Source organism: Phodopus roborovskii, unplaced genomic scaffold (genome assembly GCF_943737965.1).
Source record: "Phodopus roborovskii unplaced genomic scaffold, PHOROB, whole genome shotgun sequence".
NCBI classification, from domain to species: Eukaryota; Metazoa; Chordata; class Mammalia; order Rodentia; family Cricetidae; genus Phodopus; species Phodopus roborovskii.
The window spans coordinates 1,696,548-1,984,905 of record NW_026126433.1 but is presented as its reverse complement, the minus strand read 5'-3'; the positions used below and the strand labels follow the sequence as shown (position 1 = coordinate 1,984,905).

Genomic DNA, 288,358 nt, shown 5'->3' with positions numbered 1-288,358 from the left:
TTTAATACTCTTGAGTAGGTGCTTTTTTTTTTTTTTTTTTTTTTTGCACATGTATATGTGTGTACGTGTGTGTAAGCACTGAGGGTGTATGTACATGTTGAGATGCATGGCATAAGTGTGAACATGCATGTAGAGATCTGAAATTGGTGATGGATGTCTTCTTTAATCACTCTCCACTCTATTTGTTGAGGCAAGGCCTCTCAGTTGAATCCAGAGCTCACTGATCAGCTACACTAGTTGGCAGTTTACCTTAGGGAACCTTCATCTCTGCCTCTGAGTGTTGGTGTTGCAGGTGGCTTCCAGGGCTGTCTGGAATCTGAATTGTGGTCCTCATGCCTACTCCACGTGTGCACTATCTGCTGACCTATCCCCCAGCCCCTAATGCAAGCTCCACATTTATGTCTCTGTGCTGAGATATAGCTGCATTTGCAATCAATTCACACAACCTATTTTTGAAAGTGGTCAGCCCGAATCCGAACTTACTATCCCTATCCTATGGGCATGAGTTTGTATGACAAAATAGTTGCCCTTCCTTTTTTCTTTCCTTCATTTTGAAAACTATGGTCTCATTGTGTAGTCTTGGAAAGTCTAGCAACAATCCTACTTTTATAGAACTCATAGAGATCCATCTGCCTCTGCCTCTGCCTCTGCCTCCTAGGAGCTAGGATTAAAGATATGCGCCACCACATCCAGTTATTTCTTTGGGAACATTTTCTGATATTTCTTGGGACTTTGGCTATTCAGATAAACACAGTGGCTATATAAAGGTAATTTTCCATACTTAAATTTTCAGCATGTCATGATTTATTCTGTGTACTGACCAACCTGACATTTTTCCCACCCTCTCTCTCAAGGTGGGTTTCATACCTAGTTACTAGTGGTGATTGGCTTAATTTAGCAAATAAAAGCATGGGGTGGATGACCAAGTAAACTCTAAAACATAATAATATCAATTTTCATTTTCAAGATTGTACAACCAGGAAAATTTCTAAGTAGCTTCTCAGTATCTTCTCATTGCTAGGATTTAACAGGAGTTACCAGGTTGGGATTACTATCATTATTCCAATTTTATGCATTAGGGGAAAAGCGGAGGCCTAGATGTTAACTCATTTTCTAGATCACAGATCACAGATAACAGCAATGGGACACAGATTCAAATCACTGTTAGCTCTTCTGCTCCAGAGCCACCAGCTGTGTGATCAATGGGGCAGTTACAGTGACACTTTGTCACACTAAGGGTGCATGGAGCATGAAGGAGCGTGCATGCCTCAGGCTGCCCAGCTTCCCTTTCCTCACATTATAGCCCAGGAATATTGGGGTTTCATAGGGAATGGGTTCCCTGGACATGAGTGGGATAGTATGTGAACTGTAAAGCCAAGAATTCTTTAAAAGCAAAGTGATTGGGATTGTATATGTTTAAACTATAGAGGGTGACATTTTAACACACACACACACACACACACACATATACTAAATTGATTACTAGTTAAGCTAGTATGTCTGTCTGTGTATATGTTTTGTGTGTGTGTGTGTGTGTGTGTGTGTGTGTGTGTTGAGAACACCTAAGCTCCTCCCCCCTCACCTAGCAATTTTTAGTGGAATTTATATTGCTAATAATCTCTAATACTGGTCACTGACCTGCAGAATGTCCTCATTCTGCATGACTTTATGTCCTTTTGCCAACACTTTCCTAAATTTGTATTTTTACACATTTAACATTTTTTGTAAGTCACATGAAATTGTGCAATACTGGGGACATATTTTTATTAAAGATTATTCACAGGCTGTAGAAATGGCTCATTGGTTTAGAGTGCTTGCTACTTTTCCAAAGGACCTGAGTTTGGTTCCCAGAATTCTTGTTGGGCTTCTCACAAGATCCAACACATTCTTCCAGCATGTGGCATTTACACACACACACACACACACAAAGGGAGGGAGGGAGGGAGGGAGGGAGGGAGGGAGGGAGGGAGGGAGGGAGAAAGGAAGGAAGTATATAGTAACAAGATTATTTATCATCAAGAACTCTAAATTGACAAGGTATTTCTCCCAGTCCTAGGAATAAGTCTAGGTTTCTGTGGTTGTGGTTTTCAACTCTCTCTGAGGAACCAGAGCTAGCCACAGAATGGAAATCTTCCAATGTAAAGGAAGTAGCTTTTGGTTGTCACTCCCCAACCCTTACAAGAGAGAACTGAGAGTGCCAGCCTCTAGCAGTTCACATGCAGACAGTTTAAAATATAGATATGAGTCTGATAAACATTTGGTTCATGTTTTCTCAATCAGATCTATGGGATTAGCTACCAAAAGCAGATAGAATTGTATCAGAAGCATTTTCAGTCTGAGTACCAACAACACAGCCCAATGAACAATCAGGGGTTCTTAAAGTACCTACCGAATATAAAATTTAAAATGTCCTCTGGTGACACAAAATGTTTATTTCTTAGCCATCAAGTTTTAATGACTTGAGGGTCTCAGGGCTAATTTAGAAATTTCAACAATCATTAATTTGGGGTGGGGAAAGTTTCCTCTAAACATGAAATAGCTCTGAATATATACCCCATGAGGGTAAAGGGAAAGAGCATATGTTTTCAGTATATTAAGACCTAAATTCAAATCTATGTTCACTACTCCCTAATGTGGTTTTTAATACCTTTACTTTTTATTTCACAAATTTCCAAAGGTTAAATGAATGCCCAACAAAATTGATACTCAGTCCTAGTCCCTGTATCAGCATCTTGCTACATATGTACTCTTGAACTTCCCACACACCCCGCTTTTGGCTCACCATTTGATTACAGACAACAGATGTCACGGCATTTCATCTCTAGGCCAAAAACAGCCTAGAAATCACAACGCTGTCACTGCTTCTAAAATTTCTACATGTATTCAACAACATCTCAACTAAGTATCTAAATCCTGACCATTCTAGCCCCGCCCACTGTTGCCATCCTGGCAGTTCTAGCCCCACCCACTGTCACTGTCCTGACAGTTTTTGAACTCCTTTGGTTCTTCACACCCATCTGTATTCTTCATAGGCCACACCAGCTTCCCTAGGAGATTATACCCCATCTTGGCTTCTGGTTCCTTAGAGAAAATATCCAGTGTGAGCAGTATGGCGGTGATGACCTGAGTTCTCCATGGAGCCATGAATCTTGGAATGCTGTGTGTCAGCCTATCTCCCGGCTGTGTGATCTTCAGATAAAGATGCATTTCCCTTTGGCAATTAGTAAATACTTTGTTGGGTGATCTGTAACCCACTGTTTAACCATTCACTAAAAATCTGTGCCTGAATCAGTTAATACAGTCCATGTTATAAAATGATGACATGGGCATCCAATCATTCCTTGTAGATCCATGAGCTGTCATTCCTGTGTAAAGACCAGGTTTCCCTATCTCTCCTTCCTTCTTTCCTCATGACTGTCTGTTCAGTGTCTTATAATCTACTATCATCTTTTTTCTTTTAGATGATGAAATCATTCTAGAATTGGTCAGCATCTGGTACTTCATACTGGTCCACGGGCCCTTTAGATGTGGCCACTTCATTCTTTAAAAATTTTGTCTTCTGGCTCAAGGTATTCCAAGCTCACTTTGCATTTCAGCATTCCCGATCTCAGACCTCAAATCTCATGTTTCTTCAAGGATATTGATCTCCTCAGAGGGAAACGTTCCTTAGAAATCAAGATTTAGGTACAACTACTGCCTGAGGTGTACATCCTCTGCTAACCATGAGTTGATACTGATGTGTACAATTGACTCTCACACCACAGAATTCTCTCAGTCAGCCCCTCTTTAGTACTATCTGAGGGTTCCAAAATATTACTTCAGCATCAATTCACCCTAATCAATACACAAATAAGTTTTCAGAATTACAAAACTAATGCTTCTACCATTACAAACCTAGAACAAACTGTAAAATCATCTGCAATGCCCTTATATACCATAAACAGTAGATAGTTTAGAATTTGCTTAAATATTTTCTGAAGCCATCTGTGTGAATGGGTTGCTAATTTCACATACTGCTGAAAATCTTTCTGTAATTATTTCTGATAAAAATCTTATATGCTTTTTATATATAAAAATCATCCAATTAGTGAAGTCTTGCTCCAAATTCTCTCTACATTGTTCTTCTCCCATCTGGGAAGTAAGCAGTATTGATTGGTGTTTTTCTTTGGTTGGCTTTTTCTTGCACAGAGAATAGCATTTTATAGACTTTTCCCCCTACTAACAATGTATCTTATAAATGAATATGTATCAGTTCCTAGATATTGCTCCCATTCTTTTTTTTTCCACACCACAATCAGTCAGCTTTTTTTTCTAGATTGGTATTTAGATTGCAAACATGCTGTACCTGATAGTGATAAAGTTGTGAATGGGTTATTTTAAACTGGTGGCTTTGCAAATTAAGGGCAGATTTCTAGGAGTAGGATTTTTAGATCCTGAAGCAATTATCTACGTAGTTTTGTTAGAGATTTCCAAATCTTCATTGATAAGGATCATAACATTTTACATTCATCTAAGTAATTGACAGAACTTTCCTCATTTCCCTAGTGCATGGCCAGTGGAATATGGTGTCAAGTTGTGAGGCATGAAATAGCACATGTCACAGTATTTTAAATTAAGAAATACAATCACAAGCAATTCACTAAGTCTCTTGGTGCCTTCCTTCCCCATTTAAGATAAAAACGAACATCGGTTATAGCGGCACATACTGGTAGGGTATGCCAAAGTAGCAGAGTCAAAGAATCACAAATTTAAGCCTGGCCTATCCCTTTTCCTTTTCCCCCTTCCCCCTCAGCTTATGAGGGGCCCCTACCCAGATACAGGACCCAGGAACCTCACACTGTCCATGATGATGCTGACAAAAATTGTCACCACCACCACAACACGAAGAAACCCCAAAACACTCCACAGTCCTCTCAACACTGCCTTTCTGCTCCACTCTCCAGAGCCTTGCCTTGCTCATTCCTCGAAGGCCCACCTTCAAAGGCTGCTTGGATGATCAAAAATATAATACCATATAAGACATCATTTAGGTCTATTCTGTTGCTATGGCAAACACCACAACTTCAAGTTATTTAAGAGAAAAAAGACATATTTGGCTTACATGTCCAGGTCACAGCCCATCATCCGAGGAAGTTGGGGCAAGACTAAGGAGGCACTTGAAACCAGTTCTACTTAATACTCCTTCTAACCAGGGATCATTTGCCACCAAGGAGGTGCATTAGGAACCATAGAGGAATGCTGTTTGCTAGCTCATTTGCTAGTTCCTTCTTTGGCTGATTTAGTATCAAGACCTCCTGCCTAGGAATGGTCCTGCTTACAATGGGATGGATCTTCTTGCATCAGTTCATAGAGACAATCTCTCCCAGAAGATCAACAAGCCAATGTGATTTAGACAACTCCTCAGTTGAGGTATTTCTTTAAGATGATTTGAGGCTGTACCAAATCATCAATTAGAGTTAAATAGGACAGCATCTAACTTGACATCCTTCTAGCCTTATCCTCATGAATACTGAGATTACAAGTGTGCACCACCACACTTGGCCGTGTGTGTGTGTGTGTGTGTGTGTGTGTGTGTGTGTGTGTGTGTGTGATGTAGTCCTCTTTCTCTAGTACAAGTATGCAGCCTAACAAGCATATGGACTTAACATCTGAAAATTGTAGCCAGGATAGATTAGCAAGGGACTGCCTTGGGGTATTAAATTGTGGAAAAAGTATTTGCAGACTTCTGTGTTGAGATGGCACAGTCCTTTATCAATTAAATTCCTTTTTATATAAGAAAGGTGAACCTGGGGGGGGGTCACAGAAGTACAGCAGTTTCTTGAGTTGAATTTAGATTTGACTGATTTAATGAAATGGGAAATGGAAGACTAAATGGTTTTATAAAAAAAGGGGCAAAAGTCAGGGAGTTACAAACATCTTATAGTCCACCAGAATACTTGATTCTCTTGTTCTAAGTGTGAGGGATTTGATAGCAGAACCAAGAAGCCAGCATTCACAGGATGAAGAGCCACATCGTGGAGATGTAAGGGTTACTTGAGGCACAGCCCAGCTCAGAGGCAGAGTGAACAAACAACATGACAAGCATCCCTACAAAGCAATACATCAAGTGCAAATTAATACCCAGCTAGTCTTACTGAGACATTACTTATCTGATGATCTCAACTCTGGACACAGCCTTAAATCATTGAGTATGCAAATCAGTTTCTGCACAGTGAAAATATGACTTCCCCAGATACATTTTATTGATCACAATTCTGAATAATCCACAGACTTCAGATTTTATTCTTGAGAGACATAGGAAGGCACTGCAGGGTTCTGAGCAGAAGATTAGTGTAAGATAGCTTGCATTCAAAGTATCCCTCTGTCACCAGGTTGAGAGCAGACATGAACAGATAGCAAGGACAGCAACCAGTAGGTATTGCAACAACCCAGGCTTCAGGTAACAGATGTGTAGGCTGAACAGCAGAGATGGAGTCAGCAAGAACTGGTGAGCTTCTGGGACATGTTTAAAATCCAAGATGGTTTCTTATAAGAGAGAGAGAGACAGAGACAGAGACAGAACGAGAGGGAGTGAGAGAGAGAGAGTTCAAACTTTTTGCTAGACAAGTGCTATTTCTAAAAACTGAAAAGGAAAGATGATTGGAGGAACAATTTGCACAGAAAAGTTGGTACTTTCTAATGGTGATATATTGGTATCAAAAAGTTCTATTCAGTAGACTTGACTGTAAAAATCAGAACACATCAGTGATGTGTGATCACAGAAAATTTTCTTTTAAAATTAGTTTCCATGACTAACCATTGACAACTCAAGAAAAAAGGTTAACACTTTAAATTTTTCTGTTTCATAGAATGGCCGTTGTCTCAAAAAACAGAAAAATGAAGCATTAGGTTTCCTCAGGAGCTGAGGGGATGCTTAATGGATAATTAGCTTTAATTGTGAGAACTTGGGGAAGGTCTGCAAGAGTAGTTAAGTCTAACTCAGAAGGCTTGGTGGGAGCCAGGAGGACAGGCTTGCAGCATCTTGTCTGGAATCTTAGAGATGGACAGACTTTCATAAGGAAAGACCGTAGGAAATCTCTAGTCAGTACTGGTGTTGAATCAGCAGAACTGTGTGGTGCTCTGAGGAGGAGGTGAAGTGAGCTGGAGAGTCCCAGCCTTAGAAAAGGAGTCACAGCAAGGCACAACGAGTAGTCCTGACTCCCCCAGGAAGGTAACCAGATTGTGCCCGAGGCACCTTTACGCCCCAGTTAAAGCCAGACTTCTTTCAGCTTGGGAAGGGGTCATTATTCAGAAGGTATTAGCCAACTGTTCATCACCTCCCAAAAGGACCGGATGCCGATCCGTTAATCCTAACAGAAGTTATTGGTTGTTATTAAATCCCACAGTGAGGTCTTGAGGACAATCTGCCACCAGATTAATCTCCTTAAAGACCAGGTTGATTGTGCCACTGGCCTTTGCCAAACTCCCACAGCTTTTTGTGGCTCCCAAGTCTGGTCTCACCTACTCTGGCCTCAAGGTGACTGGGCAGAGTCACTGCTACCCTTCCTATCCAGTGGCCTTATGGTGTGTCCACTGTCCTGTTTGTCCTTACCCCAACTCATTCAAAATCTAGCAATGCCTTCCCAGATTACCGCAGGCCAAGTGGACAGTTTAGTATTTATCTGGCATTGTCATCGTGCCATATAGTTGAGCAGTTTAACAAATGAGTGACTACTCCCTCTATCTCTTTAGAATATGAGATAAGGTGGCTTCATACAAATTTGGAAACATAAAGCCCTAGTTATGAAGCAGGTCAAAGATTGAAATGTGTACATTTGATTGGTTTTCATTAGTTTCTACCTGTGTACTTTTGTTGGGTATATTCAGGCTACATGGAAACTATAGTTAACAAAATGCCACACTAGCAATATACCACTTAAACAGAGATCATACTGACTTATAAGTTATCTGAAACTAAGAAATGAGAGTAAAGGAGGAAAAGAAAGTTGAAGAGGGAGGGCATGATGACAGACAGGAAAAACCCCAGGAAGCTTGCGGTGAAATGAAGAATTTGGTAGCAGGTGATAAACAGCACTGGAAATCGACCATGTTACAAACCATGATTTGAAATATGAATGCATTTCTCAAAGTTTAAGAACTATTGAATTAAAATGTGAAAAATGTTTTTATTTCACTCTGAGAAGCAAACATACAGGAAGGAGATGAAGACCCAGGTACTAACAGTCACAAAGCTGTCCATTATTAGTAAATAGCTACCAAAGATGGAGATGGAGAATTTAAATCTGTCCCGTAGGCAAAGTCATCCTGTTTATTGATTAGAGCAATATATGCCTCCATCTTCTCTGCAGTAAAGAACTTTATTAAGTTAAATTCCACTTGCTGCAATTTTGTATCCCTATACGGAAAGATTTCTAGTCTCTACCCACCAGAACATTTGCATTTGGGTGTTTTATGAATCATTGCAACCACTTACGTTTGTGTTTCATTTATAATAATTCACTCAAGATGGATGGTTATTTATTAAAATCTTCTCAAGAAAAAATCCACAGATATTAATGGCCAGCAGCAAGCAGGGAGAAAACAATACCACCATAAAATACAAACCAGTGTTTCCCTCATCTGCCCACATTTAAAATTGCTGTCTAAAAGGCATCGACCTCAGTTTTAGAAAAGTAGAGAGTAAAACACTCATACCTGACAGCTTTTTAAAACTATGCATTTCCAGTGTTTCGCTCTTAAACTGATCCAAAATAACTCTGATCAAGTCTGTTCACTTTAATATAAAGTCTCACTCCATTACCCAGATTGATATTGAATTTAAAAATCTTCCTGCCTCGCCCTCCCTAGAGCTCCTGCCATTTTAAAGAGACAGACAGAGACACGGAGAGAAACAGAAACAGAGGTAGAGACAGAAAGACAGGGCTTTTGAAACCTCAAAGCCAACCTGAAGTGACACACTTCCTCCAACAATGACATACCTACTCCAGTAAGGCCACACCTCGTAATCCTTCTAATCCATTCAAAGAGTTCTTTTTCCTGGTAGCTAAGCTTTCAAATATATAAGCTTGAACCTTGACTAAAACAGTAAACATACAGTAAACATCTTTTTCTTGGTAACAACAATCTTCCTTACAGTAAAAACACACGGCTTCTGAATCTCCTGAAAAGATAAGCTGAACCTGGTGGTGGGTGCCTAGGGATACACTAAACGGGTTCTCACATGTCTCCCCTTCAGCGGCAGCATCACTTTGGAAACTCATCATAAGCAAATTCTCAGGACTCATCCCAAATTCACTGAATGGCAGGTAGAGAGAAAGCTTTGGTGAGGCTTTCAGATCACACTGAGATTGGACAGTGTGTCAATGGCATGTTCTCAGCAGTGAATATTGTTTTAAAGTGTCCCTTGACTGCAGTGTTGGCAGAAGGTAGCTCTGGGGACAGATCTAACTGGTCTGGCAGCAGGGAAGAGCCTCAAATTGACCTGCAGAGTGAGTCATGTAGATAATATAAGGTATTTCATCTGTATAAAATATAATTTTTAAATGCACCAAATAAAAAAAGTTCCAGCAACCATGGGAACAAACTCTTTAGATTTGACCTAAATTAACCCAGATGGTTTTTTTCTCACTTTTTTATAAATTTTTCTTATGTTGTTCTTATTCTCTGTTTTTTCTTTCATCCTAGTAAGTTATTAAAGCTCCTGGAGCTTAAGTGTGCTGATCTAAAGCTCCCTGCCAAGACATTAGTACTAATGGCCATGCTGAAGAGTCTGTATTAAGATCATGTGCTTGACACTAGAGGCATAGTCACCTTGCTCAACATCCCTTAGCATGGGGCTCAGACAGTGGATGCTGAGATGGAAAAGTGCAAGGAGCCTGAACTCTAACTTTAAAAACTGCTTTAGAATGGAAACTGCTCAAAGTAAGTGCTATTGCCTACTAGAGATTTATGTGCACACCCTGGAACCATTTGCACTGCAACTCTACCATATGTAAAACTATAGAAATAAAATCACATTTCTTCACAGAGATGCCAAAAATCTACTATTTTTAGTAGATTTAGTAGATGCTAAGATCTACTAAAAGGCAAGCGGTATTATTATAGTATATTTGAAGTGTAACCAAGGTACTCTTTTTAGGATCTTCCCTTTTGAGCTTCAGTGAAACCTCCCAGGAAGCATGGCCTGTGAAGTCAGAGGGGCCAGAGGAAGTGAAACCCTCCCACAATGAGTGTTCTGATTTTATGGAAATAGAAATGCTTCTGAACACAAACTTCCTGTTAGGAGATGGGTTAGGCAGAATGGTGTCCTGAAAAGAGGGCTATTCTCAAATGCTAGACAACATGGACAGAGGAGTGAAGGTGTTAACAAACAGGTTTAAATGAGAAACTAACATAGATTATGCAGATAGGCCCAAAGTAGTCACATGAATTCTCAAAATGGCAAGCACTGAGTGGAGGCAGAAGTGTGAGCCAGCCAGCAGAAGGACTGTCTGAGGTTGCTGGCTTTGAAGATGTGCTGGGACGTTAGCCAACTAAGACAGGAAGCTTCTAAAAATCATGGAAAGGAGAAAATGGAGTCCTCTCATAGCCTGAGAAGGAAAGCAGCTCAGATACCTCATATCCAAATGAGATCTTTTCAGATCTCTAGCCTCTAGGACCATATGGCAATGACTATCTGTTATTCGAATTGCCAGCAAGTTGTGGCAATTGGCTATAATAGCAACAAGACACAGTAGGATGCTAACACACTGTCTAGGAGACAGAGGGGTGTGATGTGGGGATCCAAGATTTCCTAAGACTTTCTTAGGATCACCTTCCCTCAAGCCCCAGCCTTTCTGCTGAGGCAGAGGGCTTATGTGTCATGGTGTCATGATGGTCACACCTCTCTCAATCTCTTCATGAAGAATTCAAGAGAGAATTCTGGCTTTTCCTGTCTTGGAGGGCAGGTAAAGTTGTGTTTGGGTGGGGGTGGGGGGAGGTGGTAAATTATTTTGATTCAGAGAAATGGTTCAGCAGGTAAAGGTGCTTACAACCAAACTAGATGACTTGAGTTTGATCGCTGGGACCCACATGGTAGAAGTAAAATACTGACTCCAGCAAGGTTGTCCTTTGATCTCCACATATGTACCATGGCACTAATGAACATACACATATACACAAATGCATAGAAAATAAATAAATATACCAAATATTAAATAATATACCAAATAAGAATACCAAATAAATGCACCAAAAAATATTGCTTTGACAAACAGCTGTCTATACTAACAATACTAGAAAGTATACTAAATATACTTTCCTTTAGAAGCAAAATGTTGAAACATGTGATAATATGGTGATATATTCTTTATGATCTAATAAGGTCATTGGAGAACAGATTGCAAAGCCAGCCACATTAGTTACCTATAGAAGCTGGGCAGTGGTGGCTCACACCTTTAATCCTAGGACTTAGGAGACAGAGGCAGGTTATCTCTGTGAGTTCAAGGCCACCCTTGAATCAAGGTAAAAGAGTAACAGAGATCACATCTTTATCCCAGCACTAGAGACATATATAAGGAAGAAGCAAAGTGTCTCATGGGAGAGTCAATTCCCAGACACAGGGAAGACAGGATCTCCATTTCAGCCTTGTTAGAGATAAGAGCTGGCTGCTTTGTTTTTCTGGTCTTCAGCTTGAACCCCAATATCTACCTCAGGGTTTTTTATTATTCCTATTACAAACAAATAGAATTTCCATCCTCATGAATCAAACATCTAAAATCCATGGACATTTCTAAAGAATAGTATAGATGGGTAGAAATAAACAAAATGAAAGTGATGACAATTAACAACATAAAAATGTTATTTAATAATCTATGTGCATCTTGCTCAAATCTTTTCTCCCTACCTCATTTCCACTTAATCTGTTTGTGCATGTATCCATGTTCGGGACATACGACTCATGCCATAAATTTCTCTAAGTGGCATTTTGTTCAAGTAGAATGAGATTGGATCTCTAAATATGCTGACAAGAACAGACTCCTCTCATTTGATTCTCCCCACCACGTGGAACTAATTTGATATTTCAGCCTGACCTTGATGGAGCATTAGCCATAATAAGAAAACAGGGAAATGGCTTCAGATGTGAACTATGAGAGTTTGTTTTGTTTTGTTTTTTGTTGTTGTTTTTTAAATCTAAGACCTTTATTAAACAGAACCTATATGGGCTGGGCTGGATAGAAGGTCAGGGGTTGCTAAGTGCAAGACCCTGGGATCAATTATTATCAATTCAAAATAACAATAAGCAAGGCTGGAGATGTGGCTCAGGCTCAGCTGGTAGAATGTTTGCATGGCATGCACAAAGCCCTGGGTTTCATCTTCAGCACCACACAAAACTTGGTGTGGTCTTATGCCATGCTCCCATGGAAGATGGATAAAGAACAGATGGTTCAAGAACCTTATCTGGTACATAATGAGGTTGAGGCTAGCCCTGGATGCATGGACCCCTCACCCCCCCCCCATTTCAGTGAGATATAGTATAAATATTATACCTGTTAGGCCAGTTAAGCTCACTTGATTATCTTACCCAGGTAGAATGAAATATCTGAATGAGCTCCCCCCCAAATTCCCACCCCCTGACCCTGAAAGTTACAGACAGGTTTTAAATTATGTATTTCCAACTTTCCATTTCCTATGATGTTAGAATATTACCGAGGAGACAAACACGATGTGTCTGCTTATTTCCTAAACCATGAGAAAAATGTGAACTGCTTGCAGAGTCACACCCAGGGGACAAGACTCTTGCTGAGTTCTCTCACACTGTGGACGTGTCTGGTCACTTTTCTCCCTCCTTGGTTGCTTGGGAAGGCAGTGGTCTGCTGAGAATCAGCAGCCTGTCCAAAGTCAACAGAATACAGGAAGGACCACACCACGTCTTACCATGGGGACTGAGACACTGTGCTCGACCTCTCCTGTGACCTCCTGTGCAGGATCTGAGTTTATTATTTTAAATATAGTTTACAAAAGGGTTTTCAACTTAAACACACACACACACAGAGTCTTCTCCTACTCCCCAAACTGCCTTATTTACAGCTGTGACCTCAGTTCTCATTGAGAGCTTGGCTTCACTTGTTTAGAGACAAGTTTATAAGTGGCAGACCCTCAAGGGTTTGGGGCCAACTGCTATTGTGAGGAGGAGGGTTTGACAGAGACCTGGAAGTGTGGGCAGTTCTGCTGGGTGGGAAGAAAAGAGGGGGAGGGAGCCCCTAAAGAAAACCTGGCAGGTGTGCAACTCTTGCAAGTACCAAAACACAGAAGGCCCCAGGTGGACCTGGAGGTCAGTGGCTCCACCTGCCAGCACACAGAGTTCCATGCATGGCCCTTTCAGCTGGACGCCTTCGCATCTCATCTCACTGCTCCTCTTTTCTTCATCAGGTAGCATCTGTCTGCCATATCCATAGGAGGATTCAGAGACTACAGGTGAGAATAGGGCAAATTGTATCTGCTTAGCTTCCTTTCAAGTTGCAATTATCCTGAACTTAGTTTAGGGACCATTTATTAGTGAGCTAGCTCCCCGTAGGAACAGCTGGAAAGGGTAAGGTTCCAGTCTTTTAGAAATAATATTTATTTATCTCCCATTTGCTTGTTTGTTTTTTCATATTTATTTATTTATTTGCACAAGGTCTGTATGTCCCAGGTTGGCCTCAGACTTGCTATGTGTATGTATCTGAGAACAACCTTGACCTTCTGATCCTCCTGCCTCTACCTTCCAAATCCTGGGTTCCAGGCACGAACCACCATGCCTTGTTTATGCTGTGCTGGGAATTGAACTTGGGCCTTTATTTGTGTTAGGCAAGCACTCTAGCAACTGAACCACATCTTCAGTCCCAGAGTTACTTCTTTAACAGTTTTAAAATTTTCAATAAAATGAAAGAGGAGATGTCTAGCAGATATTCTGATGGTGTGAAAATAATTTTGACCCAAAGGCATTTGAAAATGGGCTTTTTCTCTGAACTCCCTCATATGACAGAAGTCACCTGTCAGAACCTTTTCCTTGGGGAATTTAATCAGGAAGATTTATTATTATCACCAGTGACCTAAACAGACATTGTCACGAAGCTATCCTACCTCTAGTCTCCTGAGGGCCCATTTACTTTTCTTGGAAGTCATCTGTCTTTCCATAAGTGTTCTGCTGTTTTCTTCTATTAAACTGATATAGAGGCCCAAATCCTACCACTTCCTGAGTTCCATCTTTCTGTGAAATCTTGTTTTTTCCATAATTAAATTCCCTGATTGTCTTGCTAACCTTTCTTATGTTATTTTGTTTTGCTGGATCCCAGTAGGTCATCCTAAGAGGGTAGAGGGAAATACCTTCCTCCCAAAAGCAGGGCACTGGTGAGTGTCCTGTAGACCCTCTCCCCACCAGCCGCCCTCAAGACATGGGTGCACTTCCCTCCTGCCCATGTTCTTGTCAGCCCCTCAGGAAAACTCTGTGTGTGCATGGGCATGTGCGTGTTCACAGCACAGGTGCAGATGCACAAGTGTGTGGAGCCAGCATTAACATCACATGTCTTCCTTGATTGCATCTCCTGGCTAATTTTTGAGACGGGCTCTCTCATGAAACCTGGAGCTCACTGATTAGACTAGAAAGGCTTTCCAGCACCGACAGGTTCTCCCTATCTCCCCTATCCTGGGAACACAAGTGTGACCTCCACATTGTGATTTTTAGGTTGGTCCTGGAGATTGAACTCAGGTCCTCAGGATTGTGTGACTAGCACTTCATCAGCAAAGCAATTTGACCAACCTCCTATAATCTAAGCCCCTTGTAATGTAAAAGTTGGTGCTGGGTTCTCTCCCCTCTTTGGTGGGCTAGCAGATACTAACAGAGCACACTTATAACTGTTTCACATTAGGCAGCATTCCCAGTGCCCTGGGTTAGAGCTTAAATAACTGGTGAGAAAGGCTATATAGCCTGAACAGCTGGGTAAGAAGTCCCAGGCAGGCAACCCTGAGGGCAGAGCTCATAACCTTAATACCGACGCATGGCTACACTTTCTCTTCCCTTCAGGGCCTACGGCTTTTTAAGTTCCATCACATTTATTCTGTGTGTCTTCCACATCATGCACTTTGATCCCTTTACATCTGTCCTCCGCCCCTGAACCTCCCCCCAGACAAAACAAGATTTGAAAGAGGCGGGGGAAGAGGGGGGGGAAAGAGAGAGAAATATTTAAAAATCTCATCCGGAAGCCATATGGACAAAGGAGTTACTGCGTGACTCACCGTGTCACACAGCAGCCTCCATGACAGGGCCAATGTCTTAACAGTGCTGAACACACAAGTTCTGTTAGCTATGATTTACTGGTGAAAATATGCACAACAAGAAGCATTCAAATCCAAATTTAAAAGCAGCATTTTTTGCCAAAAAAAAATAAATAAATAAAATAAACTTGTATATAAATCAGGAATTAGGACTACTACAGGCTTCAAGTTTCAATTTCTGGTTCACAGTCAAAACACCTGAATAAATACAGACTCGAGAGCTTCCTACAGCATTTCTCTCCAGAGACCTAAACCAAAGAGCAGATGTGTGGTCTGATGTTCCAAACTCTTAATTGTTCAAACTGAACTGAAATCCTGTGAACTCCCATGTCCTCAGAATGAGCTGTCTTTCTGGTATTCCTAATCCATTAAATCAATTTTGCCTTTTTTTTTCCTCTGTCTATTCTAAAGCAAATTTCTTTTCTAGTCCATCTCAAGCCATTTCTTCTCTAAATTATAATAGACTAAGACCTATTTAGGTCTTATTCTTGATAGCTAAATCAGCCTTTTAAAATGTGCTGCTTCCAGTTTGTCTTTCCCTCAAGTATAATTTTATCCTATTTGTGTTAGCCAATCATTTACTCCACTCCTGTGCTTAGAAGCCACAATTATTCCTCTGATAGATGTCATTCTAGGAGGTATTTTCTGGTAGCTGTAAAGCCTGGAAGGACATAGTGTTTACCAATACCAAAGGGAAGACTTGAGCAAAGCCTATTATAAGTGGATAAGGTCAGCATATCTCCATGGCTGAGCTGGTCTCTTCATGCCTTGGCCAAATTGCACCCTGTCTCCTCAACAGCTAGGAATGTTACTCATAGCCTAAACCTACCCCAAACCTGCATACTTGACTGCCCAAGTTCAACGATTACCAGCACCCAGAACAGCAGCAATTTCACAAGGTGCAATTCATGTCAGCCTAGCTATCCATTATTTCTTCTTAGCCTTTAAGAAGAAATGCATATATAGTTCCTTATCTATCTATCTATCTATCTATCTATCTATCTATCTATCTATCTACCTATCTATCTTCTATCTAATCTATCTCCTCTTCCCTACCCTTGCCCCTTCTCTTTCTTTCTCTGTCTCTAACCACCCCCGATTTTTTTTCCCCCTCTGTAGTCCTGTCCTAGAACTCAGTACACAGATCAGGCTATTCTCAAACACCCACCAATGTTGTCTCTCTGCCCTGAGTGCTGGCACTATGTACCACAATACCAGCTTCTTGTGTCTTTAGGGTGTGTCCCTTTTTGCCTGCCTGAGGTAGGAGCATACAGAAGTGAATACTTCCAGGTTTTTCTGTCTTTCAACTCTCCATTGTCATGGGAAGCCCATGCCCTGTCTCATTAGTGGGACCTGGCTCCCCTGGGTCATCATATCAACTGGGTCATCATATCAATAAGAAGTGTTAACAGGCAACACAAAGGATATGCAAACTCCTTTTCTGTCTGCTCTCTTCCCCTCCTCTTCCCCTTTCTTTCCATCTTCTGTTCTCCCCTTTTTTCTCCCTTTTCTCTTTGGCTGCACTTAGGGATGTAGACTTACTTTATATCCAACTTCCATAAAAATCAACATTCAAGCTCAATTTCTACTCTTTAGATCCACACTCCCTTCAGAGATGGTAAATCTCACTTTAGGCAAAAACTCCCTGTGGCTTGAGATGTAAGGACCTCTCTCAGCTTCACAAACAGCCTGACCCTTGGAGAGTGAGAGGTCCCCACAGAAAAATGGTAATCTCATTGCATCTGCTCTCAATTTGCTATCATGCAGACCAGAGAATCAATTATGATTTTTCATTCTTTCTTGTAATGTAGCCCCTAGGCTAGGCTCAGGATGTCCTTGAACAGGGATGGCAGGTGACTGGGTTATGTAATCTGATGACTGAGGTGACCCTACCATCTGCTTGCCAGGCAGAGCCAGGTTTTGCCCTCTTGGCCTTCCACATCTATGATAACAACCCTCTTCTTCTCAAAATGGTATGCCATTGAGAACAATAAAGTACTTCTCCACTTAACAAGAGCTATTTGTCACTAGAGTCCATGCAGGCAATTATCAATGTAAAGTATGTCTGCATTGTGTGTGTGTGTGTGTGTGTGTGTGTGTGTGTGTGTGTGTGTGTGTGTGTGTTTGAGACAGTATCACTTTAATCCTAAACCAGCCTTAAACGTGTGTAGCCTCTTGTCCTCACCTCTTCAGTGCTATGAGTTCAGGCATAGGCACCATACCTGCTTGGTTTATAGCTCTCTTGGTTTGCCCTCAGGACCCTCCATAATATTCCTCTAATTGCAGGGCTCCATAATTCTTGCACTTCAGCAAAGCTCATTTTCCTAGTACTATATGTGATTTTACTTCCTTCATCTACCTAGACAAACTATCAAGCACATATGTGATCTGCCAAAGGTGTGCAGCTAGCTGAGCAGGCTATGTATCCTGCTGAAGGGAGCACACATCAGTGATAAGGATGCTGTGGCAGAGCAAAGTTACCCACCTAGGAGAGATCATCTATCTCTATGCTGTGGGTGTGGAGATGAAAGCCTGGATGGTGGAACTGGATACATTGGTGTAAGCCTTCATTTACCATCCAAAGCATTTATCCTCAACCATTGTGTTGCTATGACAAAACCTCATAGACAGAGTAATTATACAGCACAGAATTTTTTCTCCAGTTCTAGAGAACAAGAAGTCTAGCATCAATGTACCACTCCACAGTGAAGGCCCCTTGCCATGCCTTCACTTGGCAGGAGGGGGAAGGTGAAGCTGACCAAAGGGCTCTCACTGACAAAGAATAAACAGTCACATGGCCAGGTCACCTGTCACAGGTGGTTCTTCTTATACTAGTGCATCAACAGAAAACACATTCAAACCAGAGCAGGGCCCAATGCTATCATTTAACTTCTCTGTTCTTCCATTGTGTCATATGAAAATGGTGCTAATAGTAATACCCACCTTCTTTGTTGTTTTGAGCTTAAGTGAACCAGCCCTTTGGAGAACTTATGATTTTAGCTTTAGGACCTGAAAGTGGTCTTTACATATTATCTTCCAGGAAGAAATTTCTGATCTATGGTATGAATCTTTCAGGAGGTCTGTCCTTTTATCTAAGATATGATGTGAAAGCAGATGTTTTCTTTCACATTTCTATCAACAGACTCACCAAAATTTGACTTATTTTATATGAACCATCTTTTCTCATAATTGTCAGCTGTTGCAAATGTAGTTCTTAATTGGTCTAGATTATTATCTATTTTATTAAAGGTCAGAGCCAGAGAGTAGAAGGAAATGCTGAGAGATCAGAGAGGAGCAAGCCACAGCACACCTTACCCCCTAAGTGTCTCAGCAGAGAGCTATTTCCTTTTTTGTTCTTGCTTATATCCTCTTTCTGCCCAGCTATGTCACTTCCTATTTGTCTGTACAAATCTCCAGACCTTTATGGTTAGCTAGTGGCAAGCTCAACAGGCTTTATTTGTTCAAGAAAGCTATCACCACATTTCTCCCTTTTGTGTCTAAAATTTAAAGAACAGTTATAACTAATATGAGAAAAACTATGTACAATAAGTACAATAACTAGATACAATATATACATGACCATAACAATGTCTAGTCCATAAGAATATGACAAATTCTGAGAAAATACTCCATTATCTATTCTTTCTTGATGAGTACCAAGTTTTGCACCTAATTTCTACTCTAATCTGCACATCAAGTTATCTTTTAATGTCTTTCAAACCTATTACACTTAATATATGTATAGTGAGTTTCTTTACTGATTTTGGTAAACAAGAAAAATTATAACTATACTATTTAGTCTTCAATTCCCTCAGTGACCCAAGAAAAAAATAATATTAACTAAGTAAACAGGAAGTGCGAGCAAGCAACTTCCAAAAACATGTGAGAAATGAAATAGCTGGCTGCCTGGACAGTCACCCAAGATTGCTCTGCAATGTTGGAGCATCCATCTTTAGCCTATAGGCCTAACATATCTGACAGATATTTTTGTGAACCAGGATATCTGAAGGACTGGACTGAAGTGTTTGAAGATGACCCATCTTTCTAATGTATCAGTTTGACCCTGAAAAAATACCTAAAGTAACTTCAAGTATCATTGTTATAGTTGACTAATTACTAAACTACATTTCCTTATTATATTATATAGTTGATAATAATAACTTTTAAGGGCTAGAAATTTGCTTAACATAGTTAAATGAGCGATATAGATACAATACCTTGTGTATTAGAATGTACAGTAAGTTTTATCAAAATTAATTTCAATTTTGTATCATATACAACATTCATATAAATATATACAGAAGTCCAATCCAATGTAAAATATTTAAAGCTAATAGTAGATTCAATAATCTACCTTTACATCTAAAAATCTCTATATCCTACCTTTATTATTTCCATAGTAGATTTAGTATTCTACCCTTTTAATCCTATCATATCTGGATTTCTCTTTTTTTTCCAAAAAAAAAAAAATGAATATAATCCTCTTTGTTCAACTTTCTTCCTGCTCATAAGCAACACCATTTTATAACCAATCCCCCTAAACAATGACAAATAACCATAACCCAATGAGTTACCAAAAACCACCCACCCCACATCTTTGGAATGTAGGTGTCATGTTTTTAAAGTTACTTCCTGCTGTCTGTGGGCAATGACATCTTTAGGGGATCCTGCAAAGCAAATTTTTGATTAATTTTCAAGCTGTATCATTTGTTGTTCAGTCTCTGTATAATGGGCCAGTATAAGGTTTCTTTCAAATGCTGGCTTAAGTAGTCTGTGAAGCTGGATCATCTCAAGAAGTCACCTCAAAATTGTTATAAGCATGTTGTAGTCCAAAGCTAATCTTTAGTTGGTGTTGTTCAGTGTAATGGTATTGTGATAGTCCAGGTGAAATTGTCATTGGGGAGCCCCATCTTCCTTTTGGAGACTTCAAAGGTTGCTGTTAGTCATAGTCTGTATAGAAATAAGAAATAAACATTTGGGAAGATTTATGAAATTTTACCCTGTTATAAATATGATATACCAATAGGCCAATTTACTCATATTCTTGGGACAATTTTTCTAGATATTTTGTCTATTTTCTCCAGTTGTCTCATATGTACAGTGGTCTCTGGATCCTTAGCTAGACACCTTTCACTTTCCTGGAAAGACAAAAATAAAACCATTCCCCAACCCTAAATTTTGGGGAAGTTCTCCTTGGCAAAGTATATCTGTTCAAATGAAAATCATTTGTTAGTATTAAAAGCTAGTTTAGATTAAACACCCATGCTGCTTTATGAATTATCTTCTCTTCTAGTTAAGAGGTATCTTGTTTGAAACGAATCTTTATTAATTTTGATGGTATCTATATTTTCTTCTTAACCAGTGGAAACAAAAGCAAAACCCCTTCCCCAATGCAACACATATCCCAGTTTCCATTCAAAGGTCAACACATTTTGAAATACACTGGTTGGTTTAATTCTGTAGTTTTCTCTATTATCCAATGACTCTCTGCAGCTGCTGATCGTTTCTCATTTGCATTCAGAAAATTCAAAGTTAATAAAGCACTATGCAATCTATTTTAGGGGTTCTTTGTTATCCCTTGTTTATTTAGCATATCTGTTAGAGTTTTATTTGATCTTTCTATAACTGCCTTCTCTGTAGGATTATGTGGTATGCCTATAATATGTTTTATATTATAATAAGAAAACTCTGTTTCATTTTCTTAGAGACATATGATGGATCATTGTCTGTCTTTATTTGTGCAGATATACCCATGATGGCCATAACTTCTAGCAAATGTGTAATTACCGAGTCAGCCTTTTCTGAATTCAAAACAGTTGCCCATTGAAAACCTGAATGGCGTGGTAATCATATTTTTAACTTTCCAAATTCTACAAAATAGAACACTTCCATCTGCCAAATTTCATTCCTTTGTGGGCCTTTTGGGTTATTTCCTGCAGGTAGTAGAATTTGGTTGTTAAAAAAAAAAAAAAAAAAAAAAAAAAACAAGTAGGACATTTCCTTATAACTTACTTGGCTTGTTGCCAAGTGATGGAAAAGTCTTTTTTCAAGCCTTTGCTATTGACATGTTGTTTTTGTGAAATTCTTATGCCTTCAAGCACATTTTCTATCAATAGTTGATCAATCTCATCATTACCTTGTGCTGTAAGGCCTGGCAGACCCGTATAGGATTGGGATGATTCCTATTCTTGATTATGTCTTGTAATTTAAAAAATAATAAAGTCAATTCTGTATAATCTAGTTTAAATTCAGCAGTTTCAATACGTAACTCTTTCTGCATATTTTGACTCAGTAACTATGTTGAGAGGTCCTTTATGATCCATTAACACCATGAGAATAGCATGTAATTCTGACTTTTGGGCAGAATTATAAGGACTTAGATTCATTTTACTTAAATTTTCTGATATTTATCCTGCCTTTCCTGATTTATTTGCATCTGTAAAGAATGTAGGGGCTCCAGTTATTGGTGTTTCCCTCCCAATGCGAGGAAGGATCCAGTCAGTCTTCTTTATGAGTTGAATTCTCTTGCTTTTGGGATAATTGTTGTTGACCTCTCCCCCACAAAAAATTACTACAAGCTCTTTCTTAGTGTTCATTTTCATAATTTTTCAATTATCCTTAGTAAAAGGTACTAAATCTTTGCTGGAACTATTCCTGCTAATTGATGAAGTCTCAATTTTCCTTTTAGAATCAACTTAGAGATCTTTTCCACATAAGTTTTTAATGTCTTATTTGGTTTATGTGGTAAAAAGATCCAGTCTAAGATAACATTTTTGCTCTGCATTTAAATTCCTGTAGGGGAGTGCTTAGAGGGTAATATGACTAGAATGCACTTAAGTTTGGATCCACACAATCCACATGTGCCATCTGGAATTTGCTTCCACCAATGCCAATTCTTTCTCAGTTTCAGGTGTTAATTCAGCTGGGACTATTTAAATCCTTGCCTCCATCTAAAGTTTTGTTTAAATGAATCATCTGATCAGGTTTTATCCCAATAATGTGCTGTAGATGGGAAATGTCTCCTCACAATCTCTGAAAGTCATTAAGAGTCTGCAATTGATCTCTCCTAATTTGCACCTTTTGGGGTCTAAGTTTTGTAAACTTATTTTATAGCCTAAATAATTAATAGAATCTCCTTTTTGTATTTTTTCAGGAGCAATTTGTAATTCCCAGCCAGGCAAAATTTTCTTTACTTCTTCAAAATTCTTTCTAAATTATCAGATAATAAAATATGAACCATGTAAAGGTAAATTATAGATTGAGGAAACTGTTTAAAAATTATTTCAAACAGCTGCTGTACAAAATATTGGTACAGGGTTGGGTTATTTAACATTCCCTGTGGGAAAACCTTCCACTGATATCTTTAAGTAGGTTGTCAATTATTGTAAGTAGGCACAATGAAGGTAAACTTTTCCCTATATTTTTCTTGTGAAGGTATAGTAAAGAAACAATCTTTTAAGTCAATAACTATAATAGGCCAATCTTTAGGTAATAAAGAAGGGACCAGCATTACAGGCTGTAGGGAGTCCATTGGCAGAAATACTTTATTATTGGCTCTCAGGTTTGTAAGCATTCTCAACTTTCCTGATTTCTTTTTAATAACAAATACAGGAGAATTCCAAGGGCTGGTAGATTTTTCAATATGTCCAGCATTTAGCTGTTCCTGAACCAGCTGTTCTAGAGTCTCTAGCTTCTCTGAAGTTATAGGCCATTGTGCCACCCAGACAGGATTGTCGGTTAACCATTTCAAGGGTAGGACTTTTGGTCCGTCTATGAATCCAACACTTGTTTTATTCTTTTTGTACAGCCTGGGTAGTCAGTGTCTGTTTTATATAGTGCCTTATAACACCTTTTCCATAAACATGAGTTGGTTTATGGTTCATTTTTGATACTGGAGGAATGTTAATTTGGGTATTAAATTGCTGCAAAAGATCACAACCCCATATATTTACTGCTTTATTAGCCACATATGACCTCAGCCTTCCTCTTTGTCCTTCTGGCCCTATACATTCAACTTATGTCATGCTTTGTTTTACATGAGATAGGGTTTCAATCCTTAAAAACTGAACACCTACCTCCTGAAGAGGCCAACTAGGATGCCAAGATTTTGCAGTGATAATGGTGATGTCCGCACATATGTCCAGTAATCTTTCAAGCATAACATTATTGATTTGTACTTTTAGTTTTAGTCTTTGGTCATTTATTGCAGTCTGCCAAAATATATGTTTTCTGTTTCCTTCTTGAATTTTTGATTCATTCTCCAAAATTATTCTATGATCCATATCAGTACCATTTTTTTTTTTTAACAGTAGCCACTGGATTTCCTAATTGTTCTGGGGAGGAAAGTGTTCCAACGTGACTGGGAATGATTGGACCAAATTTGACATAGGGGCCTTCAAGAGGCCCCCAACATTTCCCAATGTTGAAGGGTTGCCTTGTTTGTCTCTTGTTGATTAGTGTCGGCCTTTGCCGCATCCATTGATGCTGATCTGATTGTTAAGGGTCCAAGCACCTTTTTGCATTGTGAATCAGCACTTTAAAAAGCTAGAGATTCAATGAGTATTCATCTAGCTTCTGGGTCTGCTATCCCTATTTGCACCGCTTTAGTAAATGTTTATAAAAAGTTACTAAAAGATTATTTTGGGCCTTGTATAACCTTAATATATTATTCAACTCTTTTCCTCAGTTTTTAAATCTTGTCTCAAGCATTCAAGACTACTGTACAGCGTAAGGACAAGATGTGTTCATTGTATGTTGCTTGAGTATTTGCATCTACATAAGGACCTTCACCAAGAATTTGACCTTGGGAAGCCTCGTAACTTTTAATATTGCTTTGATGTTCAAGGTCTTTGGTCTCCTCTCTCCAATATGGAGAAACCAAGGTACTCCATGACAAAACAAGTTTTAAACAATACATATCAACTAATACAGCCCTATAGGAAGGTCTGGAAGGAAAACTCCAACCCAAGGAAGTTAACTACACCCACAAAAACATAGGCAATAAATAAACCCACTTTACCAACAGCCAAAAGAAAAAAGGGGGAAATGCACACACAATACTGCCAACAACAAATCCAAAACAAACAAGAATTAACAATCAATGATCATTAATATCCCTCAATATTAAGGGTCTTAACTCACCTATAAAAAGACAAAGGCTAACAGAATGGACACGAAGACAGAATCCATCCTTCTGCTGCATAAAAGAAACATACTTCAACTTCAAAGACAGACATTACCTCAGAGTTAAGGGTTGGGAAAAGATTTTCCAATCAAATGGACCCAAGAAACAAGTGGGTGTGGCAATCCTAATATTTAACAAATTAGACTTTAAACTAAAATCAATCAAAAGAGATGAAGGTTCTTTCTTATTAATCACAAGAGAAAGCCATCAAGATGAAGTCTGAATTCTGAACATCTATGCCCCAATACAAAGGCACCCACATTCATAAAAGAAACATTAATAAAACTCAAATCACACATAAAACCTCACACACTTATAGTGGGAGATTTCAATACTCCGCCCTCAACACTAGAAGGACCACCAGACAGAAACTTAACATTAAACAAAGGAATTAACAGAAGTTATGACCCAATTGGGTTTAACAGACATCTATAGAACATTCCATCCAAACACAAAAGAATATAACTTATTTTTAGCTCCACATGGAACCTTCTCTAAAATTGACCACATACTCGGCAATATAGCACACCTCAATAGGTACAAAAAAAAAAAAAATCAGAAAACAACCCGGTATCTTATCAGACCAGCAGAAACCTTACAAACTCATGGAAGTTGAACAATGTGCAATTGCACTGTTCCTGGGTCAAGGAAGAAATAAAGAAAGAAATTTAAGACTTCTTAGAATTCAATGAGAATGAAGACACAACATACCCAAACTTACGGGACACTTTGAAAACAATGCTAAAAGAAAAGTTCATAGCCCTAAGTGCCCACATGAAGAAACTGGAGAATAGTCACACAAGAGAATTAACAGTACAACTGAAAGTTCTAGAACAAAAAGAAGCAAACTCATCCTGGAGGAGTAGACACCAGGAAATAATCAAATTGAGGGCTAAAATCAACAGAGTAGAAACTAGGGAAACAATACAAACAATCAATGTAACAAAGAGTTGGTTTTTTGAGAAAAGCAACAAGATAGACAAACTTTTATCCATACTAACCAAAAGGCAGAGAAAACGTGAAAATTAACAAAATCAGAAATGAAAAGGGGGACATAACAACTGACACTGAGGACATCCAGAGAATCTTCAGGTCATAATTTGAAACCCTGTACTCTAAAAAATTGGAAAATTTAAAGGAATTGAACAATATTCTAGATAGGTATCACTTACCAAAATTAAAGCAAGAACAGATTAGCAATTTAAATACACCTATAACCACTAATGAAATAGAAGCAATCATCAAATCCTCCCAACCAAAAAAAGCACAGGGCCTGATGGTTTCCAGTGCAGAATTCTACCAGAAATGCAAAGAACAGTTAATATCAATACTCCTCAAAGTATTTCACACAATAGAAGCAGAAGGTTCATTGCCAAACTCTTTTTACAAGGATACAATTACCTTGGTGCCCAAGCCACACAAAGACACAACTAAGAAAGAGAACTACAGACCAATATCCCTCATGAACATTCATGCAAAAATACTCAATAAAATACTGGCAAATTGAATCCAAGAACTTATCAGAAAAATCGTTCATCATGATCATGTAGGTTTCATCTCAGGGATACAGGGATGGTTCAACATATAAAATCCATCAATGTAATCTACCATATAAACAAACTGAAAAAGAAAAACCACATGATCATCTCACTAGATGCTGAAAAAGCCTTTGACAAAATCCAACACCTTCATGATAAAGGTCTTGAAGAGGTTAGGGATAACAGGAACATATCTAGACATAATAAAAGTAATAGACAGCAAACTAACAGCCAACATCAAACTAAATGGAGAGAAACTCAATGTGATTCCTCTAAAATCAGGAACCAAACGAGGCTGTCCAATCTCTCCATATCTTTTCAATATTGTTCTTAAAGTTCTAGCTAGAGCAATAAGAAAACAAAAGGAGATCAAAGAGATACATATTGGAAAGGAAGAAGTCAAACTGTCACTATTTGCAGATGGTATGATAGTTTACCTAAGTGATCCGAAAATCTCTACCAAGGAACTCCTCCAGCTAATAAACACATTCAGCAAAGTGACAGAATACAACATTAACTCAAATAAATCAGTAGCCCTACTATATACAGAGAATAAAGGGGCTGAGAAAGAAATCATAGAAACATCACCCTTTACAATAGCCACAAACAATATAAAATATCTTGGGCTAACTCCAACCAAACAAGTGAAAGACATATATAATAAGAACTTTGAGTCTTTAAAGAAAGAAATTAAAAAAGATACCAGAAAATGGAAAGATCTCCCATGCTCTTAGATAAGTATGATCAACATAGTAAAAATGACAATCTTGCCAAAAGCAATCTACAGATTCAATGCAATCCCAGCACAATTCTTCACAGACCTTGAAAGAGCAATCTTCAACTTTATATGGAAAAACAAAAGACCCAGTATAAACAAAACATCCCTGTATGATAAAGGAACTTCCAGAGGCATCACCATCCCTGACATCAAGCTCTAATATAGAGCTATAGTAATGAAAACAGCTTGGTATTAGTGCAAAAATAGACAGGTAGACAAATGGAATCGAATTGAAAATCCTGATACCCATACAACTATGAACACCTGATTTTTTTTTACAAAGAAGCTAAAATTATACAATGGAAAAAAAGAAATCATCTTCAACAAATGGTGCTGGCATAATTGGATATTGGTGTGTAGAAGACTACAGATAGATCCATATCTATAGCCATGCACAAAACTTAAGTCCAAATGGATCAAAGACTTCAACATAAACCCAGCCACACTTAACTTCCTAGAAGAGAAAGCGGAAGGTACCCTTGCACAAATTGGTACAGGAGACAGCTTCCTGAACATAGCACCAATAGCACAGGCATTGAAACCAACAATAAATAAATGAGACCTCCTGAAACTGAGGAGTTTCTGTAAGGCAAAGGACATCATCAACAGCACAAAATGGCAGTCCACCGAATGGAAAAAGATATTCACCAAGCCCACATATGACAGAGGGCTGATTTCCAAAATATACAAAGAACTCAAGAAGCTAGTTACTAAAACGCCAAATAATCCAATTAAAAAGTAGGATACAGAACTAAATAGAGAATTCTCAACAGAGGAATCTAAAATGGCTGAAAAACACTTAAGAAAGTGCTCAACATCCTTAGCCATCAGGGAAATCAAAACAACTCTGAGATACCATCTTACTACTGTCAAAATGGCTAAAATCAAAAAACACCAAAGACAGTTTATGCTGGAGAGGGTATGGAGAAAGGGGAACACTCCTCCAATGCTGGTGGGAGTAAGAACTCTTACAGCCACTTAGGAAATCAGTATGGTGGTTCCTCAGGAAAATGGGAATGAGTCTACCACAAGATCAAGTAATTCCACTCTTAGGCATATACCCAAAATATGCACATTCACACAAGGACATCTGTTCAACTACGTTCATAGCAACATTATTTGTAATAGCCAGAACTTGGAAGCAACCTAAATGCCCATCAACTGAAGAATGGATAGAGAAAATGTGGTACATTTATACAATAGAGTAGTACTCAGCAGTAAAAAGCAATGGAATCTTGAAATCTGGAGGCAAATGGATGAAACTAGAAGAAACTAATCTGAGTGAGGCAACCTAGTCACAAAAAAACAAACATGGTATGTACTCACTCATATATGGATTCTAGACAGAGAGCAAAGGATTACCAGCCAACAATCCACACCACCAGAGAAGCCAGGATACAGAGAGACCCTAAGAGAGACATACATGGTCCCCCAGAGAGGGGAAAGGGATAAGATCTCCTGAGCAAATTCGGAGCATGGGGGGGGGTTAGGAGAAAGAAAAGGGGAGAAGGAGGAGGAGAGAGGTGGGCATGAGGAAGCAGGAAGATTGAGTCAGGGGAAGAATAGAGGAGAGCAAGAATATAGATACCATAATGGAGGGAGCCATTATAGGTTTAAACAGAAATCTGGCACTAGGGAAATGTCCAGATTATCTACATGGATGATCCCAAATAACAATCTAAGCAATACTGGAAAGGCTAACTTAAATGCCCTTCCCAGATAATGAGATTGACAACTACCTTATATGCCATCTTAGGGCCTTCATGCAGTATCTGATGGAAGCAGAAGCAGAGACCCACAGCTAAACACTGAGCCTAATCCCTGGAATCCAGCTGCAGAGAGGGAGGAGTGATGAGCAAAGGGATCAAGATCAGGCTGGAGAAACCCACAGAAACAGCTGACCTGATCAAGGGGGAGCTCATGCACCCCAGTCTGATAGCTGGGAAACCAGCATAGGACTGAACCAGACTCCCTGTACATGGGTGTCAGTTAGGAGGACTAGGCAGTCTTTGGGGCCTCTGGTAGTGAATCAATATTTATCCCTAGTATATGAATGGACTTTGGGAGCCCATTCCACATAAAGAGATACTCTCTCAGCCTAGAGACATAGGGGAGGGCCCAGGCCCTGCTGCAAATAAAATGACAGACTTTGAAGCTGCAAATAATATGACAGACTTTGAAGACATTGAATGCCTCACCTTCCCTGGAGATCAGAAAGGGGATGAAATGGGGGTTGAGGGGAGAAGAGAGGAGGAGAGGGAGAGGGAACTGGGATTGACATGTAAAACAAGCTTTTTTCAAATTTAAATTAAAACAAAAAACTTGTTTTCTATGGCCTGTAATCTATTCACCATTGTTTCTTGGAGTGTCTGAACTTCCCTGGACAGTAAAAACTTCCAGTGATTTTATTATATTCATCAGTTTCTTGGTCACATCATTTACATACGTATTAATATTCTCATCCTTAGAGATTATTTGGATGGCATGCAGATCACCTTCCAAAAACATCTGCATGCTTGTCAATACTCTCAGACATGGAATTAATTTTTTCTGTTAAGAGTTCATTACCATGTTCCGTTTTGTGAATTCTGTTTGTCTAATTATGATTGTCAGTCTGTAAAGTCTGTATCATTTCTATATGTTCCTTATTCTTAGCTCTATTAACAAACCATTTCTTTAAGGATATGATATGAATTACCAAGCTAATAGCAAAACGGAAAAGTGTATACATCCCAATTAAGTCATGTACATCTTTTAAAAGTCCATCCATAGAAGCAAAAAGATTTTTAAATCCCTGGATGGTAATATTTTCTACCATTGTTTTAGCAGTAGTTAACAAACTGTAAAAAATTTGTATTTTAATTAATTTATTTACTAGCTTAAATTACAAAAATATCCAGTAACTTACCTCAAATTAGCTCCTCAGAAAGTTGTCCATGCCTCTTACAGTTGCAATGGTGATGTTTGGCCAGTAGGTGTGGTAGGTGTACCACCAAAGCAAATCCAAGGACTCTGAAACTCCTGTCTGATTTTTTTTCCAATGTTGTCCAACCTTTGAATACTAAGCAAAAACTCAAACAAACCAAACCTAACAGATTATTGTTAAAGAGAAAGGGAAAAAGAAAGAGCAACCCTTGTGCAGTAATTGCTAATCACTGATCAGGACTGAAGCTGTGTGCTGAGGGTGTGGCAGGCGCACAGCAGGGTGTGGGGCTGTGAGCTGGATTGGACATGCTGGCGATGTGAAGTCTCAGGGTCTGGGAGTATGTCCCTTTTTCTAAATAAAATCTGGGTAAAACCAGCACATTCAAAGAAAAAGGTTTTAGGGACTGTATAAACAACCACTGAATGGAAGGGAGTAGCAGGGAGTCAGGCGTGGTCTTCTTGAGTGAGCTCAAAACAGGCAGCTGGCAACTTTCTCAGGGCTAGACTGGGACCCTCATGGAGCGATTTGCCCCGTCCTGCCTATAATGTTTTTGCTACGTGGACACCAATATGTAAAAAAGTTCTTAATTGGTCTAGATAATAAAAGGCCAGAGTCAGATATAAAGGGAAATGCTAGAGATCAGAGAGAAGGAGCAAGCCGCAGCACACCTTACCCCTTAAGAGTCCTAGCAGAGAAGAGATCGATTTCCTGTTTGTCCATGCTTAAATCCTATTTCTGCCCTGCTATGTCAATTCCTGTCTGTCTGTACAGACCTCCAGACCTCTATGGTTAGCTAGTGCAAGCTCCATTCTCTGACCCCCAGACAGACTTTATATGTGGCAGAAAGACATCACCACAAGCTGTGCATGACATGTGTTCTAAAAGCAATGATGCTAATTGTTAACATCAATTCTAAAAAAGTATTTTTGTGTTGCACAGTCACAGATATGTCCTGGATGCTGTTCACAAACAAAAGCTTTGACCTGGGATGAGAAGATACACCCAGTAAGAATGTCACATCACGTATGCACTGAGCAGCATCATGCACATACTTCCTCAGTGATCACCACATGAAGAAGAGGAGGCCTTTCAAGTCTGTTTCTGGATGAGGGTATTGGGGTACCACAGCAGTGAGCATCAGAGTTCGTTCATCTGCTATTTCCATGCAGCGTGCAAGCTAAGAATGGTTTTCACATTTTTAAATCGTTAAGGAGAAAATAAAAATAAAATAGTTCTTCATGATGCAAAAACTATATGAAATTCAAATTAAAGTTTTCATTGATGGAGTTTTATTGGAATATTGTCTATGTTCATTCATGTCAGTATTGCCCATGGTTGCTCTCATATTAAATAAAATAGCATGGCTGAGTGGTTGACACAGCCCCATGATGCAGAAAGTATTTTCCAACTGGCTTTTTATAACGAAGCATTGTTGAGCCTAGTTCTAAGAGTTAAACAACTTCTGTAAATCATACAGCTTATAGGGGAAACCTTGAATCTCAAGGAACAGGCTCACAACTAGCTGCTCCTTTGTTTTATAGAAATAACAAAGCAACATTTTCATGCTTTCATTTTGGGGACTGACAAGCCTTGAAGCTTCAGCTTCAGTCATGAAAAGCTTCAATTATAGATGCACTAGAAGTCCCCATCCGCAGCTGTAGCCTCTTGAATGCAGCTGGCAGGAGCATCTCCTCTCATCAACAGCCAGACAGTGCCAGGCTTCTGCCCAAAGCCACCCTCAAAGCTGAAGTGTAACACCTGCAAGAAGCTCACTCCTCCCAGTGGTGATCACTGAGATCTGCTCTTAGATCATGCCCTCCAAAATACCCACCAAGAGCAATCCATCCCTTGGTATTCTAAGGACAATCACAACAATACCTTGTGAGGAGAAAGATCTCCCACACATGATTCCTTAAAAGTGGCTTCTTAACATCTTTTTGATGTTGAGTAACACAACATTCTCTGTGTACTCCATATACAAAGAATGCTTTAAAAACACAAATGCTGTGTCTGCTGCAGAACATTTGCCTTACACTGTGAGCTCACAGTGCTCTGGAAGACAGCCATCTGTTCTCAACAGGGAGTGACTTGTCTGGAGGATTTAAACAGGAGCAAGATGGCCAATTTGGGCAGTTTCCCAAATACTACTTTGTTGACTGTTGACAGTTTTTTTTTTTTCTTATGAATTTTCAGAAACCTAAACACATCTATATATACACATAAATATATTCAGATATGTGAAAATCCATATTATTTTTGAAATCCTTTAAATTTTAGAATAAAGCCAAGAATTGAATGAGCAATTTCTACCTAGAAAATATGGTATTTAATGTCTTTGCCAATATTGTACAAAGTAAATGGAAGGCCAATTTTCCATTAGCCAGATGGCATTTAGGATGCCATATGCTATGATAGCTTATGTATATGTCAGTGATTAATGAATATGTCAAGGAGAAGGGTAAACCATTCACATACAACAATAAGAAATCTTATTAGAAAAAAAAAGAGGTAAGGTAGTTTATTTCATTCCTATTGGTATTGTTACTAATAAAATAAAAAAAAAACTATTGCAAATACATTGAGTTTGATTGTCCACTGGGCTGTCAGGGTGGTAATTAATGCAGAATAGAAAGAGTGAGCAGGTAGAAGGACTCTATTTGCCTTAGTTATATTTTTGCATTAGGCAGATAATAGTGACCACTGGATGCTCCAAAATCAATGTGTAATTTATTCTGCTATTGTAGGGTTTATCTTTGTTCAAGGTTTTAATATTGAAATTATTTAAAATTTATAGAAAACTGCAAAAGTTCCATAAACCCTTTACCCGGATTCCACAAAGTTAACATTTGTTTGCTTCCCCATTTTTGTAGACAGCTATAGAATAGATGAGTAGACAAGTGTAATCATTTTTTATCAACCACTTGAGAGTATGTTAGAGGTATAAGACTCATTTATCATGCAATAACTCAGTACTTATTGTTGAAAACCAAGGTTGTTCTCTTGCATAACCATAGCCAAATCAGTCTAGGAATGTAACTCTGTGACAAAGCACTCAAAGAGCATAGGTGAAGCCCAGGATGCTATGTTCAGTACAAAAAAATGAATTAATAATTGCTAATTTTCTGGGGAAGTGTTTTAGGATATAGGAGTCCATCTAGGATCATAATTTGCATTTAGTTTTCCTTTATGTTTTTGTCTGGTTTAGTTTGGAATCTACAATCTGATGACCTTTAACAGTTTGGCAGAATCTAGGCCATTTAGCTCAAAGAGCATCTCTATCTGTAGCTTCTCAAAGTTTATCAGCATTAATTCACATGTGTGCTGGGGATTCCTAGAGGATGTTTGACCTGCTCTCAGTCCCTCATATCAGAGGAACAGAACACCTCATTATTAGACCACAGATGATAACGACTTTGCACATATGATTAGGGTATTATCTGTGGGGCCTCTCTACTACAGAGTCTAGATGTTCTAGATGTCCCTTTGTCATCAATGCAAATCTTTTATGAGCTTCTATTGGGACTATATAATATTCCGATTCTCACCAAACTTTCAACCAGTAATTTTATCATATGTCTGTGGTTCTTATTCAGCTTAACCTAAATGGGATGACAGAGAATGAAAAAATGACAAAACACACATACAGAAAAGCTGGAATTAGATGAGCCATGTATTCTGATGGAGGCACGCCAACAACAGCCCTCTAAAAACTCAGCTTGTTTATTTTACAGCTGACCATGGAGGCAGGTTCAGCTAATCTCGGTAAGAGATCTTTTCAGGGGAGCAATATGAGGCTGTAAATACCTAAGAGGAGGAAGCTGTAGTCAACATTTTTCTCATGGACCAGCAGAAGGCCTTGCCATTTCCCTGAGCCTGATCTGAGGAAAGCCTTGCCATTCCTAGGTTCCTGAGACACTGGGGTCAGTGGCATGACTGTACTCATGTCAACGACACACGCTCACTCAGGGTCCCATTTGTTCCCTGCATAAAACAATTATTATTAGAAAGGTTACCAGAGGTGATCTCTAATCACATCATGTCATCCATGTTCATTACTAAGGAAGTTTCCTTCTTGCTCACTCATTTATATGTCTATTTATTTGTGATAATACACTCTTGAATATTATTTTATTTGTTGAATTTTAAACTACAACTCTGATTATTCATTCTGATGTATACGTAGTAGGAGTTTCATTGTGAAGTTTTGAGTGGGCAAAAAGCAACCTGAACGGTTTTGTGATGCAGTTCTGGTGGTAAAAACTGCTTGGCCAACACAAGAAATTAAGAGTTGTGACAACATTAGAGATGAGGAGAGCCTGGGCACAGGAAAAACCAAAGTGATTTTAGTAGCACCAGGAAGGGGAAGCAATAGCATTGGTGTAGCAGGCTTTTTCTTTTGGGCTACCAACCAGCTCCCAAATCATGACATGGAGATTTACTAGTTATGAATGTGTGGCCTAGCTTAGGCTCATTTTTGCCTAGCTCTTTTAACTTAAATTAACCTGTTTCTCTTTATCTACCTTTTGCCTTGGGCCTTTTATGTTGCCTCCTTCTGTATATCTTACTTTCACTGCTTCTTGTGTATGTCTGTCTGGCAGCTGCCTGATTTCTGGCCCCAGGTGTATCCCTTTCTTTCTCCCTCATTCTCTTCTTCTTCTTTTCAAGCCTAGATTTCTCCTCTTATTTATTATCTGTCTTCCAGCCACACCCGTCCCTATTCTGCCCAGATATTGACCATTCAGCTTTTTATTAGACCAATCAGATGCTTTAGGCAGGCAAGGTGAAACAAAGGCAACACATCTTTACATAGTTAAACAAATGCAGGATAAACAAAAGTAACCCATCTTTACATTATTAACAAAGGCAGCAGAAACAAATGTAGCACACTTTTTCCTAGTTAAAATAATATTCCATAACACATTGAAGTATAAAGGTGAAGGAAGAAGAGGGCAGGCCTAAGTAACAGCTTTTGACAGAGAAGTGAAGAGCACAGAGGCGGAGGAGAGAAGGCCAGTGAAGGCAGAGTCTAGATTTATACTTGAGCTCAATGTAGAAGTTGTCAGCACTTTGAAATAGAGGCATGAGACTCAGAAAAGAAATACAGTGAATAACATGACTTGGGAATTGTCAAAAAATGAAGCTTGAAAGTGAGTAAGCTCCCTTAGCAGGAGTGGAAATCCAAATGGAAGAGAACAGGGCCAACATCAGGGAATTTCTAAAATTAAAATGTCAATTGCAGAGTAAGAGAAAGATGCATAATAAAGTAATGTCAAACTTTCTATCCAGACATGGTAGTACAGTTTTGAGAGGCTGAGGCAGAAGGACTACCATGAGTTCTGTGGCCAGTATGGCCTACATAGTGAGTTCCAAGTCAGCCCTGAGTACAGAGTGAGACCTTGTCTCAGCAAATAAAACAAAACCCATTTAATGGATCAAACAAACACATACAAAGTAATTATACAGAGACCTAATGACCTGGCTAGGAACCACCCTTAAGAAGGCGGTTCATCTTAAGCCATGCTAAAGAGGTGGCAGGAATAAGTCATCTTTTAATGAGATAATAGACTCTTCTCTCCCAGAATCCCCACCCCCAGAACACTCCCTCCAAGCCACACAAGGCTCTAATGAGCCCGCCCATATTTCTGAGTACTGAGTCCTAAGGGTGTAACTTTTCATTCTTTTTCTCTTTTCTCTTTCTTTTGGGTGCTGACCAGAGCTAAAGGATGCTTTTTCTGATACTTTGGACTTTTTTTACTCTTTTTCTAAACATTCCCTTCTTCCGTGCTATGTGGCTGACCTCCATGCTGGCTGTACTCAAATGGCCTGGCTTTTTCTTCTCTATTCTTCTCTACATGAAGCTGCTGAGATTTACAATTTGCTTGCCCTGGGTGCTTTTCTTTTAAACTCTAGTGAAATTTTCTCCAAGCTTCCATTTTCAAATTCTTTTATGACCCCCAAGAGAGGACCCAATACTCCCAGTATCATGACACCGTTACATCCACTAAATTAACATATCTGTTGGCTGGGGATGTGGCTCATTGGAAGAATACTTGCTCAGCACACATGATATTCTGGGATTAATATCCAGAATTACATATGTAATAAATTATTAGAAATAAATGAGTATACAGAAGTAAATTATCCCTTCTATCCAGCCTCCTCATATCTTGCTTCCTGCATTACCCTCTGTCTTTCTACTTAATTGGCTAATTCCAGGTCCTCAGAGCTGCTGTAATTTTATTTGATTAAGTTCTCACTGCCCTCACTTTCATCAGTCTTCCATGGCCCATGGGTTGCTGCATACATATCCATTTTAGCCCCATGTTAGAGCAGACAAGAGATGGATTAATTCTTCCCAATTCAATGGGGACACTTCCAAGTGAACCAGACTTTCAAATTTTAGATTACAGATGGAAGTTTCTGTCCTGCCCAGTCCTGCAGCTATTCAGTCCCAAATAAATACCCAGAGGCTTATAATAATTATAAGTTGTTTGTCCTATTTCTTAGGCTTGTTACTTATAAACTCTTACAACTTAAATTAAACCATAATTCTTATCTATCTTTAGCCATGTAGCTTGATACCTTTTCTCAGTAAGGCATCCTCATCTTACTTCCACTGCATCTGGCTGGTAGGACTGCTTCTCTGCCTTTTCTCTTCCCAGAATTCTCCTAGTCTGGTAGACCTACCTATACTTTCTGCCTGGCTACTGGCCAGTCAGTATCTTATTAAACCAATATGAGTGATAAACCTTTACAGTGAATAAGAGCATTATCCCACATCATTACATACAATTCATATTCACTACAGGCAGCCACAGAAGCATGGCAAGTGACTAGCCACAAAGAAAATACTAACACAGTCCTTTAGTTCAAAACAGTAACTTTTATTAAAAGGTGTTCTGAGTGTTTTTATTTTAAATGCTAATAAAATTGTTCAGTAGAATGTATGCTTGATGACATCCCATCAGCTTGACCAAGTACCGAGGAATGCACTATAGTTCAAAACCCTGCCTACCTACCTAAACCTTTTTCTTTCCCAATCTCTGCACCATGGAGTGAAGTATCTGCTCCCATGTACCCTCCATGGACACTTGACTTACTCCTATTATCTCTGTTTCTCCATTTTGACCTATGTGGCCAGTGTGCTCAGCCATCATTATCACGATGAATTCCTAACCACATCACTGTAGTTTTGTTCTTTTGCTGTGATACAATATTCTGACCAAAGCAACTTAGGGGAGGAAAGGACTGGACTTATATGGCTTACACTTCCAGGTCACAGTTCTTTTTTAATGGGAACTCGGAACAACTTGAAGCAGAAACCATGGGGAAATGTTGCTTGCTGACTTGCAGGCTCATGCTAAGCTAGCTTCCTTATACATCCCAGGACTACCTTCCCATGTAATGGTACAGCCCACTGTGCCCTTCTATATCAATAATGAAGACACTCCTCCACAGACATGTCTACAGGCCATTTTGACCTGGGCCATCCATCAGTTAAGATGCCCTTCTCTGATAACTTTAGACTGTATCAAATTGACAGCTAAAGATAACTAGGCTACATACTATATGAGAATGCTATCTGTTTCATTATTTTTTATATTTCAATCCAAGTTCCCCCTCCCTCCTTCCCTCCCACTTTCTTCATTCCACCCTCCTTCCATCTGCTCCACAGAGTCTACTCTGTAAGTCTACTAAGTCTGTCCCATCATCTAGTTGAGGCAGGACCAAAGCACCTCCCCCTCCCCACACCACAGCAAGGTATCTCTCCATGTAGTATGGGCTCCACTAAGTCAGTTTGTACATTAGTGTTAGGTCTTGGACTCACTGCCATTGGCCTCATATATTGTCCCAATCACACCATTGTCACCTATATTAAGTTTGGGCTTATGCAGATTCCCCATTTGTCAGACCTGAGTCAGTGATCTCTCACTAGTTCAGGTCAGCTGATTCTATGGGTTTCCCCATCATGGTCTTGACTCCTTTGTTTGTATTATTGCTCCTCCCTCACTTTGATTGTACTCCAGGAGCTTGGCCCATTGCTTAGTTGTGGATTTATGCATCTGCTTCCATCTGTTTCTGAAAGAAGGTTCTAGCTTCTCTGGGGTTATGGATTGTAGACTGAGTATCTTTTGCTTCATTTCTGGTATCCACTTATGATTGAGTACATACTATATTTGCCTTTCTGGTTTTGGATTACCTCACTTAGGATGGTTTTTTCTAGTTCTGCCCTTTTGCCTGCAAATTTTAGGATGTCATTTTTTTCTTACTGCTGAGTAGTACTCCATTGTGTAAATATACCACATTTTCTTTTTCCATTCTTCAATTAAAGGACATCTAGGCTGTTTCCAAGATCTGGCTATTACAAATAATGTTGCTAGGAACATAGTTGAGCAAATTACCTTTGTGGTGTGAATGTGCCTCCTGCAGATATATGCCAAGCAGTGGTATTGCAGGGTCTTGAGGTAGGTTGATCCCTAATTTTCTGAGAAATCACCATACTGATTTCCGCAGTGGCTGTACAAGTTTGTACTCCCACCAGCAATGGAAAAGTGTTCCCCTTTCTCCACATCCTCTACAGCATAAGCTGTCATTGGGGTTTTTGATTTTAGCCATTCTAACCAGTGTAAGATGAAATCTCAGAGTGGTTTTGATTTGCATTTCCCTGATGACTAAGGATGTTGGGCATTCCCTTAAGTGTTTTTCTGCCATTTGAGATTGTTCTGTTGAGAATTCTGTTTAGATATGTATCTCATTTTTTATTGGATTATTTGGTAGTTTGATTTCTAGTTTCTTGAGTTCTTTGTATATTTGGAGATCACCCTCTGTCAAATGTGGGGTTGGTAAAGATCTTTTCCCATTCTGTAGGGAACCATTTTGTCTTGTTGACCATGTTCTTTGCTTTACAGAAGCTTCTCAGTTTCAGGAGGTCCCATTTATTAATTATTGCTCTCAGAGTCTGTGTTACTGGTGTTCTATTTAGGAAGTGGTCTCCTGTGCCTATGTGTTCAAATGTATTTCCCACTTACTCTTCTATGAGGTTCAGTGTGGGTGCATGTGTATTTTGGTCTTTGATCAATTTGGACTTGAGTTTTGTGCATGATGATAGATATGGATCTATTTGCATTCTTCTACATGTTGACAGCCAGTCATACCAACACTATTTGTTGAATATATTTTTGTCTTTCCATTTTATAATTTTAGCTTCTTTGTCAGAAATTTTGTGTTCATAGGTGTGTGCGTGTGTGTGTGTTGATGCCAGGATTTTCGATTTGATTCCATTGGTCTACCTGTCTGTTTTTACTCCAGAATCAAGCTATTTTCATTACTATAGCTCTATAGTGGAGTTTGAAGTCTGGGATGGTGATGCCCCCCAGGTGATCCTTTATTGTACAGGATAGTTTTGGCTACCCTGGGGTTTTTGTTTTTCTATATGAAATTGGGTATTGTTCTTCCCAGGTCTGTGAAGAATTATGCTGGGATTTTGATGAGGATTGCATTGAATCTGTAGATGACTTTTGGTAGGATTGCCATTTTTACTATGTTTATCCTACCTATCAAAGAGCATGGAAGGTCTTTCCATTTTAAGATGTCTTCTTTAATTTCTTTCTTTAAATACTTAAAGTTCTTGTCATACAGTTGTTTTCTTTGTTTGGTTAAAGTTACCCCAAGATATTTTATGTTATTTGTGGCTATTACAAAGGATGATGTTTCTTTGATTTCCTTCTTAGCCTGTTTGTCATCTGTATATAGGAGGGCTACTGATTTTTTTGAGTTAATCTTGAATCCTGCCACTTTGTTGAAGGTGTTTATTAGCTGTAGAAGTTTTCTGGTAGAAATTTTAGCTTCTCTTATGTAAACTATCATATCATCAGCAAATAGTGACAGTTCTTTCCAATTTGTATCCCTTTCATCTCCTTTTGTTCTCGTATTGCTATAACTAAAACTTCAAGTACTATGTTTAATAGATATGGAGAGGGTGGGGTCAACCTTGTCTTGTTCCTGATTTCAGTGGGATTGCTTTGAGTTTCTTTCCATTTAGTTTGATGTTGGCTGTTGGGTTACTGTATATTGCCTTTCTTATGTTTAGGTATTTGTTTCTTGTATCCCCATTCTCTCCAAGACCTTTGTCATGAAGGGGTGTTGAATTTTGTTGAAGGCTTTTTCAACATCTAGTGAGATGATCATGTGTTTTTTTTTCTTTCTTTCAGTTTGTTATATGGTGAATTACACTGACAGATTTTTGTATGTTGAACCATCCTTGCATCTCTGGGATGAATCCTACTTGGTCATGATTTTTCTGATGTATTCTTGAATTTGGTTTACCAGTATTTTATTGAGTATTTTTGCATCTATGTTCATGAGGGAAATTGGTCTGTAATTCTCTTTCTTAATTGTGTCTTTGTGTGGTTTGGGTATCAGTGTAATTGTAGGCCCATAAAAGGAGTTTGGCAATATTTTTTGTGTTTCTATTGTGTGGAATAATTTGAGGAGTACTGGTCTTAGTTTTTCTTTGAATTTCTGGTAGAATTCTGCAGTGAATTCATCTGGCCCTGGGATTTTTTTGGTTGGGAGACTATTGATAACTGTTTCTATTACCTTAGGGGTTATAGGTGTATTTAAGTTGTTTATCTATTCTTGATTTAATTTTGGTATGTGGTTCTTATCTAGAAAATTGTCCATCTTCTTAAAGTTTCCCATTTTTGGGAAGTACAGATTTTTGAAGTATGAACTGATAATTATCTGGATTTCTTCCATGTCTGTTGTTATGTCTCTTTCTGGTTTTGTTAATTTAGATATTCCCTCTCTGCCTTTTGGTTAGTTTGGGTAATGGTTTGTTTATTTTGTTGAATTTCTCAAAAGAATAAACTCTTTGTCTCATTGGTTATTTGCATTTTTTTGTTTGTTTGTTTCCATCATATGGATTTCAGCCCTCAATTTGACTATTTCTTTCTTCTATTTTTTCTGGGTGAGTTTGTGTCTTTTTGTTCTAGAGCTTTCAGTTTTTCTGTTAATTCACTAGTGTGGAATTTTTCCCAGCTTCTTTATGTAGGCATTTAGTGCTATGAACTTTCCTGTCAGCACTGTTTTCATTGTATTCCAGAAGTTTGGGTATTTTGTGAAGTCATTTTCATTAAATTTTAGGAAGTCTTTTATTTTTTTTCTTTATTTCTTCCTTGACCCAGTGGTGGTTCAGTTGATCATCGTTCAATTTCCATGTGTTTGTGGCCTTTCTGAAATTAATGTTGCTGTTGAATTCTAACTTTAAGCTGTAGTAATCTGATAGAGTACAGGGGTTTATTCCAATTTTTTTTTTTTTATCTGTTGAGGTTTGCTTTGCTACTGAGTATGTGGTTGGTTTTTGAGAAAGTTCTATGAGGTGCTGAAAAGAAAGCATATTCTTTTGTGTTTGGGTGGAATGTTCTATAGATGTCTTTAGTTAAGTCCATTTGAGTCATCACCTCTGTTAGTTCCCTTATTTCTCTGTTAAGCTTCTCTCTGGCAAATCTGTCTAGTGATGAGAGTGGTGTGTTGAAGTCATCCAGTATTAGTGTATGGGGCTTGATTTGTGATTTAAGCTTTAGTAATGTTTCTTTTACAGATGTAGGAGCCCTTGTGTTTGGGGACATAGATATTCAGAATTGAGATTTCTTCTTGATGGATTTTTCTTGTGATGAATATGAAATGCTCCTCTTTATCTTTTTTGACTGATTTTGGTTTGAAGTCTATTTTGTTGGATATTAGGACAGCTACACCAGCTTGTTTCTTAGATCCATTTGTCTAGAAAAAATTTTCCCAACCCTTTACTTTGAGGTAATTTCTGTCTGTGAGTTTGAGGTGTGTTTCTTATACGTAGCAGGAGGATAGATTCTGTTTGTGTACCAACCTTTAGCCTGTGTCTTTTTATAGGAGAATTGAAACCATTTATATTAATGGATATTAATGACAAGTGATTGTTAGTTCCTGTTATTTTTGTTTTTGTTGTTGGTGATGGCATTGTGTGTTCAATTCCCTTCTTTGGGAATGTATCAAGAAGGCTAGTTTATCCAATAGATCTCTGTGAGTTCAAAGCCAGTCAGGTCTACATAGTGAGTTCCAGGCTAGCCAAGCCTATATAGTGAGATACTGTCTCAAAAAACAAACAAAACCAAATGTTCTTCAATGAAGGAGTGGGTAATAGGTAGCAAGGACTTGAAGAGAAGGGAAAAGAAAATTATGTCCTAACACATTGTTGAGGTCTATATTTCTCATGCGCTCTACATTTAGCTGTTATGGTGATCTGTTGCTGATCTTTTCCTATGATTTCATAGGATTATAGGCGCCACTTAGTGTGTGCCATGCACAAGCACTGCCCCTTGCAAGGTTGACATTGTGTGCTTGATTCTAGGTTCTTGGTAAAAACCACCTCCCTTGGTCAGCAGTGCCATTCCAAGGCGATATGCACATGCTCAAGTCCTCACTAGCCCCTATGTGAATGTGTCTGGCACCCTCTTTGGTGGAACATAGTGATAGAGATGAAAAGGGTAGAGGTTTGTGAGAATGAGAAACAAGACACTACAGGAAAGCAACGGCACAGAAATGCTTCACACCGTGAGAAGATGTAGCAATGGCACACCTGTGCTGTACATAATGCACACAGCACGAGAGCAGCTATAAAGAACACTGGATGCAAAGTATGTTTCTTAAAAAAAAAAAAAAAAACTGAAAGGAAGATCAAATTCCTCAGGTGCATAGTGTAATGTCCAGAGAGAAGTGTCTAGGGCTGGGAGAAGAAATTCACAGTGCAGTTCAGACTTCAGATTCCCAGTTAAGATTTCTGCAGGCCTCACCCCTCTTATGATAGCCACAAAAGCTCTTTCAGTATAGCTAGTGGTTCTCTTGTTTGCCAGTTTCCACTAACTAGAGGGACATGGAAATTAGGCAAGGCTGTCATGCCCATCCTCCAATTTCTGATAACATAAAACTGAATGCAGACAACGAATAATACAAATTCAGTCCTTAGTTTAAGATGTGTATTTCTGATGTCTTAACACAGCTCAAAGTAACTTGTGGCTTATTGTGCATGTATGTGATTAATCACAAACATTACATTATCATACTGTCTTTGAGATATAAGGCTGCTCAAAGCATGGCTATTTAGAATTAAGCAGGGTGAAAATAAATAAGCCCCTGCATTGATGCCAAACAGGTTATCTGAGATAGTGTTATATTTACTGTTGATGTATATTTACTAATATTTTATAGGTTTATTTCACAGATTTAGAATTCATTTTTTTTTTCTTTTTCTCATTTTTCAAGACAGGGTTTCTCTGTATTGCTTTGGAGCCTGCCTTGGGACTAGCTCTCTTTAGACCAGTGTGACCTTGAACTCACAGAGATCCATATTCCTTTGCCTCCCAAGTGGTGGGACTAAAGGCATGTGTCACCAATGCCCGTCTTAAAATTCCTCTTTGTTAGTGACAGAATAACCTTTCTTTATTGGGTCTATTAGTTACTTCCCATGTTGCTTTGCTGAAAATAGCTCACCAAAACAACTAAAGACATAAAATGGCTTACAGTTCAAGGGAATTCATGAATGTGGAGATGTGGAGAAAGCATAGTGGCAGGAGCAGGAAGCCAATGTCACATTACATCTACACTCAGGAAGCAACAAGAGTGGAAATGGAATGAGTGGGCCATAAAATGTTAAGGCTCTCTCTCAGTGATCCACTTCTTCCAGTGAGATGCCGCCTCCTAAAGGCTTCATGACATTCCCACAGCACCACCAGGTGGAAACCAGGGTTTCAAACACATGAATACACGTCACGGTCTAACACATCGTTCTTGGACTTACGAGAAGCTTATTGCACTCAGTCTGTTTTACAGTAGTTATCTTGAGAGGATAGAGTCCTAGAGGGCAATGACTGCACATTTTTGTTGATTGATTGAATTAGTCTGGTTTCTATTGCTGCAATAAACATCATGACCAAAGGCAACTTTGAGAGGAAGTGTTTATTTCAGCTTACAGTTTACAGTCCATCATCCTCGGAAGTCAGAGCAGGATTTTAAAAGATGGAGGTCGATGCTGATGGCAGTACCCACAGTGAGTTGAGCCTTCCCACATCTGTCAATCAAAAAGATTGGCTTGCCTACAGGCCAATCTAGTGGAGAGATTTTCTCAATTGAGGTTCCTTTATCCAAATAATTCTAAATTGTGTCAAGCTGACCAAAACTAACCAAGGCAGTGGTTTAAATTTTTTTCCAACTGGTACCATAGAAGCAGGGATTTTCTTTTAATCATTTAGGATGCTTTCATCTGGAATTAATGGAATATTCAATTCAACCTGCCCAAGAAATTCACAATATGGCTTATTTTTATGACAAGAAACCCAGACAGAGTTAGAGGATGCTGCCAAGGGACTCACTACCATTACCAAAGTTTTTTCCATCTCTCCAAAATGCTACCCATAGAATGTAATCTTTGGCTAAGAGGACAACTTATTCTCCTGTGTATTAAAGATATGCCTCCTGTTCTCCAGACTTCATATGCTAATGTCTGGATGTGATGAACACGTGGCTTTTTTCCCCAATGCATCTCTTTCTAGAGAGTGACATTTTAAAGGAACCCATTTGAATTCTTTCTTTAGGAACAGAACAACATGACCACTGCAAAACAATCATTGGCAAAGCATGTATGATTAACAAGATCTTCTGAGGCTTAGCAGGGTAAGATGCACACTATACCAATTAAGGTTCATTTGGCAGTTGGGTCACGGAGAATTAAACTAATTGAGGCTTAAATAAGAAAAATTTCCACATGACAATATGGTATCTGTTGTCCAGAGATGATGATGGACAGAAATCTTAGCTTACAAATCTGAAGATAACTTGTTAACTCTTCTGAGCTAGACTTGCACAGCTAGTGGTTGACTCAGTGGCAGGTCATATTTCCTGGAAGTACATGGGCTTCTTTATCTACCCACACTCCCAAATGGAGAGATAGACTGGATCATCTTTATTCATATCTGAAGTGGACTAGGCTGGGGTCATTCTCAGAGAATGGTCCTGAAAAACAAGCAGAAACAGACAGAACTTCCTACACCTGCATAACAAGCCTCTCCATGTATCATTTGTCTGAGGTAGATGTTAGCTTCTGTTTCCAGGTCACTCATTTACTCAAAGACAGGGAGTGAGTAAGTAACTGCTTCTGAAACTTGGCTGGCTACCTGCTGGAGGGAAATGGATGGAATATTATATAGAGTAAAGATGTGAGAAGAGATCAGAAGGCAATCCTTGGAGTTCTGATACTCCCTGGGAGAGGACAGCCCCTTTTGGCAACAGCTGGGCAAGACAGCACTGGGGTGTTCCTGTCCAAATGGATGGTAAGAGTGCAAGTCCAAAGCATCCTGTTAGCATGTATGCCAAGGAGAGAGAGCACTGGGTGATTAATGACTTTGTTTTCTCTTCAGTCCTATCTGCCCTATACATTAATTTTTGGCAGGGGAAGGAAATTATTCTAGTTATTTTATGTGGATGGGTGTCTTGCCTTTTTCATGTGTCTGTGAACTACCTTGGTACAGTATCCCTGGAGTACAGAAGAGGTTTTCGGAGCTGGAGTTACAAATGGTTGTGAGCCACCACATGAGTGCTGAGATTTGAACCCACCTCTGCCAGTGCTCTTAACCACTGAGTCATTTCTGTAGTCCTCATATGGCTCCATTCTTTAGTAAGTGTCTTGCCTTGTTCTCACCCAGAACTGCTTCTGCAGAGACCAGCTACTGCGAACAAGAACCACACAGCTTCTAGAGGCATCTGTATACTCCACCCTCTTCAAGATCACGTGTCCGTGAGTTCACAATTTGTTGGGTTTGTGCTGATGCTTTTGCTCTTCTCTATGACCATGTGTAAACTTACATGGAGTCTAAATTCCAGCAGAGTAGAAAGTGAGACTGGGTGTCTGTCACATCAGACATTCAGGTGAAGAGGTCATTGGGCACAATCACACACTTCTGCTTTAAAAAGATAACCACAAAAGGGACTCTGAAATCAGAAGCATAAAGTCATAACAAGCATTTCTACAAACCGGGATTCATTTGTTTGTGTTTAATACTTAGACATGTTTAAATTGGCACATAATAATTATACTTATTTATGGTATAGGAATTAGGATTCTTTATCCGAGATCCATAAAATTAGGTGGGAAATAATGGCTCATTTTTCCAAACTCCACCTGAAATTTAATAATTTCTTCAATTATTAATGCAAACAAGACAGAAATACATGGGACTTTGTTATCAGTGAAGGTTACTGACATTTCATAGCATTTAGAGTTGTTTCTGATAATGTAAAATAATGTTTTGATTCACCTCTAATTCAAAATTACAGGGGATTTGGAATATAATTTATACAGCAACTCCTAGGCTAATGTGACACTAAATGCAGTACTCCAGCCTAACCAAGCTGATACTTGGAACTCTCACCTTCTCCCAGCATGTTCTTGCTTTTCCTGCTTCCTTGGTCTGGAAATCTCTACTTTCTGGTCTCTGCTTCTCATAATCCATCTTTCAGGTATGTGTGAATACAAAGCAATGAACCTCCCAACTCAGGTGTCTTCGGTACTCAGGAACATGGCAAACCAATGTAGCTGCGGCCTCCCACACATCCTGAAGTACCATAGCAGGAGCTAAATTCATGTGCTCTTTCTGTGAACATAGCATGTTAGTCTTTTCAGCCTGACAGCCACCATGCGAGGATCTCGGGGTATTCTCTCCCCTCCTTCACACTTTGGGCTATGTGTAGATGGTAGGGGTAGGTTTGGAGTCTCCTTGCTAAAGAGCCAGCTCATACCACAAGCCTTTTTCTCTTTCTGCATTTGTTTACCACTTTTGGTTGCAGTTGGAAGTGGAGTTAAATGGGAGCAGGGACTTGGTTTTGTTCCATGTCTGTAGCTCCTTAACCTCAAACAGTATCTGTTGTATCACAGGAGCTTCATATTCACTGCTGATGGATGGCTAAAGTTTTTTGTTTATTTTTGTTATTGTTTTTATATTTTCATTTTAAGTGTGTAAGTATTCTGCCTGCTGACCAACTTGGTGCAATTTGAGTACCAAAACAAATAATGATACAAAGAATTACAGCACATTGAGTAAAAAGACAATTATAGCTGGGTGTCGTAGCTCATGCCTGTAATTCTAGAACTTAGGAGGCTGAGACAGGGCATTACTATGATTTTGAGGCTAGCCTTGGCTACATAGTGAGTTTTGGTTCAGATGGAGCTAACGAGTGAGGCCTTTTCTAAACCACCACCCTCGCTGGCACCATCGTCACTAAGTCCACTGTAGCCTTTAAAATAAAACTTGGTTATTGGTGAGTGTGTGCACATGTGTTTGGGGAGGGGGCTTGCACACATACCCATAGCCCTTGCCATGGCATGTGTGCAGAGGCCAGAGAACAACTCTGTGGAGTCAGTTCTCTCCTCCCTTTTCATGGGTTCTCAGGAGCAAACTCTGGTTGTCAGCCTTGTGTGTCAAGTGCTGCTACCTGCTGTGTCACCTCACTGACTCTGTAGAAGAATACCAGCTGAGAGATACATAGAAGTGACAAATAGTATCACTAGCACTCACTTATCAATATAGGTTGAAACTCCTTTTTAGCACACGATAAACAGTAGGTAAAATGTTACTTGGGAAATATGATATTCACATAGTTTCTAAACATCACCTCACAGATAAGTTGTTTATTATAAAGAGATTAAAAAGCCTGTGTTTTTCTGAGCGGAGCTCCTGGAACCCGGTTGCAGAGAGGGAGGAGTGATGAGCAAAGGGGTCAAGACCAGGCTGGAGAAACCCAGAGAGACAGCTGATCGGAACAAGGGGGAGCTCATGGATTCCAGTCTAATAACTGGGAAACCAGCATTGTACTGTCTCAGACCCCCTGAATGTGGGTCTCAGTTAGAAGGCCTGGGCAGTCTATGAGGCCTCTGGTAGTAGATCAGTATTTATCCCTAGTACACAAATCAATTTGGGGAGCCCATTCCACATTGAGGGATACTCCCTCAGCCTAGACACATGGGGGAGGGCCTAGACTCTGCTCCAAATGATATGACAGACTTTGAAGACCCCCCCAGAAGGCCTCACCCTCCCTAGGGAGCAGAAAGGGAATGGGAGGGGGTTGGTGAGGGGGCAGGGGAGGAGGGGAGGATGGGAGGGAGAGGGAACTGGGATTGACATGTAAAACAAGCTTATTTCTAATATAAATAAATAAATAAATGCCTGTATTTTTATAATGGGATGATCTGGTGGTCACCATAATAACCAAATGGTAAAACTTTCCCTCCTCAGGAACAGAGTATTGTTTTTGTTTCCTTCTCTTTTTTGTGATGTTCTGGGGAGATACTACCTATGCTGCATTCTTGCCAGAATGTTCTACAATTAGGAAATAATAAATTAAGTGTAGATTATAGGATAAGTCTCAATATGATAAATTTTCCAAAATGTCATCTAAAGTCAAATAAATGACAAGGAAATGCTTCGAAATGAAAGAAGACTAAAGAGTCCTGGGACATGGCTCAGTCTGTGAAGTGTAAGCATGCCTGACAAAGTTCAATACCTAGGGCTTACATTATGCTAGAAATCTCTGTATTATGTTCAGTGGAGGAAACACTATTCTACAGATGACTCCAGGAAGTGCAGAAACATAATAAAATAAAAAGACAGAGATTAAAACAATTCATGGAAATTCAGGCATGGAGATGTGGACTTGTTACCCTAGATACGGGAAGGTAGAGAGGAAACTTCTTAGGGTTCACAGGCTAGCTAGCCTAGCCTACTTGACAAGTTTTAGGTCCCAGTGAAAGACCATGCTTCAAAAACCAAGGTGGATGTTCTGAAGAGGACAAGTAAGGTTGTCTCCTGACTTAAACACACACACACACACACACACACCTGTTCATCTTCATACACACGAACACAAAAGCAGGCTAAAATGTTATGACATCCTCAGTGGGATCCTGGATGAAAGCCAAACTGAGACAGCAAAAAGATATGTTTTGAGTATGAAGCAGAGAAAATTAAGTATTGCATCTGAGTGGAAAACTATGTGTTAGTTTAGTTCCTGTGTATAATAATTGACACTGAGACCGTGTGGTCAAGGCACTTCAGAAGGACTTATTTGGTATCTAGGGATGATGATAGAGGGTAAGTCCAATGGAAGGATAACTGGATTGATTAGGTATATAATTAATTTTAGTATTACTTTTAATTTTCTATCGATTTGAAGCTATTTCAAAGTAAGGGTTGGTGGCACAACATTTTCAGAAATAATGCATTATATCCACACACATTCCAAAAGCAATTTTGTGCCAGTAGAAAACAAAATTGAGCAATTTTGAAAGTAAAAACGAATTAATTGTCATGCACAGACATCTGACAGCTGACTGACATCAAGGAAGCTGACAATGATCCTAGTGAGTGCTGTGCTGTGGGAACAGTAAGAAGGTGCACACTAGAGAGGACTGTAATGTAAAAACATTGTGTCATGTTTTCTGGAAAACAGAAAACGTATTATGGTAGAGGGTGAGGGTTTTGGAAAGGAAGGAAAGGAGCAGGCAGAGGGAGGAGTGTTGGGTCATTCTGTAAGCATTCTGCTTACACAATCATACTCTAACATACATGCCATTGTGAACAGGGCTTGATGCCAAGAAAAAGTGTCATTGTTTTTACTTTTCTTTTTTCTTTTCTTTTTTTTCCCCCCTTGCTCCATAACTGATAGTTCCAACAGCAGGGCCACTAGAGGGCATAAGATCGCAGTTATTTTCCTTGGATTTATGGCAAGGTCCTTCTCTCACAACCCTGAGGAAAAGATCATAGATATGAGCCGCACATGAGCTGCATGTTGAAAAGTAGTGTTTCCTGAACAGTGAGGTACATAGTTTCCTAACCAGAGGGTTAACTTTTAAAAACTCGCAGGGCTCTGTCTAGACAGGAAAGCAAAGACACTGTCTCTTTCACAGTTCTTCCCTTTGCACAAACATTTTCTCAGCAAACCAGGATAAAGCCAACAGCATCGTAACCCTTCTCTAGGGGCCGTGGTTTAAGTCATTATTGGTATTTTCTTCAGAGTAGATGCTGCTTTCATGTGACAATGCACAGCCCTTTCTGGCCTCTCAACTGCCTTCCTAGTTTTCTATGCTTTTTCTATAGATAACTTTTTTTCATATTTACATATTGGTACTTGTATCCCCTTTTGGACCTCTTTATTGGAATATAGTGATTTTGTTTAATGAAAAATGTTGTTATAGACAATAGTTTGCTCCAGCACTACAAGAGGAGACATGCTGGATATATCCTCACAACACACACAGCAGATACCTCATGACTCATCTGGGCCTACATCTTTTCTTATCTCCTATCTATGATATATATCTATCTGTCTGTCTGTCTGTCATTTATCTTTCCATCAATCAATCACCTGTAAATATTTATCAGCCTTCTATATATACATCTGTCAATCATCTATCCTGTGTACCCAGTGTATATTTGTTAATGGTATACATCTGTCATGTTTTATACACACATTTCTCTGGCCCTAGCTCCTTATGATCAGTAGTGCTATTAATGAATATTTTCATAAACAGTCATTCAGGGACATGTACAAACATGTTCCTGGAATGGAATAACTGTGTGGCAGGGAAACATGTGCTAATTACTTTGAACATTTTCAGGTGGTTCCATACAAGCTGTGCAGTATCACCCAAATTTGACATCTTTTGTCCTTATAACTTTTATCATCTGAGAAGTTAATATGGCATATCATCAAAATGTCCATTTTTTGTTGTAGTAAACTATAATATCTTATCGTGTGCTTATGGAGCACTGGGCCTTCTAACCTTTGAGTCTCTATTCGGGTCTTATTCCTATTTTTCAATTATTTTCTTACTTCAATGACATCTCTACTTTTATTTATATTTATTTGTTTTCTTTCAGGATATTTTGATGACTTGTTTTCTGTTGCTGGGAATGAATACAGAGTCTTATCTGTGATAAGCTTATACTCTATTTATCACTGAGTCATATCCCCTAATTTGTTCATCAGTTTTAACATGGCAGGTATCTTCCTTAACTTTCTAGTCACCCATCTCTTAATGCTACTTGTGATGTTTTACTCTGAGTAGAAATTATGACTATTTTCACTTAGTTTTTAATGTAGCAAACATCCAGTTTTCATTTTCTAGTTTTGCCTTTATGGTTTTACTGGCAAAGCCTTTGCCTAACTATGTATTACAAGTATATTCTTTTATATCACGTTTTAGAGACTCTATTGCTTAACTCTGTCGTGTTTATAAGGTATACATAATTAAGTACCTCTAATGAGCCATTAAGATAATCCCAAACCCTGAAAACAGATCCCCTCGGTTTACGATTGTTTGGGGCTATAATTGTAATTATCAGTTTTCAGCCCATATTCATATACCATATCATTTTTTTTGTGGGGCTGCAATCAGAACTAGCCAAGTGGCCCTTGGTCTGTATCTGAGTGGGGAAGTGTGGATGAGGGAAAGGCTAGCTATAGATAAAGAAAAGACAGAGACACAGAATACAAGTCAGGAGGGCAAATCAGTCAATACTGAAATACCATGGAGTTTGTTTCAACACTGGTATATACCTTATTCAAAAAGGGGAACACAGTACCATGTATGCGGAACAAACAGACTTTTCTTCCTCACTTATTCTAAGGGTTCAGTAACCACACCTTAGCTCCAACTTCTTGTTCCCTAGCCTTGAGGTCAGAAGTAGCCACACCTCAAATTCAACTTCTCCTTCCTTAGTCTTGAGGCTCAGTTGTTATTTAGAACAAGACAGTCAAACATCCCACTGTAGCCACACCTTTAACCTTTGGATCTTATGACTTGCTGAGGACACTTTGGAACTCTCTGTCCTTGTGCCAAGATGGAGTGCAGTCATTTTTATATCCACCCACAATTTTTGTTTGCCTATTTATCTATTCCTGCTACAAAGAATATATTGGTTTGATTTTTTTCACTAACAGTTTCCCTACCTTCTTTTCTTCCTTTATTCGCTCTATTTTCCCCCTCCCCCTTCCTTTTTTCTTTCTTCCTTTTGCTTATTGAAACACAGTCTCATGTAACCCATACTCACTCAAAATTTGCTATATATCCCAGGATGGCCTTGAACTCCTGATTCTTCTACCTCCAACTGGAAGATAGAATTATAGACTTTTTAAATTTTTTTCTTAATACCTACTAAAGTAAGCCCCTTTTCTTTTGTTTACTGAAATAGTTGGTTCATTGCTTTTGAAGCAAGTTCTTTTATGTAATGAATTCAAATTTGCAAAGTGAAGACTTTAAAATCACATCTTGTGTGTGCACCTGTCTCCCTCCACTAGAAATCCCATGTTCAATTCTGTTCTGCTACATCCTTTCTGTTTGGGATTGGCACTTTGGTTTTCCCTTCTCCATTAAAGTATTGATTCTTGCAAGAGGCTTACCACAAGGGGGATAAAATGGATACCCTTGAAAAAAGAACTGTGTATAACTAGTGGTTTATCTGCTCATCTCCTTTATTCCAATTTCAAGTCTATGATTCTGAGATAACATCAGGACTTGATTGGTCATTTTCATATCAAAAACCTAGAAGAAGCTGAGCACTCCCCATCTTGAATGAGTTGCAGTGCAGCCTGCCAGGATCTCGCCTGTTCACAAGGGAAGGGCTTGAAGAGATTATTAAAGATGAGCAGGGAAATATGAGCCTCACAACTCCCCTGGAATGATCTCAGTTTTCTTACTTAAACTTAAATTTTATTTCTAGCTCCTCTGTTTTATAAAATACCCCATATATGTGCATTTTAAAAATGTTTGTACATAGAAGAAGTTCTAAAATAGAAAAAAATACTAGATCATGCTATTAGACTGGAGTGTAGTTCAGTGGTAAAGTGCATGCTTACAATGGGAAAGACTTTGGATTTGATTACCAGAACCCAAACACACACACACACACACACACACACACACACACACACACACAGGCAAGAACACAAGACTAGTTCGGACAAAATAGAACAAATACTATAAATTCTAATGTGTAGATTAGTATGTCCCAAAGTTCCTGTCGTCAAAATATCTATTTTGTCCCTAAGTTACACTTTGCCAAAATAAATAATTTTCTTATTTCTTGTGCTTTATTGTGTTGTTACCATGTTGTTATAGTTTTGATTGCAGTCTTTAGTTTTGACTGTGGAACACGGCACCATGTTGAAGCTTTTTTTTTTTCCCCTCATGGCTTCCTTGCTATCAATCATCTCTGGTTTTCCCTCCACCTTCCTGGCCATTTGGCCCTCTCTGATTGACTTCTCAATCCCTTTGATAAATACTAGAATATGATAAGCTCTATCTTGAGATACCTTTAAAATAATACTCCATTCCCTTCCCAGGTAATTCAACCCACTTCTTTATTTTTACTTATCAATAAAATGGGAGAACACCAAAGTGAAATGGCATCAAATAAGTGAAAAATATGTTTTAGTTTAAATGCACAAAGGATTGTGAATAAATTAAATTCAGAGGGGGAAAAATGTATGAGTAGAAACCTGAATCTTCTTCCCATGTGAGAACAGTTTTGCAGACAAAATTTTTCTGGGATAAGGAGGAATCATAGCCATGTGAGATGCAAACCATATCATTTTACATTTAAAATTTACATTTTTAGTATCACTAAGGGCCATACAACAATCAGCATATTCTACTTTTAGAACATGTTTGCCTTTTGCAAAAGAAACCCCCACATGTCTTTAGTGATTCCCCAACTTTCTTAGTTACTTTTCTACAGCTGGGAAGAAACATGGTGACCAATGAAACTTATACAAGAAAGTTTAATGGGGCTTTCGTTTCAGAGGGTGTGTCCACGACCATTATGTTAGGGAGCTTGGCAGCAGGCACAGTGCCAGAGCAGTAGAAGAGATCTTACATTCTTACCCACAAGGAGGGGGACAGTGGGGGGGAGGGAGGAAGGAAGGGAGGGAGAGAGAGAGAGAGGGGGAGAGAGGGAGGGAGAGAGAGAGAGACAGAGAAAGAGAGAGAATTGGGCTTTTGAAACCTCAAAACCTAGTCCCAGTGATACACTTCCTCCAAAAAAGCCATGCCTCCTAATCTCAAAACAGTTCCATTAACTGGGGACAAGCATTTAAACATATGAGCTTATAGGGGTCATCTTATTCAAACCACCACACTGACTCCTGAACTCAATTCTTTCCTCCCATACTCAGTCAATTTCCTAATTCACTCTCTATGTCACTTTATTTTCTTATTCTAAATATTTCATATAAATGGAATTACAAAATATAGTCTTTTTCTGAAATATAAAGTCAAGATCAGGGGAGGGAAGGAAAGCATGTGAGACTAGGAAGATTGAGTCATGGGAGCAATAGATGAGAGAAAAAAAGAGAGAGAGAGAAATAACAAAATAGAGGGAGCCATTATAGGTTTGAATAGAAAAGCGATTATAGAGAAATGTCTAGAGACCTACAAGGATGACCCAACTAAGAATCTGAGCAACAGTGGAAAGGCTATTTTAAATGCCCTTCCCTGATAATGAGATTGATGACTGACTTATCCACCATTATAGAGCCCTCATCTAGTACCTGATGGAAACAGAAGCAGACATCCACAGCTAAACACTGAGCTGAACTGGAATCCGGATGCAGAGAGGGAGGAGTGATAAGAAAATGGGGACAAGACCAGGCTACAGAAACCCACAGAGACAGCTGACCTGAACAAGGCAGAGCTAATGGGCCCCCAGACTGATAGCTGGGAATCCAGCATTGAACCACCTCAGACCCCCTGAACATGGGTCTCAGTTAGAAGGCCTGGGCAGTGTAGGGGACCTCTGACAGTGGAACCAAGATATATCCCTGGTGCACAAAAGGACTTTGGGAGCACATTCCCCATGGAGGGATACTCCCTAAGACTAGAGGCAGGAGGAAGGGCCTGGACCTTACTCCAAATAACTTGACAGATTTTGTTGATCCCTCCTGAAAGGCATCACCCTCCCTGTGGAGTGGGGTGGGGTAGGGTATGGAAGGGAAGGAGAGAAGGAGGGAGTGAAGGAGAGGGAACTGGATTGATATATAAAATAAGAAGAAGAAAAAAAAATCAGCTCTTTCACTTATATTTTCAAGATTCACCCATGCAGCAAGTATTGGTTCCATGTGTTTTGTTTTTCATATGTGTATGTATGCATGTATGTGCGTACATATGTGTGTATGTGTGTGTGTATGTGTGTGTTTTCATGCGTGTGTGTGTGTGTGTGTGTGTGTGTGTGTGTGTGTACACCAGAGGTCAACTTTGGGGGTCTTCTTTAATTGCTCTCTCCTTGTGTTTTGAGACTGAACCCAGAGCTCATTAGTTTGTCCCGGATTGGCCATCTAGCAAGCTGCAGGGATTCCCTGCTCCACCCTCAATCTCCAATTCCCCAGTGCTCACATTATAAGTGTTCTGTTATGGCCATCCTTTGAAATGCATGATAAACTTAGGTCCTGATACTGGTGTGGCAAACCCTTTAACATCTCATTGGCCTCATTTCATGTGTTTTTGTTTCTGAATAATATGCCATGGGATGGACATGTGACATTCTGGGCATTGACTTGTTTCACTTCTTTTTTTTTTTAATGTAACTTTTTGTTTCTTTTTTTTCTTTATATATTTGTTTCTATATCCTGATTAGTTTTCACTCCCTTCTCTCCTCCAAGTGCCTTACCCACCCCTGTCCACTTCTCCTCCATTTCTCCCATGGATGTCAACCAGTCCAGATATAACAAGTTGCACTGAGGTTAAGCACTTCCTCTTCTATTAATCCTGGATGAACTAACTTCGTAGAAGGGAAGGGTTTCAAAAACAGGTAACAGAGTCAGAGACAGCCCCTGCCTACATGTTAGGAGGCCTACAAGGAGACCAAGTTACACAACTGTAGCATATATATACAGAGAGCCTAGGCCAATCCCAATTCCTGATTGTTGGTTCATTTTCTATGAGCCCCTATGGGCCAGGTTAGTTGATTCTCTGGGTTCTTGACCCCTCTCACTCCTACAGTCCTACTTGTTAATCTCCCCCAGGATTCCCTGTCTTGAAAAAAAAAAAACAACTAACCAAGCAAACAAACAAAAAAAGAGAACCTCCCCCCATTTTCCCATTGTGTAGGCTGTCATTTTGTCCTTCTGATAGTGTTTTTGCCATACAGAAGTGTTACAAGCATTCTTTCCTGCCAGCCTGGTCCCAGCCTCCTGAAGCCCCAAAGAGGTTGAGATAATTTTGAACCTCTAACCATTCGATTTACTGGATAAGACTGCTTTGGGATTTGTCAGCCCCTTCCAGGTTCAAGGTTCAAGTCTTGTTGCACAGAAGCTTTTTCAGTTTTATGAGGTTCCATGTATTAATTGTCAATCTTAGGGCCCTTGCTATCAGTGTTCTGTTCAGAAGGTTGTTTCCTGTGCAAATGTGTTCAAGGTTATTCCCCACTCTCTCTTGTATCAATGTATGTTGAGGTCTTAGGTCCACTTGGACTTGAGTTTTGTGAAGGATGATAGATGAATCTATTTGCATTTTTCTACATGCCAACATCCAGTTAGGCCAGCACTATTTGTTGAAGATGCTTTCCTTTTTTTATTATATATTTTGGCTTCTCTGTCAAATATCAAGTGTCCATAGGTATGTGGATTTACCTCTGGGTCTTTGATTTAATTCCATTGATCAATTTGTCTGTTTTTATTCCAATACCATGTGTTTTTTTATTGCTATTGCTCTGAAGTACAGTTTGAAGTCATGAATGGTGATACCTCCAGAAGATTTTTTATTGTACAAGATTGTTTTAGATATCCTCAGTTTTTCTTTTTTTCACATGAAGTTGAGCATTGTTCTTTCATGGTATGGAAAGCATTATGCTGTAATTTTGATGGGTATTGTAGATTGCTTTTGGAAAGATGGTCATTTTTATTATGTCAGTCCTACCAATCCATGAGCATGTGTAATTTTTCCATCTTCTGATATCTTCTCCAATTTCTTTATTCAAAGACTTGAACTTCTTATCATACAGGTCTTTCACTCGTTTGATTATAGTTACCAAATATTTTATAATATTTGTGGCTACTGTGAACTGTATTTATCTTTCTCAACCCCTTTATTGTTTGTATATAGAGGGGCTACTGTTTTTTTTTTTTTTTTTTTTTTTTTGCATTAGTTTTGTAGCTAGTCACTTCACTGAAAGTATTCATAAGCTGTAGAAGTTCTTTTGGCAGAATTTGTGGCATCACATGTAAACTATCATATCATTTCCAAATAGTGATACTTTGACTTCTTCCTGTCCAGTTTGTATCCACTTGATTTCCTTTAGTTGTCTTATTGCTCTAGCTAAAACTTCAAGTACTATACTGAATAGATATGGAGAAAGTGGGAAGCCTTGTCTTGTCCCTGATTTTAGTGGAATTGCTTTAAGTTTCTCTCTATTTAATTTGATGTTGGTTATTGGTTTTCTGTATATTACCTTTATTATGCTTAGATATGTTCTGTGAGCTCTCCTCTCTCCTTTGTCATGAAGGCGTGCTGGAGTTTGTCAAAGGTTTTTTTCAGCATCTAATGAGATGATCACATGTATTTTTTCTTTCAGTTTGTTTATATGGTTGATTACATTCACAGATTTTCATATGTTGAACCATCCCTGCATCTCTGGATGAAGCCTACTTGTTCATGGGGGATGATCTTTCTGATGTTTTTGGATTCCATTTGCAAGTATTTCATTATTATTATTTTTGAATCAATGTTCATGAGGAAAATTGGTCTATAATTCTCTTTGTGGTGTCTTTTTGTGGTTTTAGTGTCAGGGTGACTGTGGCCTCATAAAATAAATTTGGCAATGTTCCTTCTGCTTCTATTTTGTGGAATTGTTTGAGAAGTATTGCTATTAGCTCTTCTGGCCTTATAAAATGAATTTGACAATGTTCCTTTTGTGGAATCGTTTGAGAAGTATCACTATTAGCTCTTTTTTGAAAGTTTGGTAGAATTCTGCACTAAAACCGTCTGTCCCTGAGCTGTTTTTGGTTGGGGACCTTTAATGACTGCTTCTTTTTCCTTAGGTGTTGTAGCTATATTTAAACTGTCTTATCTTGTTTTAACTTTGGTGAGTGGTATCTATGGAGAAAATTGTCCATTTCTTTCAACTTTGCCAATTTTGTTGAACACATGAATTTGCAGTGTCATCCAAAGATTCTTTGGATTTCCTCAGTGTCTGTTGTTATGTCCCCCTTTTCCTTTCTGATTTTGTTAATTTGGATATTTTCTCTGCCATTTGGTTAGTTTGGATATGGGTTTGTTTATTTCATTTATTTTCTCAAGGAACCAACTCCTTTATTTCATTGATTCTTTGTACTGTCCTTTTGGTTTTATGGATTTCAGCCCAGAGTTTTATTATTTCATGCCTTCTACTCTCCTTGGGTGTATTTGCTTTTTTTTTTTTGTTCTGGAGCTTTCAGGTATGCTGTTAAATTTAATTTTTTTATGAAGGCACTTAGTGCTATGAACTTTCCTCTTAGCACTTCTTTATAGAGTCTAGCAAGTTTGAGTATGTTATGTATTCATCTTTATTGAATTCCAGGAAGTACTTTTCTTTCTCTTTCTTTCTTTCTTTCTTCCTTCCTTTCTTTCTTTCTTTCTTTCTTTCTTTCTTTCTTTATTCTTTTCTTCCTTCCTTCCCTCCCTCCCTCCTTCCTTCCTTTCTTCCTTTCTTTTCTTTCTCCCTTGACCCAGTAGAGAGTTGTTCCATTTCTATGACTTTGTAAACTTTTTGTTGTTGAAATCCAACATTAATCCTTGGTGATGTGATAAGACACTGGTGGTTATTTAAATTTTCTTGTATCTGTTGAATTTTGCTTTGTGACTGTTTATATAGTAAATTTTGGAGAAGCCTCCCTATTGTGCTGAGAAGAAGGTATATTCTCTTATGTTTGGGTGAAAAGTTCTATAAATATCTGTTAAGTCCATTTGAGTCATAATATTTCTTAGTTCCATTATTTATCTGTTTAGTTTCTGTCTGGATGACCTGTCCATTGGTGAGAGTGGGGTACTGGAGTCTCCCATTATTAAATGTGTGGAGTTTGATGCATGATTTAAGCTTTAGTAATGTTTCTTTAGTAATGTTTAGTATGTGGGTGCCCATACATTTGGAGCATAGATGTTCAGAATTGAGATATTGTCTTGGTGGATTTTTCCTTTAATGGGTATGAACTATTTTTCTCCATCTCTTTTGATTAATTTTGCTTTCAAGTCTATTTGCTAGATATTAGGATAGCTGATATGGGATGTTGATGTACGATGTCTTTCTGTATGCTGTGAATATGTGTTGCTTTTATTGGTTGACAAAAAAGCTGATTTGGCCAATGGCCAGGAAGATTATAGCTAGGTGGGAAATCCAAATAAAGATACTGAGAAAAATTAGGCAGAGCTGGGGAGATGCCATGCAGCTGCCAAAGGAGTAACATGCTGGAGCATCATTGATAAACCACAGTCTTGTGGCAATACATAGATTAAAAAAATAGGTTTATTTATAGAACAGAGAGCTAGCCAGGAATATGCCTGAGCCATTGGCCAAACAATTATAATTTAATATTAGCCTCTGAATGATTATTTCATAAGCATCTGTGGGAACATGGCAGGTGGGAGAGAAACCAGTCTAGTGGCACCAGAAGAGACAGAGAAAACCTTCTAATTACTTCCAATAGCTACATCAGTTTGCTTCCTAGACCCATTTGATTGGAAAAATCTTTTTCCCATTCCCCAAGGTAATGTCTATGTTTGTTGTTCAGGTAACATCTATGTTTGATGTTGAAGTGTGTTTCTTGCATGAAGCAGAGAGATGATGGGCCCTGTTTTTGTATCCATTCTGTTAGCCTGTATCTTTTTATTGGGGGAATGGAGTCCATTACTATTGAGATGATGATTCTTAATTCTTGTTATTTGGTGGTGGTGGTGGTTGTTCTTGTTGTTGTTGGTGTGTGTGTGTGTATTGATGTTTAATAAGGATCAGGAGAAACAAACAGGCCAAATAGATGTTTATTCAGGGGGAAATAACTCACAACATAGACAGATGAACACCAGCAGGTTCCTGGTCCCAAGGATGCCTCCTGATGTGTTCCTGTCCCTATGCTATAAACAAGAGAGAGAGCTCTCCGAGCCCCCCTCCTCAGCCTTAGTTCCCCCAGGTCAAATCCGGCCCTCTCTCCACCCCCAATGGGCGTGGTCTATGCCATAGGTGCAGACAAGGTGAATATATCACTACAATTCCCCTTTTAGTTTAAAGAAAAGATTTGGGCTAAATACACAAACTATATACAAATATACAAAATAGTGAATAACAAGTATGCTCTAAGAAAAGGAAAATTGAAAACATACAAACTTAAGACCTAACTATCTAGTCCTAGGGTGAAGTTGAAACAGGGTTTACAATAGAGTTGCCCTTATCTGGAAAGCTTAAGTCTAGTATCTAATATATCTAATTAGTAAGAGAGAATGATAGTTGTGATAATTTAATCTTTAACCTCATCAAAGACCTGAGAAGGAAAATAATAATATTAGGGTAGGTAGGAAGTGAGGATGGGCAACTTCCAAAAGGTGCAGCAAGGACAGAAACAGCATGCTACCTGGACAATCACCCAAGGTCTCACAGCAACATTGGTACAGCAAATTTTGGCTAAGGCCTAGAGTACCTGACAGACCACAACAAAGCAAGGAGGTAAAAAAAAGGCTGTCTTACCCTGACTTGGCAGGGTGCAGCAGTCTTCTATGTTTGTCTCCTGCAAGCACATAGGACTGCACGTCCAAATCAGTGGTCGAGGTGGGGGCACAAGGGGCGTGTGTGTGTGTGTGTGTGTGTGTGTGTTTGGATTTTGCTGTTATGAGATTATCTATTGTTTTCTTAGGTATAGTTAACTTCCTTGGGTTGGAATTTTCCTTCTAATACCTTCTGTTGGGCTGGATTTGTGGATAGACATTGTTTAAATTGGACTTTATCATGAAATATTTTGTTTTTTTTTCCCCTCCATCTATGGTGATGAAAAGTTTTGCTGGGTACAGCAGTCTGGGCTCATGGTCTCTTAGAGTCTGCAGCACATCTTTTCAGGCCCTTCTGGCTTTTAGAGTCTCCACTGAGAAGTCAAATATAATTCTAAGAGGTCTGCCTTTATATGCTACCTGACCTTTTTTTCTTGAAGCTTTTTTTCTTTGTTTTGTGTGTTTAGTGTTTTGATTATTGTTTGTTCTGTGTATTTAATGTTTTAATTATTATGTGAGACAAGGACTTCCTTTTCTGATCCAATTTATTTGGTGTTCTGTAAGCTTCTTGCACGTTTATAGGCATGTCCTTTAGGATAGGACATTTTTCTTCTATGTTAAATATATTTGTAAAATATATTTTCTGGGTTTTTGAGTTGGTATTCTTGTCCTTCTATTGCTATTATCCTTAGATTTGGTCTTTTCGTAGTGGTCTAGATTTCCTGGATGTTATGTGTTAAGAATATTTTAGATTTATCATTTTCTTTGACCCAGGAATCTATTTATTCTATTGTTTCTCCAATGCCTGAGATCTGTCTTCCATTTCTTGTATTCTATTGGTGATGCTTTCACTGTAGTTCCTGTTCAATTACCTAGATTTTTCCATTTTCAGAATTCTCTCAGTTTGTGTTTTCCTTATTGCTCATATTTTGATTTTAAAGTCTTTAATAGTTTCCTTAACCTGTTTTTTTTGTTTTTGATTTTGTTTTTTTTTTTCTTGGCATTCTTTAAGGGATTTATTGATTTCGTCCAATTTTTTGGTTGTCTTCTCCTTGATTTCTCTAAGGCAGTTTTTCATTTTCTCTTTAAGGACTTCAATTATCTTCATGAAGTTGTTTTAAGATCATTTTCTTGTGTGTTGGCTGCATTGGGGTATTCAGGTCTTGCTGTCATAGGGATAGCTGGTCTATGGTGGTGCCATATTGCCCTGACTATTGTTGACGATATTCTTACACTGGTGTTTAGGCATCTGGGTATGGGATAACTAAGACCAAGTCCTGATTTTTTTAGTTTATCTATGTTGGATGTGTGTTTTGTTCCTTGGTTTATGTTTCCTCTTTGGCCTTCTAGTTTTGGGCTTGGATTTCTAATGGCCAGTATGATTGGTGATCTAATAGGGAGTCTCTATCCAAGTTGTGAGCTGGCCTTCTGGTTGTTAGCTTGGCTTTGGTGCAGCAGGTGAGGTTGGCGGGGGGTGGGCCTCTGTGCTTCCAATAATCTGACCTGCACGCAGTAGTGGAAATCTGCTGGGGTTGAGGGGCCCAGCAGTGGCGTGGCTGCTGAGGTAGGATGGCAAGGGCTGTGGGATGGGTCTTGGGGAACAGAATCTGGGAAGTGGGACAGTTCAGCTGGCAGGCAGATCACTCACCTTTTCTTCTGACTGATGGGACCTGCACCTGTGGAGTTGTGGGGAAAGGCTGACCTTAGGGAGGAGAATGAGTGTGAAGGCTTGAGCACTGGAATAGGACTTGTTCCACTTCCTCAGCTAGTGCAAACAAGCAATGCTACAGTGACTGTTCATTTTATGTGAATGTATAGTGCTCTTAGTTCTCTTGGACATATACTGAAGAGTGGAATTGCTGGGTCACTTGAGAGCTCTATGTTTAACATTGTGAAGAAATGTTAAACTGTTTTCCATGGTGGCTTCATGACTTTGTGCTCCTATCAGCAACATAAGAAGATTCCAGTTTCTCCATATCCTATCATATATATATATATATATATATATATATATATATACTTTTAAACCTATTGTTGTTATATATATATATATATATATATACTTTTAAACCTATTGTTGTAATATATATATATATATACATATATATATATATACTTTTAAACCTATTGTTTTATTGTTTCTGCAAATGGGACCTTGCTGCATTTCCCAGACCAGGATAAACAATATCTTTGCTTCAGGCCCCCAGATAGTTGAGTTTACAGGACTATACCACTATTCCCAGCTTGCTTTTTTTTCCCATTGTGGTCACTAGAGAGTGTGAAGAGAAATTTAATTGACATATTGATATGTATTTCCCTGTTGATGAAATACTTTGAACATCTTTTGTGTACTTATTAATTTTTGTAGATTTTTGACAAATATCTATTCACATTGTTTATATTTTCATATATAATTTCAAGCTTTATTATTAGGTAGAAATTTCCCACTCCCAGTCTCATCTCTTATCTCTTCCTTCTTCTCTCTTTCCTTCCTTCCTTTAAAAACTTTGTGTAGTTTACAAACTGGCAGGTTACCTTATGGCATTTTTATCTGCATTTAATTTTGGTAGTTCCTGCTCTTGCACAGAGCCAGTTGCTTCTTTGTGTGGGTGGAGTGCAGAGATGGGATCTGACACTGTAGCAAAGCTCCTTTGAAGTTCTCTTTGAAGTAGCCCAGACTGACCTTGATCTCTCCCAAATCCCCCTGTCTCAAGTTTCCTGAGGCAGTAGAAACTGTTTTTGGTGGCATCTTTAGGGTCAATGCTGTTTAATTTCTCACGGAAGAGTGTGAGAAACGTGATGAAACTGATAAGGCCTGGAGGCTCACTCATTCTGCCATCCGTGTTCATCACTTGGCTTTGTCTCCAGGGAGGCAAATCATATGTCAGTCTTCCATGTATGGCCAGCAGTAATGAAATTTATTTGAACTCCCTGATTTGTGGCTGGTAAGATGTGATAAGCTCAAAGAACCTAAGTGCTGAGCATGCTTGTAATCTTGGTCTTTTCTGTTTTGATTGAAATGATGGTGGTCATATTCTCCTGCATAGCCTCAAGAACCCAGATTAGTGGTTGCCAGGTATCTTAGGGTTTCTATTGCTGCAATGAAACTACATGACCAAATGCAACTTGGAGAGAAAAGGGTTTATTTCATTCACAGTTCCATATAACAATTCATCATCAGAGGTAGTGGGGGAAGGGACCTGTAGGCATTGTGGTGATATTTATGATTTATTAAAGCTCGCCTGAAGAATCAGAAAGCAAAGCCAGCCTCAAGCTACAGAGAGGTAGCAGTAATGACATACACCTTTAATACTAGCAATGTAGAGCTAGGCGGTGGTGGTACACACCTTTAATCCTAGGACTCAGGATTAAGAGGTAGATAGATCTCTGTTAGTTCAAGACCACACTGACTACAGGAAATTGATCCAGTCCTAAAAGAAACAGCTCACACAAAAGTGATCTCAGCACTTGGGATCACATGCCTTTAATCCCAGCACTTGGGAGAGGAAGACGGAAGGATATGGCTAGGCAGAGAAAGGAATATAAGGAGGAGGAGAAAGAAATTCAGAGCCTTTTGCCTCCGAGGATTCATGGGGACAGGGTTGTCATTTCGGCTGGATACAGGTATGATCTACTGGATTGGCTGCTTTGCTTTTTTGATTTTTACCTTGAAGCTTGAACCCCATATCTATCTGTCTCTGGGTCTTTTATTTTTCATGTTACAAGGCAGGAGCTGATTCAGAGGCCATAAAGGGTGCTACTTACTGGCTTGTTCCACATGGTTAGTTCAGCCAACTTTCTTACAGAACCCAGGACCACCAGCCCAGGGATGGCCTGGGCCTTCCCCCATCAATCAATATCAAGGAATTGCTCTACATGCTGCCTACAGCCAGATATTATAGAGACATTTTTCTCAATTGTGATTCCCTCCTCTCAGAAGACTTCAGCTTATGCCAAGTTGATATAAACTATCTAGCACATCAGGAATTAGAGATATATAGTAGTTTGAATGAAAATGGCTCCCATAGATTTACAGAGAGTGGCATTATTGGATAATGTGTTCTTGTTGGAGGAAGTATGTCACAGGGGGTAGGCTTTGAGGTTTCAGAAACTCAGGCCAGGTCAGTATCACTCTCTTTTCCTCCTGCCTGCCCTCCTCCAGGTGGAGAAGTCTCAGCTACTTCACTAGTACCATGTCTGCCTGCATGCTGCCATGTTTCCTACCAGGCTTACCTCTATGACTATAATGGACTAAACCTCTGAAACTGTAAGTGAAATGCTTTCCTTTATAAGAGTTTCTGTAGTCATGGTGTCTCTTTGCAGCAATAAAACCCTAACTAAAACAGGATAGTACTGGAAATGCTTGGGGTGTGAATATAAGAATAGCCGGGAGGAAATCTCCATGGTGATGTGCTGTGATGGTTATATGAATTTACAGGTGACAAAGTTGCATAGAGCCACACACACATCATACCAGTGTAGAATATGTTTTCATGTTGTACTGTACTTACATAAGATAGAACAGCATGGGTGGGGGTCATGGATAAGTGCCTAGACCATTTTGTACCTTTGTAACTTCTTGTAAAGCAGTTGTGATTTCTAAGTAAAATGTTATAACATAAAACATCATTAGATAACTTTTGTCATGAAATTCTTTTTGTTGTTGACTTTTTTAGATATGATCTTTTGATGTAGATCTGTCTGACCCAGAACTTCCTCCACTGGTCTCAAAACCAAGATTCTTCTGTCTTAGCTTTCAGTGAGCTGGGATGCTGTGCTGTGCTCAGTTAGAGAAGATCACATTACATTTGCTGGAGGCAGTTTCTTTGACATCTCTACCTTAGTGACATGTCCGTGAAAAGTGAAAGTAAGAGAAAGGTCAGGGAAACCAAGAAGCATTGTTATGTATGAACTGTCAGTTTAATTATCTTCACAGAGTTATAGGCCTTTCCAATAAAAAGGCTTTACAATAAATAATTCATCTTGATGATGTTATCTCATATACACCTGTAGTTGCAGGTTGGCTCTCAGTCACTTTTCACTCTGCTCCAATCATTCTAAAATCTTTCAACTCACCCAAGGCTGTTTAACGTTATACTTTACACTATTTGTGCATAAGAAATACACAGGTTAAATGTCTTAACTGAAAGTTGTTAGCCTTGGCTCACTTGCTAAATCACATTCAGTGAGGTGAGCACGAACCACTTTCATTATTAGAATAACAATGTTGATTTACTGCATCAGTGTTTTACACAATCAAGTACATCTTCTGTGAGAACTCATTTCACACCAAAGAGCAATCTGACTGCTTTCTTTTGACCTCCTTTCCCTAAGTTCACGTGTTTACCTCCCCACTTTGAATCTGGGGCAAGGTAGTTTTCAAATCTTCACAGAGACTTGTGCCAGTCAGAGCAGGCTCCGCCCTGTGGACACGGCCCCTCCCCTCCGCTCAGGCTGTGTCCAGGACCCACCCGGAGGCACAGGTCTTGCCTTGAAACCTTGATTTGGACCCTCAGCTCAGGCTCCGCCCCTCGGCCCAGGTCTTATCCCAGGAGCCTAAACCCGGTCCTTCAGCCTGGGCTCTGTCCCTGGCCCCGCCCCTCGTCTAGGTCCCGCCCCTCTGACCTGCCGGTCTTTTCTGCTCGGTCCCCGGCCTGTGAGGGGTGGAGCCCATACGGTTCTTGGGCGGGGCCAGGGTGGCGTACCCTGAGGCGCTGACGCCCTGACGTGAGACGCTGCCGGTTGACGTAGCCGCAGTGCCGCTGGCCTCCGCTCCTGCCCAGGCTCTGCTCCTCCGCCCCATGGGCATCCGAGGCTGCCGGCGGAGCCGGACCTGCGCAGGCTGAGGGTGTAGGCATCGACGGAGGTCCCGGCTCGGGGCTGCCGCGCTGTCAGGTGAGAGGAGCTCGCGAGGTTGCGTGCGGTGAGGGCTGGGAGGTCGTGCGGTGGGCAGCGCCTTCCGGGAGAGCCCCTCCGGGATGTTTGCGGGGTCGCGGCTGTGGCGCGGGCCTGGGACTCGGGGTCGAAGGTGGAGGCCTAGCAGGCCCTGACAGCCGGGTGCGGGGGTTACTTAGGGGCGCGCGCGGACCAGGCGGGGTGGGCAGGGCCTCCCGGGACGGCCAGGCTCTCTTGCCGCGGAGAGCCTCCTGCAGTAGGGCACACATCAGTGGACAGCTCTCCGGCCAGAGAAAGGTCCAGACCGGTCATCTTCCTCAGGGGAGCATTAGTTATTTTCCTTCCTCGCCCCATTGGTTTCTGTGTTGACAGTGAGGTGCCTGTAAATTTCCTCTGAGGAAGTTGTGGGTTCTGGAACGGAGAGAGTAGGTTTCAGATGGTTTCGTGTTGCTGTTTTCATCCCATGCATGACAATGAAGCAGATTGACTCAGACAAGTATACGAATGGATGAATTAATAAGAATATTTGACTTGTCAACATTGGCTAGTATGGTCTCATATAATTAGTACCAGTAGTACTATTAGGTCAAGTCTGTTCACACTTTGTAGATGAGAAACCTTGAAACAGAACTGTTTCAAACCTGGCATTCTCAGTTCTTTATAGTCCCTCGGTCAACATGCCACCCAATCGCCCAAATGTCTTATTGTTTGCAAGGCGATTGTCATTTGATAAAAAGTGTGCCAGGTATCCAGAGTAGAAAGGAAAACTAAGGCACACTTCTTTATAGCAAAGACTCGGTGCCCATAGAGAAAGTCTCAAGGGCGCACTTTCAAGTGTGCTTTAAACGTAGAACTTGACGATCAGTGTCCTGACTCCTACCTCAATGACTCCTATGTCATAGTCTTTTTCTGTGTTGAGTGGTTTTGAAAAGTTGGTTTTATTTGAGGTCTAGGAGTTCTTATTCCAAGGAAGTGTAATATTGGACCAATACTGAAGAGTTTTCTGGTGTGTTTAAGCAATTTAATTAGAAAGGGTTACCTTGTTAACAAAGTTTGGATACCTTTTATAATTGATTAATATGCTGTGCTTTTCAGACTTGTTAAGATGAAACGCTATAGGAGGGCCTTCAGAAGAGGAAAGATAAACAACATTGACATTTAAAAAAATACCTTGTGTAAGTATATTTGCCTAAGATTAAAAAAAATGAATTTCTTATTAAAGCCCAGATAGAGAAAAGTTGACTTTATGCTACATTTGTTTTTCAGTACATCTGTGAGCCCTAAATCATTTTGTCTGACTTTTGACTGCTGATACATGATCGATTATTAACTCAAGTGCTTAGCTTTTGTATTGGCAGAAGAAAGCTCAGGGAATCTCCTGCTTCATTACCAAATCACAGTATAAGCTTGTCTTTTGCTTGTGCTATCATCTGCTCATGTGTTTAAAAGGTTTAAAAAAAAGAATATTTATATGTCTGTGTGTGTGTGTGTGTGTGTATGTTTATCATCATTGTAGTAGCTTGTTTTTTTTTTTTTTTTTTTTTTTTGAGTCTAGATCTCCAAAGTCAAGGTTTGCCTGGAGCTAGACTGTCAGCTTTTTAGTATGTAGGATTGCAACAACTACTGAACTTAAAGTGTTTTCTTTCCTTTCTTTTCTCTTCCTCCCTCCTTTCCTTCCTTCTTTATTATGGGTTCTATAGAGAATAAAGGCATGGCTAAACATGATTAAAAGGAATTTAATTCATTTAAAAGTATTTATAGACTATATATACAAGAGGTATCATTTTGAGTTTCTGGTAATAAATTGAACTGTTCAGGATGGTAGAAGAAAAGGAAGGAACCACTTTTGTTTTTCATGAATCATTTATGGTATGAAGATTGTGCAGTAGGTTCTTATATTAGCTTCCAGCTCCTCTTCATTAAGCAGTTGATGTACCATGAGATGTGGCTGAGCTGTATAGCGCTGGTTCCCATGGGTACCCAGTTACTTTGATCCTTAAGTCAGAATACCCTCTTCCTACTCAAAGGCTGTATTAGTTTCTTTTCTCTTGCTGTGATAAGGCACCATGACCAAGGCAACTTAATTTGGCTTATGTTTGTGGAGCAAAGGCATGGTGCCAGATGGCTGGAGCAGCATCTAAGAGTTTACATATTGACTCATGAGCAGGAGGCAGAGACCATACTAAGAATGACACTACTTTTTGAAACATTGAAGGCTACTCTTAGTGGCATACCTACTCCAAGGCTATACTTCCTAACCTTCCCAAACAGTTTCACCAACTGGGACCAAATATTCAAAGATGAACTGATGGAGGTCATATTCTCATTCAAGCCACCATATTTCACTCCTGGACCCTGATTGACTTTGGCCATATAATGCTAATTTTAATCCAGCTTCAAGAATCCCCAGTCTTGTCTCAACACTATTGAAAAATCCTAAATTTAAAGTCTTGCCTGAGACTCAAGGCAATGTCTTCATTGTAAGCCCTTATAAAAGCAAACAGCAAATTAAGTACTTTTAACATACAATAGTTTAGAATATGAATTGCCATTCTAAAGGGGGAAGAATTGGGAATGAAGTACTGGCCCAAAAGAAAGAAACCCAGCAGGAAAAACTCAAGCCCTGTGTCTGATGTCACAGGGCTTAGATGGCTCTTTCCTTCCAGCTTTTCTGCCTGCAACATATGTATTGCGGTTAAATAAGGATCAGGATAAACAAATAGGCCGAATAGATGTTTATTCAGGGAGAAATAGCTTACAACCTAGACAGATGAACACCAGCAAGTTCCACCGGATGCTCTCCTGTCTTGAGTCCAGCCAGCAAGAGTTTGTTCCCTGGCTCTTCCTCAGACCTCCTTCCACAGGTCACTTCCGCCCATGGCCCCACCCCCAATGGGCGTGGTCAGTGCCACAGAAGGAAACAAAATAAATATCTTACTACACATCTGTCTCATTCTTGGGCTCATTTCACTCCCTGTATTCAGCTCTCCCTGGCAGATATACTATGGCTCTGACATCTTGGGGTCTCCCACACAACTCAGGGTTCATTTTCATTGCTGTCCTTAACCACTGAGGAAGATTCTATAACTTCTTTACTCTTATCCTTCATGACTCTAAAGCTAGATCCATGTGGAAAACATTGCCAAGTTCTGCTGCTCACTTTGGTTGGAGCCTGGCCTCACATTTACTGCAGCTTTAGTTTGTTGTTGCTTTTAAATTCCTTAGGCCTTTTCTTTTCAAGTTGGAGTCTTAGTTGGCTGGGGTCTTTCCCTTAGTGTACCTTTATTCCAGTGCAGATCAAGCCTAGCCTTGATCTTAACCTCTTTTAGAACAAACCTTGCTTCTAAAACTAAATTTCCTGATGTTCTTTTACTCTTCAAACTGTACACTTTATAATTCCATTTACTCTACATGCTCTTATTCATTGCAGACGTGTGTGCATAAGAGTGATTACTAGTAACTATGTGACAGAGTCAATATTAAGCTACCTTGAGATCTCCTCTTTCAAAGAAATTATTCCATTAACTTTTCAATTTAACCTCAGGCAAAATTTTAGGACAACTGTAGAAGGCAGTTATATTTTTTTGCCAAAATATTACAAAAATGGCCTGTAATCTAGTTGCTAATCTTGTTCCCATCTGAACCCTCTTGAGCTGGGCCTCCATAGTCTACATTGCTCTCAGTACTTCTGTCTTCTAAGCTCAGGATGATCTCTTAAGCTCAGCTTACAGCATTCAACTGCTTCTCTAGTCCAAAGTCCCATAGTCTTCCATATTTCCCCAAAACAACAACAAAGACAGCACAGTCAGGCCTATCACAGTATAATAGCATACTTCCTGGTATCAATTGTTTCGTTTCTTTTCTATTTCTGTGATAAACCATGACCAAGGCAGCTTATAAAAGAAAGTTTAATTTGGCTTATGGTTTCAGAGGGTTGTTTATGATGGCAGGTCAGAGGCATGGTAACAAATGGCTAGAATAGCAGCTGAGAGCATTGATCCACAAGTGGGAGGCAGAGAGGTGCACACTGGCAGTGATGAGTTTTTTGAAACCACAAAACTTACACCCAGTAACATACTTCCTCCAAGAAAGCCTCACCTACTAATTGTTCCCAAATAATTCTACCAACCGGGAACCAAGTATTTAATCATATGAGCCTATGGAGGTCATTCTCATTCACATTACCACAAAGGTCTTCTGTACTTGCTCAAGATGTGTTTTTAACATTGGGTTTTTAATTTGGTGAATTGTCCTTAAAAGTTTTGCATTCATCTTATGTTAAGGGGAATATTGGTATATAATAATCCTACAGATTTATACCTTTGCATCTTCAACACCTTCTTTCTTCATTTCTTTGATAAGAATCAGTTGTTATAGAGGTAGATGGTGATGATTTTGGATGAGGATTCTAGGTTTTTGTGGATACATCCTACCTTTTGGATTTGATTAAAAACAAATTACCTTTTTGTGTGGAGACTTGAATGCCAGAACATATCCCTCAGTTAATCTTGTCTCCTTCAGTATATATTCATTTGACATCTCTAAGATGATAAAAAATAAACATAAGATAGGTGCATGTCATTTTATCTCATAATTTGTTATGAAATTTTATTTAAATTTACTTCTAGATGCGGATTTTACTGTGCTTAAATTTGTGATTTTCTAGGCTTAGCCACCTGAGTAATTGAGATTAGGAGTAATTATTTTAATATTAATTATGTTACTATACTAATTACAGGTTTAGCTAAGTATGTTCTTGGACTTCTTTTTCTCCATTATTTTCTTTCAGTATTTGGTATCAAATGTGTGTTCTCACTTTTTTTTTCCAACTGTGGGTCTTTTCAAAGTGTTCCTCCCATTTAAATAGAAAAAGTGCTAAACAAAAAAAGGACAAAAGAGAATGTTCATGGGTTATAAAATGACCCCTTCCTTCTAAAATTTAGGCTGGTGATTGACAGGTCTTTCAGTGCTTTGAGAAATAAGAACACATGTCTTACGCAGTTTGTAAACAGTGGGAAAAATGTAAAAGTAAAAACATCATTCTAGTGTTTTCTCTAGCTTTTTGCTGTTTCATTGTCACTGTCTACTGTTAGACTTGTCCCCGTTTACTTTTAAGAGATGTTTTATTTTCTTTTTTATGTTATGTGTATTAAAAAATTATGATCTATTGTGATTCCCAAAGTGAGAGTCATGGTTAACAAACAAAAAATATATTTAGAAAGTTGACAAGTCATGTTCATTGAATTTCAATTAAAAACTGTCCTCATACATTCTTTGTGTGTCCTGAAAAATTTTACTATTATTATTTTTTTCTCTAAACTTATCTGTGTTAATTGGTCAAAAGGAATATTTATATAGTACTCTTTATGATTCCTTACCCTCTTTTTTTTTTTTGAGTTTTTAAAAATTTGTTTAAAATTTTTAAAACAATTATAACTGAATACTTTTTGTTGTAAGTGGATTGGGTTATTTGTATTAATACTGTACTAAAAGGGAAATACCTCTTTTTTATTATAACATAAGAAATTTATTTCTTGTTTTTTAATTAATTCTTTATATATAAAAATAACCGTAGTCATGCTTTATATATAAAAATAACCACAGACTTGCCTGTCTGTGTATGTGTATATACACACTGTTTTAGTCACTGTTCTGTTGCTGTGAAGAGACACCATAACCAAAGCAGCTTTAATAAAAAGAAAGCATTTAATTGGGGGCTTGTTTACAGTTTCAGGCTTAATCAGTGATGGTAGGGAACATGGTCTCAGGTGTGGCAGGCATGGTGCTGGAAAAGTAATTGAGAGTTACATCCTGATCCACAAGCAGAGAGGGAGTTAGTCCTAGCCTGGCATGGGCTTTTGACACCCCCCAGTGACATACTTCTTCAGTAAAAGGCTCCTAATCTTTCTAATCCTATCAAAGAGTTCCACTCCCTGGTAACTAGCCATTCAGATGTATGATCTTATGGGTTCATCTTATTCAAACCAGTACATATACATAATTATCTACACAATTGACCATTTTTGTTTAGTTTGATATTTTCTTATAATTTATCCGGAACATGTGATGGCAAGAGATCATGTAACTTTTCATATGCAACCTACAGTGAACTTGAATAGGAATGTTGTTATCCTGTTGAATATTGAAGAATACACAAAGAGATTTATTTAATATATAAATATAATATAAAGTGCTAACTTTTGGGAAAAATTAGATGAATAATTATGTAGATGATTCATACCTCTTATTAAAATAGATTTTTACTGTGATCTTTAATAGTAATCATGTCTCTCTTAGTGACTACGTTTTTTAAGTATTTTTTTTTTTTTTTTTAGATATAGTATCCCTGTGTATACCCTGAAACTTGCTAATGTAGACTATATGCAGGTCTCTAACTCCCAGAGATTTGGCCACTTTGATAAAATCAAGGGATTACTAATGTGAATCATAGTCTTCTATTAGGATAGAAATATGTATACATTTTATTTCTTGTTTGCTTGCATTCCTAGTGAAAGGAATAGAAAGTGACATAAAAAAAACTTTAATTCACCTTTTATTCCTTTACATGATTTCTATTTGAATTTTTTGAATTTTGAGTCTAAGTTTAACTCTTGATCTCTTTTAGGCCTTAGATGTTCTGAAAAAACATCAGTAATGGATCAAAGGAAGAATGACAGCATTGTCCCCAGTATCACTCAATTAGAAGATTTTCTTACAGAACACAATTCCAATGTTGTTTGGCTTCTTGTTGGTAAGTAGAATATATTTTTAAAAAATATTTTGTTATGCATTAACAACTGTATAATTTTAGGCAGTGGTTGACTCAACCTGGAATGTTGGAGTAGCTAGTGTTCATTTATCTTTAGGAAGATGACTTTATGTATGTCTTTTGAATATTTGCTCTGGAAACTGCTCTGTATTGTTTTCTTATTCTTAGGCTGCCTAGTTATCTGGCTTATGAGAGGTGGGGGAGAGAAAAGACATTGTCTTAAGTTTAGTTTTCCTGTTTAAATTACCTTTCCTACCCCTACTCCAGCACTTACACAAACATTTTTATTACAAACATAATACATGTCCATGTTAAGTATATTTTATAGTGAGATAACAAATATTTAATCTTTATTTTAATTTCTTTGTTTCCCAGTCGGGGGGTAATGGTAGTGGTTTATGCTATTTATAACTTTTTTGTATAATGGTCTAGAAGTTTTCTAAGTATATACAAATAGTTCAAAACAATGAATAATTAAATTAAATAGTAAGAAGGGAGAAAGAAGAAATGAGTGAATGAATATGAAGGAGAAAAGGAAGAAGTATAAAGTAATACTAGCGTAAAGTGAGTTATTGAAGGCTGTTATTGCTGCACAAATTGATGTGAAATTGTGCTGTTTGAGTTGGTTTTTGATGTAGGAACTTGAAATGTGGAAGGGAAATTAGGAAGGGTAGAAAGGAAAAGGAGGCACACAGATACTTTGTTTAACATCTTGGGAATACTGAATACAGTAGGAAGTTTACATGTGTTGTTTCAATGCTCAAAGCAGTTTAATGAAGATAGGCTTTCATTTTCCTGTTCTAATAATAGCGTGGATTACATAGCAATTTTTCCTAAGTGCATGCTTTTGCCTCTTTTATGATGTGATGCCATGTGCTATAAGGCTGGAATATGGGTAGAGGTGACACATATATTGAAGGGATAATGATGCTTCATAATATGTAGGTAGGGTTGAATTACAATTTAGACTTGTGTAACGAGTACGGTTTTTCCGCCTGCCACCGCCCGGTCTTGTCCTGCCGCCGCGCCAGCCCCAAATAATGCACAGAGACTCTGTATTTGATACAATACTGTTGGCCCGGTTACTTGTTTCTTATCGGCTAGCTCTGCCTTAGTTATTAACCCATTTGTGTTAATCTATGTATGTCCATGTGTTCTTCTTACCGGGAGCTGGCTACCACATACTGCTCTCTCCAGACTCTCCATCTTGACTCCTCCTTCCTACTTCCTATTTCCTCCTTGTCTCCTAGTCCCTCCTATCTTCCTTTCCTATTGGCCAACAGTGCTTTATTATTAACCAGTATGAGAAATATATACAGAATGACATCTCCCATCAGACTTGGAGTTCTATTTTCTATTTGACAAAAGAAAACTACTATAAATTATTAATAAAAGCCAAAAAATAAAATGAATATAAAGCGACTGCTTTGTTTTTTAAAAACTCTGGCATTATTTTGAAGTGAAGATCTACTCTGATTTGTTAGGTCACATCTCAATCTGCTGCACATTACTTTTTCCTTACCTAGAAAGTAGTTACACATTTAAAAGAAAAGGACAGTTCATTATCAAAACAATGGTTTTTGTGTTTTTCCTTTGTGTAATCATGAACAGGGTGTTTAAAACATATATGAAGGAGGGAGGGAGGGAAGGAGGAAAAGAAAGGGAACTGGGATCGATATGTAAAAGAAGAAACATAAATAAATAAAAAGAACAAAAACAATTATCAAGTAAGAATTAAAAAAACTATAAACTTTGTAGATGACTTTTGTGACTAGTTATGTGTGCTGCTCTAATACTTTTTACTAGTTTTTCTTTTTTTTCCATCACTGTCTTTAATCATTAATACCTTGTTGCACACTGTTTTTGAACTCATCTAAAGTTATTAGGTTTGGGACAATTATTTTAATTGAAGATTATTCTGTTTTCATAATAGACTCATCCTGAAGTTAGTAGTGATTTACTGTCAGAGGCGAGTCAATTGCAATAAGGGAAAATGACACCTTAACCATATTATAACTTAGTTCCCCTTGAACACTGCACATATTTGCACTGAAAAAAAATATGGGTGATTAAAAAGTCTAGCCAGTGAGTCATCCCAGATGCTTAAATCCCAACACAGAAACAAAATACAAAAACCAATCCCCCCCAAACAAACAACAACTTACATACATTAAAAAAAAAAGCAAGTCCTGGTTACATAATAATAGACTCCAATGAGAGCAAATTGGATGAAGGCTCATGGAAGTCAATAATATAAGAATGCTCAGTGAGAGCAAAGAAGACTGAATGAATTCAAAGAGCATAAACAGTTTTATGAAATAAAGAAGACAATACAGAGATAAGATAGAATTTAAAAGAGACATAGAAATGCTGAAAATAAGTCACTTTGAAATTTTGGAAATGAAAATGTCAATAAATCAAAATAAAAAAAACTTAGTAAAAAATCTCATTAATAAATAGATCAAGTGAAAATTGAATCCCAGTGCTTGAAGACATGATAGATGAATTAGAATATTCAGAGAATAATAAAGGTGAACTAATAAGAGTAAAAATGGAACATGCAGGATTTGTAGAATACCAATGGAAGGACAAAATTGGGAATCATGGCAGAGAAGAGGGAGTAGAATAGTATACAGAACAAAGAAAGTATGTTGAAGGCTGTTAGAGTGAGACACTAATTTACACGTAAATGCTGTAAACGCAAGAAACTGCTAAAATAATTTTTTTTTTTTTTCTTAACCAAAACTGAAGGCAGAGGTGTGGAGCAGTAATACCTTTCAAGTTCTTGAAGCATTGCCTTTTAATCTGATGAAAATCTCCGTTTTTAAATTCTATTAATTAATTTATTTAGTGAAATAATTAAAGAAAAAGTTATGTAAGAAAGAAAAATCTTACGATTTTAAAATTTCAAGTGTTAAATGTCAGAGTACAGATTACTATATGGAAGTAAATCTTTGCTGATTTGTTTTTCCTCTCAACAGCTACCATTTTGTCTTGTGGATGGATTATTTATCTCACATACTATAATTCTCGGAATGTTGGTCTCATTTTAACACTGGTCCTGAACAGATTGTATAAGCATGGCTATATCCATATTGGTAAGTGTGTATAACACTGTATTTCTTTCTTTCATATTATTATGAGATAATATATTTATATTTTGTAAACAAATTAGTAGCTTTAGAACATTATTTTTAGTTCATGAGTTTGAAGTAATCAATCTGTCTGGCCTTTCCTGTAACATTCCTTAGATAGTAATGAACTACCATTTGGTTACTTTTACCTTATTCTCATTGCTTAAAGTGTTTCTATAGTAACTTTCGGCTTGTTTTTTTTTTTTTTTTTTTTTTTTCTTAAAAGGATGCTTATAAAAATATTTGAGAAACTTAAAATACTTAAATTGAATTTCCTTGAATTTGAATATTCAATATAAAAGGGGAGACCCCTTTTATAAAGTTGATACTTAAAAAAATCTGTAAGTTGAGATAATTTTGTGTATTTCATTTTGTGGCCAGTTTTATTTAGTTTCTTACTATTAGGAGAAATTTTGTAAGAGGATGAGAATTTGTATTAGGAAGCCATGTTCCTTGGGAAGCCTAATGGTTATTGGGTTGTATGGGAGGAGGAGAGGTGGCTGGATAGAGCCACTCCAGCTTTCTTTATATTCAAATACTTCTTAATGAGCATAAGGAAATCTTCTCTGAATCATAAATTGTCTTCTATTATTCAGGGAAAATGACTGATGCAGACAGAGTATTGGAGAAAAATTGTCAATTAGATATTGTTTGTGTATGTGTAGTGGCTCTTTGTAATTAAAGGATTTACCCATATGGAGCACTTACATAAATGGTTATTTAGTAGTTCAGTCCATAGTGATATTTTTGGCCCTTTTTGTTTCCTTGGAAAAGAAAGATGACAGGTTTATAAAAGTTGTAAGTATGTGGAGGAGGGAATGGAAAAAGATTAATTATTAATTTAAAGGCTAAGATTAGTCTAATCTCTAAATGCTCTACTATGCATTAAAAGAATTACTGTAGTTACCATTGTCTTTTCTCTGTAACAGGTTCCTTCTCTTTCTCTGTTCTTTCTGGCAAAGTCATGGTTCGTGAAATATATTACATTACAGAAGACATGTCTATTAGGTAAAAATGAAGAGACCCAAACAAATGTGAAATATAAAATGTTCTTAATATGGTTTTATCTAATATTAAATAAGCTGTAAATCAAAAGCTGTTTATTCAGTAATGTTTAAAATTGTTTATTTAGACCAGCAAAGTTTTTTAGCTAGCAGTTTATAAAAATGAATAATTTCATTTGATTTGTAGGTGGAAAATTGAACCATTGAGTTAACTGACCATATCAATGGTTGTTACATGAAACAAATTTTAGGGATATTGGTAGTATTCATCAATTTGCTCTTTATTCAAGGTCAGCATACAAGTATTGAACATATATTAGCAACGGTAATTTTGCTATAAGAATATAAAACTAATCTGAATATAATAGGAAACAATAATATGATTAAAGTGTTTTCTGTAAGCATTGAAGAAAAACTTGTACTTTTATGTTCTTTTGGGTTAATAACTTGGCATTGCTTATACTTCATTTAAAACGGGGAATCAATTCCTGTGATAGCCTAAAATTATTTCTAACTCAAGTTATAAATCTGAGAATGGGTATTTTTAAGGTATAAAGCCATAAGTTATTGATAGGTAGGAAGGAGTATCTTAGAAATATTTCCCTGAGTTTGTTAATACCATCTTTAAGATTTGACTTTTTAAATGTAAGTTTTATACTTAAAAATGTTACTTAAAATAGATTTTTTCCCTGAATTTCTTTTTCCTGTAAATATATTCTAGCATATATTATACATGATAAACCTGTACAATTTTTCTCAATTAAATAAACACTTTTCTTAATTTGGAGTTAGGCAGTTTTCTGTTTCACTGAAAGATGGTGAAAGAAGAGTGAGTTAAATAAAGCTAGGATTAGGGGGGAATTCCTTTAATCCCAACACTTGGAAGTGGAGACAGAATGATCCAAAAGAAGTTCAAGGTCATTTTTGACATCACAAGTTTGAGGTTAGCTGGGGTTAAAAAAAAAAAAAAATATTTTAGAGGCTGGGGAGATGGCCCAGAGGTTAAGAGAAGTGGCTGCTCTACCACAGGTCCTGAATTCAATTCCTAGCAACCACATTGGTGACTTACAACTATCTGTAATGAGATCTGGGGGGTCCTCTTTTGTGGTGCAGGCATATGCATCCAGAACACACTGTATACATAATAAATAAATACATTTATAAAAAAATGATTTTAGTAATTTTTTTTTTTTTTTTTGTAATCTGTCTTCCCTCAGGATTCAAGATGGATTTATTATTTTTCGGTGGTGGAAAATGTATAATCCAAAGCAGAAGCAACATGGTAAGTTTTTCTTTTTATATATTTCAAAGGCATTTAATCATATACTCAGAATTTTTATTTATTTATTTATTTATTTATTTATTTTATTCAGACTATTTATTTATGTGCATTAAATGTTTCATATAATAGTTTTTAATAACTTGGCATTTATAATGCTCTTACTTATATGTTGCTTAAATTAATCCATTATGACATATTATCCAGTTATGTCTTCAGTATGCTCTCTATCCATGTTTCTAGCATCTGTGAATATGTGGACCTAACAATATTCTGACTAAAATGGCCTCTTTGTGCTGTAATCTTTCTTAGACATCTATATTCTTCAGCTTCTTTTTATTCATACTTGCTGTGTTACCCAGCCTGGTGTCTGTTTCATGGGTGCAAGAGGTCCTATGCTTCAGCCTTTCTAGTAGCTGGAACTATGTATGTGTCACCATGTCTCATTTGATTAGTGGTGTTAATTACTTTCCTGTTAGCATTTATATGGCTTCTTTTGAGAAGTGTTAGGTCTCTTTTTCGTTTTTTAACCAGTTCTTTGTGTAGTTTGAGTTCCGTATATATTTTGAGTACAGTCTTTAGCAGAAGACTTCATCAGTTATGTAGTTTGAAAATATTGCTCTTAATGAATAGTTTGTACCCTCTGTTAATTCTTTTTTTTTTTTTTGTAATGAAAATACTTTTATGTTGATATAATTTTGTTAGTCTTTTTTTACTTGTGTTTTGTGGTCAAGTCTAGACCCAGGGTGGTGTTTAGTTATTATGCAGTTATTTTTTTTCTGGTAGTTTTATGATTTGGGGTTTTATAAGTCTTCAGACCACTTTTAATTGATTTTTTTATATATGGTTTTGAGATGAAGTCCTGCATGTGGATTATAGTTGTCAACACCATTTATTAAAGAGATTTGTTTTCCCATTGTGTGTTTTTGTCACTTTTGTTGAAAATCAGTTTACTGTAGGTTCTTGGGTTCATTAACAGACTTTCGTGTTCTATTGGTCTGTGTGTCTGCTTTTACACCAGTATTGTACTGTTTTAGTGGCATCACTATGTATAGTTTAACATTGAATATGTTAATTATCTCTAACTGTGTTTTTGTTTTCATGATTTCCTTGACAATTTGGGTTCTTCTGTAGTTCCACATGAACTTTAGAATTATTTTTCCTTTAGCTGTTATCTTGACCAGTGTTCTATTGTTGTGATCACATACCATGACCATTACATCTTAAAAAGGAAAGTATTTAGTTGGGGCTGGCTTACAGTTTCAGAGGTTTAGTCCATTACCATCATGGTAGGGAGCATGGTGGCATGCAGGCAGACATGGCGCTAGAGTTGTAGCTGAGAGTTCTATATCCAGGTCTGCAGGTAGCAGGAAGAGAGGGGCTCTAGGCTGGGAATAAGCTTTTTTGAAACCTCAAAGCTAGTGATATACTTTCTCTAGCAAGGTCTACCTCCTAATCCTTTCAAATAGTGTTACTCCCTGGTGACCAGGTATTCAAATTTATGAGCCTGTGGGGACATTCTCATTCAAACCAGCACAGCTGTGAAAAATGACACTGGAATTTTGAGGGGATTACATTGATTCAATAGATAACTTTCATTAGTAAAATTTTAATACTATTCATCTAACCCATGAATATGGAATACGTTTTCTTTTAAAATTCAGCTTCTTTCCTTTATGTTTTATAGTTTTATAGTGTCTAGGACTTTAACTCCCTTGGGTAATTTAATCTTAAATACTTTATATTTTTTAATTCTGGTAACTTGTAGAGATTGCTATCTTGAAAATTTTCTGTTAGTGTGGAGAAATGTTAATGAATTTTGTATGTTGATAATCTTTAATCTTGTAACTTTGCTGAGTTTTGTCAGTTTTAAGAGTTTTTGGTGAAATATTGAAGATTTTCTAACAAGACCATATTGTCAGAAAAATAACAGTTTAATGTCTTTCTTCCCTATTGATGTCTCACTTATTTCTCTTGGCTTTTGCTTGGACAAGGAACCACAACAATTTTGAAAAGACATGAGGGTGTATATTCTTTTGTTCATTGAGTCTTAGAGGAAAGAGTTACATTTTTCACTATTGAGTTAATGTTAGTTATAAACTTATTACATATTCCATGTATTTTTAAAGATAATTCTCTATTATGGAAGTCGATGTTCTTAGCAGTATTCATAATCATACCTGTCAAAAGTAAAGACATGTGAAATAGCAAGGTAGAGTGCATTGTTCAATGTATACATATTAATACTCTTTCATGATTTGGGGGTCAGAGTTTTAGAATAAGGTACATAGAAAAGTAAATGAATAGCCTGGAATTTAGCACTGACAAAATCCAAGCACTATTAGTAGTTTATGTAATTATTTTTAACATATAATAGTGGACTATATTCTCTAGTAGGACTTTATAGCTAATATATTGGTTTTTTCTGATTTAAGAGCAGATTTGTGGTGATATATTATTTATGATTTAATAAAGCTTGCCTGAGAGTGCAAAGCTAGCCACAAGCCATAGAGGTCAGGCAGTGGTAACACATACTCAGCTTTAATCTCAGGGTTTAGGAGGCAGGCAGGTGAATCTCTGTTCAAGGCCACACTGAGCTACATGAAACTGATCCAATCTAAAAGAGAAAGAAACAGCTCACACAAAGGCGATCTCAGCACTTGGGATCACACGGCTTTAATCTCAGCACTTGAGGTATATAAAATGGGAACAGACATTCATTCTGGGACATTTTGATCTCTAGCCACGTTTGGACAGTTAGTCTCTAGCCGTGTTGTGGGCAGGATTGCTTCAGCCTGGGTAGAGAAAAGAGCTACTGATTTGGCTGCTTTGCTTATCTGACCATCAACTTGAACTCCAATATCTGATTCATGTGCTTTGATAATTATCCAGTTTGTATAGATGGTTTACATTTCTTGATGAAAATCTTAGCAGTCCTGCTGGAGTGTGGGCCTGAAAACAGAAGCTACACAGAACTGAAAACTGGTGAACTAAAAACTGTCCCTTGGTAGGGCCAAGATTTTTATTAGAAATTAGAGTTGTTTGATTAGAAGAAAAGAGTGGTGTTCAGGGTTCACAAATTCTTTTTTTTTAAGTTTCTTTTTATCTGTTGTGTGTTTTACATCATACATCTAGATCCCATTCATTTCTCTATCCCTTTGTATCTACCCTCTGCCCTTGAACCTCCCTCCCAATTTAGGAGGAAAATAATAAAAAAAAAAGGAAAAATCAATCTCGTCATGGAAACTGTAGTGTGACACAGTCATGCATGCACCTTTTCATCCACATATTTTATTTACTTACAGCTGTTCATTGCAAGAAGTTATTGGTCTGGTTTGAGGCCTCTAGGTTTATGTACACTATTGATACTGGACCCTCACTGGGACTCCTCATGGATATCTTGTTGTTTCCCTGTGTTTTGGAAATCCTACAGCATTGGGTCTGCAGGACCAGTCCCTTCATGTGCTCCTGCAGATCACAGATAGGGTGGATGTTGGGTTGGGCCAATTCATAACTCTGGATCAGAATCTGGGTAATTGCAGGGTCGGTCATCCAGTCAGCCCTCCCTGTCCTCACCACCAGAGTGAGCTCCCCAGCATTGCCCTGGTTAGTTCACCCCTTGCAGATATGAGCAACAGGCAGGGCCAGCTCTCCCAGGTGCTGCAGCTGGTGAGTGGCAGGGACAGCTCTTCTACTCTTATGACTTCAGGTGGCAAGGGAAGGGGTCTCTTTTCCCCTACCCATATCACCACAGGGCCCATAAATTCTGTGCTGTAGATGTTGGTTGGAATAATTTTAGCCAAGAATGTAGAGATTTGTTGGTTGTTCAGGATTGTCTTGAAGAAGAAGAAGAGGAGGAGGAGGAGCAGGAGGAGGAAAGAAAAGAGACATTTAATGCTTTTTAACTATAGAATTTGAAGGAGGAGGAGGAGCAGGAAAGAAAAGAGACATTTAATGCTTTTTAACTATATAATTTGGTGTACCTGTATTGTCCAGGTTATGAAATTAGTTATTTGCAATAGATGTCTGTAAAAAGTTTTTGTTTTGGGATAATTGATTTTAAGCCATTCTTTTAGAAAATAATTAGCTAGCAGGACCAGTTTCATCTTAATATGTCATAGTGTTTAGGTGAATATGGACCTGGATAATTAGTCATGCATCTTTCTTACACAGAAGGGATTCTTATTTTAAGAAGTGGAAAGAATAATAACCTTTTCTGTCATCTTGTTGCTTACAAGTTTTAGTGTTATGTGATATACTTTTAAAATTTATTACAGCTTAATAGTTTGCTTTCATACATTAATACAACTGCATAGGTAATTTTCTGTTTAAGGGTGTCAATATTTAGAAACTTTGTTTCTAGTCTTCTTGAGATTTCAGTAATGGGCTCCAGCTGCTACAATACTTTTGGGGGTTGTGTGAGAAAATGTGAGTAAAAGTGCTTAGCTTAAAGCTGAGTCTATAGTACTGTGTTGAGTCCAGGTGCATTGTTTTTATTATTGTACAGTATTACATTATATCACATCACAGGATGAAAAAACTTTTGAAACTATAACTCAAAAGGAAGTTTTGCTCACCCTCAGTATGATCAGAAGATTGGCTTCAGGACATTGCTCTTTGTTGTATGGGTAGGGAAATTCAAGAATATTCAAGTATTTTATATAAAAAGCATATTTTTGCATGTGGCTTACAGCCTTCTTCCTGTGTACTTTATTTCTGGTTTATTCATAATACTTGATTCAGTTTGTGTGCTGTGTAAATAATCATTGTATTGTTTAAGGAATAAAGAGAAAAATCTGTATATGTTTAGTATAGGCACAATTTAAAAATATTTACAGTCATGGTTGGTTGAATCTACAGATGCAAAGTCCATATATATACAAGTAATTGTATATAACATATATAACTAATAAAAATGTTGATTTGTTAAGGAAACTAATTATTATATACAACATTCCTTCCTGTAAGTTGGTAGTGATGTTCTTATTTTATATATGAAACAAATATGGTGTGTGTAGTTAAAATAGTAAAATACTTGTCTCTGGTCACCACATTAATAAAAAAAAAATGTGTGAGGATCCACACATTATGTCTCCTGTTTATTCATCTCCTTGTCTAGTTCTTGGGGAATCCAGTATAAATATCCCCAACTTTTATTTTTAATAAAAGAAGCTATTACTTATGAGTATGTATATGTTTGTGGAGATAGATGCCTTTGAAGGACTGCCTGTGTTTTGGAGGGATATTTGTCTGTCTTTGAGTGGACATATCCCTCTCGGGGATATTTACCTTCTGATCTGTGTGAACCACTGAATTTATCTCAGTGAAGGTAGTACTGTCATTGTGCTAATAGTTGCAGACATTCATGTATGACTGTAAGAATTGTCTATATGTGAGTGCACCTGTGTGTGGTGTACATCTTTGTGTATCTGTCTCTTCAATAGGTATATTGTTTCTCTGTCTGTGGATATGCTTTTAGACCACTTGTCTCTATGTGTGTGTTGGGGTAGGGATGAAGGATGGAGTGAGTGTGGTTGTATAGGATACTTGTGGGAATTATAGAAGGCTGGTTACATTGATAGAAAGGATCATGGACAGAGACCCTGAAGAACTGCAGGTTGTATAAGTGTGGATATCAATCAGAAATTTGATTTAGTATTAGAACTCTGGCTGAAATATTGTCAGTGCAGTCAAAACAAATCGAAACAATAGGATACAGAAAAATGTAGGATGTGGACTCAAAAATTTCTCTTTTCTAAAACTGAAGTCAATTTGTGCTTTTTAAAACTAAAAACTTGTTATTTAATATTTTTCAAAAGTGATTTTTAGAAGGAAAGGATGATCTCTAGGCTAATAATGTTTCAATATAGCCTAAATTTTATCCCCACCATTCACTGAGCTTCCTACATTCATGTTGGGAAGATTCAGATAATCATCAAGTAATGAGGTAAATACTGTGGTAAAAAATAATATAAAAGCAGGGCAAGTTAAATGTGGAGTACTTTTGAAGTTGCTCCTGGGAAATCAGGAGAGCCTCCGGTTGGAGTATGTAATTGTCTCAGGGAGAGCTTTCTGTGGTTCTTCAGTCCCGTTTTCATTGCCAGTACCACTAGGCTAATTTACTTGGGGTTGGGGTAGAAACAGGATTACAGTTCAGAGTGAAGATTGTGTAGAACTTGCATATTTGAATGGCCATATTATTTTTCTGGGTGACATAGAAAGATTAAAAATTTAGGAATAGAGAATGAAATGATCTTGAGTTTTAAATAATCTGGTCAGTATGTTAAACACAGCACGAACAAGAGCAGAACAAAAGCAGAGACCAGTTAGGAGACTGTTACAATAAGTGAAAACAGATGTTGACTTGACCCAAGCATTAAAAAGTGGTTGGATTATGAATGTTTCAAGAAAAACTGTCAGGATTGTCTGATTATCTCTGAGACATGAAAGAGCAGTCAAAACTTGAGCTTTAGCAATGGAAAAGACAGACTTACTATTGATGAGGAATATTGTGTATTGGGTTTGGGTAGGGATGTCAGGTGATGGTTTAGTCTTGTTTCAGAAAAATGGAAAACATTTAGTGCTGCCTACTTAGTCTTTGACCTTGAAGTCTCTGGTGTAATACTGTTGATTACTAAGCAAAACTTAAAACCTGAATCATGATAGAGTTTTTGATTTACTTGTTTAATTGTACTTTTTTCATATTAAATGATAAGAAAATACCTTAATTGAAGTAACATGATTGCTATGTGGAAAAATAAATGTTTATGGTTTGTTTTCATATTAAAAATGTGAGTGGCAGTATGTGTTATTAGTTAAAAATTTATATTTGCTTATAGGTTTCAACATTACTTTTTTTGGCAAGAAACATGAAGAAAGTAGTTTTGGTAAAATTTGGTATCTTAGTGAAGGGTAGATACCTCTTGTTTAAATTATAGTTTCATCTACTTCTAAAAAGTTTTTTCACTCATTTTTAAAAGTTAAGGTTATTGTTTTAAACTGATTATCTAATTTAAAAGAATAGTCAATAGAACCTGTTAGATGGAAGTGAAAAATAAACTAAGATTACAAAAGATGTTACAAAAATGTAACATCTTATTTTAGAACAAAAGTGATCTTAGGTAAATTTCTCCTGCTGTGATTAACATGAGACTGATGACTTGAAACTTTCTCTGTAGAAGCAAAGGTCCTCTCTTATAAGTAAGTTTGTTTTACTTTGTGAAAGAAGATTTGACAACAAAATATTTTGATTAAAATTCATGAAAAGTTGGCTGAATGACTGCAACCTTTCTGTTCATTACTCTGTTTCTTACTTTTATTCATTCATTCATTTTTCTTTTCTTTTCTTTGGGTAACTTGTGTCTTTAGATCCAAAGGCAGAAACCAGATTATATATCACAGTTAATGACTTTGAATTTCATGTCTACAATCGTTCGGATCTTTATGGACGTCTTCAAGAGTTGTTTGGTTTGGAACCAACTATAATTCCACCCAAGAAAGATGATGATAAAACACGGGAAAATGGAAGAACTAGAGCCCAATCCAAAATTGAAAGGTTCAGTGTCAAATTTGAATTTTATTAATATCTAATATTTAAACATTTTATTAGAATATCATCAGCAGTGTTGACCAAAACAGCATCTAATCTCTTAGTTTTATATAGATAATCTTTTAAAAATTAAAGTAATGCAAGATTAGTTTATATAAACGTCTCATCTCTTGTTGTCCATCTTCATACTGTTATTAATTTGCCTTTTATCCTTTTAATATGTGTACTTAGCTATACACCATGTTAATATATTTGAAGTACACATGTTAGTGTCTTTTTGTTGTTGTTGTTGTTTTTTGGTGGTGCTAGGGATTGAACCCAGGCCTGCCCATTCTAAGTGAACACTGAACTAATCCTCAACCCTGTAATCTGCTCATTATTTGCAAATATATCTTAAAATCTTTCTGTATCTGTATTCTTTAAATTTGTAACAATTTTACAAAGGAAAATAGAATAAGCTCCATTTATCACAAAAATATGTATCACTATCATTTATCTTTGTTTATATTTGTTATTGGAAGGGCAAGAGACAGAACAGGAACACACAAATAAAAGGAAATCTATTATAGAAAGATGAAAGTGTCTTTGAGAAGATACTTATAAAATAACAGTCAGCATGATGTTCAATGTGTAGTAATTTTTCTGAGCCTTAGAAAATAAGCAGTAATTAGAAAGTGATTAGGAAATGAAATAACTCATGTACCCTGTCTAATGATGACAGATTTTCTGTCCTACCTGGTCCCGCAGCCATTTAGTCCCAAATAAACACACAGAAGTTAAATTATAAACTGTTTGGCTGATGGCTCTGGTTTCTTTTTGCTAGCTGTTTTTTAATTATTAACCCATTTCTATTAAACTATGTATTACCACAAGGCTGTGGCTTACTCTTAGTGCTCCAGCATGTTACTCCTTTGGCAGCTACATGGCATCTCCCTGGTGACTTACTATCTGTGTTCTCTTCCAAGACTTCTGTCTGTTAGCCCCACCTATACTTTCTGCCTGGCTACATCCTTCCTGACCACTGGCTGAAACAGCTTTATTCATTAACAAATAAGAGAAACTTATATATACAGCATACAGAAGGGCATTCCCCATCAGTCTAGAGAAATCAAAGTTACTTAAATTAAAAATTTTATTCAGAAGTTTTTTATCAAACTATTTTAAAATGAAGTTCTTTTTAATTTTAAGTTTATTGTTATGTTTTAGACATAGATTCTCCTTTTATTTCTAATTTTCTTTTGTCTGAAAATTGTTCGAAATATTATTCAGCTTTTTAAAAAAAGGAATCTTGTAATTTTCAGCAAAATGGATAAATGGATATTATGAAATAAGCCAAGCCTGGAGCCTGGAAAGGCAAATAATCTTGTTTATATGTGGAGTTAAAAAAAAAAAAAATTGAACTCAGCTGGGATTGAGGACAAATGTGAGTTTGAGATCAGCTACATAGTAAGACAAATTAAAAAAAAAATTCTCAAAGAATTGATAAAAATACTCTTAAAAATAAGAAAAAACAAAACAAAATAAAACAAAAGGAAACCAATAATATAAGTCCCCTCTCCCCCAATCTTAAACTCAAAGGAATAGAGTGGAATTATGGTTACCAGAGGCCAGAGGTGAAAATAATTAATTTAGTACTGACTTTTATACCTCAATGGCATAAATCACCTGGCTGGTTAGCTTTGTTGTGTTATAAAATAGGATGATATAATGGGTATCACAGTACAATAATTACATCATATTTTGCTGTAGAGTATTATTATAGAAAAAATAATTTTTTTAAAATAACGTTTAAAAAACTAGTATGAAAAAATACAAGCCAAGAGATACTTTTAGGGATATTACTATGTCTTCACATGATTATTGTGTTTACTTGAATACTCATTAGATGTATTTGGAAAATGCAGCTGGCATTAATGATGTGTGTTATGAGGAAGTTTAATTTTATACCCTTAAGTTTTTCTTCATGTCATTTTTATATTTCTCATCAGAGTTAAAGTAAAAACAGAATCTCAAGACCCCACATCTTCATGGCGATCCCTTATTCCAGTAATTAAGGTCAATGTGAGCACAGTAAGTAATTTATGTTTGAGTTATTGTTTGGCACATTAACCTATAGAACTTAATTGTGTTACTTGCAAATACAAGGTCCATGTAAGAAAACAATTTTCTGCACATTTAATTCCTATTTCTATGGAGTGTGAATGAACTGTTCTAATACCAGCTCTGTATTTGGATGCTTATTAAAGCTGAAGGATTATTTTACAAGTCCCTAAACTTATCTTTAGATTTCTTTAAATATTGGTTTAACTATTGATGATGATTTAAAGAATGGTTTAAATGGCATATACAGGTATAATGGAATTATTTTGGTTTTTACTTGAAAATGTTGGTTTATTAGGTCAGCTAAGAAAAAACAATGACGGACTATGCTGGTATAGTATTTCTTTTATGTTTTTAGGGACGTTTGGCCTTTGGAAATCATTACCAGCCTCAGACTCTGTGTATCAACTTTGATGATGCTTTCTTAACTTACACTACAAAACCACCTTCAAGTCATCTTGACCAATTCATGCACATTGTGAAAGGAAAGCTTGAAAATGTCCGAGTCATGCTTGTTCCTAGTCCAAGATATGTTGGTCTGCAAAATGATGAGTAAGAAAACATAAAATAGTAACCTCTTTGTAGCTAATATAAGTATCAACTGGAGCCTGTAGCATTCTTCTCATAGTTTCTATGGTAGAAGTTGTATAGCAATCACATATATTTTTCAGTCTGTTAAAGTCTTTTCGCTAAAAGTGATAGGTATACTTTTCAATGTATTTTTATATGATTATAATGATAAATTTTAACCCTCTTTTCATTTATTTTGGCTTAAATTAAGCTTTGATATTATGTTAGGCCATGTCCATTAAAGTGTATCTTTCTATTTAAAAGGCTAGGTTAAGTAATTAATTGATTACAATGGAGTTAGTGAAAGTTGAAAGTTGACCAAACTTCCTCTTGGAAAAATTGGTTAAGTTAGAGTGGTTCAATTGCTTGGTTTTTCTTTTATCCTCAAAGAGTTTTCTTATCTAGCATTCCAACTTTCCCCCTTGTGCTAAAATAGCTGTTTTATTTGGAAGTATGTTACATTAGAATCACTGTTATGGTGAGATGCTTATGCAGGAATGGACCAGGCCTTTAGGAGACAGTTCCTTATTAACTCCTGCCAGGCATCAGGTTACTTATTTTTGAATAACAGTTCTCAATCTTAATGTTTTCTCAGTCTCTTATTTTTTATGATAAGAACTTTGCTGAAGATGTGTAATTTTAAGTATATACATAGAAATTTTCTATTGTAATGTTTGAGTTTTTTCTTGTTAGCAATGTAAGTTTTTATGAAATTATGGTAAGCAGATTTTAACTCTTGGATGACATGCTGCTAAAATTTCCAGGATTGGCTAGAGTAGTGGAAAGGGTTTCCTTTATATGAGCACCTATTTGGCCTTACTCTTTGAGTGCCCAGACTTTATTAAAGATTTTCTGGAATTGGGTAGATGAACACAATTCTGTATTTATAGGTAAAAGTAACCAAGTATAACTGCAGTTTTAAATATCCAAAGAATAAGATGAAAAATTGTTCTCCTATTTTAATTATATAACATTATTTCAAAAATGTGGATACTGCGTGTGGTGGCCCATGATTTTTATCCCAGCACTTAGGGGGTAAAGGCAGGAGGATAAGGAATTCAAGGTGAGATTTGACTATGCACTGAGTTTCAGACCATAGGTTACATGAATTTTTTTGTTTGTTTGTTTAAAAGCAGATTTGCTTAATTTTTGTGGTTTAAAATATATTTATAAGAAAATTATTATATTTTATATGCTGTTGTCTAATGAGATGTATTTTTATGTAGTATATGGCAGAGAAGTTGTTAACTAAAGAGTAAGAAGAAACGGATGATAGAGAAATAGTCTTGTCAGATTTTAAATTTAGGATGTTTGCTTTACATTTACTTAGTTAACTGGCAAAACATTCTTAGAGAAAATGTAAATTGTTGTAGATAAAATGACAATTCTTTTATTTTTTCTGAAGGATTATACTTTATTATCCTGGTAGATTAAATATTACTTAGGGCTACAGTGGTACTAATAGAAATCATAAAGCAAATTTGATTGTTACATTTCAGTAACTATTGTACTTAACATCTGTTTTAAATAGATTTATCTCATTCACAACCTAATGAAGGGACAATAAGCCATTTTTTTCTTCCTGAACTAATTTATCAATACATTTTCAGGGTAATTTTATTACTTAACCTGATGTGATATACAATCAGAGTAACATGTTACATTTGTTACAGTGTTCTTTTTTTTTTTTTTAAGATACAACTTGTCATGTGCTTTTTAGTTTCTTTTTCTCCCTTTTCTCTTCACTCTTAATTACTGTTCCCTAAGTGCTGAGCATTTTGTAGTCTAAGATGTACTTATATGTCTCATGCTTGTTCTCCTAGACCACCAAGACTAATGGGAGAAGGTTTTGTGGTGATGCAATCAAATGATGTTGACATCTACTATTACATGGATGAGCCAGGTATGTCCATTTTGAAAGTATATTTCATAGAAATGGTTCTTTTCTTTTATAAAATGCTATTGTGTCTATATTTCAAATCTTCTGAAAGTTAGCATCAGTAAGTATTAAATGTCAAATTTCTGACAAAAAATGTCATGTCTTAAGAATTGAGTGTTATTACAATTTTGTAGACTATTTTTTTTTCTACAAATTACATTTCATAGATGTGCTTCAAAACTTGAGAATGCAAGTAACCCCAAGGAAAACCCATAGGGTGTGTGGTAACAGGGTAGTTTGTCTTAACATAGAGGGGAAAATCAAAATTTGTTATACTTGAGCTTTAAAACTTAAAAATTGATATTTAGCTACTTTTAGTGTTTGATAGATGGCTTGCATTTGAGAAAACTCCCTAATGTTGGATTGTTTCAGCTCTTTTATCATGCTTCTATTCTTTTGTGTCATGGTGGTTTATGTGGTCACAGTGTTTTCAGTATAGGACCAGGATTTGACATGCTTTTTTGTCATGACATTGTTGAAGCAATGGTATTCAGGAGTCATTGCCACACATTTGTGGTTTAACAGAAAAATCTCAAAAGAATTCCTTGATAAAACCATAAAAATTATCAATTTTATCACCTTTGAGCCATAAGTAGAATTTGTGCACTTGGAATGATGAAGTGGGAAGGAAGTATACATGGAACACTTGTGCTGCAAGTTCAGGAAATGTGAGTTCAGGAGATGCACTCACTTGATTGAGTCTCAAGCCTGTTTCATTGTTCTCACGGAACACTAATTTTACTTGAAAGGATAATGAAGACAAACCATATAGTTTTTCATGTGAAAATTAGAATTTTGGAAACTTGGGTGCTGTTTGACAACATCTAAGTATTAATAGCTTTTCTAATGAAACTGTTAGTGGTACTAAAGTTGTTTTAGGAAAACTTCAATCATAAATTTGCCAGTATTCATAAAAGTGAGGATAACTCAGTGAACCACTGTTTTCCAAATGTCCATTACATAATATTACAGAGTCATGCATGGATAAAAAAAAAAAAAAAAAAAAAGGTTTATTCAGAGTACAAGAGAGAGCAGTACATTTTAACATGAGAGTTTGAAGAATAGTGGTTTCAGGGTCTACACTGTAGTTTTTTAGAAGTGCCATTTGTTGAATTTTGCTCTAGTATCAGAGAATATCATCCAGCTTTCTCTATAAAAAGGCTATTGAAATGTCTCATCCTTTTCCATCTACACCTTCAGATCCTTTTAACAATAGGTAAATGCAGAGCAGTTATGAGCCTCTACTTGTTTTTCTGTTTGGTTGGATGCTGATATCTGTTGTTGTAAAGAGCAATACAAACACTTCTCGACTTCGAGCAGGGGCGGAGTCTGTGGGGCAAGATGGCGCTGTCCTCTGTTCTGCGTCCGTTTTCGCGGCTCTTGGTCCCCTGCTCTCCAACACCGTCAAAGTTCTATGTACGAGAGCCAGCCAATGCCAAACCTAACTGGCTGGAAGTTGGGCAGACCTTGGGCACCACAGTTTTCCTGTGGGTTTATCTCATCAAACATCATAATGAAGATGTTTTGGAGTATAAAAGAAGAAATGGATTGGAATAAACTTTGGAGATATTAATATAGTGTGCTTCACATGATGATCATGGCCATGCCTCTGGATTCACCCATCTGTCAGTTGTGGATATGAGAAGAAAGTTACATATGAATATGTATCAGTCAAGTTCACATGTGCATTTTACATTATTAAACAAGTAAAAATACAAAAAAAAAAAAAAAAAAAAAAAACAAAAAACCAAGCACTTCTCACTAAATTGTTTTTGGAAAATATAGTTAGTTTTTAAATTTTTTTTCTTGAGATTAAAACTTAATTTAATTTTCATTAGTTGCTTTTTTATTTTATACTTTTTAAAAGTTATTCCTTTTTTAATAATAATATTTTGTTATTCCTTATATAAGTAAATAGTAAATTTAATGTTTAAATAAAACTTTTTTAAAATCATGAAATTTTAATTTGAGTGTAGTAAATTTGGTATGTAACATACAAACAAAACAAAAACACCAATCTCTTTGGGACTATTAAGTTTTTATGGTTACCTGAGACTAAAACTTCGAACTGCTAATGTAAGGACTCTTCTTAATGGTGGTTTTAGCTAATTGCTTTTCTATATTTTGGAATGTAGGACTTGTTCCAGAAGAAATAGAAGAGAGTATAGAAGGAGAAATAAGCAGTGAAGATTGCAAATTACAAGACTTACCTCCATGTTGGGGACTAGATATCGTTTGTGGTAAAGGAACAGATTTTAATTATGGACCCTGGGCTGACAGGCAGAGGTACTTCAGTGGATTATATTTCTAATAGTCTTTCTGGTATATTGAGATTTAATTTGTATTGAATACTAGTTAATATTAAAAATATTTTTTAGTATTTTTAATTGTGTATATTCATGTATGTCAGTATTCATATGTATCCATATGTATTCATGTATGTGCATCTGAGCTCAGGCACTGATTGAGACCAGAGGATCTCCTGGAGCTAGGGTTACAATCAGTTGTGACATGCCTGTTGTGGATGCCAAGAACCAAACTCAGGTCCTCTGGTAGAGCAGCAAAGGCTATTAACAGCTAACTGAACCATCACTCTAGTCCCTATTGCTTAATTTTTGTAAACTGTTGTGTTGTGGCAAAGTAAGTTTTCACTAAACACTTTGATCCAGATAGTAACTGATATATGAAGGAACTGCAAGCAAAATCAAGTGAGCAGCCTACTTATTGGTTCCTTTGTTTTATTTTTGTATTTAATTGATAATTTATTTATTTACCTTCTGTGAGTCAGGCATTTTGGGGGTATATAGATTTAGAAATGAAAGACTACAATAACTTTAGTGAAGCCATAATAAGTGAGGGAAGGGTCTTGATGACATGCTCAGACAGACAGTAATGGTTTCCAAGTATTAAATAGCAAAGCATTGCTAAAATATAGCTTCATCAGTAGAAACTTGTTTAATCAAGTTCTAGAGTTCAGGAGTCCTACTTGGAAGTGTTAGCAATGTTGGTTCATTGTGGGCATTATTAGAGGAAGATGTGTGCCAGACCCCTTCTTGAAGCTAAGACAACATGTATGTCTCCTCTTCTGACATGCCCTTTCCTGGATTATGTTGATCTCTTACTTAAGGAGAACCCTAGCCATACAAGGCTAGGGGATACTCTGATGACCCTGTGAAAACTATCATCTCTAAAGTCTGTGTCACTAAATAGAACCATGTACTAAAGGATTTTAAACATGAACTTTTAGGGTACTATTTAGCTTGTAACAAACTACTTGCATTAAAGGTTAGCACAGTGAATAAAGAAGGCCTTATTAGAAGCAGTGTGAGTATAGTTGATGAAAAATAAGTAGAAATTTGCTATGGGAAGGAAAAGGGTGGGACTAATCAAGGAAAAATGAGTCAGGACAGTTAAAAATTGCCCTAAGGGTCTTGTAGGTAGTTCAGAGTTCTGTTAAGTAAACATGGCTAAGTACAGTGATTTGTGCCTGTCATTTCAGCCTTTCAGAGGGGTCTATGTAGAATTGTGAGTTGGAGGTCAACCTGAGCTATGCAGTGAGACCCCCAACTCAGAAAGCCAGGGGCTAAGGCTTTAAGAAAATGGTAGACTGCTTGCCTATCTACTGTGTAGACCTAAAGAAAAAAATTAATAAGTAAATTCATGTATGGGTTTATAGTAATGAGAAGTATCTGAAAGTCTTTATTTGTTTATGTGTTTGTAGGTGGGGACTCTTGTTCAACCTGATGTTAAACTCTGAATTCAAGTGATCCTTTTGCTTTACTTTCCTGAGTATCTGGAAGTATATATAGTCTTGAGTATCATACAGTCTACATGGAAGATTTTTTTTTTTTAAACTAGCTTCTATTAATTTTAAAGTAACTTTTATTTGTAATATATATGACCAGTTTCCTACTCCTGAAGAATTTAGGAGACATTTAGCACTGATTACTAGGGGGCAGAGAGATTGGAGTAGTACTGCTTAAAATTAATCTAGTTTTGTATTCATGATCTCATTTTCTTGAAAATAGAGAGATAAGCCAAGTGAATTAGATATTAACCTGTTGATGAAGGAGTGGTGAATTAACTCTTGATGCATTGGCTCTCTTTATGTGTTTTACTTTCAAAAGCACTTCCTACCTAGTATTGTTAGAATAATTACATACTGTCAAATAATATGGCCTGTCCTTTAAGAAAAAATATTAGAGATGAAATCAGGACCCTATATAGTTTAGGCAGGTATTCTTAGTGTGTGGGTTTTTTGTTTTGTTTTGGTTTTTTGTTTGTTTGTTTTTTAACTTTTATAGATTCTTTGTGGATTTCACATCTTATATTCTTATCCCACCCATTTCCCCATCTCCTTGAATCTTCTTGTACCCTTGCCCCCAAAACAAAACCAAATTTAATAGAAAACCCCAAAACCAGACAAAACAGAAATAAAACAAAACAAAAAGGAGAAGAATCTTGTCCTGGCAGCTGTAGTGTGGTCTGGTGAGACACACAGTTTACCCTTCAGTCCATTTATCTTTACTTGCAAGTGTGCATTGCCATGAGTCATTAGTCTGGCTCAAGGCCTCTGATATCTGCTGTAACACCAACAATGGGCTCTCACTGGGGTTCCTCTTGGCTATGCTGTTGTTGTCCTGTGTTGTGGAGATCCTGCTGTTTTGGATTTGTGATTCCCTTTACATGCTCCAGAAAGTTCATAGATAATGTGAATGTTAGGGTGGGCCAACTTATAACACTGGTCTGGGCCTGGGTTGTAGTTATGCTGGTTAGCTTGCTAGCTTTCCCACATTGTCACTCCTGGCAAGCTGTCCAGCACTGCCTTGGCTAGCTCACCCAATTCAGTCTGCAGCAAGGAGTAGGGCCAGTTTTCCTGTCATACTCAGCTCACCCACACTCACCACCAGGGCCAACCCTACATTTTTGCCCAGGAGAAGTGCAAGGTCCTCTCTCTCAGGGCCACATAGGATCAGGATCAGCTCTCCTGCCCTCATGCCTTTAGGGCCGACTCACCACTCCCCTCAACCCCCAACAACAGGGTCAGTTCTAATGTGCTTCCCCAGGTTGGGTGTAGCACCTGAACTCCTGTGTGCTATAGCTGGCAAGGGACAGAACTAGTTCTGTCTCCTGCCACAGGTAGCAAGGGGCAGAGTGGGGAGGACATCTTTCCTTCCCATGCCATTGCTGACAGACTGGGATGGGGATAGGTGTTAGCTCTGATGTTCTCATGCCCTCAGGACTGGCTCACCTGTGTGCCAGACTGCACAACAGAGTCACCTCTAGTGTGCTGCTCAGATGACATGCAGATCTTGCTATCTTGTATGCTGTAGCTAGTGAGTGTCGGGCTAGATCTCTCACTCTAGTGACCCCTGGGCCAGCTCTCTGACCTGCTGCAGGTGGTAATGGGTTGGGGCTGAGTGAGAGCATCTTACCCATACTACCATACTACCTTACCCATACTACCATATTGTAGGTGAGGGAGGTCACTGTCAGCTCTGCTGCTCTCAGGGTTGACTCTGATTTGCTGGCCAGGTAGAGTGAATTCCTGTGGTGAGGGGTGTGACCATCTTTCCCTTTCAGGGTAAAAGCTGAAAGATGAGAGAAGCAAAGGAACAACCACAGTTACTTCTTACCTCTCTGCAACCTCAGACTGTCTGGGGCAGCGGTGTGTGTGTGTGTGTGTGTGTGTGTGTGTGTGTTATTGATAACACCAATTAGGATCACACTTCACCTGGAGCCCAGAGGGGAAGGGCCAGCCATCCTAGGATCAGTGAAAGGTGGGGCTGTCTCAGCACATCATGGTTCTAGTGACCTCCTGCACTACCTTGGGCCATGGACATTAGGACAGACCTCAGCTGCAGCAAGACCATAGACCGACACGTCCCTCACTAGCAACTTGTACCCAGATGTCACTATGACCTTGGTGACAGCACATACCACCTAGATCAGTATTGCCCTGGAAGATTAATTCCTATGCTCAGGGAGAAATGATGAAGTCAAGCTGTCTTCTTTCAGTTCTTGATCATTTGCACAATTGATGTGCTTGTAGCATGTTTTTACAGCTCACATACACTTAGATTGGAGTCTGGCCATGTCTCTCCAGGTAATGACACAGCAGTAATAGGTTAAAGTATAATTTTGGTTCCTTATCAAAGATGATTGTGTTTGACTAACAGCCATTACTCCTTTTCCTTGTTGTATAGAGATTGTTTATGGAAGTTTTTCTTTCCACCTGATTATCAAGTTCTGAAAGTTTCTGAGATTGCACAGCCTGGAAGACCAAGACAGATCCTTGCATTTGAACTGCGAATGAATATTATTGCAGATGCTACCATTGACTTGCTGTTTACTAAAAACAGGGTATTTATTATAATATAGTAGAAAATAGTATTTAGAATTTGAAAATTATTTTTCAGAGTATATCTTGGGCCATAATTCCATGCTTAGTTTCATTTTTCTGAGCTCCCTATACCTCTTTAAATAATTTTGTGTATTTTATAGTTATAATACTTTATTAAATGCCAAATAATGGAAGGAAATATTATCACATTGTTATTAATAGTAATAACAATGGACTTTTAAGTTATTTTCTCATTTCTCCTTTGTATTTTGTTAAATTGTTTTAATATAATTTGGGTATAAATTTGAACATTAGTTATTCCAAAATTTTAATACTTTAAATTATTAATTATATTTATTTGATAATTTAAAAATAAAATGATAGGAATATAAGTATAATAAATTTCATGTAAATTAATCTTGTTCTTTTGGTAGGAAACAAACGCTGTACATGTAAATGTAGGGGCTGGTTCATATTTAGAAATTAATATTCCAATGACAGTTGAAGAAAATGGTAAGTTATTATTTTGCCTGAAATGATTAGTGACATGATTAATATGCTAATATAGTTTGTTAGTCTTTCCAGATTAACATTAGCAACATCTTATTTTTAGTTTTTAACTTACAGTTTAAATATAATTTAGTTTTTTACTGGTAACATAAAAATGTACCACATGGGGTGTTGTGTGATGTTTGAACCAATGTATATAGACTATAATATTCAAATCAAAGTAAACATGTGTTTCTACATTTATAACTTCTGTGTGGTAAAAGAATTTAAAATGTTTTAGCTTTGCTTTTTTTTTTTTTTTTTTTTTTTTTTTTTTTTTGAGGCAGCATCTCACTATGTAACCCATGCTAACCAAGGACTTTCTGTGTAGATCAGGCTTGTCCCCAACTTGAGACCTCTTACCTTTACCTTAGACTTGCAAGTGTTGTGATTAAAGATTGGAATAACCATGCTGACAGTCTTTCCTTGAGCTTTATGAAGTATACAGTATATTCTCATTATCTTTGGGTCAGCCTACATTTCCTGTCTATAATTTAGTAGTCATTGTTTACCCACTCCCAACTCTTCATTTCTCTTTATTCTCCTCAGCCTTGAGTAGCTGCCATTCTGATGTCAACTTCTCTAAGCTCAGTGTTTATTTTTTTCTTTTTTTAAGTTGCATGCATTAATGAGATGATTAATGAGATCACATCTTCTTTTGAGTCTTGCTTATTTCATTTCACATAATGACTTTCGTTTTGAGCCATTTTAACCACAAATGATAGGATTTCATCTTTTTTTTTTAATGATTAGATTTCTGTTTCACATATTACCACATTATTTTTTGGTCCATTTATCTGTTGATAGATACCATACTTAATTTGTTTTCATATCATGACTTTTCTGAATGGTGATTCAGTGAACATGGACACTGAGATGTCTCTTCAGCATGCATATTTCATTGCCTTTGGAGATATACCTAGTAATGGAGTTGTTGCTGGATCATGTGATGGTTCTATTTGTAATTTTTTTGATGTACCCATAAGCAGATGAGAGCCTAATTTTAAGGTTTAATGTATCTGTAATTTAAGTTATTGCATAACTATTTGAGTCTCTAGAGAGAACAATTTTTGACTTGTTAGGTATTGTAATTTTGTATTTTTATTACATTGTGCACATTTCTTGTAGACTAAACATCATTTGCTTAATATTTTTCTAGTTAGACTTTTGTACTATGAGAGTAGATGCTGTATTATTTACAGGTCTAGTACTGACCTCAGCTCCTGGGATTTGAACAGTACTTATTTGATAAATAGGCTTAAAATTTTGGGGGTTATTATGTTAGATTTTTTTTTTCATAGAATAAGATAGGTACTTAGAAGAGTGTAACTGTGAGAAAGAAAACAACACAGTGCATATTTAAAATAGTAAATCTCTTACAGCTTCAATTTTATCTAAGCTACCATAATTCATTGCATGTTTGAAATTGGGGCAATTAATTAATCAGTGACATGAATAAATGCTTTTGGTTAACTTTTGCTTTTTTTTTATTCCCATCTTAGTGACTGAGGAGAGTTAAGATGAAATTGTGGTGTACTTAGTCACTTTCTTGAGAGTAAAGAGAATAGCAATGTACTCTTATTTTAAGATCATTAAATGGCAATGATAGTATGGACAACTACCATTAATTTTTATTTATTCATATTTTATTTTATTTAGCTCTTCTATCTTGTTTCTGTCACATATATTGGTTCTACTATAGAAAGACAAAAAGAGGTTGATTTGTTTTTATAAAAGGTACAGAATTTGGGCTTTCTTGTTTAAATAACCCATTGAAACAGTGACTGAGGATGGCATAATATCTACCTCTACTCAACTCTAGGTCTTTTTTTTTTTTTTTTTTTTTTTTTTTTGTGAAGCACTAGACATTATATTAGCTAGGTTTAAAATAATAATTATATGAGGGCATGAAGAAGAGAGCTGAGATTCTCTAGCATTGCCTGATTCATAGGAGTTATTTGGTAAGAAAAATCTGTTAGAAATACCGAAATTACAGTATATCACAGGGGAAAAAGGAAATTGGAGGTTGTACAAAATTAATAATGGTTCAAATATGGGAATGCTCTGGCCTTTTGCTATTACAGGGGCTAGAGAGATGGCTCCACACTTCCCAGCATCACATGGTGGCTTACAAGCATCTATAACACTCTTCTGGCTTCTGATGGCACTGTGTACACATGTGGTGCACATACATGCAGGCAGGCAGGCAAAATACTTCCAAAAAAATATTTAAGTTGATAATTGTCTTAGAGTTTCTATTGCTGCAATGAAACACTATGACCAGAAAGCAAGTTGGGGAGGAAAGGGTTTATTGGCTTTCCTTTCCATGTTGCTAAGAAGTCTGGATAGGAACTCAAACAGGGCAGGAATGTGGAGGCAGGAGCTGAGGCAGAGGTCTTGGAGGGATGCTGCTTACTGGCTTGCTCCCTGTGGCTTGCTCAGCTTGCTTTCTCATAGAACCCAAGACAACCAGCCCAGGGATGGGCCCTCTCCCATCAATCACTAATTAAGAAAATGCTTTACAGCTGGATCTTAATGGAAGTGGTTTCTCAATTGGGGTTCTCTCCTTTCAGATAACTTTAGCTTGTGTCAAATTGACATAAGAATAGCCTACACAATAATGCACACAGTAAAATCCTTGTGTCATTTTACAGTGCATAACTGTTGTGCAAATGTTGGCAAACTCAAATAAGGAGGCCACCTAAGGACTGAGAAATCAGTATCTCAGACACCCATATGATAGAGAGAACCACTTCTCACAGGTTACCCTCTGATCCAAATGAATACAGTGCAATAAAAATTGTCAAAATAAGTTGATGGATTTTAATATCACTCTGTGGTGCTATAAATGGACTTAGAAATCATGAAAAAAATAACACATGATTCTAGACACACAGAAGACTAAAATATTTTTCAAATTCAGGTGTTTGGGATGGAAAAGAAAACCTAATAGCAGAGTGAGTGGTGGGCTAGCTATAAAACTTTTATAAAAGTAGCATACAGCTAGTATTCTTAGAAAAAGAAGCTGAGAGTGGATTTTATTGATGTGAAAATGTCATAGGAGAAATAGATGATATTTGGCAACTGTCCTTATATAGGGAGTAGTTGAAAAAGGCGATGAAAAGAAAATATATTTTATCAGTGGATAAAGAAAAAGTTTGGGGCCTGTGTTAATAGTTGAAATGTGTTGCTTAGAGAATAAACATTCCTCATATCCATAGGCTTTGCATCCATAGACTCAGGCAGCTGCAATATGAAAATGTTTAAGTAAAGTTGAGCTTCTACTGTATACTTTTTTCTTGTCATTGTCTAAGCATTGTTTAATAGTAATTACATAGTGTTTACATGGTATTAAATATTAATTATAAGAAATTATAATTAATTTGGGGGATAATTTGGCATATGTGGAGAATGTATGTAATAATGTGAAATACTGTGACATTTCACGTAGAGGTCTTAAGCATCATAGATTTTGGTTTAAGTGTGTTGTCTTGAAACCATCTCAGATGGATATTGAGAGACCACTGTGGGTTCTCACTCAAGAACAAACTAGAGTAGATGTTATATAGTGATGCTGTTTACTCAGAGCTGTCTGATCGGAGAAGGATCCCTTGTTATGTTAGCAAGCTCCCTTTCACTGAGGTATACCTAAGCTGTTTCTCAGAGATTTCGTTTTTGAGTCAGTTCTACTACAAAAATTATAATTGTATAATTTTTATTCTAGTTCTTAAATCTTATATTTTTATTTACTAGGCTACACCCCTGCAATTAAAGGACAACTATTACATGTTGATGCTACTACCAGCATGCAATATCGGACCCTCTTAGAAGCAGAAATGTTAGCAGTAAGTCTAAATATATGATATGCATTCTTTTAGTAGATATAGATTTGGTTTTAATTTTCCAGTGTAAAATTTAAAAAAGAAGTTATGTTTTCTTATTAAAGAACTGCCAAGTAGGTACTCTAGTTATACCATACTCGGGAAGAGAAGTAGATTCTTAATGCTGTGTATTGCCTTTGTCATTTATTGCTCGCTTTTTCTGTATTGTGAGCTTTCTGGCCCAGCAAGTACTGCCGTCCTTCATAGCCGCAAAGAAACACACAGACACTATATTAATAATGAAACTGTTGGCTATTGGCTATGGTTTCTCTTTGGCTAGCTCTGTCTTAATTATTAATTACTAATATACATATATTTCTACATGGTCTTATGTTACAGAGAATGCCAGACTCAACGCATCCTCTCCTCCTGAGATTGCAACTCTGTCCTACATTTCCTAGAATCCTCCACTCCTCCTAGTCCCACCTATCTTGCTTCCCTATTTGCCAACAGTGCTTTATTCATTAACCAATAACAGAAACATATGTACAGAAGAATTCACCAGTCATCTTTCTTTTTGTTTTTTGTTTCTTCTTTTTTTGTGGGGGTGAAGGGAGAGACAGGGTTTCTCTGTGAAACAGCCCATGCTATCCTGGAATTTGCTTTATAGATAAGGCTGTCTTGGAACTCACAAGAATCCACCTGCCTCCTCCTCTTAAGTGTTGGGATTAAAGGCATGCGCTACCCCTCCCATCCCCTAACCCCTGGCTTATTGTTCTACTTCTAATATGTAGGAAGTGAATGCAAGGCCCTAAAAGTTGTTAGAATGTTATATTTAAACTTCATTTATTTTTCCTAAATTATAAGTACAATATTTTTTGAGCATATGTTCTAGCCCTGTTGGATTTTCTCTCAGGGCTTAACTAATTTTATCTTTTGTGCAAGTTTAAAGGAAGAAATTTTGAGGTTCCCTGGATTGCTTGTTAGTACCCATAGTTTAAATTTCAGATTAAGATACTTATTAATGGACCACTTAAAAAAAAAAAAAAGCAGTCACAGCAACAAAAACCAGCTGTGTAGAGTGGTTGGTATTCACTCATGACTCATTTATATAAGATGATGTCATAAGGTTCTTAATTACTTGTCTTAAATCAGCATTGTACACATAATCTATAAATAAATTAAGAAAATTTCACAATTACTAAGAAAAACACATCTATATAGATGATTACAATGTCATCTATGATAGCATTCACAAATAGTCAGGTATGTTGGTTTAGCCTGAAAGTCTCTGCATTCTTTTCTGTTGGGTGAATTAAGTTGATGCCATCATAGTTTAAAAAAAGACTTATTTTTTGGAGTATTCATCTTTCATAAATATAAAACATGTAGTCTTACATGAATAATATAAAATTACTACAGAAAATTTATTATTTCATAAAATCTAGTATTTAAATCTTTCTATCAAAATCAGTATTTCTTATAGTTCAGCACTTGTTAGATTTCTCAAGCTCTTGCTGATAAATGGGGCTATTAAAACATTGCTATTCCTAGGCAGGCAGCTTTTTCCTGTGCAGAAATGCCAGGGTCAGATTGTATGATGGTGTGCATGGCTGTTACCTGTTACATTAACAAAGGAGAAATCAAAGACATGGCCCATTACCTTCTGCTACATTAGCTAGTTAGATGGTGTGTTTTGCTGACACTAGAGCATGAGTCTATGTTTTCAGAGAATTCTGACCCCATCAAAGCTAAGTATTTCAAAGATCTGGATATTGGCCAGGAATACTGAACTTTTGCTATAGCAGTTTTTTTTTTTTTTTTAAAATTCTTCTCTCATATATTACATCCAAATTGAAGTTTCCCCTCCCACTTCTCCTCCCAGTCCCTTCCCCCTAATCCATTTTTCATTTTTCCTTCATTTCTTTTCAAAAAAGGGCTAGCCTCTCAGGCATAACAAGTTGCAGTAATAGTAGGCACATCACCTCATATTAAAGATAGATGAGGCAACTTGGTAGGAGAAAAAGGGTCCCAAAAGCAGGCAAAAGAGTCAGAGCCAGTTCCCCTCCCCCCACACATTCCCGCAAGAACACCAAGCTACACAACCATAAGGTATGTAGAGATTATAGGTCAGACCTATGCAGGCTTCCTGATTGTCAGTTCTGTCTCTATGAGTCCCTATGAGCCCTGTTTAGCTGACTCTGTGGGCCTTTTTCTTGTGTCTTGAATCCTCTGGCTGCTATAATCCTTCTTTTTCCTCTTCTCCAGTATTCCTAAGCTCTGCCTAATGTTTGGTTGTGGGTCTCTGTACGAGCTTCCATCAGTTTCTGGGTGAAGCCTCTCTGATAACAATTTTGCTAGGTTCCGGTATAGAAGTGTAACAGAGTATCATTAGAATCATTTCATTGACTTTTCTTTCTTGTTTTTAATTTTGCCACTAATGCTGTAGCAATTTTAAAAGTCTCAAAGACACCTTCTGTTCAACTGAGTGGGAAAATAAGTTTTAATTACTCACTAGTGTGTGTGATTCCATTCCCAATGCTATTTGCATTGTCACATTTTAAGCTCTAACATTTGTTTTGCAGTTTCACATCAATGCCAGCTACCCCAGAATTTGGAACATGCCTCAGACGTGGCAGTGTGAATTAGAGGTTTATAAAGCCACCTACCACTTCATCTTTGCACAGAAGAACTTCTTCACAGGTATTTTCTGGTAAATAATAGAGAGTGATTTATTGTGGTGAGCTTATTTATAGTCTGAAGGTTTTACTTTTATATTTAATACAGGGATTTAGTGATATGATTTATGCTTTCTTAATTTGTTCTAGCAAAGGTTCTGTTTTAATACAAAGTTTCTGTTTTCATCTACTCCAAACAATGACAATAAAAATATTAATCCAATTTTGAGCTTAGAAGTAAATGAAAGAACTCAGTTTAGGCTGTTGCTTTGTGTAGGCTAGTAAAAGGTAAAGCACTGATGAACCAGTTGCTCCCTCTTCTGACTTATTTCATTTTGATTATTATCATCTACAACAGTATACACAAATACTCAAATATGTTGTTTTAGGCTCCGAGTTCCTCTTCATTCTTTTTTTTTAGTGTGGAAAAAAAAATACTCAAAATTTCTAGGTGCATTCATATTTCAAAAGTATAAAATCAGGTAGTCTGGGTCTATGAATAATATAAATACTACTTCATTTTATCTAGTAGCTTTTATAATTCTGACTCTAGAAGTTCAGTCCCAATAGAGTTGATGGGATTTATTAGGATCAACAACTGCTCTATGGAGACACAACATTTTGCTTTACTGTTTCTTACTGTTGAAATCTTTTAATGACTTTTACTAGTTTCAGATACTTAACACTTTACTTTCAGGCTTTTCATTTTTGCTTCAGTAATACTAAAAATAGAGTGGAGTTAAACTCTTCATGATGTAAACTTATTTACTTTAAAGTCGCCCTTTAAGCTGGATGCTTTTAAGTACTCAGTTATACATTTCTTTAGTTAGAACAGATTTTCTATACTTTTTTTTGTCACTCTAATTCTTATGCTTTCATTCTTTTTTAATAATGTATTTGTACCATTGAAGTTCTCATCTCTCAGGTTAACTGTCACATTTGACCATTTTATATTGATTCTTAAAGACATGGCAACATTATAGTAATGTGTAGAGTACCTTTTTAGATGTACTAATTCTTCTAAAAGGCTGCCTCTTACATATTAATAGTGGTTCAGCCTTGAGTGAATATTCTTGGTCAAGGTGTCCAAATTGGTTTTTTTTTCTGTTTTCTTCTGTTGTCAGAATTGACAGGAAATAAGCTTTCTTGGTAGTGTGAGGGGATGTCCATTGTTCAACAGCAACTTTTTTGTATTTTTTGGTGTTTCTATTAATCAATTTCTTTTATTAATTAAAATTACTTATTTTGCATCCTGATTGCAGTTTACTGTCCCACCTGTCATCCCATTCCTTTTGCCCACCTCTCCTCTGCCCCTCCCTCCCAATCCACTATTTAGAAAGAGGCAGGCTTCCCATGGGTATCGACAAAGCATGACACAATCAAGTTGCTGTAGGACTAAACATTTTTTATTAAGACTGGCCAAGGCAACCCAGTATGAGGAATAGATTCCCAAAAGCCAGCCAAAGCTTTAGGGAAAGCCCCTGCTCCCATTGTTAGGAGTCCTGCCAGTAGAACATGCTACATAACTGTCTCGTATATGTAGAGAGCTTAGGTTGGTCCCATGTGGGCCCCCCTATTTGTCATTTTAGACTATGTGAGATCCTATGAGTAGTCCAGCAGTGATTCTTCTTCTTCTTTTTTTTTTAATTTTTTCCCTTTTTCTATTTAAATTTGAAACAAGCTTGTGTACAATGATGAATTTGACACCTTTCAGAATAGAACTGTTACTCAAACATTTTGATAACTATATACAATCCATACAAATGATAGGAAAACAGAAGAAAAACTTGTTGGAGCTACTGTATCAAAGCTAGTATTATCATAAGAGAGCCTTTTCTTCTTAAGTTTAAAAGAAAATTAAGATAATAGAGAGAAACAGCCAGCCTAATGTAGAAATACAAATTTAAAAGTAGCAATTAGGGACCAGTACAGTAGTTCCGAATGTAAAGGTACTTGCTATGTAATTTTGGAAATCTGAGTTTGACCTCTGTAAAGATGAGAGGGGAAAACTGACTCCACGAACTTATCCTCATGTACAGTATATCATGCTTATGGCCTGACACCTACATCACACAGAATAGTAATAATAAATAAAAATTAATCAAACATTTTAAAAAGCAACAATTCAAGCATAATACATAAGCAAGGATGATTGTTTTTAACTTTTTTCTTTTTTTAATTTTTATTTTACATATTGATCCCAGTCTCCTCTTCCTCCCTCCCTTTCTTCTTCTTTCCCTCCCTCACTCTTTCCCTCTCTCCCACCCTCTCATGCCCCAGAACCCTCCCCTCCCACTTGCCCCCTCCCCCCACTCCACATGTAGGGTGATGTCATCCAGGAAGGGTCATCTAAATCTGTCAAGTCATTTGGAGTAGGGACTAGGACTTCTCTCCTGTCTCTGTGTTAAGGGAGTATCCCTCCATGGAGGATGTGCCCCCAAAGTCCTTTTGTGCACCAGGGATATATCCTGGTTCCACTATCTGAGGTCCCTTAGACTGCCCAGGCCTTGTAGCTGAGACCCATGTTCAGGAAGTCTGAGTCAGTCCCATGCTGGATTCCCAACTATCAGCTTGGGGGCCCATTAGCTCCTCCTTGTTCAGGTCAGCAATCTCTGTAGGTTTCTGTAACCTGGTCTTGTCCTCCCTCTCTGCATCTGGATTTCAGTTCGGCTCAGTGTTTAGCCTCGGGTGTTTGCTTCTTTTTCTATCAGCTACTAAATGAGGGCTCTATGATAAAGGGCATAATGGTAGCCTTTCCACCGTTACTCAAATTGTTAGGTGGGGTCAGTCTTGTAGGTCTCTGTTTTTAACTTTTAAGGTGACTGCATTTGTTTATTTCATTGCATTCCCAGAGTCTAGAACAGAGGCTACCATACGGCACTCGGTAGATATTTATTTCATGAACAAATATGAAAAATGTTCATCTGTATTTGAAATTAGTGGTGTCCTTTTCTTTTTTCTTCTTACTTAACTATATTTTATGTGCATTAGTGTGAAGGTGTCAAATCATCTGTAACCAGAGTTATAAACTGTCATGTGGGTGCTGGGATTTGAATCCATGTCCTCTGTAAGAGCAGTCAGTGCTCTTAACCTCTGAACCATCTCTCTAGCCACCTTTATCCCTATTTCTAAGGCATGGTCTCACTATGCACCTTGGCTGGCCTGGAACTCACAAAGATTATCTGCCTTGGCCACTTTAGTTAGGGCGACAGGGGCTCACCAACAAGCTTACCCATATTTGTTATTAATAAAGTTTATTAAAGTGAGATATTTTTCACTCATAGCAGATCTCTCATGCCTCCCAAATAACAGATAGGTAGAAATAAACACAATAAGAAGAGGATTCAAAGAAGTAAGTGTGCAAGTGTAAAGATTCTATTTTTAATTTACAAAAGAATTTAGTTTTCATTAACTAGGGGTGTGTGTGTACACATGTGTGAATGTATGCATGTGCATGTTTAGTTAATTTTTGTTTTCTGTTTTTAGATCTGATTCAAGACTGGTCTAGTGATAATGCTCCAGATATTTTTTCATTTGTTCCATACACATGGAATTTTAAAATCATGTTTCATCAATTCGAAATGATTTGGGCTGCTAATCAACATAACTGGATTGACTGTTCCACTAAACAGCAGGAAAATGGTAAGGATGTTATATGGTTGGTTAATCTACTCATTAGGATGTACCAACAAAAACAATTGTTAAAATACAACGGATTTCCTCCCTCCCTTCTTTCCTGTCTCCAGAAAACTAGGCAGTGTTCTCTTGCAGTCTGTCCTTTAAGACAAAAATGTGGTAAGTGCCTGTGGTAATCGAGCACTCAGGCCTTTTCAGAAAAAGTAAGCTTCCTTCTAGATAAAAGATAAATTTACTGCCTGCCTCCTCAGTAGGTAGGTGAGGCCAGATTATATAAGTGGTACAATGGTTTCCTATCTCCTAAAAATTTATGAGTCAGGAACCTTGAAAGCTCATCTTCACCCCAACCCACTGCTATCTGTACATGATGAATATTTCTTCAGGGCTTCTTCAGGGCTACAATTCCTATTAAAATTCTTCTAAAGGGTTATCTTATGACAACACTTTGAATCTGCTTCTTTCTCTCTCTCTCTCTCTTTCTCTCTTTTTACTTACAACTGGAGTCAATTTTCCTGTGTTATCTTCTTAGATATTTCATTATTGTTTTTAGATTTTTATGCTTTCATATAATTCATTTTATTTAGATGTACATTTAATGTAGTTTTGCTATTTAAATCTTGTTGACATTAAAGTAAAATAAATCTATACTTTTTCTTTTTGTAGTATATCTGGCAGCTTGTGGGGAAACATTGAACATTGACTTTTCTTTGCCCTTTACGGACTTTGTTCCAGCTACATGTAATACCAGATTCTCCTTAAAAGTACGTAAAATTGGATGCATTGTTTATTCCAGGCTTGATTTCCCAGAGCTTCTGTGTGCTCTTTCCCATCCCCTTGCCACCATGAGAGTGTAATATAGTAGCTTTAGTGTCAGTGTTTCTCCTCTGTCCTTAACAGCTCAAAGAAATTGGCCTGAGAAAATTACAAATTAATTTCTTAGAATTCATTTCTAATTTCTTTAATTTTTCTTGTTAGCACTCCTTCTATCTGAAACATAAAGAAATTTTATCCTTCCTTATACTTGATTTCTAGATAAACTATGAATTCAGAGATTAGCCCTAAGTACTTTTCTTCTCTCTGTAGACCAGTCTGGCCTTGAACTCACAGAGATCTATCTGCCTGCCTCTGCTTCCCATAAAGGCATGTGTCAACACAGCTTGGCCCTCACTTTAAAAGGTAGCAATTATGTACGTCTAAGCTCAAAATTTTATGATGTATCTAATATTAAGGGATGGGTAATCATTACCAATCATAATATTTGAATCATAGTAGTAAAAACATCAATAATAAAAGGAGCAGTTAACACCTATTAACTCCTTTTAAATGTACTACTGTTCCGAATGCTATATACATAGTAACTCATTTAGTTCTCAAAAAGCCTTCTTGGTGTAGTTATCTGCATTTGTGTCTTAGAAAACTGAGATGTATTTGGGCATGATGCCTGTAATTCTAGTATTCAGGACCCAGAGACAAGAAGATTACAAATTGAGGAAAATCCGAGCAATTTAGATCCATGGAAAAGGGAAGCTAGAACTAATAAATTATATAAACTTTCGAGAAGCTAGTGAGTTTCCAAGTTGGACTTTGAACTCTGACAATATAGCTTTGGGTACAGCATTCTTTTAACCACCCTATTCAATTATGTTATCTGCTGAGGAACTAGGCATTGAAATAAGCAAAGAGTAGAGGAGCCATAAGAAGAAGTTAAACCTAACCAAGAGTTAAGGAATTGTAGAAGATACTCTACCTGCTCCCATATTAGAGTTTTGCTTTTTTTAAATTGAGTATTATGGTAATATCCATAAACAACTATTGAAGATGATAGTCTTTTTGTTGTTACTTGGAAACTGTGCACTGTTTTCTATAATATCTGTTTTGTACTTTTCAATAAGGAGTTAATTTTAGACATTGTAAATCTTATTCCAGATATCTGTCTGACTTTCAGTGTGAAATGTGCTATTTCAATTTTATCATTTAATTTTCTGTTTGTTTTCAAGATTATATAAATAAACTTAAGTGTACTTAGTGTGCTAGAATATTTATGTACTTATTTTTATTATAAATTATTTTTTAGGGAGAAGATGTTGATCTTCATTTATTTCTACCAGATTGCCACCCTAGTAAATATTCATTATTTATGCTGGTAAAGAATTGTCACCCAAATAAAATGGTTCCTGAAACTGGTATTCCTGCTGAGTGTCAGAGTGGACAGAAAACAGTTAAACCAAAATGGCGCAACATTACTCAGGAAAAGTAAGGGCGTAAAAATAGTGGTCTGAGTATTTTGTGCTTCTAGGCAGAGAAATTCTTTTCAAATAGTAAGATTTATCTGCAACTAGTGTTTTAATACAACTAAAGATTAAGTGTCTGAATAGATATTTTGTTGTTTATTTGGAAGGGCTGGTTGGGTTGAATGCTGGACTGTCCCAAGTGTCATGCTTACCATCGATTATACCTGGCATCCAATTTATCCACAAAAAGCAGATGAACAGCTAAAACAGTCATGTAAGTGTTTTGAATATCATTTTTGTTTTTAAACAGCTGCTGTTTTAATTGATACTTACCGAAGATACAAAAGGTAAAGTTGACAGGTATATGTATTGTCAAATACATAAGAACTTTTATTGTTCATTTACTCTGTATCAAAAACTGAATCAAGCAGTTTTCTTATATTACCCCATTTAATCCTTATTATGTGATATAGATGATATACTAACTTTTATTTTAGAGTTAAAATATTTTATCCAAGGTCCAGCAAAGTAAAAACAGCAAAGCTGGATTACAAAGTACAGTGTGTTATATGGTATATTTATGACAATAATTGAATGAAATGTCAGTTTTTAATGCAGTTTTACAACTGTCATGCATTTCTGGATTATGAGTACAGAAAAAAAATTCAAGAGTTAAAATGATTTTATTTTTGTATTTTTCAATTTGTTATGTATCAAAGAACAGTTTTTGTAGTCATTCATATTTATAGTATTTAATAAGTGTCACACATATTTAAGTATCTATTTATGTGAAAACAACTTTAATTTGATGCCTAGATATATTCATTGCCTAATTGTGACCTGAAGTTTTATTTTATGGATTTAAAATATTATGTGTAGTAGAAGCTTTTCATAAATTCTAATTTATGCATTTTTCTACATATGTCATTGAAATTCTTTGCTTTTTTTTCTTAAATCTTACAGGTACAATACTATGATTATTTGACATAAGTATAGTGAAATTTCTTATAATTTTTTTGAAGAACTTCTAAAAAGTCATTTTATTTTTTCCTGGCATTCTAATCTTTCCACCTTGATCATGTATTTCAGTGTCAGAAATGGAAGAAACAATGCTGTCTGTATTAAGGCCGGCACAGAAAACATCAGAGAGAGTTGTTTCTTCTCCATCTATTTCACCACGCCCTCCTGTTGATCCCTCAGAGCTTCCTCCTGATAAACTTCATGTAGAAATGGAACTGTCTCCAGATTCTCAGATAACTCTCTATGGGCCTCTGTTAAATGCCTTTTTGTGTATAAAGGTATTAAGAAAAGATTTTAAACATGTGCTAAACAGTGATAATAGAAAATTAGGGCCTCAAGAAATAGCCAGTTATATAATTTAAATTGTTGTTGAGGTATTATGCATGTTACTGGACTTTTTTCCCCCAATGACCAGATTTTTTTATTAAAATTATTTTTTTGTATGTTTGCCCTCCCCAAACTCCTAGATCCTCCCTACCTCCCTACAAACCCAATTTTATATTCTTCCTTCCTATCTTCCTCCCTCTCTATATTTTTTCCTTTCTTTTTTTCTCTTTCAAAAAAAGAACAAATGAACAAAATTAGAAACAAAAAGAAGAACCAAAATAGAAGAAACACAGATGGATACTACTCTTTTGTGTATATTTATCACATTTTTATTATACGTTCAACATTTTATGGATATCTAGGCTTTTCTAATTTCTTGTTTTTATTAATAGAGTAACAATGGCCATGAATGAACAAGTGTGTCTGTAGAAGGATGTTGAGCCCTTTGGGTATATACTCGAGTACTATAGCTGGATTATGAGTTAGATCTATTCCCAGCTTCTTGAGTAGCCACCATGCTGATTGCCGTAGTGGTTATACAAATTTACACTCCCCTCAACAAAGGATGGTTGTTCCCCTGTTTCATATCCTCACCAGCATGAGCTGTCATTTGTTTTTATTGATTTTGGTTATTCTGACTGCTGCAAGATAAAATTTAAATAGTTTTAATTTGCATATCCCTGATGGCTAAGGATGTTGAACATGTTTAAAGTGTTTCTCAGCTATTTGTGTTTCATGTTGTGAGAAATTTTAGTTTTGTACCCCATTTTTTTTATATATTTTTTTATTTAATTTTATATAACAAAGTCCAATTAAATGAAAACAAACATTTATACACAATATTTGGGAATTTGGGCGTCGTTCTTTCCAAACTACTTCCTGCTGGTAAGGGGCGCTGTCTTGGGGGATTCGAAGAAGATTCAGATATCCTAGCTGTAGTCTGTAGGGCTGTTTTGTCCAGCTGTTTGGAATGTAGGAACCGCTTGTACTCTGTTTCAGGCGGTCTGGCGTGATCAAACCACATTAGTCTGGAAGGAATCCACATCTTTTCATTTTCTGTTTGTACCCCATTTTTAAATTGAGTTGTTTTCTTGATTTTTCAGATTTTCTAGTTATTTATAATGTAGATACTAAGCCTCTATCATACTTATAATTGCTAAAGACGTTTTCATATTTTATATCCTTTGATACAAGTGTCCTGATCAGAATGTCTTTTCCTATGCAAATGAGTACCCTACTTACTCTTCTATAGATAGAAAGATCACCAATAGATCAAAGAAAAGCTTACATCTAGCTCTGGCTTGGTGAACCAGTGGTTTTTCCTGGGATTACTTAACAGAAACATGGAGAACTCAAAGGTAGCTATACTAGCATGAAGTCCCACCTCTAGCATTTTTAGTTATGACAAGCTGCACCGCTCAATATTCCCCACTCCTAATCAACCTGCCACATCCTATATTCTGGAGCACCCTCCAGAATAATGTGCAGCTGGAGCAGGGTCTTAGGTGAGGGCCTTGTAACAACTCCCAATTTTGCACTGTGAATGTTGGTAGCCTCATTACTATCCACAGGCATAGCTATGAGCTGCATCCTGTTCATACACATTCAGGGTGGAGCTTTTTTGCCCAGTTAAACTTTCCTGGAAATACCCTCATAGATGACCCCAAAGGTGTATATTTCCATTGTATTTATAAATCTCATCAGGTAGAAATGAAGGTAACCCATTACAGGTGGCTTCCAAAGTTACATCTTAAGGAGCTGTAGGGAATGTCTGGGAGACCATGAGGTAGTTTCTGAGATGCCTTAGATCTGATTACAGCTGATAAGGCAAACCATAGGTGATAAGGATTATACAGGGTGTTTAGAAAAAACAAAACAAAACAAAAAACAACAACACTGTAGGAATTTTATAGTCTTATCTATGAATTGCCTATAAAATTGCAGGTTTACTTATGGGAAATGAATAAAGCAGTATATACTTAGGCATCAAGCATAGAGCATTGCTATTTTAACATTCTTATTTAAAATACCTCTGTGTCAGGGAATATTTCTACATAGGCAACCTTCATATCAAATGTTGAATGGTGATCCTGCAGTTCAGTAAGGTGGTGTTCTCAAATGATAAGAAAAACAGTTAAGGGGGACACCTGACATCCTCCTCTGGCCTCTGCATGTGCATTCCCCATATATTCATATGCTACACACATATAGTACACTTGCGTGCACATGGCATTTAATGTTGGCATTAAGATATAACAGTGCTTATCTTTTTATTTATGCTACAGTTTGTTTATATCTCCATTTTATAAGGACAGTTATCAAGGTTTTAGATAGCATCTGTATTATTTAGAGACAGACAGCACTAGAAAATAGAAGGGAAAGTACTGGTTGAATCAATAGCAGTGGGATTTTAATTTTAGTCTTCCCATTTTAAATGAGTTTAAAGAGTATCCTTTCCTAGGAACAAGTGCTGTGGGCCGGTATTTATAACCTAGTCATAAAATAAATTTGTCAGTAACCCATAGCACAAAATATTGATGTGGTTCTCATATTTAACAATATAACTAACAATGATGATATTTAACAGCTTTTTGTTCATACAGATCAAAGAGGCAAAATGAAAATATAAAGGTAGTTGGAAAAAAGAACGTTAGTCAAAACCAAATTTATTTCATGAGACAATAAGTTTTATTTGCAAATATAAGGAAATGAGAAAGATAACACTCGTGTATAAAATAAAAATCAATGAACTATGTGAAAACAAATTTTATAATTGTTGGGAAAGCATTAACAATACAAGCTAGAAGTTCTTAAGAGCTGTTGAATATTTCTAGTAAATATTCCAACTGAAATGTGTAATTATATATTTATCTAATTGGACTTACCCAAATTAATTTTCATTGAATGGATCTGCTTTGCTCAAAACATTTCTCTGGCATTGTCTCATGACTCTGAGAAGCAAAGATTGAAAACCATTGAGCCCTTCATGCTTTCAGAGGTCTTTTTGAGGATCTAAATTGTTGTAAATTGTCAAAGAGATTTACGATATTGTATGTTTTGAAGCTAAGGGAAATAAATTTTTTCATATGATGTAAGCAGACCTTTTAAGTCTGCTTTTAATTAAGTAGATGCTTTTAATTAAACACAGCAGTTTAGAGAGATGCATATTGTATAAATGTAGGGCTCATAGGCATGTCACTTATTAATGATAGCTTATTTAAAAATATTTATAGAAAATTTATTGCATTTCTTTTTGTGGCACCTTATTTTTAAAATATTTACAGGAAAACTACTTTGGAGAAGATGACATGTACATGGATTTTGAAGAGGTTATTTCAAGCCCTGTTTTGTCACTGTCAACATCTTCCAGTTCTGGGTGGACTGCTGTTGGAGTGGACAATGACAAAAAAGAAAATGAAAGTTCAGCCAAGTCGATTCATCCACTTACCTTACGTCCCTGGGATATTACAGTACTTGTTAATTTGTATAAAGTTCATGGGCGTCTTCCCGTGGTAAGTGTGCAATACAAAAATGATTGGGGAAAATTATTTGTTTAGCATAGGAAATTATATATCTGTGCTTTGGTATACCCACATAAGAAAAAACTTAAATTTAGAAGCTTCTACAGTTATCTATTTACGATTTTCTTCATTATATAATTATTTAATCATCAGAGATTTTACTTTTGTTTTTGTTTTTGTTTTTCATTTAATCTTTTCCTTCCTTGTTCTGTGTAACTAGAACATTTTGCTATAATGTTGTAGTAACTTAGTGTATATTCTAGAACTTTACAGTATATTCTTAACTTTTATCATAAGTCCACAAATCAGTTCGGAGCCTTCTGGCTGCATAGAACCCCTACCCCGACCTCACCCCTGACTCCAAAAAGGTACGGGCTTGACTTTGGAGGTTGAATTTTGTTGTAGGCTTGGCTTTAGTTTAGTTCTGCTTCACTTGAGGCTTGTCCTTGAGCCTGTAGAAGCTGACTGGGCCTGACATATTATCTTAAGAAGCCAGGGACTTCAAGCCAGGGCCGTGTAAGGAAGAGGGACTCTGGAGCACTGTATTGCAGACTGACCCCAGGTCATATATCACCATTGCATAGCAGAAGTCACTTACAGTTTTTATGATGTTAAAAAGGGGACAGAACAGTTAGTTTGACTAGTATGTACTGGTATTTCTTTTGAAGAATCAAATTCTCTTAATCATGATAAATGCTATTTTTGAAGTTTGTGTTTTGATGGTGATATTTTATTTAACTGTAGCATGGAACTACTGATGGTCCTGAATGCCCAACAGCATTCTTGGAAAGACTGTGTTTTGAAATGAAAAAAGGATTCAGGGAGACTATGCTGCAACTTGTCCTATCACCCCTGAATGTGTTTGTCAGTGATAACTATCAGGTAATGTCAAAATGACATATGGTAAAGACCTAAGAGATTTATTATTAATACTATGGGGTCAATAGTATTAGTTGCCATATGTAGTTCTTTTTAAAGTTAAGATTTTTATTTTCTCTGTAGCAGTTTTTATGGGTGTACACATAAGAGTTGTTTGAAGATTGTCTTTTTTCTTTTGTGTGATTCCATATTTAAGTGATATCAATTATGTTTTACTTCTTTTGCTTTTACAAATGAAATGGAATAGTTCATGACTTTCTCATATGTTTGTAGAAGGGAAATCAATTCTATTAACCAGTCCTATAAAACTTTAAAACATATGTGTTTATCTCCCCCCCCCCAAATTCTTTCATAGTATAATACTTTTACATAATTATAGTGCAGTCTCAGGCAATACTTTGGTATGTGCTGAAGTTTGGCATCATTTTCTCAAATGTATGTTCTTGTGAACACCATCAAATGAAAGACGGAACAGTCATCACAGATCTCATTTGCATAAAGCTTTAACTTGTCATAGAATTTGATGAAAACATTGCCTGTCTTTTCTGTGACCAGTGGATTACTACATTTGGTTTATTTCTGGGATATGTGTGTGTGGAAAGTAAAGGAAAGCCATCTCAGTTTCTTTTTAGCCTTGAAGAAATTAATAAAGGGGAGAAAAAGCTTTTATGGGTGCATTCTAAGAATCTTAGATTAATTTCTAGTTTCTGTGGATTATCAAATCATGCTTCAACTTTTAATTACCTCATTTACAAAAGATTATACCAGATACAAAAAATGATTTTGTTGAGTTTATTATGAAGGTTTACATTAACCTATGTTATTAAGGCATAGCAAGTTTATAGAGAGATGAAAGTATAAAATAGAATTTGAGAATTAGAAAAGTTATTTTCGGGGAGGAGATATGAAAGCAGTTGTAGAAGTCCTGTTGGTGTTTTATTTTCCGTATTATTTGAACTATTTCTTCCCAAAGGCAAGGTTGCTGTGTACATTCTCTTAGAATTTGCTTACTTATTTACCTTGTTCACATTCTGTTACAGTAAGAAAGTTCTTCATTTGTCTAATCTGTTCAATATGTTTCTGTGATCAGGAGCTTTACAATGTAACCCCTCACAAGGCTCACTAATGAACCACTTAAACTGCCATTACTCCTGGCAACATTACTCTTACTTCAGTGCTTACAGTAGAGGATCTGAAGTGAAATATTGCTTGCTATGTACAATTATGAAGCAACACACCGTTTTACTTTATGGTCATTTCTGAACTGTATTGGTTGCCTAAAGCTATCCTTTTTTTTTTTTTTTTTGGCATATAGAGTATTTTTAAAAAATTTCTTTTGGGTGGGGCTCCCCCCCCCCCCCGGGGGCGCGCGGGGGGGGGTTTGGGGGGGCGCCGTTTTTTTTTGGTTTTTTTTTTTTTTTTTTTTATTTGCCCCTTACATGTCGATCCCAGTTCCCTCTCCCTCCCTCCCTCCCTCCCCCCAAGCCCTCCCTCCCTCCTTCCCTCCCTTTTGCCCTCTCTACCCTCTCCCATGCACTCTAAACACCCTCCCCTCCCAACCCCCCACCACAATACAATATGTAGGGAAATGCCATCCAGTTGGGGTCATGTAGATCTGACAGGTCCTGTGAAGTAGGGACTAGGGCTTCTCTCCTATCTCTAGAATAAGGCAGTTATCCCTCCATGGGGGATATGTTTGCAAAGTCCTTTTGTGCACCAGGGATACATCCTGGCTCCACTGTCTGAGGTCTCTTAGACTGCTCAGACCTTCTGGCTGAGACCCATATTCAGGGGGGTCCGAGTCAGACCCCTGTTGGCTTCCCAGCTATCAGTCTAGTGGCCCTTAGCTCCTCCTTGTTCAGGTAAGCTGTCTCTATGTACTTCTACCGCATGGTCTTGTCCTCTCCATCTGCTTCTGGGTTCTAGTTTGACTCAGTGTTTATGTATGGGTGTTTGCTCCTGTTTTCAACAGGCATTAGTTGAGGACTCCATGGAGAGGTTAGTTGTTGATCTCACTCTCCGGGAAGGGCATTTATGATAGCCTTTCCACGGAAGCTGAGATTGTTAGTTGGGAGCAGTCTTGTAGTTCCCTCGACCTTTCTTTGTGTTCAACTTTATCTTCAAACCAATATTGGCTCCCTCTATTATGTTCTCTCTCTCTGTCTCTGTCTCTCTCTCTCTTTCCTATTTTCCATTCCTAACCAGGCTCAATCCTCCTGGTCGCACATGCCTTCCTCTCCTCCCTCTCATTTTCTCCTACTTCTCTCTCCATTAGCTGTCCTCCCCCACTATACCTGAGGTCTGGGGGACTTGTCCCTTCTCAGTTCTGTGAGGGACTTTATATGAATCTCTTAGAATACAACTTGTATCCTAGTTCCTCTGGTGATGTGAATTATAGGCTGGTGATCATTTGATCTAGGTCTAAAATCCATATATTAGAGAGTACATACTGTGTTCCTCTTTTTGTGACTGGGTTACCTCATTCAGGATGGTTTCTTCAAGTGCCATCCACTTGCCTGCGGATTTCAAGATACCATTATTTTTTTCTGCAGAGTAGTATTCCATTGTGTAGATGTGCCACATCTTCATTAACCATTCTTCAATTGAAGGGCATCTAGGTTGCTTCCAGGTTCTTGCTATTACAAATAGTGCTGCTATGAACATAGTTGAACAGATGTCTTTGTTGCATTGATGTGAATCCTTTGGGTATATGCCTAAGAGGGGGATTGCCGGGTCCTGTGGTAAACTAATTCCCATTTTCCTGAGGAACCGCCATACTGATCTCCAAAGTGGCTGTATGAGTTTGCACTCCCACCAGCAGTGGAGGAGTGTTCCACTTTCTCCACATCCTCTCCAACATAAGTCATCACTGGTGTTTCTAATTTTAGCCATTCTGGTAGGGGTAAGATGGTATCTCAAAGTTGTTTTGATTTGCATTTCCCTGATAGCTAAGGATGTGGAGCATTTTCTTAAGTGTCTTTCAGCCTTTTTGATTTCCTCCATTGAGAATTCTTTCTTCAGTTCTGTACCCCATTTTTTAATAGGGTTATTTGGTGTTTTGTTGACTAGTTTCTTGAGTTCTTTGTATATTTTGGAGATCAGCCCTTTGTCGGATATAGGATTAGTGAAAATCTTTTCCCAGTCAGTGGGCTGCCGTTTGGTCTTGTCAACTGTGTCCTTTGCCTTACAGAAGCTTCTAAGTTTGAAGAGGTCCCATTTATTAATTGTTTCTTTTAGTGTCTGTGCCCCTGGAGTTATGTTCAAGAAGCGGTCTCCTATACCAATTTGTTCAAGGGTACCTCCTACTTTCTCTTCTAAGAGGTTCAATGTGGCTGGATTGATGTTGAGGTCTTTGATCCATTTGGACTTGAGTTTTGTGCATGGCGACAGACATGGGTCTATCTGCAGTCTTCTACACACCCTCATCCAATTGTGCCAGCACCATTTGTTGAAGATGCCGTCTTTGCCCCATTGTATAATTTTAGCTGTTTTGTCGAAAATCAGGTGTTCATAGGTGCGTGGATTAATATCAGGATTTTCAATTCGATTCCATTGGTCTACCTGTCTATTTTTATGCCAATACCAGGCTGTTTTCAGAACTATAGCTCTGTAGTAGAGCTTAAAGTCAGGAATGGTGATGCCTCCTGATGTTCTCTTATTGTATAGGGTTGTTTTGGCTATCCTGGGTCTTTTGTTTTTCCATATAAAGTTGATTATTATCCTTTCAAGGTCGGTGAAGAATTGTGGTGGGATTTTAATGGGGATTGCATTGAATCTGTAGATTGCTTTTGGTAAGATTGCCATTTTTACTATGTTTATCCTACCTATCCAAGAGCATGGGAGGTCTTTCCATTTTCTGGTATCTTCTTCAATTTCTTTCTTTAGAGTCACAAAGTTCTTATTATATAGATCTTTTACTTGTTTGGTAAGCGTTACACCAAGATACTTTATGTTGCTTGTGGCTATTGTAAAGGGTGATGTTTCTCTGATTTCTTTCTCTGCCTCTTTGTCGTCTGAAAAAAATAGGGCTACTGATTTTTTTGAGTTTATCTTGTATCCTGCTAGTTTGCTGAAGGTGTTTATCAGCTGTAGGAGTTCCCTGGTAGAGTTTATTGGGTCGCTTATGTAAACTATCATATCATCTGCAAATAGAGACAGTTTGACTTCTTCCTTTCCAATTTGGATGCCCTTGATCTCCTTTTGTTGTCTTATAGCATTAGCTAGAACTTCTAGTACGATATTGAAGAGATATGGAGAGAGAGGACAGCCTTGTCTTGTTCCTGATTTTAGAGGAATTGGCTTAAGTTTCTCTCCATTCAGTTTGATGTTGGCAGTTGGTTTGCTGTATATTGCTCTTATTATGTTTAGGTATGTTCCTGTTATCCCTGACCTCTCTAATACCTTTATCATGAAAGGGTGTTGAATTTTATCGAAGGCTTTTTCTGCATCTAGGGAGATAATCATATGGTTTTTCTTTTTCCGTTTGTTTATATGGTGGATCACGTTGATAGATTTTCGTATGTTAAACCATCCCTGCAATCCAGGTATGAAGCCTACTTGATCATGGTGGATGATTTCTCTGATGTAGTTTTGAATTCGGTTTGCCATTATTTTATTGAGTATTTTTGCATCGATGTTCATCAGGGATATTGGTCTGTAGTTTTCTTTCTTAGTTGTGTCTTTGTGAGGTTTGGGTACCAAAGTTATTGTGGCCTCATAAAAAGAGATTGGCAATAAACCTTCTGTTTCTATCTTGTGGAACAGTTTGAGGAGTAGTGGTATTAGTTCTTCCTTGAATGTCTGGTAGAATTCTGCACTGAATCCATCTGGCCCTGGACTTTTTTTCGTTGGAAGGCTTTCGATGACTGCTTCTATTTCATTTCGGGTTATAGGTCTATTTAAGTTGTTTGTCTGTTCTTGATTTAATTTTGGTAAGTGATAGTTATCCAGAAACTTGTCCATTTCCTTTGAATTTTCAATTTTTGTGGAATACAGATTTTCAAAGTATGACCTGAAAATTGTCTGGATTTCCTCTGTGTCTGTTGTTATGTTCCCCATTTCGTTTCTGATTTTGTTAATTTGCATGTTCTGTCTCTGCTTTTTCGTTAATTTGGATAAAGGTTTATCAATCTTGTTGATTTTCTCAAAAAACCAACTCTTTGTTGCATTGATTTTTTGTATTGTTTTCCTGGTTTCTATTTTGTTGATTTCAGCCCTCAAGTTGATTATTTCCTGGCGTCTGCTCCTGCGGGGTGAATTCGCTTCTCTCTGTTCTAAGGTTTTCAGTTGCGCTGTTAATTCATTTATGTGACTATCCTCTGTTTTCTTCATATGGGCACTTAGTGCAATGAACTTCCCTCGTAGCACTGCTTTCAAGGTGTCCCATAAGTTCGGGTATGTTGTATCCTCATTCTCGTTGAATATTAGAAAGTCTTTAATTTCTTTCTTTATTTCTTCTTTGACCCAGGAGTGGTGCAATTGCACATTGTTAAGTTTCCATGAGTTTGCAGGTTTTCTGCTATTTGTATTGTTGTTGAATTCCAATTTTAAAGCATGGTGGTCCGATAAGATACAGGGGACTATTTCTATTCTCTTGTATCTGTTGAGGTTTGTTATGTCTCCTAGTATGTGGTCGATTTTAGAGAAGGTTCCATGTGGAGCAGAGAAGAAGGTATATTCTTTTGTCTTTGGATGGAATGTTCTATAGATGTCTGTTAGCCCCAGTTGAGACATAACTTCTGTTAATTCTTTTGTTTCTTTGTTGAGTTTCTGATTTGTGGTCCTGTCTAGTGTTGAGAGTGGTGTATTGAAGTCTCCCACTATAAGTGTGTGAGGTTTTATATGAGCTTTGAGTTTTAGTAGTGTTTCTTTTACGAATGTGGGTGGCTTTGTATTAGGGGCATAGATGTTCAGAATTGAGACTTTGTGTTGATGGGTTTTTTTTCTTATAAAGAAAAAAAAAAAATATCTGCCTTTTTTTTTGTTTTTTTTTGTTTTGATGTGTAGTTTATATTTTTTGATAAGCGAGGCCCGCTTGCTTTTTTTTTTTTTTTTTTTTTGAATTTTTTTTCCCCCCTTTACCCCCTGAGGTTTTGTTTTTTTTGGGTTAAAATGTTTTTTTTTTTTGAAGCGGAGGGATGGATTTTTTCTTTTCATCAAAAAAGCTCTCCTAATAAAGTTAGTAGGTCTATTATCACTATAGACTTCGGGCAAAGACACTTCCTGGCTTTTCGTAAGTGCTGGGAGTTCTCAGCAGTCCTTGGCATTTCTGAGTTTGCAGATGCATTGTTCAGATTACTGTTTCAGTTTTCAGTGACATATTCCCTGTTCACCTTTTTGTCCTAATTTTTCTTTCTTGTTAGGGTCTACTCTATCTAGTTAAGCACAACCTCATTTTAAAGTGATTATACCTGCAAAACTCATGTTTTCAAAATAGTGCTCTGAACCTACCTTTTTTAGGAGTTAGGATTCAACTCGATACAGTATGATGCAAGGCATAACATTCAGAATACAGTACTTATTTTGATGAATCAGATTAGTTGAAAATCCTGATTTTCTTTAGAAGAGAGTTTTATTGACTCTTACATTCTTTCAGATAAAAGGAGTTAAGGCATAGAGAATAGATAAATTTTATATAAAGTCATACAGTTAATACAAATTAAAGTTGTAGGAAAAAAGCTTCTAGTTATTGCAATAATGATTTGAAATTTCCTACAGAAAACTTCTTACAGATTTAGCCCTTATCTTTAAAAAAATGTTTTAAAAAGTACATCTTCATGAATGTATTGCAAGGCAGGGACACTAACTTCATAATAGGACATACACACATACACAAAAGAAAAACTATAGTAGTAATAGTTTACTAAATATCTGTGAACTTTCTTAATGTATATTATTGTTGAAAGCTCCAACAAAAGAAATATATCTAGTTAGTTAGTCGTTTCCACTTTTTGTGTCTCATTGTTGGATAGAGTGAGATTCTTGGTGAACAAAACAGAAATGGTCCTTATTCAAGTGATTTTTGGTAGAGAAGATAATATAGAGGAAATTGAAATTAAAATGAGATGTATGTTGTGCTTTGGTAGCATGTTACAGGGTATAGAGGCAGGAATATGATCATATTTGCAATATGTGGGAGCAAAAAGTATATGTTGGAAGGCTGTGCAAGGTTCTTATAGGAGGTAATAATAAATGAACAAAGATGATAGAAAAGATGGAAAAATGTCCATTGTCCACATGTATGTGGACATTTCTCGTGTGTGTGTGTGTGTGTGTGTGTGTGTGTGTGTGTGTGTGTGTGTGTGAGAGAGAGAGAGAGAGAGAGAGAGAGAGAGAGAGAGAGAGAGAGAGAGAGAGAGATGGAGGAAAGAGAGTGGATTAGTAGTAATCAAACCCAGGGCTTCATATATAAGTATGTGAAATTCTGTCATTAGAATACATCCAGGCCTGTATATAATGTTCTAATATTTTCTGAAGCCAGTGTATTAAAGAACACTTTTGTTTTAGGATATATCCTTTATTTATCTAAATATGTCTTAGACACTTAATCTTAGCTAAGAGGCTTAGCAACAATTCTGAATATCTTAGATTTCTCTCTGAAATACATGCTCCTTGGTAGTAAGTATATAAAGCACTCACAATCTGTGTGGATCTTGGTTCCCCTTCCATTCCCCATCTTCTTGATTATATGGTTTTCTTCTTCATTTGAGTATTTTAATATCATGGATCCTAGTCTCCCCTCAAGATTGACCTCTTACATTTCCTGTCAGAGTATTATATTGTTTTTATTCATGTAAGCAGTTACCAGCTTGAGAGCTGTATATTTTCAGGATTTAATATCTTTCCTTGTGGTGGCCTCCATAGATGTATAGATGCTGTACCATATCAGCTGAACACAAAATGCCCAAGGTTAATTCTGTAGTCTTATTTCCCAGACAGCATAATTTTATTGTTAATATCTGTGGGGGGGGGGCAGGGAAAGGCAATTAGAAATTACAGTGTGTTTTCTTGTTGCTTTCAGCAGCGACCACCTGTAGATGAAGTACTCAGGGAAGGTCACATCAATTTGTCAGGTCTCCAGTTGAGAGCACATGCTATGTTCTCAGCAGAAGGTCTTCCCTTAGGGAGTGACTCTTTAGAATATGCTTGGCTGATTGATGTGCAGGCTGGAAACCTTACTGCTAAAGTCACAGCACCCCAGGTAAGTTCTCACACTGCTGTCTCCATAGGTTCATTCTCACAGTACTATCTCCTGCCATCTTCCTTGTTTCCTTACCCACCTTCTTAAGAATCACTGTGTGATGTTCATTGCATTCCAATAATGCCATTCTAATGGGAGCCATTCTTGATACTTAGAATTTAGCAACAGACAAGTCATTGACAAGTTTTACTTTTCTGAGCCATATATAATATACTGATTCTGTTTAATACATGAATTTCATACTTTCTTTGGGGGAAAAAGATGCTCCAATATTGGAAGGCCAACTAATTTAGCTTTAATAATTTATTACTTATGGAACACTTCTTATCAACTTGTATTTTTCTCATCTCATGTGTTATATGGACCCACATTGCTTTAATCCATAAATAATTTTGTTTATTGTGTTCTTTGTTTTAAATGTAAAGTTGATATAGACTAGTTGCTGAAATTATGTATTTTGGAATGACATATGTATACCAGTCTCTTAATGTGTTTATTGTTAACAACTTTAATGAATTATAAAATCAAGGATATTTTTAGTCAGTATCTGAAGAATTAATCTGTTTATTTAAACTATTAAATAAACAGAAATGCTTTAATCTTTAAAATACCTAGATTTTTAGAATTGTGACTTAGTGTTATCATAGACAATTAGATTTTTAAAACTTAAATCTTAAATATTATATGGTTTCAGTTGCTTTTTTCTGCAGTTGCCTATACAGCAGATCCAGTTAGCTTTAGGAAAGTAAAGGATTTTACTTTAGAAGTTGCCAAAGTGGACTTTTTAGTTGAAATTGGTTTTCATTTAACAATATATTGACATTCACAAATGAAAAGCAACAAGCTCATAAATGATATCAAAATAGAAAATTATTGGCTAGACAGTATTTATTAAGTAGCAGTTATACAATTTTGAGTTCTTTTAGGTCATGTTAGAATTCATAAGACTCTGAACACTTGTTTAGAATGGTAATAGCATTGTCATCTGTTATTATCTGTAGCTGGCGTGTCTCTTAGAATGGGGGCAGACATTTCTTTTTCATGTGGTATGTCGGGAGTATGAACTGGAAAGACCAAAGTCAGTAATAATATGCCAGCATGGAATTGATCGTCGGTTCTGTGAATCCAAGGTATGTTAACAAGCATACTGGTGATGTTATAATCATTCATGCCTTTTTAAAAATGAAAGTTTGAGGCTTAGCTTTAAATCAAATGAACATACATGAAGTTAATAGCTCACTATGAATGATTTTTAAATTCTTAGCTAGTTATTTAGTTGGATCTACAATGAGGCCTCATGAAAACAGTTCACAAATGCAGATATTATAAGATTTTTGAAATACATTGCATTTTTACTTTTGGAATTCCTATCTTGACTGGAGAGCTGGCTTAGCAGTTAAGAGCACTTGACTGTTCTTCCAAAGATCCCGAGTTCTCTTTTCTTTTCTTTTTTTCTTTTTTTTTTTTTTTTTGCTCTCATTTATTCATCTCCCAACTCACTCTTCCTAGTCCCACATCTTCTCCTCTTCTCCCTTCTCTTTCATCTAACTCCCTCTCCACTCACTGACCCCCCCCCCCAATATGCTCATATCTTGTTCCTTTCTCCTTCAGTGAGGGATCGTGTATGAATCTCTTAGGTTCCTCCTTGTATCCTTTGCTCTGTGTCTAAAATCCATATATGAGCGAGTACATACCATGCCATGTTCCTCTTTTTGTGACTGCTTTACCTCACTCAGGATGGTTTCTTCAAGTTCTACCCATTTGCCTGTGAATTTCATTATTCCATTGTTTTTTTCCCACTGAGTAGTATTCCATTATGTAAATGTGCCACATTTCTTTATTCATTCTTAAGTTGAGGGGCATCTAGGTTGCTTCCATGTTCTGGCTATTACAAATAATGCTGCTATAAACATAGTTGAACAGATGTCTTTGTTGCATGTATGTGGATCATTTGGGTATATGCCTACAAGTGGAATTGCCGGGTCTTGTGGTAGACTGATTCCCATTTTCCTTAGAAACTACCATACTGATCTCCAAAATGGCTGTACAAGTTTGCACTCCCACCAATAATGGAGGAGTGTTCCCCTTTCTCCACATCCTCTCCAGCATAAGCTGTCATTGGTGTTTCTAATTTTAGCCATTCTGACAGGAGTAATATGGTATCTCAGAGTTGTTTTGATTTGCATTTCTCTGATAGCTGAGGATGTTGAACACTTAAGTGTCTTTCAGCCATTTTGGATTCCTCTTTTGAGAATTCTCTATTCAGTTCTGTACCCCACTTTTTCATAGGGTTGTTTGGTGTTTTGGTGACTAGTTTCTTGAGTTCTTTGTATATTTTTGGAGATCAGCCCTCTTTCAGATGGGGTTGGTGAAGGTCTGTGGGTTGCCATTTGGTCTTGTTGACTGTGTCCTTTGCCTTACAGAAGCTTCTCAGTTTGAGGAGGTTCCATTTATTAATTGTCGATATCAGTGTCTGTGCTAATAGGAGGAGCCATTATAGGTTTGAAGAAAAAACTGACTTTAGGGAAATATCCAGAGACTTACAAGGGTGAGCCCAACTGACAATCTGAGCAACAGTGGAAAGGCTACCTTAAATGCCCTTCCCTAATAATGAGATTGATAACTAACTTATATACTATCATAGCTGATGAAACAGAAGCAGACACCCACAGCTAAACACTGAGCCAGACTCCTGGAATCTAGTTGCAGAGAGGGAGGAGTGATAAGTAGAGGGGTCAAGACCAGGCTACAGAAACCCACAGAGACAGCTGATCTGAACAAGGGGGAGTTAATGGACACCCCCCTCCCCAGACTGATAGCTGGGAAAACAGCATTGGACCAACTCAGACCCCCTGAATGTGGGTCTCAATTAGAAGGCCTGGGCAGTCTAAGGGGCCTCTGCCAGCAGAACCAGGATGTACCCCTGGTGCATGAAAGGACTTTGGGGGCACATTCTCCATGGAGGGATACCTAGAGGCAGGAGGGAGGGCCTAGTCCCTACTTCAAATGATATGACAGATTTTGATGATCCATCCTGGAAGGCATCACCCTCCGTGTGGAGTGGGGTGGGCATTGGAGGGGGGGAAGGGGAAGGGAACTGGGATTGATATGTAAAATAAGAAAAAATAATAAATATTAAAAAAAAAAAAAGATCCTGAGTTCAATACACAGCAACCATGTGATGGCTCACAACCATTTATGGTGGGATCTGATGCCCTCTGCTGGTGTGCAGGAATACAGAGCACTTATATACATAAAATACATGGAAAAAAAAAGCCTTAAAAAAAAAAAAAAAAAAAAAAAGGAAAATTCCTATCTCATTGCATTATGATACAGTCCATTTGTAGTTTAGCTTTGCATGTACAGATTTAGAAATTAAAGCAATAAGGGCAAGTAAATGCCTTATGTGATTTGCTTTACACAGCTTTCTGGAACTTACTTTCAGTATTGCCATTTATGAGATTTCTGACTCCACAAATTGTAGTGTCTCTTCAGAATACTGAGCTGCTCCAGTTAGGGTTACTTTAGCACCTCCACAAGGGTCAAAGAGTATAGGACAGGAGCCTCTACAATTCTCTATAGTGACAGTGAAATGAACAGTGTCACTGTCACTACATGCCCTGTGTGAGTTTGAGAGGCCATTTGCTCCTGCTTTTGGAAGTGTGCATACTTTAGAAATCATGGCAGTTTCAAATAAGGAAAATAACCATAGTTTTGTGACAGATAAATGGTTAACAACTCAATGTTTCTTTACTTAATAGTGCCTCCCTTTATGTTCTTTTGCCATGCAAATCATATTTGTTACATCAGTCAAATTTTATGTTTAAAAAGCAGCAATGCCACCACAAAGATCAAACAGTAAAGTGTTTGTGTTATGTTATTAATATTTTTATTAGCAGGTTTATTAAGTCATAATTTACATGTCGGTATATTCACTCTTTTAAAGTTGTACAATGTAAGTTTTTACAAATGCTGTATACATGTGTAGCCATTAGGACCAGTGGAGATGCAGAGCATTTCTTATTTTAGTTAGTTCTTGTCCTACACAAATACTAATCTCCCTCTTTTGTAACTTCATGTTACTTTGTTTAGCTCTATTATAAAGAGTTTATTATATGTATGTGTAATACATGTGCATGGGTGCTCATGTGCCTCAGTACTTGTATAGTGGTCAGAGGAGGACAACTTTGTGGATTTGAGTTCTGAAGAGTGAATTTATGTCAGGAGGCTTGCATTGGCAAGTGCTCTTACCTGCTGAGCCATTTTGAAAGCCCTTTTACTTCTCTTATTTTGTAAAGGAAATACATCAATCTGTGTAGGGCATTTGTTGCACTGAAAAGCAACTGTTTCTTCTTGTGGACTATGCCACTAGTGTGTATGCATCACATGCTCATTGGTTTGTGTGTATGTTATCTGAAGAGTGAAGGTATTTATAGTTTATTTACTCATGCATGGTATAAAAACTTGTATATTTGACATGTGTACCTATTCATGTGATTTTCATAAGGAGATCTGATACCACAACCTTATATCTGTAAAATGCTGTGCAGCTTTACATTAAGCTTGTGATATGTTTACTTCATCAGTCTATTGTGGCATATTTTGAATCTCAACAATAAGTATTATATATGCAATATAATAATGTACATACATATAATGTAGTCAGAGAAAGAGAGATTGAGAAGTTTTCTATATGATTACATAAAGCTGGGTTAATTTGATTTCTGATTATTTCAGTTATCATTATTAAAGAATGAAACTTTTAATTCAGTAAAAAATGAACGTGTAACAAGAATTTTACTTAAATAATGAGATTTACCTAAGTGTCAAATTAATAGTTGGACTATCCTTTTTTTTTTTTTTTTTTTCAGTTGAGTTGTATTCCTGGTCCTTGTCCAACATCAGATGACTTAAAATATACCATGACTCGTTTAGCAGTAGATGGAACTGATATTTATATTGTGGAACATGGTTGTGCTACAAATATAAAGGTAATCAGAGTAATTCCTTTTCTTTTTACTAGGTCAAATCTCCATATCTTGAAACATTTGTGTCATCTCATAGACTATTCATACTTTTTACTGTATGTTCTCTTGAATTATTGTTTCTGTAGTAGGTCTACCACTTTCTCACTGTGAATTGTTGTAACATTGATTCAAATAGCAGGTTATATTTATGCCCATGGTATAGTACTTTTTAAAAAGATAATACTTTGAGTCCACTTAAAAAACTAGATACTCTGGCACACATCTATACTACCAGTACTCCTATGGTAAGGTAGGAAGCAGAGACAGGAGGTCCAGAAGCTTTCAGGCCAGTTAGAATTGCAGAGCAGTAGCAGAAATGAAAGATCTTGCCTGAACAGATCGGAAGGAGAGAAGCAACTTCTCAAAGTTGTCTTCTGATTTCCATGTGTATTCCATCCAGAACACATGGTAGTAGTGTGCCCCTCCCCTCCTTCTCTCCCTCCCCCCATAAATAAATAATTATGAAAAGTTTTTATTTTGAATGTTTGTTGGTTTTATCCAATTATATTTCCTCCATGGCTTCTAAAAGCAAAGCATTTCCTTATCTCTCTCCTTTATGAATTGCTTTTTTTTTTTTAAATCAAGCCCTTATCTTTACCTGGGGTTTCATTTTCATTACTTAATACTCTCACTCTACAGTCTCTTGTTCCTTTGTAGTTATACTCCTTTATGTGCATCTGCTCTTTATCAATCACTTATCTGTGTATATGTATGTGGGGCATATAAATGGCACATGTATGGAGGTCAAGAGAAACCTAGTAGGAGCTGTTCTTTCCTTTCACCATATGGCTCTGATCCAACTCCAGACTGCCAGCATTTATTCCTTCCTCACTTTTCCAGTCTTCCCAGCCCTGCTTTAGACAGCTTTTTAATTTTTAATTTTTTTATTTAGTGTGTGTGTTGGGGTTTACACACCTGTTCAATGCTTAGGTGCTGATGTTGAAAATCAGAAGACAACTTGTAAGATTTAGTTCTTTCCATCTACCATTTGGTTGTGGGGATCCAACTCAGGTGCTCATGATTGGTGGCAATCTTCCTTACCCACTGAGCCTCCTCAATTACCCTTCCTGCTTATTTTTTATTACATGTCTAATTTTCATATATTATTAAATTGTAGCCTTATTTCCTTCCTTTCTTTTCCTTTGTTAATTTCCCTTTTCTCCCTTACTCTTTTTGTTTCTTCCACCTATCCTTTACTTTATTTCAAGTAGGCACTAGTTCTGTAGTTTCTGCTAAAATACTTAAAAATACTGAAATTACAGCTTTGTTTCATTTTCTGATTAAACTTTAGATGGGTGCAGTTCGGGTTGCAAACTGTAACCTCCACAATCAGTCAGTTGGGGAAGGAATAAGTGCTGCAATTCAGGACTTTCAAGTGAGACAGTATATTGAACAATTAAATAACTGCAGAGTTGGACTTCAGCCCGCAGTACTACGGAGAGCCTACTGGCTGGAAGCTGGGTCAGCCAATTTAGGTCTTATAACAGTTGACATTGCATTAGCTGCTGATCATCATTCTAAACACGAGGCACAAAGACATTTCTTGGAAACTCACGATACCAGAACTAAAAGGTGAGTGAGTCTTTTAAGAGTGGTATCAGCATCCATTGACAATTACTTGATAGTTTTAGAAGAAGTTCTACAGTTGTGATGAATTAAAAATATTTTAAATAAAGACTTAATGTGATTATGCTCCTGTGTACTTATAAGGAAATACATCATTTGAAGTTCTGTAGTTAAATAACACAATAATTTTTTTTTTGGTTTGTTTTCTAAGTCTATACTGTATATTTTAATATTGCTATAATTTAAATTATGGTTTTTCTCAGCTTTGTATTTCTAATTCATCACCCCCAGAAATGATCACACACCATTGTGTACTTCAAAAAAGTCTTGACAGGCCTTCAAAACTTCAGGGATGAGTATGGACACCTACACCTTGTTTCATTAGCCTTTCAGGAATGGTTATACCTTTTAAAACAATTGTCAGAGTCCATTATTACTATTACTTATTTTCATCTTTCTTGCTGTGGTATAGCTGTGTTTTGTTTTGAAAGATAAATTGATTAAAAAGATGTACAGCAATATTAAATGGTTGATTGTATTTACTTTGATTTTATATATTATTAACAGTTGAGTTATACTTGATTATCTACCATTTTTTTATTTCTTAATGAGTTTTTTTCTGTGTTGTTTTTGTTTGTTTTATTTTGGGCTCTGTTTAGGTTGTGGTTTTTGTGGCCAGAAGATACCTTGAAGAATAAGAGGTGCAGAAACAAGTGTGGCTGTCTTGGTGGTTGCAGATTCTTTGGTGGCACAGTAACTGGCCTAGATTTTTTCAAACTTGAAGAGCTGACACCTTCCAGTAGCTCTGCATTTTCAAGCACAAGTGCGGAATCTGATATGTATTATGGCCAGTCTTTGCTACAGCCTGGAGAGTGGATCATTACTAAAGAAATCCCTAAAACTGTAGATGGTAAGAAAAATGTGTTGTATGTCTGCCACTAACCTCTTCCCTCTGTCACTGTGCCAGTTTGAAAGAAGTGTTACTTTATTCAATATAATTGATTCTTTTAAATAGTGTTATAGATAGGAATTAAAATAATCTGTATTCATTTTGTGAGTAACTTAATGCCAGATAAATGTAGTATTTCTTTCTTTCTTTTTTTTTTAGGGTGTTGACATAGGGTCAAATTAGCCTACTGTTAATAATGGGCAGTTTTGTCTGCGGCGCTTAGCCTAAGCATGTCCTCATATATACCATTTCTCTGTAGCTCACTTTAGTTTAGTTTAGTTTAGTAACATGTTACTAATTTTCCAAGATATTTTTCTTACCAATAAAATTGAATGTCAAGATGAGACATCTTATCTTTGCTGAGCGTTATTTGGGATGATGTTGTAGATATACTGGCTTGGCTTGAGCAGTGCAAGTGACTTTTTTAGTGTGTTAGATTTAGATTTAGCTGTTGTCTTTTCACTAAGACCTCAGAAATGAGTTTTCTTTTGGGCTTCTTAGTTCTACATTTCCACAATTAAGTTTAACATTGCCACTTTACATAGATATGAAACATTAAAAAACATCATTAGTACTTTCTCTTTAGGCTACTCTAAAAAGATTTAATTTTAAGATAAAATAATTATAAGAGTTTTTATCAGATTGATTTTCTATTCACAAAGCTTTTGAAGGAGACAGCTAGCTGCCATGCTAAATTCTTGTTTAATGGTAATGCAAACATGTATACTTATTATTTAGGGACATTTTATTTCAGGAATGTTATTATCATATAAAACTTACAAATAACTAAAATTTCTTAGAATTTAAAAAATAAAATGGATATTATAATATGGCTGTCTTCTTGTAACCTGCTAGTTGAATAATGTTTATTTCAAAGCCAAAGTGTTTATCCTGACATTCTTATCATGTCTTCGAAGCTATTATATGAGTTAGATGTTATACCTGTTTTTCATTTAGTATTTTTGAAACATGTTCTTGCTGTCTTGTTATCCTCAAAATCATAAGTCTCCTGTCTCTAGGGCTTTGTTTTTTTTTGGTTTTTTTTTTTTCTTGTGCCACCGTGCTTGGTTTATCCCTGCTTTACAGGATGGAAAATTTACAGGATGGAAGGGATTTTTGAGACTAAGTTGTACTAAGTTATACAGCTAAGTGTATGCTTTTATGTTCTTTCTTCTGTCTTAAAGTTGGCACTAATAATGAGGATTGCTTGATTTTCTAACCTGCAGATTAAAACCTAACCAAGGAAGAATATGTATGGGAAATTGTACCTGGTGGAAAGAGTTAAATATAGCAATTTCTAATGTAAATAGATCAAGGCCATTGTTAATTATAACTTTTCCAGCATTTAATCTTTTCTTGCAATTTTTGAGAGCAAGTTATAGATACTAAATTAGCCAGGATTCATCTGTAAAGGAGATCTTAATTAGTGCTAATAGTATGTGGTTTCGACTGTTGAGTCTTCCTGAAGCTAAGTGTAGATTTGTAGGGTCAGAATGGAATAAATAAGTTTATACTGGTAGAATTAAGGATTCACTTAGTGCCTATTATGTGGAAGTGAGTCAAACTTGTTTTGCTTTTGACTTTCAGTGTTCTATTTTGCTTATGTTAAATCTATAAATCATTTTTTTAAACCTTTATTCTTTTCTCATATATTACAGCCTATCTACAGTTTCCCCCGCCTCCACTCTTTCCAGTCCCTCCCCAAACTTCCCCTCTCCCAGATCAACTCCTCCTCTATTTCCATTCAAGGAAAAAAAAAAAAAAAAAAAGGAAAAAAAGAAAGAAAGAAAGAAAGAAAAAAGAAAAGAAAGAATAGCCCTCCCAGGGATATCCTTGGAACATGGCCTAACAAGATACAATAAAACTGGGTGCCATCCCTCATATCATGTCTGGATGAGGCCTTAGGAGGCAAAGGTTCTCAAGCTCAGGCAATAGATGCAGAGACCCCCCCTCCACTTCCTTTGTTAAGAGTCTCACAAGAACACCAAGCTATGTAGTCATAACATATATGCAGAGGACTTAGCTCAGACCCACACAGGATCCATGTTTTTCACATTAGTATCTGTGAGCCCCTATGAGCCCTGCTTAGTTGATTTAGTGGCTTGTGTTCTTATAATATCCTCGACCTCTCTGGCTCCTACAATCCTTCCACTTCCTCTTCTTTGGCTTTCCAGTGGCCCAGCTTAATGTTTGGCTGTGGGTTTCTATATCTGCTCCCATCAGTTACTGGATGACTCCTCTCTGATGACTATTGGGCTAGGCACGAACTTATGAGTATAGCATACTATCATTAGTAATCAATTCATTGATTTTTTTCCCCTCCATTCATGTTTTGTTTTATCCTGGGATTCTGGGCTGACCTTCCTCTGGTTCCTAGCCATCTGGGCAGTGTCAAGTGTGGGCTTGCTCTCATGGTGTGGGCCACAAGTTGCATCAGTCATGGGTTGGCTACTGTCACAAATTCTATACCCCATTGCCCTAGCAGTCTTGCAGGCAGGAAAGATTATGGATTGAAGGTTTTGTGGCTGGGTTGATGTCCTATTTATTCCTACTTCTAGGAACCTTGCCTGGTTATAGATGATGGCTAGATCAGGCTTCATTTCTCACATTACTAGAAGACTTCACTAGGGTCACTAGGGTCACTCTCATAGATTCTAGGAAGTTTCCATTGAACTAGGTTTCTATATCACCCCTCAAACAGTCACCAATTCCAGTTCTGTCTCCCAGTACACTCTCTGCATCTCTCCCATTCCCCTCTTTATCCCTCCTGTTTCTGTTGCCACTTGCATCCAGTCTACCCACAAAATATTTCCCCATCTTAGGGAGATCCATATGTCCCTTCTTGAGCCCTCTTTGTTACTTAGCCTCTCTGGGTTGTAGTGTGATTTTCCATTACTTAACACCTAATGTCCACTTATAAGTGAGTACATACCATGTTGGTCTTTTAGTGTGTTTTCTACTTACCAGTAGGGGCCCCTTTTCATGAGCAGTCACGGATGGCTGGAGGAGAGGGGAAGTTGAGCTAATTTTATGCTTTGGTGGGGGGTTCTAGGCAGCTAAACATCTATCCTTTTTTCTCTTTGTGCCTGCTCCTTCATTTTTGTAGTGCATTAAAGGGCTTTTAGGAAACTTTGACACAGGCCTGATGTACTATAGCTGTGAATTCATTATTTATGCATCCATTTATTGCTTTGTGTTTAAAGTTGTTTCTAGACACGGAAGTACCTTAGTGAATAGAAGATGATACAATCCCTGATCCTATTCAAGTTTTACAGAAAATGTGGAAAATGTTTTAAACAAGTGAATTTAAGTGAAATACATGATGTTCTTATATTAAGCTCTCTGTTAAGTATGGATTATGTGTATAATTGTGCACACATGCACCTACATGCTTGGGATTAAATTATTGGTTTCCATATCTCAAGCACATTTTCTACTACTGATCTATCCTTAGTCTTAAAAATCTTTTAATGAAAAATTAAAGAAGAAAAAGCAAAAATGTACATATTATAGACTGTGTACCCAGAATTTTGTAGACAACTTTTTGTAGTGTATATCATGTTACTATGTGAAGTTAAACATTTGTACTTTTAAAAAATGACAATACTTTAAAATGTTATGTTAAATTGCCATGTTTTTCATATATTCCTTCAACAATCTTTACAGTAACTTAACCCACATTTTGTTTGTTTAGGTAATATGAATGGTATGAAGCGGAAAGAATGGGAAAACAAATCAGTGGGAATAGAAGTAGAGAGAAAGACTCAGCACCTTAGTCTTCAGGTGCCCTTGCGGTCTCACAGCTCATCCTCTTCCTCAGAGGAGAATAGCAGCTCCAGTGCTGCACAGCCATTACTGGCTGGTGAGAAGGAAAGCCCATCTTCTGTTGCTGATGACCACTTGGTTCAAAAAGATTTCTTACATGGTACCAAAAGAGATGATGTCCAAGCAAGGTCAGTATTCAGTTAGACTTGGGAACTTGGTGGTAACTGGATTATAATTACTTAAAATAGTAGAAACTTCTTTTTTCTCCATTTCCTCATTTTAGATTTTATTCCTTGAACCTGGACATACATACATACATACATACATACATACATACATACATACACACAATATCAATTTGCCTTTCCAAATGAAATTAATATACTCTGCACAGATAGAAAATGCAAAGATGTAGTTATAATGGAAATATATCTTATCCTACCACTCAGTGAATTTTTATTACTATTCATATGCTGCCTTCTACTTCATTGAACATTTTTGGCCTTCTTAGTATATTAACAGTTGAACATTCCCTTCTTTTGAATTACCCTTGCTTAACAAGGTTTGACCCTTTAATACACTTTTCAGAGTTTGCTCTCACCTTCTTGGCTCTGTCTTTTGTCTTCATTACCATGCACTCCATTTTGTTTTCCTTCCTATTCTTCCTTTTCCCATAGCCTGATATTTGTTGAGTGGTGGCATTCCTCTGAATTATGTTCTGATTCTTTCTCCATTCATTCTAGGCAATTTCCCTACCTGGTCTCAATAGCTGTTTGGTTTAATTATGACTGTAGCTAACATCTCTCATTTGTAAAAACTACAGCTTAGGTAACTTGATATTTTTGTTTATGCTTGGAGACCTTCAATTCAGTGTTATTAAAATGATTGTTTTAGCCACAGATCTTTAGAGAAGTGGTTCTCAACCTTTCTAATGCTGTGACCCTTTAATACAGTTACTCATGTTGTGACCCTCTATGATAAATTTTTTTATTGCTACTTCATAACTATAATTTTGCAACTGTTATGAATCATAATGTAAATGTTTTTTGAGATAGAGATTTTTCAAAGGGTCATGACCCACAGGTTGAGAACCACTACTCTAGAGGAACAGAGCTGATAGCGTGGGAGGGGTGTGTGTGTATGTGTATGTGTGTATGTATATGTTTGTGCGTGTGAGTTTGTGAATACTACATTTGTGTAGTATCTCCTGGAGTCCAGAAAATGGTACCAAGTCCTCTGAAACTTGAGCTATAGGCAGTTGTTATCTACCAAGTGGGTGCTGGGTTCTCTACAATAACAGTAAGCACTCTTAACCCCTGAATCATCTCTGTAGCCCACAGTCCTTTCCTTGCCCTTAATCAGACACTATAAGTGTATACTGCTAGATGAGTTATAATGGAAATATGGAAAAAAAAACCTATAGTGTTCCTGGGTTTCTTTAAATTTTTATGATATTTAAGTTGCTTTGTTTTTGTTTTGTGGTTAGTTTTTATTAGCTTTGTGGAGAATATGAATTCATGTTGTAATGTTTTGCTATTTTGAATCAATATTTTAAAATTCTAGATTTTCTTTTATTGGTAATAAGATCAAAATTACTAAAATGGTCTTATAAGTACTTTATATTTAAAATTATTTGATGTGCTGAAAATAGTTTTCCTCTCTGTTTTAGTATTCCTACAGAAATTTCAGGAACCAGTCCTGTATCTCCTAACACCCAAGACAAGTCAGTAGGACAGTCTCCGCTCAGATCTCCTTTGAAGCGTCAAGCCTCTGTGTGTTCCACCCGACTTGGTAGTACTAAGAGTCTCACTGCTGCTTTTTATGGAGACAAACAACCTGTAACAGTTGGTGTCCAGTTTAGTAGTGATGTCTCTCGAAGTGATGAGAATGTTCTAGATTCACCAAAACAGAGGAGAAGTTTTGGTTCATTCCCATACACACCATCAGCTGATTCTAATTCATTCCATCAGTATCGGTCAATGGATTCTAGTATGTCAATGGCTGATAGTGAAGCCTACTTCTCTGCAGCTGAAGAATTCGAGCCCATTAGCAGTGATGAAGGCCCTGGAACTTATCCTGGTAGAAAAAAGAAGAAAAAGCAAATGCAACAGATTGACTATAGCAGGGGTTCCATATATCACAGTGTAGAAGGACCCCTTACTGTCCATGGAGAAAGCATTACAGATCCTCGAACTCTTCCATTCAAAACTCATCCTTCCCAGGCTTCCTTTGTTTCTGCATTAGGTGGTGAAGATGAAGTCATAGAACATCTGTATATTGTAGAAGGTGAGAAAACAGGAGAGACTGAGCAGATCACATCTCAGCAGCCCGTGATGAGTTGCTATCAGACTTACCTTACTCAGTTTCAGGTAATTAACTGGTCAGTTAAACATCCTACCAACAAAAGAACCTCCAAGTCCTCATTACATCGCCCTCTTGACCTAGATACTCCAACCAGTGAAGAAAGCTCATCATCATTTGAACAGCTTTCTGTTCCAACATTTAAGGTATAAGTCAAATCATTATTTTCCATTCATGTACGTGTATAATAAAACCATTTTAAGTTTTTAGAACTGCTGAGTCGTTTAACCTATCTTTCTGAAATATATACTTTCTGTTGTATATGACTACATGTACAACAATTAGGTTACAGGATTATTCTTCAGTATTATAAGTTTAAACAAATTCAATTGAAGATGGCTTAAGGTTTCATTATGTTTAGTAAATTATCATGTAGCATAATCTATATTTCCAGTACTCCTAAGAATAGTATCAAATCTCCTTTGTGAGCTCGTATTTTCTATTTCTTAAAAATAAGATTTTGGAAGCTAGAGAGATGGCTTAGTGGTTAACAGCATATAATGTTCTTCTAGAGGACTCATGTTCTCTTTTCAGCATCCTTGGTTGGCTCACAACCACCTATAATTCCTGATCTTGGGGATTCATTCAGGTCTTTCTTGGCTTCCACAGTTATCTGTACTCATATGCAAATATAGTCACAGATATGCACATAATTAAAAATTTTGGAATTGTTTTGAATATTTTTTTCTATTGGTCCATAATTGTTTCCTGTATATCCAGTGCAATTAATGAGTCAATTACTGTAATTTAGTGTGAATGTGGTTTCTGTAAACAACTTTACAAAAACCAAAAACATTTCAAAATATATTTAATGACATTAGCCAGTATGAAAACTTCTTATCTTTAAAACAATGAACCATAAGACAGTTTTATAATGTTAAAGATTAAGGTATATAAAGTCTATGGGCCTAATGAACAGTGTTTGGGAATTTTTCTGTGTGTGTGTGTATTGCATTATTGTCTATCATATTTTGAGGGTGGAAGTTGCACTAAAACTTGGAGATTGCTTTTTTTTTTTTTTTTTTTTTTTTTGAATAGCCTAGCTGGCCATTGAACTAAGTTCTTCCTGTCTCCCACTACACTCATTATTAGGTTATAGGCATATTTCCATGCCCATCTTTTTACATGGGTACTAGGGATACAAACTCAGGTCATTGTGTTTAAACAAGCACTTTATCCACTAACCACATTCCACAGCTTAGTATTTTAGCTGCAAATTGTAGGAGGAATCATTGAGGATGAGAATCAGACCTAGGGCCTCTGGATTATAGGCAAAGACAATGGTTCTCTAGGCTTTTATATATGTAGTTTATGTTTCTTTGTATCTTATGGTTATAGCAGGAGAAGACTACATCAGCTTCAGGAAGAACTAACTCAGTGTAAAAAAGAATTCACAAAGTAAAGACATTTGAAATTCCTGTTTTCGGTCATGTCTTCTCGTTCTATCCACACAACTCTGTCACTTACTTGAATAAAGTGCAAAGTTACCCATTGAATATTTTCTGTTAAATTTTTATATAATAAGATTACAATAGCAAGGTTACTTTTGGCATTCACAAATATTGCTTATCAGAACAATTAGAAATAATTAAAATTTTATGCTATAAACAACATTTTGTCCTATTGTAGGTCATCAAACAGGGACTCACTGCTAATTCTTTGCTAGACAGAGGGATGCAACTTTCAGGATCAAGTTCAAAGTAAGAATTTACACTCTTTTTTTTTTTTTTTTTTTTAAAGATATAGGAGTCTTACTGTATTGCCCAGCTTGACCTTGAATTTTGGGGCTAAAAGAATCTTCCAAGCAGCTAGGACTAGAGGTGCCTAAAATAACATGTTAAAAATTTAGAGTCATAGTCTTCTTGATTATGAGATTAATAGAGTTTATTCTAGGTAAAAACCATTTTGTACTTGATTTTAGGCACTATTTTAAGAATACATTTTTGTGTAGCTGTAGATAAACAAATTTACACATTTTAGGACAGGCCTATCAAGTAAATGAATATATGAAAAATATTTTTTGTTGTGATATAACTGAGAGTTTAGTACTTCATTAGGTATGGTTTTGAAAAGTATTTAGGCTTGAAATATTAGTCTCTGAGATTTTTCATTGAAATAAATACAAATTTTTACTTAAAGGAAGCTCGAACTTTCTGTTCTTGTTTATATTCTTTTAAATACATGTTTTCTGATTAAACTGTATAGCACACCATATACTCCACTCGACAAGAAAATTGTTGATAATACAGATGATGAAACATTAACAGAAGAGTGGACCCTGGACCAGCCTGTCGCTCAGACCAAGACAACAGCCATTGTTGAAGTAAAAGGAACTGTTGATGTTGTTTTGACTCCACTGGTGGCAGAAGCCTTAGATAGGTATTAACTTTGTCTAAAAATATAACTACTGCTTTATAAAGAGACTTGCTTTACATGATGTAAGTAAATGAAATACAGTGTTCATTTAAAAGTTTATTAACTAGCTGTTTTGGGTAAAAATCAAACTAAATATATTGTAATATTATAATATATTTTGTCTTTTACATTTGGAATAACAAGCATAAAATGATCAAATTCTTGGGAAGTAATTATTTCATATTCTTTCTAGTCAATTGAAGAGATAAAGGGAAAAATAATAGTTGTTTTGTCCTATAAGATGTGTGTAGTCTATTGAAGGAGATAAAATTGACACACATAAAAGCCAAAATGCAGCAAAATGGAATGAATATTGTATAGGAAAGGAAGAAGTTCAGAAGAGAAAAGACTTAATGAGGACGTTTTCTTGAAAATATTCCTTTCATTGGAAGTGTACATAGTTTTCTCTGATAAATTGTCAAGAGTCTTCTATGGAGCCATACTTATGGAGGATATGGAAGTTGTCTTTAGGAGATTCTAAAAGTCTGACTGGTTTAAAAATCAACTCACAAGCCAGGTGTGATAGTACATGTCTTTATGTCTAGCACTTGGGAGGCTGAAGGAGAATCATGAGCTCAATGGCAACCTGGGTAGCTACAAATCAAAACAAAAATGTCAACTCAGAATGTATTAACAACTTAAGTAGAATACTTGCAATGTTAAATTACTACGCACGCACGCGCACACACACACACACACACACACACACACACACACACACACACACACACACCCACCCACCCCAGTAGAGACTCTTTAGGACATTAAAACGTACAAGGATTCATCTTTTTTTGTGGTATGAAAGTATAAAACCATAGCAGCAAAAATTAACTAAAATAGATAAATGGTTTTAATAACAAGTTAAAAGTTTTAGCAGACAAGAGAATGCTCATAGGATGGAAGAAAATATTTATAAATCAAATATTTGACAAGGGGTGGGTATTTAGAATGTATTAGGAATGCCAAAAATTTATTAGCAAAAAAAAAAAACATAAAAAAATAAAAATCCAATTAAAAATAGGCAGTAGACCTAAGTAGACATTTCTCAGCATTGGTGCACAAATGCCAACAGATATATGAAAGAAATTACTAATCACTGGGGAAATGCTAACTAAAACTATAGTGAGATACTACCTCACCCCAGCAACATTAACCATTATAAAAAGGAAAAGGACTGTTGTACATTGTTTATGGAAATGTAAGTTAATGCAGCCCCTATATTGAGGTTATTCACAAAGCAAAACACAAAACTACCATGATTCAGAAACCCTAGTAGTAGGTCTATATGCAAAGGAAATGAAAATAGTTTGAAGAAAGAGCTTCCTTCCTTGAGCACCACCAGCACTGTTTACAGTAACTTAGAAATGGAAATGACCCATGTTCACCAACTGACAAATTTAATACATTTATACAGTCGAATACTGTTTAGCCATAAGACAATTAAATCCTGTGGTTTGTGACATATGGGTGGAACTAAAGGTCAGTGGGTTAAGTCAAATAAGCCAGGCACAGACAAGGTGTACATGAATCACTTCATGTGAAATCTGGAACAATTTGGTTTAAGAATTTTAATGGTAGTGATTATGAGTTCAAGGAGAGTTATTGAGAGACGAGGCAAAAGAATATTCATTGACTGGTACTAATACTGTTAGATACTCTGATGTACATAGAAGAATTTAAGCTTTCATCCACATGGTACCTTGTTAATATATACAATCTTAATGTTTTTATAAATCAGTTAAAAAAAAGTTAAAAAACCAAGTTTCAGATATCAATATAAGGTGAAACCTGTAGAAAATGTTAGCCTTTGTTTGTTTGTGGTGGGGGTAATTGTTCCTGCCCAATCTCAGGGTTTTGGGGATGATGGTAGCTCTGAAATTTCAGTAATGTTTTCCCTGTAGAATTTCTAAAGATGTAATTTGGGAATTTGCATTTCAGTGTTGAAGAACTGTAACTATTCAATTGGTGGTAGGTTTCATTGATTGTTTGGTAAAATAAGTCATAGTATTAAATGAAGTTTTAATTTTTCATTTTCTCTTTCATCAGATACATTGAAGCTATGGTTCACTGTGCTAGTACCCGGCACCCAGCTGCAATTGTAGATGATCTTCACACTAAAGTCCTTAGAGAAGCTGTCCAAAATAGCAAGACTACCTTCTCAGAAAATGTAAGAACTTTTTGATTCAATGGATATAGAAAATTGGGTACTCACCATGTGTTAGAATATCCAAACTTGAAAATCTTGAATGTATAAATTTTATGAGTAAGTTAAATTGAAATCTAGCATGAATAACTACTGTGGATTAAGCAGTAGGACTTAAAAATTATAGCTTTATTTTTCCGTTTATTTTGAAAGTAGCTTAGTTCTAAGCCTTTTCTAACAAGCCTTGTCCTTAAGTGATGAAAACAAGATTAATTTTATTTTAAATTTATCATACTCAGAAGAGCAGTATATGCTCATAAATGCTGAGCATTTCTCCTTCCCTGTGGGGAACATTCTTTAGAATTAATATTTTAGTGCTTTTATTTTTATGTTGTTCTTGTTCTTCTCAGTGAATTGAGTAACTTCCTTGTCTGTGATACCTCTACTATTGTCATTCTGGCTGTGACACAAGTTACTTAGCAGTCACAGTTTAGTGCTCTTTTGATGATTCTCTTTTGATTTTCAATTTATCTGCATGATATTAAGATTAGTACTAAAGTAGAGGTTAAAGTAGGCCTGAGTGTTTCTGATGAGCCATTTATTATTACTCATCCTGTGTTGGCTTTTCATGTGTTACATTCAGGTAGTTATGGCAGAACACCCTGAAAAAAGGAAATTTGAATTATTCCCAGCCAATAAGGAGCCAGTTGTCAGGAACAAAGTCAGCCATTAAGACTGTAGAGTTCAGTTTGCCTAAAATTAATAATGGTAGTAATGAACTATTATAAAAATATGCTATTACCATCTTTGTTTCTCTATAGGTGGATTTCATTTTAGTATATAGTACTTTTTCAGATTGGCAAACTAGTCTGTGTGCCAGCCTTTGCTTGAATTATAAGATTGAATGTTAGAATAGTTGATGTCATGTAGACATGAGGAGGGGTAACAAAACAGTGATTACACATGGTGGTGTGGATGATGTAGAGCCTATGAAATGTCTGGAGAATAATTCCATTCAATCTTTTCAGTTGTCCCCCAAGCAAGATGTTCGAGGAACAAAAACTGAGCATCCTGTGATAGGGACAACTAATCAGGGACAAATTCAGACAAATGTCACAATGAAGCAAGATAATGTGACAATTAAAGGTCTTCAGGCTAATGTGAGCATACCAAAGGTAATGTTAAGCTTTTCAGAAACATTTTCTTGATATAGGAGAGCATATGTAGTTTGTTTTACCTTTTACATTTACTAAAGAGAATGTTAGTGAAACAGTTTGCAATATCAAAAGATAATATTCCATTCTCTTGATGATCTAATGTACATTTAGTCTATTTTAAATAGCTTACTATAGCAGACTATTAGTAAAATGTTTCATATCCATCCATTAAAAGTTTAATTATGGCTTTTTTTATTTGTTTTGAGAATTTCATGCATGCATGTTGTGCATTTTGATAACTCCTCTCCAATTCCCTCTCCATGAATTCTTCTGCATACCTCAGTACCCCTTTTCTCTTCCCATTTCATGTGTGTGCTCTTTTTCTAAATTCACTGAGTCAAAAATTCTTTCAGTCTGAGCATGGCTATCAGGGGCTACATTCCTGAAGAAAATAGACTCTCCCATGGCAGCTATCAATTAACTAGAACCCCTCTGATAGGGTTAGGACTTTGTTGGGCCCCTTATTTATGTTGGGATTTTGGCTAGTTTGATTTGGAAAAATCTTCATACATGTATTTTGATCATTTTTTCACTTCCCCAATTTTCCCAGATTGCTCCCCACCACCCTACCTACCCAATTTTATGCTCTTCCTCCTCCTCTAAGATATAAAGAAAAGAAACATAAAACAAACAAACTGAAAATCAATGTAAACAAAGTTCAAGAAGTCAAAAAATGCCTAACCAAAGCAAAAGTATAAATACACCATTGAGTTCATTTTGTGTTGGCCAACTACTAGACAAGGAACCTGACCTAAAATGTGATTAATATACCCAGGGAAACTCCACTCGAGAAAACTGATGTTTCCTTTGCTAGGGGGTATTATTTGCAGATAGCTTTTTGCTAATGGGTAGGACCTTATGTCACTTTACCCCTCTCAGTGTTAGGACCACACCTGGCTGTAACTTGTATGGGTCTTCTTGTAAATGCTGCTACTGTTGAGTTCATTTGTGTCTAGAAGACCGTGTTTTCTTGGAGTCAGCCTACCTCCTCTTTCACACAGAACCTTGATTCTTGAAGGGAAGGGTTCATTGAAGCCATTCCATTAGGACCATGTGCTCAAAAATCTTTGACTCTTTACACTTTGTCCAGTTGCAGGTTTCTGTGTTAATCACCATCACCAAGAAGAAGCTTCTCTGAGAGGGGTTAAGTTAAGCTCTAGTCTATGGGTATAGCAATATGTCATTAGGAGTAATTTTTCCTTTTGAAGCTCCAATTTATGGGCATAATGGTATGTTGTTAGGAGCCATTTTATTGCTATGTTGTTTTGGGAGAATAATAGTAGGTTTTTTTTGTAGTCCCATGACTAGCCCTTATTTGGTGGTCTATCTAATAGTCCTTATCTAGTCTCACATTCGTGGTCCCTTTAACATTATTGGGTTTGGGTTCCATGTCATGAAGTGGCCATCAAATTTAATCAGAAAGTGCTTAGTTGCTTCCATACATAACATTTGTGCCACTGTTGCAACAGTTAATCTTGCAGGCATATCAATGTTGTAGGTTGCCTAAACATATTGATAGTCTAGAGATATTGATGATTGCCTTTCTCCAGTAGTGTGCAGAGTACCTGCCAAGTATCATAAATGCTAGGGTTGGCTTGGTCTTATCAAGTATTGTTCATGAAGGCATATCCTTTGTTAGTTGTGTGCAATGTGTGGTCCTATCTAGAAACACAGTTTCACAGCAGTTATATACCTCCTTTGGCTCTTACAATCTTTCCTCACTTTTTCCTCATTGATTTCTGAGACTTAGGGATGAGGGTAAGATACAAATGTTCTATTTCTGAATGAGCACTCTTATTCTCTACATGTTGGCAAGTTGAGTTTCTTTATTGCCACCTACCACAATAAAGAACATCTCTGTGATTTTCTTTAAAAGTGTAGTTGACCACACTCTATTGGGAGAACACTTATCACAAGTGTTTGGGCAACACAGATTGGTTCTGAGGATCTTTAAAAAAAAATAAAAAGACACAAAATTGGGTAGGTAGGTAGGGAAGGAAAAGATGGATCTGGGAAGAGTTGGTGAATAGGAAGAATATGATCAAAACTCTCAACTAGTTAAAAAAAAAAGAGAGAAACAACTTACTTAATGTATATTGAGAGATGCACTAATGTATGAATATAAAGATGTATGTAGGGAAAAATTAATACTGTGTCCATTTAATAGAACTATATTAGTAGGTTTTCACCAGATTCTATGACCTACCCAGACACTGATTTTTTGGCCCAGTGAACAATTCCAGACATAAATTCTGTCTTGATCAGGCCTTAAATCCAGTTTGAAAGTGTTGATTACTCCCATGACATTTTTGCTATTATTGCACTAGCAGGCATGTCTTGGCAGGAAATGTGGCTGTTTTGAGAACTATAAGTTTCTTTTTCATTACCCTCAGATATGTCTCTGATTATTATTATTAGTTTTCCACTTGTGTTTGTGATTTAAGTATCAATACATTTTTAACTTTTTATTTCTGAAATCTGTGACATTTGTGTGTTAGGTTAACTTATGCTTGTTACAAGCCTCAGTGGAAGAATCTCCAGCTACAGTTCCTAGTAGAAGTGTGACTCATGTTTCCCTGGTGGCTTTGTGTTTTGACAGAATTGCTACACAAGTTCGTATGAACAGGTAAAAAGATTTTTAATAATTTAAGCTGTGACTGTTTTTTGAATGTGAAAAGCCTTAATTATCTTAAATGTTCTTAATTATTTTCAAGAAACACTTAGGTAATTAATTAATATTGTCTTTGTTTAGATAGTGTTTACTTTTAAACAATTTAGTTAAATATTTTTATTTGACTACATTATTTAAATGTTAACCATTGTATATTTTTTTCTGTTTTCATTAAGAGGTGTGGTTGAAGAGACTTCAAATAATGTAGACCCAAGTAAAACATCAAATTTTGATAGATATGTTCATGCCAGCAAGATGCAGCCTCAGTCATCTGGGTCACTTAGGTCAAATGCTGGAGCAGAGAAAGGCAAAGAAATTGCTGCCAAGTTAAATATTCATCGAGTCCATGGGCAACTTAGAGGTCTTGATACTACAGGTAGGCTTCTGCAGTTTTGTGGGGGGTTTTGGCATTTGTAAATGTGAAATTTTCTAAAATAGACCATATTCCTTTGAATAATGCAGCAACTTGACATTATAAGGAAGAGAAAGGTACTTCTACATATGAGACATCTAACTATTCCTTACTTATTCTGTGTAGAATGGAAAGTTAGATTTAGAGGGCCCAAATTTGGAATTACTTCATGTCCTTTGTCAGGGTTTGTTGTAGGGTCTATTTCTGTGATGAAATACTATGATGAAGAAGCAAGCTAGAGAAGAAAAGGTTCACTTGCTTTACTGTTCCACATCACAGTTTATCATCCAAGTAAGCCAGAACAGGAACTCAAGCAGGGCAAAAGCCTGGAGGCAGGAGCTAGTGTAAACATGGAGAAGAACTGCTTCCTGGCTTGCTCTTCATGGCTTGCCAACAACCCAACCTTAAAGAGACTTTTTCTTAAAGTCACAGCATCCCACCTGAGGCTTTCAAGTGATTTTTTTCTTTTTTAAAGAATTATTTGCAAGCTATACTCCGAAAACGGTCAAAACACAGTAGTTTGAGTTGTAAAATGTCTGTAGATTGCAGTGGTGACCAGTTTGCATTTATATATTATGTCAGATCATAAGCATTACATTATATAACTTGAAACCCATCACCCAAAATAAAAAGTTCATTACAAACAAAGCTCCCCATGGATTTCTGAGGTATATTTGCATAAAAATGCAGAACTAATGTAAATGTTTATACATATGTTTGAGAGTCTCAGTCTCATGGCATCTTATAGCTACAGAGAGATGAGTTAGGTTTCTGGGTTTCTTTTTGTTTTGTTTTTATTTTTGTTTTGTTTTGTTTATTTCAAGACAGGGTTTCTCTGTATAGATTTGGAGCCTGTTCTGATACTTGCTCTGTAGACAAGGCTGGCCTTGAACTCACAGACATGTACCTGCCTCTGACTCCTAAGTGCTGGGATTAAAAGCCTGCGCCACCACCACCCAGCTGAGGTAGGTTTCTGAATGCTCTAGGCTTTCCATTGGGTGAACCTTCATATCTATGGAAGTAGATTACTCATGAAATTAAACAAACGTCTCAACGGGAATAGATTATTCATGAAATTTAAACCTGATTGTTTCTCACTTTATACTTTTACTTAAAGTTCAAGAGATTTAAAGAGAAATACAAGGAATTAAATAAATATAGAAATTTGGAAAAATGGAGTTACATTTTACTGTATTGCATCTATAAGTGGTGAATTAATAGCAATGTCTAATAAACTGTAATTGTATAAAGTGTAGTGTAAAGTAGTTATACTTACCTAGGAAACAATCAATCAATGTTTTTACTCAGGCCACATAGCTGAAATAATTTTGTTGTAAATGAGGAGAGCTTTTTAAAGTACTTTACCACAAAGCTAGATTGTTTAGAAGTTTATTACCTTTGTTGATAGAATACTCTGATCTTTCAAAAACAAATTGATAAATTAATTGTTAACTCTGGAATTTTTCTTTACTTCTTTGTAGATAGCATTCTCTTTAAGTGTTTTTTCTGTCTCTGTAGACTACTAAGATAGCTTCTTAGGACAACCGTAGTTGAGTGATTTATCTTTTCAAATATTAACATATGATTTTCTCTTTTTAAAAAAAGTTCATTTTCTCTCTCAATAATAGACATTGGGACCTGTGCCATCACTGCTATTCCCTTTGAGAAGTCCAAAGTTTTATTTACTCTTGAAGAATTGGATGAATTTACTTTTGTAGATGAGACAGATCAGCAAGCTATCCCAGATGTAACAAGGATAGGTCCCAGTCAAGAAAAATGGGGCTGGATAATGTTTGAATGTGGACTTGAAAATTTAACTATAAAAGGTAAGCTTTTTTTAAACCCTGAGTTCTGCTTAAGTGGGGACAGTTCAGTTCCAAATTGCTAAAATGTGTTTAACAGTTGTTAACTTGTAGCAACCTGAGTCAGTATAATACAGCAGAAATAGTAGTACCTGGTATTACCTACAAGGGAGGATATCAATCTCAACTATACCAGTGGAATTTCCTTCCACATAGTCTCTGTCCCAAACCTTGGATCCTCACAGAACAGCAGGATTTAGGAATTCTTGAGTTCACTGGGACATCCCATACTTGTTAGAGTTAAGATCTTTGCCATTTAAGAAGTAAATATTTCATGCAAATTCTTTATTTAGTGAACACTATCTGTTTGTACTTGTTTCTTATGTACAACAGAAGGGAGGAAAAAGGAGGGTAAGTCTTACATGGTTATGAATAATAAATACTTTAAAGTAAGAAAGTTTAGTTGCTTTAAGACTTTCAGGTTTTGTCTTACATGACACAATAACTTAAAATGTTAGTAGCTATCTGTATGTCTACACCTTTCTACCTAGTAAGTCATGCATAACTCTTAGATAAGGACAAAGAAAGGCTAGTGAGGAAAAACATGGTCTTTATGAAGTTATATGCAGATACTTCAGAGTACAGCACTAAAGCACATATCCATTCTTTTTCTAATAGATACTCCCTTCATTTTTATAGGAGGAAGACAGTCTGGTGCCGTTTTATATAATAGTTTTGGAATTATAGGTAAGACTAGTGTCACAGAAAGGGGTGGAGTGCTGACATCCAATAATTCTTCTGATTCTCCTACGGGCAGCGGCTACAATACAGATGTGTCTGATGATAATCTTCCATGTGACCGAACAAGTCCTTCATCTGACATCAACGGAAACTCGGTCTCAGATGAACAAGTTGGTGAATTTCTAATGATACTAATAGTTTGGAATTAGGGAACTACACACTCAATTCAAAATCAGTTTCCTAGAGCATATCTCCCTGTCATTTCCTCTTTGAGAGTTGTAACATTTCGTTGAATATACAGTGACTAGAGTATAATTTCCTGAATAGGTATAGGAATATATACCTATGATGCATATTTCTGCCCATTATAGTATTTAGCACAATACCCTGCTTATGTTATGCACTTAATAAACATTTGTTAAATAAATGAATTTATAGAATTTAAGAAAAGTAAACTTGATTAATTAATTAGGTTTTGATTACTTTAGAAGCCATTTTTTATATTTGCTTTTGGTGATATTTTATGTAGATAAATATTTTTATCAATATCTGCTTATTTTAGATACCTTTTAAAGCAATACCTTATGTTTGATTTATTATTTTTATTGTAGTAGAATTTAATTGTGATGGATATGGTAACAGGAAAAATATTTAAAATTCTGTATTGTGGGGAAGTTTTGGATCACTAATTGCTTGGTGACCTTGGACATTCAAGTTTTTCAGTTTTTCTTGTTTTTTTTTTTTTTTCCAGCTGTAATAAGTAGTAGTAAGTAATGCTATTGACTATGTAAAGTCAATGCCATTGACTCTACAGATTGAAACAGATACTATATATGAAAAACTTTACTCATTGTCTAGTACAAGCAAGAATTTAGTGAATGTATGTATATGCATATACATGTAGACATGAGAGTAAACAAAAAAGCTTAAGAAAGCACCCTTTCATTAATAAATATGTGGGTACCCAGTATTCAGAGTTATATTCACTTCTGAACCCCATTTCCTGAGAGTTATTTATTTTTATTCTTCTGTATGAGAAACAGATAAGAGTATGTGGGTATAGGCATACTGTAGCCTGCATGTGGAGATAGAGACAAACTTTGGATGACAGCCCTCACTTCTGCTTTGAGATTTGTTTCCTCAGTGATGTGGGAACCAGGTTGGCTGCTCTTGGAGCATCCTGAAACTCACTTGTCACCACCTGGCATTCCCTTGTAGGAACACACTGAAATTACAGACATGTGGTACTGCCTGTTGGGTATTTGCTTGTTTTAATGTGGGTTCTGGTGATCCAAACTCAGGTTGTCAGGCTTCCTAGGTAAATGCTGTTACCCACCAAGTCATCTCCCCAGCCCTTGGACATTTATTTTTATTTGGTACATAGTTGTAGAGTTAATCAGTTTCCAGAACAGCCTGATGGTTCAGCATATAGAACCAATTGCTAGGTGGTATGTGTGGCAACCAAAATTTGATCTCCTGAACCATCGTAAAAATAATAGGAGAAAACTGACTCTACAGAGTTGTCTTCTGATCTCCATATTTGTGCCATGGTACTCTTGTACCCCTACAGGTACACTTCATGTTCACATCCCCACACAATAATAATAAATAAAAATTTAAGTTAATCAGTTTCCTTACTAGTTTTTTAGACATGTTTGGGGGAATGCCTTAGAATTTCAATGAAGGGAATGAAGACACATGTGGCTGTGTACTGAACAAGAGTTCTTTAAGTGTTCTTTCCTTCTTGCCTATTGAAAAACTTTACAGGATATTTTTAAAAGATTTTCTTATTTTTATTTTATTTGTCTGTAATGTATCTGTGCACCACCTGTATGCCTGGTGCACACTGAGATCCTGGAAACTGGAGTGAAGACAGTTGTGAGCCACCTTGTGAAAACTGGAAATAGAACCCACCTTCAGCTGGTGCTTTTAACTGCTGAGACCCCTCCAGTCTCACTTTACAGAATATTAAGGGCGTTTCTCCTAGATCTTGTGCTCCTTGGGATTTCTAATAATTTATCTAAGTTCTCTTTTCCTGTTTCTTATGGAATTGTTTCTCAAATGTGGGTGTTTGCTGAAAGTTGTATTCATGACACTAATTTCCTCTTGCATTTGTCTATTCCCTGACTTACTGCTAGTCCTATTATGTAGTAACACTTTGCCATGCTTCTTTCACAGAAGTCCTGAACCATGTCATGACATTTATGCATGACTTTTAAGTATGCCATGGCTTCAGAGACAATTCAGTCTACAATCATTTGCTTGACAATGCACATTGCAGTAATAATGCATACACCTCCCTCCTTTTTTCAGATGTCAAGTTCTGTATTTATAACCCAAATACCTGGCTCATACCTCCTTGAGAAATCAGTGTTCCAAGTTTATTATGTTTTATGATGCTGAGGACCATGTAACTTGCTTTGCAAGAGTTAGTTCTATCACTTAGCTGCCTGCCCCAGCCATAGAAGTTTCTTTTTGCTGTTACTGTTTTGTTTGTCTTTCAGAGGCAGCGTTGCTATGTTGCCTAGACTAGTATTAACTTCCTGGGCTTTTAAAAGATCCTCTTTGTCTTAGCCTCTTATGTATCTAGGACAATAGGTTTAGATTTCTTTCCCAAAGAAAAGTATATGGGGTCTGGTAAGATGGCCCAGCAAGTAAAGACATTTGCTGCCTAGTGTCAAACCTGTTGGATGAACTGGGTTTGGATCCGAAGCAGATAGTTACTTTGAGCAGTAGCCACAGTTCAAGGTTTTATGTAAAGGTATAGTCTGTTAAACATAGTGGCTGAAAAGATTTTTTTTTTGCCTGTGATCTGAAGGATCAATATAATATTAACTTGTTGGCTTTTTTTTAAAATATAGGATGAAGGAGTTGAATCTGATGATTTGAAAAAAGATCTACCTCTAATGCCACCACCTCCAGATTCATGTAGCATGAAGTTGACCATTAAAGAAATTTGGTTTAGTTTTGCAGCTCCTACTAATGTGAGATCTCCTATGCATGCATTTTCTAGGTAAAAAAATTCAAAATGTAGTTTTGTCCATTGACAGATCATCTCAGACAGCATACTGTTCTATTTCATATACTTACTGAATGAAGTATTTTTTCTGACATATCTAATACTCTGTGAATGCCAAGGTGGCTGTTCTTCCTTTCTTTCTCATTGAATACTTTCTGTAGACGTTATATATTCTCTACTTAGCCCAATTTCTTTCCTTGCATTTTAGTTGTATTTATTTGTCTTGCTGTCTTAATACGTTGGTTTTATTCTTTATTTCAGATGTTTGCCCCCCCTTTTTCTTTCCAAGTATTCATTTCTAATTAATATATCTATAAATATATATATATATATATATTCATAATTTGTTAGTGAACAAAAAGAAAAATATTGCCTGAGTAAAATAATAGTAAATGCTATAGATATAGGAGATTCTTTGAAATATAAAATTTGATCGTATGATTTTTTTTTTTTTTTTATTTTTAAAGGCAGCTGAATCTTTTAAGCACTGCAACCCCAGCTGTTGGTGCATGGCTGGTTCCCATTGATCAACTCAAGTCATCCTTAAACAAATTAGAGACTGAGGGAACCCTGAGAATTTGTGCTGTTATGGGATGCATAATGACAGAAGCATTAGAGGTATGTTTTAATCATACAAGGTATCAGACATGCTTGGTTACTGAAAATGATTCACTACTATAGCAGTTATCAGATGATACCAGATCTATAAGTTCCTAATTACTAGATATCTTTGATTATAGGATCTCTTCTACATATAATTCTAAATCTTTTGTTCTTGTTTGACTTTCAGAATAAAAGTGTACATTTTCCTCTAAGAAGTAAATACAATAGACTTACAAAAGTTGCTCGCTTTCTCCAAGAAAATCCTTCATGTTTACTATGTAATATTCTACACCACTACCTCCACCAAGCAAATTACTCCATCATTGATGATGCTACAATGGTTTGTACTAGATTTTTGTTGTTGTTGTTGTTTGAGACATGGTTTCTTTGTATAGCTCCTGGAACTTGCTTTTGTAGACCAGGCCTCCTAAATGCTGGAATTAAAGGTGTGCACTACCACACCTGATTGGTAAGTACTAGCTTTATGGAAGCTGCCATCTGTAGCAGTAGTTCTAATGGATAGGTTGAGAAATTTGGTTAGACATACAGGTTAATAGGTAGGTGTTAGTAGAAGCTGTCAACATGTGTAAGATTTCTCATCATGACAGGTTAATGAGATACAGTCAAAGATAGAATTCTGGAAAAGCACCAAACTTCAAGAAGTTTAGAGAGATTGGATACAGCAAGACTGAGTCCTGAGAAGGGAAGTAGAGAGAGAGAACTGAGACAGTTGTGTCCTAGAAGCTAAAAGCAAAATTTTCAAGCCAGGAAATGATCCCTAATGTCATAATGATTTAATAAAATAAAGAGTGATTAATCATAGAGGGAGACTCAAGTGGACAACACATCCCTGCCTCTAGAATAATAACAAATATCACATCCTGATTGAGATTTTAGAAGTTTGAGAACATTGCTTGTCTTCTCCAGGCTTCTGGGTAGTAGAGCATAATCAAGAATATTTCACCAAATTCGGCACCTATGTATCAGGACTATTAATGGCCAGGCAAGAAAAGGAGCTATGATAAGTGATGAGTTTTAAAAAGATGTTTATATCTGAACTTTCTGTGAATTTGAAGACAAAGTTGTACAATGTAAGCTGACATGCCCGTCCTAGTTGTATTCAGAGAAGCTAAAACAGAGAGACTTGAGGCATTATCCTTGAGGGGTGCTCTACAAGATGTAAAAGGAAGAGATACAGATGGCACTGTGTCTAGGCAGGAAAGGGATGTTCTTCAGAAAGTGAGTGTGCCTTCCCTCACAGTTATAAATATAATTCCTCTGCCAAAGCAGCCATTTATGTTAGTGTGAGGAATTGCAGAAAAGAAGAGTTGAGGAGAAGTAACAATTTTATTTTTCAGCTACAGCTAAAATAGAAAAGTAGCCAGTTTCTTTTCTTGTAATTATCTTCATTGTTAATTTTCAAGATAGTTGCAAATCCATGTCTACCCAGCACTAAATTTGCAGCAATTCATTTTAACATTTAAAAGTAGAAATACATAATAGCTTGCTAATCTTTGCAGTGAATAATTTTATTTCTTCTCAGCTTAATAAATCATCTAAATAGCTCAAAAGAAATTTTGAATTTTCATTTGGGCCAAAAAGGTGAAGTCTATTCAATGATTCTTTAAAAACAAAACAAAAACTTTGTACCCAGAGTCATGTTCACCTGAAGCAGCCATGGTGCTTTCTGATGAAATTATGTAATGCTGTATTTAGAGTCTGGGTTCTATGTCAGTCTATTTTCTATTACTAGAAACAAATACCATTTATGAACAAAGGATGTTTCTTAAGTTCTCAAGTTCCCAGAACATAGCACTGACATCAGTGTGGCTCTGGTAAGGGCAAGAATCCCTTGGCAGTGGCTTCATGGTATGCACTTGAGAGAGGGGGAGGAGGGGAGAGAGAGGGAGAGATCATATGCCAGGACAGGAAACCAGAAGTTGGTGAGGTCATGGCCTTGCTCTTTAACAACCCTTATACAGACTAACCAGGTCTCACCAGTACTGCTGACTGCTGTGATGAATTCTAAGACCACTGTCCTCAGTGATCTCCACTAGATCCCCTCTGGTAGATTCTGCCCCTTTTTAAAAACATTGCCACACTGGGACCCAAACTCTTAAAGTCCATAAACTCTTGAGAGTACACATACTATCCATGTATGGGTACCTGTAGAAGGTTTTATTGTCAACTAGAAATCCTGGACATTGTTGAAAAATTATTTAAAATCTAAATTTAGATTTTTCATCTCTAAGTGGGCATTTTGAGATTTAAATAAGTTCTTCATTGTTATTGCAGAGTGATGGGCTTCCTGCCTTGGTAACTTTAAAGAAAGGATTAGTTGCTTTGGCAAGGCAGTGGATGAAGTTCATTGTGGTGACACCTGCCTTTAAAGGAGTTAGCTTACACCGACCAGCTCAGCCACTGAAACCTCCAGCTGCTATGCACCAGGATCATGAAGATGGACTTGGACTAGATAATGGAGGTGGTCTTCAGAGTGATACCAGTGCTGATGGTGCAGAATTTGAGTTTGATGCAGGTAACTTTAGACTAGGGTAGTGTTCTACTTTTCATTCCTCAGTGTAATCACTGTGAGTTTTTGTTTCTGTTTTTTTTTTTTTTTTTTGGCGGGGGGGGGGTTGTTGGGTATGTGCATCTTGTAGGAATAGCTTCATATCAATAATATGCCTCTTTAAAAGATACCAATTGCTGGGCGGTGGTGGCAAACGCCTTTACTCCCAGCACTTGGGAGGTAGAGGCAGGCTGATCACCTGGTCGACAGAATGAGTTCCAGGAGAGGCTCTAAAGCTACACAGAGAACCGTGTCTTAAAACCACCCCCCTCAAAAAAAAAAAAAAAAAAAAAGATACCAATAAAGACCTTTTTCCTGTAACATATTAACGAAAGAAAATCCTAGTTGTTTCATAATTGGTCACATGGTATCCAGTAATTTTAATAATTTTCTCTCAAATTTGAAAATGCTATGGGTTGTAGTTGTGAATTTTATAAATCCATATTCATAATGATTTTGGAATCTTTTTATTGAACAGACTTATAATTTATCTTTATGAGCTTTAGTAGACCGATGATCTGTCCAGTAGAGACAACTTTTATAGCAGACTTATCGATAAAAACCTGCCTTTAAAATTGTATTTGCCCCATTTGTCTGTTTTTAATGGAGTTTTGTCTTATCGTCTGTTACATGCATTTGATCTTTAAGTAAATTTAGAAGCCTGAGCTGAGCATACAATTCTGTAAATAAAATGTACTGCATCTGAACAAGGTGGATGTTTTTGAAATGTATGTTTATACTTTTACTTTTGCCAAAGGTTACTTTTTTATAGATTATCTTTCATTGTTTTGAAAAAGAATTTAAAAGTAGGGGGAAAGGGTAGTCAAAATTAGAGCTTTCAGAACATTTATATAACTTAATGTTTAAATTTTTACTTTTAAAATTTACTTGTAAAAACTAACCTGTATTTTATTACTCATTATCCAGAATTTGTTATGTACAGAGGTTAAATTAGTTGAGTGGCTTTCCCTTCTGATTATTCCTGGCACCTGTATTCATTTGTGGCACTCTGCATATTCTAGAGGGTGACTGAATTGGTTTTTTGGTCATTGTATTGGTGGATTGTTTAAACCCAGATTAAGGTTAGAGAGTAAGAAAACAAAAATATAAAAATCAGAAAAATTTTCAGCTTGTAAAAATGGATTGTAGTTATACAGACCAGAATGTGGATAGGTTTTTCAAGAAAATGTATGGTCATAAAACTTAGTCTTTTTTTTAACTATTTTAGCCACAGTCAGTGAACACACAATGCTTCTAGAAGGAACAGCTAACCGGCCACCACCTGGGAGCTCTGGCCCTGTCACTGGAGCTGAAATAATGAGGAAACTTTCTAAGACTCACACCCATAGTGACTCTGCATTAAAAATAAAGGTATAGTATTGCTGGTTTCACTATAGAGATTAAACTTACAGTGTCAACCTATTTAATTTCAATATTAATATTTTAGATGTCTACTCTAAATGTTCAAAAAGTTTATGTTGAAATTAATTTGGTTAATATTTTCAGTGTATATATTTGATGAAAATTACATCATCAATGTTTAATACTTTTAAAGACTTTACTAAATCTTCATGTTCTTTTTATCTTGTTGAATATTATATCCAATTAGATTCAATACTAAGAGTGTTGATAATCTTGTTATTTCAGTTTTAGTGAGAAGCCTTTTAGGCTGTATATTACCAATGCAAAGCTTAGGTTGAGTTTTTACAAATTACGGTCTTAATTTATACTCCATCATTTTAACAAGTTTAAAGAATGCTTGATAAGAGGAAAATATATCCTGGTGAGTAAACTGGCATATGGAGTAATACCCTCACTTCATTCATACTCTGTAACTTGAAAAATTACTGACTGAATTGTGTATCCGTATTTATAAGGTAGGGATTTGGAGGATTGGATAAATAACTGAGTTAAGACATATTAATTGTATCTGATACTTTGTATTGTTATGGGATTTTTTGTTTGTTTGTTTGTTTGCTTGCTTTTCCAAGAACTGAAGATGCTAGTTAGTAGTTTGACATTCACTCAAAGTTTGCATGTAGACTTACCTTGACACTCAGAATATTTTAACATTAAAATATTAAACTTCTAAATAAAAATTACAAATAAAATACACATGAAAAAGGATTCCCAATAAACAACAGCAAGTCTCTTCCTAATCACTAAGAAAAAGACAAGATATTAAAATGAAAAATTAAAAAATGGATAGACATAAAATATGTCACAAAAATGTATACACCTATGAAGATGACATTTCTGTTTTTATAAAATTAGAATACTAAAACTTTTAATATTATATATTATAGGCGAAGATATAAAAAAAGTCATTCTCATACAATATTAGAATATTGTCATATGACAACCTTGTCCTGGGGAGACATTACACAAATGCCTACTCACCCCAAATATATATCCCATAACAGACCAAAGTATAGATACCACCAGAGTCCAACTTGAAGAAGCAGTGAGTTTTATTGGGTTACTTAACAGGACTAGGAGTGGAATGTTTCAATTTCATTAAAAAAAAAAATAGTTGCACAAAAAATGAATATAAGACAGTGTGGCAATTATATGTGAAAAGTTAAAATCTTTCCATGTCAAGGACTATTCTTTCTAGAAGTGACCATAAATGATCAGACAGATTCCAGAGCTTTTTAAAAGGCAATACTAAATGGGAAAATAGTGGACATGAAATAACAGAATTAATAAATTATGTACACTGTTATAAATGCCTACCACAGTCTTTCAAAAAATGGGGTAGGTCTATGTACAGCTGTGGATGTCACTGGAGTTACATGGATTAGATTAATAGCAGAGTGTGTGTGTGTGTGTGTGTGTGTGTGTGTGTTTACTCTTCTACTGCTGTGAAGAAACACCCTGACCAAGGCAACCTTATAAAAGAAAGCATTTAAATGGTGACTTACAGTTTCAGAGGATTAGAATCCATGGCCATCATTGTGCAAGCATGGCAACAGGCAGGCATGCATAGCAATGGAGCAATAGCTGAGAGCTTACATGCTAAGATAAGCATGAGGCAGAAAGAAAGGAAGGAAGGGAGGGTGGGAGGAACGAAGCTGGGAGGGGAAGGAAAGAGTAACTGGGAATGACATAGGCTTTTGAAACCTCCAAGCCATCCCTAACACACCTCCTCCACCAATAAGGTCATTCCTCCTTATGCTTCCCAAACTATCACACCAACTGCAGAACAAGCTTTGAAATGTGAGCTTATGCGGGCTATTCTTATTCAAATCACCATAGTGTGTATGCTTTTATGGCACCTAAATAATAAAGGAAGATAAGAAACTGAAAAACATTGGGGAAGGGATCTAGAAAATTAAAACACAAAAATTTCTACTAAAGTTTTTAATGTTTTGAAAGTTTTTATTTTGTGTACACATTCCCTTTTAAAATATTTGTTAAAGTGGTAATTTTAAAACCCAATAATAGATTGCTGTACTCTTTGTTATTATTAAAATGCTAGAAGGGTATTTCTTTTTTGTTGCTATGATACATGCTCTTAAAGTGCAACACAGAGAAGGAAAGTTTGTATTGTTTTTTTACTTATGTTTCATGTTATAGTCCATGATTTCAGGAAAGTCAGGACAATAATTCGAGCACCTAGTCACATCATATTGACTATCAAGAAAGAAGAAAGACTATATGCATCCTTGGCTATGTTCCCACATCCATCAGTAATTAAAACAGTCTTCAGTAGACATGGCCATAGGCCAACCCAGTCTTCACAATGCCCCATTAGACTATCTTCCCAACTTGGCTGTGTCAAGTTGACAATCAAAACTAATAAGCAAAGATAGCATAATATCAAGTCTTATGTAATAGCAGTAAGGCAGATAAATTATAATATCTTGACTTTTCTCAGTTGTTATTTATAACACTGATTTTTCTTTTGTGAGACAAAGCTAATAATATATAACAAATAACATGAAATGTACCTAACACATGTTTAGTATGTTGTAAGTGCTCACTTTTATCTCCTATAGAGCTAGATTTCTTTCCCTTTCCCCATCTAAATGAGGGCATGTAAAAATGTAGACCTTTCTGCTTTCTGCTAATACTTCAGTGGTCTTTTTTCTGTGTCTCCTGTTCTTACTCAGAAAGTCTCTAGTTTCCTTTTTGTTGGTTGTCTATGCTTACCTCCAGTTTAAAAAAGGAGTACTGGCTAGATTGCCAAATGGCTTTCCTTCTCTAGTTTTGTTATTTTTGCTCTGTGTTTTATATGTTTGTTGATTTTTGTTTGTTTTGATAAAAGTCTTGTATCTCCTTGGCTGTCCTGGAATTTACCGTGTTGATTATGTTGACCTTGAACTCATGGCACTGCTTCCTTTGTGCTGAGGTTATGTGTAATGTATTATGCCTTTCTTGTCAGTGACACCTTACTTTGAAAGTTGATTCTTAGTTTTTTAAGGGAATAGTTCTATTAAGTTTTTGGGTATCAGTTGCTGGATCAGTAAACAGTGATAAAAAGAATTGCTTCTGAGTACTTCTTTAAATAGCCATAAGCATCTTAGCACCTCTGTGAACATACTTCCTCATGACTTGCTTAAGTCCTAATGCTTTGGATACTGGCCCTTTAGATATTTACCAGCATTTTATTCCCTGTGTGCTGTTTGAGATATTGTTCTATGACTCTTGTTCAGCTGTAGAAACTGATTAAAGATTCATTCAAGGAATATACTTGAATATGATGTGTAGCCTTTAGTATTGTACTATAGCGGTATAGTATTAAAGAATAGGATAGCTACTGGCAAAAACAACAGCCATAGAAGTTATAATTATCAGGAGTCAGTTTTTCATATGTCAGAAAAAAATTCTGTCTTCATTTTGTAGGGCATTCATCCATATCATTCTCTGAGTTACACCAGTGGAGACACTGCTACAGATTCTCCAGTACATGTTGGACGTGCTGGGATGCCAGTAAAGGAGAGTCCAAGGAAGGAGAGCCTTCTTAGCTATCTTACCGGTAGCTTCCCAAGCCTGCACAACCTTCTGGAAGGCACTCCTCAGAGAAGTAGTGCAGCTGTGAAAAGTAGCTCCCTAACAAGAACAGGTATCTAGCTCCGGTGGATCCAGGTCCCTCCTCTGTACATCACACACACACACACACACACACACACACACACACACACACACACACACTTAAAAATAAACAATTCTTTCAATTAATTTTCTTTTATGAAGAATTAGAAAAAAATTTATTATATACTTTGGTTGCATGAGTAATCTTTTTAGTATACTTTTTTTTTTTTGAGAAAATATTTTAGAAGAAAATCATAAATTTTTCTCCTTGTCTTTCATTTTTTTGTTTTCAAATAAGTGCTGGCTAATGCCAACCTGCACATGCTGAGACTAAGACTGAGGAATGTAGAATCATCACTATGATAATAAAATGAATTCTGTATTGCCTTAGAATGCATATAACAACTTCATAAAATGAGAGTTAAAAAATATTTGGAGAAATGGCTCAGTAGTTAAGAGCATTAGATGCTCTTGCAGAGGACCTGGGTTCAGTTCCCAGCACCACATGGCTGCTGGCAACCATCTTAACTCCAGCTCTAGCTTCAGTAGACTCTGATGTCCTCTTCTGACTCCCATAGAGACTGCATGCCTTTTGTTCACAGACACACCTATATGCATAAAGAAAAGTAAAGGAATCTTTTAAAAAATATTTGCAAACACATTTTCATCTGACTTTCTGAAAGTATGTGACATTTTTCTATGTTATGATATGTAATTTATTCTAAGTAAACTTTATTTTCAGGAAATACAGTAGCCACTGACATGTTGTCTGAACATCCTTTGTTATCTGAGCCATCATCTGTGAGTTTTTATAATTGGATGTCAAATGCTGTGGGTAATCGTGGAAGCGTGGTACAGGAATCCCCTGTTACAAAGTCAGGACATAACAGTCTTCCAACAGGTATTAACATTATTATTTTTACCTTAACTGTCTTAAGTGGTACAAACAGTTACAACAAAATCTTGTTTCTCAGGATAATTAAACTATCACTTGGTATTCTTGCTATATCAAATACAGAAGTTAAAGAATTTAAAATTTCCATTTAATGTGGTTGATTAAGCATTCATAACACCAAAGGAGGCAGGTTAAAAAACAAAGTGTAGTTAAAACCTGATGTACCTGAAGTATAGAAAATACTTTGAATTTGTCTAGCTCTCACTGAGACATCATAACTATCAATTCATTATACTCTTTGTAGTTACTTAAAAACATGTAATCCGATCTATGTGAACAGTAAATTAAGATTTTTTTCCCTCCAAGGAGAGAGATAAATGGGGCCATTTATTAATTTTAAATGAATATGCATATGTAGAAAGAAAACTGGCAGGATGTTCTCTAAGAAAGTGATAGCTATATCCAGTGTAAGTATGTTAGCCTTCCTTTTCTTATTTTTTGAAGGTTTTCCAAGTTAGTAGACTTTGGTTCTGATTACTAAAGGCCACTAACATCAATCTTTAAGACACCTATCTTAACCATGTGAATTCTTTCCATATAGAAATTATTAAATTGTGAAAAGTAGTTGACTTGTACATGCTTATTCAGCTTTCTCTTATTGGTGTGGCCCATCTTAGTTTTGAAGTGATCTGATAGTCTTATGCTAGGTCTCTGTGTTGATCCTTGACTGAAGAAGATAGAAAGGTGGCACCCTACAGTTCTTGGCATCTTTTCTGGTTCTCATTTCACTGTTGTTCTGGATGGCTATAGTTTAAATCACAAGAGAACTGGAATGGAGCAGTTCCTCTCTCTCAAGGGTCCTATGTCTGGCAACTTGCATGATAAAGGAAGTGCCCAGGGAAGCCATATTTCATTTGCTTTTGTTCATCCTCAGGAAAGCCTGGGTGTGATTCTGTTAACTCTATGGCTATGTTAACTCTGGCTTTTGCCCTGCTACATTTACTTTTCCAAGATTTTTTTTTTTTCCAGTCATAAAATTCTACATTTTAAACTGACTGGCTTGAGTACGTGGATAAAGATCATTAGTATTTTTTTTTAATAATTTTATTTTGTTAATAAATTACATCTATAAATTTTACTATTACATATTATTAGTTTTCCTTTTCCTTACCAGTGGTTTGGTAAGGGGACTACAACATTGATTGTTTTTAAATTTGACTTTTATGATTTCCAAATGAGTCACATTTTACTCTTGACATTTTGCTGTTAGGAGTTGCACCCAATCTTCCTACGATACCATCAGCCTCAGATTTCAACACTGTCTTGTCTAGTGATCAGAATACTCTGGACGGGACACATTCTCAGCACAGTACAAGTCAAGATGATGTGGCTGGTGTAGAAGAAGCAAACCAAGGCTTTCCTGCTGTTCAGCTTGCTGATGCACAGGTGAGCTTGCCTGCTTTACCTGATACTGATGTCACCTCCAGCAGTGGGGCTTAGAGCAGCAACCATTAAGCAATGGGTACCTGAAGTTTAAATGAACTCTATTCTGTGCCTGTGGTGAAATCCTTCCTTCATGCAAAACAGGAACAGCCTTTAAAAAATACATTCATTAATTATGGATGCAAATTAACCAATAGGTTATCAAATTGAGTCTCATTATGTTTTTGTTATGTGTTGAAAATTGACCATAACACGACTAGAAAATTAAATTTTATCATAGCCCACAGTCTTTCATGTGAAGTTAAAACTTTTTTTTTTATTTGATTTAGAATAGAAAAACAGTAATTAAAATATGTAGAGATACATGAGTAACAATGTAATTGAATGAGCAGAAAAGAAGAGGTGAAAGGTGAACTGTTCAAGTAATTCATACCAGTAATGATAAAACTCTAGGAAAAGTTGTGGCTTTGCAAAAGTATAGACTGATTTAAAAAAAAAAAATAAGAAAGATAATGACATGACTGCTCCTAGGCATGGTGGAGTGGTGGAGGACTAAGTTTGTAAACAGGAGAGTATAGCCAGAGTCGTGGACATCTAGGAGAGTTTAAAGTGGACATGACCAGCCTGAGCTGGGCAGTGTGAGGAGGGAAGCAGGGGGAGGGAGAAGAGAGAGAGGGTAACCAGGTGCAGAGCCAAGAGGGCAAAGGTACAAAAGGGGCAAGTTACCAGAATTGCTGTAGTATATAGGGAAGAGCCTCTTGGGGAAGGGCATCCCAGCACCTGAGCTGGGGAGTTGGGCTGGAGGTTGGGGTTAGAGGGCAGGGTATGACAGCTATACCCTGTAACATGTAGGGATTAAGGGATATTGGGAGAGTCTCAGCCATTTGTTTCTGGTTTGAGAATTAACAAAGACAAATAGTGTGAAATCTTTTGGAATATCTTTAAGTTTGAATGATAGAAGGCAAATTGGAATATGGGACATAGAAATTGAGAACTGTCAAAGAAGCTTGAATGTAAATATGTGTTCATAAGGAGTTAGAAGGTCATACACAAAGCACATAAAGGAAAAAAAAGATTGGGATGGAATGACATTTGTACAGAAATGATGTTTTAAACCATTTATGGAGCTCTTTTGGACATAATATGTACTTTTACTCTAAAATTTTTGGGAAAGCTGGAAGTTTGTAAATTATTAGCTTCCTTTTTTTTCTATGTCACATATATCAGATTTACTTATTTTATGTGTTGGAGTAGTTTTTAGGACTTTTTTTTAAGATGGGAGAATAGGAAAATCTGTCTGGCTCTTGTTTCAAGTTCATTGTGCTCATTAGTATTTGAATCCTTAAATCTACTGGGAAAGACAGACTTAGACTCAATTCAAATTTATATTCAATGAATTTATTCTTTGTACTATAGCCTTAGAACCAAAGGTCATGCTGGAAGGGGGGTAAGGTGGTTTTAAAGGCATATACCAGAAAGGCATGTATTACAACCTTCCATGGAATTGAATCCACAGGTGGACAGTTGGTATTCTACTATTAGATATGTTGTGCCAGGTTTGAAGAGCCCCAGACCAATCCAAGGAGCCACACAATTTCAGTGCAAACACAAAGGTTTTTTGTTTTTGTTTTTATTATTATTATTATTATTTTTTTAAGCTGGCCAGCTTGGATCCCACTACATTGGGGGCGGTGTGTGTGTGTGTGTGTGTGTGTGTGTGTGTGAGAGAGAGAGAGAGAGAGAGAGAGAGAGAGAGAGAGATACCAACCAGCTATAAAGAGAAGCTTTTAAAGGGGCAAACCACAAGGCTGAAGGCCACAAATTTTTGGGTTTCCATGGTTACAGAGAATTCACAGCTTTCCATACAAGGTTATCATGGATCAAAGAGAACAGTAACTGTCATAATTTAGGCAAGATTGATTAGCACACCTGTGGGCCAGGGATAGGTCAAGAGGCCATCTAGTTATCTGTTCTCTCAAGACAATGGGGTATGGAGAATGTTGACACAGCTGGTGGTGGGCTTGGGCTTTCTTCTTTTTCTCCTGGGAACTGCATGTGGACTCTGGTCAGTACTCTGTTGTCAGGGGCTGGAGTCTCTATTTTCTCTAGTTTTTCTCTTTTTCTTGCTGTAAGCCTTAGTTTTTATATCTTTTAGTTAATAATTTTCCATCACAGATACATGTATTTGCTTCTGTGACATTAAGTTAGCTGGGGATTTGACAAGAGTATTATGCTTCTTTAAGCATTTAGAGAAGGAATCTTTAAAATATAAAATAATGTACTTGGCTACAACATGTTAAGTGACTGACATTGTCTTATATCCTTCAGTTATTTCTTTCCTGCTATATAGACCATTTCATCCATTTCCTATAGCAGTATGCAGGTTTTATAGAAACAAAGGCAGCATTCATTAATACTTCACAGCCCATTATCCTATTTTTATCTTACCTGCAAACCACTAGGATTTTCCAGGTATTCTAGAGCAAAAAGTCAAAAGCCCTTAAGGGATACCTAGCTTCATATTAGTTTCTCTACCCATCACAGGGAACCTGTATAAATTATTACTCAGGACTGAGCCCTCTAATGACTGGGATAGAGCAGTTCATTTCTGGGCAGGGAAAAACATAGTGCCATCTGATTAGGGCTAGTTGTCACAAGAGATCAGTATGCTATAGATGAGATTAAGAAATCAGGATTGTAAATACTTAAAAATGTAAGAAATAGTGTGCAGTTAATTGGTATAGCCTTGTAGAAACAATGGTGGTCCTTCAAAAAATTAAAAATCAAACTACCAAATGGTTCAGCACTCCCACTGCTGACAAAAGTTGAAAGGAAATTTTCTCTTCACATGCCACACTAAAGTAAAATTGTTTTTTCATACTAGACTTTCACATCTTCTCTAAAGTGGCATGTATTCTTAAGTGCAAAGAACTAAAATGACCTGGGATATCTGGAAATATGGACTTGAGTCTCACAGCATATTCCTTCCTTCATTTGTTTGTTTTGATAGGATACAAGCTTCAAGACAAAATCAAATCACTAAGGGGTGGATTCAGTGAATTAGAAGGAGCTGGGGCCCCACTGAATGGCATTCAGATGTAGGATATGTAGAAGGAAAAAGAGGCACCATGGAGTCAGTAGTTAGAATATTATGATACTTTCCTATTAGACACATGTATTTGCTACCGTGACATTTAAGTTATCTGAAGATTTGACCAGAGTAATGTATTTCTGGAAGCATTTAGAGAAGGAATCTTTAAAATATATGTGCTAAAACACGTTAAATGACTGATATAGCCAAGTGATATTTAAAATGGGATAAATGTTCATAATATAACATGTAAACAGTATTGTTATTGTTATTATTATTATTACAAGAAATGATAAATTATTAGTGACCCTTATATATTGGTTTTGGGTTGTTTTGTTTTTGTTTTCATTCCTCGAGATTGAATTCATAGTCTCTCTCATGCTAGGGAAGTGCTCTATTACTTTTGAGATAAGTTCTCACTAAGTTGCCCAGGCTGGCCTTGAACTCATTCTGTAACCCAGTAGGCTTTGAATTCTCATTGCTTTTAACTAACTTCTCTGTGAGCTATGATAATAGTCTTGTGCCACAAAACTTAGTACCTGCTTTTTTTTTTTTTTTTCCCATAGAGACTCACTGGGTATCCATAGAGTTTTTAAAAAGCATGAATGAGTGCACATTAAATTATTTTATGTTTAGGGAAGTTAATTATGGTGTCTTGGTTTTGTTTCATTTTGTGGTAATAGATACTATATGCTAGAATAAGAACAGAAGTAAATGATGAACAATTAATTATGTTATTATGGCTGTTTGCTGCCTTCCAGGTTGTTTTTAGACCTCTTCTGAGTCATACTGGAATCCAGTCACAGGACACAATGCCCCTCTGTTACCGGATGTACTTTGGAGAACACCTTTCATTTTCAGGAACTTTGGACTGCCTCAGAGCAGATATTGTAGATTCAGACACAGCTAAAGACAGGAAAGGCAAAAGAGCAAGAAGGTATTTTTCATATTGTATGAGCTTTTATTTATGAATTGTAATGAATTTTAGTAACAATGAGATAATTTCTATTTAATAAGTGTAATAATCATGTTTTGTTATAACTAATTTGTTGACTTTATTAATGGATCAAGCAGTCGATTTTAGGCATATTTTTGTAGCATGTACATGAGATATTCTAAAGTATATCTCTTGATAAATGCACTTAGAATTTATATGCTTAGCTTCAGTAGTGGAGTTTTTATGGATGTTTGGTTTTAATCTGTGCACTTAGAATTTATTCCTAACTCATCTTTTGAATTGACTTTTAGCAGATTTTGTATAGTTATAAATATATTTTTATATGTATACATGTGTCTGTGTTGTTGTATGCACACATGTGTTTATAAAGGTGCAGTGTACACATGCACAGAGACCAGCAGAAGGTGTCAGGTATTCTCTAACACTTTCTGCCTGTTCTTTTGTAACAGTGTCTCTCCTTCATCTGAGGTTAATATTTTGTTGGCTTTGCTGGAAGCTAGCAAGCCATAGAAATCCTTCTACTTCCCTAACACTGGGGTTACAGGTGTCCATAGGGTGCTTGGCTTGTTAAATGAATGCTGAGGTCTGGATGGCCCTCCTTATGATTGCAGAACAAGCACTCTTAGTCACTGAGCTATCTCTCCAGCTCCTCAGATGGTATTTTGTATCAGGAATAGAGTAAAATTCATATTGAGAACATAGCCATCAGAAACAAGTATACAGGAAGACAAATGTGGCATATTTGTACTAAAGATAGGAGCTGTATGTTACTGCCATTCTGTATTTCATGAGTAGTTCGTCCATTTCCTTGCTGCTTGTGCAGGTAGTTTTGTATCTGATACATTTGACTGTTCATTTGAGAAGTTGGAATTTTACTTTGGGTGCACTCTTACAACGAAAGCCTAAATATGTTGGAAAATACCACCTTTGACAATATTCGCAGTCCTTAACTCACTTGGCTGCTTTGTCTTAAGTGACTGTTTCACATGTACCCAGAATTTTTTTCTCATTTTCTTGGCTGCTCTTCCTTTTGATCATTCTTATATATTTCAGGTTTTTTGTTTGTTTTATTTTTTTTCTCAGATATTTGTTATTCCCTTCTTCATTTTTGGACTCTTCATCTCTTTTAGTCTTATGTTTGTTCTAGTGCTTAGTGTCCGATGTTCCCTTATGTAACCACATACTATATTATAATGTGACATACTTTTTAGTAATAAATGTTATTATTCAGTAAGGAATTACATAGTCTAGTTATGAAGTCATAGTTGAATTACCCAAAAAGCTGACTTTTTGGGTAGGTGGGTTTCAAGACAGGGTTTCTCTGTGTAGCTTTGGAGCCTGACCTGGCACTTGCTCTGTAGGTCAGGCTGGCCTCAAACTCACAGAGATCCACCTGCCTCTGCCTCCTGAGTGCTAGGACTAAAGGCACATGCCACACTGCCCAACAGTTTCTGATTTTTTAGAATAGAAATATAGTCTCTCTTTCATTTGCCCTCTGTGACATATACTCATGGTGCATATGGAGAAGGAAGAGAAATGCTGCTTTACTTGTGATTTGTTGTTAATTGTTGATAGAAGTTGAGTGGCTCTGAAAATTGAAATGTTTAAAATGACTGTAATTCTTACACAAAAGTTTTTAAATAAGTGAAGGGTTTACTAATAATTTTGTGTAAGATTTTAGGTAGTTTTAGTGTGGTCTTGTTTCAATTAGTTTTGATTTCCACTTGCAATTTGGCAAACCACTATGAAGATTTTCTTTCCAATAACAAATAAAATTATAAGTTTGAAATTTCAATTCATCATTTAGTATGAGGGGCTGATTCTAATTGATATCTTTTTCTTCTAATTGATATCTTGTTAACTCTAGCTTTCCATATTGTTGGGTATGCTGTTGGAAAGCAAGAAAAAAAGAGTTTCCTTATTTTATTGAAACTTTTTAAATTAAGAATGAGTGATTTTGACTTTTTTGTCAATTTTAGAGTGAAATTAACAAGAAAAACTAAAGGCTGTCTGCTAGCTTCTGAAAAGACTTGACTAGTCAAACACTTAATATATACAATCTCTTGCTTGATGGTACATTTTGCCTTGGAGATTATAATATTTATAATGCATAATAACATGCTATTCAGTTCTTCAAAAAGGTAACTAACAGCCTTTTGTTTTCTTTTGACTATTTTAGGCAAGGCCATGTGAATATTCCCCCACTTGAGTTCAAGCCAGCATTAATGTTGGAAACCTTCAGCATAAGTGCTGTTATAATGGAAAAGTCAGTGTGTACTCCTCAGAATTCCACCAATGCCCTTTCCTTTCATGATCTTAATAAGCGCTATTACAACACATTCCACTGCAACTTCACTATTTCCTGTCAGTCAATAAGTCAACATGTGGATATGGCTTTAGTTCGTCTTATCCATCAATTCAGTACAATGATAGATGACATCAAAGCAACTCAGACAGACATTAAACTTAGTAGATACACAGCTGGATCAGCTTCCCCTACACCTACCTTCAAAACCAGAAAACACCGGGATTTCCGTTCATCTGACTTCAGCCGCAGTTCCAGAGGAAGTCTTAATGGTGGCAACAGAGTCAATAATGCTAAAAACAAACGGGCCAACAATGAAAACAACAAAAAAGAATCCAGAAACAAAAACTCACTTGGAAGGTCTGAAAGAAGAACTTCTAAAGTATCTAGGAAAGGTTCAAAAGATGTAGTGGATCACATGACCATTCATATGGACGACTCTGATTCCATTACAGTGTCAGAGCAAAGTGAGCCTTCAGCTGAGTGCTGGCAGAATATGTATAAATTGCTTAACTTTTATTCACTTATCTCAGATCCTACGGGAATATTGGAAAAATCTTCAGAAACATTTGGACCAGCAGGTAACAGTCATTTTTATGATTTTAAAATTTCTGTTTAGGAATGCTAAAAATGATGGTAGGTTGTTCACCATATTAATGACATAAATTATTGAAATGCAGAGAAATTGGTAGTCATCACGGAGAGAAAATAATGCTTGTATTCATATATTCTATCAGTATACTTTTCATCTTCTCGGACTTCCCTAACATTCACTACTCTTTAAAAGATTCAGGCAGATTTAATTACATATTTCTAGATTAATCATTTATTCCAGTAGATAATAGGGAAGATGTTGAAAAAAATTGTTACATCAATTAGCTCTATTTTGGAATTTGAAAACAAGAAATCTAGTGTTTAGAATGTTCTTTATGTTGAATATTTCAAATCTCAAACCATATACTTCTATTTACTAAAAGGTGTTCGGAGTCCTACAGAGCCAACATGTAGAGTGGTGTTCGAGAATGAACAAGACAACAGCAGTTTGACCAAAACACAGAGGAAACGTAGTCTGGTAACCTCTGAACCTCAGCATGTTACTTTAATAGTGTTTGGGATTGGCATGGTGAACCGCACACACCTAGAGGCAGATATTGGTGGGCTGACAATGGAATCAGAACTTAAGAGGATCCATGGCAGTTTTACTCTTAAGGAAAAAATGAAAGGTATGATGCTTTTCTAATACTCAAGTATTGCTTTGCTGAAAAGAGTGAATGCCACCATGTTGCTGAAATTCCTACTTATCAGTCTTTCTTCAGAAAATGAGACCTGCCAAAATTCTGCAAGTTAGCCAAGATCAATGAGGAGATGGAGCTTTGATAACTAACAAAAATCCTTGGGTGTAGGCTCATTAATGTCTGATGCTGAGTGGTACCTATTTTTAATAGCTTGTCTTTGAATGTCAACTACTACATGTTTCTGATGTTTGGAAAGTCAAGAAAACAAGTGAAATTTGTAAAATATGCTTTTCCTTATTACTACTATAGAAATCTTAAAATCTAATACTCATTTTTAATATATTTATAAAAGTTAAGAACTTTTTAAAAATTCTATTAGTGGATAAAAAAGTCCCCCTCTAGTAATGAAAATGTGCCATTCACCTAAAAAATGATCATAGAAAGTATAATACTTTGTTAAATGTAGAAGAACATCTTTTTGAATATGCTCCATAACTTTACGTATCACAAAGAAAATAATTCCACCAGATGTAATCAGTTGTAAAATGTACCCCAGTTTCACAAATTGTATTGCACAAGGGAAGAAAATTATGAATAGCCATGTGTTTTTGTCAATTTTATGATAACCCAATAAATAAGTCTACATTTTGCATTAAATACCCATCTTTAACTGATGTTTAACATTAATCTTACATGAAAATTAATGTGAGATTAAGGAAAGTTAGTGAATGAAAGATTATAAATTTCTGAGAGAAATGTAAATACATTAATTCTCAAATTCAAGGCAAAGGAGGTATAGTGCACATACTTCAGATGGCTACATTGATGTTAAATTTTCTTTAACTTTAGTGGTTTTAAAATTAACTTGTTTTTCTGCTGTTTTAATAAATATTAAGAGTTATATTAATACTTTTGGTTAGAATCTGGGGAATGCACATTCACTTCTAAATCAATTGGTTTACATTCCCAAAGTTTAATAGGTTTTATTAATAGTCTTTAAGCTGTATTTATTCTTTAGCCTAGCAATTCTAGTTCTTACAAACCTAGAAAGAACCAAAAAATTATAATTGTGTTAAAATGACTGATGTTAAAGAGCTGATTGTTATTTTTTATAGCCCAAGACAGTTTAAGATTTAGCCATTACAAATTATATCATAAGATTAATTAAATTCAAAAATGCCAAAAAGAAAATCAAGCAAACTGACATGTTTATTTAATTTTGTAAGTAATAAATATTTTAAAATCATAGGAATTACATGAACCAAGCATAGTAGTTTATTTGATTTCTTTTTTTTTCCTTTCAAAGTACATTTATGGTATAAACCATTTAATGAATGCCAATAAATTATTTAGCTCTTAAAGGAATGTTAAAGTATATTTTTGCATAATTCCAGTTTTCATATATACTCTGTATGCATATATGAATACAAAATGTAAGCTGAGGAAATTTTCTTAAGGCAGTTTGACAATAATTGAGTACATTTAATTATAATTTATAGTTATTTGTCACCAAATATATTGTGAATAAAATAATTTTAATACAAGCTACAATGGCCTTATTTCCAGAATTCAAATTAATTTTTTTCTCATATTTAAGATGTTTTACATCAAAAGATGACTGAGACATGTGCTACTGCTCACATTGGTGGAGTTAATATTGTCCTACTTGAAGGTATCACACCAAATATACAGTAAGTGTGTTTTCTTATACTCCTTTGTTACAGTTTATAGAACACTTAGAATTCCTTCAATGAACTCACACTTGGTGAATTTTGAGATTTATACAGTGTTTCTAGATACTGTCGTTAAGAATGTCACATGATAGGATATGAGGGCAATTTGGCTGCAAAATCTGACACTCCATTGGTCACCAGGGTTGATTTGGTTGATCTGGCTGGCTAAGCTGGCATCCCCTTCCTCTGTCACTGCCAATAGAGGAGGACCATTTTTGACCAGACATAGAAGACTACCTGCCCTCCTCTGCTAGAATCTCCAAAGAAGCTCCCAAGAATATCATCTAATAAAATATTGGTGGAAAAAATAATTGATTTTTTCCCTACTCCTTTCTATTCTAAATTCACTTCTGTTTGAAAATAAGAAGGAAAGAAAAAGAAAAACCCAATTTTTAGTACTTGGTAATTTTTAGTAGTTTGTCTTATAGGAAAAATGATCATAGTACAAATTTCTGTTTAGCATGTAGGTTGTAAAGTTTCTTGTCATTTAAATAGTTAATTAAAATTACAAAATTAATTTTATATTAAATTATCATTACTCTAAGTAATGATTTTAATTAAGTAATCATTACTCATATTCACCTGGACTTCGTTTTATCATTTTGCATTTAACAAACTTAACAGTAAAGTCTTTGAATTCTGTGTTACAATATAAATGAAGCCTTTTAAAAAGAGCTTGTCAAGCTGGTGTGGTAGCTCACACCTGTAATTCCCATACTTGGGAGATTGAGGCAGGACAGCTATATATTGTGTCCCAGGCTACTCTGGATTATGTGAGAACTTGTTTAAAGAAAAAGAAACAACAACAAACACCAAATAAACAAAACCCCTAATATTTTAACTCCTCTTTTTTTTTCTTCAATTTCTGTTCTTGGGTCTATTCAGAATTATTCTGATATTGATAACATTTAGTTACTGTATGCAGACACCAGACATGTGTCTGTGCATTTAACCATATGGCATTGTTTATATCTTTGGCAGTATTTGCCTTAATTTCTAATTTGTTTTCGGTGGATCAGTTTTGTATTATAACTAAAAATGTTTTAATAGTTAAGGTACTGTTTTGAGAGTTCTTCTTTGATGGCATAACTAATGTTATGCTAATGTTGTCCTGCATTATAGTTCTTAGTCTAGATAATCACTAGACAGAAGACTCAGCTCCTACTGTGAAACTTATTAATACATCAACTAGAAAAAAAAATGATCAGTTGTAGTCACAGGGTTTAGGAAATCTGGATAACGCAAACCCTATCTTGGGCAGCATTTTAAATGGATATAAACAGGCCAGAGCCTGGTAGAGGAGATCACTTGCCCAAGTAGTTTTGACCTGTTGCCTGGAATCATTGACACTATTCCATAGGAGCTTCCCAGGGCCCAGTCTTTAAAAAAAAAAAAAAAAAAAAAAAAAAAAAAAAAAAAGACCAGGAAATAGGAAATTCTCATGTTTAAAATAGATTTCTCTTTAATCATTGTAGAAGAGCAGCAGATGTATTTACTTGTATTATGAAATCCCTGCTGTGAGCTGATTATCAGTTCATTTACTTAATTGCAATTCTGTGAGCTAAGGTGATTTTTATCTCCACGGTTAACTGATAGTCAGAAAGATCAGAGTATCAGCATAAACTGTTTCAAATGTTCTAATCAGAAGAGCTCAAAGCTGCATGGCTTTCATCTTCCTTGCTCATCTGCAGCAAATCATCTCAGACACTTCATGATTATTCATTGACTCACTGACTCTGAGCCACATTTACTTTAGCCTCTTCCCTTAGAGGCCAGATCCCCTTAGATGTACCCAGTGCTAGCTTTATCTTGAGTCTCCTTGTCTGTACTGTCTCTTAAGAGAATGCCTTCAGTCTCTTGAGCTTGTAAAACTTAACATTTATAAAATGTAGGGTTGATATTTTTTATTTTTCCCTCTTATCAGTTTTATTTGAAATTTAAAAGTTACTTATCTATTACTGCCAACCTCTTAAGACTTTATTAACAGTTTTTGGATTTATTATCAGCATTTTGTTTCCAACTGCATTGAAAGGCAATAGAATGAGGAAAAGTAGTTTCAAATGTAATTTGAAGAAAAATTTTATGAGCTGGACATTAGTAGTTTCCTGATATGCAGTCCTGTTGTAACCAACTTACATATGAATGCTGATTTGCCTCCTTTTTGTTTTCCTGCTTTCTCTTGAATCTGCATCTGTAGATTGGAGGATTTTCCTACATCTCCTACAAGTACAGCCAAACAAGAGTTTCTGTATGTCATACTATTTTTCATGGCTTGCAATTAATATCATATTGTATGTTTATATTATCTTCATGGGATGTGCATAGTTAGTTATCATTTCAAAGCTATACCATAAACACCAGTAGATTAAAAACATGTTAATAGTCAATCATAGCCTAAGTGAGGGTTGTCTCCTAGGGTAAGACAGACTTTGTTTTAGTGCGTGTCACTTGGGCTTCTATAAACATGGTATTGTTTGTTACTATGACAGAAACCAAAAAAAGTACACTTGGTGAGTTTTTGTTGATTGCAAAGTAATTTTTAAAAACTAGCAATACATCTGCATGTTTCAGCTTTATAATTTTTAATGGGAAGATTTTAATTTCTGGTTGTCAGGTTTTATCTATGGCTTTTACTATATACACATTTATGTATTGGGTATCTTAATTTAACCTATTACGTATATGATACTTTGTTTGCAGTCAGTTGTACTTGAGGTTTTGTATGTTCACCACATGAGTCTGCCACCATGTCACATTAACATTTTGCTTAGCATTAGTTATGTCTTTGGACATTTTAAAATAAAATTTAAATATATTGAATAGGTTGGTGGTCTCTATATTATGTTTCCTGCTGGTAAGATTATCATATTTTGTGAAAGTTGTTTTTATTATTGATAATAAGCCATAGACAAAACATCATTAGTTAAAAGTCACTTGTTGAGATTATTATGTTTCACTTCATGGGCTGACTAAAAGTATTAAAAATTGGATCTAAAAATACCTTTTTTGTCTTTTACTTTTTAGAAAAACATAAGCAGAACCACATTTTTAATTTCACTCAGTACCTAAAGATTTTTTTCATTTTATTCACTTTCTCTGGATATTTACCAAAAATAAAAAGTCAATATGGACTTTAGATAGAGAATGCTTTTAGTGGTCAATGATCACATCTGTGATGAAATTATTTATGGGCCTGGATATTATATACTAAAAAGGCTCCAGGAAAGAAGTAATGGAAAAGTTAAAGGTGGTCTTTGTTGTGATAATATCAAGTTAGGGTGCCCTATTCCATTCTCAGGTTTTCTACTGTATAATACAATTGCCAAGTAAGAAAGATGTCCTGGCTTTAACCATTGACTAAATAGCATATGGTCACTCTATACATTCTATATTTCTGTTGTAGAAAATATCAAGCAAACTGATTTGAGATAATCAGCACAGGCCACTTTATGTAAATTAGTATCTTTCACCTTCTTTCCTCTTGTAAGTTTGGAGCTAGTTCAAGGAGGCAAGGCCTGGAGGGGGTTTGGAATTGAGATAGAGCTACTAAATTGGTGTAAAGGTAGTAAGATTAGAGTTGAGCAGGACAGATCTTCAAGTCTTTGACTCAAAATTTTTACTGAACACCTTAGTAGAGTCTGCAATATCAATTAGCCCTATGAGCTTTCTATTCTAAATTTTGGATTAAATTGAGAATTAAGTTTTGCATGTTTGCTTATGAAATCTTAAGGATATTTAGATAGGTTACTACACATTATAAAGGCATATGAAAAATAATGAAGACATATTGATTTTTTTTTTCAATTTTTACTTTATGGTGAAGAACTAATAAAAAGTTCAGTGCACATTGAGCAAAGCTACTGCTCTTAGATAACCATTAGTAAGCTCTGTGGTAAAGATGAAGGCATTCAGAGAGTTAAAGAGCGTGATGATCCTGCACTAATCAAATTAAACTAGAGGTTGTAAAGGATGCTCTTGTCAATAAATTAGTTTATTGATTGTTAATATGCAGTTTTGTTATATTGAAGAAAGTTACCACTTAAGTTTAAGCTACACATCATGTATTACTCAAGTTTTATTCAAGGAAGAAATTGTCAAGATCTCTCTAAAAATTGACTAAAAGTTTGTAGCTTGTTTGGTATGCCCCCTGTATATATGAAAAGTTCATGACAGCTATCTAGAACGACTGACTAATAATTCATGGATAGTGCAGTTTACAGAGTTCTGTCAGCTCTACTGAAAGTCTTGGGATCAACTTCCTTCATGCTTCATCACACCAGGGCCTATTCCCACTTCCTTTTCCTGAGTTCCACACCAGGGCCTATTCCCACTTCCTTTTCCTGAGTTCAAGCAGCAGGCCACGTGCCTTTGATTTTTTTCTGACAAGATGATTATTAGAATAATTTATTTGTTCTTTGATTATATCTTATAAGTATAGTAAGTTTATTTTTCTTTTTATATTTAGTGTCTATAGATCCCAAAATTAAATTAGAGGAAAAAAGATGGTTGAGTGAGAAAAACATCTTAGTGGGATTTAATATATATATGTATATGTACATATATTGTGTGTGTAATGATGTGTTGATGTTTGTGCTTTCATTTATATGTTATTATATGCTAAAGAAATAAAAGATTTTTCTATTCAGTATAAAATGAGTATATTTTAATATCTTTTATACTAACTTTTCAGACTGTTTTGACACATAAATGATCTCATTCTAACTCATTGAATAGGAGTATATTGTGTTCTTGGTGTTTTTCCAAAGTTTTCATTTGGCTGTATTTTAATAGTCTTTCTCCTCTGTTGCTAGGACTGTGGTAAAATGTAGTATTGCCAAGTCCCAAGCCCTCTACAGTGCTCAGAGAGGGCTAAAGACAAACAACGCTGCCATATTCAAAGTAGGAGCTATCAGCATCAACATCCCTCAGCATCCTGCTACCTTACATAGCATGATGGTTCGAAGTTCTCACCAACTATCCAAACAAATCTCAGACCTTATTAGACAGCCTTCCACAGCGTGAGTTATTTTATTTTGTATATATTCTGTGACTGTACAATAAAATAGACCTTTTATTTTTGCTGTGATAACAAAGATTTTTAGGAAAATGAGCAGTTATTATAAATATTAACTATCACTGTTATGGGGCTGGTGGAGATAATTCAAATGACATCATGGGGGAATCATAATGCATATCATTATAGTGTTACATCATAATAGCCATGTCGTCCCATGCTAAATAGGGAGTATAAGCATATAGTTTGAGAGATCCTAGATATTTTTATTGGCATCACAGGAAATACCAATAAAAAGCAAATTAATGAATTCTAAAACTGTCAATCCTTGTTTAATTTTAAGAAATTGCAGTAGTCATTTATAGTATACATGGTTTTATATATTCCTTTATTATGAAATTACTATTTGTGATTGAAGGCAGACTACAGTGCCATATAGTGTTTTAAAAAGCAGTAAAACCAGACCTTTTCACAGTTAACTTTTTTGTTTGTTTGCTTTTGTTTTTGTTTTTAGACACAGAGTTTCTCTGTGAAATAGTCCTGACTGTCCTAGCACTTACTCTGTAGACCAGGCTGGCCTAGAACTCACAGAGATCCACCTGCCTCTGCTGGGATTAAAGGTGTATGCCACCAACACCTGGCTTCATAGTTAACTTTTATTCCCTGTGCATGTTGCCCCTATTCATAGCATCTGTTTTTCTAAATGTGTGTGTGTGTGAGAGAGAGAGCATACACATGCACTAAAGTCTTTCTGTGTGTATATATGTCCACACATGTATATGTTTGCACATGCATGCTTACTTTTCCCCATCCTATAAAGTGATAAAATAGTGTGTCTTTTGATAGTCTCAGAAATCAATGGCTTTTTTCCTACAATTTTTAAAAATCTATGTCTTTAGCTTTCATGTTAATAAAATATGGCACATTATTACTCTATTTTCTAGATCATCATTATTTATTAGCTGTTTTTCCACTGAGAAATCCAGTAATTTTATTCAATAAAGTCACTACTAATAATTTTACTGGGGTGTGTGTGTTTTGGTTTATAGCCCACAGCCTATGAAAGAAGATATTGCAACCCCACTGCCTTCTGAAAAAACTCCAACAAGTGTTAATCAAACTCCCATTGAAACAAATGAATTTCCTCAACTCCCAGAAGGCTTAGAGAAGAAGCCTATTGTTCTCAAATTCAGTGCCATGTTAGATGGCATAGCTATTGGAGCAGCACTCTTACCATCACTGAAAGCAGAATACAAGATGGGGAGAATGAGGAGCCATGGAATGACAGGTAACAGATTTTTGAGTCGAACCACATAAAACTGACAGTAATTTTGAAAAGAAAGTACTAATATTTTGATGAACAGGTAAAGTTCTTAAAAATATGATATTAAAAAAAAATCTAAATAGGCAGGCATGGTGTTATATGCTTTTATCTCATCACTAGAGAATCAGAGACAAGAGGATCTCTATGTGCTTGATACCAGCCTAGTCTATGTAGTGAGTTCAGAGCTACATAGTGAGAAGACATTTTAATTCTAGTTTTTAAGGTCTAACATATTCCTAATGAGTCTGCCTGCTGTTATGTTTTTCGTAGGTTTCCCTTGTCATTTTAACAAAAGGGATTTATTTTCTTACTATGCTATGAATTTTCTGTAAAGAATAATTGGGGACTATATTCTCTTTTATACCTGTTGAAATAAAAATGTCTTTTTCCTTTTTTTCTCATTTCAACATGATAAATTTCATTAACTTTTAAAGCAGTAATCTATTCTAATACAGATATGTTACATTAAGGATACCTATATTACTACTCCTTACATATCAGAGTTTGTATATTAAGAGAGTATTCTGAACATTTCAACCTTTATATTACCAGAAATAGAAGCACTGTAAGGTGCGTTTTTCAATTTGGCTATGTTAGAAAGCATGAGCTTTCAACTTCAGAGTTCAGTCCTATCAGTACATTGGCTAATTTACTCATGCATTCATGCCATCTGGAATCCATGGGTTAATGAAAACAGCAAGCCAGATAGACAATTTAGAACTGAAAAAGTAGAAATATTTAAGAACAGAGTGAATACCTTGTTGAATATCCATATAAGTAAGAACCCAGAGTTCTATAAATGAAGAAAAAGGACAAAACTAGTAAAAGAATGACACAATCATGATTACAGCTATGTGATAATTGAGGCCTAGGGTTGCTTTGATCTGGATGATTTTTATTTAGTGATGCTGGCAAGAGAGGTATTAGAAGACAGACTCTACCTCTTGCAACTTGCAGGAGCTAGTGAAAGATATACTTGGTTGTAGCAATTGTATAAGAGGAGCTCAGTATAGTCAGGACCTTTGTGGCTATCTCAAAGATGCTGCAGTTGGAGAATAGCATTCATCTGCTTATGAGAGGGACATAGGTGTAAATACATTACTATGTCCTGAGCGATGATAAAGTTATTGGCAATACAGCTTCTACCAATTCTTCATGCTCACATAGACAACTAAACAACTAGTGGAACTGACTTTATGTTAATATTTGCTCTGCCACAGAGGAAAAGACTTAAAAATTTAACACAATATTGAACTAAAATTTGTAGCTTATTATTTGTCCTCTTAGTAGTTATTAAGGTTAAAGGAATGTGTGCTTAAAATTTCAGAATATGAGACTTATTTTTAGCTTGAGTTGTTGTAATATAGCTTCTTTACCTGAAGGGCAATATCTTTCTGTTCTCTCTTCTGTGCTGTGCAGAATCTGCAAGTGTCTCTCTGCATCCAATACAATGCTAGGTACCCAATAGGCTTCATAAATACTGTTGGCTTAATGGTACTTGTTGACCAATTCTTTAATTTGAGTATACTTGTTTAAAGACAGGGAATATCTCGTATGTAAATTTTAAATATTACCTTTATGTATACCAACATAAAGTGTGAAATGACAAAACATTTTTCTTAGATGCCATTTTTGTTACAGTGAGAATATTAATACATGCTTGTATGGCTATAATGTTTCTTATTTCTTACAGGTGCACAGACAAGGTTTACATTTGAGTTACCAAATCACAGATTGCGTTTTACTTCAAAAGTTTCTGCAACAGATATGTCAACTATCCCTCCTTCTGCAAGTCTGAACCTTCCACCTGTTACCATGTCAGGGAAATATATCATGGAAGAACATGATAGTTACTCAGATCAAGTATGGAGTATAGATGAGCTGCCTTCTAAACAGGGCTACTATTTGCAAGGCAATTATCTACGTTGTGTGGCAGAAGTAAGTTTACTTTTCAAAGTTTTTAAGATTTAGGTACCAACATATATAGTGATCCAAATTTGAAAGATAAATGTTAAATTATTTGTTCCTACAGAAGACTAATTACTGAATTTTCAGAGAATGGGCATGTGTCTGTCTCTGTCTGAACTCCGTTTCAGGTGTTTTATTGAAACATGCTTTTTGAAACAATATAATATTAATTTATATTTTATATGTTAACTTTCAAGACCATCATGGCAATATTTTTATGGCTTATTTGATTATAAAAAGAGGATAACAGCTAACATCAAGAGCTTTATATGTTTACTTCTGTAATCCTTTAAATTTGAGGTGAACATACCTTTTTTGTTTTGTTTTTAAGTGAGGGACAAAACTCTTTTAATATGTTTATATGATTTAAAGCATTATTATTAGTTATTATCTAAAGGAAAGACAAATTAACAAACTCACTTATTACTTAAGATAATGTTAAAAGCTGGTACTCCTGACTACCTCATTATTTTTGTCACATCTATGTATAAATGTCAGAAGCTTAAAAAGCATGACATACCTGTTTTCATTTGGATTGAAGTTCTATAAGAAACCTCTTTAAATTTATTTGATAGAAATGCAGTATTGGAAGAGACATATTTAAGTTCTGATAAACCTTTTCTAAACTGGACCATCGTACTTGAGAGTTGGAATTTTTTTTCAGTTTTCAATTTTGTGTGTCCATGTGTCCGTGTATGTGTCGATGTCAATGCTATGTGGTTGGAAGTGTGATGCCACAGCTCACATATGGAGATGAGATGACACCTTTGTGGAGTCTGTCCTTTGCTTCTATTTTTACCTAGGGTGTAGGGCAAAACTCAGGTCTCCAGGTTTGCATGGTGTAAGTTCCTTTATCCAGTAATCCACCTAGCCAGTCCAAGAATTGGAATTTCTGAATTTGAAAACAAATGTGACCAATGTACACAGGATTCTAAAAAGTCAAAGATTGAATTGGGGAATTTTATATGGCATGTATGCTTGCCACATAGAAAAATAAGTACCCTAAACTAGTTAAGCAGTACTGTTAATAATGTTTCATTTCAAAGAAAGTAAATCTAAAGTATTGTATTGTGTGATTTCAAATTAATGTTAGATACTGAAAAGAATTTATAGTCTAGGAAAAACATAATCCCAGATTTAACAAAATGGAAAGGAAAATAACAAATTAATTTCAAACCATCTTAAGTTGTACCTTATTTCAAAATTCCCTATTTTATTGTAGCCTAAAGATACACACACTGAAACTCATCTTTGTCCTATTTGTATTATTTTGTGCAAGATAAAGTGTCTGGTGTCATTGGAGCGATGCTCAGTAGTTAAGAGCATGTACTGCTCTCCTAGAGGGCCTGAGTTTGGCTCCCACCATCCACAGAAATCAGCTCCATAGGAATATAACCCTTCCCACCCGTGTGGGCATTCATGTGCACAATCCCACACACAGACAAAACACATAATTAAAATGAACAAAAATAATGTTTTAAAATAGTGCCTCCTGGAACAGTTAAGCTTTTTGTGATCTCTCATCAAAGATAACACATTTGTTTTGCTCTTTTAAGCTTTGATCAAAATATGAACCATATCACAATAATATAGTATTTACTTTATTGTAAGAGTGCGTGAATCTGTGCTTTTTGTAATGGTCACTTAATTAGAAGTTGCTTTCTACTAAATCTGTTTATTACAAATTCTGTCAGAAATTAGAGCTGTGTACTAATCACAAGACACATGTTACATATGATCTGATTAGGAATCTATGATTTGGTAATTCACTGTCATATAATCTTAAAATCTACAGTGTACTGTTTTGGGGTTTTCGTTTTTAATCACTATATCTATAGACTTAATACAAATAGAGTTGGTCATTGGGACTGAATACTTTAAGTCCCTTTTCAGTGTGTTGTTCTCATATAGCATATAGCTAATTATTTATTTCCTAGAAGTTTTTTTCCTTCATGAAAAAGCAGTACAGAGCTAACTTACTACAATCTAACACTCTGATTTTGTTTGGCAGGTTGGTTCCTTTGAACACAATCTCACAACAGATCTTTTAAACCACTTGGTATTTGTACAGAAAGTGTTCATGAAGGAAGTGAATGAAGTAATACAGAAGGTGTCTGGTAAGGCTATCTAAGAACTAAGTGACGCAAGAGTAGCAAAAATGATATCAATAACGTGTGTGTGTGTGTGTGTGTGTGTGTGTGTGTGTGTGTGTGTTAGAGACAGAGACAGAGACAGAGAGGAAGGTAAGAGAGAAGATGAACTTACAGAGAACAAAAGAGAGTAACAGCTGGCTTCTTTCACTTGTCTTCATCTTTTTTCCCTTAAGCTGGGGTCTTCTTGCATTGAACTTGGAGCTTACCCTTTGTTATTTGAGACTGTAGAGACTTTTATTTCAAAAAAGAAAACCTTCAGGGGGGACTCCCTGTAAGAATAAAATCCCAATATTCACTTACAAGCTGAGGTTGTTAGGGTAGACAGAATAGGGAGCAGGAAAAGAGGATGAAAAGCTTCTGTTTTGGCCAGAGATGGCTTGTTCTAGGAGTGAAAGAATGTCAGGTGATGGGTAGACATCTCTTGTGTACAGCTGTCAAAATTTACAGAAGTGTGTGTGGCAGGAATCTAGGTGATTATCAGGGGTTGAGGTGAGGGTTCAAAATGCCATGACCGTGATTAACATTTTTGATTTTTGTTTGTATGGATCGATGGAGAAGGGGGCACATTTGTTGTTCATTTATCTCTTTTCTGATGTCAGGGTCAGCATACTCAATCATGGTTTGAGGGCTGGTTCTGGTGTTGGAAACTTTGGAAGGGGATGCTATAAGGGTAGAGTTCTTTCTTAGTAGCCTCCAAGCATGCTAATACCTATCTGTCTACCTAACATTCTCACCTCATGAGTTGAGACCTTGAAAACATTTAGAAGATGGATATTGAATGAATCTGGCTGCTTCCAGCTAACATTGGGAGAATAGAGGGGTTTAGAGTCTTCATTCTTGCTGACTTTCAAGCATTGGAGAACAGTCAAAAGCACCCAGAATTAGATTATCTGAGGACTCTGAATGTGGATCAACTGTAAATGAGTATACACAAAATTAAAACAGTAGTTGAATAGCATTACCACTAAGATTATAATATATTTAGCCCGTTTTTACTACAGAGATCCAGAAATCCATTTGTTAAGCTGTTCTCTAATGAGATGGTAGTCTTTGACATGGTTATACTCTTACTTAATGCAAAGGTGGCATAAGCAGAATTATCAGAAATATATATATATATATGAGAAACATGTGAATCATTTAATTAAGGTCCTTAATTTGATTAAAACATTGCTTTATATTATTATCAATTATTTTAATTTTGGTTATACTTTCCTGCTCTATGCTTAAGAATTTACAGATGGCCAAAATTAATTACTTTCTTTTTTACTGTCATGGACACTTAGGCTCTGATCCTCAGGGATTACTTGCACATAGGGGGAGCCTCTGGCTCCTAGCCTTTCTTAGCTGTTCCATCTATGTGAGGATAAGTCAAAGGCCTTGCTAGACCATGACCTGGAAGAAAGTTTTCCTCTTTGTTGACTATCTTCTTTGTAGAATGGATATTAGTTACAGTCTCCCAGGTGGGTTCTTTATGAACTCCCTGAAAAACAGGCAGGAAGCTCACCGGGCTACACTAGGAGTTGGTCTTGGAAAGCAAAGAAAAATACTGTGCCTGTTATTCTCCCTCCACATTAATATAGCCATCCAAGTAGTTACTGAACACTCAGAAGGTTTGTTAACATCAGTTGAGTACTTTAACTACTATGTAATAGATAAAGTTTTGGCAGAAACTACGCACTTTTAACTTAACCTTGATTAGGTATACATTTTATTCTTTTGACTCAGTGCTTGTATTACCAAGAACAGATAAATAACTAAAGATAACACTTACTAATTTGAATAGAGTTTTAACATTAGTGTATTGTGCTTTAATCTTAGAAATTCATATGTATATATAAGATCTTTTAAGTCTCATCTCTGACATGTCTTTTGCAACTTAAAGATTTTATGGCTTGCTTAGGCCTTCCAGCAAGAATGTTTATTTACTCTCAGATTCTTACATAAATGTTAGGGATCCAAACCCAGGTCCCTCTATTTCCACAGCCAACCCTTTTAACTGTTGAGCCCTGTCCCCACTCCCAGATAAATGCTTATGTCCGTTCATTATTTTTTCTTATTTTTTGTTCTTTGTTATTATTTTTTTTGTTATCATGCAAAGTAATGGGTTTCATTATGACATTTTTACATAGATTTCACCATACTTTGTTTGCATTTGTTTCTCTACCCTCCTCAAGCAAGCCCCCTTCTCCAGTCATTCTTTTCCTTATCTTTCTTACAACATTACCTTTCCCCCACCCCTCATACTTAAAATCTCTTCCTTCCCCACCACAATCCTTTTTCTAGTGTACATATTTTCCTTTACAGAGATGTTAATGTTTATTCACTATTTAACTGAGAATTTCAAAGACTCTGTGATAAAAGCCCTATATAGTCCTTCCTTGATCACACATGTACTATGTTGGTTGTGTTTCTCAACCTTCCTAAAATCTGAGATCCTTTAAAATAGTTCTTCATATTGGGCAGACCCCACTCATAAAATTCATTGCATTACTACTTCATATACTGTTATAAACCTAATATAAATACCTGATAGGTAGGATATCTGATAGACACCCATGAAAGTGTTGTTTGACCCCCCCAAAGGATTCATAATCCACAGGTTGAGAACCTCTTCTCTAGAGTCATCTGGAACCTAATCTTGACTATAGAGCCATGTCAGAGGCCTTTAATGGCTTAAACATTTTTTATTAGCAGTATTTTAAAAATATTTCTCAAAGTATAAGCAACTATGCCATGTGATTTTTTTTCCCTTTAGTACAGAATATACTTTCGTATTCCTAAATAGAAATTGTTTTTATATAAATTATCTTTATAAAGTGTTTCTCTATATAAAAGAACTGATATAAATCCACTTAAATAGTATTTATGAGATAGAAAATATGTGACTTTAAATTAGATCATGAAGAAGTTACCATATGGAAATAACAGTTATCAGGCTTAGCAAACTTAACCTCCATTATGGTGATCACACACCATGAATGAATGAGAAAGGTAATATTAAACATATTTAGGATAAAGGATACTTCATGAATACATTATCTCTGAGGACTTTATAGTTATCAGGATGACTTGAACTAGGGCTCAAATGCATTCTACCTTTTGATCATAGAGTCATTACAAAAGACAGGGACAATCTCAGGAAAGAAAACAACAAAAAGAGAAAGTCATGTTTATTTGCTGTCGCTGAAGTGAGACTTGTGGCAGTCTAAGAAAGTTTGAAAGATTTGTCCTGGTTGTTGTGAGAAAGATATTATAGACACGACTGAAGATGACAAATTGGATCATGAAATACCACAGGTACACTTGACAGAGTCCAGGAAAACACTGAGACCAGTAAGATACCATTTCCCCCAATCTAATTTGGAGGTAACTATGGGGATAAATAAAAATTATAACAGAAATGGATATTTTTGACACATCACATGAAGAAGACAGACCAAGTTCTCGTAATGATACATCAGGAGAGTTGATAAATACAAGTTAATAGAATAAGAGTGACTGACTATACTAATGTGTAGTGGACTGAGGTGAGTACATGGTGTATTGTGTGCACTCAGTGATGCACTCTCTTGGTACCAGGGTTCATGTAGATAATCTGCTTGGTTGAGAATACAGCAAATAAATAAGGGAGTTCACAGAATGCTAACATCAGATAGCTGTGGTTTAGAATTCAAATGATGAAAAACAGTAATAGTGATTTAACGTTTTAGAAATTGCACTGAAAAATAATGTAAAAGCCCTCTTTGGAATGAGTTAGCATGAGACTTCCAATTGTGGTAGCTGAAAAAGTCTTATTTAAGGAAATTAAGACATCTAAGAAATGATGAGTCATTTTTGTCACCTGAAATTTTGGTGATAGCTGGACAATAAAGACAAGAAGAAAGATGGAATAGTTGATAGGTGGCTACAGATAAGGTAAACACTAATTAAGTTTGCTTAAGTAAGGTTATTGTGGATTTCAAATATGATGTAGAAATTAGGATCTGATGATAAGCAGAAGGAGGGGAAGTCACTTTAAATTTTAGAGCAGAATTCTTGGAGAGGGAAAGTAAAATCATACACGTAGGCACTTTAGCATATAAAGACACATACAATCTACGCAGATTTATGTTAAGCAATATGTTCTGGTATCCTGAATATTTATGCTCCTGTGTCATCATAGATACCATGTTTTTTTTTTTCTTTCCTGCCTGTGCAACTATATAGTTATACAGATACAAATGAGATATAGTTATTATCTTCTTCTGAATCCAGCTCGTATCACTCTTTCTCTGTCTTCTTATCTTGTAACTTCGTAAATTATTGCTTCTTTCTGTACCTTGTTTTTTCTTTTTTTTATTACAGTAGAAATTACAAAATATGTTTTATCATAATATTTATTGAATAGATTTTGGGTCACAAGTCTGAATTTTAAGAGCCAATACAAAATCAAATCTTTATTTTTATTGTTGTTAGCACATACTTTTTTTTTTTTTACTTTTTTCTTTCTTTCTTTCTTTGGTTGTTTGCAGCCTAACTGAATATAAACAAGTACACATTGTTGATTTTTATATTTTGACTTCAAATATATTTTTTGAGATGTATAATCTTGTGTTTGGTGCAATTATATATTTAATGATTTACACTCAGTTTTATCCAAAACGCTGAGAAATGGTGATGTTTTAATTCTTTATGAAATGGTATGACTAGTGTATGTTATTAACCTGCTTCACTGAAATGTGACTGGCCAAAGATTGCAACTGAAAATTACATTAATTGTCATTAATTTTTTTTTACTGGAGGTTTTCTTTTTTAATGTACAAAATATAGCCATTTTTTTCCTAATAAGGATGTATCTCTAGTTCTTCAGAATTTAACCTCTTCTAGGTGGAGAGCAACCTATCCCTCTCTGGAATGAACATGATGGAGCAGCAGATGGAGATAAGCCAAAAATTCTTCTCTATTCTCTGAATTTACAGTTTAAGGTAAAATTTCCATAACAGTCATAACTTTTAGAACCATATTTCTAAATAGTGTATGTATGTTGTAGAATATTTGTATAATACATAAATTACAAAGTAAAAATGAACTATAATCTTGTTTACTCAAGAAAGCTTTAACATTTGAATCTTCTATTAGTGGTTTCTTCTTTCTTTCTTTCTTTCTTTCTTTCTTTCTTTCTTTCTTTCTTTCTTTCTTTCTTTCTTTCTTTCTTTGTTTTCATTTTAATACTGTTGGACTTTGAACCCAGGGCTTGCAAATAAACAGCAAGTCCTCTCTCACTGAGCTACATCCTCAGTCCTTTTTTTAAGGAAAGGAGCCAGGCTTCCTGGAACTACCAGCCCTCTCTCATCCTCTCTCCCTCCCTCCCCCTCTCCCTTCCACCCTTTCTTTCTCTCTCCCTTCCTTCCTCCCTTCTTCCCTCCTTCCTTTTTTCCTTACTTTTTCTTTTTTCTGTTCTTTCTTCTTTTTGACAAAGTCTCAATTATTTAACACCGACTGGCCTGCTGGAAATCACTGTGTAGACTAGGCTGGCCTTGAACTCAAGAGATCTACCTACCTCTGCCTCCCTGGTGGAGATGAAATGTGTGTGCTGCCATTCCTGGACCATCATTATTATCATTATTATCATTATTATTATTATTATTATTATTATTATTATTATATGAATAGATTTGTGTATTTGTGTGTTTTGAGAAACTTTTGTATCTTTCTATATCAGATTTTGAGATCAGCTTTATCTTCCTGAAAGCTGTATTATATAGTTGAAACATTTCTTTTTTCATGCATTCTGGTGAACCTTTGATATTTCCAATTGCTTCCTTTATAAATTTACTCTGCAAGAATATTTTAGATATTTGCCAGTTAATAATATTTTAGGGGCTATGATAGAGCACTTGCCTATATGTGTGATTATCTGAATAAACAAGTCTCTGTTCTGTTCTCAGCACCAAAGGTGGGAAAACAGGGCATGGCTAAAGGCAACACAGAAAACTGTAATAATACTTTAAGCCTTATTATCTCCTATAAAAATACTATTGTTTTTAAATTTTAAAAATTATCTAATTTGACCCACACTTTGAATTTTAAGTAAAAATACTAAAATGAAATTTATTAACTGTAAAGTCCTACTAATGTAACTGAATTAAAGAATATTTTCCTTATACACATCCTACATGTTTTTAGTTTTTATCAGATTTCAAAAGATTGCATTGAGTGAGTCTGTAATTGGTTTATTCCCTTATTGTCTTTCTAACATACTAGGGTATTCAGGTAACAGCCACCACCCCTTCAATGAGAGCTGTGAGATTTGAAACTGGATTGATTGAATTGGAACTTTCAAACCGACTTCAAACCAAAGCTTCACCAGGAAGTAGCAGCTATCTGAAACTATTTGGTAAATGCCAAGTAGACTTAAATCTGGCATTAGGGCAAATTGTCAAACATCAGGTTTGTATAGAATATATTGGTATTGTCACTGTTGTCTTTAAATTAATTTGTGTTACAACTTTAGAAATGCTTAAGTTCCTAATATTTATATTTCAAATTATGATGAAAACTTATTTAGGCCTTTACAATTTTACTTTACCATTTTATTACAGTTTTTACTGTAATTTGCCTATTATAGCTTAGTGCAATAGTGATCTCATGAGACTTTATACAGAATCTGCATAAGCATTTGCTTATAATTTTTTAGTTTGTTAAGCTTTATTTTCATTTCACTGTCTCATGCTTTCACTAGTTCATATCCAAAGTATCAAGTTTACAACTTCCTTGGAAAATATCTGGACATTTAATGTAATAATGTTAATAATGTAATGTAATAAATGTTAAGTATTTAAAGTTTTAAGAAAAAGACAGCAGCTAGTATAGTTTCCTAATAAGCAAACTTTTACTGTTTATCAAAGATGTTTTCTGTTGTTTGCTTTAATTTTGATATTATGTGTCTTTTAGTGCCCCACCTACTTTTGGTTTGAAAAGTAATTTTTTAAATGCCAGTTACAGTTTAAAAATTGGTGACTACGTTGACTATTTTAAATTATTATCTGTGGAAAAGCTAATTTTTCAAATAGATACATATTTTGAGAGAAAATATTTATTTTGAAATATATAATATATCATCATGCTTATTTCTGCTGAGTTACTCAGCTTATTAGTTCTTTACCACAGAGCCACAGTCAGCTCCAAGTTTATCTTTTATATAGTTCTTCACATTTTATATTACTTTTAAGCATTTATGGTACAGCATCTAAGAAATCTATCATTTAATGGTTGAATTAGGGGAAGTATACTTTTGGTCTTTTGTAGAGCAATACTATTAATAATGCTTAAAGTGTTTTGGTAAAATTTTTCATTATTTGATTCTGTTGAGCTTTGAATTTTATTTTAGGTTTATGAGGAAGCTGGCTCTGATTTTCATCAAGTTGCCTACTTTAAAACTAGAATTGGATTAAGGAATGCCCTTCGGGAAGAAATCAGTGGTTCTTCAGATAGGGAAGCTGTGCTTATTACCTTGAATAGACCAATTGTTTATGCACAACCTGTGGCCTTTGATAGAGGTAAGATTAAATTGGCCATTTCTGTTTTCTGGGTGGTGGGCATGCTCCAGATACATCTGTTGTGGCTTTCTAGTGCAGATGCTTGATCTGTTGTGGCTTTCTAGTGCAGATGCTTGAGAGCTAAATGGTCTCCTCCCAAATCTGAAAAGTGAGCACCTAAAGCAAATCTTGCTAACTCTAGTTTTTTTTTTTTTAATCATTTCATATTTACAATTATTCCATCCGAAGTTTCTATTTAAATACTAATTTTTTGTTAGAATTAGTTACCCATTTGTTTGTTTTTTGCCATGTATTGATTAATTTATTCAAAAAATGTTTACTGTGTGCTGGCTAAACCTGGGATTTAAAAATGGATAACAAGATCAGGATCCCTGCCCTCAAGGAATGTAGTCTGCTGAAAAAGAGTTCAGGTAGACTTCTAAATGGAGTCAGAAATGTTTGGCTCTAGATCTGAAAGTCTGTAACTTCCTATGCCTTGTAGCGGAGAAACAAATTCTTCAGGTTCAACTTTGAATGTAAAGTTAAGCAGGGAGATAAGTACATGAGGTCATTTGTTACTTATTTTCTTATCCTGAGGCCTAGAACAGTACTACACACTAACTAAATATTTGTCAATTGTGAGAAGTGAGTGTAAGTACAATGGTCTAAGATAAGATAGCAGCAGCTTTCAGAAAAGAAAAGCATAGGAAAGAAGGCTATCTGGTTGGACAAACTAATGTTTAAAACGTTTTCAGAAGCAATGAGGAGATGTGGTGGTTCCTTTATTAACATGGCATGTCATCATGCTTCCACTGTATCTGGAGATGACTCATGACTCCACCCTTTCTTATCCCATTATCCTCAGTTTGACTTTTCCACCTTACTGTGTCCTGTTCAGCTATTGGCCATTCAGCTTGTTTATTAAACCAATCACAGTGGCATATATGCACAGAGTGTAAAGGAATGTACCATAGCATTTCTCCCTTTTTGTCTAAATAAAAAAGGAAAGTTTTAACTTTAGCATAAGATTATATACAGCAAAAACAGTTATCAAGTAAGAATTATAGTTACAATATCTAGTCTATTTGCATTTGGCAAAATTAGAGAAAATATTCTGTCATCTGTTTTATCTTTGTGACTCTAAGATTTACATAATTAAGGGAAACTATAATTATAACTGTAATTTTCAACAGCATCAAAGACCCCAGAAGAGTAAAATGTTACCTAATGACAGGGACATCAGAGCACCTAAACAGTCATCCTAGGTTCCTCTGCAACATTGGGGCACCCAGCTCTGGCCTAGAATATTTGACAGACTTTCCTATGAAGTTTGGCAGTTGCCTTTCTTGTGTCCTGCTGGTCCAGTTTGGACAGTAATTGCCAGCAGCTGGGGCAAAAGCAATTTCTTTGCTCAAATGGCTAGCTTTTGCCTTAAAAAACAAAACAAAACAAACAAACAAAAAAACACAGATGGAGTTTCTTCAATGCCTATTATCTTCTATGAAGTATATTGGTGCTGCCAAGAGCAGTCTTGCAGTCTTGTCTAATTGTCATGAAAAGCCTTAGATTATTAAACATATTAAATGCCGTATTCTGTTTGTCTTTAAAGTGTTTGAAGACCATCTGTCTAAATATTTGTGTCTATGACTTTGAAAACATACCAAACATGAGTATAAGTTTGTGTATTATAAATAACTGTAATCTGTATTTCTTAATCATATATAATATTTTTAAATGAGCTGCATAGACATACCCTAAGAGTAGAAATTCATTCAGTATAACAATTAACTTTAATTTGTAACAGTAAACCAAAATCCATGCCTATCTAAAATATTTAAGATAGTTAATTTTTTATTAAAGTAGATTCAATAATATACCCTTTTATCCTATCATTTATATATCTTATCCCCCCTTTTTCTTTTCAGAAAGAGATCCTTAAATTTAATCTCCTTCGTTCAGCTTTTTTCCTGACCATTACCAATAGCAACGTGTAACCAACTTCTCTTAAATGATAATAAATATCTGTAACTCATTCTCAGGGAATGTGGGCATAGTTCTCTAGACTACTTCCTCCCGATTATTAGGTGCTGATATCTTGGGGGACCCAGAGAATATTTAAGATAATTGTTAAGTCTTGGCTGTAGTATTGTATGAGGCTGAATCATCTCTGACAGCAACCTGGAAGCTTTTCTGGATGTTGCATCACCTGGGCCATTGTTTTCATTGGTGTCGGGTCCCCTTGCTCTGAAAGGTAGCATACATATCTGTATTAGTACAAGTAAAGATTCTGCATTGTATACAAGTCGTTAAAGATGATTTGTTGTTTTATGTTTGAGCAGGTAAAATATGTTACATGTCTTGTAGTTTTGTTTTTTTAGGTGTTGTTTTTGTTTGTTTGTTTTGTTTTGTTTTTGTTTGTACTCAGGATTTCAGGGGGTCTTCCTCAATCAAACAAGATGTCTTTAACCTGGAATGAATTGACAGCCTCTCATTTTCTGTGGAAATAAAAATAAAACAACTCCCTGAAAGTAACACATCTTCTAACTTAAGTTTTGACATCAAGACATTTTAAAATATATAGTTGGGCTAATCCAGCAACATTTATAATCAAATGTCTCTTAGCAACTGTTGCTCCTTTCTCAGCAGTCAAATAGTTCAAAGAACACAAGATAGAGTATCTCCAGACTCTCTGTGTATTGTCCATCGTTATGTGGCCGTTTTGTAACTTTACTCCCTTTTAAAGGGCTTTATTATTTTAAGACTGTATTTTCCTTTTTTATGATGTCAAATCCCTTTTTTCTGTTCTCTCCCAACCCTTTGAACATTTTTAAAATACACTGTAAACCATTTAAAGGTTTTTTTTTTTTCCCTGAATTTGTCTTTATATCTCTCTTTTTCTGACCATTTGAGTCTTTAAACTGCTAAGCAGCATGTTTAGGACCAGTGCAGCAGCTTTGGATGCTGTCTGTGCCCAGCTTCTTGGTCTCTGAGAGCTTAGCTTCACAGCAGAGGTACCAGTGAGAGCCACATTTACTGCCCCAACTCGGGAGTTTCTGTGTCCACACCACCATCTAGTAACATGCCACCTGCTGCTCATAAACTGCATTTAAGTGTTTGGTAGCAGGACTTCCCAAAAGATCTGTCCATATTGCCAGAGCAAACCTGGAAGCTGCATTGCTGTGCCTCTGCTCACAGCCAACAGAGATCCCACCCAAGAAAATGCTGCTACCAAGAAGCTGGTTTTTTGTATATTTAGAATACTCTTTCTTTTCTTCTTCTTTTCTTCCTTCCTTCCTTCCTTCCTTCCTTCCTTCCTTTCTTTTTTTTAAGCTTTCTCATGTTTTATGTGGAAATCTTGTCAAACATTTGAGCACCATTTGTAGTCAGACATTCTATTCCTGGCCTAGCATATCAGACAAGACTTTTTTGTAGAGCAAGCTTGGGGTTCCAGAGGGATAGTCTATAATAGCTGTAGAGGCATGACAGCAGGCAGCCCGAGCAAGAACTTAAGAAATCATATCACAACCACACAAAAGAAACCCAGAATGAACTATAATGAGACAATACTATAAATTCTCCCCCCCACCCCCAATTGCTATTTCCTCCAGCAAGTCTCTGGTCCTAAAATTCCTATAACTTGGAAAATAGTAACATCAACCGGGGACCAAGAATTTAAATACCAAGGGCCTAATGGGTACATTTCTCAGTCAGACCAATATCAAAGATAAACTGTACAATTAAGGTCAAGAGCCATGTTTGTTTGCATTTATTATTCCTCCCAGGACCAGATGTGTAATAGGAATTGTACAATATTGAAAGGATAAGTGGACCTGGATTTTCTTTCTGTTGCCATTGTATTCTACTTCATTTTTTATTTGTTCATGACTATATCATTTTAGTTTCATTACAATTCTAGTACTTCAGTTTGCTAGGAGTACTTTTTACTAGTAATTATTATTAATCATCAGAATTAAAGTATTTGAAATTTACTAACTGTGATAAATCACTTTTATTATTGACTTTAATTTTCTTCCTGTTCTTAATTTGCAAAAGCTGTGCTGTTTTGGTTGAATTATAAGGCTGCCTATGACAATTGGAATGAACAACGAATGGCTTTACATAAGGATATTCATATGGCTACAAAGGAAGTTGTAGACATGCTCCCTGGTATCCAGCAAACATCAGCCCAGGCCTTTGGGACTCTCTTCCTCCAGCTGACTGTGAATGATCTAGGGATTTGCCTCCCTATAACAAATACTGCACAGGTATAGAAAAATCAAAACATAGGAGGCTTTATTCCAGGGCTGATAACCAGATATTTCTACTCACATTTCTGTGAATGTATAATATAACAATTTTAAGTAGAACAGTTTATAACTTGAACAAATACTCTTAATTGTTGTTTTTGCAAATAAGCTTCAAAATATTCTCAGTGTTTGTTTTTTTTAAGCAAAGAAATCTTTGTATAAAGTAGAAATGAAGGGACATTTCAGAATGCAATTTAATATGGTGCTCTGTATTATGACAGGGAATTTCAATTTACTTACAAACTATTAAGTATGAATGTTAAATAATAATAAAGAAATTTGCAAGTTATATAGGTAATTGGATAGGCAAGGATGCTGTCTTCTTGTTACAGTTTTCCTTCAGTGTCACTTTTAATACTTTAAATGTCACAGCAGAGATGAGCCTGTGAATGGAATGAATTCATATTTAGAGTTCTGTTTGGAGAAACATTGCTAAGAGAAACTTAGAGTTCAAGATGGGCAGTGTTGATTGTGTCTATAAAGAGTTGAAACATGGCAGCTTTTTTATGACACGATGACAGGGTTCAGGAAGTTATACACACAAGAACTGGTTATTACAGTGAGAGTGTTCCCCATTATTTAAGCAGAGGCTAGAGAAATAGATAATTAGTCCTTTACATATTAAAAAGGGGAAATGCACAAGGAAAATGTGTTTGTTTGAATGTTTAAAGACTATTTTTTTTCTAAGTTGCTTTATATTGAGGATTTCTAGACTTGACCCTTTCTAGATCTTATTCTTATAAAGATTTCTAAATTTTAGAAATAATCTCATCTAGAGAAGTGGCTCTTATTGTTCTTCTGAGAACCTGGATTTAATTCCTAGCAGCCATATGATGGCTCACAACCACCTGCAACTCTACTCTAGTTCAGTGGATCTAAAGCCCTCTTCTGACTTCTGTGGGCACCAGACACACATGTGATGCACATACTTATGGGCAGGCAAAACATTCATACACATAAAATAACGTAGTTTTAAAAAGTTTTAAATTTACTTTTTGCCTCACTTTTCCTATGGTATTCCTTCAGTCCAATCACACTGGAGACCTTGACACTGGCTCTGCTCTCGTGCTAACCATTGAAAGTACTCTCATCACTGCATGTTCCTCAGAGTCTCTGGTTAGCAAAGGCCATTTCAAGAACTTTTGTATCCGTTTTGCTGATGGCTTTGAAACATCGTGGGATGACTGGAAACCAGAAATCCGTGGAGATCTAGTAATGAATGCTTGTGAGTCATGTGTATTTTCTACATGAAGTTTCTAATTATAAAAAACTAAAATGTCTCTGTGTTGATAAGAAAGGATGTTCAGATATAAGGATGTCTTTAAAAATGAAATATGGGCTATTTGTAACCCTTATTATTAGAGGTAGCAAAATACATCTGTAAAAACCTATAAATTCAACCTTCTCATGAGGCAGAGACTTCTACACATTTGAGGCTTTTATTACTCCCTGTTTTTTCCCATAGACAAACCATGAATGACCAGATAAACCATCTTTGTTCCAATGATTCTGAAAGAAATTGATAACTGCAAGACCCAACTCACTAAACAGAGTAGACTATAAATCTAGACTAGAATTCCAGCTTTAATTATTGATGGCACAAGGAATAACGGAAAAACATGGCCCAAGTTTCTAAAATTTGAGAGTATTATTGTGAATTTTTCCAATTCTGCTGCTCATGTATGGGCCGATTTGAATGTAGAGAGGTTTGTTTGTATCATTTTTAATATCTTTTAAGTATCACAGCAGAGATACTACAGTATCGCCATTCTTTGTAATTTAGAATCTAAAAGATGATGAATCTGAAATCTTCAACCAAGCCTGTGATCCAGATACTCTTTAGAAGGTGGTTTGCCATCATTTATGCAACTTCTTTTTATAGAATCATTATAACTTACTACTTTTCCAAATTAAAGGCGAAACTAATTTAAACCTGGTTTTTGTTGAATGTTTTCATGCACTAATTAAAATAAATACACTGTAAATGGAAAGAAAATAAACAATTTCCTAATAATAAGGAAAATTACCTCTTAGAGAATACAATAGGCCTTGTTCTCAGAATTGAAAACAAATTAAAATGAATACATACTTATTCAATACCTGAGTATATATTTTAGTGATTAAGAACCTTGTCATTCTGATTGATCTCTGATATTCAGAATAACTGGATTAGACTTTGAAGAGCATTGACTTTTGTAGCTCACTATTGTTTCTGGGGAAGAAAATTGGAAGGACGGTGAGCAGAGTAATTGCTTTATTGATATATGAATTCAAAATGATAAAATGGAAAAATTTGTTTAATAGTTTATAGTTTCTAGTGGGAGAGATACTTGTATATAATTTTTATATTTGGTGGAGAAAAGAATTGATATTCAAGTTTTAAAGTTTTCATTGTGTAGTATGCCTGAATTTGAAAGGGTAGTAATATAGTCTTTGTTTTGACTTGTACCAGAAGCTACATCTTGCCTTTGTTGTAATTCAGAATTGACAAGGTAGACATCCATAATATACAAATGTAATTTTTTAAAGTTAAGTCTTTTAAAGAGCATAATAAGGCTGGGGATGTAGCTCAATTGATAAGCATACTTGCCTACTATCAGGGAACTCTGGGTTAGATCTCTAGCACCACATAAAACTGCCATGGTGGGCATGCCTGTGATCACAGACTTCCAGACAAAGAGGCCAAAGGATCTTGAGTTTAAGGTCAGCCTGCTAATCCTCAGCTATACAGAAGTTTGAAGCTAGCCTGGACTAAAACATGAGGCCCTGGTGACTTGTCTCAAAAGGCCTTGATCCTTTCTCACAAAGAATAGTGTGCCCAAATTGCGAATTTTTTTCATTTTGGAAAATTTTCAAGGGAAGACAAACTTAATATCAAAGTGCCTAGAAAAGGCAAGTCATCCCAACTTTAAAGTACATGTGAATGCCAATTTAGGATTCCCACAGTTATAAAAGGACATTTTATTTAAGACTGTAATCAAATTTAGATTGATATTTTATTTCCATTAAGGCTTACTGAAAGTGACCTTAATTCTTTCTTTGCAACTTATGTTGTTTAGAGATTATTTTAAAGATAGCATATTCTTCATTGATTAAGTTTAAGGTACCATGTTAATGTTAGGTGGTAGTTAAAATCCTGTATGTTTCTGGCCTTAGGTCCAAAGTCATGAGATTGACATCATAGCAGTTAGCTCCTTTTTTCATAAAATGCTCTTTGGCAAAGCGATGACTAAAATAACAGATTATCTCTTACCTAATACGGTAGTTCTAAATTGTCAGTTGTCTTTCAATGACTTCCCTTCTTAAAATATTCCTACCTTTACTGGCTAAGCTACTAAGGTGAGTTTAAACTTCCCCACCCCCCTCACCCCTGACCCACAAGGTAGAAGGAGAGAGAATTAAGTCCTGCTCTGTACTCATGTCATGACACTTGTAAAGGTGTACATACATGTTCACACACATAATAAATAAATGTAAAATTTTTGTAATTAATAAGTGTTTTTACCAGGGTTTGGTGCCTTATCTGTAATCCCAGTACTTGGAAGCCTGAGACTGGATTGTGAGTTCAAGGTCAGGGCAAGCTGATAGCAAGAGCCTGTCCAAAAAAAAAAAAAAAAAACAGCAACAGAGAAAGTGTGTGTGTGTATTATATACATGATGTCACAAATTATCACAGAAGTTGGTAGAAAGCCATCTAGAGGTGACCAGGTAATGTGACTCTAATAACTATATGCCACAAGTAAAGCCAAAGCTGAGGGTAAGTTGCTAAAATCGTATAATGGAATGCTTGTAGAACAGGGATGAGTTCAAGGGTTCTTTTGTGGGAAGGAATTGGAGCATAGCAGAGCTCGAAATCCCATTTGTATTTAGGTAAATGTCTTTAGGATAAAGCATGTGATACAGTGTTTAAACATGCATATTTTTATTGATAAATGTATTGGGGTCATTCTTGTACAGGTGTTGTTCCAGATGGCACCTATGAAGTTTGTTCAAGGACTACAGGACAAGCCGCAGCTGGTAGGTTCACCTTTCACTTTGACTGAAATAGAGTTAGGTGAAAATAAGATGGGAAGTCTCAAATGCTAAATTCAGGAGTTGATTAGTTGGTGAATAGGGAGGCTATTAAATATTTTTGAGCAAGAAATCAAATGATGATGCCATCAAAGGAATTACTCAAGGCAGTAAGGCATAGGAAAACAGCTGGGCGGTAAATGTTGGGGTGTCACAGCTTAAAAGATAACTGTCAATTTTTTTTTCTCGTGCAATAAAAGATAACAGGGCATACTAAAGGCAAACATTTACTGAAAGGCTCTTAGGATATTGAGAGGCATAGACTGATGGAAGCCAGTAATGTTTCTAGTGATCCTTTCCTTTTTTCACTGTTCCTTTATGTTCTTCCAGCTATATCCATAATGTTCATCCTGAATGAGCTATTTCAAGAGGCACCTGCTATTCCCAGTAACAAAGGACTAAAAATTTAGGACAGTTTCCAGCATCACTGCTAGAAGGCCACAGACTGAGCAAACATACCTTTTGGGAGAAGGGGATACATGTCTTTACCAGGACTGTCTGTTTACTAGTGAGAACAAGCTACTCAAACTAGCTTAACTAAAAGCAAGATCTTATCGCAGGATATTTGCAGAGGATGCTAAATTTAAGAATTCTGTCAGGGAAGGGAGGGGACAACTAGAACCAGTATCTGTCACCAGGGCCCATTTAGCTTTGGCTTTTATTCCTCTCTTGCTGCTTCTTTTTTGTTGTTGTTGTTGTTTTTGGTTCCTTCTTTTGGTTTTTGTTTGTTTGTTTGTTTTTTGCTACTTTGCTTTAATTGATATCACATGAATGGAAAGAGGTTATGGCCTCATTTCTACTTTCTCATTTAAAAAAGACCCACCTTTTCTCAGGTCCAGAGAAAGATCTTTGTTTTTATAGCTTTGATGTTCACTTTGATCAGTTATTTAGTTACTTGTAGCTAATGAATGAATTTATGATGGTTCCTGCTGTTCTCATGGGTAGGGGGAATCAATTGGGCTCAGAAATAACATGTACAGAAGAGGTAGATGCACACTGTATTCATGGAAACCAGTTCACTATCTGGAGTTTTGGACAGTTCTTGCTGTGAAAGGCCATCATACAGTTCAGAATTGCTTATACTATTATTCCTAGAATATTTTTTTATATGCCACTTCTTTATTGAAACAGAAAGTAGTAGTGCTGGAACATGGACTCTCAATGTATTGTGGAAAATGTGTGGGATCGATGTCCACATGGACCCTAACATTGGCAAAAGACTTAATGCTCTGGGCAATACCCTTACAACACTGACAGGAGAGGAAGACATAGATGACATTGCTGACCTCAATTCAGTGAACATAGCTGACTTGTCAGATGAAGATGAAGTTGATACTATGTCTCCCACAATCCATACTGTAAGTGCAGTAATTTCAAGACAGGCTTTTCCTATGTCAGGTACCAGATTAATTTGGTGTTATTGTGTGTTTTGTGATTGCTATTTGTGGAGAAAAGGAAGGAAGTGGTGGTTTCTGGGTTTGCACACAACAGTGTTGTTGTGTATTTCATAATAATGCAATTATGAAATGTGCCTTAGTCTCAATGTAATGTAATAACATTGAAAGAGGGATAAGTTAAATCTAAACACAGAAAGTGGATCAAGTGGGTGTTCAGTCAGGGTGTGTGATGAGGTTTGAGAACAGGGATGGAAAGGCCTGCTACAAGGAGAGGAGATTTTTTGGGTAATGCTGAAAGTGTGGAGGTAACTGTAAGTTCTAGATATCCTAAAACTATGGAGTTGTACATGCTAAATGTATGGGTCTTATGGTCTGGAAACAATATCTTAGGAAAGATTTTTACAAATAAGTCTTTTAAAAAGCAAAATGCTTACACTGTAACATGTAAAAATGTGTTCTTCCAGCTGTACTGCTTATTCTGTAGTATCAAATTACTTAGTAGTCAAAAAGAATGTGACTTTTAAGATTTCATTCTGGTTTTGATTTGTAAAGAGATTTTAAATACGTTGTATCATAAAATAGTTTTGTTTTTTAAAGTAATTTTAAATTAATAATACTGTTTATTATTTAGAGTTCAGATGGAAGTACAGTAAGTGGAGATGGCCACAAACTCACCTTTGGGCAGCGACTTGTAAATCACCTACTAGGTCTGGCGCCCCAAAATCAGCGCTATTCTGTTCCTGCAGAGTATCTGTGTGATTCAGAGATGCGGGGCTCCCCTCAGTCTAGCCAGTCCCATTTGAAAGCGTGCAGAGCACATTCATGGGGAAACGTAGGTAGCAACTCAGTAGGTTTCTTATGAAATGAGGGGATTTGAATCAGTGGAGAACTGCAATCATCTTACCTGCTATAGATGACTTTGATTCTTGCATGCTTTCTTTGATTTGAGGCATTAATTTTGTAGTATAGATTGTTTGTATGAACTGAAAGTGGTATTAACATGTATGCTTTCAATTTTTTAGGAAGCTATAGATTATCGAAGACAAGGAACTTCTTCTAGCCAGCCAGGAGAACCCAGAGGAAGAAAGATTATGAAACGTTTAGTAGACATCAGAGAACTGAACGAACAGGCCAAAGTGATAGATGATCTTAAGTAAGTCATTTAAATTAATTATAGCATTCTCTAGTAATAGAATAATAGGATGCTAAAGATGGAGGAAACCTTTTATCAGTAAAGTCATCAGGACTCTAAGGAGTACAGTAATTTTTCTGAGCTCATCAGTAATAAAGTTAAGCTTGGAATCCTAGCTTCCTGTTTTCACAACTCATTTCTGTGAAGTGAATGGCTGACTTTATATCACATGTGCACAATTCCATGTGCATGCCTGTGCTTGTATGTATTGACATGCATAGTTGAGTATGTGTGTATTAGTTTGCTAACCTTGTTTCTGGAAGAGTTTTTGAAGAATTAAGAATAAGCATTTATGGGTACCTGTTCTGGTGTGGCATGCTGTCTCACAGTAAACCTCACAGTGTAGTTGTGAGGTTAAATAGCATTTTCCAAATGTACTGATGAGAAAATTATCTCAGAGTAAAAAACTGAGATTTATGCTTATATAAATGTGAATTCAAAGTCTATGGGTTTTTGTTTTTTAAGTCTTGCCTATTGATATTAACAGTTATTTAGAGGTAATATAATAATCAGCAGTAACTTTTATTTTTTTAATCTGTTGCCTTAGTAATCTTACTAAATACCTCTTGTACAAGGAAGAATACTCTTCTTGATAAACTTTGAAATTTTCATTTTCTCAAAGTTGGTGGCCCTGCCTCATTTTTCCTAATCTTCAAATATTTATTACCTGTGGGGATTTTGTTACTGTTGTTGTTGAATCAGGACTTCCCACAAATATAGGAATTTTGAAAAATGAAAGGTATGACCTTAAAACTTCTCTAAATTTTCATGTAATTATCTACTTTTCCATTAATTTGAGTTTTATCGTCAGGGAGAAAAATGATTTGAGGTAAAATATATTATTCTTCCAAAATCATATATACAAATTTCTTCAGAGTGAGTGTTTGGTTTGCATGAGATTGCTCTCACATTTTGCTATATCAGTCAGTAGAGAGTATAAGTCTTTCCTCAAATGATAGTGGATGTAGACAAATTTTCTTTGGGCCACCAGCTCACAGAGATTACTATTATGACACAGAGATTACTATTATGAAAGGTTGGCCTTAGCTTAGGCCTTTCCCTAACTAGATCTTACAATTTAACTAACCCATAGTTTTTAAAATAGTTTTTAAAATCTACATTCTGCCTAATGGCTCAGGTACCTTTGATCTGTACTCTTTACCCAACTTCTTTATTGTCCCACTGGTGACTCTCATGTGCCTTGATTCTTCCTTCTCTTCCCTTCTCTCTGGAACCCCGCCTACACCTCCTGTCTAGCTATTGGCCATTCTGCTTTTTATTACACCAACTACACACATCTTCACATAGTATACAAATATCCCACAACAAGTGGGTGTTTTTAATTTTACAGATATGAGTGTTCAAGTTGCAGGAATTTTGGCCCATCCAAATATTGTTCTTTGTTTCTCTGACAAATGAGAGAACTAAAAGAGAACAGCTAAAAAGCAAGTTTTACTTACTTGCTTCTTTACAATAATCTCTCCATTTTGATGGTTTCTTTTTTATTTATTTTACATATTGATCCTGGTTCCCTTTTCCTCCTTCTCTCCCTCCCTCATATGTCCCTGACCACCCTCCCCTCCCACCTACCCCCCCCCCCACTCCACATGTAGGGTGATGCCCTCCAGCAGGGGTCATCTACATCTGTCAAGTCATTTGAAATAGGGACTAGGACTTCTCTCCTGTCTCTAGGTTAAGGCAGTATCCCTCTATGGGGGATATGCCCCCAAAGTCCTTTTGTGCACCAGGAATACATTCTGGTTCCACTGTCTGAGGTCCCTTAGACTGCTCAGGCCTTCTAGCTGAGACCCATGTTCAAGGGGGTCTGAGTCAGTCCCATGCTGGATTCCCAGCTATCAGTCTGGGGGCTGGTTAGCTCCTTCTTGTTCAGGTCAGCTATGTGTTTCTGCAGCCTGGTCTTGTCCTCCCTCTCTGCGTTTGGATTCCAGTTCAGCTCAGTGTTTAGTTATGGGTGTTTGCTTCTGTTTCCATCAGCTACTAGATGAGGGCTCCATGATGATGGATAAGTTAGTCATTGACTAACCTTTCCACTGTTGTTCAAATTGTTAGTTGGGGTCAATCTTGTAGGTCTCTGGACATTTCTCTAGGTTCAGTTTTCAATTCAAACCTATAATGGCTCCCTCTTTTGTGGTCGGTCTCTCTCTTTGATTGGTTTTTTTGTTTTGATTTTCTTTTTGGTTTTGCTTTGTTTCTCTTTAGAAAATTGGGTGCGAGTGAGGGAACCATAAATCAGGAAATTCAGCGTTACCAACAGCTGGAGTCTGTGGCTGTGAATGACATTCGAAGAGATGTTCGTAAAAAGTTACGGAGATCCAGTATGAGAGTGAGTACCTACTTAAAATTTCAGAAGACTACTTTTAAATGCTTACTTTTTGAAATGTAACAGTATTTATGTTCTTATTTAAGCTGGTAATAATAGGACAGACACTATTTAAAGCACTTTACATTTAATTGCCCATAAATCTCCACAATAATTCTGTGAAGTAACCTTTTCTTCTATTTCAAAAAGAGGAAACTGAGGCACAGAGAGGTCAAGTAGTTTATGTAGTTAGCAATGCTGATGGAACCAGTTTCAAAGTCAAAGTCAGGCAATGGAAGTCTGCAGTTAGGCCCAAGCCAGTGTTGTTCCCATTATTCATGAACTCACACTGGCTTTTTAACCTCTTAATGTATGTTCTTAGAAATATGCAATCGTTTTCATGTCTTTCCTTCCAGTTTTTCAATATTTACCTCTATAATTTCTCTTTTTCTAACTTATCTTTTTAGTAAAACACAGTTTTTAGAGCAATTTTAAGTTCCTTGCAGAATTCTGAAGAATGTACAGAGATTTCCCTGCACACATATATTGTATCAGCTGCTGTCAATATTCTCCTTGAGAGTATTGCACTTACCACAGCTGATGCTCCTACATGTACACGATTTCCAAGGCTGATAGTTTACAGGAGAGTTCCTTCTTGGTGCTGTGCATTCTGCCATTTAGAACAAACATATAAAGACATATATTCTCTGTTGCATACACAGTATTTATTGCCTAAAACCCCACTGTTTTCCCTTGTCATTCCTTACCCTTAAACAGTATTATATCTGACTACTGAATATAAAGTATCTCTTCAATTTTTAAGTTCTTTGATTTCTGTCATCAGAGTTTTATAGTTTCCTTCATATAATAGCTCTTGTATACATTGTATAAGATTTGTGCTTAAATATTTTACTTTTGGTTGGATAAGTATAAATTATAATGTGTTGCAAATTTCACATTCTCTTTGTTCATTGCTGGTATTTAGAAAAGCAAATTGGCTTTTATATATTAATTTTATATCCTATAATCTTGAGATACTTGTTTATAAATTACAGGACAATTTTTATCAATTCTGTATTTCCTATATAGACCATTGTGTCACATCAAGAGCAGAGGGAACTTCATTTCTTCAATCCTAATCTATATTCCTTTTAGGGCACTGTTGAAAAAGAGTGGTGAGAGGGGATGTGTTAATTTTTCTTTGTTTCTCAATGATTGAGATATCATTCAATTTTGTTTTATGGTTTTTTTTTTAAATATATTTATCTTTTGTTGTGTAGTTTTCCTAATTTTTATCCTATTTGGTTCCTCGATTTTCTATATCTGTGATTTGTTATCTTACATTGCTAAAGAAATCTTAGTCACTGACAGTTCGGTTACAGAGTCAGAGCCATTGGGTTGCTTGATGGCTAAGCAACAGGGGAGGGCATCCACCATGAATGCAGATATACCACCCATAGTGGGGGAGGTACTAAAACATGTCACCTCTCCTCAGGTGCCTTCCCTGATTGCCCCAGTCCACAGAGAGGTCTGGTTGTAAAGGTTAATAACTTACTCTCTTCCCTCTCCCTTCTGGTTTTGCCATTGTACATCTGTGTGCATTTTATATTTTTCCCTCATGCCATGGGCATTCTGTTAGGGTCTGGTTTGGGGATGTTTGTTTGTTTGGTCTGGTCCTGTTAGTGTCCACTGTCTTTACTCACCACTTTATGAAGTTTATGTGAATTTGTTTCAGTCTCAGTGGATTCTTCTCTAAGCATGTTCAGCCTATTAATACCCTCATCTAATATTCTCTCTTGTTAGTATATTCATCTCTACTCTTTTCTTTTTTGCTCATTCTTAGAATTTTCACCTCTGGTTTTATTGTCCAGCTGCTCTTACAGTCTTTTTTAATCATGAGAGCCATAACACATTAGGTAAAACTGCTTTTAATATTCTAATTTGATACTTCTAACACTCTTGTCATGTTTGCTTCTGACTTTTTTTTTTCTTCAGATCTTCATTTTACCTTTAGTATGTTTTGTAATTTTTTCCTGATAGCTAGACGTGATATACCAGGTGAAAGCAACTGCTTGCTCTAAACTTCCTTCTGGGTTTTGTGCTTAGGTTTGTGACCTTCATAGACATTTGTCCTTTTTTCATCCTGCCAGTTTGGAAGGGACAATATGAGTATTGCTGATAAGACCTCAGTATCTCCCTTTTCTTTGTCTGGTATGCTGTGACAATGTCAGTCAGATCAGATTGGGTTCAGGTTAGCTAGGTTTTATTAAGGCCAAGCCACGTGAAAAACTTTGCAGTTGCCACGTTGTATTTGTGGGTTCAATATTCTTGAACTCAGTCAGCCACAGATGAAAAGTATTTAGAAAACATGATTGCTTCTGTAATGACCATTTACTGATTATTTTTTTTGTTGTTATTCCCTAAACAACATACTGTAACAGCTATTTACCTTGTGTTTGTTATCATACTAGTGTTGTAAATAATCTAGGCATTCAGACTATGCAAGAAGTTTCTAGTAGGTCATATATGCAAGTACTAACCCAGTCTAAATAAGAGATTTGTACACACAAAAATTTGGACATATTTAGTAGAACTATACTCTGGTGATTTTCAAAACATTCCTTTCCCCCCTTCCCTTTGTTGAGAGCTTGAAGAGTTTCTTCCTCCGGTGTTTATTGAAGGAATCTTGTCAGACTCCTGAAGAAGTTCTCACTGTGCTGCAGGATGGCATTTTTAACTATTAGAATTGTTTGTACCAAGCCTTAGATTTCCCTCCCAGCACTGTCTTTATGGCACTGTCCTTATGCATTCTCCACTTGTGAATTTTGTTCTATCAGCTGACACTCTTTTTTTATGTATTTACCTGCTTTTTTAAATCCTTGGAGCAGCATTTTTACTTTCTCTAACTGCTCTGGAAGGATTTTTAATTTCTGTATGGTCAGATTTTTGTGGGACTATAATCCAGAAAAAAAAAAAAAAAACTGCTCCAAAATAAGAGGGTTTTTTTGGGGGGGGGGGCTATCCATACATTAAAGGGATCTGTGTGAAGATTGTAGGTATTCCTCAGTCAAATCTAATTCCCAGAGAACTTTCTTCAAGTTCTCTAAATTATTTAAAGAGAAAATCCATTTAATTTATCAGTTGCTATTTTCTGTGAGTAGTATAAGGTACAGTGTATAGTTACATAGTTAAAATTGTGCTGAAAGTCATACGCTAAGTAATACATCTGTTTCTAAGGGAGTTTATCTGGTAGTAGGTTCCTAAAAATAAAACTTGATAGAGATGATTAAAGATACCATTGAAATGTCATTTACATTCTTAATACTTGTCTCACTCAACATTTCCCCTTTAGCCTCTTCCATTTCATGAGTCCTCAACTGTATCAGAATTTTTTTCTTTTTAGCACCCAGAACCTCAACCTGAATGTTCCAGGCTCTTGCTTTCCTCTGCTACAGTGAAGTAGAAATCTGCAGCAAAGGAGCAATTTAAATGGTCCTTGAAATGATAGAGTAGTCTCTTGCTCATTTTTTTCCCCATTCTTTTCTTCTAATTATTTCCTTTATTCACACCTTGTTTCTGTACTCCTCTTCCCTTCCTCAGTATTTTCTTTTCCTGTTGAGTTAGCCAGTGACTCTTACTTCCATTGTATAGTCTTCCTAAGTGGTATTATGATATCAGGATAGCTGATTGCTGTGGTACTTTGAGTCATCTATGCTGAATGTCATTTAAAGTCACCTGGATGTAAAAGAACTAACAGTTTTTATTTTCAGCTGTAGTGAAATAACACATCAGAATACAATTTCCTTGAGTCACTTTTTTTTTTTTCCTCTACCATTTTATTAGGCTGCTTCCCTCAAGGATAAGTGGGGTTTAGGTTACAAGCCAAGTTATAGCCGATCAAAGAGCATTTCAGCTTCTGGAAGACCACCTCTTAAGAGAATGGAGAGAACAAGGTAAACGTAATTCAACTAATGAGACAAATTCAGTATTGATTTTTACTATGTTCCAATTGGATAGTTAAAAAATCAAAACAACAACAAAAATCCTTATTAGTAAAATAGCAATCGCTAATTACTATCATATGTCATTGGTTTGTGGAAAGTACTAATGTTTTATTCCTCAATGTAGTAAGAAAGTTTTAGTAAAGCAAATTTATTTAGATATGATTAATGTATAAGCTTACAGATGATCCAAAGAAAAGAAAATTTGTGTGCTGATGGTTGCTTTCTAAGTAATCAGTTTAAGAAGGATGATTGTGTACATTAAAAAACTTATTTTAGTATTAAGTTAGCACTATAAAAATAAGATACATAAATTCCTGAGGTGGGTTGTAGCTCAGTTGGTAGAGTGCTTGCCTGTCATGTATGTAACCCCCAGTTCAGTCCCTAGTACCACATAAATTGGATGATGCATACCAATAATGGAGCTCTTAGGACTGGCAAAGGGATCAGAAGTTCCAGAGCATCCTTTCTTAGCTATTCAGTGGTTTCTAGGCTACATGAGACCGTGTCTTCAAAAAAAAATAAGAAAGCAAGAATTCTTTCTATATGGTTTAGTTTTAGAAAATATGAAGTTAATTGAAACATTGAGGCTTTTTCACAGATGTTGAAGGTTAATACTTGGAATGCCAAAATTAAATCATCTGATAAGGTCAATTTTAGAAATAGAATGTTAATGTCATTAATAAGACTTCTATAAAGCCAATGATTTTTAAAATGAAACTATTGGTGTTTTATATTTGTGTTACATATTTTTGCTTATTTAATTACTACTTTTTACTTATAGTTCTCGAATAGGAGAAACTGATGAGCTCCCAGAAATCCGTGTGGATGCAGCATCTCCTGGACCCAGAGTAACTTTTAACATCCAGGATACAGTAAGAGAGACAGTACTTGTTAGAAATTTGTGTGGCTAAGTAGCTTAAAAGAAAAAATGCAGACTTGCAATGTTATACAGTTTAAAAATATGAATTGTTGCCTATGATAAAAGTGAGGGTTGTCATAGCAGAAGTAGCTGCACCTTTAGGAAGCAGACACTGCCTAGAATTGCTATACTGCAGATGACCCAAGTATGTGTACAGTAAAAATCCCTTAACTGCTTGCCTTTACAAAGGGGTTGTTTTGTTGAACAGTTTTCCTTAGTGAGGATCCACAATAAACTATGCCTCTTATGCAGTTGTTAATGTAAAATACACATTTATATATTTAGTTCATAGTGTATAATAGTAGAAGCCAGAAGGCAGGCCAACTATAGCACTTGAAAATTTATGTGAAAATGTTTGAGGAATGTTTGTTTATGTTGTCTTTATTTTTTCATGAGTTTTCTTTTCTTATTATTTTAATTAAGTTGAAAAATACAGTGTGGGGAAGTTCACCACAGTCCAGCTCTTCAGGGCAAGGGTACTTTCAGGTACTTATAAAAACAACATAAAATTTTACTTTGAAACTAATTAACTGCCCTGAAAATTTGCTTTCAAAATGCTTTCTTTTCAAGCTAAACTGAAGCTTCAGAAATACTTAATGTAAAGATTTATGGTTCTTGGAATTCTTTCTTATTTAATGTGTATTTCTTAGTACCCCATTTTGGTTTTATATTTACCATGTAGTTTAATTTTACTTGACCTTCAAAAGTAAGAAACTTTAATCAGCTTATCAAATCAACTGAACCAGATTTTAAACTCTAAAACTGCAGTTTACTCAGTCAATTATTATCAATTTGTTAATCCTGAAATCAATCTCTTTTCCCTTACATTTAACTACAGATTGGGTCATTTTAAAGTCAGAAATCTTTGTTAAGTGCTTCAAACTCAAGTCAAATCTAACTCCAAACAGCACACTGATTGATTGATCATTAACTCTCAGTTCTTTTAAGTCACTGTGATATACTAGTGTTTACTAAATGTTATATTCAGAGCCGAGTGTGATGACACATGCCTGTGATTTCAGCTTCTTTGCAGGCTGAGGCAGAAGGATAGGAAGGGCAAGCCCAGCCTGAATAACTTACTTTTGTTTTCAGTTTTTGAGGCAGGGTCTCATGTAGCCTAGACTGGCTGTAAACTCACTATGTCGCTGAACTCCTGATCCTTCCTCTGCCTCCAAATGCTCAGATTACAATCATGTGCACTACTGCTGTTCTTAGCCTGAACAACTTAGTGAGACCCTATCTCTAAACAAAAACAGGATTAGAGATACTTTTCACTAGTAGAATAATTGCCATCATGCATAAAACCTTCAATTTGATCCCTAGCACCAAAAAATAAAAAGATGCATTTAAAATTACTGCTATAAAACTTAACATTTTAAGCCAAATTTTTCTCTGAACATGTCATTAAACTAATATATGTGTATGTATGTATATATGTATATGTACATATATACATACATACATACATTATCCCACATACAACACCAGACATTTAATCTTGCCTAAATTTTTCTTTCAAATTTCAGTTTTTTAAAAAAGAGAATTGGCAGTCACTACAAATATGTTTCCTTGTCTTTATTCTCAACATGGATCCCATAGTTATACTGTGTTTAGTCAAACTCTATTTGGTCTCAAAGCAACTAGAATGTAATGCAGGGGCTGGGGTCATAGCTCAACAGTCAATAGCACTTGCTGCTCTTGGAAATCACCTAGGTTCAGTTCCCAGCACCAACATGGTGCCTCACAACCACCTATAACTCCAGTTCCAGAGAGTCTGATGTCCTCTTCTGACCTCTGTAGTCTTTTGTGCACATGTGGTATGTATACATATGTCCAGACACATTCACATAAAAGAAAATTAATACTTTTACACTTTTTTTTTTCATATCTTGTTTTTTTTTTTTTTTTTTTTTTTTTTTTGTGCAGCCCTGGCTATCCTAAAACTTGCCACATAGACCAGGCTGGCCTCAAACTCACTCATTCACCTGCCTTTTCCTCCCAAGTGCTGGGATTAAAGGTGTGTACTACCACACCCAGCTTTTTTTTTTTTTTTTTAAAGAATGATATAGTAAGTTTGACAAAGATTTACCTATAGCACAAGAGTGCTACTCCCCACCCAACTCTACCTCACACACATACACAAATTAATATAAAAAATAATTGAAGGTAATGTAAGTTCTATTTTTAAATAATAGTATACTCCAGTTATATTTTTTAAATATCTCGAGTTAGAGATCATGAAATTAGATATTAGACTTGGTAATTATAAATTTTAAATATATTATGAAGGTCTTATAAAATAAATATCAAGAAAAGAGGTAATCTATAGAAATTTATCAACTTTAAAAATTGAAAGGTGTTCTAAAAATATTTATTTGCTCAATAACACCTTTATTTTTTAAGTGAAGAACATCTGATTTCTACATATACTTAATGTTTTGATTATATCATATATTAACATTTACTTTTTAATAATAAATTACATTACCTTGCTAGTTGCACTTTATTGGGGCTAATCATTTCAGATTACACTGTAACAGCACTCTTTAGCTGGGAAGCTAAAATCAGTTCAGAGCAAGTTTTGCTGGTGTTTTGGACACTTAAAAACTATGGCCTCCAGTGAAACCTCAAGTTAGATATACAGAATTTAAACAAGTTATTTACTTAAAATACTTAAAAAAACATTGCTAGGTTTAAGTAATTGATACATGTTTTATTACTCAACTGTTTACACAACTACCATCAATCCATGAAGTCTCCATTTTAAAGATTTGTCCACAGAAACTCCTCTAGGAAATAACTGTACCTACTGTCACTGTGCTCAGCATGAGCTGTTCTTCCATCCTGATTTATATTTGATTTTTTCTTTCTTTCTGCATAATCTGCTTCTGCCTTATGTGTACTAATTAAATATGATGGTACTTTATGTTCTTCTAAAGTAAAACTTGGCTGTGATTTTCAAGTGTCAGTGATGACTTTCTGTGGTTTGATCTGTCTGCTTCCTTGGTGTGCCATTCATGTTTCTGAGTCTGACCTTCCTTTCAGTTCAGTATGAGGAAATTCAACTCAGAGATTCTAAAATGTTTATACTTAATCTTTCATATTTTTATGAAAGTTGTTCTCCTTTAATTGAGAGAGAGCTTGATAAACAAATCTGATTTTATTTACTGTTTTTTATAATCAGTTTCCAGAGGAGACAGAACTAGATCTTTTGTCAGTAACTATTGAAGGTCCATCACATTACTCATCAAACAGCGAAGGATCGTGTTCAGTGTTCAGCTCTCCCAAAACCTCAGGAGGCTTTTCACCAAGTGTTCCTTTCCAATCAGAAGATGGCCGTAGAGATGACAGTCTATCTTCTACTAGTGAAGACTCTGAGAAGGATGAAAAAGATGAAGACCGTGAGAGGGAAAGATTCTATATTTATAGGAAAACCTCGTGAGTAGACTTTTATGTTAAGACCTTTAAGTGGTTTGTCAGAATTTAGATGTAAACCTAAGGCGTTTTATCTAGCCTAATATTTAACAGAGCAAGCATGATGTCATATGCCTATAATTCTAGCAATGGGATCAGGAGTTTAAGATCTTCCTGGACTACATAACAAGTTCTACTCCAGCCTGGGTTACATTTGACTCAGTATCAAAAATATGAAATCATAATAACAATAAGTTAGCAAAAAAAAGTAATACTGAAATGTGTATCCATAATTTCTAATGTGATTTAATTTTATATGATGATTTTTCTTCTTAATTTAAATGGGTTTATTTAAATTGCTTCAAATATTTCTCTATGGTAATACCTGCCAATAAGATGGAAATAGAGCTATGGTTATAAATTTAATAAAAAAATGTATTCTTCCTGAGCTTAGTAAATAAAAAGGAAACACTGAAAAGTATCATATAGTTGAGAAAAATAATGAATAGTAAAGGGAAGTTTGTAGCAGTGAATAAGGGTTTCAAATCATTCTTGAAAGAAATGAGACGAAATAGTGTTGATAGCATAAAAGGCATATATATGTGAGATCTTACTGAGAATATGCCCTCATGAGGAGCTAGACAGACCTTTATAATCCACACACCTCTAAAGCCTGCTCTGCTGCAACTATGACAGTAAGGTTCAGTTTCCACTGTTGCTATCTTCAGCCTTCCTACTGAGTTCAGATGATTCTTTACCCTTTTCCCAAAGTGAAGCCACTAGCTTTGCAATCTCATATATTATCATATTTTGGCCTATTTATTTACTTGCTAGCATGTAACTTTAAATAACCTAGGAAGAACCATAATGTGCTCATGTTTGATTATTGGATTAAGTATAGAATTCTATTTCTTCTAAGAATATCTGTTTCCTTTTCTTCCAGCATCAATGTTTAGTGTTGTTTGTAATCTTTACAATGCTGTCAGTGTAGCTTGCTCTGTTTTCTAAGTGTCTGTTTATACTTGTGCATTTTAAGGATTTTTGAGATTTTGCCTCATAATTTTGCAGTGGTATGTCCTGGTTTCTTTTCAAATTTTCCAATTATTTTGGTAGTACTTAAAATACAAAAGTTTACTTGGGCTTTTAGGGAAACACTTTTTTAGACTTGTTTAGGTATATTCTTTGCTTGATATAGTTCTATTTTTATTTTCTACTCTATATGTATGGATGTTTTATTTGTATGTATATGTATACAGTGTCTGCAGGAAGCAGAAGTAGACATCAGATCCCCTGGAATTAGAGTTTCACATGGTTGTGAGCTGCCATGCTGGTGCTAGGAATTGAACTCAGGACCTCTGGAAAAGCAACCAGTGCTTTTAACCGCTGGGCCATCTTTCTAGCCCCTCTTTTCTTTCTTAATAGTTTGCCCTCTGAGTAGTCAGACAGATGCTTCTTCTGTACAGAATGTGTAGGTAGCTCTTTTTTGTTTGTTTTTACACTTAATATTTCAAAATAAATTTAACTGATTTAATATTCTTTTCCAGGTATCCAGCTTGATCATATTTATGTTTTCTTTTATCAAGGACATTCGGTATGAGATGTACAAGTGTGTAGTATAGCACCCTTCTTCTGTGGCTGTGCAGCATAGCAGGTTTTGTACAGTCTGTGCTGAGTAAATGAGACAATACTGTTTGTTGGGAGTTCCCTGTGGCACCAACCATTCCTTTCCTGTTTCTGTGGGTTTGACTATTTCAAAAAGGAATCATATGAAATCTTTTTTTCTTTGACTGGAGTTTCTTTTGCTTCAATTAATAACCTCAGGTTCTTTTGTGTTAGAGAAAATGCTGTATTTATTTCAAGGCAGAATAATCTTATTGCTAGGAGTTTTTACCATTATAGGTCATATATTTAAGTCATATATAGTGATCCTTTTGACAAACATTTATATCTTATTTCACATCTTAGCTGTTGTAGAAAATGGCACAGTGAACATGAAAATGTATCTTCAAGACCCTAGTTTTAGTTCTTTTGGATCTACAAGTGGGTCATAGAGTGATTGTGTTTGTAATTAAAGGAATCAGTTTCCTCTAATTGTTACATGTCTTATATTCTTACTACCAATGGAGAAGGATCCAGTTTCTGTAAATTCTGGTCAGCATTTGTTTGTTTGTTTTTCAAGACCAGGTTTTTCTATAATGCTTTGGAGCCTGTCCTGGAACTAGCTCTGTAGTCCAGACTGATCAGCTTTTTTTAATAGTCATCTTAACAGTCTCTTCCATTCTGTTTGCTTTTCTTTGATGGTTAGTGTGAACACCTTTCATATATCTGTATGTGTCTGTGTTGACTATTGTTATGTCATCTTGGGGAAATGTCTGTTTAAGCTGTTAAGTTTTTATTTTTGGATTTTCTGGTTTTTTGAGACAGAGTTGTGAAATTATTTTAACTGGGCAAATATGTATTATATTTGTTTATGCTGGGAATATTACTTTAACTGTGTAAAGATGTGTTACTTTTGTTTATACTGTATTTGTTTAAATATGTAAAAATGTGTTGTATTTGTTTTGCCTTACCTGCCTAAGGCACCTGATTGGTCTAATGAACTGAGTGTTTAATAGCTAGGCAGGACAGGGATAGACAGGGCTGGTAGGCAGAGAGAATAATTAGGAGGAGAAATCTAGGCTCGAGAGAAAAGGAAGAACAAGAGAAGATACAGGAGAGAGTGAGGGACACACCCAGAAGAAGTCGCCAGACAGACATCAACCAGCCAGACTCTTGTAAGATATACAACAGTAAGAAAGGTAATAAGCTCTAAGGCAAAAGATAAAGGAAAATGGTTAGTTCAAGTTAAAAGAGCTAGCCAGAAATGTGCCTAAGCTAGGCTAAGCATTCAAAACTAAAAGAAGTCTCTGTCATGATTTGAGAGCTGATTGATGTCCCAAAAGAAAAAGCCTGGTACACAGAGTTTCTTTGTGTATCAGCCCTGGCTGGCCTGGAACTCACAAGAGATCCACTTGCCTCTGTTTCCCAAGTACTGGGATTAGCCTGGCTGTAAGCTCTTTTTATAATTGGGTTTTGGTTGTTATTTTTTGTTTTGTTTTAATTTTTGTTTTGTTTTTTTTTTCTGTTTAGCTTATGTTTTAGAACATAACATCTTGTCTTAATCCATATGCCACCTTTCACCCTGTTGATAATTTTTCCTTTCCTGTGGAGACACAGCACTTGGTTAGTTTCATGTAATTTTGTCTTGTTTTTGCTTTTATTTCCAGTGCTTTTCAAATTGTGTATCTAGAAATCATTGTCAAGATCTGTGTCATAGAAATTTTTCCCTAAGTTTTATCATCATAGGTCTTATATTCAAGTCTTTAATCTAGTTGGAGAGTTTGGGGGCTGTTTTGTTTTTCTTTTTCTTCTTAGGGATAAGTTCCTGCTGTGTAGTCATCTGGCTTGGAACTTGCAATATTCTTGCTTTAGCCTCCTGAGTGCTGGGATAATGGCATGAAGGAACTTGTGGAACAACATCAGGATCAGTGTCATCACTATTATGTGTGGTATTTAGTTCCACTACATGCCAAAAGAACTTTGGCAATTTTTTTTTCTCTTCCTTTCCCTGTTCTTCTGTTTTTTAATAAAATCACAGTGCCACCATTTAGACTTTATACCTTGTGGAAATGAAACCTGTTCCAACATAGACTGTAGTTCATACACTGGTGTTCACATTCATTAATAGCTATAATTATGCCTGTGTCTTCATTACCTAGCACCTAGTGGCAGATGATGGGCAGGTCATAATTGTCCATTAAACCTAGAAAAAAAATCTTTGGTTTTTAACTAGTTGAATAATTTCTATTCAGTTAGTTTATTTTTATTATTTTATAAAATAAAATTTCTTTATAGACTGTGACATAACATTGGGAAAGAGTTTGTTAGGAAGATTTTAGTTTACTCTTTTTTTATTAAAATTAGAAACAAGTTTGTTTTACATATCAATCCCAGTTCTTGCACCCTCCCATCCTTCCCTGACCCCCCCCCCCAACCCTCATTCCATCTCCTTTCTGCTCCCCAGGGAGGGTGATGCCTTCCATGGGAATCTCCAAAGTCCATCATATCATGTGGAGCAGGGCCCAGGCCCTCCCCCGTGTATCAAGGCTGAGAGAGTGCCCCTCTGTGAGGAATGAGCTCTCAAAATCCATTCGTATACTAGGGATAAATACTGATCCACTACCAGAGGGTTTACTCTAAGGAATGATGTCTTATTTTCTGCAGACATACCTCTAGGAAGAAAGCAACAGGCTTTGCTGCTGTTCATCAGCTGTTTACTGAACGCTGGCCTACAACACCAGTCAACCGAAGTATTAGTGGTACAGCTACTGAGAGAAATATTGACTTTGAACTTGATATACGGGTTGAAATTGACAGTGGGAAATGTGTCCTCCACCCAACCACCCTTTTGCAGGAGCATGATGATATAAGTTTAAGAAGGTAAGAAACTTCTTGGAAAAGTTCAATGGAATCCATTAGTTAGAAACATTGTTCATATATTATAAATTATCACTAACCTTTCCTCGGTCTAAAACTGCAAATTTTAAAAGCAACTAATCATAGTTATAATTGTCATTTGTATATCATACAATTCTTTAGGACAAATACATATTTCTGGCAATTAGAAATAAATATCTGATTTAGAGTCTGGTAAATTTGTTAATTAAAATATATCTTTAGACTGAGGATTTTAGCTCAGTGGTACAGAGTATACCAATTGTGTGAGCACACGATTTAATTTAATGTGTGATGCAATTGTAAACTTTTTAATTAACACCCGTCTCCTTTTTTTCTGTAGGAGTTATGATCGAAGTTCTAGGAGTTTAGATCAAGATTCTCCCTCAAAAAAGAAAAAATTTCAAACTAATTATGCTTCTACCACCCATTTAATGACGGGCAAGAAAGTGCCATCCTCTCTACAGACAAAGCCCAGCGACTTAGAAACAACAGTGTTTTATATTCCTGGAGTGGATGTAAAGGTAAAATCCTATTTGCCTGTAATAAGAGACTAGATTATTAATAACAGTGTTTATTTTCTACTATATATTTTTCTTTTATTTATTAAAAAAAAAAAAAGAAACTTTCTGGCTTAGCTAATGTAGCCATAGTCTGAACATAAGAATATTTAAATTGTAGCTTACCATTTTGCTCATATATCTTTCCCTGTGAAAGCTTGGTAGAAAGAAGTGATACTGATATTCATAGTAGGCATGTTAAATCTTACCTACTGTAATTTCAGTTAAATAATATTTTTTAATTTCTACAATTATTGCATCTTAGACTGTTAAGCTAAAACAAATGTAAAAGATGGTCTGGGTTGAGATCTTTAATTTAAAAAATAAAAAGGCAATAGTTTCCAGAACCTTAATGCTAGTTTACAAAGCTGGAGCTAAGTCTTCAGGCTCCTATACCAATGTCCTCTGAACTACATCTTCTACACTTTGTTCTATTTTCTCATCTACAAAATTTTTATTTTGAATTTTTTAATACAGTTGCATTACAATTCTAAGACATTAAAGACTGAATCACCTAATGCCTCCAGAGGATCGTCCTTGCCTAGAACACTCTCCAAAGAGTCCAAGTTGTATGGTATGAAAGATAACGCAGCATCTCCTTCTTCTCCTCCTTTACCTTGCACTGTCCAGAGCAAGACTAACACCTTACTTCCTCCCCAACCCCCACCTATTCCTTCAGGTATTTGAGACTGTACCAAGTTTTTCTTAATTTTCAGTTATTCAGTTTGCTCTGTTGAGACTTTTTAACTCCTGTGTTTAAGAAAGGACATACATTTGTCAGTAATGAGTATATAAAATCCATCTGTGGAAGTACAAAAAAACTACTTTAAATAAACTCTTTCTTAAATTTTTATTACATTAGAATAATCTTAATAAATAAACTACACTTTTAGAACAATGTATATTTACCAAAGGGTTGTTCATGTGATTTATGTTTGGGAGCTATGGTTAGCTAGGGATCAAATTTGCACATACATGAATACTCTCTTAAGACATAACAGGTTCCCAAAACTTGTTGCAGTGCCCTATTGGTGAAAACAGAAGGAAAAAAAGAGTAGTTTTGGCTTGATAAATCTTAACTCTCAGTTTTTCATGAGGTTGAAGTCAAGGTGTTGGCTAGGTCACCTGGATATTTTGACTAAAGTAGAAAAATTTTTCCATCCTGTCCTAGTCTGTGACTTTTAAAGCTAAGCTATTAAAGCATTACGGATTCAGTCAGCTTTTCCTTTGATCATTCCATTCAAAGAATGTTAATTTTAATGTCAGAGAAGTACTCCCATCTCAGTTGTGATATCCACATGGGTTGAATGATACTTATCACACACATATAGAATTTCTAACGTAGGGATTGTTAGAGCTGGCAACAATTATTTAATTATTTAATAATAATTATTTTAAAAGCTTCATTTGGGAATTTCACATGATATGTAAACTCTTTAAAATAAGAATTGTGATGATATTGTCTAGTGCCTATCACTTTTCAATTGATAAGACATAGGTATCCATTAAAGAATGAGGCAGATACTAGTATTCCACTCTGTAAATGGAGAAAGTTCTATATATGTAGATTTGGGGCATTTTGCTATATTTATACAACTAATATTCAAATTGGGTCTTTAAGGCAAAGTTAGCTAAGATTTTGTTAATGTATTTTTATACATTTTATGAAGCAGAAATACTTGATTAGGAAGAATGAGACATGTCATCCTATGTAGAGTATTCTCAGTGTGTATATACTAAGCATAAGAAATCCAAATGCTGATATTTTCCCTCCACTCTTCACTAAATCATATAGTCAAGATTTGCTATCTTTTTAAATAAATAAATGAACTAACACCAGCCAGAATCTTATCAAAAGTATAAATTTGAAAATTTGAAACATAATGTATAACCTAGCACAAGTAAGAATAACATTGTATAATAAATCGTTAATGATATTTGTAGTCCAAAATTAATGTATCATTTCTGTCAGCCTATTTTTATTGTTTTCTTAGGTGAAGTACTTCACTTAAACAGTTATACAATTCTAATTTTTCATTAACTTCCCATGTTTTATTGGGACATTTTATTGAATTTCTTTCAATGTACCTCATATTTATTGACATTCTAGCCAAAGGAAAAGGAAGTGGAGGGGTAAAAACAGCCAAGCTATATGCCTGGGTAGCACTTCAGTCATTACCAGAAGAAATGGTTATTAGCCCTTGTCTATTAGACTTCCTGGAAAAGGCTCTGGAAACTATACCAATTACACCAATTGAAAGGAATTATACAGGTAAGTATTCCCCTCATGTGTTCTAATTTTAGGTCTTGTTTTGTAGAATTTCTCAGTTCTATTATATATTGTTACGTATTCCATTATAAAATAAATTATACATTGAAGTAGGACCAGAGAAGTTATCTCAATTTGCAAATGGAAAGCCTAAGCTGTGGTGAAGCTTTATGATTTTTTTTTATTCAAGGATACAGCTAGATAGTGACAACATTAATGATTATGAGTCTTATGCTAATGTGTTTCTTGCACGGGAGTCTCTTTGTAGATAAGACATAGTGCTGTTTTTTGTGTATGTTGTGTGATGTGGGAGAATTTAATTTTGGGAAATGAACATGAGATTTAAGTAGGCAAGGATTTGTAAACAGAGTTCAAAGCAACCTTCTAGTGCTGATATGTCTTATGTCAATACCAGTTAGAAATAGGGATCTTCTAGTGGTTTGCCCTTGATATGATATAAAACTTGAAATTAAATATTTTAACAGCAGTCAGTTCACAAGATGAAGATATGGGACATTTTGAAATCCCAGATCCGATGGAAGAATCAACAACATCCCTAGTGTCCTCTTCAACGTCTGCTTACTCCTCCTTCCCTGTAGACGTTGTGGTTTATGTTCGAGTTCAGGTGATGTGTATCATTTCTTCATTAAGAAAATATGTGGTGTTATATTGTTTATGATCTAATAAAGCTTGCCTGGAGATCAGAATGCAAAGCTAGCCACAGCCATAGAGGCCAGGCACTAATGGCACACATCTGTAATCTCAGGACTCAGGAGACAGAGGCAGATGGATCTCTTTGAGTTCAAGGCCACCCAGGGCTACATGAGAGTAAATCATTCCAAAAGAGAAACAGAGCTCATGCCTTTAATCCCAGCACTAGAGAGTTATGAAGACAGGAGTCAGCATCTCAGAGCTGGCATTCAGTCTTGGCAATTAGTCTCCAGCCATGTTGAAGTCAGGACTGCCCCAACCTTGGCAGAGGTATAAGCTTTCTAAAGGCTTGGCTGGTTTGCTTTTCTGATCTTTAGTTTGAACCCCAGTATCTATATCTAGGTTTTTAATATTCATGCTACAAAAATATTCTATTTGAAATTCAGTATCCCTTCAGATTTTTCTGAGACACAGTTTCATGAATTCTTGATATATCTATAGTGGCGAGTTGCTAAGTCCTGAGAAGTATATCCAAATCTGTATGTGTATATTTACTGTTCTGAGAAGTTTCATAGATGAGGAGTTTTCCATTTTTGAATCTCAACTTCTATGAAAAAAAATTAAATATATATATATAGGAATAAACCTTTTAAAAGCATTTCATCTCTTTATTAGTGTGGTACTCTTTGTTTTCACCATTACACTTCTTTTTGAACAGATTTACAGCACAATTAAGACATAATAGTACCTTTTATGTAGTTTGTGTAACAGCTATGTAGTTTTATAATATATTATTCTTTAATGAAATCTAATCAATAAACCTTTAGAAATATATATTATCCTTTGATTTACTCTATTTGTTAAAGAGGATTAGAAAGATGTTTGTATCCAAACTTCAAGTTCAGTTTACCATTCAGGTAAAATTTTTAAATCAATCTCTAAGAATAAGAAATACTGGTGTCATCTGTTGCAGGGATTTCCTGCATTAGCTGTTTGATCAAAAGATCTCTAGTCTGATACTGTGGAGTTTTGTTAAAGGTCTGGGTAAAATATGCTAAGTATGTGAAGATTTGTAAAAACCTTTGTTACTAACACAACAGTATTTTCAATGTTTTAATATGAGATTACTTCCTTTAAAAGATTTGATTAGTGGGTAGTGGTGGCATATGCCTTTAATTCCAGCACGTGGGAGGCAGAGGCGGGCACAGTTTCATGAGTTCAAGGCCAGCCTGGTCTACAGAGTGAGTGCTAGGACAGGTTCCAAAGCTACACAGAGAAAAAACCCTGCCACCCCCCCCCAAAAAAAACCCATGATTTGATTAGTAAAAACAATGAGGTTCTAAATTATCCTAAATGTCAGTGAATCTTCAAATACTTAGCTTGTTTTAAACAAGATGTCAACTCTGTAGCCCAGGCATGTACTCTAGATTGACCTCCTTCCCCACACCTCCTGAGTGTAGAGATTAGAATGAGCCTCCATGCCTTGAATGTTTAGCTTCATAAAGGTTGTACCATTCTAAAAGTACATTTTGGTTTTTATGCCATTCTTCTGTTTTTATAAGTTGTGGCATTAAATTTAATTGCTTTTAAATGTCAGGTGATTATCTGTATGTTAAAATGGAAATTACATATAACTTTTAGAATCCAATATGAAATTGTTTTATCCATGCAATTCCTAGAAATCTTTTTCTTCTCTTGTTTTCTACTCTTTAGCCTTCACAGATAAAATTTAGCTGTTTACCAGTATCAAGAGTAGAATGCATGCTGAAGTTACCATCTCTGGATTTGGTGTTTTCTTCAAACCGAGGAGAACTAGATACCTTGGGGACTACATACCCTGCAGAGACCTTATCCCCTGGTGGTAATGCTCCTCAGAGTGGAACAAAGACCTCTGCGAGCAAAGCTGGAATACCAGGTATATAAAGTTGCCTTATACAAAGTCAAGTAATATGTTTTAAATAATTTTAATAAGTATTCATCTCTGTTTTAAATAGATTTAGGAAAGCAGAATATTAGAGAATTGTGACATTTGTAGGAAAAAAATCTATAGTAGACAAAAGTTGTAAGTATATTTCATCCATTTAGTAGAATGAGTCCTCTTCAATATATATTTTTAGCTTAACAGTAATTAACGGTATAGTTTCAGTTTGAATGTTGTTAGAAGCACTATGATAAGAATACTAATAATCCACATGTCCATGGGCTTTTGAATGTTTTGTGTTGTGTTAGATCTTACATTTTAGGAAAATGGAAAATAAGAAATATGCTTTTATGAAAACATGTTCTCATCATTTAACCAAGTAGCACTTATATTTTCAAATGGTAAATTTTTCTGTGTACCTCATTTGTTTCATGAAAGGTTTTATTTTAAAGTACAGTTGAGGATTTCTTGATGAGACAATTCTTCTTCCTCACTAAAAGCTCTTTGCCCATATTCATATAGAAATACAAATATAAGCAGTAGCAATATTGGCTAGTTTGAGTGGGGATTGACAATAGAATTGAAATGTCATTAAAATAATGATTCTTAACCAAGGGCAGCAGGTACCTTCCAGTACAGCTGAGAGACTGTTAACTGGAAACTTGTGGAGAAGCCAGAAACACAGTGCAAACAACCTGCCAATCTGAAAGCTCTTTTTTTCTGGAAAGAAGTATTTGGTCTAAAATGCTAAAAGGGCCAAGGTTGAACTTATTAAAGCAAAATATGTGAATGAAATCCTAAACTCCAGTTTTAAGAGAGGCATGAAAGCTCTTGAAAGGAAATGAGCCTTCAGATTGGAAGGTCCTGTCTTTCATGCGGTTATCTTGAACTTAAAATTTTACCCAAATAACCTCATTTGGCTTTTGAGAGCATGTGGTGCGTGTAGACTTCGTTGTGACTTTTGATGTTGGGACGTCTCCTGTTTACAGGCTCATCAGGATTAGGCAGCCCACTTGGCCGAAGTCGACACAGCAGCAGTCAGTCAGATCTCACTGGCTCCAGCAGCAGTTCATCTGGCCTGAGCTTCACTGCATGCATGTCTGACTTTTCCCTGTATGTGTTTCACCCTTATGGTGCAGGGAAGCAGAAGTCCACCGTTTCAGGTCTCACATCTGGATCAGGAGGACTAGGTATATTTGTTCATTGTGTCTTTTGTTAACATTTTTCAAAGACTTATATTCTTAGACCATGTCACCCTAAATAAGAGCTATAAGCCAATATCTAAAGCTTATATTTTTTTCTCTTTTGATAAATTTAATCCCTATTTTATAAGTAAAAATATGAAACAAAATTCAGATAAACTGATTTTACAAGATTTAAAATTTAAGAGTGCTTGTAAAGTGACATATATATATATCATAATATCTAAAGATACAAGAGTTTTCTTATATTACATATGTAAATATATTATCAAATTACTTTGCATAAAATTTTAGTCCATAAAAAGTAAAATTTTAAAGTATTTAGGTGATGCTTGGTTATTTTAAATGAAATCATCAAGGCATCACTTAGTAAAATGAAATCTGCATTTTAAAATTCAGGCCTCATTAGTGAATATTTCTTACATTTATACAAATAAATCCTAGCTTTTATTGTTGGAGTGACTTGTCAAAATTGCTACTACTCTTCTCTACAGGCTTCGACCTACCTAAACTGCTGTGAAGAATGCAAATGCTCATTAGATTATTCTTTATAAATTTTCCCTAATTTAACTGCTTTTGATTGGTGACATGTTATAGTATACTGGATAATTTTCATTAATTACTTGTCTGCATACACACACCTCTTTGTGCATATGCATACATATGGACGTTTTTCTTATTTTGGTTTTCTTCTTAGGGAATGTAGATGAAGAACCTACTTCAGTCACTGGTCGAAAAGACTCATTAAGTATAAACCTTGAGTTTGTAAAAGTGAGCTTGTCTCGAATAAGGCGCTCAGGAGGTGCCTCATTTTTTGAAAGTCAGTCTGTGAGCAAGTCTACAAGCAAAATGGACACTACGTTAATCAATATATCTGGTATTCCATTTTATAGTTCTTAATTAAAATATTATTGTAAAGAATTAAACAATGGCCTCTGGATTTAAGGTGGCTTTGAGCTTAGATGGTTTGGGGGGAGGTGGTAAATAATCAACTTAGATAATTATAAAACAAACTAAAGTGAGAATGGCTATAATCTGGCCACCAAGTCTCCGAGTATGAACTCAGACACTGTGCCCTGGAAATCGTCAACAAGTCAATCTAAAGAAGCTGTGGAAGAGGAACAGAAGAGAAAAGAGGCAGAAGGGGAATGGTGCCAGAACAGAACCCTGAAGGTGGCCATATGGGCGCTTTTCATGTGAAAGTTTCTGCCCTGGAACAAAAGGGGAAATAAGTACTTCTTTCCACACAGCTATTTGGTTTGCAATTCTCTTTGTGCAAGTTGATATCCTAGCTCATACTGTTAATTTATTTCCCATATTCAAGAGGAGGCCTGTGTTAAGCTAAAAGTTTGCTATATATCTAATCTCTAGAACATCTCTGATAACTGGCAGAGCCCTAACTTGCCATCTCCCCAAGAAAAAGACGCAAAGCTAATGATCTTACAATGCACTGTTTCTGTCACTTGAAAGATATAAAATCAATCCTTAGATACAATATATCCTGGTATTTTATGAATTAGAATAGTGGTTATAATACCATGTTTGATAATACCTTGTAAAGTGTTAAAAGCTGTAGAAGTCTGTTCTAACCTCTAACAAACTTTATTTCTCCATCAGCTGTTTGTGATATAGGGTCTGCTTCATTTAAGTATGATATGCGCCGACTCAGTGAAATTCTAGCATTTCCAAGAGCCTGGTATAGGAGAAGTATTGCAAGGCGCCTATTCCTTGGAGACCAAACTGTAAATTTGCCAAGTAAGCTTATTATTTTAATTAAGTTTCTTTTAATTAGGGTTAAAGTAAACAAAACCCATAATTGATAACACAGATTTTGACTTACTTTTTTGTAAGCTATACTGTGTAATTCATTCATTTGTTCTAAAGATTGTCTATTGAGTCCCTCTAATGGCAAGCACTGGGCATTCCAAACAAACAAATGCCTTACCCTTTTGAAGATTACCTCCTAACAGACATCTTATTCTGTAATATCTATTTTGTAATCCTTATAAATTTGGAAGTACCAATATACACTTAACTAAGTAATCATAGTTACTTAAAACATGATAAATGAAAATTTTGGAGGCATACTCCCATTTTGCCTCCATGTCATGATCTCATATGTTGTTGGGTTGAGCTGTAGAGGTTGTGGAAGTGAAGAATACAATGGGCCTGGTTCAGTAGAAAATGTAAAAAAAAAAAAAAAAATCTCATGAGTGGGTCTATTTTCTCACCTGCAATGGGACCAAAACAATCTGGTTTCCCTTCTCATTCATTTTCTGCCATAATTAAATAAAATATTGTATTGTTCTATGCAAATTGTTTACTCCCATACAATTGTAAACTGCAGAAGTGGAGAGAATATGTAATTATAATTGGTGTCTGAGTGAAAGGACTTTTATCACTTGATGTTCTTACCTGTGACTTGTTTGTTTTCTACTGTTACACCAGCATCTGGTCCAGGGACTCCTGATTCTATCGAAGGGGTAAGCCAGCACCTTTCTCCTGAGTCATCCAGGAAAGCATATTGCAGGACCTGGGATCAGCCAAGTCAGTCAGCCTCTTTCACTCATATGCCTCAGTCACCCAATGTGTTCAATGAGCACATGACCAACAGTACTATGTCACCAGGGACAGCAGCACAAAGCCTCAAGTCCCCAGCTTCCATAAGATCACGGAGTGTGTCAGACTCTTCAGTTCCTCGAAGAGGTAATACTGCTCTTTTTGTTACAAGTAGCCCTTGAGTGTTCCTAAGCTAAAAATCTTAATCACTCTCAGGTTTCTATCCCAATTACTAGAGATGGATTCTTGAGGCTTTATAAGTCAGAGGGAGAGGGAAAGAAAACAACAACACAAAAACAGTAAGAACCAAACACTTCAAAATACTGCCTACAGAAGAGCGCTGTGGATATCTGTTTGCTTTACAGATAGGAAGTGAGGAGATGCCATATTGTCAATGTAGTCCACAAAAACAGATGCTTTTAAAAACATCCCAGTAATGTTCTGAATATACCAAAAAAAGATTCAATACAAAGAAATTAATCTTTATATTGGTGTAGTTGCTCACTTATTTAGTCAATGTTTTTCCAACTCTTGCATGTTTGTGTTGTCCTTGTGTTCGTGCCTGAATATATGAAAGTAAATGATATAGTTCTTTGCACAACCGAGAATAAAGTATAATGAGCAAAGTTAGTACTCACTTTTCTCATTGGGTCCATTAGATAAATGCCAGGTAACCAGCCAATGCCTGCATTTCAGAATGGTCTCTGCCTTTGAGTCTTCTGTTTGACTGAAACACTTTTGAGTTTTCTCTTGTATAAAGAAAATCCTAAGTGTTAAAATATCTTTGCAGCTGTATCCCACGCACACCAAAATTCCCCTCATCTCACCTGGTTTAGAAGTAGTATGGCAAATTCTAAACATTTGGTCTGGTATAAACCTTTGGGATTATAGAAATCAGTGGGTTTTGCTTTGTGCGATTAAGTGTTCATTGATTGGTTTTTATTTTTGTTTTTGTTTTTTTCCTTCTGTCTTTAGACTCAATTTCAAAAACATCAACTCCTGTTAACAAATCAAACAAAGCAGCAAGCCAGCAAGGAACTCCATGGGAGACACTTGTTGTATTTGCTATCAACCTGAAACAACTAAATGTTCAAATGAATATGAGTAATGTCATGGGAAATACAACGTAAGCTATTTGGATACAAAGAAAATATATTTAGTAAAATGTTTAATTTTTCTTATAATGTTATAAAGCAGTTTTAGCTCTTTTAAATGTAGAAATCTTTGAGGCAGCAAATATAGTAGGTAAAATGTTGTAAACTTTTTATTCTGAAATGGTTTAATTGTAAGGATACTGTAATACAAACAACACAAAACATATTCCCAAAAGAAAATTTTAAGAAAATCGGGTAATTTTCTAGCTAGAAACCTTCATTAGTTTTAATATTAAAACATCTACCACATAGTTCTTAGTTAAGTTCTGTGTTGAACTGGCTATAGTGGATATATGCCATTCATTCCAGCACTCAGGAGGTGTGGATAAGAGGATCAGTTGAGTTTCACTATTCAAAACCAGCTTCAACAACACAGTAAGACCCTGACTCATAAAAAGGAAGAAATATTTCACTGTCAAATTGGATCTTCTACTTAGTAATCTGATTTAGGTACTATTTTTAATTCAAGACAACCAACACTCTAACAACCTTTTCTTTCTTTTTTAGTTGGACAACAAGTGGTTTGAAAAGTCAAGGCCGGCTTTCTGTAGGAAGTAACCGTGATCGAGAGATTAGCATGTCTGTTGGTCTAGGAAGGTCACAGTTAGATTCCAAAGGAGGAGTAGTTGGTGGGACTATTGATGTCAATGCTTTGGAGATGGTTGGTATGTTGAATTTTTACACTAACATAGCCTCAAACATTATATTGGGGGGAAAAAAGTTTTAGAAAGTTGAATTTGATAAGTTTTCCTTTAAATATTTCTATGAAGAGTAATTATTGTTTTTATTTAGCTCATATTTCTGAACATCCAAATCAGCAACCCAGTCACAAAATACAGATTACCATGGGTTCTACTGAATCTCGGGTTGATTACATGGGCTCAAGTATCCTCATGGGTATCTTCAGCAATGCTGATCTTAAGCTTCAAGATGAATGGAAAGTAAATCTATATAACACCCTGGATTCAAGCATGACTGATAAAAGGTATTTATTAGGATGCTGCCTTCTGAAAACTTTATGTGACTGCCCTTAACATTTTTATAACCTTCAGGGATGGGAGGAGTAGTGCATATTTTTTCTACAGATTGACTTTATGTTGTACACTAGTACAAATGAAAAGGCTGGGCAGGGAGGACAATCATTCTTGTATTATTTATATCTTCTGTGAAATTATGATACAAATTCTGTTTCATACTTTAGTGAGATTTTTGTGCATGGAGATTTGAAGTGGGATATTTTCCAAGTAATGATATCAAGATCAACCACACCAGACCTGATAAAAATAGGAATGAAACTCCAGGAATTTTTCACACAGCAGTTTGATACCAGCAAAAGAGCTCTGTCAACCTGGGGACCTGTTCCTTATCTTCCACCCAAGACCATGACTAACAACCTAGAGAAAAATTCACAAGAACAATGTAAGAATTACAATTCAACATTGATCTATTCCTTATCTTCTGTATGTATATTCTTAAGTAACACATTCATATGCCATACTTAGAAAGTACCTGTGGATTCTCCACCACATCTCCTCAGCACTGACTGTGCTCCTGGTAATGACATCAGCTGCCCTTTAGGAAGGTATTACTTTTACCCCTCTACCACAGCTCACCTGTAGCACACCTGCTATGTGACAGTATTGTATTTTTATTTGTAACATGGGCTGAGAAGTGAGAATAACTGAATTTGTTGACTTTGATATTAGACAGGTTATTTATCTTTCCCTCAGTAATTCAGAAATTAGCCTTTATTTATTAATCAACAACTACATGCTTTGGTACTTTTTTAGACACAAGAATTGCAAGTTAATGACTATCCCTGTCTCATAAACCTAACATTCAAATAGGAGAGGGAGACTATAATTAAATGCATAAATGACATGATTTTAGGTAGACAAAAGTTATTGTTTAAAAACAAAGCAAAGGGAGCATATAAAGAAGGCTAAGGTGGGAAAATGGCTGTTTCAGAAAAGATGATTGGAAAGCTTTTTCTGAAGTGACATGTTAGTAGAAATGAGTCAGTGGTTGAAAGAACTTAGATACGATGTGGGGGGAAAGTTCTGGGCAGAGGGCCATGGAAGTGCGGGGCTCCTGTTTTCCCCACAAAGTTGGATTATTTGAGAATCATTGCTGGACCTAATGGCACAGTTCTCTAATATCAACTACTGGGGAAACTGAGGCAGGAGGATCATAAGTTCAAGGTCAGCTTGGACAACTTAGTATAAGACTCATCTTAAAATTAAATGGTCACAGTGGTTTGGGGATACACTATTTCTCTAGGCCTTTATATTCCTTATTAACACTATTGTTAGCAAGCATGTATAAACTGCAGTGCTGTACAAAGTATATTTTTTACTTTCTTTTGAAAAGTCCTTGTTAAGAGCAGCAGTTACAGATTTAGAAAATTGTTTATATCCCTTGTTAGCGCTGAGATAAGAATGGTAAACAGCCAAGAAGAACATTACTGGAATGAGTGGGGTGAAACAAATCTGAATTCTGTGATCAGTTAATATTTCTCAAACATGAATATGTATCTGTAACACCTAGAAATTGATATTTTGACAGTGCTAAGGAATAAACTCAGGCTATGCACATGTCAAGCAAATTCTTTCAAAAAACAAATCTGAGCCAGATAGTGGTAACACATGCCTTTAGTCCCAGCAGTCAGGAGGCAGAGGCAGGGGATCTCTTTGAGTTCAAGGCCACCCTAGATAGGCTCCAAAGCAACACAGAGAAATCGTGTCTCAAAAAAAAAAAAGCAAATCTGATACAGTAGATAGTAAGACTTAAGAATATGGAGTTCTAATGAGCTCCCAGGATGCTAATGGTGCTGGTCCTCTGGCTCACTTTAATAGAAAGCACATAGGAGAGAAAAACTTACAATCCCTCATTCCTGTTTTTTTACCTATGAAAAGTTGTTAGACCTGATTGACAATTGTTTTAGTCAATTGTTGTATAGAAATTGTATAAAATGCCATTCAAACTCTTTGTAAGTCTGTTAGCATTACAGATGTTGAACAAGTTGTGAGTTTTAAACAATAGAAAGTTAATAACTTCCCAAGCTCTGTCCATCCTTACGCAACAGCCTTTCACATTTTTAACAGTTGCTTAACATCTCCCATTATTTCCACTCATTTTCTGAGTCACTTTTAGCTGTAGAATGCACCCACCTCTGCCTTTTTGCCATGCTTAGGATGCTTGAGACAGCTTATGTTTCTTGGTTCTCTTCTAGTGCTTGATGCTGCACACCATCGACATTGGCCTGGAGTGTTGAAGGTGGTATCTGGATGCCATATATCCTTATTTCAGATTCCATTACCAGAAGATGGGATGCAATTTGGAGGATCCATGAGCTTACATGGAAATCACATGACCTTGGCTTGTTTTCATGGTCCAAATTTCCGTTCAAAATCCTGGGCCCTTTTCCATTTAGAAGAACCAAATATTGCCTTTTGGACTGAAGCTCAGAAAATCTGGGAAGATGGTAAACTGACACATTTCCAGCTTTTATTCTTCCCTATCTTTTGACTTGATCATAAATGACTTACGTACTTTTTGTGTGTGTGTGTGTGTGTGTGTGTGTGTGTGTGTGTGTGTGTGTGTGTGTTTGTGCGCGCGAGCACATGCTTTTTTTTTTTATATGATGTGAAGGCAGGCTTATGCCACAGTGATAACCAGGGTTATTAATCCTCACCCTCCTCCCCTCCCCACTGTTTGAGGCTAGGCTACCTGACTCATACTTCTAGGAAGCCCTTGATATTAGAGACACTTTACTGTATCCAGCTTTATACTGGTTCTGGGGGTTCAAGCTCAGGATCTCATTCATACTTGCCCAGCAAATGCTTTTCACACTAAGCCATCTCCCTGACCTCCTTTGTGCTTTTTTTTTTTTTTTTTTTTTTTTTTTTTTTTGTTTTTGTTTGTTTTGTTTATAGCTCACATGTGGAAGTCAGAGAACAACTTGAAGAGCTGAGCTTAGGGGTTAAATTCAGGTTGTCAGGCTTGGTAGTAATTGCTTTTGTCCCCTGAACCATCTCCCCAGCCATTTTGAGTGTTTCTATTGTAGAAATTGTCTCCATTTATTATGCAGTACCTAATAGATCATGAGGTGATTTTATTGCCAGTGAATCAACATCTGTAAAGTCTGGACATGTTGAAGAATATCTAAACACATTTCTCAACTTGCTGTCTGTTAACTTAAATTTAGTGCTGCTGTGACTGGCCATAGCATATGTAGAAATATTCCTTGTAAAAGCATGAAGACAGAGGCAGTGTGAGACTGTCAGACAAGACTGCATCATAAACCCTGTTGAAAGTGATAAAACCCTGGAAGGCCACACCTCCGGAAATATGTGGGCAGCACAAGTGTGTCTTGAGGCTTTTTAAAAAAGGACACCAAATACTTAAAAGGGACAGTTCCTTTGAGCAGTGTCCTGTTCAGTGTTTCCTTTTGTTTGGCTTTTTGATGCTGTCTTATTCTTTAGTCCAGGTTGTCCTGTACCTCATAATCCTCCAGTCTCTGCTTCCTGAGTGCTGGCATTGCAGGTGTGCACCACTTCCTGACCCACTCAGTGGTTTCTTAACAAAATGGTTGATATTCTTTATCTCACTGGGATAACCAGTTAACTAAAATAACCATTTGTGGGCTTTCTCATTTATTTAGCCTTCTTACCCTATCTGTGTACAGCTTAGCTAAATCTATTACTCTGAAACCACAGTTATTTTCTTACATATACAGTTTATCACTTTTAGAAACATATTTTTCTTGTGCTCTAGGCTCTAATGATCATTCTACATACATTGTTCAAACACTGGATTTTCATCTGGGTCATAATACCATGGTTACCAAACCATGTGGTGCTCTAGAAAGTCCCATGGCAACAATAACCAAGATAACAAGGCGTCGCCACGAAAACCCACCTCATGGAGTAGCAAGTGTAAAAGAATGGTTCAACTATGTCACTGCCACAAGGAATGAAGGTTATATATTTAGCTTTTTGTTGGGCTTATTTTGTTTGTTTTTCTATTTTGAGCTCTGTCAACTGTTTAGAATATAAGTAGAGGTCACGTTTTCATGTTTTGATAAAATTTTCATTTTATTTTTATTGCTATATAAAATGATTGTTGAATATAAGAGTCACCATAGTTAGTGGTACCGCATTTTATAGGCTTAAATTAGATATAACTGGAACCATCCTAAATAAATTGGTTTTAATTAAATACTTGGGAGATATTTTAGAAGTTATTGGGGAAAATGTTTTATAGTTATTCTAAATACTGAAATTTGGTAAATTTATTATGTAGCTGACTAACAGAATGCCAAAAATGTAAGGTTCTGCTTACCTGAAATAAAATTTCAGTAATATTGTTCCTATCATAATTTGTTTTTCGAGACAGGGTTTCTCTGTATTACTTTGGAGCCTGTCCTGGAACTAGCTCTGTAGACCAGGCTGGCCTTGAACTCATAGAGATCCGCCTGCCTCTGCCTCTGTCTCTCAAGTGCTGGGACTAGAGGCATGTGCCACCAACGCCTGGCTCAAATCATTATTTTTAAAGAGGGTACTTTGGATGAATTATTCATCTATTAGACTAGTTCTATGGTAGTTTGCCATGTGCTTCTTTTGTGATTTCTTTGGATTTGCATGTGCAACATGGCTTTTATTAATTAAAGCTGACTTAATTCAGGAATATGAAGATTTGAGTGTTTTACTTAAAAATGATATTCTTTCTGAATGAAAAAGATTACTTGTCCCATGTAATTTTAAAGTAGCTTTCAGGAAATAGGTAGACATTTTAGATGGGTAAAAATACGTTAAGAATAAAAGAGGGCTTGGCAGTGGTAGCACACATCCCAGCATTTGGGAGGCAGAGGTGGGTGGATCTCTGTGAGTTTGAGGCCAGCCTGCTCAACAGGGAAAGTTCCAGGATAACCAGGGCTACAGAAAGAAACCCTTTCTCAAAACACAAAACAAAGAATAAAAGAGGGTGAGAGAAAATTAGAAGTCTATGGTCTCTTTTGTTATTGTTGAAAAGATTCTCTTTTTAACTATATGTTCTAGGCAGCTGTTTATGAATCTAAATCAGTAATCTTTACATCTATGGTGTAGTCATATGTTCTGAAAAATAAGGACTTCTACATAATTTCAGGGTCAGGATAATACTTAGTATTCAGTTTATGTAGATCATTGGGTTTAATAAAATCCAACTTCAGACATGATTAAAATTTTGAATAATAGTCACATTAAAACTATAGGAACCAAAACTAGTAGGTATTGGGTTTATGTAAAATTCACATTACTAAGTTGTGGTTCTGACAGCAATAATGTATACTTGCACACTTCACTTTTTTTTTTTTTCCCTCAGCACTCATGAGATGTATTTTTATTTATTTATTTTTATTTTACATGTTGATCCCAGTTCCCTCTTTCTGCCTCCCTCCCTTACCTCCCTCCCTCTTACCCTCGCTGCCCCCCCTTCACATGCACCCTGACCACCCTCCCCTCCCATTCCCCTACCCCAATTCCACATGTAGGGCAATGCCATCCAGGTGGGGTCATGTAACTCTGTCAAGTCATTTGAAGTAGGGATTAGGACTTCTCTCCTGTCCATGAGGGATGTGTCCGCAAGGTCCTTTTGCACACTTCTTAAGAATATGATTATTTCCAACTTGTAAAGTGATGAGTTTACTATATTATAGTGTCTTTAATGCCACTCTTTGTATAGCTTAGCTAAATCTGTTATTTTGAGACCACAATTATTTATATGGATCTAAATACAGTTTATCACTTTTAGAAACAAATGGGGTTTTTTTGTTTTTGTTTTTTGTTGTTGTTATTGTTTGTTTGTTTTGTTTTTGCTAATAGGCTCTAGGGATCATTCCATATTGTTTAAATGCAGTGTGAACATAGTGCCCTTTGGTTGAACTTAATTAACCCTTACTGTTTTATGTGTGTAGAGCTAAACTTGCTTCGTAATGTTGATGCTAATAACATGGAGAACAGTACTACTGTGAAGAATTCTAGTTTGTTGAGTGGATTCAGAGGAGGTTCTAGCTACAACCATGAAACAGAGACTATCTTTGCATTACCAAGGATGCAGCTTGAATTTAAATCAATTCATGTTCAAGAACCACAGGAACCTTCATTACAAGGTATGTGCAGAAAGACTCTCTAGTCTTAACAGTACTAAGAAAATTCTGAAGAAACTTTGAACTGTAAATGGAGTTCTTACTTGGTCTAAATAATAAAAACTCAGAGTCATATAAAGGAAAATGCTGAGAAATCAGAGACAAGGAGCAAGCCAAAGCCACCTTTACCTCATTAGCTTCCCAGTGGGGGGGAAAAAAAAGAGCAAGTTCCTGTTTCTTCCCACTTATATCCTCTTTGCCCAGCCATCTCACTTCTTCTATCCACCGAGTCATCTCACTTCCTGTCTGTACAGATCTCCAGACTTCTATGGTTAACTAGTGGCAAGCTCCATCTGTGATCGTCATACAATCTTTGTTCATACAAGCAAGATATCACCCCATAAGACTACTGGTCTCTTAACCACAAGTTATTTTGGTATATTAATTTAACAAAACTGATGATATAAGTCAAATTGATATTCTTAGCAGATATTCATGGCCTCTGGTAAATTATTTAGCCTATTTGTGCCTTTTCTCCCAAATACTGGGAATTATAATTAGACTATTATAAGGAACAAAGATACATTCTAGGAATTCTTAATAGGTTATCATTGTCTATAAATCATGTGCATATAGTAACTGCTCATTTATTTACAGTTGCATTTCAAGTAGATGCATTTACATGGATCTATGTACATCTTTAATGGGAAGAGGTCTTGTTTTATAGAAATTTTTACTATAAAAGAACTTTATCATTACAGATGCCAACTTGAAGCCCAAGGTGGAATGCAGTGTGGTAACAGAATTTACTGACCACATTTGTGTGACTATGGATGCTGAGCTCATCATGTTTCTCCATGATCTAGTGTCAGCATATCTGAAAGAAAAAGAAAAGGGTGCGTTGCATATTTTTTTTTTTTCTTCTTTTCAATTTATAGGAAAGACAGGTGTCAGTGGATTAGCATGGAGAATGTTTTTGAGGTCTGTCATAGAATGAATGGAGCATGTCTTTTTTTCTCTGTGGACAACAAATGTCAAGAAATAATATTACTAAGGCTGTATCATAGATTTCCTGAGTACCAACTAGATACATGGCATACTTTTTAATTTCTTTTACATTTATTTATTTTGGGGATGAAGTGTATCATGGCACACATACAGAGGTCAGAGGATAGTTTACTGGAGGAAACAGTTTTTCTTCCACTGTGGTGTTTGTGAAAATCAAACTCAGGTCATCAGCCTTGGTGGCAAGCACCTTTACCTGCTGAGCCATCTGACTGGCCTACAATGGCACTCTTTTTAATCATAACTTATGTCTAACTTTATAAAGAGTTTTGGGGAAGTGTTTGTTTTGTTTTGTTTTGTTAAATAAGGACTGGAAAGATGGCTCAGTAGTTAAGAGCACTTGCTTCTCTTCTAGAAGGCCTCGAGTTTGGATTCTAGCACCCATATCAGGTTGCTTACAAAAACCTATAGCTCCTGCTCCAAGGGATTATACACCTTCTTCTGGTTCCTACCAGTACACACACACACACACACACACACACACACACACACACACACACACACACAAAGATAAATGTTCTTTAGAAGTTTCTAACAATGTAAAAATCTGTAGTTAAGCCTTATAATGATTTTTGCAAAGTGAGAAATGGACTACAGATTTAAAGATTTAAGTAAAACGATTGGATAAGCAGCTACCTAGTAAAGTTGCATTATTTTATTCATAGTAAACAGTTGGAAAAAGTAAATCTATGCAGAGAACATTTTAGTTATATAAATAAATTACTTAGACCTTAGTGGTCCTGTTTTGATGTCATTAACTAGATAACATTGGTTTCCTTACTGGCACATTAATTTTGACTCACTAAGAAAGATGTAGTGACTTTAATAACTTATATGGAATTGGTTCAGTGTATTATAGTCCTCCATCACTATTGAGGAAGTAAGGGTATTTGAAATGGTAAGGAATGTCCTCCCAAAAAGTTCCATTCAGTATTTATTGCACAATTGTTGTATATTTTTGAAATATGAAGTTATGGTAGGTCAAATATCAGATGTGTTTATTTTTCTCAGTGCTAGGATTCAGGGCCTCATGCATGGATTGCAGACATATAACGAATGAGCTATATACACAGCCCGCTTTTTGTTGCTGCCGGCGTTGGTGTTGAGTCAGTCTCTCCCTAAGTTGTCCAAGCTGACCCTGAGCTCACTTTGCATCCAAAGCAGGCCTTGGAACTTTTGATCCTCCAGCTTCCCACATAGATCTGGGATTACAGGACTACACTGCCTGGTCCAGTTCTACATGTGATTCTTAATAAGTGTAGCTTGGAAAAAATAACTTTTTCAGGGCATATTATAATACTATTTTTGTTTTATCACAAAGAAAAATGTTAAATTTACCTTGAAGATACATCAAAACAAAAGATTATCAAAAAGAATATGTTGAACGAGTACAACACTAACATAACATAGATTGGACTTCCATTACTGTTCATCAGAAATGCGCCAAAAAATAAGTGAAAGTAAAATCTATAGTGATGGAGGGAGGAGTAATAAGAAGCCTCAGTTCAAGCTCTCACACCTTGCTCTAGAAAACACTATGTATCTCACCTACCCAAAGCATGGACCTACCCTTCATGTCCTAGCACTGAAGTGTAGCAGCCACTAGTTACCCTGCTCTGCAAACCAACATTCAAGCTTCATTTCTAGTCTGTCCATGTGTGAAAGTCTGTTCTTATTTCTCTTAAATGTTATATAAAACATTTGACGTTTCATAAAATATTGTATTGGTCTTAGTCTGCCTCTAATAAAACAAAAAACAAACAAAACCTCTTAATTTAAACTGTTTTAGTCAGGTGTGACAACATAGGCTTATAATCCCAATGACTTAAGAGGATTGCAAGTTCCAGGCCAACCTAGATAACTTAGTCTCTCAGGGTGGGAGGGCGGAGAGGGAAGGAGAACTAAAGGGATTGGGGATATATGTCTTAGTGTTGAGCACTTGCATAGCATCCAATAGGCCTAGATTCAATCCCCAGTACTGTATAAACAGTTGTAAGACATTTGAATGGGAAAAGAAAAAGTGTTGTTGTGTATGAGAATTTAGTTATAAAGATGGTATAATAGCTACTTATGTATAGCTCATTATTACAAAATTAAGCATAAATGTCTCTGAGAAAGTTTTTACTATCATGTAAAACTAGAGTTTCTAGAACATATAGGTAAATTCCAACAAGTACAGCAGAACTTGTATAAATTTATGGTAGCTAACTTTAAAAAGACTTGTCTTTTATAAGGCATACTTGAGTTCCATGAAGAAAATATTTTATACAAAAAGCTGCTTATTGATACTGTTTTCATAATTATACAACCATTAACATACAAAAAGCACTGATTACACACTTTAAATAAAGTTTATTCTATATAAATAACAGTCCAATTAAACTTTTAAAAGTCATCAAGTTACAACCTTTTTTCCCATGTTCAGCATATTAGAAGAAAGTATTTTACTATGGAATAACCCCTGTCCTTTCTTTAAATTTTTATTTTGAGACAGGATCTTACTAAGTTGTAGGATGGCTTGAAACTGGCAATCTCCTAGTCAGCTGTTTAGGAATTCCTAGTCATTGTTTAGGAATCCATCTCTGTTGATTACAGTGCTCTACACCTGCTGTCACATATGTTTGCTCAACAGTTTGCCACAGTGGCAACCTTGCTTTTCTCAGAAATACTAAAATTTGGTGTTTTCTCTTATTTTAAAAATAACTTTTAGCAGGTGTAATTAAATGAGGCTTGGCATGGTAATAGATAAAATGATAGAGCCAATGGTGGTTCTTAAAATGTTTTAAAATTTATAAGCTCTGGTTTTCTCATTTTTTCCCCCATTGTAGCCATTTTTCCACCTCGGATTCTATCTACTCGACCAGGACAAAAAAGTTCAATTATTATACATGATGATAATTCCTCAGACAGAGATAGAGAAGATAGCATCACTTACACCACTGTGGACTGGAGAGACTTTATGTGCAACACATGGCATCTGGAACCAACTCTTAGGTAAGAAGTGAGTGTGCAAACTTCAACACATCCAATGTTACTGTACTAACTGTTGTTCCAGCTGCTGTGAGCAAATGCTTGACAAGAAGCTGAAGGGAGGGTTTATTTTAGTTCATAGTTTAAAAGGGGATACAGTTAGTCTGTCCTGGTGGCACAGCATGAGGCAACTGGTCAAAGTCTATCCATAATCAGAATCAGCAAAGTGACAGGAGATGGGGCTGTAACACCTCAAAGCCTGCCCCTAGTGTCCTACAGGTTCCACAACCTTCAACGGTGTCACCAACAGGCTCATAGCCATCCCATAATGAAAAATGCATTCGTTCACCTTCAAAAGTGTTCATAGCCCCAACCCTATTTAATAATCCAAAGTCTCTTGAGATTTAAAGCAGTCTCTTAACTGTGAACCACTGTACAATCAAAAAACAAGATAATACTTCCAATATATAATGTCACAGAGTAAACCTTCCCTAGTATATGGTGGAATGGGGGCATAGCAAGGAACACAGCAGGGCAGAAAGCAAGCCTCCAAAGGTCTTCAGTGGCTCCATTCTTCCAGCTCTGTCTCCTGCAATACATATGCCCTCTCTCTTGGGCCAGTTCTTCATGCCTTAGCTTTTCTCAGGAGACATCCCGTGGTCCTGGCATCACCAGGACTTTTCTCTCCTACTTGCACTTCACTTTCACAGCTTCATACCTGCAGACTCTGAAAGTGCTATATGTTGTCTGGCTTCAGTGGCCTCAGGAACCTTGGCACAAACCTCTGTTATCCCCCATCCTTGTATCATTGTTGCCTATAAAACCAATACCATGTAAACAGTGCTACCAAATTCTGCTGCTAGCTGAAAAATGTAGCCTGCCCCCTGGGACAGGAATCAGCCTGTATGTGCTGGTCTTGGAGAAACATCCTAGGCAGTTGTTCTCTCATTAGGAACCCTTTGGCAGCATCCTCAGTTGAAACTCTCTCCAGACACATGAACTTGCATTTTCACAAATTGGAACTTCTGATGGATGAGGTCTTGCTAGGACACCTTTCCAGTTGCTCCAGTGCAGATAACAAAAGTGTTTCTTTAATGGTGTTAATCTCTCTTAACAGCCACTTTCTTAGCACTAGTCTTATGTACAATTTTAAACATATTTCTCTATCAAACTGCAGATTTTCTTCTCCATTTGTTGCTCACTCTTACTCTACACCTGGTAAGAGTAACCTGAATGCTATTCTTCTATAATATTTCTTCTGTGAAACAGATTAGTCCATTACTTTTTAATTCAGCTCTACTCCAGTTCTCAGAACATAGACAAAATGTAACCAAATTTTTGGTAAGAATATAGGAAGAATAGCCTCTAGCCCAGTTCCCAATATTCCTTATCCCCCTCATGAGCTAGACCTTCACTGCCCCTCTGGGGGGGCGGGCATCACCAACATCTACAGTTCCACCCTTTAAACTCTGTAGCATTGAAGGACTTTTTTAGCCCAAAGCACCAGACTCTTCACATCCTCTAATAAACCAGTTCCAAAGGCACAAGTACCACAAAGTCAAGATTATCACAGCAGCAACCCCAATCTCAGTACTAATTTTATGTATTGGTCATTTTTCCCATTTCTGTGATCATACTCAACAAGCAGCAACTTAAGTAGGAAAGGGAAGGCCTCTGTAGTCGCGAAGCAAAGAACAAGAAATACAGTAGAGCTGTGAACTTCAAGCCTGCTTTTAGCTCTGCAGCTCCACTCCTAATGGTTTCATAGTCTCCCTAAACAGTGCTACCATCTGGGGACTGAATATTAAAACATATGAGCCTGTGAGGAACATTCCACATTCAAATCACAACAGGTACGGTGAGGAAAGTTATGAGTATCTTAGGTAGATTAATTGTGGTTATATAAAAGTAAATTTACAGTCAGTCAAGGGTAATTTTTTCATCTTTGACTGCTATCTCTGCACTTCTTTCTTCCTTTTGTAAGTTCCCCTGGGTGAAGCAAAACCAGTACAGACATTGAGAGCAGCTCAGCTGCCATGATCTTCCAGTGCTATGACTTGATGGTCAGTCACTAGGAGATTAGAGAGACTTCTTCACCTGTCAAGGACCTTACTATTAAGTTGTAGGCAGCCACAGTAACAAGACCCAGTAGTTGTCTTAGTTAGGGTTTCTATTGCTGTGACAAAACACCATGACCAAAAACAAGTTAGGAAGGAAAGAATTTATTTGGCTCATACTTCCACATTGCTGTTCATCACTAAAAGAAGTCTGTAACATGAGTTCTAATAGATCTTAATAATAAAAGCCCAGAGTCAGTATCAGAGAGAGATGAAGGAGCAAGCCACAGCCATACCTTACCTTGATAACTTCCCAGCTGAAAAGAGCAAGTTACTGTTTCCTTTTGCCTATGTTCCTCTTTCCATCCAGCCATCTCACTTCCTGTCTCCACCTCCTTAATGCTGGGATTAAAAGCATGTACCACCATTGCCTGGCCTCTATGGTTAGCTAGCAGCAAGCTCCACCCTCTGGTCTTCAGACAACGCTTTATTTGTACAAACAGGATATCATGACAGAAGTCAGGACAAGAACTCAAACATTGAAGGATCCTGGAGGCAGGAGTTAATGCAGAGGCCATGGTGGGGAGCTGCTTACTAGCTTGCTTCCCATGTCTTGCTCAGCCCACCTTCTTATAGAATCCAGGACTAGTAGCCCCCAGAGATGGCACAACTCTCTATGGGCTAGACCCTCGCCACTGATCACTAATCGAGAAAATGCCTTACAGCTGGATTTCAAGGAGGCATTTCCTCAGCTGAGGCTCCTTCCTCTGTGATGACTCTAGCATGTGTCAAGTTGACACACAAAACCACCCACTGCAATAATCATACATCATTAAAATAAGGAGCCATCAGAGTTTCCTACTGGATATATTATGATAGTTGCACAGGATCACTGTGTCTTTTTGATGCTAAACAATATAAAACCATGCCTACAAGCTAAATTTAATGCTAGCCGATAATAGTTTCTTTTGATGGGTCACATTTTTTCACAGTCATAACTATCAAATCTTCAAAAGCATTTTCTAATTTTAACATGGATAGTGTAATTAGTGGTACCTGCTTTGTATGTTGTTTGATTAACATTCTTTCTATTGCTTCTTAATTTACTTTATTATTCAAATTGTAACTTTCCAAATCCTTGGATGGTACCCAAAAGTAGACTCTAGCCCAAAATCCTGCAATATGATAAATTTGTTTAAATTATTATTCAGACATATTTGTATCACAAAATAACTCCAAAACAACAGAATTTTATCTTGTATAGCTGTGGCTTGTTGGTAATATATATTCAATAAAATTTGCCATAACCAAATCAACAACACTTCATTATGAGAAATCTTAACATTGCTATTACTTGAGCTAATGTGAGTATTTTTCAAAGGTACAAATCAGTAAAGTATTTGGAGGATATAGTTTAGACTTTTAAATCTAAATTATAATGGAATTAAGTGCTTTAAAGTGTATTTAAATTGACTATAAATGACGTTTCAAATGAATATAAAAAGTCACTTGTTGGTGGTTGTTTTCTTACTGTTTTGGCTCATTGTTCTTTGCTCTTGGGGGGGGGGCAGCCAGCTCCCAAATAAATCATACAAGGAGGCTTATTATTTCTTATGAATGCCCAGCCTTAGCCTGTCTTATTTCTAGCCAGATTTCCTTAACTTAAATTATCCCATCTACCTTTTGCCTCTGGGCTTTTTCCTTTTCTTATTTGTGTATATCTTACTTTTACTCTTACTCTGAGGCCATCTATGTAGCTGGGTGGCTGGTCCATAGCATCTTCTCCTTGCTCTCTTGCTCCTTCCCTCTTTTTCTCCTATTTATTTTTTCTGCCTGCCAGCCTCTTCTCCTGCCTTGATATTGGCAGTTCAGCTCTGTATTAGACCAATTAGATAGGCACAGTCACACAGCTTCACAGAATTAAGCAAATGCAACATAAAGGAATGCAACACAGCCTTGTATCATTAAATATTCCCTAGCATAAACAAATGTAACATCTTAAAATAATATTCTATAACATTTACTATATTGCATTTTCAGCAAATTCATGAACAATGAATAGTGTAGAGCGCCAAAGAATATTGTTACCAGCTCTGGCTCCAAGCTTGTCTTTACCACTGAGTACTTCAATAATTAAGCCCAAAGACCTTCCTTTTCTTCCTTCTTTAGTTTCCTCGTGTAATTTTTTTAAAAAAATGGTAATATCTACCTGTGTACTCCCCAAGCCACAGGCCGCACTCAGCACCTAGTGCTAACCTGTTTCAAGCCCTTGAAATAAGGCAGAAAGAGACCAAAATGAGTAGCCCCCGACCCAAAAGAAAAGTCAGGAAGTACTTTATATACCACTCACTTCCTCTGTTAACTTGCCAGTCAGTTAAATCTTCAGTATAGAAATTCCAAGAAGTGAGTCACCAGTAGCCTATCCTCCACATGAAAGGAAATATCAAGATCAAGGAGAAATATTCTCCTTTCAAACAAGTTCAGCACATAGCTCTCAGTAAACCTTATTACAACCACAGTTTATGAAATCTTTTAAATAGTTGTCCTTTAAAATATTTGATGTAACAGACCTGAAATACATTAAACACACTGGAATTCAGTCAATATTATCGCTGTATATAGTATGTCAAATTTATCATCACCGATAAATTATTTTTCAGAAAATAATTACAGTGAATCTAAGGCTTTTGAACTCAAGTGTTCAAATACATCTGCTGAAGTGTTTTACCCAGACCATATTAAGGGAGTACAGTAATATTCATGGACCTACCCTCAGGACTGTGCAAATATATCATATGCCTTTGACAATGACCATTTTTAATCACTATTTTAGATTAATTTCTTGGACTGGAAGAAAGATTGATCCAGTAGGTGTTGATTATATTCTTCAAAAATTGGGCTTTCACCATGCCAGGACTACTATTCCAAAATGGCTTCAGAGAGGAGTGATGGATCCACTGGACAAGGTGTTGTCCGTTCTCATCAAAAAACTTGGCACTGCATTGCAGGATGAAAAGGAAAAGAAAGGAAAAGACAAAGAAGAACACTAGAATAGTAGCTTTATCTGTGAAAAACCTGATTGTATCCGTTAAGTTTTATTACACTGGATTTTTTTTCATCATAACTTTAAATATTACTTTAAAATAATTCTAATTTTTGTGGCCATTATTGTAACAGTTTATAAGTTAATCTGTTTATTCTAGTTCTACCATTCTGTATACAGTAAAGTATTGCATGAAAATGTAAATTTTGTGGAAAACTACATTAAAATATATGCATAAAATTTATGATTGTTTTATGTGCAATATGATTACTGCATTTAAAATATTTGAAGAGTAACTGTGAATTTTTTTGTTATTGGCCATAACTTTTAGAAAAAATCTTGTTGATAATGTGATTAGGGGGTATTTAATTTTTTTTTATATAGACTTGTATAAATACCTATTTGTATATAATTTGAGTAATTGTGATGATTGTATACCACAAAAATATTGTTTGTAACTATTGTAATAAAGTCACAATAATGGCTTCAGTCCATAGTTAGTTGTTTCGTATCTTTTTCTCATTTACTATTGTGTCAATTATGTATATGCTCACCCTGTTTCACAGTTACCATATGTTTTTATATATACTTGTAAAAAATTTAAATGTATAAAAATACTTAATAAAAATAATTACAGGGAAAAGGTCACCAGAGTTTTCAGAGCCATTAGGTGTTGTTCTTTTCTAATGGTGAGTACAAAGATGCTCATTTTTATTATGACACTCTATTTCTTTTATGTGTATTTGTAACCCTTTAACCCTTTATGCTTATGAATTTATAAGGTATAAATGTTATATAGCATGTATAATATACACTTGTGGAAAATATACACTAGTACATGTATAGGCATACTAAAAAATAATTTAAAAGAATCATAGTATCTAAAATAATACTTCAGTCCTCAGTGTACCTGAATAAATAAATATTCAAAAGTAGGTGTATTGTTAATAACTCCGGTTGAAAATTTGAACAAACCAGGATAGTCTAAAGGTTAGGCATACAGAAGAAACTAAAGGTAGAAAACACCTTAAGAAAACTTCTGGTAGACCTTTGCATGGAGATGAGAGTGTTAATAGTAGAACCCACCTCCAGAAAAGCCACATGCTCAGTCACAGGACTGTGTCCAGTAAAGAGTGATGAAGGGGGAGCTGACTGATATTGTTCTTTATCCTTTTGCCATCTCATTGTGTAACTGGCTTGGCAGAAATGAAGATAAAAAGTGATGCATGTGTTCTTCAGTTTATGTATCTTACTATTGAAAAGATGGGCCTTAGGGAACTGGAATTTCTCCAGAAAAAAAATATGTTGGGAGAACACCTAAAGCCTGTGGCAGCAAGAAAGGAAACTTTCTCCTAGAAAGATTTTCAACTTGACAGACCACCTTGCAAGAGGATAGAGCAAAAATAATGATGGGTCCAGGACTATTTAACCTCACTTTAGGACCCGGAAGATGCACTTAGGGTATCATTGTATCTTTGTCCCTCTTCCCTCTGTGGCTACACTAAATAAAAATCTCATTTCCTTTTACTGTTGATTTGGATGATCTTTTAATTGGCTTATCAAGGACAGGTAACCAAACATGGGTTGTTAGAGCACAGGCTGTGACACTAAGACAGATTCATATGTCAACTTCTGATTCCTCTTTAGCTTCCCCCAACAACTGGTCCCCAGAGGTATCTATGAAATTCATAGCAAGTTAAGTACCTATTTTGGTTATAAAGGCTTAGAGAATGCCAGAAAGTTAATTACTAAACAAAACAAAAATCAAACTAGTTAGTTTCCTACTTGAATCCCATTTTAAGTACTGACACATAGTTTAAGTTTAAATATAGGGCAAGAGTTATGCCTATCTAAGCAGATCTGGTCAAAGTGTAGTCCCACTTATCATTGACTCATCATTATGTTAGTTCAAGACTTTCCTACAAGACAACATGACACGTTATCTTGGCACTGAAATCCCAGTCCTTTTATATGTCTCCTAGCATGATTCTTCAGGGAAATTCCAATTCTGTGAGTGCCTTGTTTTATAATCTAATGGGAGGTTCACAAATACCTTTTGGATTAAGAAAGTCTTTCAACTCCCCGATGTTGGGAGATGTTTCTGTTTTTAGTAAAGTGCTATTGAAAAACATCCAAAATGACTGCTGTCAACACCAGTAACTGGGAGCAGTGCTACAAAGTTTGGGCCCATCATGAATGCAAATACAAAGTGGAATGTTATTTTTTTTCTGTTCAGTGCTGCTGGTTAAAGTGTTTAGTATTGTAACAACATTCATTTCTGATGTTTTGCTAGCATATATTTTTCTTCTAGTTTGTGTAGGATTTTCATTATTGGTATCAGGGTCATAGGTTATGAAATTAACTCACACAAAGAGTCAGTAGTGACAGAGACAAAGCCCAACTCCATGCTCTTACCTACAGCCTGCAGTGTTCCCTTACCCTTTTAGAGGCCTAAACTCAGACAAAACCAAGGTTCTTGGCCACACTGTTGCAGTAGTCTTAGAAACCATTGGGGATAGCTCTCAGGGATCTGCAGAGACCCAATAAGGGCAAGTTGTTTGCTCCTAGTCCAGAAAGAAAAAAGAAAAAATGGAATCTGCCTCTGTCCCTTGGTAGATATGACATTCTGATATGCTTCAAAGATCATAACATCACATACTATTGTCTCCTCCCAAGACCTTAGCCTCTACATGTAGAGAGCTATAGGTAATTAATGACTGCTGGTTAAGAGAGGCTCAGTCTATTCCAGGTATGAGCCCCCCACCATAGATAGGTAATCCAATCTCAAGCAGTCATCCCTATACACATATATGTGCAACACTTAAGCACACATATATCTAAGCAAGGCTAAACAAACCCAGCAGGTTGTATGGATAAATGTACATATATATATATATATATATATATATATATATATATATATATACACATATACATGTATATGTGTATACATATATATACATATATAGGCATGAATTTTAAAAGGATGGATGCAGGAGGAGTTGGAGGGAAGTGAGAGATGTAGCAAATTATGTAAATACAACATACATATATGAAATACTATAAAAAATTTTAAAGTTACTTCAACTGTGCCTATCACCTCTCCAAGAAACCACCCCTGAATCCTGATTCACCTGAATTCATGGAAAGAAGATAGGAGGAATAATTATCTAATGAGATAATATACTCCCCAGAAACTGCTGCTGTATAGTTGCTTCCAGACCTGCCTCTGTGTAGCTCTGCTAATTCTGCCAACTTTCAGAATTACTTTTTCAGAGTTTCCTTTTTATTTTCAATATTGATTAACATGCTTCCTTGGACAGTGGACTTCCTCACTCTTTTCTGAAGCTAAGTGTTCTTCCCTTTCTGTCATCCCATAGAGCTGCTGTTTGTCATGTGTGCTCACCTCCATTCTCTGTTGTTTTTCTTAAAGTACTAAAATTGTCCCCAAACTTCCTTCTGAGACCATATTTTAAAGTCTTTTAAACCTATGAAAGGGAACCCCAGTTTCCCCAATAGCATCCAGCATCCAACATGGGGCTTTCCCAAATTTTCTTTTAACCAGATAGAAACTTAAAAGTTCTGAGGACAGAACAGGTGAGCATATTCCAAGGTTCTGGACTCCCACTTCTTTTGTTTATCACTGCTATTCCCTCAGTTTCTGAGGAGACGTTGGATCATCATGTTAGCAGAAGAAAGCAAAGCAAAGCATCTTGGCATTGTTAGGCTTGCAGGTCCCTGGCCAAAACAGAGTGTCAGTATGACAGGCAAGACAGTGCAGATGTTCCTTCATCTTGTATTGCTGAGGCCATTTTAAGTTTAACTAAAATTTGATCTTGATGGAGAGTCCTGTGGGAAATTACCCAACTCAATTCCAGGAACCCCAGGTCAAAATACCCCAACTAACAGCTTCTGTTCCCAGCCCCTCCTGCTTATCTTGGCTTCTGTTAAACTGCTTCCTTGCCCAAAACATTCCCTTGCAAGATAACTAGGATGTGGTTTTTGCCTTCAAAAACCCTGCATCCTAAACACTTAAGGCTATACTTAGGTCTTGAATACCTGAATATAGATAGTCCCAGCCAGCTGAAATAAAGACTCAATTGGCTACAAACTGTCTGAGTGGTCATCTCTGATGAGCTCCCTGTAACACCAGCACTTAGCCAGTGGTTCTCTACCTTCCTCATGCTTTGACCCCTTAATCCAGTTCCTCATGTTATGATCCCCAACCATAAAATTATTTCATTGCTGCTTCAGAGCTGTAATTTTGCAACAGCAAATTTGAATCATAATGTAAATATGATATACAGGATATCTGATGTGTAACCTCCAAAGGTTTGCATATCTCAACCCACAGATTGAGAACCACTGACTTAGACCTTAAACTGTGGTCCCTAGGCAATTGATAATCTAAGTGGGTAGATGTACACACAAGGCTGCTGAAACTTTAAGTCAAGTTTAACTATTTCTAATGTGGTTTCTAAGGGACCAAAAGTGAAAGATACTGTCTCAGCCTACACTGATCATCCTTTTGTAATGAACTATATGAGATCGTTAATGATGGTCATACTGACTAAGCAAATTAAAAGTTTTGAGTCCTTTTTTATGAATGGCCAAGAGTGGGCTCATCACTCTGAAAAGTCTCTTGAAGTCCAAGTTTAGAGGTGCAGTGTTTTTAAAGGGAAAAAATGTGCTGGGAGTGTATTAAATTAGTGAGGGATTTTAAAGCAACCTCTTAACATCTGCTTCCCTTGCATGACTCAGGAGCATCTTCCAGGCAGAACATAATACATTTGGACCATTGTCAAGGTCATAAACAGTCCCCAAAGCATTCCCAAGGCAGAAGTATCTGTTAGAGGTAGAAGGCTGAGAAGTGACCATGCAAACGTAAAAAAGGTTGGGACAGGATGGCAGTACCTTGGTTATTTCACTTGGATGGGAAAGAATGGCACCATGGATACTTTCTCCTCTGATTCTCCATGTGGTGCAAAAGCAACAGTGCCAAATGTGAACATGTGCACAGTTGTCCACTCCCACTCTTCATGGGCTCTTGTCTCAGATGACTCAGGAGTCAGAGAGAGCAAACAAACCCACTGACTTCTTTTGGTATTTTTAGTTACCACTGATGGTAAGGCTTGGACTGAGACCATTGAGTCTCTTGCTCTTTTCTGTCACCTCAATTTAATTACTTAGCTATTTGGAAGCTTCATACCTCAGGGTCACTTTCCCAGTTCCACATGTACTCCTGCTATATCTGTGGTAAACTAACCCAGGTGCTCACTTTTGCCTATTTTAGGTTGTTGTTATTTAAAGGTGGGCTACAATCATGGTTCTTAGGTGTTCCTATTGTCATGTGATACAATCATTACATTTCTTGTATCAAACTAAGGAGGTAATACCATATGTCCAAGTTGGGTTCCTTTTGTTTCTGAGACAGTTTACACAGTATATCAACTGATTTCTTGAAGGGAAGTTGTTTTCCTTGTGCCTTCAACATGTCCTGTCAAAATAGGCAGTTTTTACTGTTGGGTTCCCCTCTGATCATGCCAAAGAAGATACACAAGATCCAGATCTAAGAGAGGCAATCATACCCTTTTATGATGGGGAGGGGGTGGGTAAAGCTTGATCATTGCAAATCAAAGCAACTTGTGGGTCCTGACCCTGCATGTCAGGAAGCTTAGTCCTGAGTAAAGTATTTCCAAAATTACCCTGATTCCCCGTAAACCTTTGGGTCTTGGCTCTCTTTTGTCAATCAAGGAAACTCTGGAAATAAGTGGTACATACTACAGCTGAGTTCCATGTCTAAAGATGTCCCGGAATTTTATTCCACATTTTTTCTACCACTGATCTAAAGTTAACAAGACAAAACAAAGGAAGCCTTTATCAAGATCATAGGGTGGGAAGGACACATTGGTTAGGGTCTTTTCCTCAGGCCTTCTCATGAGGAAAAGATGAATAAACTAAAAGAAACATTTTTGATCCTACAGATAGGCAACTGCCCCATTATATGACCCACAAACCCAAAATTGAAGCCTGATATTTTTCTGCAGTTGAGCCTGGACTAAGCATAAACTAGAGATGAAAACAGTATCCTCCAATGGGAAATATCAAAACATAGAGGAAGGGCACTCTAAGTTTTTCAGGTTGTTTCTACCTGCAAATAAATGCTGACTGTGGGTATAGGTTCTAAAACAGTGTGTCTCCCCCAACCCCAATTCTAGCCAAAAAGAATCTCACATTAGACACAGATAAAGGCAGATTCTTATGTTGGTTTGATCCTATTTGATCATAGATGCTAATGCACAAAGGGGAACTGGCCCTTATGGTTTATATAAGGCTAGCTGCACTTAGATTTATGGCTCCAAGTTTCACTTTGGTCAGTTAGACCTGTCTTATGGAGACAGAAAACTGCAAGACTTTGGATATGTGAGATTTACATATTTTCACAGCTGTTCTTTGGGGAAGCTGTTAACCAGGGTCACTGCTGCCTGGCAGAATTATGCTCTTCCCTGTTAAGAGGCACAGGGTTTTAATAATCATCTGTTAGCCAGACAGAGGTATATTCCTTTTGATATGTGGATAGGGCTTGATAAGCGCTGTCTTGGGGAACAAATCTTAACAGAAATGTCCTCAGCACATCTAAGTCATAGCTATGTTTGAAGTTCAGCTGCACTCTGCTTATCATCCTGTAGTTTTCTAGGGGGTCTAGTTTAGCATGCTATTTATCTGGAATTAAGGCAGTGCTTGTTCAACTAATTTCAACTTCTATGTAACTTAATATTTTCTAAGCAAACTTAGTGGTAAATCCTTTATATTAATTTACTTCCACTTTCTCCTTTACCTCTACAGGATTTCTGTAACTGTGTATAATTACTGAAAAGCATCAGGCAAACAAAAAATAGAGGGTTGTGATTAAAGAAATGGGGAGGACTTTTGTCACAATTTCCTGGAATGCCTTTACTGTACCCAAGACATGGGAACAATGAATGCTGGCTGACATTGAAATGTATGTGTAAGGATTATTTGAGGACTAATAATACCTTTTATAATGGAAGTTATAGCAAACTAACCTCTTGAGAACTGTTAGGAAAGAGAAATACTACTGTCTTAGCCTTCAGAGCAAAGCAATTGGGGAAAGGTTCTACCTATGTTAACCCACATCTTCCTGTTTCAAGGCCATGTGAGACATGCTACCTGTCCAGACCTGCAACCACTAGGCATTTGACTCAGCTAACAACTTTATCTACTTAGTTAGCCTTCCAGTTAGTAAGTCTCAATAAATATTTATCACATGCTACCTGTTTTTCTTTCCTCTCAGATACCTACTCCATGGCTAGAGAGAGCTATTCAATAAAACATCTGCCCTGTACTCTTCAAAAACATCTAAGCATGAGAAACAAGACTTTAAAAAAAAGTTAGCACAAGAGCTGGAGGGATAGCTCAGCCATTAAAAGCTAGGCTCACAACCAAAAAAAAAAAAAAAAAAAAAAAAAAAAAAGCACAGACCACAGAAGACAATTTAGGAACAATTTCTAAATGTATGTGGCAACCTAAATCCCAAAAGAAAAACTGGACATTAGTAGGGAAATTCTAAAATCCAAATGAATGTGTTATGTCGTGATAATTCCTTGGTTTTCATAAATTTGCCATGGTTATACAAGGGAAAACAGAGGGGCTTTACTGTCATAATTTTTCTGTAAATTATGTATTTTAAAATTTTGTGTGTGTGTGTGTGTGTGCGTGCATGTGTGCGTGCATGTGAAGGTTAGAGGAGAAACTATAGGTGTCAGTTCTCTCCTTCTAAGGAATTTAAGCAGTGCTTTGTAGAAGGGGCCTTTACCCTCTGACTCTATCTAATCTATGTAATATCTTTTGTTGCTTCACATTCTGTTCCATATCTATTGTTATATTTGACCCTTGTAATTGGATTTTTTATTAAACATTTTACTCTCATCTTTATTCTTATCAACAAAATTTTCTGGATTATTAATTATTAATGGGCTTTTGCTCAAGCAAGCTAATTGAGACATCTTGATAATTAAAGAAAAATACTTATTGTGTTACAAGAATGGGATTATTTTACCTTCAATTTCACTACATACTTGTGGATGAATATTATTTCTTGCTATACTTGGATAAATGACCATCAATTCTATTGTCCTTTCCTCTTTCCTTATTTTTAAAAATAGCTCTAATTCTTGAAAAAAAAAAAACCTGCCCACACATATAAAAGAGTAGGTGTCATCAAAATGTGAGTTTTGAGCTAACAAAACTCAATACTTTGAATTCCATATTGATTGCATGCCAACACTTGGTAATTTAGTGATTAAAATATTTTCAACCACCTATCAGGTAACACCATGGTTAGGTTCTCCTTCGACTTTCATGAGGGGGGGGGGAAAGACTAAAAAGTATGTGTATTGTGGTTGTGGGGGGAAGGGGAACAGTCATCCAGATTTCAGGGCCATTTGCTTCCAGCCTCACATCTAACTTCCAGATTGTTCTTTGGGTCTCCCATAATGGAGCCTCTGCTTGTCAAAGGTCTAACTAACCCCTGGGCCCTTCTCAGTTCCTACCTGGAGAAAAAGTGAAGGGTGTCTTTGAAACAAGTCTCAGGTATCCCTGGCTGCCTCTAAGAGGCACAGACACTTTCATGGGGTCAAGTAGCCACCTGGCACCCTCGGTGTGAGGATAAGCACTCAGCGGCCCCCTGTGAGGACTGGGGTCATGCTACCTTTAGACAACTGAGGCAGAGATATGTAGCCGTGTGGTGGTATTCTGTGAGGCCTGGGTCTTCCTAAGTATCCACGGCTGGGGTGAGGACACACAGACACCTGAGGAGGGCGGGGGGGAGGGGAAGAGGCTGAACCTTGGGACTTTGACTTCCACAGAGAGAGAAAGCTGCTCACCTGACCGTGGCGAGGAGAACCGGGTGAGGCCTGGAACCTGTGCAGCATTCCCCCTGACCAGGACCAGGCTACGCGCTGCGCCGTGCGCGTGGGGCGCGGGGGCGGGGCCGAGAGCGGGGGGCCCTTGCTAATTGGATGACGGGAGGCGCGGGGGCGCAGGCCCCACTCCTCAGGGTCAGCACGAGGGGCCTTTTGAAAGACGCGACTGGCCGCGTGCCCGCAGAGGCCTGAGGGAGAGGTCGACGGTGGCAGCTCAGTGATGGCGACCGCGGGCGGCAGCCGACGAGCCCCGGTCCCGGGCCCTCGGCTCGGCCTACCTCTGGCCGCTCACCTGCCTGCGAGCCTGGGCGGGGAGGGCGCCAAGGACAGCCTCGGGGGTGCGCTGCCAGGGAGGCCGCCGGTTTGGTTCTGCCCTCGCATGTTCTCCCTCCCTAGACCTTGCTAATGAGGCCCCTGAGTCCTGAGAGATCCCTGTCACACCCACTGCCTGGCCCCTCCTTTCCCTTTTGTAGATGGGCTTGGGGGAGGAATTCTGAAGACTTCACTGTCTGTTAAAACAGAATACAGTTCTGAGGTCAATCAAAGAGGGATTTGGCAATAGCCATGGGAGCCTGGGGGGCGTGGGGAGGAGGAAGGGGACTGTGGATTTCTCTTTCTCCTTCCGGGAACTTGTTGTTTACCTAGGAACTTGTTGTTTGCGTAGGATTTCATTTTCTGCCAACTTCATCCTAAACAGGTGAGAAAACTTCTGGAAACAATGACTGGTTTCAGAGTTCCAGGGTCCCTAGCTTTGCTCAGATGCTGAAAAGGAACTTACCAGTTCAGTCATCAGCTCAGACGGTCACTTTGCCCACCGGTTATTCCTCCGAAAGTTGTAGCCTGTCGAATATGGCATCCAAGGTTACACAAGTGACAGGTACAACTTTCTTTTTATTTGTAGAAGTGCCTTGGTTCAGTAAGACACTGGGATTGCCAGTAAGTGCAGTGTGTGTTTGCTTGGGGTGAGTGTGTGTCTGTCATCTCTGTGATCCTGTCGCATTTGGAGTTAGTAACTGTGATTTACAGTATAGTAAGTGGCCTTATCACTTATCACTCTTTAACCTTTTCACTTAGTATAACCTATCACCTAGTATACTAGAAAGCAAAGGCAAACATACTGTTAAACTTGGGTTGAACTGGAATCAGACAGCTTAGAATGTCTCAGTGGAATAGGCATTATAACAGCAGATTAGAGCACAAAACTAGATTGTAATCCCAATAAAACCGTATTATCTTCATTCAAGGCCATAGTGAGCTCATCTGTAAAAAAAAAAAATGACTTATCTTTGAAAGCATCACTAAAATTCCATTATTTTTCTATCATTATTATCTCAGTACAGTATGTCCTCAGTATGCTAAAAGACATTTACAAAAGCAGATTATATCTATATGTATGCCCAGACTGTCTATGGGAACTTAAGGAAAACACATGTTTTGTAAGAAGGATTTGGTAGTTTTGCTCATCTTCTTTAAACCAAGTTAACCAATATGAACATTTGTTCTTAGGTAATTTTCCAGAGCCATTGCTTTCCAAAGGTCTTTCATCTATTTCAAATCCTGTCCTTCCTCCAAAAAAAATACCTAAAGAATTTATAATGAAATACAAACGTGGAGAGATAAATCCTGTGTCAGCCTTGCACCAGTTTGCACAAATGCAACGTGTTCAGCTTGACCTTAAGGAGACTGTAACAACAGGCAAGTTTGAAAAAAGTGGGGCATATAAGTTGTTCTATGTTCACTTAGTATACACACACACACACATACACACACATAAATAATTGTGGTTAATGGGTATTTTGTAGTGCAAAAAGTTGTGCAATAAAGACACATTTCAGGCAATGTTGGTGTTTGTCCTGAAGTTGAAAGAAACATTGTGTGACTGTGATGCCTAAGGAAACAATATTGTCAAATTTGGCCCCTTAAATTCAAGGATTTGATCTGAAAAGAGCATTTCCATGGTTGATTTTGTATGTGCAGATGTAACTGTTGATTTCTTCCCCTTTCCCTTAAACTGAAAAGTATCTTAGCATGTATCTTGGTGATGGCTACAGGAGTATAATCAGTTAAAACTAGAAGAGGCTTTTAATCTCTTTATGTTGTGGGCAAATAGTAACAACTTTAGGAACCTGGGAAAATAAGAGAGAATTGGTACTTTGAGGAAGCATTGACTAGCCAGGCAGTGATAGTGCACACACACCTTTAATCCCAGTACTTGGGAGGCAGATCAAGTTCCAGGACAGCCAAGGCTACACAGAGAAACCCTGTCTCAGAAAAGAAAAAAGAATAAGAACAACATTGACTAAAAACGTGATAGTAAAATCACAGCTTTAAAGTATTTGTGTGCATGCATAAAGTTTTGTTTCTTTATTTTTCCAACTCTTGCCTATATATTCCTATATGAATCTCAAAGATTTGCAACATAATTTTAAACTTTGGAAATTTCACTGAAGATTTATAGTAAGTTTCTTTGGGTGAAATACCAGTAACTTAACATGACAAAAATATACACTGTAGTATTTTCATAAAGTAAACGGTGGTCCCAATCTTTGCTTTCCTACATTATTCTCAGGTCAGCCTCTAATAAAAAGCTTCTAATAAAAAGAAAAATGCCCCGTGAAAATGCTTCACTGGTCTGAAGACAGCAAATGGTATTCATGTTTAAGTATGAGTCAGTAATATGTGAGCCTGTGTTACAAACAAGTTGAGATCCAAAGATCAGCATTCTAATACTGAACACTTTCTAACAAATTTAATGTGTAACATACATACAAAGAACCATATGAGCCACTTGTTCAGAATGTAAAATGTTCTCTGGTTTAGAGTTTAGGTTGAAATACAGGTAAACATGGAAAAAATGGTAAATTGCTATGTTTAGGTAAGGGATAAAAAGCAAGATTAGCCAGATATAGATTTAAGTTCCTAGTAAAACCTTGGGTGTATCTCTTAAAAGCAATGTAACATGGTTATAAATGTGTGAGAAAATAAAATAATGGGGTATATGTGCAGTGATCTAGTCCCTAACCATCCCTAACCAAAGAGTGGAGTCTTAGAGATTCCTAACATTAAAATGTCCCACCTGTAAATTTAGAAGATAATTAAATTTCATTTTTCATGAAACAAATACAAAATCCAAGTAAAAGTAATAGTGTAAAGACAATCCTGCTGGGGAATTTGTGGGGAAGGGGCATTCATTTGAATTCATGAAGATACCTCTTCTCTTGTTTTATTTCTTCCTGTATGTTCTCTGACTTCTTTCTTGAGCTGTAATGGATTCAGTTATGATGCTTTAGTGCATATCCAAAGTTTCTTCAATGGTTTCCCTTATAATTTGGGATACACACACACACACAAACACATATATACATACACACATATATATGAATTTGGGATATATATATATATATATATATATATATATATAATAAAATTAATAGGGCAGCTGGGTGTTGGTGGAGCACTCCTTTTCCCAGCACTCGGGAGGCAGAGGCAGGCGGATCTCTTATGAGTTCGAGGTCAGCCTGGTCTACAGAGGTAGTTCCAGGACAGGCTCCAAAGCAATACAGAGAAACTCTGTCTTGAAAAAAAAATTAATAGGGCAATACAAAGATGAAAGAATTTTAATTTTACTTGCATTGAAGTTTTAAATATGAATACTGCTAGAAATCTTCAAATATTTTAATATTTCTCAAGTAGTTCAGTAAATATCTGAGTGCTAACCATTGCTATACATTATACTGTTATTTTGAAGCCGTCATTATTGTTTGCATTATATTTGAAGCCAACGAGTCTGCTTGAACTCACTGAATTAGTTTAGGGGCTGATAGAACTGTAATTTTAATCCCTAATTGATTTACAAAAATTTGAGTTTTCTCTAAAAGGTTATCATTTAATACTAAATAGTTTTCCAGAATTTTACACTAGAATAATTTTCTAACATTTAGACATTACTCACAAGAATAGTATGTGAATTATTATAGCATTCATTCTGGGTTCTTTTTCAAGGTAATGTTATGGGACCATATTTTGCTTTTTGTGCTGTGGTGGATGGTATTCAGTACAAGACTGGACTGGGACAAAATAAAAAGGAATCTAGATCCAATGCAGCAAAACTAGCTCTTGATGAGCTTCTACAATTGGATGAGCCTGAGCCAAGAGTTATAGAGCCAGCAGGTAAATTTACCTGACTACAATGTGTTTGAACATGTCATTTTCCAGAAAGAACCATTGAAATACTTATGCTAATGAAGGGTTACTTAATTACAAAATTACAGAATTTAATTATTTCCTTCAGTTGCTGTTTGCTGGAATGTTTCATAGTTACAATAATCTTGTATTTTTATCAACAAAATATATACTTATGTTTTGCCAGTAGTTACACGAAAGGATGTAAAGTAGTATCTTTTGTGGTATTGACTTACATTTCCCCACTGATGTGTGATGGTGAGAACATTTTCATGTATTTATTGGGCATTATCATTTTAAGGAGGAGAGACAAATCCTGTTCAAGTTATTTCTTCCACTTTCAGTTAAGTCTATTCTTAATGACTTTTTAAAACTCTGTGTCTGTTCTGAGTATTTTTAAGATCTGAGATGTACAAATAAAAACATCCCATCCTGTGGATTAACTTTATTATAGTATCCTTTGATATATAAAGCATTTTACCTTTGATAAATCTAGTTTTCTTTTGTTGTGTGTAATCTTTGGTGTCATACCAAGAAATTATTGCCAAATCCAATGGCGTGAAGTTTTCCCGTGCCCCCCCCCGAGCTTTGTAGTTTTAGCTATTACATTTAACTTTTTTGATAAATTTTTATTTTGTAAGATGCTAGTATCCAACTTCATTCTATTGCTTGTGAATATTAGTTTTTGGAGCATTTGTAAAAAAAAAAAATGCCCTTGGCACCCCTGTCAGAAACAATTAGATTATGCCTCTCTGGGCTTCTTTCTGGGCTCTCTGGTCTGTGTATCTGTCCCTTATGCCATAATATATTGTATCTGGTACTTTACAAGTTTTCCTTGCTCAGTTTTGTTTTACTTACTGAGATTATTTGTTCTTAATAAGCAGGATTTAATGTTTCTAGTTTTCCTTCTGCTTGAGCCATATCCTCCTGAGTAAATGGACTTGAAATCCTTCTTTCTGAGTTTTCAGTTTTTCTCAAGTCCATGGATTATGTGTCTAACTCTAATTAGCATTCTTTATGGTATAATATGTCAGTTAGCATCACCACTCTTTCCTTGCTTGTCTCTGTAGCTTTAACTGGTTTTTCCTCTTGAAATTAATTTAGGGGAGTTCTTTTTTGTTTTGTTTTGTTTAACTAAGTTAAAAACCTGAGCTTCCAGTCTCTGTTCATTTATACCTTCCTGATTGTTTTCCTCATGTGGCCCTCTTGTTCAGTGTATCCTCTCTTTTTTTTTTTTTCATGTGCTCTTTAGCTTTTAGGGCTGAGCTGAGAAACATTTGCAAAGAATAGAACTAATATCATTAGAAAATTTGTAGCATTACGCCCATTGGGGGGTGGAGCGATGGGCGGAGGTGACCTGAGGAAGGAGGTCGGAGGGGGCCAGGAAGGCACTCTCTTTCTGGCGTGACTCGGACAGGAGAGGATCGGGTTGAATTTCCTGGTGTTCATCTGTCTAGGTTGTAAGTTATTTCTCCCTGAATAAACATCTATTCGGCCTATTTGTTTATCCTGATCCTTATTTACCGCAATATGAGCCTTTTAAATAGTTTTACTCATTTTGATGACATTTAATTTTAAATGTATTACATAGTATTATTATAAACAGAAAATTGTTCCTAAGCATCTGAAGTAAGCTGTTTCAGAATGTTGCAGCTTTTACAAAGGATGCTAGGTTGTGCTGTTAAGATCAGGAAACTCGGAAGTTAGTTTAAACAGATGATGTCAAAATTGGCCAGCTGAGCCAGGGAGCATTTGATGATGACAGAGTTGATGGAAGTATACAGAAAATAGAACCAGTATGTATCTCTATTCTTGGTTATTATTTTTGAAGTGCATTTTTGGATTACTGCAGAATAGTAAAGTGTTGGCTGTCATTTCTTCAGAAGGTTGTCATTTTGCTGTCTCCTTATGTTTTTTGTTTTGTTTTATTTTGTTTTTACAGGACCTCCTCCTATCCCTGCAGAACCTGTTGTTACACCGGAAGCAGCATATATTTCAAAAGTACAATATGGTAGGAAATGTTCTTTTTAGAAGATTAACCCAATGAAAACTTAAAATGCACAGATATAAAAATGTTCCTTGACATTTTATTCAGACAATTCATGCTTCTATTAAAGGGGCTATTATCCTTAAAAAATTGCTTGTAGTGAGAGAAATCAGGTTGGAGAGGAAAGATTTAAAAAAGGAATTCAGCCAGTTCTGACAGTACAGCCATATATAAATCCTAGTTGTTCTGGGGGCAGAGGCAGGAGGATAGCAAGCAGTCTGTCAAATTAGTGAGACTAAATTAAAACCATCACAAAGAATATTTGAGATAAACCATTAACATCCACCATGGAATATCAAGAAGCTTTTTTTTTTTCTTTTTGTTTTATTTTATTTTCTAATATTTTTTAATTCTTTTTTTAAAATTTAATTTGTTATTTTACATGTTGATCCCAGTTCCCTCTCCCTTCTCCCTCCCTCCCTTTTACCCTCTCTGCCCTCTCACATGCACCCTAACCATCCTCCCCTCCCATCCCCCACCCCAATTTCATATGTAGGGCAATGCCATTGTTGGCAGATGCATTGTTGGCAGAGCTCTGGAAACCAAGGCAAGAGTTTAAGGCCAGCCTGGCCTGTACAGTGAGCTACTGTATCAGGGTCCATAGAAATGAAAACAGCAAGAATAGTTAAAAACTGTCCTTGCTCTTTCAAGGTTAAAGGCCTAAGACTTAAATGTCTAAAGTGTGGCTACTGAAAAATGATTGGCATAAGGTGTGGATGTCTTACCATTATATAACAAAATATTTGCTCTAAGGTTACTAGACGTCTTAATCCTCAATGCCAGATAACAATACATTTGATCTAAGGTGTGGTTACTAAATGTTTGGAGAATTAAGGAAGTACTTAAGTCTGTTTGTTCTTTGTATCATAGTAAAGAAGTCTTTTGCCCTTTTCCTCCTTTTGTTTGGGGTATATAAGAATTTTGAGCAATAAACTTAAGGCATATCCCAGTATTCACTGGGATACCCTCCTGATTCTATCTTTTGTCTCTAGCTTGTGTTTTTCCTCAATCCACACTCCCTTTCTCAGGTATGGACCGGACAAGTCGGCAGGACCCGACAGATGTCCCTCAACAAAGGGCACTGACAATACTGTCTTAAAAATAAAAACAAAGAAAGCAGTGCTATACGACCAACATTGAGAAATACTGAACTAAGTGATTTTTGTTTTTGCAATTTCTTACCCCACTACAACAATGACTTCATTAAAAATCCAAAGTTGTAAATGAACAAAATATCAGGTCTCCAGGGCTCTGCCTTGCAAACTCTGGCTCCATTACATTAAAAAAATAAAAAGAAATAAAGCATCCTAGTTAATCAATTTATGTTCTTAGTTATAACCACTGTTTTGTAGTGATTCTGGTTAGTACCTAGACTTATTTGAGAATATGGAATTATATCAGAAGTTCAAATGTTTTATGGTTTTCAACGGTTCTCACTGTGGCAAGTTCTAAGTATTTTGTGTCATGATTACTATGATGACTATGTTTTGATTGTCATAAGTTGGGGGGGATTATTACTAGTGAGTGGTATGTTGAAATATGTAGTATAGACAGTACTATACAGAAAAAAATTATCCTGTGTATCATACAAGTTTGAATATCATGTCCAGACTGAGTTCTGCAAGCATGAGTAGTAGTGTTCAGGTAGGTAACATTGATACTGACATATAGGAAGTTATTCACAAAGCTCTGTAATTTGTAATTTTTTAAACAACTGAATACAGCCATGTGAAAAAAATGGAAATTCCACTGCATATCTCTATAAATTAATAACTAATATAACTGTAAAATAAAATGTTTCTTGGAAAAATCAGAGTTCTCTTCAAATTCATACTGCTTTTTATATTTTTATTTTTAGAAGGGAGACAAGTCCAGTATGCCAAGATTTCACAACTTGTTAAAGAAACATTTAGTCAACTAATTTCTAGCCACTCACAATATCTGAAATGTAGCAGTTCATTGGCTGCTTTTATAATTGAAAGAGGTAAGTCCATATATTTTGTATATATTATTTTGCAGAAAAATTAATACTTCAGTGATTTGAACTATACTTCAGTAATAGGGTTAACTATCTTTGCTTCTGTAGACAGTGGTGTTGCACTGATTTGAAGTATCTTTTCTGGTGGGTGAGTCATTAGTAGAGACTAAATGGACTGAGCAGGAATCAGTAAAGAGCTGCAAAATAGTGAGCAGAAGCTCTGCCATCTTCATATCTAGCCTTCTGTATAGTGGGCACTGAGAAGAGAACTATAGGGAAAAGTTTGTGCCTCTGACATTTTGTGTTGCAGTTCTGTTGTAACCTTACATTGCCTTTTAATGTGTAGAGTTTTACATTCACGCTAATCCCTAAAGTTTCTATTAGAGATATTGGCAAAACGTTTTTTAGTATTTGTTATGTTTTTAGGGAATTTTTATGATCTAGGTGGGAAGGGAAGATATATATGCTGTATCTTATAAACATACATACATACATACATAACATACAGCATATATATCTTATATATACATATATCTTTGTGTGTGTGTGTGTGTGTGTGTGTGTACTGAAAAATCTAAGAAATGAAAAATGAGAAACTGCTTTTAATTATGCAAACATGTGTAAAAAGCTGAGCATGTTGGGACACCCTTGTAATCCCAGAACTTGGGGAGCCTGAAATAGAGAATCATGACTTCAGAGTCAGCCTGGAATTACATAATGAGTAATAGATAGAAGTAACTGAATGAAAATCTTTTGCAAGAGTTAAGCTGAAACTTTAAATGCTAATGCAGTTTCCCAAGTAGAGGGGAGGAAATATTTTTAGACAGAGGAAGGCATTCGAGAAAAAAGAATAGCAAAAAATATTTATCAGAAATCAAGGAGATGAATTCATTGATAATACAGAATAGTATATGCAAAGGAGTAAAATAAAATTTATTTAGATTGATAAGATATGGTTGGTACTAGACTAAGAAATACCGTAAAAGACAACTAAAGATTAGATTAAATAAGATTGATAATGAAAAAGATATTTACATTAGGAATACTCAGTGTATATAACTATTAAGAACATTGACATCAGACAGATCTACAACTGAAAATTACTTCAGGTAAGTTACATACTTAGCATCTCTGTGCTTTAATTTTCTTCTTGTTTTAAAAATAGAGATAATGGAAATAATAAACTGTGTACATTATTGAGTTGATTGAATTAAATAATATAATGTAAATACTTTAGCCTAGTATTTGGAGTTTGGTAATTTACTAATTTATACTAGTAATTAAAACTTTAATTAATGTAAACTCATATTTAGTGGTTGAAAACAACTTTAAAGATGATGTTAAACCTGAGTTTGATAATCACAGTTGCAGATGTTTTACTGAAGTTCCTGTGTAAGAACTAAGGACATGAACATAAAGAGAAAATCCACATTTAAATTTATAATATGAAGGTGATATAAAATGTTCTAGGAAATACAAGTTGTATGTGGGCTAGTAAAATCTGAGGGAGATGAAATGCACACCATTGCAGTAATTCATGTGTTTCTAGATTTAATTACCTTCCTTGCCTTGTTTTAGTTGGATTGCAAGAAGCTAACAGGAAACTGAATAGATCTAGAAAGTACTTTCTGACCAAGGCCCAAAGAGAAAAATCACATTCTCTCTCATATGCAGATTTTAACTTTTAGTTTTTGCATGTGTGTAAATAAGTATGAGTGGGTATAGATCGTGAAACTAGATAGGAGACCACAAGAAGAAACAAGAGTAAGTATTGGGAAAAGGGAGTAAAGGCAAAAGGATACATGTGACATAAAATCAGAAAGGAGCCTAGTGAGGAGGAAAGCTATAAGGTAGATAAGGGGACTGAAGAAGGAAAATGAAACAAATTTCGTTTGAAAAATATAATAATAATATATTCTGGTTTTGGTATGCTGTTCATGTAGATAGGCCTTTGTCAGTCATGTACTACAGGGATTATTACCATTTATATCAGTTTTGTGAACCATCCCCAACTTCAAGCTCTACTATAGAGCTATAGTCCTGAAAACAGCTTGGTATTGGCACAAAAATAGACAGGTAGACCAATGGAATCGAATCAAAAATCCTGATATTAACCCACACGTCTATGAACACCTGAATTTTGATGGTGTGTAGAAGACTGCAAATAAATCCATGTCTATTGCCATGCACAAAATGGATCAAAGAGCACACTGAATCTCTTAGAAGAGAAAGTGGGAGGTACCCTTGAACTAATTGGTGCAGGAGACTGCTTCCTTAACATAACTCCAGTAACACAGACACTGAGATTGACAATTAATAAATGGGACCTCCCCAAACTGAGAAGCTTCTGTAAGGCAAAGGACACAGTCAACAGGACCAAACGGCAGCCCACAGACTGAGAAAAAAAAATCTTCACCAATCCCACATCTGAAAGAGGACTGATCTCCAGAATATACAACTCAACTCAAGAAACTAGTCACCAAAACACCAAATAACCCTATTAAAAAGTGGGGTACAGAACTGAATAGAGAATTCTCAACAGAGGAATCCAAAATGGCTGAAAGTGCTCAACATCCTTAGCCATCAGGGAAATGCAAATCAAAACAACTCAGATATCATCTTACTCCTGTCAGAATGGCTAAAATTAGAAACACCTCCAGCTTATGCTGGAGAGGATGTGGAGAAAGGGAAACACTCCACCACTGCCATTTTGGAGATCACTATGGCAATTCCTCAGGAAACTGGGAATCAGTCTACCACAGGACCCAGCAATCCCCCTCTTAGGCATATACCCAAATGATCCACATCCATGCAACAAAGCCATCTGTTCAACTATGTTCATAGCAGCACTATTTGTAATAGCAAGAACCTGGAAGCAACCTAGATGCCCCTCAACTGAAGAATGGATTAAGAAGATGCAGCATATCTACACAATGGAATACTACTCTGCGGGGGGGGGGTAGGGAGGCAATGGAATCTTGAAATTTGCAGGCAAATGGATGGAACTTGAAGAAACCTTCCTGAATGAGGTAACCCAGTCACAAAAAGAGGAACATGGTATGTACTCATATATGGATTTTAGACATAGAGCAAAGGATCACCAGCCTATATTTCATACTGCCAGAGAAACTAGGATATAATACAAGGTCCCTCACAGAAGGGAAAAGGAACAAGATCCTCTGAGCATATTGGGGGTGGGGGAGCAGTGAGTGGAGAGGGAGTTAGGAGAAAGAGAAGGGGAAGCGAGGAGAACATGTGTGACCAGGATGATTGAGTCAGGGAACAAATAGATGAGAGCCAAAAAAAAAAAAAAAAAAAAAAAAAAAAAAAAAAAATAGATACAATAATAGAGGGAGCCATTATAGGTTTGAATAGAAAACTGACTCCAGAGAAATGTCCACAGACCTACAAGGATGACCCCAACTAACAATCTGGACAACAGTGGAGAGGCTACCTTAAATGCCCTTCCCTGATAATGAGATTGATCACTAACTTATATGCTATCATAGAGCCCTCATTTGGTAGCTGATGGAAACAGAAGCAGACACCCACAGCTAAACACTGAACCAAACTCCTGGAATCCAGTTGCAGAGAGGGAGGAGTGATAAGAAAAGGGGTCAAGACCAGGTTACAGAAACCCACAGAGTCAGCTGACCTGAACAAGGGGGAGCTCATGGATCCCCAGACTGATAGCTGGGAAGCCAGCATTGGACTGACCCAGACCCCCTGAACATAGGTCTCAGACCTGGGAAGCCTAAGGGACCTCGGACAGTGGAGCCAGGTGCACAAAAGGACTTTGGGAGCATATTCCCCATAAAGGGATACTCCCTTAGCCGAGAGACAGGAGGGAGGGCCTAGTCCCTACTCCAAATGACTTGACAGATTTTGATGATCCCTCCTGGAAGGCATCACCCTCCCTGTGGAGTGGGTGGGGAATGGGATAGGAGGGGGGTCAGGGGGCATGGGAGGGAGGGAGGGGAGGGAACTGGGATCTATATGAAAAAAATGTCTTATTTAAGAAAGAAAAATAATGAGCAAAAACCTTTTTCTAAATAGCCAATTAGACAAAAATGGAGAGTATTGTGGCCAATGATATGACTTAGAGGAGGAGCACTCATCCAGCATAAATGAGCTGGAGCACAAACACCATTGAGTAAACACTAAATACTGAATAATCAAAATGGAGGTTCCTCCCCTTTATTTCCATCTCTTTTTTTATGGTATCTCCAAATTATATCATAAAATATTAAATTAAAGGTGGAGATTTTAAAACATTGTTATTTTTTTCTTGATACATGGAGTACATTTGCAAAAATAAAATTGTCCTGAATGCAAATGAAAAGAGAAAGAAAGAAAGAAAAATTTTTTAAAAAGAAACAGGCTTTCTTTTTATGAATCCAGGTGTATAAGAGCACTTGGTCTGCAATCATGAGGACCAGAGTTTGAAACATAGGACCCATGTAACAAGCTGGGTGATGCCTTTAAATGCCTGTAACCCCAGCTCCAAGCAGAGTGGAAACAGGAGGATGTCTAGGCTTCCATCCTAGCCGTGAAATAAGCCCCAGCCAAGAAGAAACCCTGCCTCAGAGGATCAGGCAGTGATTAACGGAGGGGCAGACCTGGCATCCTCTTCTGGCTTCTGAACATGAACACATGCACACACACACACACACACACACACACACACACTCTCTCTCTCTCTCTCTCTCTCTCTCTCTCTCTCTCTCTCTCTCTCTCTCTCTCTCTTAAGCATACACTCACGATTCCTAAGGGAGTTCTGCTGGCTGCTTCTGACTCCTCGGGGTGATACCTTGTGTGGTTTCTTCTGAGGTGGATGCCCTTTACCCCTGTAGATTGCAGCTTTAGTTCAGCTTATATGGAAAAGATTTGGCACCTGCCTTGCATGATAACCTCTTATTCTTTACATCAGCTCCATATCTGTTTCCTTCAAAGTACATACTAAAATTTGAGATTTGTTTAGCTTTTCTCCTTTGTCTCCTGCATACTGAGTGAAAGTGTGTATTTTTCAACATTTAACCCTAGCATCTATTCAGGCCTAGTATATGTCAGGACATTTTAATTAGTAAGTCCTGCAGGTGGAAGATGTAAACTGAACTTTGTTGCAAGTACTAAGACTAGATTATCTGAATTCATCAAGAGAAGTAAAAAAAATACAAAGAGGAAGACAGAGGTGAATTTAGCTGTTTTGAGGGAAAGCAGTGAGTTTCTCAGGCTACTGACAGGGCCCATGGTTGGGATGTGGAGGAGAAAACACTGCTGATTTAATTTGCACATTTTCAAAGCATGGAGTTTCAAGTGTGAGTACAGCAAAGTGTGAATGGAAAAAACTACTGAGAAACATGCAGGGGTCTTCTTTATTTAAAATAAACCAACTTTAATACAGAAAAAAACTAATTCAGTATGTAGAAAGTTTCGGTGGACTGAAAAAAAAAATTAGAGGCATTATACAGAGAGTGTTCAGGACAGAAGTAGAATAGTGTGTGGAGTCTTGGTAATCATGGTACATATTGAAGGTTATTTGGCAATTTTGTTGCTTACATTAAAAATTTAGTTAATGTACTGTGACATAAGATAGTTGCCACTTAAGTTGTGATAACTACCTTTAATTTTCATTTCTTAAAACATTCTAAGACTACTGGAATTGTATTTTTTATTAATTTTATCTGACTGAAAATTGGGACTAGGGACAGGAGGGATGGCTCAGCAGCTAAGAGCTCTACTGGCTTTGGAATGGACATGAATTTGGTTCTCAGCACCCACTTTGGGTGACTCATAACCACCTGTAACTCCAGTTCGAAGGGCTCCAACACCTTCTGGCCTTTTGGGACACTGAAATATGTGTAGCATAAACATGATATAAGTATACAATATATGTATACAAATGAATAAAAAGTAAACTCTCTTAAAAATGATGATAAGAGAAGATTTTGATCAAATAAAGAGGGAGGTTAAAATAACCACTTGTTGCTGTTTTCAGCTGGACATCATGAAGTTGTGGCTGTAGGCACAGGTGAATACAACTACAGCCAGTGCATCAAGCCGAATGGAAGGGTGCTGCATGATACTCATGCAGTTGTTACAGCAAGAAGGTCTCTCCTTAGGTAAGGTAAAGGGTATATTGAAGCCTTCAAATATTAATGTTCTCAGACTGATATAATTACATAGACTTTCCCCTGCTTTGTAAGTGGAATAATACTCAGAACAAAGATTATGGCAACCTTTAATCCAAGTCATCTGATACTTTTATGTTGCTATAGTAACCTCACTATGGTAATTATAATGTTTTGTGTAAATTTTGGTGACTTCCTTGTGTACTAAGTTTTAAGAGCCCTACAAGGTTTTTTAAAGTTAGAAATGCAATCTTTGAATGATTGAAGGTATTAGAAAGTGTAACTTAAGTTTGCACAAAATAAACTTGATCTTATTTCACTTCTAAATTAGATATACTTAGTTAGGGTTTTTATTGCCCATTGCAACTCTTATAAAGAAAACATTTAATAGGGGTGGCTCACTTATAGCTTCAGTGATTCAGTCCATTATCATCATGACAGGGAACATGGGTGGGTAGGCAGATATGGTGCTGGAGCTGAGAGTGCTACATATTGCAGGCAACAGAAAGTTGACTGAGACATTGGACATAGGAAACTTCAAAGCCCACCCCTACAGTGACACACTTCCTCCAACAAGGCCATACCCACACCAACAAAGCCATACCTCCTAATAGTGCCACTCCCTATGAGAGTATGGGGGCCAGTTACATTCAAACTATCACATTACCCAAAGGCAGCACCAGAAAAGCACAGGTTTCCAGTTACAAATACCAAGCATAGTCTACTATTTAGCAGAGTAAAAACAATATAATCCTTTAGATAAATGGTTCTTAATATGTGGGTCACAACCCCTTTGGGGGAGGGATTAAATGACCCTTTCACTGGAGTCACATATCAGATATCCTGCATACTGATATTTATATTACAATTCATAATGGCAGCAAAATTGTAGTTATGAAGTAGCAATGAAACAATTTTATTACTGGGGGTCACCACAACATGAGGAACAGTATTAAAGAGTCTCAGGGTTAGGAAGGTTGAGAACCACTGCTCTAGACTGATAGAATAGAAGTAAAGGGACTGAAGTCAGAATCCTCTTTTTTCCCTCCAGACCAATCAGTCATTCTGCTCCTCACAAGAGGAAGGAGTAGCAGGAGCCTTAAAATGTCCAATAATGTTCTCTTTAGAAGTTTCTGTATATAAAACATAACAGTGAGAACAGTGAGAATGTCATATCCCATAATATACACCAACTTTTGGTTCTCTTAAGCTATTACACTTCTTACAAATTAGCAAATATCTAATCCAAGTCTAAGTAAGTGTCCGCATCCAGCTTGTGAGTCATTAGCACTCTACTACTCTTATTTAATTTCTGCATTCTCACTGTTGATCTATTCTTTGATGGAATATTTAAAAAACAAATTAGATCTGTTTTACCTGAAAATGCAAATGATATCTCTAGTAGAGAAAGAATTGCATAATCTTAAAATTTGTTAAAGAAAAATGGTGGGGAGATGGGTAGTGTGTTTGCTTTGCAAGCATAAGGACCTGCTTGCAAATCTTCAGAGCTCAAATACAAAACTGGGCATGGCTTCATATTCTTGTGACCCCTGCTTTAGGGAATAGAGATGGCCAGATCCTCAGAGCTCAATGGACAATGAACCTAGCCTAAACTGTAAACCAAACTACCTTCCTCAAGGCAATAAGGAGGGAGCATTTGAGGAAGACACTCATCACCTTGTTGTAACCTTATATGTACACTGTCATGCATATTTAGATACATAAACCACACACACACACACACACACACACACAGAGAGAGAGAGAGAGAGAGAGAGAGAGAGAGAGAGAGAGAGAGAGAGAGAGAGAGAGAGAGAGAGAGAGACCATTATTGTGAAAGTTCATTAGGACATTGCAGCTCATGGTTATTCATTCTTCTTTGGTGCTGATGGAATTGTCTGACCTCCTTAATGCTACTTGTCAAGTTGCAATTTTTCCTGTGTTTGACACTGTTACATACTGGTGTTTAATTATGTATTTCTGGTGATGGGAATAGAGTATGCCTTAAGGTCATGATGTTTTGTAAAGTAGTATCAGTCCCTTACAGATTAGTTGCTGTCTTTCAGGATATCTACCTCACTTCTTAATACAATGAAATATTCCTTGTTGTATCTGTGCTCTTGGATTTTTCAACAGCACTGAGAAACAAGCAGGAGCCACTGTTGGTGATGATAGTCGTTAAAATAGTAGGGTAACTTAGCAAGTTGGCTTTTCAGAACTATCCCAGGAAGAAAGGAAGAACCTGGAGTCAGGAGTTCTTTACAAGATATGATAGATATACTGAAATGTGTATTGTAGAATAATAATCAATGGTGCTTTAATACAAGTTACAGGGCAACCCACTGTAACTTCTTGAGGGACTTAAAATTTTTCACTAGATAAAGCTAAAGTTATGATAGGACTCTTATCAATATCAAAACTTTGACATGCAGAGAATTTGCTCATGTTGGTTATGATACTCATTAAGATAAATGTGCAATAAATTTTATTACTTAACAAAGTCACAATGTTTATTTTAGGTACTTTTATAGACAGCTTCTACTCTTCTATAGCAAAAACCCTGCTATGATGGAAAAGTCAATCTTTTGTACAGAACCAGCTTCTAATCTACTTACTCTGAAACAGAACATCAATATTTACCTCTACATGAACCAGTTGCCAAAAGGATCAGCCCAGATTAAGTCACAGTTGTAAGTATTAAGGAAGTTCTTTTATTTAAAAGGCACTAGTAGGATGATCACTGTATATATGCTCTGAATCCCCCTTTCAAACAGAGTAAGGCTTTGTATTCATATTTTCTGTGTAGCCTTGAGTCATTTGTGGGCTTCAGAGTACCACAAATCCCCCCCCCATTCACTCTTACTTGGATCAGTTGTTAAAAGTCCTCATGTCTCATCACTTTATTTTTTATTCTATTGAAAAAAATCTGCTTTTAAGATTTTACACACTTTTGGGAGTTATGGGTCTATGCAATATGCATATTCAAATACAGGAAATTAAAACTGCTCTATGATCAAAATGTCATTTTTTTTATAAATACATAGCATCAGATTAGAAGAACTCTGAACAGTACAGACAGGCATAGTGAAGCAAGAATAGCCTATACCAAGTCCTACCATCAAGAAATAACCATGGGCAATATTTTTATAAAAGATTCTAGGAATCACTTTGAAAATAACATCTATGGATAGATAAAATTCAAGAAAAATAACTTTAGATCTTATTAGCATTTTACCATAGGTGAATCATGAATAAAAATTTTTCTACATCAACATTTTGTAGTTTTAAATCTTTGAATATAGAAGAAGCTAGCTCACAAATTACATGAACAAAAATTTCTGTTATCACTTTTTTTTTTAAGATAGGGTCTTATGTAGCCCAGACTAGCCTTGAACTCATTATATAGGCAAGGCTGATCTTGAACTTTTCTTTCTTTTTTTTTTTTTTTTTTTTCTGTTTTTGTTTTTTAAATTTTTTCCTTATTTTACATATCGATCCCAGTTCACTCTACCTCCCTCCCTCCCATGCCCCTTGACCACCCTTCCATCCCATTACCCCCCCCCACTCCACAGGGAGGGAGATACCTTCCAAGAGGGATCAACAAAATCTGTCAAGTCATTTGGAGTAGGGACTAGGCCCTTCCTCCTGTCTCTAGGTTAAGGGAGAATCCTTCCATGGGGAATGTGCTCCCAAAGTCCGTTTGTGCACCAGGGATGCATCCTGGTTCCACTGTCCGAGGTCCCTTAGGCTTCCCAGGCCTTCTACCTGAGACCCATGTTCAGGGGGTCTGGGTCAGTCCTATGCTGGCTTCCCAGCTATCAGACTGGAGTCCATTAGCTCCTCTGTGTGCAGGTCAGCTGTCTCTGTGGGTTTCTGTAACCTTGTCTTGTCCCCATTTTCTTATCACTCCTCCCTCTCTGCATCTGGAGTCTTGAACTTCTTGAAGGGGGATTGTGGGTTGAAATAGCAGTTCACTGTATATCCCTGGCTGGCCTTGAACTTGCTATGTAGAAGACTGGTCTTGAATTCATGGATTCATATGCCTGCCTCTGCCTCCCAAGTGCTGGAGTTAAAGGTGTATACCACCATATTAGGCCTTACCATCCTGTTTTTAAGGAACATAAAGAATGATGATAATAGGAAAACTGTGCTGAACCTCTGTGTTGGTGATTTATTTTGTATTAATTTGGGTGGAGGTAATGAATACATTCCTATTTTCTTTGTGTTTGCATATATTCATGTTATTGGAATGAATTCTGTTCTGGCACATTAAACCTGTTAGAAAACAAGTCTTGAGAACATGCACATTTTACTTTTAACAAATTGGTATTTCTTTTAAACTTTTTTCTCTCTCCAGACGCCTTAATCCACATTCTATTTCTGCATTTGAAGCCAATGAAGAACTGAGTCTCCATGTGGCTGTTGAAGGCAAAATTTATCTTACTGTTTACTGTTCTGCTGATGGAGTTAACAGAGTAAACAGTATGTCCTCAAGTGACAAGTTGACAAGATGGGAGGTGCTTGGTGTACAGGGAGCATTGCTGAGTCACTTTATACAGCCAGTTTATATCAGCAGTATACTTGTTGGTGAGTGTTAGCACATTTTTGGATATGTTCAATTTTTAAAAATGCCCATATTTGATATACCAGTATACAGCCAGATATTGCATACATGAAACTAATGTAAAAAGCAGACATCACCGCTTTGTTGAGCTGTTTGTTTTATAGTGACTAGATGCGATACTTATTATATGACTTCTGTATCTTACAGGAGGCCAAGAATTAACTTACATAGATTTATTGTGCCTTGTCCTTACAGCTTCATTTACCTGAAAATGAACCTCATTTCTTAGGGAAAAGATGGTCTTTTGAAACTCCTAAATCTAAAGTTTATGCTGCATTTTATTTTCTCTAAGAAATAAATGCCCATTTTGGCTCCTCTTTATCTTTATATCATCTTAATACATTTGATCATTATGCAGATCCTTTTAATTTGTAAAATGTGTATGATTTACTAGAATTCAATTGGCAAATTATTCATTTCCTAAGTAGAAGATGCTGTAGAATTTTAGATTTATATTTCAGTGACTTTCCAGATACTATTTCATTGAAAAAGAGTTTGAAGCTCTTAAGTTGGTATACAAAGTACTAGGATACATTATGACATTTTCATATATGTATTATCATTTAGCACATGCAGTAATGAGAATCATGATATTTACATGCATGTATTTCATTGTACTATGCTCATATTCAGTCCATGCTCATATTCAGTCCTATTATCCACTAACTACATCTTCTTTTCTCCCCTTCACCCCCCTGCTGATCCCCTTTGGCTTGCATGGTGTGTGTGTGTGTGTGTGTGTGTGTGTGTGTGTGTGTGTGTGTATGAAAATTTAGATTCTTCAAGATTCTTCATATGAGAGAAAACATGACTAAAAGCATACTGTGTTTATATACTGAATTCACTTTTTCAATTTACCTGTTGAAGGGTATCTAGGCAGGTTTCATGTCTTGGATATTGTGCTTACTGCTGTCAGGGGTCTGTGTGTGTGTGTGTGTGTGTGTGTGTGTGTGTGTGTTTGTATGCATGCCAGTACCATGCTGTTTTGTCATTATGACTCTATGTGATAATTTGTAATCAGGTATTACATTGGATAGCTGATCTTTTGTGTATCCGTAGGAATTTTCTAATTATTTTTACTAATTTTGGGTAGAATACCATTTTTATTTTGATGGAGATTGTGTCAAATTTGTAGGTTGGTTTCTGTTATCCATTTTTACAATATAAATTTTGCATATGGATGGAAATGAGAGGTCTTTCTATATTCTGTCTTTTAAAGTTACATCTGCTTGGGTAGATTTATTCCCAAATTCTTTTTTTTTTAAAGCTATTGTCAATGGGACTCTTTTTTTGGTTTCTTTCTCTGCAAGTTTGTCACTGTCACTGGTGTATAGAAATGCTAGTAATTTTTTAAATGTTGATTTTGTAACCTACGTTAAGAAAAGTTTTTATAAGATCTGCATAGAAGGTCTTTCTTGTTTTGTTGCTGTCTTTAGAGGAAACACTTTAAAGTTTTTCTCCAGTTAGTACAATGTTAGCTGTAAACCTGTCATATAGACACATATAAGCACATTTCTTCTATCTTTATTTCTGAAGGCTTTACTCATGGAGAAATATTGAACTTCGTGCAAGTTTTTTCCTACTTCATTTTGAGATTATATGATTTCTAAGTCTACTTACATTTTGTATCACAAAGTGTTCACTTGTGTATGCTAAAACATTCATCCTTAAATACGTGGAATGAAACCAACTGAACATGGTCCACGTTCTCGTGTGTCATTGAATTTGGTTTGCAAGTGTTTCATTGAAAACTTTTACATCTGTGTTCTTTGAGGCAATCAGTACATAGTTGTTGTGTCCTTGTCTGGTCTTTGATATCATAGAATGAGCTTGGTAGTGTTTCATCCCTTTCTATTTTATAGACCAATTGCAGGTCAAAGATGTGCAAGTTTTAAAAATATTACTAAATAGGCCCTGGTGCACCTCCCCAGTAACTGTTGGTGAGAGTACCTGTTTACCCACACTGGCAGTCATGCTCACTTCTTAAGCTCCAAGGGGAACTACTGTTTGATACTTTTTAAGATTATATTGTTAATTAAAGTTCTTACTGTTTTCGGTTTCAGTCAATTTAAGTCCTTTCTCAAGACATTAAAATTTTTCTAAGTCTTCTGTAGCAGATTCTTTTTGTTCTTGATAAATATGTGTATAGGATCGAAGGGTGCGGGTTCTCTGGAATCACAGATTTGGTGATCAGAGCTTTTATTAAGTTTTACAATGATATTTTAAAAAATTGTCGTTTGTATGATGTAACTTTACATTGTAGTATTAATGATGCTTAGGAGGATAGACACTGATTCCTTTACATAGTTAGTTAGTGGTTTGAAACAGGAGCATAAAAATTAAATCTGGTCATTTGAATGCCATCTTGCACCTGGCAGGTTTTTGTTTTTTGGGGGGTGATATACAGGCAATGAAAAGAAAATGGCTTTGGAAAATTGCTTCAGATTTTTCCTCTTAGCATCTCTTAGGGTCTCAATATGAAAATAACTGATGGTCTGGTAATATAGGTATGGAGCTGCTCCAGTTCTTTGCAACTTCTTCCTTTTATATAATTGAACATTGCCTCCCCTTTAATTCTATAGCAAGGAGCATTATGGATTAACTTTAATTCTTTGAAGATGATTTTATTCCCTTTTCTCTTAAGTTCTATAGAATGCTTGTAATTCCATTAAAATTCCATTTCATTTGTATTTGTTGTTCACATGTCACAGGATATATGTGCATGTGAAGGACAGAAGGGAACTTGCAGGAGTAGGTTATATCCTTTCACCATGTGGGTGCAGGAATAAAGCTCAGTAAGAGTTGTGTCCGTAACCTACAATTCTTTATATTGATTCTTCCAAGCCTATGTTAACTTAACAGAATATGAATGCAAAGAACAGTGTATTTAAATTTTCATTTTAGTTTTGGGAAAGTTTTAGGGGTCTTTAATAGGAGGTTTAGGTTTAAATACAGAGCAAGAGGCTTATATAACTCAGCAGTTCCTTGTTAGGGTCTGGTCCCACCCATCATTGTCTCAACTCTAGTTTCTCCTGCAAGATTGTCTGGCACTGGGACCCCAGGCTTTTCCAGTTTCTTGGGGTCCATGTAAATTTTAGTAGTTTGATAACCAAAGTGAACACCACTGTGTCTCTTGAGAATACCTCCACTCTATTCAACAGTATTGTGCTAATACAAAGCTTTTGTTATTGTTCATAATGTTAACAAAAAATAGTCATTCTTTGAATTGCTTTGTGTCTTGAAATTGGAACATTGTGGTCCTATAACAGTTATAATGTGTGGTCATTATGATTAAAAAAATTTCTTGACTTTCACCAACAATCAGATGCTGATTTCATACAGAAACCAAAAAGTCAAGACAGAATGAACAGGTTCTTGCAGAACTGTATAAAAAGTACCATTTCTTTGTGGATCAGACTGATTCTTTTGCATTTTTTAACTTTTTTTTCTTTAATGCATGTGGGTGTTTTGCCTGCATGTATGTCTGTGTACCATGGACTTGAAACACCTGAGGGAACCCAAAGAAATCATCAGATCCTCTGATACTGAAGTTACAGAAGGTTGTGAGCTACTGTGGGTGCTGAACAATCAAACTCTGGTCCTCTGGGAGAACAGCCAGTGCTCTTAATACCTAAGCATCTTCCATACCCTGGTTCTTTGCTTTTATTCACTAGTATTAATTCTTTTTTTCATTTTTGTCAGTACCTTGTCCTGACTCTGTTAAAATACATGGAAATAACTGCCAAGAAGAGAGATGTGGGGTAGAGAAAATGAAGAGAGTGAGCTTTGGAGTATTTACAGTTAGCCTATCCCCTCTTTCTTATCTTTCTTTTCTTAACACACAACCTTTTCCTTTGACCTTAAATTTCTGAGTGTATTTTGTTTTTGCTTTCTAGGTGATGGGAATTGCAGTGATACTAGGGGCTTAGAAATCGCAATAAACCAACGTGTTGATGATGCACTCACTTCAAAACTTCCCATGTTTTACTTGGTCAACAGACCTCATATTAGCTTAGTACCCACTGCATATCCACTGCAAATAAACTTGGACCATAAATCACTCAGTTTGAACTGGGCACAAGGGGACAATTCTTTGGAGATCGTGGATGGCCTAAGTGGGAAGATCACTGAAAGGTTAGAATTACTACTTTCTCTAAAAACCACATATTAAGCAAAAGAAGGAATTTTATTGAAATTTTACTTGTAACAATTTTGTATATTATTAATGGGATTCTGAACAATTTGCATTGAGTGTGGCCAGGTTGCTGACATCATATTTATTATAAATCTCTGAATAATTCAAGCTTACAAAGTTATACAGCAAGTAGTGAAGCCAGCATTCAAACCCAAGGAATCTGGCTCTAAACCCTGTGTTAGATAAACCATTAGAGTCATAGAATTTGTCCTACCAAATCTAAATTTCTAAATCTGTGATTAGGAATCTGCATTTTTCACACTCAATCCCAAATATTATGATTCCATAAGTGTGAGAACTATTATAACATGTTACACCACTTTCTATTACAATCACCATGTAAGTTGCATGTGGCTTTTCAATATTTTATCTGGTCACCACTGTAGTAAGGATCAGAAACTGGAATTCTAATACAGACATTTTTACTTCCAAAGGCATTATTATTAACCACAATATTCTATGCCTTTTAGATATTTCTTTATAATGTTCCTGTAATTAATTATTGAATATATATATGTATATATACATACATACATACATACATACATACATACATATATATATATATATTTTAAATGAGCAGTGAGTAATGCTAAAGGTTTAATGCCCAGGGAGGAGAAGTGTTTTTTCTTTAGAATATAGCTATGATAAGTTATCTCACATCTAGTTTATAACCCTACACACATGTGTACACAAGCAACCCCAAATAAACCAGTATTCTTTTAGGGTGGCTTTTTCCCCCAAGTTTACACGCTTTAAATATCTTCCTTTTGGAAGGACATTTAATCAAAACAAATATAACTATTTCTTGGTATGAATATCATCAAGTATAATACTCTGGGTGTAATACCTAGGATAAAGTCAAGAATAATACAGACTAGCACAACAAATACATTGTCTGGGCTTTAGATTATAAATAGTTTCAACCTTACACATTCAAACAAATTATCAATATTTTAAAACTCATGATAATGGCATGACAAAATGGAATAAACAATGTTAAATTAGTTTAATTTCTTATTATGGTGTAGTGATAGCAAATAATTACAAATAAAGCAGTGGATATATCCAACTCAAGAATGAATTTTAGCCCCTAAGAATCAGCAAAGCAAAAAAAGCACAGTGTAGTGGTGCTAACACTGTAACCCTGGCCCCAGGAGGAAGAAGCAGGCAGGGTTCTGAGTTAGAGCAGCCTGGGCTTTTAAGAAGTATCTCAAAGACTCCATCAAAAGAGGACATATTTAAAGGCTGGGCTCACTTTCTAACCCTGGCTGGCCTGGGTTAGAGGCAATCCACTTGTCTATGCCTTTAGAGTGCTAAGATTAAAGGTGTGTGCCATCTTACCCAACTTCACCAAAAAATGTCCTAAGTATTTAATTGAGTTATATATATATAACTCAATTAAATGTGAGATATATATATATATATCTCACATTTTTATTATCCATTCTTCTGTTGGGGGGAGTTTAGGTTTAGGTTGTTCCCATTTCCTGACTGTTGTAAATAGAGCAGCAATGAACATGGCTGGCCAACATTCTGAGGAGTGGGAGGATATTAAGTCCTTTAGGAGTGATATGGCTAGTTCATATGGTAGAGTGATTGATGTTTGACAATTTTTCATACTGATTTCCAGAGTGGCTCCACCAATTTGCATTCCCATCAAAAGGTATTAAGCTTTCTGCTTTCTCCACAGTTTCACTAGTATTTGTTGTCAGTTGTTTTGTTTATATTAGCCATTCTGCCAGGAGTGAAAGGAAATCTCAAAGTTGTTTCAGTTTGCATTTTCCTATCTGCTCAGGCTACTATTTTTAAATTGAAAACTCCCTAACCCATTTTTAAAATTGGATCATTGTTTCCTTGATTCTTGTTCTTTTGTTGTTTGAGTTTTGTATATTCTGGATATTAATCCTTTGCTGATATATAGCTGGAAAAGATTCTCTCCAATTCTGTGGGTTTCTTCTTTAGTCACTTGATTGTTTCCTTATCTGTACAGAAACTTTTTAGTTTCACGAGGTCCCACTTGCCAGTTGTTCACTTTAATTTATCAGCAATTAGAATCTTATCAGAAAGTTATTTCCTGCACCAGTATTTTAGAGGGTACTGCCTATATTTTCTCTTGGCAGTTTTAATGTTTCAGGGTTCAAATTGAGATCTTTGACCCACCTGAATCTAACTTTTGTGCTGTGTGATAGATAAAGGTTTAACTTAGTTCTTCTACAAGTGGACATTCAGTTTTCCCAGCACCATTTATTGATAACAATGTCTTTTCTTCAGTATATATGTTTTGCCTCTTTGTCAGATGTCACAGGGTTGTAGTTAAAATATAACACATATATAATGAGGGTGATGAAAATAAGCTATTAGCTGGAAATGGTGACATGGGAGGGGCTGAAGGGAAGGAAAAGGGAGGCCATTTTATTTCAATTAAAAACATATTTTTAAACAAAAGCGACAAAGAACTGAGGTATTGAGGTCTGTGAGTTCGAGGTCAGCCTGGTCTACAGAATAAGTTCCAGGACAGTTGGGATTACATAGAGAAAACCTGTCTAGGGAAAGAAAAAAAGAAATGAGGTGAAAGAAGGAAAAGGGAGGAAAGGAGGAAGGGAAGAAAGAAGGAAGAAAGGAAAAGAAAAACAGGAATGAAGAAAAAAGAGCATGTATATGCTCATGCTGGATAGACGGCTTAATGGTTAGAAGTAGTTGCTGATTTTGCAGATGAGAGTTTGAGCTCAAGAACCCACATGGGGTATCTTAACTACCTGTAACTCCAATTCCAGAGGATTTGGCTCCCTCATATGAATTCCAAGGATACTTATCATGCACACGTACATGTATTCATATACATATTCAGACACACACATAAAAATAAAAATTTTAAGAGCATCCAGCTTGTGTGTGTGTGTGTGTGTGTGTGTGTGTGTGTGTGTGTGTGTGTGTGTGTGTTAAGACACGGAGGCTATATATAGCTCTATATAGGCTAGCATAATTTTTTTCAGTTATCTTGCCTAAGTGTTAAGGTTATAGGCATGAAGCAGCATACACACAAAACTTACAAAGAAAGCTTTCTGATAATGAAAACTGCACCAAAAAAATAGCAGCATATTAATAGTTAGATATTGTATACAATAGTACTAATTGAAGTTTTCCACAAGTGTAAACATGGTAGCAGAGGTGACACCAAATTATAAAGTCATATTTATCACCATTATTCCTATCATTATTCTACTAAAGCATATAGCAAAGATCTACTAAGGAGTAAAAGTGAAAAGGAGACTAGTAGATGGTTTGTTGAAAGATTCAAAAACATTATGATGATTGGTGATGAAATGGCAGGGTGATTGTTTACTGTTACTGCTGTTGCATAACATCATTATGTTGGATAAGAAAAAATGGAAACAAAATATGGTGGGGAGGAGATAAAACTAAACAAAATATGGTGGGGAGGAGATAAAACTATCACTGTTATCAGGAATTTTGCGATTGAACCCCATACCTCACAAACATTAGGCACATGTTATTCTGTGTGCCACAGTTCTACTGAAAATGTACCAACACTAGTAGATTTCATATACATGAGTACATGCTAACCTCAAAATTCTGTAATTTAAAGCAATAGTATAATCATTACTTATAAATAAATGTTTGGATCAGCTGAGTGGTTCTTCTGAGGGAGTTAGCACTCTCCCTCAGGATCAGTCAGATGTGGGTCAAATAAAAGTCACTTTGGTTGATCTCTTAGAGGAATAACTTTTTCTTTGCTCTTCAGTAAGCTACTCAGAGCACACTTACCTGAACATGAAGAAGCTTCAAGAGAAGAACACAGGCTTCCTCTGAAACCTAGACTTTGAACTTGCACAAGGCTAGCACAAATTCAAGGGGATGTATGACTCTGAAAAGCTACAGGGAAACCAGAAGAATGAAGGGTTTTTACAGTTTTAATCATCTGTCCCAAAATAGCCAATAAGTTATGATGGGAGGGAAAGGTTATTTAGTAAAAAGGCTTGTGATCTGTGAACCCACTTTTATTAAAAGAGATGAATAATTTATGAGCATGCACACACATACATGTATATGGATGGCTTTGAAGTAGTGTTTTCTAAATTAAAGTTTGCTTGCAGACAATGCACTGTACAATTTCAGGAGATGTGATACAGGTATCCACCCAGATAACCTACTGCTCTAGTCAGAATTCAGTAGCTGTTACCACTCCAACAGGTATTTCCACACCCCCTTTCAGTCAAACATGGGACAATAACTGCTTTGATTTGTATTATCATAGATTAATTATACTTCAAATGACAGCAATATTCAAATACAAATATTCTGTTTTAACCTTTGATGTAATACAGTAATAGGTTAAGTTAAATTAGCTTCCAACAGCATCTAAGTACTTCAGTTCCTTATATCTAAATTAAAGGTCCACTAAATGCATTCTTCTGCCTAATCGGGCTCATAAATATTTGTGAACTGTTATTTGATCCCTATAATTGCCAGCATAAATCATTAACTATGATTATTATGTGTTTCATTCATTTTGACTTTAGTTCCCCATTTAAAAGTGGTTTGTCAATGGCAAGTCGGCTTTGTAAGGCTGCAATGTTAAGTCGGTTTAATCTGCTTGCCAAGGAAGCTAAAACAGATGATTTACTCGAAGCGCGGACATACCATGCAGCCAAGGTAAGGTGACCATAGAAGTGAGTGTTGTTGGTTGTCTTTCACTCCTCTTACTCTTTTGTTTTTTGGGGGGCCCACCACCCAGTTCCTAAATAAGTACAACACACGCACACGCACGCACACACACACACAGGCTTATTCTTTCTTATAAGTGCCTGACCTTAACTTGGCTTGTTTCTTGCCAGCTTTTGTTAACTTAAATTTTCCCATCTACCTTTTGCATCTGGGATTTTTCCCCTTTCTTACTTCTGTATATCTTACTTTTACGCTTGTTCTTCAGCTGGCTGGGTAGCTGGCCCTTGGTGTCCTCCTCTCCTTGTTCTCTTGTTACTGCTTCTCCTATCCCTGATTTCTCCTCCTCTTTATACTCTCTGCCTGCCAGGCCTGCCTGTCCTTGTTCCTGCCTCGCTATTGGCGGTTCATCTCTATTAGACTACCAGGTGTTTTAGACAGGCGAAGTATCATAGCTTCACAGAGTTAAAGAAATGTAACATAAAGGAATACAACACATCTTTTCATCATTAAAACAAATGTTCCACTGTATAAACAAATGTAATACAACTTAAAATAATATTCCCCAACAGTACAGCTAAAGACAATAATACAATAGATCAATGGAGATAGCAAAAATTTGTTAAGTAGTTCTGAATATAACATATTATCAAACTTATTTTGACAATATTGCTTAACACCTTTTTTTGTTATACTAGAGAAACAAAGGTAATAAAACTTTTTACTCTGCAGGGCATTATTAACTATAGAATGTTAAGTCTTACAAATGGTACAATGCTCAAAATAAGTTTAACTCCAGACCCTAATTTGGACATGATTTAACAGACAATACAGATTTTTTTCTTTCTAAACAAATTTTTGGGGACAGGAGAGATATATTAATAGTTAAGATTGCTTGCACATGCAAAGCAAGCATTGAGCTAAAGTCACAGCACATACTGGATTTTATTTTTTTTTCTACTTTCATTTACTATGACATGTGCATGCTTCCATGTTATGATAGTATTGTATGAAAATCTCTTAATTTTTACCAGCACTAAAATTACCAAACCATACTTTTGAGATGCAAATCAGTAATACCAACTAAAAGCCTGTGTACATATTCCCACTTACAGTTGTACCCACTACAAGTCTGTGCACAAATTCCCACTTACAACTAAGTATAACTTTCTCTACATCATTGTTGTTTTCAGTGGTGTTAAGAATCACCAGGTCTTTTTGTAAAACCAAATATGAAAAACTGAAAGAAAATGTCAAAAACAGCCTTTCATATCTCTGGAAATGAATTAAATAAAGGTAGAAAATTCAAGTATCAAAACTATATATTGTTGAAAAGATGCTATGATTTTAAATAAGAAGAATAAGTTTATGTTCTTGCCTGAACTGTTTTCATTCTGTCTTCATGTCTCTAGTTTGAATGGTGGGGAGTGTAGTTTACCAGAAGTCACAGATTTACTGTCAGAGGGGATAGGCTTGATGTGAGACAGAGGATAACAATTTTTTTTCAACTTAGTCCAAACATGGTAGGAAATGAATATGAAAAGCTGGCGAGTTTACTGGCTCAAATTACAGTCCCTATTGGAGTCAGATGGTAAATCTGATTACCAAGATGATATGGGGAAGTTAAAAGACTGGAATAAATTTGAAATTCTATATTCTCTGGCTGATTGGAAAACTATAGAGTCATATAGAGGACACACAGGTTCAAGAAAAGCAGGCAAAGGATACTTGATATAGATTCAATATTAAATATACCTAGTTCTTCATGCAAGTTTGCCAGAAGAAGGCAGAAGCCTTGCAGGTCTACTGTGTTTGACTGCAATATCTGCTGTTACTAAATTATTTATCTCTAAGCTATAGAAACACAATAACCACTGTGTGAAAATAAAATAAGATCATAGCAGCTGTATACCTGATGAAGACAAATCTCACAGTAAAAGCATGAGAATTTAAAAATAAACCATAAACATCACAGAAAATACGTTCTGGCCACTGTGGCATTAAAATATCAATTATCAGTAGAGTGAAATCTGGGAAATTGTTATATATTTGGAAATTAACTTATGAATTACCAATAGTTTGTAGGAAAAACACTTTTAGAAAAGCTAAGAAATATCTTAGTGTTAAAAACACATATTAAAATTCATGGATGATTAAGAAATGGGGAAATTGTATAGATATAAATGCTTATATTAGGAAAGATTTCTAAAATCAGTTATTTAAGCTTCCAACTCAAGAAACTGATTAAAATAAAAGTGGGGAGGGTGAGGACACAAAAACAAATAAAGTGGAATAAATAATATGAATCAGAGTGGAAATCAATGAAATTTGAAACAAAAATTAATAGAAAAATAAATGAAATCTAAAATTGGTTCATTAAAAGAAATTAAATTTAATCTCTTAGTGATCAAAGGAGTATAAATGAATTACTGAAAACTGGAATGAAGAAAAGGCTCATCATTACAGATTCCAAGGAGCCATTGTGTAAGATTTCCAACAGCTGTGTGTTAATAAGTCAGATAAAATGGACATTATAGGCACAATGACAAAATCTAACTAAGAATAAATAGAGTATCCAGCTGTAACTTAATCAAATAGAGAAGTTGTGAATTGTTAACATGTTCTTTCCCATATAAAATACCAGACCCTGAATTCTACTATACATAACAAAAATTATATGAATCCTACAAAATCACTTTCAAATATAGAGAACATTTCCACAATTGTCTTACAACACCAAATGAGCAAACTAACCAAACTAACAAAAGCATCACAGAATGAAAATTATAATACAAATATAAATGTGAAAAGACCTCAAGATACTAAAACACATCCAGCAGCATATAGAGATCATAAGTATTCGACTCTATGTTCAAGATTTGTTATATCATGCTTACAAGGCTGATTTAACATCAGAAAATTATTTTTACATAATAACTGTATTACTAAGTTCAGATTTAAAGATTTCATATTTATCTTAAATATGTTCAAAATGCACTTGACAGTCTCCCCTTTTACAATAAAATGCTAAGAAATAGAAGTGAACTTCCCACACTTCAGAAAGGGAATCAACAGAGAACTGAACAGTGGAATTTTCATAATAGAAAAACACTGAAATAACCCTTCCCCACCCATGACTGGGAAAAAAGACAAGAATGTTCATCTGTCCTGATAGCCTTTAAAGCAAGAGACAATAACAATAGTACAGTTTAGAATGAATAATCTTAAGTATGTAGCAAGCCAAAGTAAAAGAATAAACAAGAGACAGATTGCAAAATAATAATAGTAATAATAACAACAACAGCAACGGTAATAATATTAATACAATGCTCAAAACAGGTAACAGAAATCTATTAGAGAAGCCCCTGTAAGATCATCACCTGGAGGACCCAATAGATTCCTAGGCAGAGAGAGCATAGGATGAGGTTTCCAAATAAAAGAACAAACAGAAACATGGAGCGTGTCTTCTTCCTCTGTGGGCTGCAAATGTCAGGAAATAACATTGCTAAGACTATAGGGTAGATTTCCTGGGTATCTGCTGGATAACTTGTTATTTGCTGTTACATCATATGTGAATTTAGGAATGCCTCAGTTAAGAACAATTTATTTATTTGTATGTATGTGTATATATATGAATCCTGTTGTATGTTGGTATCTGTGGAGACCAGGAGAGGGTGTCAGATCCGTTGGAGCTGGAGTTACAGGTGGCTATGAGCCACTTATGTGAGTGCTGGGAACCAAATGTCAGTCCTCTGGAAAAGCATCAAGTACTCTTAATTCTGAGCCATTGCTCCAGCTCCTGTATAAAAACAATATAAAAAAATAAATTATGTAATTACATCCTCAGAATGAATACTCCAAAAATCTATTTTAGAAAGCCATTTCACCCAACAGCAAATGCACAGGTACACACAGTAATAAATTTAACAAAAGAGCTATAAGACTTGAACACTAGAAATGATAAAATATTGCTGAGAGAAATAAATAAGATGTAAATAAATGAGAGGCTTGTAACAAATGCATGAATTGGAAATCTGAGTGTTATTAGGATGGCACATGTCTTCAAATTTAATCTACTGCTTCAGTGCAAAAATCAATGTTGCTGCAGACATTTGCATAGACAATGTGCTGGTTGTGAGGTTGGCAGCAAAATTCAAAAGTCATAGAAAATCAATGCAATTTTGAGCAAGAACAAAATTGGGGAACTTACGTGTTTCACAATTTAAGCTAGACATACCTTAGAAACTGTGTATTTGTTTTAAACACTACCAAGAGTCACACAGAGTTGCATGATCATGTGTGTAATAGTTAACGTTTTATAATACTGTAGCCTATTTAGTTGATAGCACCATTTCTTTAAAACAGTTTTCAAATATTTCTAAAAAGAACAACAAAAAATTAGTGAGTTGCTTTGTCAGTGAAGGACCTTACTTTCATATAGGTGGCTGCTGTTTATAAATAGGGCCTCAGTATATAACCCAGGCTATATATAACTCTCAGCAATCACCCTTCCTCCATTTCCCATGTGCTGGAATCACTACAGTTTCTCAAGAGAGCAGTGATATTTGTTACATTAATCCTTTCATGCAAGATTTCTGTATAGCATGTTTTATAGCATTTTAAGCCAAGTAGAACTTCATTCAAACCTTGCCACTGTTCGTCAAGTAAATTTAAGTAATATTCTAAATTCTTTGTTGTCATTTCAACACATTCACAGCCTCTACCCAGAATAGATCCTGCCTTAAGTAGTTGAGATACTGAGGCAGGAAGATCAAGAATTTGAGACCAGCCTGAGTTCCATGGAAGGATCTTGTCTCCAAACAACAAAAATACTTACATGCACGTTCAGTAAGCCATGCTGTCAGCAGATGTGTTTTCATCCAGACTTCACAGTTTCATTTATAAATCACAAGAAAAATAGATTTTGTGTGATTCTTTTTATGACCATAAGGATTCTAGGGTAGGAAACGAACATTGGCTTTCATTTATAGCCAGTATCTGCATTAGCCTTTAACAGAACAATCAGGTTAGCTTTTGAACTTCTCTTTAAGTCATCAATTACATGTTCTTCAAGATAAAGCCGATTACACTGAACACTGTAATTCAGTCACATTGGCTAGTTCTCCTAGGCAGGGCTGGGTAATTTCTTCAGCTTCCTAGTCAGCACTTGTTACACTTCGCTCTTTGATGGAGTCAGTTCTTTCCCTAAAGTTAATTGAACAGTTGTAGTCCAGAAGATGGAGCACACCATGTGCTATTGATCAGCTGGAAAAAATGAAGCCTCATACATTACAATGAGACTGAAAAATGGTACAGTCACTTTGGAAAACAATTTTGCTTCTCCCACCACACAAGGTAAACATACTTGCTATGTGACTCATCAGTGCCACTGGTATTTGCAAGAAACAAAACTTACATGAAAAACTGGAAACAATACAAATTCATAAGCAGATGAATGGACAGCTGTGATAGATTTATACAGTGGTATTAATCTAAAATAAAAAACTAACCATGACATATGGAATGGCATGAAATGGAAAATACTGTGTTAGTTTGACATAGCAGAGTGCTTACTGTATTAATCAACTTATATGAAACTTCCAGGAAAATAAATCTAGAGACCAGAAGATGTGTAGTTGCCTGAGGCTAGGGCCAAAAGTATGGGTACAGACTGAGTGCAGACAGGCACAATGGAATAGTTAGAGGTAGTGAAGTTTACTACTGGATTTTGGTAACATTTGCACATCTCAGTAACATTAACAAAGACCAGATTGTACACTTGCAGTGGGTGAGTTTCATAGTAAACCATAAAAGGTAGCTTTTTAAAGGTGTGTGTGTGTGTGTGTGTGTGTATGTGTGTGTGTGTGTGTGTATGGACACATGAAAATTATCTATAACTATAGGTCATACTTTTGTGTTTCTTTCAGTTTTTCTGTCATGAATTTGTTTACACTTTGTTTAAAATGTTGAATAAGCAAAATCTTGTTAGGCCTATTGGGAAATAATTGTTTTAAATTAGTACAGGAATTGAGAGCTTTTTCATTACGTTTTTAAAACATGACGTTTAACAGTATGGGGTTATTTACTTTGTATGCCAATTTGATTAATTTTCTCTCTCTAGTGTATGTCTGGACCCTATCAAGAAGCTAAAGCACTATTGAAGTCCTACTTGCAGCAGCATGGCTATGGCTCCTGGATTGTGAAGTCTCCCTGTATAGAGCAGTTTAGTATGTGAATTAGACAACACATTGTCATATTAAAAATCTTTTATTTTTGATGTGTTTGACTGGTAAAAATGTTTTAAAATATGGAAGCATCAGCCTTCACAGTAGAAGTCTTACAACAACAATGCCCAGATATTCCTAAAAATGTGTAAATATTCATGTCACCTTGTATTGAGACATCATGCACCTTTGCCTTTTATAAAGAGAATTACCTGATTAAACATGTAGACATTTCCATTTATTTTTATAGACATAAATCTATTATAGCCCTTATATAATTTAAGAAGCCACTAACTTTTTACAGTTGAAAAGAGAACTCATGTTCCTTTGTCTTTATTTTAAATTTATCCATACAGATGTAATATCCAGCATTGTACCTGGTATCCCACTATACGTTTTTATAATTAAAAGTGAAAGTCAAGAATAAAAGTAATACTAGCTTACTGATTAGTTTAGCAGGCATCTGAGTGTATGATCCATGCCAATTACCATGTTAGGTGATAGAAAACCAATAATTAGAATGTCAATCTGTGACTCAGGAGTTTATGAATATATTCCACATACAAATACCTAAAAATCCTAATCACATTAGTAAAAAATCTGATAAATGATTATGATTAACAGTTGATTTTCATATATTCTTTAAAAATGAGTTCCCATTTTAAGTGATCTATAGGATTTATTTTATATGGAAATAAAATATTGTTCAGCATCGTACATTTTTGTTTATACAGTAGTTAGATCAATGGGACAGCTTAATCCGTAGGTATTTTTAATGTAATTGTTTGTTCCATGCAGTATTTTTACTTTATTCCTTTTCAGGTAGAGCTTTATCAGGCATCATTGGTTCTCAGATGTGTCCCTCTTGTCTCATCCTATCTTTACTAAATGTATAAGTCCTACTCACCCTGCACAAGCTGTTGGCTCTGATGAGACCATTCTACTCTAAGTGTGTATTGAAACCATTCTGTAAAGACATTGATGTCTCTGGGTGGTCTAGACTCTATTTACTAGGTTGAACCATGGGAAATTGCATTTTAAAGTATAAAAATGATTAGAATATGGGCAGAAAGTTCAACATAACTATATTAACAAATTACATCTTAGCTGTATGATAGTTATGAATATTTTTGCGATTTCTTTAGTTGGCATTTCCTTGTAAATATTTTTTAATCTTGTTATAACCTGCTTTCTTTCAAGGAAAAATTTCAGCCTTTATTTCTTTTTCTACTTAATGGCAAAATTTCCTTTAAAAACTTGAAATGCTTCGCCTTCTCTTGGCCCCTCATATTTATAACATCTAGGAAAGCAGCAAATGGTTAGTCTCTAAAGTCTGTGTAGTCAAGGATCCTCGTTCTATCCTGCAGTGAGAATCAGTAAAAAAAAAAAAAAAAAAAAAAAAAAAAGTCTTCTCACTTTTCAGTTTTGAGGAAAAAATAAATATGACCCCATTGCTTCTCAGACAGAACTTACTTTTTAAGTTAAATATTACTTTCCGTTGTGCAGGAGGTGTGCACATGAGTGTAGGTACCCATAGAGTCTAGAAGAGGTCAGATCCCTTGGGGCTGGAGTTATAATTGATTGATAGCTGCCTGCTCTGGGTTCTTGGAATCAAATGCCCATCTTCTGCAAGACCAGTATACTTGTAACTGTTGAGCCTTCTCTTCATCCCTCATAGAACTTGTTACCCTGAACCTAGTCATTGAATGTTTCTAGATGCTATTTCTACACATTGGTATCTTGACTTAGAGAAAAGGAGTCTATGTCTTGATAGGGTACTAAGGGGAGACTTTCTAAGGGATAAGGAGAAGACAGTTGGTATAAGACAGTGAGTTAGGAGTGGAAGGAGGTGAACTTGAAGGCAGCATGGGCCCTTTGACTATATCTTCTATCTCAGGCTCCTACCATTCAAGAATGAAGTTTGTCTTTGTGGTTTTCATTCATCATTCAGAGATTACGGTTTGAGGACCCTGATTTCCTTAAAAAAAAAAAAACTCTACATTTTGCTCCTTTTCCTTGCAATCTGTTGAGATTTTCAAAATAGTTCACTTGAAGAAGCTTCTAAAATCAGACTTTTAAACTTCCACTCTTAAGTTTGTTTGAAACTCACTAACTAAAGCAGTTGATCTACAGCTAAGTCCTCCTTTAGCTCCATGGTTCTGCTGTCTGAGGCAAGCATTGAAAAATAGGTAACATTTGGCAGATGGAAATAGAAAATATGCATTCTGCATGGAAAACACCAAAGCAGTGATTATACAGTAAATGTTATGGCACTTGGGGACTAGCATACAGAACACTGGACGGGAAATTCAGAGTTAAATCTAGCAGACATGGAGAAAGAAGCTCTTGAAGGATTTATGTTAGGAAATGAAATGTTCAACATTTTTTCCCACTATGAAAATAAAAAGGTTTCAGGGTCTGGTTTATTTGAAAAAGGGTCTCATCTACAGGCTGGCTTTAAGCTTACAATATAGCTGAGGATGAACTCATCTGTGTGCCTCCACTTCTCAATTGTTGGGATTATATGTACACACCACCACACTTGGCTTATAGTGCTGAGAACTGAACCCAGTATTCCATTCATACTTGGCAAGCACTGTATCAACTGAGTACATCTCCATTCCTTCTTCATCTTAGAAATCATGAGAATTAAAAACAGTAGAGAATAATGAATGAGTCTCCTGTTAACCATCATCTTACTTTAACAGCTTTAAAATGTGGGTGACATTAGATCATTTAAACTTCC

The 288,358-nt window shown here is 36.3% G+C and overlaps 2 protein-coding genes across 5 annotated transcripts; both read left to right on the top strand.

Annotated features, from left to right (window-relative positions):
• Nucleotides 1-66,271: 66,271 nt before the first annotated feature.
• Nucleotides 66,272-243,096, top strand: Bltp1 (bridge-like lipid transfer protein family member 1). 4 transcript variants are annotated; one of them, XM_051185791.1, is made up of 88 exons: nt 66,272-66,420; nt 67,516-67,595; nt 73,046-73,171; nt 76,171-76,287; nt 77,253-77,331; nt 78,545-78,609; nt 85,975-86,161; nt 88,144-88,225; nt 88,614-88,807; nt 90,649-90,728; nt 92,900-93,050; nt 96,971-97,127; nt 97,542-97,620; nt 101,410-101,501; nt 104,063-104,180; nt 107,642-107,797; nt 108,455-108,552; nt 109,866-110,044; nt 110,190-110,296; nt 111,112-111,320; nt 114,654-114,881; nt 115,635-115,772; nt 123,790-123,969; nt 124,971-125,099; nt 128,841-128,960; nt 130,288-130,568; nt 131,222-131,472; nt 135,206-135,464; nt 136,946-137,783; nt 139,267-139,337; nt 139,843-140,016; nt 142,099-142,219; nt 143,224-143,370; nt 145,911-146,038; nt 146,260-146,459; nt 148,124-148,321; nt 148,997-149,208; nt 151,900-152,051; nt 152,525-152,675; nt 152,848-153,000; nt 154,956-155,196; nt 156,458-156,600; nt 160,078-160,297; nt 161,009-161,167; nt 162,432-162,607; nt 166,457-166,632; nt 168,833-169,539; nt 169,936-170,181; nt 171,791-171,884; nt 174,124-174,174; nt 176,738-176,944; nt 177,990-178,228; nt 179,958-180,202; nt 182,244-182,349; nt 187,255-187,352; nt 188,632-188,817; nt 189,758-189,926; nt 193,959-194,170; nt 195,239-195,437; nt 198,170-198,229; nt 199,415-199,641; nt 200,312-200,512; nt 200,703-200,833; nt 203,093-203,216; nt 207,036-207,145; nt 207,978-208,068; nt 208,539-208,601; nt 211,300-211,553; nt 215,793-216,008; nt 216,367-216,547; nt 217,061-217,262; nt 218,694-218,855; nt 219,338-219,477; nt 221,217-221,418; nt 222,414-222,614; nt 223,324-223,503; nt 224,244-224,381; nt 225,075-225,332; nt 226,161-226,311; nt 226,847-227,004; nt 227,132-227,324; nt 227,541-227,758; nt 229,572-229,823; nt 231,116-231,319; nt 233,295-233,489; nt 234,227-234,361; nt 237,359-237,524; nt 242,391-243,096. In XM_051185791.1, exons 3-88 carry the CDS (start codon nt 73,075-73,077, stop codon nt 242,605-242,607), a joined length of 15,282 nt encoding a protein of 5,093 aa, XP_051041748.1. In that variant the 5' UTR covers nt 66,272-66,420; nt 67,516-67,595; nt 73,046-73,074; the 3' UTR covers nt 242,608-243,096. The 4 variants fall into 4 exon arrangements, with proteins under 4 accessions (XP_051041748.1, XP_051041749.1, XP_051041750.1 ...); XM_051185792.1 differs by lacking the exon at nt 174,124-174,174; XM_051185793.1 differs by lacking the exon at nt 200,312-200,512.
• An 8,565-nt stretch (nt 243,097-251,661) lies between these two features.
• Nucleotides 251,662-285,665, top strand: Adad1 (adenosine deaminase domain containing 1). The gene is made up of 12 exons (XM_051185789.1): nt 251,662-251,883; nt 252,243-252,422; nt 253,052-253,240; nt 255,548-255,715; nt 257,670-257,738; nt 259,633-259,758; nt 265,751-265,874; nt 268,403-268,573; nt 270,241-270,470; nt 274,404-274,641; nt 279,247-279,379; nt 285,510-285,665. Exons 1-12 carry the CDS (start codon nt 251,766-251,768, stop codon nt 285,621-285,623), a joined length of 1,860 nt encoding a protein of 619 aa, XP_051041746.1. The 5' UTR covers nt 251,662-251,765; the 3' UTR covers nt 285,624-285,665.
• The last annotated feature ends 2,693 nt before the right edge of the window (nt 285,666-288,358 follow it).

Bases quoted from the DNA above. Each gene is read 5' to 3' on its own strand.
- Adad1 (XM_051185789.1), top strand. From the start codon at position 251,766: ATGGCGACCGCGGGCGGCAGCCGACGAGCCCCGGTCCCGGGCCCTCGG. The intron at 274,642-279,246 runs GTTAGAATTACT...TTTTGACTTTAG, and splicing joins AGTGGGAAGATCACTGAAAG to TTCCCCATTTAAAAGTGGTT. The intron at 279,380-285,509 runs GTAAGGTGACCA...TTCTCTCTCTAG, and splicing joins GGACATACCATGCAGCCAAG to TGTATGTCTGGACCCTATCA.
- Bltp1 (XM_051185791.1), top strand. From the start codon at position 73,075: ATGGATCAAAGGAAGAATGACAGCATTGTCCCCAGTATCACTCAATTA. The intron at 93,051-96,970 runs GTACTTCAGTGG...CTTGTTGTATAG, and splicing joins CCCTGGGCTGACAGGCAGAG to AGATTGTTTATGGAAGTTTT. The intron at 199,642-200,311 runs GTAAGTGCAGTA...TTTATTATTTAG, and splicing joins TGTCTCCCACAATCCATACT to AGTTCAGATGGAAGTACAGT.